Source organism: Saccoglossus kowalevskii, chromosome 10 (genome assembly GCF_978046115.1).
Source record: "Saccoglossus kowalevskii chromosome 10, keSacKowa6.1, whole genome shotgun sequence".
NCBI lineage: Eukaryota > Metazoa > Hemichordata > Enteropneusta > Harrimaniidae > Saccoglossus > Saccoglossus kowalevskii.
In genome coordinates, this window is record NC_140650.1 from 22564414 (window position 1) to 22852771 (window position 288358).

General features: G+C 35.7%; 6 protein-coding genes across 6 annotated transcripts; all 6 read left to right on the forward strand.

The window, feature by feature from the left end:
* Positions 1 to 1060: 1060 nt before the first annotated feature.
* Positions 1061 to 9408, forward strand: LOC144350806 (protein mono-ADP-ribosyltransferase PARP14-like). The gene is made up of 9 exons (XM_085504644.1): positions 1061 to 1085; positions 1505 to 1675; positions 1974 to 2090; positions 2372 to 2542; positions 3274 to 3369; positions 3647 to 3832; positions 6875 to 7132; positions 8759 to 9001; positions 9182 to 9408. Exons 1-9 carry the CDS (start codon positions 1061 to 1063, stop codon positions 9406 to 9408), a joined length of 1494 nt encoding a protein of 497 aa, XP_085360770.1.
* Positions 9409 to 9505: 97 nt separating this feature from the next.
* Positions 9506 to 21752, forward strand: LOC100367414 (protein mono-ADP-ribosyltransferase PARP14-like). The gene is made up of 14 exons (XM_085504645.1): positions 9506 to 10889; positions 11110 to 11610; positions 11729 to 11934; positions 12520 to 12762; positions 13129 to 13344; positions 14073 to 14208; positions 14548 to 14709; positions 14890 to 14955; positions 15054 to 15250; positions 16698 to 16775; positions 18805 to 19171; positions 20105 to 20253; positions 20964 to 21141; positions 21437 to 21752. The coding sequence occupies exons 1-14, from the start codon at positions 9506 to 9508 to the stop codon at positions 21721 to 21723; spliced, it is 4170 nt and encodes a 1389-aa protein (XP_085360771.1). The 3' UTR covers positions 21724 to 21752.
* Positions 21753 to 40671: 18919 nt separating this feature from the next.
* Positions 40672 to 224118, forward strand: LOC102801482 (protein mono-ADP-ribosyltransferase PARP14-like). Its single transcript, XM_085504376.1, has 42 exons — positions 40672 to 40939; positions 48325 to 48494; positions 49209 to 49317; positions 50914 to 51084; positions 52077 to 52178; positions 52955 to 53137; positions 53298 to 53402; positions 54251 to 54433; positions 54591 to 54695; positions 55541 to 55723; positions 55881 to 55985; positions 57811 to 57981; positions 58257 to 58373; positions 58601 to 58771; positions 58931 to 59032; positions 59239 to 59409; positions 59744 to 59839; positions 60108 to 60275; positions 60415 to 60519; positions 60643 to 60828; positions 189518 to 189613; positions 189889 to 190056; positions 190196 to 190300; positions 190424 to 190609; positions 198846 to 199094; positions 200566 to 200808; positions 203173 to 204900; positions 205135 to 205611; positions 205735 to 205976; positions 206676 to 206915; positions 207311 to 207532; positions 213446 to 213617; positions 214011 to 214160; positions 214292 to 214357; positions 214659 to 214829; positions 214945 to 215148; positions 215860 to 216014; positions 216221 to 216298; positions 218385 to 218754; positions 219064 to 219212; positions 220247 to 220424; positions 222877 to 224118. Exons 1-42 carry the CDS (start codon positions 40738 to 40740, stop codon positions 223161 to 223163), a joined length of 8841 nt encoding a protein of 2946 aa, XP_085360502.1. The 5' UTR covers positions 40672 to 40737; the 3' UTR covers positions 223164 to 224118.
* LOC100369018 (protein mono-ADP-ribosyltransferase PARP14-like) lies at positions 73639 to 90574 on the forward strand. Its single transcript, XM_085504377.1, has 16 exons — positions 73639 to 73776; positions 74011 to 74488; positions 74612 to 74853; positions 75528 to 75767; positions 76156 to 76377; positions 80489 to 80660; positions 81052 to 81201; positions 81333 to 81398; positions 81702 to 81872; positions 81989 to 82183; positions 83202 to 83356; positions 83540 to 83617; positions 85231 to 85603; positions 85916 to 86064; positions 87101 to 87278; positions 88696 to 90574. The coding sequence occupies exons 2-16, from the start codon at positions 74059 to 74061 to the stop codon at positions 88980 to 88982; spliced, it is 3108 nt and encodes a 1035-aa protein (XP_085360503.1). The 5' UTR covers positions 73639 to 73776; positions 74011 to 74058; the 3' UTR covers positions 88983 to 90574.
* LOC144346702 (heparanase-like) lies at positions 94656 to 100764 on the forward strand. Its single transcript, XM_078007245.2, has 3 exons — positions 94656 to 94681; positions 99926 to 100075; positions 100515 to 100764. Exons 1-3 carry the CDS (start codon positions 94656 to 94658, stop codon positions 100672 to 100674), a joined length of 336 nt encoding a protein of 111 aa, XP_077863371.2. The 3' UTR covers positions 100675 to 100764.
* Positions 224119 to 240016: 15898 nt separating the features above from the next.
* LOC100375069 (protein-glucosylgalactosylhydroxylysine glucosidase-like) lies at positions 240017 to 253469 on the forward strand. Its single transcript, XM_085504646.1, has 9 exons — positions 240017 to 240045; positions 240283 to 240407; positions 242584 to 242694; positions 243002 to 243230; positions 243337 to 244151; positions 244410 to 244625; positions 244709 to 244938; positions 246519 to 246816; positions 253288 to 253469. The coding sequence occupies exons 1-9, from the start codon at positions 240017 to 240019 to the stop codon at positions 253467 to 253469; spliced, it is 2235 nt and encodes a 744-aa protein (XP_085360772.1).
* The last annotated feature ends 34889 nt before the right edge of the window (positions 253470 to 288358 follow it).

Sequence of the window (288358 nt, forward strand, 5' to 3'; positions counted from 1 at the left end):
TTCAGTAAATTACGACTGTGTAATTAAACATGTCTTACATTTTAAGTATTGAACATATGTATGATTAAGTAGAATTTATTTTAATTCAGATTATATTTGTTGAATGTTAACTAGTGTACAGTAAACCAGTCAACTGAGTTTATGTCAGTGTTGGTCCATACTTAAACAAAGTTTTTAAATGTATTTCAGCTATGAGAAGAGTTTTGAAAAGTTCCACACATGTTATTGAAGACACCATATTAATGGTACGAAAAGCAACAATAGATACAGAAGGTAAATTCAATATTGTTTTCGATAAAGTTAGGTCAATAACAAGATGACTGTATTTTTTGTATATTTGTAAGTAAAAACAAGTAAATATGGTTCGCTTGAACGGGCTGCAGTAATACAAATATTCATCAAACAATATGAAACACATTTCTTGGTTTGAACCAATGTTCAGATTTGAATAGCAATTGAATCATTGCGATGAGTTAAAAGAGGATTGCTTTTGTATTTCCACTTTGGCATACAAACAACATATTCATTTCGTAATTATACTTTATGTACGTCAGCTATGGATGTTGCGGAAATTCAACCAATTGTGCTATTTGTGTTGTTTGCCTATTTCAACTATAAGACTGTACCTATCATTTCAGAAATAGTTGATGTATTTGATGACGAAACTAATTGCACCATAGAAGTGACTGGTTGTGACCCAGACACTAGTCCAAAAACAATAGAGCTGTACTTTGATAACGAACGTCGATCTGGTGGTGGCGATGTCAGCAAATGTCGACAGGAAGGTGACAAGTTCTTTGTGACTTTTGAAAATGTGGATGGTTAGTATAAAATATAACAATACAATTGTGTAAATAAACACAGTATGAGATCCAAATATGCGGACTTTTTATCTGCAATCACCATGATTGGGGTGAGCACTATTGTTGTCATTGTCTGATAGTTCTTTACAGTCACTGATGTATTTTTGGTCTTTTCAGCTGTGAGACGTGTATTGGAACAACCCACCCATTTTGTGAAGAACACAACACTTTTGGTAAAACAAGCAGCGAGAACTTACATGAGAACTGTTGAAAACGTTGAAGGTAAATTGAATATATACCCTTCCTAATAGAAACACTCAATAACACCATTACAATCAGAATTAAGGTAAATTCAATATTGTTTTCGATAAGGTTAGTTCAATAACAAGATGACTATTATTTGTGTATATTTGTATATAAGTAAAAACAAGTAAACATGGTTTGCTTGAACGGGATGCAGTAATACAAATACTCATCAAACGATATGAAACACATTTCTTGGTTTGAATCAATTTTCAGATTTGAATAGCAATTGAATCATTGCGATGAGTAAATATAAACATAATTATAATAAAACAGAAACCAATCGAGTGTGCACCAATGTAAAATGATCAATAGTGTGTCCATAGGTAACTGTGATTGGCATAATGCAATATGAAGCGATTCATGTTTTATATAAAGTTTTACACGTCTTATTCCAGAACAATTTGATGATAGTAATTATACTATAGAAGTGTCTGGTTGTGACTCGGACACAGAATCAGAAACAATAGAATTGTATTTTGACAACAAACGTCGTTCTGGAGGTGGTCACGTCAATGAATGTCGACAGGAAGGTGACAAGTTTTTTGTGACATTTGAAAACAAAAAAGGTGAGTACAAATACATTTCTTTTGTTTAATGGTGTATGTAAACTATGCTATATAGTATCTGTTATTAACATCTATCAACGTATATAAGAACAATCTTCATTGAATGCGACAAGACCTAGTTGCTACTGTTTGAAAATAGTTTTACAGAATAGGAAAATACATTAATTATAACGATTCTAAATTAAAATGGTCGGATTGCCGCTTTTTTATTCACAACAATACATACTTCGGCTCATGGTGATGTGTTTTTGAAACTTTTACTCACATATGTTCATTTGAAATTTATTATTTTTTGCAGCTTTAATGAGAGTTTTGGAAAATACAACTCATGTTGTTAACAGAAGAAAGTTGATGGTGCGAAAAGCAAAACCAGATACAAAATCTAGACGACTGCAAACTGGTGGAAAAGCTCGAGGTTAATTTACTATTTCCCGCTTGTTTTCTAAACATAACCGATATAATAAAAGCTGCTCTACACCCTCTGGAATCCCGACACCTTACTAAAAATATATTTGTACATAACCTCCTTATTGTACAGTAAAAGCCGAATACGGACTCCAACATCTGTTCATTACTTTAAAAATACCGACTTACGTCGACGATCTTCTTAGTCGGCCTCGAGAAGCGTGTATAAAAACCGAATTCCTTATGAAATGCTAAGCTGATAAGTTATGAGCATGTTCTTTTCTTTTTCAGAAATGCCTGTTGACACTAATTATACGATAGAGGTGTCTGGTTGTGATCCGGATACTAAGACGGAAACTGTAGAATTGTATTTTGACAACGAACGCCGGGCTAGAGGTGGTGGTGTCACAGAATGTAGACAGAAAGGTTACAAGTTTTTTGTTACCTTTGAAAACCAAGATGGTCAGTATAAATTAGTTCCCGATATTTAAGCTTCAATCTTCAATCTTTTAAACATTGGACATATGTATGATTAAGTAGAATTTATTTTAATTCAGATTATATTAAATTTATTTTAGCACCATAACCATATTCGAAATTCGCGTTTCATTATATTATCATTATATTAGAGCATGTTAAACCTTTGACCCAGATCTCGATAAGATGACGCACCTTTTTATTACTGCAATATTCATTAGCATTGTAAAATATGAAACTATTTTTTTTACCTTGACAAGTTATTAAATGTTTGTTATCGTGCGCCCAGCCCCGGTATGGTTTTCTATAATAATTATCCGCGGACCGCTCTACTCCAGGCACTTTGTCGACAGCTGTACTACGCTGTCGTCATCTTGTGATCGAGTTCCAAATTTTGTCTACGAACGATCGGTATTTTTGTTATATTCTTACACAGCTAAATTTCTAAATTCGTAGTGCCTGGATTTGCGATTTGCTTGTCGTGAAAAATGTCTGTTGTGTCGTTGAAAGTCTTAACGTGACATGTATCTTATGCATAGACGTAGTTTGTGGTATGTTTATAAACTACAAAACCAAGAAATAAATTGAGTAAAATCTCTGCTACAAGGCTTGTGGTAACTAGTTTGTCTGGTGCATCAAACAAATCACAGAAAATTCAATACGTTATCATGAACCATCAGCTTTATTTATTTATTTATTTATAAATTTCATTTCAGTTATGGTAAGAGTTTTGGAAAACCCCAAACATGTTATTAACAGCAAAAGAGTACAGGTGCGAAAAGCAAAAATGAAAGATATTGACAGTTTTCAAGGTAGATTTATATTAGTTCTAACAATGGATGAAATTCTTTTTTTAGTCGACTGTTGTTGAAGATGATTGAATAGTACTATTCCTATTACTACTCCCTTACAACCAATTTATAGCCTTTCAAACTGCAAAATAACTCTCACATTAACTGGACTAGTACACATTCTCATTTCTTGGTAAGCACACTATTCACGACAACCTTTTGGTAAACATATTGTGACCTAAATACCAGCGTAAGTGACCTATGCTCAAGTTATTTTTTTTAATTCATGAATTATAAGATGTATCGAGTGATGAAGATCTCTTTGAAGACTGTAGACTAGAAGTTACAGGATTCAAATCCGACACAAGTATCGAATTGTTGGAACTTTACTTTGAAAGCAAGAGAAGATCAGGCGGAGGAAGTTTAATTAGCATTGACAAAGATAATCCAGAAAAAATGACTCTAACCTTTGAAAGCTATGAAGGTAATATAACTACTGGATGTGTTCAAATAATGATAATTTGTATTACAAACAAATGTAATGGGTCAGTGGGTGATTTCGAGTAACACCCAATGATGTCTGTCGGTGCATCCGTCCAATGTATTTTCACAAACATGCTTGTATAAATACAGTACAAAAATTACTCAGATGATGAAATACATATGCACGTCGATTTGTATTTTGTTCTGTATACCTATGTCCGACATGATTGTCCAAAAACCAAGCTATAATTCTTGGAACAATGTATCGTAGTGTGACGAAGAGTGTGTCCACAGACAGTGACGATGCGGAATTCGAATCTTGCGTTTCGTGTTTATATTTTCGTATCAATTGCACCCAAGTGTTCTTCACTGTATGGCAGAGGTTTTATTTGTGTGAGAAATTATATTCTGCATGTTGTTTGCGACATTACGTTCATCGGCATAATGTTACGCAAGTGCACATTTTTTTGTTTTGTTCACTATGACTGACCGCCTGCCATTTAGGTCTAAAAAACAAGAATTCAACATCTTTCGTTTTGTGATTTAGTTCATAATGATCGACTGCCAGGCAGCCTTGTTTATTTTATCATGAAGTGTACTTAGCAATTTCTGTAACACTTTTTGATCAATTTTGTTTCAGCGAAATTTAATTAATTGCATAGTTGAAGGTGTCGGATGAGAGGAGTAACTGTGAAATATCTAACGCTTTTGTTAATTTTGCTATAATTAAGGCATGTGACAACAGATGTGACTAATATATCAGATGACCAATTATGGTCATACGACCTAATTATAATGCAGGTGCCTTACCTATTTAACTATTGCAGATAGGCATGTACAACCGATGTTATAATAAAGGCATTGAACAAGAGCTGTGACTATGTATCATATGATACGATTATGTTTGATCTTGTAATCTTATTAATATACATCTCATGTTGTGGCGAGAAGTGTGCAGCCAGTGCAAAATTCGAGGTATCAGACAAAAGGCATGACTACCCTTTTCATGTGACCTCAGTAATTTTGCCAGAATCATATTTACACAAATGAACGTTGTTCAAACATAATCCAAAACCGGTGACTCTGTCCATCCATCTAAACCTCGAGATGCCTGACACGCCATATCATACGTGACACACCATTTGTTTCTCGATATATAGTGCATGTACATATTTCATTCAAACTTGGTATGCCCATTGAGCCTAATAAGTCCTTGATGCAAGTTATTTTCCCCCTAATTTGATTCAGAATGGCCAACTGGTGAAAATTTTGTTTTTAAAAAATGCTTGTTTTAGATTCATATTGCACACATGTCGAACTTTACATGTAACTCATGCATGTTTCAACATCTTATTCAAGATGGTAGATCCCCGGGGGTCACTCCTTACACCACGTGCATTCTTGCTAAAAAATAATAGGCTTCTAACCCCTAGGGCTGGCAGCACATTGGCAAACCATACCACCTATTGCGGACGCAATGTAAATTTAGTACCCCCAATATTGAGAACATCTCAGTCTCTATTGCGAGCAATTTCTGCCGTTTGTTTGCATTCAAGTGGAGTGTGATCAACTCAAACAAGCTACTTATGGTTGCTGTGTTGCAAATCCTAAACTTAAGAAAGCAGGAGCTAAAAGACGAAATCAAAAACGAAATCGTCGTAATCCGGACAAATTTGGCAAGAGCCGCGATTGATACCTCTCGAATCGGGAGCCATCTTATCGATCTGTGCAAATGAGGCCGAGGCGCGAAGTGTGGATGACTCCGGGGATGACTTTCCGAATGCTCGTATTTGAAGTGGCGGGAAAGTGCCCAGTGGGTAAGTTCGGGCGGGCGTTTGGAGCCTGGTCGGGGCTATGGTCTGCCAATTCGGGGCCTGGAGAGGTGTATTGGAGTGGTTGCTGCAAGCTTACAGCGAGCGCAGCAACCCCGTGAGGTTAATCCTGGGGACCTATTGCAAACATTAGCATTTAAAAAGGCCTATTTGCCTCCCGCGTGGGCCCGCTTTAGAAGGTGACCCCCCCCTCTGCTAAATTTGGAACACACATGGGGTAGTAACGGCATATAGGGTGCCCCCCGGGGGGGATCATCATGTGCTAGAAATGCATAATGGATGTCATGGGCACTGCAATGAAAGGAATCGCACGTTGCGTCATGTCTGTCACATGAGTGTAAATAATTATTTGGGACTGATGTTTACAGTCACTACAACCTAAAACTAGACAGGAAATTGTCATTGACATTTATTTGTTGAATCCCATGTACAAGGCACATAAAGAGAGTCTGCAGTTAGTGCTTTTGTATGTCTGTATCTGTGTGCGTGTTGAAACTTGATGCATAGGTGCACGAGGCTAATGTGCAGATTTGAATAGTTTTTGGTTGAAAACCTAATTAATTTGCATGATGATTTTACCTATATAATTTGCACAACGATTAGTCAATTTTATTGCTTTTCAACTGATATCTCATGTGCTGATAAATCTGCGGTAAACATCTGTGCACCTACTTTGCATACTGATTAATCATTTTTTCAGCTTTTCCATCAATATATCAATGAGTCTTGGTACATAAATTCTTTAAGACAATGAAAGCAACGACCTAATTTGTTTTTAGCATAATAACTACCTAATTTTCATATTAATTTAAGGCTTTCCATCATTTTTTTCAGGATTGCCCATTGGAGAGGCGGCGGCACGAACAATTTAACATGAGATCTGAATTTTAGACTTTCTGAAACGCTATTTACTGCATTTTGAGGCGCTAAAAAGGGTTTCAGCTTGATTGAGGGGCGTTTTTTTCGGGTGGGCGTCCGCCCCTCTGAAATCTATGCATAACAATTTCTTAATTTGCATAATATTTATTTTGGTTCATTTTGGGGTAATCCACAGACATGATTAGTTTAATGTTGAAAAATGCACATTGATTATCAAATCATTAGCCTATTTCTGGTATCTCACAATTTAAATTTAATTTGTAGTGGAGGTGCTCTGGAATTAATTAATTTTTAATACACGGGACTTTTCTTTGGTTTTCCATGTCTTTTAGCTAAAATGGAAGTACTACAACGTCAACACACTCTAGATAATATCACCCTGACAGTGAAAGAACCTACAAAAAAGAGTAAAAGAAAGAAACTACCAAGGGACAAACAATGTTTATTGATAACAGGACTTGCAGATGACACACCAAAAGAAAATATTGATCTGTTTCTGAATAGTAGAACTGGTATAGAAGGCAATTCGAAATTATTATTCGGCGAAGAACCAGGTACAATGCTAGCAATATATAACCAAGACATACAAGGTATGAATGCTAATGACAAAGACATTGTTTTGAAAAGACACATATTCACTATCCCTATTTTTCCATTATTAATGTTAGATACGCATGTAATTGTTTTTCAGTCTTCAGTATTAAATGCAAAAAAAAAACGATTCATGGGCAGTTTTGTGAATATTAATGTAGTTTAACATCATGAACACAATGCTCGCAGATTGAAATTTTGGAATGAATGATAAAGCATATCAATACTGGCATTATCCAGTGTATATGTAATTGTATATACAGTGTCATGTATTGCATTGGGATAACTTATTATTATTGCTTCTATCGATTCTCATCATTGTATGACTCGCATATATAACTACTTTATTGATCATCCCTTGCAACACCTGCTTAAGATCTTCATATCATGTAGCTGGTACATGTCTGTAATAATTTATCAGTCTTGTGCCCCCTAGGTTGCATTAACCTAGATCATATCATGTTTAGAGAAAACATTTGTGTTGCACTCAAAATGTTCTCTCAGCCAACTGTCCACAGAGGTGAGCATAAGTCACTTGATTCTGTTCATATCATTTGCTTTCCCTTAAACGTTTATCTTGAAAGTTTTATCCTGCACGTAGTACTGATCTATCTAATTATCTTGCAAATTTCTCCTGAAATATCTCAACACACGAGTCGTTTTATTCATCACCACATCACATTACTTGTCACTAGGCTCTACCAGGACTATGTATCCATCAAGTTACTCAAAGCACTAATAACATGATAAGTGTCAGGTTGTATTGTCGTAAGTAATGCTCTCATCTCACCAATGTGGTCATCAACACTAACAATTTAATCACATTTCAATTTACAATTTCTCGGCATGCAAAAAATTGTGAACTCCAATATATGCAACATTCACCAATCTTTCTTCACTGGCTCGTGTAACAACAACACCATTACAATGAATATTTGCAAAAAATTGCATTACCCACATGTTTCACGTGAAGCTATAACCAGTAACCATAAACTTGATTCTTCCAATAAATACAGATTGCTATGGTAAAACCTTACCAAACTCTTCAATGCGAATGATCAAACATATGTCACCAGTTTTTGGACATGAACAAACTTTCTTTAATATTGGGCTTCCTATTTTCTTATAACAACAAAATGAGTACAACAGTAAAATTTAAAAGACCTTGTTCTGGTAGTTAGGTACCATAGCACCATATAAAAGAGGGGGAAGTGCAGGATCTGTGTATGGCTGATGTTGTGCATATGCAAGAACGGATCCAGATTAAACCGAAGGATATACAGGCAGTATTTCAAGAATGGAATATTCAGAGCACACCTACTAACTATCAAGTAATATCATTCAGGAAAAGTTGAGTTGAGAAGCCTGTTTGTTTCCCCACATTTATGTGGATACACCAAAGCAACTACTAATAGCAAGAATATGTTGAGTAGACATAATTTTTAAATAGAACCTTGGGTACAAAATAGCTGGCTGGAGATGACGCAAATGGAACTAAAATGAAATGATATCTGTTTTAGGCCAGCATCATGTAATTATATAGTTTTCAGGGGTGGGATGGGTATTGATCCAAAAGAAATGAATGTCACACTTATTTATTAATTTTTAGACAATGTCATTTTCAGATTCACATTTTCAAAAGATTGTCCAGAAAGTTAGTGAACGTTCACTGAATGGTGCCACACTTGTGGTGAAACCGGTGACTGTAACTGACATTATTCTGATTCCAAATCTACCAGAAAATATCACTAAAGACACAATTGAATTGTATTTTGAGAATCAGAAAAAAAGTGGTGGTGGTGATGTAGAAGAAGTAACACTAGATCATGAAAAACATGTTTCTGTGGTATACTTCGAAGACTATCAATGTATGATAATTAATATACTTTACTCAATCAACACACAGCTTTTTTTTTCATATGGCCATTATTTTGTACTGGTATTTTGTACGAACAGTTGGAGTTGATTCAAATGTGTCACATTTCAATTACAATAGTTTGTCACATTAAATTATCACTAAATAATATATTATTGTATATATTCTACAGTTGTTAAATCGGTAATTTCAAGACAACATGTTATAAATGGAGTTGAACTTGACGTCCAACCTTATTACGAATATCTTGGATTTACTGTCTCCAGTGATGGCCCTTTGCCAAGAATACCACAACCACTTCCATACGAAGTAAATCCTGATCTCATCAAATTTATTATGAATACTTACCAAGAAGAGTTTACAAACACCATGAAAGGGTTGCATGCTAGAGTAGAGTAGAGTAGAGTGGCCATATCAAGACAAAACTGATGTTTTGTTGTTGACACTAGACCTCCCAGAAAACACAAATAAACTCCACAAAATAACCAAATCATGGATGAATGATGCGAAGAATGGTCTGAATGAATATCTTCTGAGTTTTACAGTTGTCACAATTTCTGTAATGGAAGGCATTTGGCTCCAAATTGTCGGTCATTTGAAGGGATGGTCCCTGGATAAAGATGTGTCTATGACCATGAACCAGTCATCATGCACAATTTTTCTAACTGGAAAGTCTAATAACGTTTCTGAACTTAAATCGAGAATAGAGAGTGTAGTCAACGAAAATGAAGATAAAATACAGAAAGCAAGGGAGAGAATCACCGAGAAAATCAAAGTAAATGCCCTTCAAGCAAGACAGCTATTGATGTGCAAATACAGAAATCTGGTACACGACAAATTCTCTGAAGTAGATGTCGCGATTGTTCCTGAAACAAATACATTGTCTTTGGCAGGGCTTCCTCATGATATAACAAAAGCAAGAATATTAATGTACGAGACATTGGGAGGTTTATCAACTATAAAGATGAAACCACCAAATACATTATGGTTGCAGTATCTTAAAAATAGTAAAGTCTCTAAACGTGTACACAACTACTTTAGTTCTGTAAAGATAGATGCATGTTATCTTTTACAAGACGATGAGATTGTATTCTCAGCCATTGACAAAGCCACTCTCAACAAAGCTGTTGACATTATTAAAACTGACATAAAGGAAGTCAGAATAGACATAAAACCGGAGTCAGGGGCAGCTTTACAGCAAATTGAATGGAAGACCATGGTATCAGATCTGGAAGAAAGAAAGAATGTCACTATTTCAAAAGAGCACAATAGTGTGTTGATTATTTGCTTTAAGACTGATGTGGATATGGTCATGTGTGAGCTAAACACGTTCATTCGAGCGCACACCACCATTGAAGATATCGTAGAAGCAGAAAATGGCAAACTACGCTACATTTCTGAATACAAAAAGGATGACATTATCGAAATACAGATTGCGTCCAGGGTCAAAATCATGCCACAATACAATGGTCCAATGGTTGGATTTCTTTTGAAAGGTACTAAAAATGATGTTAAGACAGCAAGAGCGAAGGTTCAAAAACTAATTGATGTTATTCATGGATATCATCATCAAGTGGACAAACCTGGCGTGCCAAAACTTTTCAAGGAAGAAAAGGGAAAGTATATCATTAAGATAGTGGAAAACGAGATAAACTGCAAAATAGACATAAATGACCCATCTGAAATTGAAATAAAAGGCGCTGGGGAAAAGGCAAGAAACCACATTGAAGAATTTGTGTGCCAGAATGCAATCCATGGCGGTAGAAGCATTGTAGTAAGCAAAGGAGATTTAACAAAAATGGATGTTGATGTAGTTGTCAACCTTGCAAACACATCTCTGAGTTATACAGGTGGATTATCTAAAGCAATTGCAGAAGCAGGTGAGATAAACTGGTGAATTGCATATATTATACTGCCTTTATTTTTATACTGACACTCTATATGCTTTAGGTGAACAACCCTGTCAAATAGATACATATCTTAATTAATGAAAATAACTAACAAGTAAATATGTGAATTTGTTCCAGAATGATAATTCTAATTGTAAATACATATTTGTTGGACTAATTGATAATCACAGTCACATTTATGTATCACTAGGTGGACCTGCAATAAAACAAGAATCTGAAACTATTTTAAGGGAACAGTATGGAGTAGTGCATTCAGGCCAAGTAGTGCATACGACTAGTGGTAAGATGCCATGTAAAAGAATCATTCATGCTGTTGGACCATCATCAAACAAAGTAACGCATCAAAGTCGGAACTCACCAGTATGGGATCTATATTCTCAAGAAGAAAATTTGCTTACAGATGCAGTGCAGAACAGTCTGGCTCTGGCCGAAGAGTTGGGATACAGCTCAATAGGCATACCAGCAATCAGTTCAGGGACATTGGGATTTCCCCTTGACATGTGCACAAAAACCATTGTCAGTGCTGTTGATGACTGGGCTGAAAACACTCAACCAGGTATATTAGTGGAGATACGCTTGGTGGATATCTCTGACAAGACTTGTGAGAGTTTTAAGAATGCTATGTTAAAACATTTTGGAGAGGATAAATTCACCCTGACAGCAGATGATACTAGTACTCCTTCACCTTTAGGTAAATATATGTAATATAATTTAAGAATAAAACAATCATATGTATATAAGCAACTGCGGAAGTACCTGTGCTATGTGCTCAAGATTATGTAACTATCAAACCAAATATTTGTATACAGGTCATCGCCATAAAAGGAAAATACATGGTGGAAGATTAAATAGAATAGGGCAGCAAGCAGAAGATATTAAAACAGCACGAAATATTCGAACCACACACGTGGGATTGTCAAGTCACGGTATCCAGGTCACATCAAACAAAGGAGAAATTAGCGTAAGAGGGGGGAAGACAGTTCGTTTGGTTAAGGGAAGTATATCTGCAGAGAAGGTGAGTATCACATAATTATATTGATAACTTTAAACTAAAATGCTGAATTCTACGCAATTACCCATGCATTAGCCATAATCCCGTAGCGTTGTTTTCTTAGAAAATATGAAATGAATGTGAATTATAACTTTATTCATATTTCATGTAACATTTTATAGTGGCAGTGGTTCGAAAGTTGAATGACTGAGGTCCTTTGGAGATTAAACAGTTCCTTTCAGAAATGTTATACACAAACTCTGTGTAATGATATAATCTGTCTTCATTTTAAATAATTCAATCTCGTCATAAAACATCGAGCCATATAAAGCTCTATAATCATCTTTGTAAACCAAGATTCATATATTTGACAACCATATATGTAGCATATTTACACCAAACCGTGCGATTGAAACAATGCCCACATCCTCCTCTGCACTTTCTGTGAAAATAGTTCCTTCGGAATTCAAAGTGTAATTTAAAATATCATGATCATTAATATATTATGACAAATGAATCTCGTGCCTCGCTGTAAAGCTGAATCCCTTACACTGACGGAAATAACTTATTTTACCATTCCTGAAAACAAGAACTTTGTTTTATTTACAGGTTGATGTAATTGTGAACACAACTCGACCAACTTTGGATCTCGACACTGGTGCTGTTTCTAAATCCATCTTACAAGCAGCGGGAGTACAGTTACAGCAAGAAATTAATAATAAAACAACGAGTGGTGTGTCTACAAACGAAGGGGATATTATTATAACCAGTGGCGGAAACACACAATGTAATAACATCTACCATGTAATATGTTGTAAATGGAATAATAATAATACAAGTAAAGCTAGTCAGGTAGGTTAGTTGCATGTTCCATTTTGTCACAAGTGTATGTTAAGTTCTGAACTAGCTTTGTGTGTATGCTAAGGTAGTCAATGTGTTTGTTCGCCTGTGTTGGTTTGTCTGTGAGCCGGTCACTACCAGGTTAAACATCTAAGGAGACTCTTCAGAACAGAAATTTTATTATAGCATTGTAAATTCCAATAAATTATATTTTATCGCCATAATCGATTCTCAATATGCAACGTATTAATTTTATTTTGTGGATTGATTTGTCAGTTGTTGTTGTCACTCATTTGTTTAGTATTCTCCCTTTTCAACTTGTGTTCGAAAGATCTACTATTGGGTATGTTATTTCCAATTTATTACATTATATTTCAGGTTTTGGGCAAAATTATGCAAAATTGTTTAAACACAGCAGCACAGAGTGACTATAAATCCATTGCTTTCCCCGCTATTGGTACTGGTGGTTTAGGATTTCCAGGAGATGCGACTGCTAAAATTATGTATGAAGAAGTCATTGCATACATCAATGCCAATCCTTCAAGCTCTGTTTCTGATATACGCTTTGTGGTGTATGACTTTCTAGCAATACAGGTATTGTAGCCATTCTTGCAATTGCTCATTGATATGTGACTCTTAGAATTTATTTTGTGTTTTCTTGTGCTATTTTAATGAATCACTTTTAGTATATGTCTCAAAAGTTTAGCAATGCAATTTGGAAACTAGTATGATGTGAATTCAAAGCAATCCTCTTAACTCGGGTACATGTGAATAGGAACGTTCAGGAATATACTTACCTTTTCCCAAAACCATTTAGAAACATGCATTGTCCATAGTACTTATAATCACCAAAATCATTCACTAGATTTTGTTGCATGCTATATTTTATTCAAGTAATAAGTGTATGAACAACCACATTACTATGACATTGCTGACAAATTCGAACACCTGACAACTACAATAATTGCGCATTAAAAATAACGAACTACTTGTTACTTGCCTTTTATTGAAAAATCATAATCATAAAATGAGGAAGCATGGATATTATGCTTCCAGATTGTACCTGATTTAACCTTTGTTCTCAGTACCCATCATGTAATGCAACATAACGATTTCACTGGGATTTTGGCACAGTGTTTCCTGTTAAATAGTTCAAAGTTTATTGAAAGTTTGTTTTCACACCACATGGTGTAATTTATTCAAGAAAATGAATGCATTGAATAATAAAAGTAATAAAAGTGGTAGAACAATTTTTGGAGTGGCTAAAATATAACAATGAAAATAAAACGTATAAGTAAGATCCAATGGCAATTTAATTTCAGGCATTTGAAGATGAAATAGGGAGATGGAATAGTTATGGAGGTGGTAGCTTTAGTCCGATGAAACAGCACAAGAAAAAAGAAGGATTCATTCATTCTGGGCATCAAAGATTACAAGGCGCCTCGGGTTACAATCAAGGTTGGTTTGTTTGTTTGTTTGTTTTAATTGTAGTATTACAAAATTGGCCTCAACCTTGTTTGTATGTTTGGAGTATGTTTTTGTATTCTGCAACTTATTTTTGCATGTGGATTATTATGAATTCGCAAAGACACCCATAGCTGGTGAGAGAAAACAAATTTCGTATTTTTCGATCATATTATATCTCACTCATAATTCATAAATAATTCATAAAAAATGAAGCCATAATCGAGTATATCATTTGCTCGTAATATGTACCGATGACAACTGTAACCATGGGGCTATAGCTTTGCCCAGCTTACTGCCTTGCAACTATATTTATTATATAATTGTTCACAGAGAAGTCCGTATTCATGCAATTTAAGGAGAAATCTAGGAATAATGGTGACTGTCAGATGGTGATTGGTAAAATATTGGTGCAGTTACAGGAAGGAGATATAACAAATGAAACCACTGAAGCTATAGTTAACAGCAGCAATCGCGACCTTGACCTCAAACTTGGTATGTATCATCACAGTAACTATAATAGCAGTATAAATTGGGTCACCAACATTTATTTCTCATATGTTTTAGGTTAATATCATTGGTTTTACTGGGGCAATATGCATTTCAAAGGCTAAGCATGGACCAGTTCAGCTAAAAGTCATTCTAGTCATTATTATTATTCTAATCAATTTGCAGGTGCAGTATCTCAAGCTATTTTGAAAAAAGGAGGACAATCCATTGTGACAGAATGTCAGAATCTAGGTACTGTTAATAACTTTAACTTTTTAATATTGTTTTTTTTTTAAGTTATTGCTTCTAAAATAATTCATTATGGGTCTGTAATTTCTTTTATACTATAGGTCGACAGCCGGCCGATACTGTCGTCATGACTGGTGCTGGATATTTGAAATGTAATAAGATACTTCATATGATATCACCATACACAAAATTAGAAGATAGTGTTATTAAGATGTTAAAATTTGCTGAGATACACAAACTGAAATCGATTGCCATACCTGCAGTTGGAGCAGGTAAGGATGACGAACGCTCTAATATTGTATGCACTGCCCGTGCTTTGTAGAACAGCTAGATTTTTGTTTTCAACTCAATATTTTATCATTCATCACTTTTTTTGTGACAGGAATTCTTGAGCTTGCTCCCAAAAACGTTGCTCATGATATCTTGAATGCCATTAGTGAGTTTGTACAGCAATGCAATCCGCGATTCCTGGAAGTCATTCGGATCACGATATTTCAGTCACCTCTGGTTGCAATATTCAACGATGAAATGAAGAGTATGATTGGTACCCCTATGAAGCATACTAGAGGGATACTTGGTAGAGCACGGGGTAAGTGTCTTTTTTAAACTACTTAGTCTTCCTCCTCTCAGAATGTGAACAAAATTGTATCAAATTTTAAAATCCTTCTCTTAAATTTATTTTGATAGACAATAATTCACTAAAATATAAAGGTCAAGTAACGTTCATAAGTCACTAACTATAACCTATTATTGCCAAGTCATATAATATATTTCTCCAAAATTTGATATTCGATTTCTTCAATTAAAAAGGCGACTTACAAAGTGATTCATCCATAATTTGAGCCATGTCAATTGAAGGTCAAATATAAAATTATATATTAATGCCTATTTGTGTCCCAACAAAATTCAAGGTAAAGTCAAATAAAAAATAGACGAAAATGACGCTCATCGGTAATTATAACATTGGCCAAGCAACGAATTAGAAGTATAATATACAATACTTGTTCAAGTGTGTCAAGGTTATTTAACTATTTTTACTGGAAAAAATGACAAGGTTTTTTTGTTTTACCAACAAACTAAACTATGTTGTACCGTTCGAAGACATTGCCTGTAAAATATATTCGGATGTTAATTATAATATTTGTTACCTATCCACTGTTCTACTTGTAACGCAGGAGTATTAAAATATATTTTTGGAGGTTCTGATAACTCTGCCAGAGTCAAGATGATTGATACTATTATTCTACACATATATGCTGATAGCCAGGATGTTATCAAAAACGCTATTACCAAAATCGATGAATTAGTGGGATTGGAATACATTGACACTGTAAGGTCACAACTCATTACTTCCGATTTTCAATATTCAAGCATATACATATTTAATAGTATTATACATCTGTCACCGTAAGCTACAGCATGCCGTAATTTTGCGATATTTTACGGGGTATTTTCATCCTACTATATTAGGAAATATAGAATGATTATGCGCGTAAGCGTCCTCTAATAATAAAAACAAACATGGCTGCCACCAGGGTTTGACCAGACTTCACACAAAGACACCTCGCTGTACTGTCTTCGTGCATACTTTCAGGTATCGTCGTAATAATCTCATATACATACGAGTGTGATCTAGGATTAACGGCATGCGTAATTTACGAGGCTCAATTATTCATTTAACGTGCAAGACCGAAATTATCCCATTTCATATTAAAAATGTAAAATGTCACATTATCTCAAAACAGACTATCACAAAAGAAACAGTAAAGAAGCTCACAAATGAAGATATGTCTGAAATAAACAAAGTAGCTGAACCACTTGAGGTAATATTATATTTTCACATATATAATTAAAGCTGCAAGCAGAGTAAGAAGAGCCGTATTGTACAGTGCACGTATAGTTTAATTGGCTACCATGAGCATGGTTATAGTTTTTCGCCACAATAAAAACAGTAATGGCTGGGATTTTGAACATGTTTTTGTTGTTTAATTATAACCATATGAAGATAATAATTTCTTACCAAAATACTGTTTTAGACACAATTACATGGGCAAAGTGACCCTATACAAAGCACATACAAATGCGATGTGAAAAACTAAGGGTCAAGTAGATGCCATTTTGTTAAAATTGTTGGAAACTCAGTGAAAACATTTAACATTTAGCCAGGGTCCCTGGTAAGTTGTTAATTTGTACCGTAAGACCTGAACATAGCTCCATGGTTAACTTTTCCCACTTGCAAATGATATAATGTACATTGTTTGTATATTCTATGCTTTCAGTGACCATATTTTTGGTGATGGCTATTACAAATTGGCATAAATGACAAACATTGGAGAAGATAGTTACAGCTATTACCGTTCTAACTAATACTTCACACACATTTCAGATCTGTTTGTAGCATTAGCGTAGTTTATTTGTTATGTGTATTCAATATATTCGGATGTGCTTTGATGATACTACAAACGAAATGTTAACTCATCTGAAAGAGTTTTTTGTGGGAAATATATTTCTAACATGTTGTCGCTATCTGTTAATGCAGCAATCAAACAACCATGATAATTTGTTTAAGTTGGATTGCACTTTGTGTAAAGATGCTACAAGGCGTTGATGAAGATTAACATGATAAGCATTTTATACTGTTTCTGAGTACTTCCTGTATTATTACAAAGATCGCATATCACAAATGTCTTCTTATGTGTATGTGTCATACCATTTTTTGTATCAGTTGGTCGTTAATGTTTATATGAAGAATGTTTGAAGATTTGTGAACAATTCGGCACTTCTGTATCACTAGAAGTATTGAGTACTTAAAGATTTATGTATACAAGATGGTGGCTGGTGCTTTTTTTACCAGAATGCTGGAAGCAGGTTTCTGAAGGACATTTAAGCACTCTAAATATTAGATTAATTTTGTTGAAACAACAACATCAGATCGCGGGAAATATCATAAGTTGTGACTACTTTCGTTTTTTTTAATGGAAGATTGACGATCTAAAATCATTTTATAATTTCAAGATAAATGTGATTAGTATTTCTAAGAAGGTTTAAAATAAATGTTTCGCGATTTTTAGTAAATTAGATTAGCAATATGATTTAGCAACATGCTACAGTTGTTATAGTTAAAACATTTCTCCAAGATTTTTGCAACAAATGTTTATCAATTTACAGCTGTCAGATATGGTTACTGGTAGCTAATGGCACAACTAATTCTTAACAGAATGAGAATTTACTTTGACCTCTTAAAGTGTGATAAATAGTAAGAACACTTCCATTCCTCTTAACCATTGGACATATTAATATGAAATGTGTTGTGTTTATATGTAAAGAGAGGTTTTTATTGATTGGTTTGGATAACAATTGCCATAATTTGGCGCATTTGTTTCTCATGCTTACTTTAACTGTTCAACTTGATATTGTGTATATATATGACCTAACTTTCTTACGATAAAATAAAATAATCTGGATAAGATACTTGGTTTGGCTGCCACATGGATTGGCAATTTCGGGCATTCATCATTTCTGATGATGAACTTGATAATTAGAGCTCTTTATGAGAAGAATGAAATCATTTGCACCAGCCACATGATTTTGTCATCGTGAATTTTCAATAAAGTCAATTTGTTTTAGAATGTATGGCTCAAGTATTTTACGGGACAAATGAAAAATAATGCAAATCAGTTACGGTCTTTGGCTGCTGTCTTTGATTTCTTCTAAACAGGGGGTTGATATTGACTGAAGCCACAGTTATTCGACTATTTTGAAATGTCTAAACCAAACTCCTCCAGAAAGCAAACAAATAGTTTGGATCAGTCATCAGGCTAAAAAGTCCTTTAATTTATTTATATGTTTCAGGTTAATGTTCAGAAAATAAATACTGGACGTGTCGAGCGGCTAGCAATACAAGGAGTCTCACAATCTGTCATGCATGTGCACAATTTTGTTAATGTAATACTAGATCGTATCAGTGCCGAGGAAGGAAGAAAGCGAGAAGCAATGCTTCTTGCCAAAAATGTCACGTGGAAGTTTCATACTAATAGTGGAGATTTTGAAGCATATGAAGATGAAATCTGTGGAATAATTGAACAGGCAAGACATTCTGGGAATCCCCACGTAGATTTCGAAATTGAAAGACGCACATACAGAATTATTTTCAAAGAAATGATTGAGGTGGATCTAGACGATTTATCTACTGGGGAAGTCAAAAGAGAATTGAAAGAAGGTAATGATAATATAATTTATTATTATACATCTGTCACCGTAACGCCATAAGTTACAGCGTGCCGTAATTTTGCGGTATTTTACGGGGTATTTTCATCTTACCAGATTAGAAAATGCGAATTCCAAATATGGAATGATTACGCACGAAAGCGTCCTCTAATAATAAAAACAAACATGGCTGCCACTCTAGTTTGACCTGACTCCACACAAAAAAGTTCGCTGATTCTGTTCTAAACATTTTGGATTTCGGCAGTCCCATGGTTTATCATTGAAAAGAAAAGATGTATTATACTAAGGTTATTACGGGAATACCTGGAAATATGCACTCAGACAGCTGCGCGTCCGATATTCAAGCTGTACTAACAGACGCTCGGTACGTTTCCGTGATAATAAAAGAAATAAACAATAGGGGTCGAGAGATCGCCCGGCCCTGTAACCATTATAGTATAGAAGGTCGGCAAGAACTGTCGGCGTGAAAACGAAAAGTCCCAAAATCAATCGTTTTTCGAAATATGATTTCAAATAAAGTAAATGCTCTTCGGAACGATCTCTCGACCCCTACTGTATATTTCTTTGATTATCACAGAAACGTACCGAGCGCCTGTGGCTGTACTGTCTTCGTGCATACTTTGAGGTATTCTGATAATAACCTCATAATATTATCTCCACTATGATAATATTTTTACTATTGTCCTTGAAACGACTCGTCAAAAATCTGGCTTTCGACCGTCAACAATTATATTTGACTTCTTTGAACAAACACATAACTAGGTTTACCTTTGATTTTGATATGTCGGTACCTGTAATGATCATTATCCCGATGTGTTACTTATATGATCATTTGAATGCTTTTCTTTAACAAATATTGTTTTGTAAAAATGTATATTCTTCATTTTTTTCCTGAGTGTTTTGTGTTTTTATTCTTTTTCGTTAGGCGGCGTACCACTGCCATCAAGTTGGACCACAATGGCCGATAATGAAACTGTGAAAGTGGAATATATATCTGCCACTTCTAATGAATACCAAACTGTCGAGAAACGATTCAAAACTTTGCTTTGGGGAACTAACAGCAATGTAATAAAGGTACTGTTGTAATGGATTCTGCATTCAAATTGATTTCGCCCGTAATTAGTACGTAACACAGGGAGTATGAGCTAGTTGATTGACATCACTGAATATTTCTCGTTTGTCAGCAATATTTTGTTCAAATGAGTAAAAACTTTGTACGCACATGTTTTTCGCTGGTTAAATATCTGATTGCTTCCTATAAACTGGTGCATATATTTATCTTTTGCATCCTAATCCACTATTTCAGCATATACTAAAAAAAGTTTACACTTTCATATTTTTATATTTCTATAAAAATACTGTTGGAATGTTTTGATATTCATGTACTTGGGGTATTTTGGGAATAGGCGTTTTTCAAGGAAACATAGAGCTTAAACCTCAAGTCGGTGCCACTTGCCTTATATCACAGAGTAAAGATGTTCGTGTTACATTACAATACCTTGCAATTGCGGATATCAAAAGGCCAGACACAAAAAAAAATATTCATCCCATCTTGTTTTCTTTTCTTGTTTGAACGTCACACTCATTTTGAATGTCTTTTAAACGATATATAAACCACGTATATTGCAAAAATTATTGAAGCGGTGAACAGTGGTTGAATGAATGCGGTTGTAAGACACCTTTCATACATTTCTCGTCCTAAGTCTCACAGTGTGCTGAAGTATTACCACGCCGCAGTATGATGATCACAATAAATATTATTCTTTATACATTTGCCTTTGAAGATTGAACGTGTACAGAACCCAAGATTATATCGACAATATATGATCCTTAAACAAGACATGGATGCTAAGAATCCAGCGGGAACAGACAATGAAAGAATTTTATATCATGGTACAAAAGGTGACAGTGTTGATAAAATTAACCATGATGGTTTTAACAGAAGTTTTTGTGGTAAAAATGGTAAGTTCTTCAAATAGTTATTTGATATATGCTGCCTGACTTGCTCTCAGGTTGGGATCTTACTGTTGGAATGTTTTATTTTTTCAAAATTGTTAAATATAGTAGTTTCTCGATAATCATGATATTCATGCATGTCCCGACAAATCACAATATGTTTGCTTTCACATGTTTCTATATAAAAAATTGAATGAAATTGTCAGTGGTCATCGAGTAAAGTTATTTGAGCACAATTTTACCCTGGCGGCAGCTAAGCCCATTCATGCCTTTACTAACTTTCTTCAAATTTTGCTTACAGCCACTGTGTATGGTGAAGGGAGCTACTTTGCTCTCGACTCCAAGTACTCTGCAAGGAGCACATACTCACCAGTTGATTCCAACGGTCAAAAGCACGTCTACCAGTGTAAAGTATTAACTGGTGTATTCACTGTTGGTCATGAAAGCCTTGTTATACCACCATATAAGAATCCAAATAAATCATACGATCGGTATGACAGTGTTGTGGATGATGAGAAGAATCCTAAAATTTTTGTTGTTTTTAATGATGCTATGGCCTATCCTGAGTATAATATCACTTTTAAATAAATGTGTTTTTCAAATATAATATAAATTTATTTGCATCTCATTCTAATTTGAAAAGGCAGCTGAATATACTTCAAATACACAAGTCAATTATTCTTTGAATCTTTGATATGTTATCCGGGTAGCTGTTGGCGTGTTGGTGATTGGTGGTATATTATATGAAGGAATAACTTTCTTGACTTTTTTGAGTATTTTTTAAAGTTTATTCAAGGTTTACCAATTCCCTTATTTCTGTAATAAGGGTCCAGTAATTTCAATAATTTAAATTACCTTTACAGGGCGTTTTTCATTCGACGGTTAGACTTGCTTGCAGTCTGTTACGATTCCGAACAAAATCTTGAAAAATAAATATAAATTGCGTAAACACGAAGGTAATTTTTCCGTGTATTCCCAACAGACTTGCCATCAGTGTAAGTGCCCTCAAATTATCGGCCAGATTCGGGCTTGTAATGATTGACATGTCTAATATGTTTCAACCAATCAGAAGACAGACTAATTAACATATCAACTGAGACCCCGGAAACCATACACACTTTCTTGGATAAACTTAGATTCCGAAAACTTTACCTACTTTCTCATATCGAATCGCTTATGCCATTTTAACTGTCTGCCCCTACAGGCCGTGGGAAATCACGGACATACGAAATGGCTCCGTTTTGTATAGACTACAGGCGATGTGGTAAGTTTAAAGAATTTCGCCTGTCGTCTGCCTTTACGTTGTCAAGACCGCACACAATACAGATAATTTCTTGCGTTCTCGGAGAAACGATGGTTGTTTTACTCAGTTTTGTTGGCGTCAACATCTCTTTTTACCTCTATGGCGTCAACAACGTGGTAACATAGCGTGAGACAAGTAAATGCAGGCACGTGCAATATCCGGTTTATTGTTATGATCCGTGGCCCGGCTGCTCCACCAATGGTATGACGTATATGCAAATTTACAAGCCCGAATCTGGCCGGTAATGTGAGGGCGCTTACACTGATGGCAATTGTTGGGATTTCGCGCTCACATGACTTTCGCGTTCACCCCTCGTTTACGCAATTTATATTTATTTTTCAAGAATTTTTCATCGTATCGCAACAGATTACAAGCAAAATTCAAATTCGACTGTGTGAAATACATACCCTTTGATTTGATTGTACAGTTATATTCTATATTAAAATGCAATGTGATGTGGATAACGAAGCATGATTGAATAGTTTTTTTGTAGATTGCAAATCGTATTTTTGTATGCAACGTTGAATATGTTGTCCATTAAATACTGAAAACATGCTTTTCATTACATGTAAGTATAGACTAATTTGCGTATGTCGTCGCCGTTTTTTTCGAGGTATGTACGGTACCCTCTAGAAGACATCTGAGACCAGTTTTGAGACTCTCCCACAGAGGAAGATGCCATTTGAGACCGTGTTTGAAACCAGCTTTTGAGACTCTCGGATGCCACGCAGACCGGAAATGAGACCGTGTCTGAGACCAGTAAATTCGTGTAGTCTGATTTGACAACCCTCTGACATCCGAAATTGTATTCTACTCTTTCCACCATGAATTTAGGAACGGAAAAATTGTTGACAGATTTGTTAGCGTATGGGAAAATTAAGACGCTAAAAAAGAGAAAAGAAAACGTGACAACATAAATATCTCATTTAGAGATTAGTTTGACGACATACAAGACTGTATTATGATGTAGTGTATCCTGAAACATGAAGCTCGGAATATTTAGTAACTCTGTTGTTTATGGCAGTTGACGTAATCGTTAACAAACCCGATATCATCCAGAAAAACAGGCGCAAAATTCACCCAATTAGCCAGTTAACGGATAGTTACAATGATCTGTGGCCATCCATAAGTGTTTTTTTATTTGTCAATGTTCCGTTGGGGCGAGTCATGGAGCTAAAAAAAAGGATTTTTAGCTTCATGGGTGAGTGGAAGTACGTCATAGTTTAGAGAAAAGTTCCGCGATTTGCGTTCCCAAGTACTAAGTATCAACAGAGGTGCGTAAAACCACGGCTACCATTGGCTGGCGGTGCCCAAAAGAGTTGGCGTCCTGGCAACCAGGGAGACAGCTGTTCATTTCCCTTCAGTTCTATCTAGTTCTTGGCGCCACTGAGCAAGAAACGAGATTACGTTTGTTGAACGTTGGGTCGCACGTGTTTATGGGTTTTTCTCGGAAATGTGTGCTAATTAACTCCGTTACCGAACTACATCAGTAACAACTGTGCTAGTTTTCACGTCCATTGTGGCAAATTTAACACCTCTACGAGGTGTGACTATTTTTGAAATCACGTGACACGGGAATTCCTTTTTACAGGCGTGACCACATATTTTTACTGATGTAAAATAAAATATTTACCGTGGTAAGAAAATGGTGTGCGTTAGGAAGGCTTTTTTATTATTTATTTAAATGGGTATATCAAACAGTTCATTCAATAGTTTGCATAGAACCGTGATCACGGGAAGTGCTATTCGCATCTCGGTACTCGCATATGGTACTTTTTCAGGTCATGCATACAGTAGATATATGTTTGGGTACTAAATTCAGTGCGAAATGCCTGTACTGTCCAGTTATGGAGTACTACTAGTATACTAAACTCTGGTTTATTTTTTTATTTTACATTTTTTTTTATTCACATATTTTCCCAAAAAAGTACATTACTTCAAAATAATCTTGCATGTCAAAAAGATATACATAAAGGTAATTAACAACATAAAATGAAGCAATATTAGAAAAAGAAAAAGAGAAGGGGGAAAAGTGGGAAAAAAATGGTTGGGGGAGGGGCTGTTGTTGTTAGTGTGTGTATGAGGAAGGGGTTCATTTGTTTTCTTTTATTAACTGTTGAATTTCATTAATTTACAATGACTACATGTTAAATAAACTTATAAAATTAACTTACAAATATCCTTCAATCACTTGCAGCACTTTGCTCCATTTCGTTTCAAACTTTTTTTCAGTTAAAACACATTTTTCAATGTTAATTTGGTTTCTAATTTTACTTATAAAATAGGCTATTGTTGGGCTATAACCAGTAAACCTGCTACAATACAAGACATATTTACCAATTAGTAACAACAAATTTAAAAGGGATCTGTTTTCCAGTACTCCGAAGATAATATTTGAACATGTGATTAATTTTGTGTTATCATCAGAGATCTTTTTCCAGAACTCGTCAAACGAATTCCAAAATCTTTGTGCAATTGAACAATACCAGAACAAATGTTCTAAATTTTCCTCATTTTGACAATATTTACACATACTATCTGTTCTTAAGTTATTTTTGTATAAGAATAAATTTGTTGTTACAATTCTATGCAAAATTTTGACTGAAAAATTCTCATTTTTTCTTCACCTGTTACCTTATAAGGTAACTCCCAAATTGCCTTCCATTTTCCTGCTATGTTCCGCCCATAAATCATTGACCCATATTTAGTTTCTGAGCTAGGGGGTTCAAATTTACTTTTTATCAGTATTTTATAGAAATCTTTTGTTTTACCCTTTCCATAATCAATTGTATTTTGAACATTTTGTCCAGTTACATGCACATGGTCATTAGATTTCAAAAGCTTTTTCCATTTTGATGGAATTGCCGAAATAACACCTGTAAATGTTATAAAATTCACAGCAATATTATATTTTTCAGTAAACTGATGGCACTTTAGAAATTTACCGTTATTATCTAACAAATTACCGATGTACCTTACTCCACTGATGTGCCATTTACTGTAATATACAGAGCTCCCATTTATCAAAATATATTTATTATTCCAAATTGTTTGCGTTATAACTTCCTGTACACAACTTGGTTCCTTCTGTTTATTTATCTCACTCCAATATCTTATAATATCCATGTAAAAGGGAGGTATTCTACCATTTATTTGGCCCCAATCATAATTGCACTGGAGTAAAAATCGCAAACCCCCATAATTTCTAAAATAATAATGACTGAATACAGCTATAGTTGATTCTGTATCTATAATTTTAACAGCCCAGGAAAGTTTTATTACCATACGAAGGCCTCCTTGATCATAGTTACCAATTAGGGTATTACGCTTTATATGATGTTTTTTACCCCTCCACAAGAAATTGAATAGCAAGGACCTAGCCTCATTAATAACATTACTTGGGGTTGAAATCGCAGTCATTGAATACACCAGATTTGATGCACCAAATACCTTAACTAAAATAACCTTTCCTTTGAGAGTTAAATTACGTGATTTCCAGACTGACAGAATATTTGAAATTTTAGTTATCTTATCATCAAAATTTAATTTCTTATTACACCTTTTATTGTGGCCCAGGTAAATGCCTAAATATCTAATTGGCTTATCAGTGGGTGAAATCCCATCTATTTCCCTCCATTGCTTTTTCATAGTACCTACTAGTAAAAGCTGTGTTTTTTGCAAGTTAATTCTAAGTCCAGAACACTTATGAAAGTACTTTAACAAAATAAGAATGTGCTTAACTGACACCTGATCCCCCCAAAAAAAGCGTGGTATCATCTGCATACCCTAAAAATCGAATTTCATTGTCATAAGGCAAATGTACTCCTTCAATTTCTTTACTGGCACGTATAGAAATGGCAAGGAGTTCGATAGCAATTACAAACAGTGCAGTCGATAAAGGACAGCCCTGTCTTATACCCCGTGATAGTCCAAACCAACCTGTGGAAAACCCATTGTTTACAACACAACTCTTAATATCATTATAAAATACATTTACCCAACGTATAAATGAATCACCAAAATTAAACAATTTCAATGCCTTTTTTATAAAGTTCCATTCCAAAGTATCGTAAGCTTTAGAGAAGTCCACAAACATCATCTGGTTTATTTTTATTCCTTGCTTTTTAATGTATTAATACTATATACTTTTATTATTATCTGTAACCATTCCAACCGAAGAGTGATTATGTGTTAATAAATAAATAAATAATAATAATATTTATTGCATCTTTAGAAATACAGTATTTCTATCAGTACAGTAGCAATACAAGTATAACCAAGTATAATAATAATATTAATAATGAAATAATAAAGAAAGAGAAGATATTATAATATTAAGTATAAAAGTAAAATGTAATGTGTTAAATTTTTTACTGGTTTTCAAAAGCGTCGAGTTTCAAATTTGCCGGCACTGTAAGCTCCACCCACATTGTTTTCAAAATGCGTGCTTTGCATATGAGGTGAAATAAACGCCACTAGTGCGTTGTTTATGTTAGAGAATACAATGAAATGAATTACAGGAAAGAAAACACAGACGAACTTCTTTGCAACGTGAGGCATGAGAAAAATTTTTTTAGCTCCATGACTCGCCCAACCTAACATTGACAAATAAAAAAACACTTGCAACTCAAATACGATCGTTATGGATGGCCACAGATCATTGTTAATATCCGTTAACTGGCTAATTAGGTGAATTTTGCGCCTGTTTTTCTGTATGATATCGGGTTTGTTAACGATTACGTCAACTGCCATAAACAACACAGTTACTAAATATGCCGAGCTTCATGTTTCAGAATACACTACATCATAATACAGTCTTCTCCAAATAAGGTATTTATGTTGTTGTCACGTTTTCTTTTCTCTTTTTTAGCACCTTAATTATTTCGTACGCTAACAAATCTGTCAACAATTTTTCCGTTCCTAAATTCATGGTGAAAAGAATAGAATACAATGTCAGAGGGTTGTCCAACCAGACTGCACGAATTGACGGTCTTTAAGCTGGTCTCAAACACGGTCTCATTCCCGGTCTATGTGGTATTCGATCGAGCCTTTAAATCAGTCTCAAAACTGGTCTCAAATGCCATCTAGAGGGTACCGTACATACCTCTTTTTTTCTGGTCGCAAACACAAAAACGAAGAGACTTAATTTTCTTTCCCGAAAAAAATAAAAAAATCGATGGTGAAGCAATCCAAAAGAGGTCTTCTATTTCCGAACATTCTCGACTGTATCAATGTTCACGTCGCAGTACATACCAATCTTGCGATCTAAACAACAAATACATACAGGGACATGATTTATTTGACTTGTTTAACGAGAATAGATGAAAATATGAATGGAATCACAATTTCGTTCATGACTTTGGCGATCTGTATTCGAATGACATGTCAATGTAGTGTGTGGGAATGTGTGGTTTACAATACTCTCCAGTCAACATTGTAATTCATTCACCACTGTGAATGTGGATGTGCTGGTGGTAGTCTACAAACTGCAAGTGTCACCAAGGTTTATGCGGATGTGTAACTAGTATCTAACAAATTCACATGCAAGACTGCTGTTACAAACCAAATTTGGTAAATACATACACACACTGTAACTGACGTGTTTAATATTAAAACGTTTTTTTGTGTTTTTTTCTTGTGTAGTTTGAATCAACGTATACTAAATAAATTACTTACAAAATGCACATGTAAGGGCTTTTTAACACACTATGTTTTCTTATTAATTACAATTTTATTTCTGTCCGATTCCAATCATATATGTTTTTTGATTAAGAAATATTACTCCTACAAAATCACCTAAAGTGTCCTAAACTAGAAAAACAAATTGTATTTGGTACACACTAGAAAAATGAATGAAACAGATTTTACTCTATCAAACAAGCAGCCTCTCGGCTGAGATAGCTCCGCTGTTGGCAAATGCACATTTCAATTAAAGAACAGAAGATATAGACGAATCCGAGAAGCAGATGAATTACCCCTTCGCCGTAGGCGGCCCGCCCACGGCCGCCATTACCGGGGAGCAACGTGTATCGATAATTGAGTGGAAATCTTTCGTCAGTGTAATATTGTTTTGATCAAAATTTTATATCATATTATTAACTAGTGTTATAGTTTCAATGTTTTTATGATCATGGGAGGGTCAGAAAAAAAAACTGTAAGTTTCTATGATGCACTAACAACGATAAAAAACTTTAAAAAATGGAAACAAACTACGTGCGAAATCCATTCACCAAAGACACATGATGAGTGCGAATGTTGTGACAGTACGCATAAATGGTAAATAGCGAGGATCGAAATCCGTTTCAGGTTTATTTATTCCGGGAAATGGGGGTGGGTGGTCAGCTATTTTTATTTACCTAGATAGACTCCCGGGGATATAATTTGACGACCGAAATGAAGTTACAGAAAGAAAAAATCAGCTCTGGAGAAAGTCTTTGAAAAATATGGTTCTTTTTCAGACAGAAATAATGACAAAAAGATACAGACAGGGTAAAATAACATACCCCTTTTCAGACAGAAGTGGTGAATTTGGGACCCCTTTTGGCGGCACATATACATATAGCACTTTAATGTGAGTACCCCCCCCCCCTCCCCGGGAGGCAGCCTTACCAAATGCACCGGTCTCCAAACGAAAAAAAGTCTGTCAAGCTTCTGATGAAATGGAAGCAGATTATACAAAAGAAATACTTCTTTCCAAGGAATGATAGTCGGGTAAGTCGAAATAGAACGATTAATAGCAGTAAAACGAATGTTTAATAATGGAAACTTCGTCGCATCTAGTGATACAAATGAAAAGCTCCCGTCTCACAAAAATGTAAACAAAGCCAATTTCCTAATAGCAGTATGAGTAATGAAGCATAATACAACACAGGGCCGGGAGTATCTTACGAAAATATGTGGAGGCAGCTTCTAATTATTCTCGTTTGTTTGTAAACAAACTTGATAAACAATTTATTTCAATAGTTCCACAAAAGTGAATCACTTGCAATAATGCAACATTTAGATTTTGATGTCTCATTGTAATTTTGCAAGTCAACTGTTTGATAGAATGCACAGGCTCTTTTGTTTACATTCATATCAAAGCTTGATATAAATAATATGAATGTGAACAAATGAGTCTGTGCATTTTCACAAACTGGTAGTTTACTTTGTACATTAAATTGGTAGACAGTATTAAATACACCAGTAAAATACATGTACAATGTAAAGCACCATGTTGAGTTCTCATGCTTTCACCGCGTTAAGATCATAAATGTATTATTGTAAAGTTGAGTCTATAATTGTGAAATTGGACAAAATCCATGCATTGAAGTTTGTGCTAAATGTTGACTAGAGCAGTCGTACTGGTACCTTCAGGGCTTGTTAACAAGATGCACAACAGCATCTCGGCGCACGTGCATTAATGTTGCCAAATTTTACCCTTCAATATAAGTGACAGTGCTTTAATATGCCTTCCTTGATCAAAACAGCCTTTGTGTTTACCATAGTTAATTTGTTACTACAAGTAAACTAAATAGTTCTCACAGTTTTTTATCATTTTTTTATTTATTTCTTATTAATGGAAATAATAACATGTTGAGTTGCATGCTGAGTCAGTGTTTATAATTACTGTACATGATGTCAAGACCTTGCCCCTTAATGTATTTTTCAGGGCTCAGATTGAAACTTTTGTATAGCGGTTTTTAGTTAATTTATCACAAGTTATCAACATGGTGTGCTTTTATATTTCAGCGCATGGTAAATCTAGTGAAACATCAGCAATCGCATAGTCATTAGAACCCCAAACAAGAAACTTGCACTTTGTTCTTCCTGAGCAAAACATCGCAATTTGCACCTGGGTATAGTAACTACTGGCTGCGGTTGTTGCTGCAATGCCTGTGAAGCGTGGGTGAACATGGTTGCGAATCCATTTTGAGGGATCGGTGTCCAGTTTCTTTGGGACGCTTGCAGCTGCACTATTATTTATACGTAGCTTTCTCTGACCAAAGGGCAGAGTTTTGGTTTTTATTTACTTTTTCTACATCAGCATTCATTATTAACATTCAAATGCCTAAATATTTTGAATAGTTATGAAATGGCTTGCGCTGCCATGTTATTTTATGAGTGTGCATCAGTGTATTTACAACGATCTTCTTGGCGATCAATGCCCATCATTTTCTACAAAGAATGACTATCCACTAACCCTAGTAAGTCTCTACAACAAAAATTAAATCGTACCACATGAACAACCTACAATTCTGTACACCGACCGTGTTGGTAGGGGACTGCCCAGTTACTAACGAGAATAATTCCCCTACGTCTGTTCTCCATTGATCGTTTTGGAAAACAGCTTAACTCTGTACGTGCAAAAAGCGATTTGGACACACACAAACGAAACAAAATCATGTTTCACAACAATTTCTACACAAAGTTTGAATTTCCAGCTTTGGCCAGTCTCTAGCCCTGAGTACAGTCCTGTAGGTTGGCCTCCTTCCGTTGATCATTCGGCCCCACATGTTAGCCAGTCTCTAACATCGTCTTTCCAAATATCCATGGAAATAATCGTTGGAAATACGTATTAAATATTTGCAGGTGAGTTTGTAGTGGTGGCAATAGTGCGAGTTCGCATGTAATAAATATTATTATTATTACGTAATTTGTTATGGGACGCCAAGACTGTGAGTGGTATATGCCCCCCAGTAATGGCGGCGGCGTATGAGGGCGTACTTTCGAGAAGCGCTCGTCGGATTACTCTATATACATAGTATCAATGCAATGGGACTTGCTGTTTTCAACAAGAATTCAAAAATATTATTTGTCACCATAAATGATTGTGGTTTTAAACAAGAAGAAAATATCACTTTTTACCAAAAATGACAAAAATATTCACCAAAATTAGACAATTAAAGATATCATTACAAAATATTACATCTGAGAGAGGTCCACATGTAGTACCTATATATGTAATAATAACAAAGCAATTGGACTTGCGGTTTTTAACAAGAAGTCGAAAATATCACTTTTTACCAAAAATGACAAAAATATTCACCAAAATTAGTGAATTGAAGATATGATCATGAAATGAACAAATCTGAGAGAGGTCTACCCAAGGTACATATACACCAAGTATCAAAGCATTCAGGCTTGTAGTTTTCACCAAGAAGTCGAAAAAGTAAAATATTGACATGGACGACGGACGGACGGACGACAGACGACGGACAATCACTCATATGATAAGCTCCACTCGACAAAGTCGACAGCGGAGCTAAAAAAACAGTACCCCCACCCTCGCTGACAGCTTTGGTACAACCAATGCAGGTCAAACTCTTGCTCAACTGATTTTTTCACCAGTGTGAATTAGGTTTCAACAGAGAAACACCAGTACCCATTTACCTTGAAGATCCACGAAGAGTCAAAAAAAAGAACTGGTTCACACTCTTCACAGTGTGGAATTATGCATTGCCTATGACTGTGTCCTGGGAATTTCTGCTGATGTAGCAACCAATGTATTTACTATGTATGAGAATGAAGGAGTGGTGTGTCTTCCCAAACTTGCCAACAATGTATTCACTATTTCCACTAAAGCAAAGGACTCATTTCAACTCAGATGTTGTAGTCATCATTCTTAGGAGGCATCACAGATATATTGCTGCACATGAAATTTCAATTGCTCTGGGCCTAGGAAAAGCCCCAGCTTCAGCAATATTTCATGTCTTCACTGGATGTGATACGACGTCATTTTTTGCTAGTAAGGAAAAAGGAACAGCTTGGGCCACATGGGCTGTATATCCTGATGTAATAGACGCATTCCTTTTCCTGGCTGATGCACCACCATGTATTTCAAATGATACCTTCAATGCTCTCAAAAGACTTGTGGTCATTCTTTATGATAAAACACGTTGTCTTTCTGGGGTGAATGAAAAAGACAACATGTTTTTGCCAGAAAGTTTTGGGCGTTGGAGAGCATTCCCCAATACAGGCAACCCTAGAGCAGCATATATTGGGATTTACTTACCAAGGAGGGTTCATCTTGGTTCAGGTACAGCCCATTCTACCAAGTCCTGCTGACTGGGGAAGACTGCAAAGTTTTAGAGTGGACAACCATTGCTCAGGCTCAAGATACCTGCTATGAACTGATACACTGCAATTGTAAAAAAAAACATGCAATGGTATACGCAAATGAAACAAGGCCAGTCTCCATGTGCTGCTCGTTATTGATGTGAAGGCAATTGCTACCAAGAGTAGCTTTTTGCCCGATGTTGTTTTTCAGCCTAGCTGTAATCGCCAGTAACACCATAAAATACAGTGGTTGTCCCATTATGTGTCCCCTTTGTCGAGTAAATTCCAACTGTTCGCAAACCTTAATGTCTTGGATTAAGTGCATTGCATATATTGAACACATACTTTATGTTAGAAATCACATCTTTGCAAATTAACAGCCATTTTTGAAAGCATTAGGAGTTGGATGCTCTAGTAGTTAATAAATTAAGCTAATAAACTCCATAAACTTATAGGTTTGGTGACATACTGTGGAATACTTTATTTTCGCTGGAATTAATTTTCGCTGAAAAGGATTTTGGGGCGTTTTGCTTGGAATTTATTTTCACTGATTTTTGATGAGATTAATGTGAAATATAGGAAAAAATATATTCGCTGGATTTTATTTTCACGGAATCATCCCTTCAGCGAAAATAAATTCCAAGCGAAAATAAAGTATTCTACAGTATCTATTCTATACCCTAATTATAAGCCGCCATCAGGCGCTGCTCACGTGGGTCCACTTAATATGTGTGCCAATATTCATGCTTTTAACCCAAAGTGCACGGTTTTTGGCTTATCCGCCTATTATATTGTTAAATTGTAATTAATTGTTCTAAATTTCAAAATTATACGATTTTTTATAACTCATGTTTTCAGTCACATTTTTTCATCAAAAATGCCTGTTTTGTGATATTATTGAAAGATATTTTACTGATTTTTACTTATTTATTTCACCAAATCTGCTGAATTTTGTTGGCGTCTATGTAGAGCCATGTATTACAATAAAATGGCTTTTCACTTACATAGCTGAGTTGTTAGAAATTATCCCATTTTGAAAAGCGATATTAATCTTCTCATTAGTATTATTATTTGTTCATATGAAATACGGGCGTGTCGTCACTTGCAAAATCATCCCCTTGCTTTTAAAATAGAGAAGTTTATAATCGTTGGTTTCATCACATTGATCATTGATTCAATAATACATGGAAAATACTTGCAAAATTAGGTAGTATTAAAATCTAGAATTAAAGTCTAGATTATATGTGTTGTGTCAGCATAAGACCTACACATCTCTCCCCTTGTAGTATAATGGTATGCCACAATTCAGTTGCATGGCGATTGTGAATTACTTTGGAATGCGTCGATCAGAGCCTTGTACGAATAGAAATAAATATGACACCATTGACCTGCTGCATAGCATAGATTCAAAGTCGTTTATTCCACTACTACTAATTAGTCATTCATGGTTTCAGATTGTCTATGAAATTGAAAAATGTAAAATACCCTCTCTTTTTGTAAAAATGTTGAATTAAGACACCCCCATGTGCCTACATAAGAAAGACAGTGTCAAGTGAAATACTGATACCTCGCTCGCCGTAAGTATATAAACGTAACATCTACGTGTACGTGATAAGCAAAATTCATAGACTTCACGCAGAGAAAGCACCGTGTAATCAGATTGTCCAAAATCAAGTGTTCAGCTTCTGACATACTCCCGTCAAAGACTTAACTACCACAAGCTGTGCAAACCCAAGTCGGAGCGTCGGTTGATAACTTAAAGCGGTCGACAGTAAAATCGTGCAACATATCATAATATTCAAAAGGTCAGGTGATGCCTGAAAAGGCATACATTTTAACATTGTTCTACCATCTCTCTATGGAATTGGTCGTTACTATTGAAATGCCCAGATCATAATCTAAATTACACTACCAACAGTTAATATGTATGCTAGGCTAAATGGCCTTGTATAGGCACAATCGTATATCAACTAAAGGTACCATAACACGTGATATATAGAGCAGCCAATCAGGTAGATCAAAATTTCTCCCAACTTTGATTATTTAAAAATTTCGCCCACTGTGATTTCACAGTATAGGTTTGGTCGTTTGGGTAGTTGTTGTTGATCTGAGTCAATGGCTCACTCCAGCAAATCAATTTTAATTTTGAATGTTCCTGTCAACGTTGGTATCAGTACAGCAAAGGAAAAGTTGACCAACTTTTTTCAACAACTTTTTTCTCACACTGTCAAGGTGGAAAATGTTATCCGCATTGATAGTCCTGGTGGCAATGATTCGGAGCATAGCGTATATTTGATTAGATTTGACTCCGTAGAAGGTACGGTAGAATTCGTATTGTTATTGCAGCAAGTCTCAAAATTGGCATTCGAAATTCCATGAATTACACCCTCTAGACCTCGTTTATAGCAAGACAAGTGTGTTCGCAGAAAAAATGACACACTGAGAAATTTGTCAGCGCAATAAATAGCACATAGTAAGTTTTCGTTGAACCTTGGGCATTACATGGCGGTGAATTTACATTCGGCCTCCATTGCCTTCAAACACTACCAGCCACTGTTTTTTACCTTTTCAATTTGGGCTCGATAAAATATTGATTTTAAGTGAAGTAATGATGGGTCATTTTGACATTTTTTTTTATTTTTGTAAGACTTTGCATATCTAATTTTGAGCGGGTGACAATTAAGAGGCGCAAACTCTAACGCAATACGTGAATCATGATTGTAATATCGAGTGTGGTACTTTGTAATAACTGGTGAATTTTATTTATTGTAAAGCGACAATCGAGTTTTGAAATAATCAACAACGCATTTTGTAATACAATTTGATGTAGGTATTTTGTTATATAACTCTTAAGCAGATGGAACAACATTTGAATACTAACCTTCATTGAGGTCAAAATGCTAGTACGGTATTTTAATAAGTTAATGCTATTTTACAAGGCCAAATGTATGCACGATTTGTTGCGATGGTCAAATCTTATTTTTTTCAAAACCAAATTTGTCAGCGAATTTGCTGCCCCCAATACTGAAACTTGCTGTAATATATACATTGTGACGAAACGATCTTCACGTTATTGAAAAGTTTTAGTTCTAAAATGAAAATAATTTGGTCTCGTTCCCGATCTCTTTTGTACCTTGTAATCGACACGTCAAATAAAGTTTTAATATGTACAAAGTGCTTTATAAAGAAATGAAAACCGAGAGCTCGAAATTCATATTAACTAGAAAATTGGCACGCAAAATTCCACGAACCCACTTTCATAGAAGAAATGACACACTGGAAAATTTGCCAGCGCTATAAATAGCACATAGTAAGCTTTCGTTGAACCCTGGGCATTATGGGGGGGGGGGTGAATTTACATTCGGTCTCCATTGCCTCCTCAAACACTACTAGCCACTGTTTTTTACTTTACCAATTTGGGTTCGCTAAAATATTGATTTTCAGGGAAGTAATGATGGGCCATTTTGAAATTTTATTTTTCTATTTTTGAAAGACTTTGCATATTTAATTTTGTGCGGGTGACAATTATGAGGCACAAACTCTAACGCAATACGTGATTTATGATTTTAATAACGAGTGTGGTACTTTGTGATAAGTGGCGCATTTTCTTATAAAATATTATGTTATTTATTGTAAAGCAACAATCGCATTTTGAAATACAATTTGATTTACGTATTTTGAAATACAATTTGATTTACGTATTTTGTTATAACTCTTAACTCATTTAGTTATGACTAAAGCAGATGGAACAACATTTGAATACTTAATACAGAATACAGTTGATAACTTAAATCGGTCGACAGTAAAATCGTGCAACATATCATAATATTCAAAAAGTCAGGTGATGCCTGAAAAGGCATACATTTTAACATTGTTCTACCATCTCTCTATGAAATTGGTCGTTACTATTGAAATGCCCAGATCATAATCTAAATTACACTACCAATAGTTTATATGTATGCTAGGCTAAAAGGCCTTGTAAAGGCACAATCGTATATCAACTAAAGGTACCATAACACGTGATATATAGAGCAGCCAATCAGGTGGATCAAAATTTCTCCCATCTTTGATTATTTAAAAATTTCGCCCACTGTGATTTCACAGTACAGGTTTGGTCGTTTGGGTAGTTGTTGTTGATCTGAGTCAATGGCTCACTCCAGCAAATCAATTTTAATTTTGAATGTTCCTGTCAACGTTGGTATCAGTACAGCAAAGGAAAAGTTGACCAACTTTTTTCAACAACTTTTTTCTCACACTGTCAAGGTGGAAAATGTTATCCGCATTGATAGTCCTGGTGGCAATGATTCGGAGCATAGCGTATATTTGATCAGATTTGACTCCGTAGAAGGTAAGGTAGAATTCGTATTGTTATTGCAGCAAGTCTCAAAATTGGCATTCGAAATTCCATGAATTACACCCTCTAGACCTCGTTTATAGCAAGACAGTGGTGTTCGCAGAAAAAATGACACACTGAGAAATTTGTCAGCGCTATAAATAGCACATAGTAAGTTTTCGTTGAACCTTGGGCATTACATGGGGGTGAATTTATATTCGGCCTCCATTGCCTTCAAACACTACCAGCCACTGTTTTTTACCTTTCCAATTTGGGCTCGATAAAATATTGATTTTAAGTGAAGTAATGATGGGTCATTTTGACATTTTTTTTTATTTTTGTAAGACTTTGCATATCTAATTTTGAGCGGGTGACAATTAAGAGGCGCAAACTCTAACGCAATACGTGAATCATGATTGTAATATCGAGTGTGGTACTTTGTAATAACTGGTGAATTGTATTTATTGTAAAGCGACAATTGAATTTTGAAATAATCAACAACGCATTTTGTAATACAATTTGATGTAGGTATTTTGTTATATAACTCTTAAGCAGATGGAACAACATTTGAATACTAACCTTCATTGAGGTCAAAATGCTAGTACGGTATTTTAATAAGTTAATGCTATTTTACAAGGCCAAATGTATGCACGATTTGTTGCGATGGTCAAATTTTTTTTTTTTTCAAAACCAAATTTGTCAGCGAATTTGCTGCCCCCAATACTGAAACTTGCTGTAATATATACATTGTGACGAAACGATCTTCACGTTATTGAAAACTTTTAGTTCTAAAATGAAAATAATTTGGTCTCGTTCCCGACCTCTTTTGTACCTTGTAATCGACACGTCAAATAAAGTTTTAATATGTACAAAGTGCTTTATAAAGAAATGAAAACCGATAGCTCGAAATTCATATTAACTAGAAAATTGGCACGCAAAATTCCACGAACCCACTTTCATAGAAGAAATGACACACTGGAAAATTTGCCAGCGCTATAAATAGCACATAGTAAGCTTTCGTTGAACCCTGGGCATTACGGGGGGGGGGGGTGAATTTACATTCGGTCTCCATTGCCTCCTCAAACACTACTAGCCACTGTTTTTTACTTTACCAATTTGGGTTCGCTAAAATATTGATTTTCAGGGAAGTAATGATGGGCCATTTTGAAATTTTATTTTTCTATTTTTGAAAGACTTTGCATATTTAATTTTGTGCGGGTGACAATTATGAGGCGCAAACTCTAACGCAATACGTGATTTATGATTTTAATAACGAGTGTGGTACTTTGTGATAAGTGGCGCATTTTCTTATAAAATATTATGTTATTTATTGTAAAGCAACAATCGCATTTTGAAATACAATTTGATTTACGTATTTTGAAATACAATTTGATTTACGTATTTTGAAATACAATTTGATTTACGTATTTTGTTATAACTCTTAACTCATTTAGTTATGACTAAAGCAGATGGAACAACATTTGAATACTTAATACAGAATACAGTTGATAACTTAAATCGGTCGACAGTAAAATCGTGCAACATATCATAATATTCAAAAAGTCAGGTGATGCCTGAAAAGGCATACATTTTAACATTGTTCTACCATCTCTCTATGGAATTGGTCGTTACTATTGAAATGCCCAGATCATAATCTAAATTACATTACCAACAGTTTATATGTATGCTAGGCTAAAAGGCCTTGTAAAGGCACAATCGTATATCAACTAAAGGTACCATAACACGTGATATATAGAGCAGCCAATCAGGTGGATCAAAATTTCTCCCAACTTTGATTATTTAAAAATTTCGCCCACTGTGATTTCACAGTACAGGTTTGGTCGTTTGGGTAGTTGTTGTTGATCTGAGTCAATGGCTTACTCCAGCAAATCAATTTTAATTTTGAATGTTCCTGTCAACGTTGGTATCAGTACAGCAAAGGAAAAGTTGACCAACTTTTTTCAACAACTTTTTTCTCACACTGTCAAGGTGGAAAATGTTATCCGCATTGATAGTCCTGGTGGCAATGATTCGGAGCATAGCGTATATTTGATCAGATTTGATTCCGTAGAAGGTAAGGTAGAATTCGTATTGTTATTGCAGCAAGTCACAAAATTGGCATTCGAAATTCCATGAATTACACCCTCTAGACCTCGTTTATAGCAAGACAATGGTGTTCGCAGAAAAAATGACACACTGAGAAATTTGTCAGCGCTATAAATAGCACATAGTAAGTTTTCGTTGAACCTTGGGCATTACATGGCGGTGAATTTACATTCGACCTCCATTGCCTTCAAACACTACCAGCCACTGTTTTTTACCTTTCCAATTTGGGCTCGATAAAATATTGATTTTAAGTGAAGTAATGATGGGTCATTTTGACGTTTTTTTTATTTTTGTAAGACTTTGCATATCTAATTTTGAGCGGGTGACAATTAATAGGCGCAAACTCTAACGCAATACGTGAATCATGATTGCAATATCGAGTGTGGTACTTTGTAATAACTGGTGAATTTTATTTATTGTAAAGCGACAATCGAATTTTGAAATAATCAACAACGCATTTTGTAATACAATTTGATGTAGGTATTTTGTTATATAACTCTTAAGCAGATGGAACAACATTTGAATACTAACCTTCATTGAGGTCAAAATGCTAGTACGGTATTTTAATAAGTTAATGCTATTTTACAAGGCCAAATATATGCACGATTTGTTGCGATGGTCAAATTTTTTTTTTTTTTCAAAACCAAATTTGTCAGCGAATTTGCTGCCCCCAATACTGAAACTTGCTGTAATATATACATTGTGACGAAACGATCTTCACGTTATTGAAAACTTTTAGTTCTAAAATGAAAATAATTTGGTCTCGTTCCCGACCTCTTTTGTACCTTGTAATCGACACGTCAAATAAAGTTTTAATATGTACAAAGTGCTTTATAAAGAAATGAAAACCGATAGCTCGAAATTCATATTAACTAGAAAATTGGCACGCAAAATTCCACGAACCCACTTTCATAGAAGAAATGACACACTGGAAAATTTGCCAGCGCTATAAATAGCACATAGTAAGCTTTCGTTGAACCCTGGGCATTACGGGGGGGGGTGAATTTACATTCGGTCTCCATTGCCTCCTCAAACACTACTAGCCACTGTTTTTTACTTTACCAATTTGGGTTCGCTAAAATATTGATTTTCAGGGAAGTAATGATGGGCCATTTTGAAATTTTATTTTTCTATTTTTGAAAGACTTTGCATATTTAATTTTGTGCGGGTCACAATTATGAGGCACAAACTCTAACGCAATACGTGATTTATGATTTTAATAACGAGTGTGGTACTTTGTGATAAGTGGCGCATTTTCTTATAAAATATTATGTTATTTATTGTAAAGCAACAATCGCATTTTGAAATACAATTTGATTTACGTATTTTGAAATACAATTTGATTTACGTATTTTGAAATACAATTTGATTTACGTATTTTGTTATAACTCTTAACTCATTTAGTTATGACTAAAGCAGATGGAACAACATTTGAATACTTAATACAGAATACAGTTGATAACTTAAATCGGTCGACAGTAAAATCGTGCAACATATCATAATATTCAAAAAGTCAGGTGATGCCTGAAAAGGCATACATTTTAACATTGTACTACCATCACTCTATGAAATTGGTCGTTACTATTGAAATGCCCAGATCATAATCTAAATTACACTACCAACAGTTTATATGTATGCTAGGCTAAAAGGCCTTGTAAAGGCACAATCGTATATCAACTAAAGGTACCATAACACGTGATATATAGAGCAGCCAATCAGGTGGATCAAAATTTCTCCCAACTTTGATTATTTAAAAATTTCGCCCACTGTGATTTCACAGTACAGGTTTGGTCGTTTGGGTAGTTGTTGTTGATCTGAGTCAATGGCTTACTCCAGCAAATCAATTTTAATTTTGAATGTTCCTGTCAACGTTGGTATCAGTACAGCAAAGGAAAAGTTGACCAACTTTTTTCAACAACTTTTTTCTCACACTGTCAAGGTGGAAAATGTTATCCGCATTGATAGTCCTGGTCGCAATGATTCGGAGCATAGCGTATATTTGATCAGATTTGACTTCGTAGAAGGTAAGGTAGAATTCGTATTGTTATTGCAGCAAGTCTCAAAATTGGCATTCGAAATTCCATGAATTACACCCTCTAGACCTCGTTTATAGCAAGACAATGGTGTTCGCAGAAAAAATGACACACTGAGAAATTTGTCAGCGCTATAAATAGCACATAGTAAGTTTTCGTTGAACCTTGGGCATTACATGGGGGTGAATTTACATTCGGCCTCCATTGCCTTCAAACACTACCAGCCACTGTTTTTTACCTTTCCAATTTGGGCTCGATAAAATATTGATTTTAAGTGAAGTAATGATGGGTCATTTTGACATTTTTTTTTATTTTTGTAAGACTTTGCATATCTAATTTTGAGCGGGTGACAATTAAGAGGCGCAAACTCTAACGCAATACGTGAATCATGATTGTAATATCGACTGTGGTACTTTGTAATAACTGGTGAATTGTATTTATTGTAAAGCGACAATCAAATTTTGAAATAATCAACAACGCATTTTGTAATACAATTTGATGTAGGTATTTTGTTATATAACTCTTAAGCAGATGGAACAACATTTGAATACTAACCTTCATTGAGGTCAAAATGCTAGTAATATTTTTTAAAACGGTATTTTAATAAGTTAATGCTATTTTACAAGGCCAAATGTATGCACGATTTGTTGCGATGGTCAAATCTTTTTTTTTTTCAAAACCAAATTTGTCAGCGAATTTGCTGCCCCCAATACTGAAACTTGCTGTAATATATACATTGTGACGAAACGATCTTCACGTTATTGAAAACTTTTAGTTCTAAAATGAAAATAATTTGGTCCCGTTCCCGACCTCTTTTGTACCTTGTAATCGACACGTCAAATAAAGTTTTAATATGTACAAAGTGCTTTATAAAGAAATGAAAACCGATAGCTCGAAATTCATATTAACTAGAAAATTGGCACGCAACATTCCACGAACCCACCTTCATAGAAGAAATGACACACTGGAAAATTTGTCAGCGCTATAAATAGCACATAGTAAGCTTTCGTTGAACCCTGGGCATTACGGGGGGGTGAATTTACATTCGGTCTCCATTGCCTCCTCAAACACTACTAGCCACTGTTTTTTACTTTACCAATTTGGGTTCGCTAAAATATTGATTTTCAGGGAAGTAATGATGGGCCATTTTGAAATTTTATTTTTCTATTTTTGAAAGACTTTGCATATTTAATTTTGTGCGGGTGACAATTATGAGGCACAAACTCTAACGCAATACGTGATTTATGATTTTAATAACGAGTGTGGTACTTTGTGATAAGTGGCGCATTTTCTTATAAAATATTATGTTATTTATTGTAAAGCAACAATCGCATTTTGAAATACAATTTGATTTACGTATTTTGAAATACAATTTGATTTACGTATTTTGAAATACAATTTGATTTACGTATTTTGTTATAACTCTTAACTCATTTAGTTATGACTAAAGCAGATGGAACAACATTTGAATACTTAATACAGAATACAGTTGATAACTTAAATCGGTCGACAGTAAAATCGTGCAACATATCATAATATTCAAAAAGTCAGGTGATGCCTGAAAAGGCATACATTTTAACATTGTTCTACCATCTCTCTATGAAATTGGTCGTTACTATTGAAATGCCCAGATCATAATCTAAATTACACTACCAATAGTTTATATGTATGCTAGGCTAAAAGGCCTTGTAAAGGCACAATCGTATATCAACTAAAGGTACCATAACACGTGATATATAGAGCAGCCAATCAGGTGGATCAAAATTTCTCCCATCTTTGATTATTTAAAAATTTCGCCCACTGTGATTTCACAGTACAGGTTTGGTCGTTTGGGTAGTTGTTGTTGATCTGAGTCAATGGCTCACTCCAGCAAATCAATTTTAATTTTGAATGTTCCTGTCAACGTTGGTATCAGTACAGCAAAGGAAAAGTTGACCAACTTTTTTCAACAACTTTTTTCTCACACTGTCAAGGTGGAAAATGTTATCCGCATTGATAGTCCTGGTGGCAATGATTCGGAGCATAGCGTATATTTGATCAGATTTGACTCCGTAGAAGGTAAGGTAGAATTCGTATTGTTATTGCAGCAAGTCTCAAAATTGGCATTCGAAATTCCATGAATTACACCCTCTAGACCTCGTTTATAGCAAGACAGTGGTGTTCGCAGAAAAAATGACACACTGAGAAATTTGTCAGCGCTATAAATAGCACATAGTAAGTTTTCGTTGAACCTTGGGCATTACATGGGGGTGAATTTATATTCGGCCTCCATTGCCTTCAAACACTACCAGCCACTGTTTTTTACCTTTCCAATTTGGGCTCGATAAAATATTGATTTTAAGTGAAGTAATGATGGGTCATTTTGACATTTTTTTTTATTTTTGTAAGACTTTGCATATCTAATTTTGAGCGGGTGACAATTAAGAGGCGCAAACTCTAACGCAATACGTGAATCATGATTGTAATATCGAGTGTGGTACTTTGTAATAACTGGTGAATTGTATTTATTGTAAAGCGACAATTGAATTTTGAAATAATCAACAACGCATTTTGTAATACAATTTGATGTAGGTATTTTGTTATATAACTCTTAAGCAGATGGAACAACATTTGAATACTAACCTTCATTGAGGTCAAAATGCTAGTAATATTTTTTTAAAACGGTATTTTAATAAGTTAATGCTATTTTACAAGGCCAAATGTATGCACGATTTGTTGCGATGATCAAATCTTTTTTTTTCAAAACCAAATTTGTCAGCGAATTTGCTGCCCCCAATACTGAAACTTGCTGTAATATATACATTGTGACGAAACGATCTTCACGTTATTGAAAACTTTTAGTTCTAAAATGAAAATAATTTGGTCCCGTTCCCGACCTCTTTTGTACCTTGTAATTGACACGTCAAATAAAGTTTTAATATGTACAAAGTGCTTTATAAAGAAATGAAAACCGATAGCTCGAAATTCATATTAACTAGAAAATTGGCACGCAACATTCCACGAACCCACCTTCATAGAAGAAATGACACACTGGAAAATTTGTCAGCGCTATAAATAGCACATAGTAAGCTTTCGTTGAACCCTGGGCATTGCGGGGGGGTGAATTTACATTCGGTCTCCATTGCCTCCTCAAACACTACTAGCCACTGTTTTTTTAATTTACCAATTTAAGTTCGATAAAATATTGATTTTCAGGGAAGTAATGATGGGCCATTTTGAAATTTTATTTTTCTATTTTTGAAAGACTTTGCATATTTAATTTTGTGCGGGTGACAATTAAGAGGCGCAAACTCTAACGCAATACGTGAATCATGATTGTAATAACGAGTGTGGTACTTTGTGATAAGTGGCGCATTTTGTTATAAAATATTATGTTATTTATTGTAAAGCAACTATCGCATTTTGAAATACAATTTGATTTACGTATTTTGAAATACAATTTGATTTACGTATTTTGAAATACAATTTGATTTACGTATTTTATTATAACTCTTAACTCATTTAGTTATGACTAAAGCAGATGGAACAACATTTAAATACTAACCTTTATTGAGGTCAAAATGTTAGTAATATTTAAAACAAAGTTATTTTAATAAGTTCATGGTATTTTACAAGGCCAAATGTGTGAAAAATGTGTTCCGATGGTCAAATATTTTCTATCAAAACCAAATTTGTCGGCGATTTAATGAGCACGTTTGCCAATTTGCTGCCCCTATACTGAGACTTGCTGTAATATATACATTGTAACGAAACGATCTTCACGTTATTAAAGAGTTTTATTCACAAAATGAAAATAATTTGCTCCGATTCTCGGCCTCCATTGTACCTTGTAATCGACACGTCAAATAAACTTTTTTTTATGTATAAGGTGATCTATAAGGAAATGAAAACCAATAGCTCGAAATACTTATTAACTGGAAAATTGGCACGCAAAATTCCACGAACCCACCCTCTAGACTACGACTATAGCGAGACATTACTGTTCACGGAAACAATGACACAATGGGAAATTTGTCAGTGCTATGAATAGCGTTGTTAAGAAGCACATAATAAGCATTCATTGGACCCTGGGCATTTTAAGAGGAAGTGAATTCACATTCCGTCTCCATTGCCTCCTCAAACACTACCAGTCAATGTCTGTTTAGTTGTCCAATTTGAGCGACGAATCATTATGAGTTTTTACCTAATACTTAATCTAGGTTCAACTATACGTAATCCGCCAGCACCGCACACAAGACCTGGCTAGCCACTTAAAATGAAATGGCAAGAAGAGGGGGTTAACAGAAATTTGTTACAACCGTTTTAATCTCATGGGTGTCCGTATATGTATCATTGTTGGTTTCTAATAATTTTCAGACAGATCAGTCACTTTACCAATAGTGAAACAAATATGATCATAAGTCAAGCTCACAAATAATTCATTTACATCAATGGTTATCTGCATTTACTGCTACTACATGACATAGGGGTAAAATATTAATATATTAATAGTATGTTGCTATATGACCTTAAAGACAATGTAATTTGCTTAACAATATAAAATCCAGCATAAACCCTCACTAACAGTAAATTTTCAATCCAACTACCCACCACACTAACGGGCTGTCATCTCCCTAGGCAAATACAGCATCAACTTTTACTAACTAATTAAATAGTAAGTATGCCTAACCTCGCTATACAAATTACAACGGCCAGTCAAGTGTACAGGTCAATTACAGTATAGCTCAGTACAAACTCTTGAAAACGAATTTTGTTAATTTAAATGGAAAATCATAAACATTTCAGCACAATATCTGTAGAAGTATATTTATGATCAAAGTAATATCTATAAACTCTAATCCCGGTATTTTAACAACAAATTTGTAGCGCTAGTTAACGCACCAATTCAGTGAACGAAATATACTGCTACCAAAAACTAGAAAATTCGTCTATCACTATATACATAACTAGCAGCCTGTCGGCTGAGATAGCTCCGCTGTTACCAATGCACATTGCAATTAAAGAACAGAAGATAGAAAATGAACAATATGTATAGTATTACAGCAATCAGACTTTTTATAACTTTTTATCAAAAATATTCATTAAAATTAGATAATTGAAGAACAAAATCATCACGAAATGAACAAATCTGAAAGAGGTCTACCTGTAGTACCTATGTAGTATATATAATATCAAAGCAATTAGACTTGCGGTTTTTAACCTCTTTTTAATATCACTTTTTACCAAAAATGACAAAAATATTCATGAAAATTAGAGAATTAAAGATATCATCACGAAATGAACAAATCTGAGAGAAGTCCACATGTAGTACCTAGATATGTAATATCAAAGCAATTGGACTTTCGGTTTTCAACAAGAAGTCGAAAATATCACTTTTTACCAAAAATTACAAAAATATTCACCAAAATTAGAGAATTAAAGATATCATCACAAAATGAACAAATCTGAGAGAGGTCCACATGTAGTACCTAGATATGTAATATCAAAGCAATTGGACTTTCGGTTTTCAACAAGAAGTCGAAAATATCACTTTTTACCAAAAATTACAAAAATATTCACCAAAATTAGAGAATTAAAGATATCATCACAAAATGAACAAATCTGAGAGAGGTCCACATGTAGTACCTAGATATGTAATATCAAAGCAATTGGACTTTCGGTTTTCAACAAGAAGTCGAAAATATCACTTTTTTCCAAAAATTAAAAAAATATTCACCAAAATTAGAGAATTGAATATATCATCACAAATTGAACAAATCTGAGAGGGGTTCACCCAAGGTACCTACATACCAAGTATCAAAGCATTCGGGCTAGCGGTTTTCAACCAGAAGTAGAAGATAGCATTTTTGACCAAAAATGACAAAAATATTCGCTATAAATAAGACAATTGAACATATCCACACGAAATGAACAACTCTGAGTGAGAAGCGCCCAAGGTACCTTCTTAGAAAGTTTCACAGCTATACAGTTTGTGGTTTTTAAGAAGAAGTCGAAATGTAAAGTTGACGACGGCGACGACGACGACGACGACGGACGCCGACGGACGATCAGTAATACTATAAGCTCCGCTCGACTTCGTCGACAGAGGAGCTTAAAAACTATACCCGGAGCAGTAAGAGTAAATCCGCAACACAACATACAAGTAACGCTCCTCAGAAAGCCTCAAAATGTGTCACCACCAGTAACCAAATTTACGGACACAAATCGCCCTATCACTGATTATTAATTTACCAGTACAGATGAACTCTGACTAAAATTTAGTCAGCCGCAAATCAGGTGTGTAAGCCGGAACTCTGACTAGTTCAAGCCGTGAAGTGAGGGAAACACCTTTAAAGAGTCGATACAATGTTTTGTTCATTAAGAGTCGCTTCCCTAACTCACGAACTGCGATAAATGTTAACCCGACCTTTAATGACAGTGACACACTGTCTGCGAATGCCCGGCAGCCTTGTTGTGGTTTCACGGCGTTTTGGAGCGGTAAAAAATTTAAATAACAATGAAAAAAGGAAGTTATAATGAAAATATATGAACAACGTTAATTATTATGTATATAAAGACAAATTACATTTAATAAACTCGTCTTCGTAAACAGAGAAACACGTGGATTTGTTGATATCTTGAAATCACATGATAGTTTTTGATTGATTGCGGCGTTGTCGTTAACAAGGGTTGCAAAAATGGTGAGAAATGGTTGGAAAATGAACTACAACGAAGAAATAACGAACCCAGATTTCTGTCGAGGAGACATTGGGATTTAGTTTACCTTTGAGGTATTTTACTTGAGGAAAATCTGCATATTTTTGTTGTTTCCCGACCAGTTATATAGGACGGTAGCGTCATTTGCCATTTTACCACGGCTACCTTGCTGCTTGCAATCGACGCACACAATTCAACGTGGACTTTTAACGGTACCACCCATCCCGACAACAATTCTACTCCAACGTTGACATCAGCAGTACCACACTTTCCGACAACTGATCATTAAAGTCCAGTCTCACTCACTTACAACAATCAGCGTTCAGACAATAGCGTGCACAGTATGTTTTCGAACTCCACCAGTTACTTCCCCACGTCTCCGTTTTCCAGTGCCACTCTCTGCTGGAGCCTAGTCCTCCTATTTTTAGCAAATATCCGCATGGTAACTTGCCAACCAATCAGGACTTGTCTCTGCTGACCTACAGGCCTTATGTAGAATGACCTTAGTTTGTACATGGTTTGTGTGTGCTTAACCCCCACGTCCTTCTAGCGCTGTTCCTTGTAACCTTGGTTTCTAGCTCCCGCGTATTGTTTGTCATAATGCAAAGGTCAACCACTGACAATTGTTCAAGTCATTGTAATGTTAAATTTATACACTGCTTTATTTCTTCCATTTCAAGGAGCTAACGGAGCTCTCACAGATCAAAAGAAAAAGTTGATAAGTTTTGGAGATGAATTTACAGTCCAATTAAAAGTCTCTGCATGTCCTCTCGAAATGGAAGCAAGATACTTAGAAACATATGCCACAGAAGAGGCAGATGACGTATCTACCTGTAATGTACAAACTGATGTGAGTTATATTACTATATATAGGAACTATATTCAGAGATAGGCTGTATACCTCATCCACAATAAGGTTGTGCAAGGTTACATGGTACATGTATGTTGAGACTATAGTATTAATTACCTAATAATAAATCAATTTTAAATCTGTTGAAAACCATGAAATGCAAATAATGGTTGAAATATTTATACTCACGGAATCGTTACAAATTTTCGATCCCATGTGCTGGTCCTATCCTCAGAGTACGTTGAAAATAAATTCAAGAATACCAATTGCTAACAGTAGCAGATTTAATTTATATGGAATAATTGGCCCTTTCTCACATGTCAGACTTCATAAGAATTGGTGCTTCCACTTCAGTACAACGGTTCCTTTCTGAACTGTGTAACTAATAATTTAGACCATATATTCCGATGGCTTAGTTGAGCAATATAAATGCAATGAATGAAAGTTTTACTTACCCTCACTAGACCCTGACTGACCTTGATAATATGAGCGAATATATATACCTATCTGAACGAATGGTATTCGATAACATTACTCTGAACTAGTTTTCGAGGGAATTATAAAGTCAGAATACCAATTTCGTGAAATTAGCATATCATGGCAAGATTGATGGTACATACAAGAGACCTCTTAAACAACACATATTAAACTAACAATATACAATTATGTCAAATCTGGGACTGTTATTCATTGTATTTCTTTTTATCACACTAGTCGTTGCTACAAACCCGCTATGATAATAGTAACCTACCACTGAAAGGAAGGACGTTGGAACCAAGCTTAAATGTACAACCAGAAAACAAAGACAGTTCAAGTAAAATAGGTAACATATCTTAATCAAATTGTTCAATGTACAGCGTATAATACATCACCATTTAGAACAGGGGTTCAAATCTTACTCCAAGCCTGTAGACTGTTATACCCCTCACGTCCATTACCTATTTTTTTCTGCGCCAATCTAGATAGTTAACCTAGAGAGTTTTATCTATCATGTTGGGCTCATCTGTGCGTCTGGTATTCTTCCACATATTCATAACGCTGTTAAATCCCTCGAAACTAAACAAAAATCAAGACAACCATTGTGATATATTGTTCTAGGAGCTAAGAATTGTAAATGCAGGAATTTGCAAAAGCCTTATTTTCTTTTGTTATCGAGCCCTGAGAACGGTGTTGGCCTCTAGTAAAAGATCAACATATATTAATTCAGAAACATGGACGCATAGAGCCCGGAACAACAACTGGTGAAGCTGTATTGTTTCACCAGCACTTGTTAAATACCAGAAACATTTAATCAAATTTAAACGGCGTTTAGGTTGAAAATAAAATAAATAACGTAAGTTTACGTAGATACAATATATAATATAATTGCACTTAAATTAGGCTTAATTGAATTTAATTGTCATTAAATTGCATGCATGCATACGGTTTTGCAATTTATTTAAATTTTAAAATTAAATTGAATTTATTGTAATTTAACATTCAGTACTACTATTGGTCTTGTAATTCTCAGTACCTCGAATACAAAATGCAATGTTTCCAACTCGCAACGTAAAAAATCCCCTCAAATAAAACTGCCCTCATATTTCAACTAACTCGTAACAGCTTCTGATAATTTGCACACTATTCTATCTAAACAATATCACGAGCATGCACATTATCTTTGGCTATAGCGTAGTATTTTCATATTTTTTGCGGGTATTTTGGGAGTTGAAAAACTATGTCACGGTCATATTTACTCAGCGAATTCACACGTATCATCTCTATTTCAATCCATTTTCTCTGAAAAATCATTATTTTCAACTGATATTCATGTTTCCCAGCTGTACCCACCCATATTCACTCCGCTATCTTTAAAAAAAATGTTTCAATTATGCTGCTGACTTCTTCCGGGGTTGCATGTATCCGGTTCTTTTTTTGTCCACTCTCCATCCCAGAGTTCTTAACACAGGCAGACTAACACATCTCCCACACATAACCTTTCATGATTTGCCACAATACAGAGTAATGTTTGGCTTGTGTACATTTAATAAAAGGGAAACAACGCCAAATGTCTGTTTTCGGTTGAGGTGTGTTAGACCTTGAGCTTGTTTCCGTTTGGTCCTATTGTAGCAGGCATCTAGCTTGTAACCAAACAAACCATGGCTTAGTCAAGCCTGTGCTTTGCGAAATTTAAGATTTGTTCTGTAATTCAGGGTAGATAATCAAATTTACATAAATTTTCAGCAATATATCACCTTGCTTATAGATATGCTAAATTGTGTGTTAGTTAAAAAAGTAAGCTGTTACAATGGTTAAAGTGGTTGGAGTCACTAAGTACTCTATAGATAATAAGTTGCCTGCTGTCAAGTTTCAAATGATGGCATCGCATATTAAAACGATGTGTTATCAGTCCTGTCTGTCTTTGATACATTCATTTTAGAAATATCTGAAGACCTCAATTGTACAATAGAAGTGACTGGTTTTAACCCAGACACTAGTGCAGAAACCATAGAACTGTATTTTGAAAACACACGTCGGTCTGGAGGTGGAGTTGTCACTGAATGTCGACGGAGAGGTAACAAGTTCATAGTGACTTTTGAAAACCAAGATGGTGAGTATATACGTAATATGACAGGATTTGATTTTTTTCTGAATTGTTTACCAGGCACAAATGCAAGTAATTCTAATTTGCACCAACCAGCTCTACATTCGTTCCCATTCCAAGTAGTCACACCAAATCACCATAAGTTATACTACCTCAGCTGTCTGAATGACGTCGGTGACGCTTTGGTTATTACTTCCAACTACATCTGGGATTTCAGATTTATATTCAGAGCACCTGTAGCACAAATAACTTACTAAATTTAGTTTTCTATGACAGCACATGTATACTTGAAAGGACAAATATAAATTTGAAATAACACGTAATGCACTGACAATTTTGGTAATACATACACTTTTTTGGGCACAATGTGGTCGTTTATGGTCAATAATAACTTTTGTGTCCATTTATTTTCGAATCAATCAAGATGAGTGCATAAAGTAAACACAACTTCGCTTACTTGATATTGTATTGGGGCTGTGTCATAATATGTCTCGTTTTTGTTAGGTCTCATACCTTATTTACTCAATATTTCTCTTTATGCTACTCTGGTGCTTTGAAAAAAATAATCATATATTTCATTTAAATTTTTTTTTTGTTTCATGCTATTTGAATCAGTCATCGGAATACAAAGGTGTTCAACTTGAACTCATTCGATAATATCATTTAGTAAAATTGCATTTTCAAATTTGTAATTGAAGCACACCATGAAACTTTTTTTACCAGACCACTGAGCACATTTAATTTTTTAACTAGCCAAACATATCATTTAGTAAAATTGCATTTTCAAATTTGTAATTGAAGCACATCATGACACTTTTTTTTTACCAGACCACTGAGCATGTTTTATTTTGCAAAACTAAAATCTTTTCTGTATCAGGCGGAAATTACTGTGTCGGCTGATCTTATGTAGAATACAGAATATTTATATTTCATCAGTATTTCCTACCAGCAATGAATTTTATCTTTTCGACACGACTAACGTTCAATCTCTTTGTCAGCTGTGAGAAGAGTATTGGAACAACCCACCCATGTTGTGAAGCATAAGACATTATTGGTGCAAAAAGCAGAGCCAGATAAACCGGAAATGAACACTGTTAAAGGTAAATTCAATTTATGACAATGGATGTTATTGATAGCATTAACATAATTAAACTTGACACTTATTGACCCCTGTGTATAACTCCATTGAAAAGGAATAATTTAAAATTTCCATGAACTTAAAATTTCATCTGGTGAGGTTGAGTAATTTTTTTAAATTATTTAAGCCGAATTGCATGCCGTCAATGATATTATAACCAATATCACAACGTGTTTCTGGAGGAATGCAACATCTGTGTACTCAAAACCACGGAGAATTCTAACCACGACTCATGAAATCGTACTGAACTAAGTCAGTTGAGGCATTTTTATGTACCCATATGACTTGCTAGGTTTCATGGTCCAGATACAATGATTGGGTCAGGGTGCATTGTGGTGTAAATAATCACTGCCTTCTAGCTGAAGGTATCATCCAGGACAACACCAACAAGTTCTGTTTCTGGAACAGCATCCTGAAAAGTATAAATGGCAACAACGTATCGAATGAAACCTCTGTCACTCATTAACAATAATCAGAATGTGCATACTATTTTGGAAAAAACACTTTTGGTATAGCATGTGGTCTATGTATAATTCATTCAATTATTTGACAATTTGGGCATTCAAATAACAGTTTCATTACATAATTATACATTTTGCACGTTATCCATGGATACTAGTGAAACGTACCCTGCATGCAGCTATTCGTGGTCAACATAATGTAGACTAAAAATGGCTGACTGATACGCATATTTGTTTTGCCTCAAACTAATTTATAAGCCTGTACATCTCATTTCAGAAATAGTTGATGTATTAGATGATAAAACTAATTGTACTATAGAAGTGACTGGTTGTGACCCAGACACTAGTCCAGAAACAATAGAGCTGTATTTTGATAACAAACGTCGATCTGGTGGTGGCGATGTCAGCGAATGTCGACAGGAAGGTGACAAGTTCTTTGTGACTTTTGAAAATGAGGATGGTTAGTATAAAACATAACAATACAATTATGTCTGTAAGCACAATGCGAGGTCCCGACTTTTTATCCAAAATCACCATGATTTGCGTGAGTTGAGTGAGCACACATATTTTCATATTATATATATATCTTTCCAGTCACTGATGTTATCTTCTTTTTTCAGTTGTGAGATGTGTATTGGAACAACCCACCCATGTTGTCAAGAACACAACGCTATTGGTGAAACAAGCAGCAAAGACTGACATAAAAACTGTTGAAAACGTTGAAGGTAAATTATATACCTTGCCCAATAAAAACATAGTTCATACCATTTCGAACATTTATTACTTAACCCTCATCCAATCGAATTCTTAAAAACTCCATGGAACTGTTACAATTACGATTAAATGTATTTAAACACCTTCATATGTAATTTACAACGCACCATAAACGTGGGTTACACTATGAAAAATGCATGTAAACGTGAACTGTTGTCGACGGTGGTACTGAAAAATAAAACTTGTTGGAGACACAAAAAACGCGTTTCAGATATATTTGTTGTGATAAGTGTGCATAACGACAGTAATAAATTGAACATGTTTAGATTTCACATTTTTGGCAAATATAATGAGTATGTGGTTTAGTATGATAATACTGTATCACAAATGATTTCAGATGGCATCAATGTCACTTGACTCTGTGGCTTGGAATCCTGTATGACGGGCGCCGCATATGAATCAGAATGTGATGAAATTTTTTTCAAAAAAATTGACATCTTGGGGTCCATGTATCATTCATTCACTTATTTTACCACGCAATGTAATATAATGTAATGTACTATGTTTTATCTGTAATTTGGTTGTTGTTGTATTGCGTTTATGAACTTGTACTTTACTTAAATTACTTCTTTTAAATGTGTACGGTTGTGTGTTTCATTGCCATTTGGCATTCAAATAACAGTTTCATTACATAATTATACATTATGCACGTTATCCATGGATGCTAGTCAAAGGTATCCTGCATGCAGCTATTCGTGGTCAACAAAATGTAGACTAAAAATGGCTGACTGATGGGCATATTTTGTGTAAAATATGTTTTGCCTCAAACAAGTTTATAAGTCTGTACATCTCATTTCAGAAATAGTGGATGTATTAGATGATGAAACTAATTGTACTATAGAAGTGACTGGTTGTGACCCAGGCACTAGTCCAGAAACAATAGAGCTGTATTTTGATAACAAACGTCGATCTGGTGGTGGCGATGTCAGCGAATGTCGACAGGAAGGTGACAAGTTCTTTGTGACTTTTGAAAATGAGGATGGTTAGTATAAAATATAACAATACAATTATGTCTGTAAGCCAATGCGAGGTCCAGACTTTTTTGTGCACAATCACCATGCTTTGCGTGAGTTGAGTGAGCACACATATTTTCATAGATATATATCTTTCCAGTCACTGATGTTATCTTCTCTTTTCAGCTGTGGGGCGTGTATTGGAACAACCCACCCATGTTGTCAAGAACACAACGCTATTGGTGAAACGAGCAGCAAAGACTGACATAAACACTGTTGAAAACGTTGAAGGTAAATTATATACCCTGCCCAATAGAAACATAGTTCATACCATTTCAAACATTTATTACTTAAACCTCATCCAATCAAATTATTAAAAACTCTGTGTAACTGTTACAATTACGATTAAATGTGTTTAAACACCTTCATCTGCAATTTACAACGCACCATAAACGTCGGTTACACTATGAAAAATGCATGTAAACGTGCACTGTTGTCGATGGTGGTACTGAAAGATAAAACTTGTTGGAGACACAAAAAACGCGTTTCAGATATATTTGTTGGGATAAGTGTGCATAACGACAGTATTAAATTTAACATGTTTAGATTTCACATTTTGGCAAATATAATGAGTATGTGGTTTAGTATGATAATACTGTATCACAAATGATTTCCGATGGCATCAATGCCACTTGACTCTGTGGCCTGGAATCCTGTATGACGGGCGCCGCATATGAATCAGAATGTGATGATTTTTTAAAAAAAAACTTTGACATCTTGGGGTCCATGTATCATTCATTCACTTATTTTACCACGCAATGTAATGAAATGTAATGTACTATGTTTTATCTGTAATTTGGTTGTTGTTTTATTGCGTTTATGAACTTGTACTTTACTTAAATGACTTCTTTTAAATGTGTACGGTTGTGTGTTTCATTGCCATTTGGCATTCAAATAACAGTTTCATTACATAATTATACATTATGCACGTTATCCATGGATGCTAGTGAAAGGTATCCTGCATGCAGCTATTTGTGGTCAACAAAATGTAGACTAAAAATGGCTGACTGATGGGCATATTTTGTGTAAAATGTTTTGCCTCAAACAAGTTTATAAGCCTGTACATCTCATTTCAGAAATAGTGGATGTATTAGATGATGAAACTAATTGTACTATAGAAGTGACTGGTTGTGACCCAGGCACAATTCCAGAAACAATAGAGCTGTATTTTGATAACAAACGTCGATCTGGTGGTGGCGATGTCAGCGAATGTCGACAGGAAGGTGACAAGTTCTTTGTGACTTTTGAAAATGAGGATGGTTAGTATAAAATATAACAATACAATTATGTCTGTAAGCCAATGCGAGGTCCAGACTTTTTTATTCACAATCACCATGCTTTGCGTGAGTTGAGTGAGCACACATATTTTCATAGATATATATCTTTCCAGTCACTGATGTTATCTTCTCTTTTCAGCTGTGAGACGTGTATTGGAACAACCCACCCATGTTGTCAAGAACACAACGCTATTGGTAAAACGAGCAGCAAAGACTGACATAAACACTGTTGAAAACGTTGAAGGTAAATTATATATACTTCCCAATAGAAACATAGTTCATACCATTTCGAACATTTATTACTTAACCCTCATCCAATCGAATTCTGAAAAACTCTGTGTAACTGTTACAATTACGATTAAATGTGTTTAAACACCTTCATATGTAATTTACAACGCACCATAAACGTGGGTTACACTATGAAAAATGCATGTAAACGTGCACTGTTGTCGACGGTGGTACTGAAAAATAAAACTTGTTGGAGACACAAAAAACGCGTTTCAGATATATTTGTTGTGATAAGTGTGCATAACAACAGTAATAAATTGAACATGTTTAGATTTCACATGTTTGGCAAATATAATGAGTATGTGGTTTAGTATGATAATACTGTATCACAAATGATTTCAGATGGCATCAATGTCACTTGACTCTGTGGCTTGGAATCATGTATGACGGGCGCCGCATATGAATCAGAATGTGATGATTTTTTTTTCAAACACTTTGACATCTTGGGGTCCATGTATCATTCATTTACTTATTTTACCACGCAATGTAATATAATGTAATATGTTTTATCTGTAATTTGGTTGTTGTTGTATTGCGTTTATGAACTTGTACTTTACTTAAATGACTTCTTTTAAATGTGTACGGTTGTGTGTTTCATTGCCATTTGGCATTCAAATAACAGTTTCATTACATAATTATACATTATGCACGTTATCCATGGATACTAGTGAAAGGTATCCTGCATGCAGCTATTTGTGGTCAACAAAATGTAGACTAAAAATGGCTGACTGATGGGCATATTTTGTGTAACATATGTTTTGTCTCAACCTAGTTTATAAGCCTGTACATCTCATTTCAGAAATAGTTGTTGTATTAGATGATGAAACTAATTGTACTATAGAAGTGACTGGTTGTGACCCAGGCACTAGTCCAGAAACAATAGAGCTGTATTTTGATAACAAACGTCGATCACCTAATTGACGTAAATATACATGCATTAAACGAAAATATTGCGAGGAGGTCAGAGTCATCTTGGTCAGAAGATATTAGCCACAAACCAAAGTTACGTGTCTATGCAACTTTTAAATTTGAATATAAACCAGAAAAGTACGTGCTAATAAATTTAAGTCGGGGTCAAAGGTCACTATTAGCTCAATTGCGCATGGGCATTTTGACTCTCCGTATTGAGACTGGGCGATTTAGACACGAGCCTGTAAGTGAACGAATATGTAAATTTTGTGATGCAAACGTTGTTGAGGACGAAATACATTTTTTGTTTGACTATCAGCAATACAATGAATTGAGGCATGAGTATCTAGATTCTATTCTCAATGAAATAACTTGCATATCACGGGAACAAATACTGGTTCGTTTATTTTCAGGGCCAATAAGAAAACTTGCTCTTTTTATAGAAAAGGCTTTTTACAAAAGAAGAAATTTGTTTTACGTCTGAATTTAATGAACTACACGATTGTATTGTTGATACATTATTTCAAGCTCTTTTTCATAACCTTTATTTGTAAATGTAACCATTATTATATAAGGTGACTTATAAGTCCACTGGGCTGGGCAGTTCTTTGAGCTGCAGGTCACTATAATAGATAAATTACTTACTTACTTACATCAAACGATACAAATACAGATATTCAGATTTGACTATCAATTGAATCATTGCGATGAGTAAATATAATTAAAACGAGTAAACATAATTATAATAAAACATAATCGAGCGTGCATCAATGTAAAATGACCAATAAAGGGTTTATTTAACTCAGCTGTGTTTGACATATTGTAATATGAACCGAATCATGTTTTATAAAGTTTTACATGTCTTATTTCAGAACAACTTGGTGATAGTAATTGTACTATAGAAGTGTCTGGTTGTGACCCGGATACAAAATCAGAAACAGTAGGATTGTATTTTGACAACAAACGTCGGTCTGGAGGTGGTGACGTTAGTGAGTGTCGACAGGATGGTGACACGTTTTTTGTGACATTTGAAAACAAAGATGGTTAGTAAGAATATTATATTATTGTGTTTTAATGCTGTCTGTAAACTTAGCTAGGTATTATCTCTTATTAGCATCTATTATAAAATATAACAATATACATTGAATGTGATATGCCTTAGCTGTCAATGTTTTACAGTTTTACGAAATGGGAAAGCACATAAATTATAATGACTCCAGTTTAAAATGTCCGAGTTGCCGCTATTTTTTTTTTTTTGTCTTTTACTACTACAATTTTACTAATTCATATTTACATACGAAATTTATTATTTGTTCAGCTCTGATTCGAGTTTTGGAACAACCAAGCCATGTTATTAACAACAAACAAATAATGTTGCGGAAAGCAAAACGAGATACTACTAAATCTATCCAGCAAACTGGTGGACAAGTTCAAGGTAAATTTACTGTTTTCACCTTCCTAAAAAATGTCGTTGTACATAAACTTGTTATTATATAATAAAAGCCGAATGCGGACCCCAAAATTGTGTCCATTACTACAAAATTGGTAGATACCAACCTGCGTCGACAATTGCCTTGGTCTCCCTTGTGATGTGTGTATAAAATATTAGTTCCTTGTGAAATGCTGAGTAATAAATTATGAGTATGTTCTTTTCTATTTCAGAAATGCTCGTTGACACCAATTGTACTATAGAGGTTTCTGGGTGTGATCCGGACACTAAGACAGAAACAATAGAGCTGTATTTTGAAAACGAACGTAGGTCTGGAGGTGGTGACGTCAGTGAGTGTCGACAGGAAGGTGACACGTTTTTCGTGACATTTGAAAACAAAGATGGTTAGTAAGAATATTATATTTTTTCTGTTTTAATGCTGTCTGTAAAGTGAGCTAGGTATTTTTTTTTGCAAGAATACACGAAGCACATGTTTGCCCAGGATGCTGTCTTTTAGGTACTTTTGCTTATTTAAATGCACTTGACATTTATCTTTTTTTCAGCGTGGATGCGAGTTTTGGAACAACCAACTCATGTTATTAACAACAGAAATTTAATGGTACGAAAAGCAAAATCAGATACTAAATCTAGTAGAAAATGTCAAGGTAAATTTATTGTCTTTTACCTGTTTTCTGAACATATTAACATTTGCTCTAGGCGCTCTGGAATTCCGAAATCTTTTTTTAAAAAATATCGTTGTAAATAAACTTTCTACTACACAATAAAGGCCGACTCTTTCATAACTACAATAAAGATGGATACTGACATATACTAAGCTAATAAGTTATTAGCATGTTCTTTTCTATTTCAGAAATGCCTGTTGACACTAATTATACTATAGAGGTGTCTGGTTGTGATCCAGACACCAAGTCAGAAACAATAGAGCTGTATTTTGAGAACAAACGTCGGTCTGGAGGTGGTGACGTCAACGAATGTCGACAGGAAGGTGGCAGGTTTTTTGTATCCTTTGAAGACCAGGATGGTAGTACTAATTAGTTTCTGTAGTTTCAATGTCAAATTTTTAACTATAACTATGCTGACATTTTCATGAGAAGCATTTATAATAAAATATGCCTCACACTGATATCTATCACTTTTCGTGATACATAATTGACTTAATTTTATTATTGAAATGTGTGTTGTTTATTGTTTTCTTTATGTACTTGTCAAATGCCAGATGTCAGTGAAGCCGAATGTATGCATTTTCAGGCATATAACCGTTCTGTTCTTGTAATAATCACATTGTTGTGTTGCTAACAGTATACACATTTATTATCTATTTATCACCAGTAATTTGTTTTTCAATTCCATTTCAGTCATGATGAGAGTTTTGGAAAATCCCACACATGTAATTAACAACAGAAGAGTAAAGGTGCAAAAAGCAAAAATGAAAGACAATGAAAATGTACAAGGTAAAGTTTATATTAGTTCCTAACGCTAAATGAACAAAATGAACGCCTGTTTTTGAAGATGATTAAACAGTACTATTTATATTGCTGTTGACCACTGTCCATATATTTCAGTTTTTAGACTTTCAAACTGTAAAATAGCTCTCACATCAACTAGACCGATACAAATTCTCGTCATTTTTGGTAAACAACGCTATTCCCCATCACTTCTTGGAAACGTCTAGCCGGACTACTCAAATAATGTTTTATAAAGCGTGTTTGTTTATTTCAGATGATAATGACTCTAATTGTACTATAGAAGTGTCTGGTTGTGACCCACACACTCGGTTAGATACAATAGGACTGTATTTTGACAGCAAACGTCGGTCTGGAGGTGGGGATGTAAATGAATGTCGACAAGAAGGTGACAAGTTTATCGTGGTTTTCGAAAAACGTGATTGTGAGTACAATCGTATTATATTACATTACATTACACTTACGGTAACCGCCATTCGTAAGTAGCCGTTTAGCTCCGTCCAAGTGTTACCGACAGTATTAATTTATGTATATATCAACGCTGTACTGTTTTTCCCTCTCAGCTGCTGTGAGAGTTTTAAAACAACCCAGACATATCATTGATGACACAACAGTTGTAGTGAAGTCAGTGGAACAATCAGAAAGTAAAACGTTTGCTAATGTCGAAGGTAAATAATACCCAACAAATAATGTTCGATGATAGACAACGATGTTTACATATTGCGAACTAAATACTGCCGTACTATTTTTTAATTGACATATGTTGTTTTTTTAATTCGTGCATTTTTAAGACGTATGTAGTGATGAGGATCCCTTTGAAGACTGTAGATTGGAAGTTACAGGATTCAATCCCGACACAAGTATAGATGTATTGGAACTGTACTTTGAAAGCAGAAGAAGATCAGGCGGAGGAAGTTTAATTAATATTGACAAAGATGATCCAGAAAAAGTGACCTTAACTTTTGAAAGCAATGAAGGTAATTTAGGAAATAATAGGCTGCGCTTCCCCTATTATTTCTATTTTATAATGCCATGCATTGCCGTATACTGAAATTGCGCGTTCTGATTGGTCAAACGGTACCCCGTGAATGCGGCACACGATATACCAATCTCCTTCCAATAGGTCTTTGCCCTTTACGCAATAGTACCTCTGCTACAGGCAGCCTTTAATTTTGTGGTCATTTTTCCGTGGTTGTTTCATTTGAAACCGAACTACAAAAAGTGGAAAACACATATGTGACATTCGAACTATTTATTAATGCCAGCATGTAAAAACATAAATATAAACTATTTTATCACGGACTGTGTTTTGCAAGGAAATGTTATTGTAGTGAAATGGCGCACGTGGTACACTAAAACTCGGGAGAAAAAACGTTCTGTTAACGTATTTATTTTGGAAGGAATCGCCGGTTCGAGTCACGAACGCAGTAATTATTGACGTAGTATTTAACTTGCCATTTATTCGGTGTTATTTCCTTAATTTACTTTCTACGTTCACAGCAACTATGAGTTCACTGAAAGGGGTTTCCTAACATTACCGTATATCTTGTACTCTGGGGAATATTTCAATTCTGGCTTGAATGGCTTCGATTTTCCGCGTCTAACAGACATAGAACACAAAGGTTATAGTAAGTTTATAAACTTAGACATTTATTGTGAAATCTAATGCTTTGGCACCTATGAAAAGATTGCACTTTAAGTTCTAACTCAAGTCATATATATTGTAATTTAATTACTGAAAAATTTTATTCGGAGTCAGGGCATGACACGTCTTATTAAAGTAACCGAGTGACTACAGTTCCTGTGTATTACAAACTAGGCTATTTCGAATAGGATGTTGGAAGAGACCCTATCGAGCTACTTGACGAGAAGTTAAAAAACATGTACACATCAAAACTAGAAGAATTGACATGCTTATCTGTTCCCTCGATTTATAATGCTCGTTCAAGCACCGAAACACAATTTGAGACAGTTACTGAAATAAAATAAACTTACCTAAATACCACAGAAAAATCGATAACTGTTTCTCTATTAAATAACAGCTGTAACCAATGAACGAATGAGTGCAAATAGGAAATTTGCATATGTAAACAAAAGTTTAACTCGCGTTTAAAATAATATCAAAACTCGACCTTTCCAACCTAAAGTAGCTTTTAAAATCATCTGGCTCGTATCGCGGAACAACGGTTTCCGCGTATCCCGGGATGCGCGAAACAGCTGCTCTTCTTGCAAATAGCAGCCCAAATGCATCGTCATTATTCATAATGAGAGCCAACATTAGCATCTCAGTTTGCTGCACAAATATTTGTACCAACAGTCCTAAAATAGGGCGTATATGTTCACGGTCTGCCATTTTGTTTAACTGACTTTAGTTTCTCGAGGCCGTTTATTGTGTTATTTTATTTCCTTGACTTGAGGCACCTCGAGCTGACTCGAGGAAGGGTCACTCAGGGCGCCCCGAGGCGAATAATCGAAAACGCTCCTGCTTTGTGCAGTAATGATAAGTAACGCGTATCGAACTTTGAACTGTGCGGAGTTCGCCAATCTCCCAGAGTTCTATTTCTACGAACATATATGTTCGGCGATCTAACCAGGGGCGGATACAGGATTTTTTTATGGGGGGTCCAAACTTTAAAATCGCCAGATTAAGTTAATGATTTGTTTACATTATACAAAAACAAATTGAATCAATTTGTCAACGGACCCCAAAACCCCCCCATATCGCGCAAGGTGTGCCGGGAGTTTGTTCGAAACTTCGAACTTTGCGAATTCAGTCGTCGGTTGGCACGTATTTTACAGAAATATTAAATCGTTTCATGGGTCTGTTTTCTAAATAATGATACTTGAAACTTGGAAAACGTTTAAAAACAAACTGGGCTCAAATTGCGCAAATTTTTCAATAAGTTTGCGAAGCTAGTGTCTGGTTCGGAAGGCGTTCTACGCGAGATTTTATCGCGTTCAAGGACGTTCTAAATTCGAACTAGTTGAAACCGGAAATTACGCAAGTACTTTCGAACTTCAAAAACAAATTTCAATAATCATTATTATGTGTTAGTTTCTGTTGCTTCAAAGATTGAATTATTAATAACATTAATATTTCAGTCACTAAACAATACGTTAAAAAAGCAACTTAAATTGGAGAAAAAATATTATCAAGTTCCGTGTATAAACACTAGTGTAAAAAGGCAGCGAAGCGCTATTCTAGCCAAAATCGGGTAGTAATGCGTCATATGACACAGGTCTGCGCAGGCTGAGTTCTATTACTGCGAATATACTTTCGGTGATCAAACCGCAAGGAACTCTGGAAAGGTGGGAAGGAGAATGAGGTCTGTGCTGAATGAGGTCTGTGACGACACAACGACGCTGCCGGTCGGCGTCCTTCTACACCGCTTCTTGTGACGACACAGGGTTCATTGAACGCGCGCGATCAGCTGCTCGGACCATAACAAACATCAGACGACAGTAGTCTAAACCTGTGTGACTTGCGGTGGACACGACAAACAACAAAATGGAGGAAGAAAAGGACGTTGTGGCAAATTTTGATCTCAATTTTAAAGTTTATGACTTGTTGAGTGAGCCAGAACCAGCGCCACCGAAACGATTCCGGCAACCCTTAGAAGACGAGATTGTCAACATCGAGCAGTAACGAAACGAGCGGGCAACGGTAAAACAGACGAAATGAGAAGTGATAGCTTTCCAGTGTAAGTTACGTTATTTACTACGTGTAGTACTCAAAAATATAGTTCGTAAAGCGTAATTTCAAACGTGTGTTTACTAATTTAAACGGTGTTTGTTTTACTCCCGTGTGCACACAATGGGAGTCTTTGCAGTTAGTGTTATATGTTACTTGACCCTGTTCGATCTTTGATTCGATATTTGATTCGTTCAAGATCTTTGCATATAAGAAATGACTTTTAGCATCCTGATTAAGCATCAACATAAAGTGTGAACATTGAACTTTAGTGTTGATAAAAGAAGGGAGATGTTAGGGAGTTACCCTTATGTAAGATGTGGCGCCCTCGGCGTTCATACTGATAACCCGCTTGTTTATACACTTAATGTATGCAGCCTCAATGAACAGAACCCATAACATGGTGTCAGAAGTGATAATTAATGCCAAGACGAGTGACTGAACACTGACAGCATATCTAAGACGCCTAGCCCTGCGTACAGTGTAGTGTGTACGGGGACGCGTTCCGTTGATAGATGTCCCCACCACAGCCCTGCAAACTTCCATAGACAAAGTCCGGGACTTTGAAAAATGTAACTTTTTTAATTAAATAACATGCCCAGCTACCAAAAATGATGATCGATTACCAGATATATCCAGAACTCCCAGTTCGGAGTCCAATTGTCATTGAAATCGGCCACTTTGCCCTAAAAACTATCGCATTCTGTCGCGTGAATGAAATTAAAAATGGCGGCGTTTGGTGAATAATTTCTCCGGTACCTCCGCGTGTCCGTCTTTACTAGTCGTTTTTTCACAGGGAGCCCAGGAACTATAATCAACTGTAATACGCAGTCTCTATGGGGGGGGGGTATCGGCTGGTATCTAGTGTAAGAAATAGACAAGGGATGAAGGCTCCAGCCAGCTCACATTTTTTAAACTCGAAAAAACAGACGAAAAGAATGAAAAATAAAATATAAAAAAAATACCAGGTTGAAGAATATTAGTTGCTTCTTCAAATTTCGCCAAAGCCCTACCTATATTTTACCGATATCTGCAGAATAAATCAAGAAAACTACACAAATTTACTCCATTTAGGAATTCCTAACGGTTTGCCCGAACGCACGGCACAGTTGGAGGCGTGGCCTGTTCAGCATTTGTCAACAACCAATCACATGACTGGTTACGAACCACATCGAGGTCACAACTCTGTTAGCCTTGCTCAACTGGTTCGTAACCAGTCTTGTGATTGGTTGTTGACAAATGCTGAACAGGGCACGCCTCCAACGGTGTCGTGCGTTCGGACTAACTGTTAGGAATTCCTAAATGGAGTCAATTTGTGTAGTTTTCTTGATTTATTCTGCAGATATTGGTAAAATGTAGGCAAGGCTTTGGCGAAATTCGAAGGAGCAACTAATATTCTTCAACCTGGTATTTTTTTTAGATTTTATTTTATCTGTTTTTTTGAGTTTAAAAAATGCGAGCTGGCTGGAGCCTTCATCCCTTGTCTATTTCTTACACTAGATACCAACCGATACCACCCCCCCCCCGCCGCTCATAGAGACTGCGTATTACAGTTGATTATAGTTCCTGGGCTCCCTGTGGTTTTTTAAAGACATTTCAGTTTCAGATAACTTTGTAATGGTTGTTACAGATAACTATCGTCATTTCAGCCGAATTCAACCGGGAAACTACTTATTTTTAACTTGCGCACCAATTCCGGTGCGCTCCCGGACTTTGTCTATGGAGGTATGCAGGGCTGTGGTGGGGACATCTATCAACGGAACGCGTCCCCGTACACACAGCACTGTACGCAGGGCTACTAAGACGCCATGTTTATATTCCACCTCGAAGTCAGAAAGAGGCTGCATACATTAAGTGTATAAACAAGCGGGTTATCAGTATGGACGCCGAGGGCGCCATATCTTACATAAGGCTAACTTCCTAACAAGTGTGTCGGGGTGTGTGTATGTGTGTTCGTGTGTTCCTCTGGTGTTTCAAGAACCATACATCGGTTTTTAATACTATTTTTATAGGAGAACAATTTCTTCATTTACTTTTTTTTTGACCGATCAAAGGTCATGCTTCAGCATCTGCCCATTTTTGAATTTTGCCTTCTGCTAGGTTGGCGGAAAATTAATCCGTTAATCATTCATTTTGATGTTTATCAGTGGCGGTTGCCTAGACTGAGTCAGGGTATGTTTTGATTGTGTACTTTTTGTGGGTTTATTTATATAATTGTTTACCTGTTTACTTTATTTACATTTTTATAGTATTGTTAACCATTGTCAACCATACAATATATTTTCTAGTGAGGTTAATTACTTTATGTGTTATTCTGATGTTGTCAACAGCATATAAACACCTTGTTTATATTGTTGACAATATTGAGAGCCTATTTGGCATAGCACTGAATGGCAATGTGCCCCTGAGATGTTGTGTTTATTTATGTATATTTATGTTGTGTATACTGATTTGTATTATTTATTTATTATACACAGGTTTTTGTTTTTGTTTACGCTTGTCCAGAAATAAAAAGTACAGGACATTGCATTAAACTCTACCATAATGTTTGTGTAATATTCTTGGCGTTACACATGCATATTAATTATCTAATTTGCATGATAATTAGCTAATTTTAAGCTTTTCCATGACTGTTACACTTATATCTAACGAACCAGGATTTTGATGAAACTTGATACATAGATGCTCTTACCTAATTTGCATAATGATAAGTCAATTTTCGGCTTTTCCACTGATATATCAAGTATTAATCATCATGTTTTAATGAATCCTGATACATAGATATCATAGGACACTGCACAGACCTGATAGTTTTTAGGGTAATATCAGTATATATTAGTTACCTAATTTGTGTAATTAATTTTTAGCTTTTGATTTGTCAAGTACTAGTCATCACATTTCGATCAATCTTTGTACATAGATCCTCTAGGACTATGCAGAGACATGATTAGTTTTGAGGTGAATAATTGTGCATATTAATTACCAAATTTGCGTAATTAGCCAATTTTCAACTTTCACATATCTCAAGTACTAACCATCACATGTCAATGAAACTTGGTACATAGATGCTCTTGGACAATATACAGACCTGATTAGTTTTGGGTTAAAATCTGTTCATAGTAATTCCCTAATTAGCATAATAATTCATGATTTCCAATGAAACTTGGTACATAGATAGTCTGTTACATTGCGCAGATCTCATTCAAATTTGTTCATATTAATTTCCTGATTTGCATAATTAGTTTTCAGCTTTTCCATCAAGTACAAGTGATTTTGAATTAAATTTTAATGTGTCTCCAATACTCTCAGCACAAAGGAGTTCTTTCTAAGCTTGGTTTGATTTTATTTTAGGTTGGTATAGAGAAACGAACAGACTGTCCGTCTTTGAACAACTGCTAGCGAACCTGCTAAACAAACTCTTCTGTCAATTCTACGGTAGTTTGTGCATGAAAAGTGGACGAGATTATTCTAAATCGTCACTTGTAGGCATACGTGCAACATTTAATTGTAACCTAACTAGTTTCCCCCATAATCGGCAAATATCTATCATGAATGATCGTGAGTTTGGTCCCAGCAATCACGTCTTTTTTGTTCAGGTGAAGAAATTAAAGCGTGAGGGCAAACATGTGACAACTCATAAGAATATGGTATTCTTAACATTGATACTGCACGGGAATACTGTGGAGAACGTGGTTTGATATCATGATTCATTTTGGTGGATGGGGTCGTGAAGGTTTGTGTCAACTTACGAAGACATCTCTGGAAAAATAAAGTAACGTTGATAGTCCGGGCGAAATTGAGGATTTTTTACTAACATTTATTACACAGTTTTCTGTCGATGTATTTTCTGAAAATTAAATTAATTAAATCGACAGGTATTATGATTTATGGTTGTTGTGTCTTATTTTATAAGTAACTGTGAGTATGCGTTTATGGTCGGGTTGCCACACAGTGACTCGTTATTGCACAGTAACATGACAAGTACTGGAAGTGACAGTTGCCTAATTTGCATAATGTAGTAAATATACTGCTTTTCCATTTATTTTTTATTCCACCAAATAATACTAACTACAAACTTGAAAATAACTAACTTTTAACTTGGTACATAGTACACATTTTCCTGCAAATGCTGCAGACCTGCTATTCGCGTTTTAGGGTTGAAATCTGTGTATATTAATTATCTAATTTGCATTAATTCATTTTTAGATTTACAGATATCTGGTTATCTAGTTATCTTAATAACTAAACATCATATTTCAATGATATTTGATACATGCTCTGGAATAAACCAGAACGGGCAATATATGACTAACATTTATCATATTACCATGTGACATGATCATATGACAAGGTTATCTGACATGGTCATGATGTATTAATAACTCATATCTAAATCACTGTTGGGGACACGAACGTGCAACCAATTAATGCAATAATAATGGCATTGTACTAGAGATACTAACACAAAATATGTCCGTATATAGTCATGTTACCACATTAATATGTATAATTAATATCTCATACACAGCAGCATGACCTATCACATGATCATGTGACCTCGTTAATTATGTGAGAATCATATTCACGTAAATCATTTTTTGATATGCGTGTGAAGCAAACTGGCAAATATAAAAAAAATGTATAGCACAAGCACCATCACAGATGTCTCAACTCTGTTGTGTGAATTGCACCAGAAAAACAGTCCTCTATGTCTGATATATCTCAGTGGCTGCAATTGCATAACATAGTCCTTAATACATTTTATCATCCTTCTACCAAATATATATATATATATATATATATATATATATATATATATATATATATATATATATATATATATAGAACCTCTTCAACAATAGTGAACCACTCAATCAACCGATAGTACATCTCTCTGTACTTCAATAATGTCATAATGATATGTCCCCTCCTATATTCTTAAGAACCATTCATCAGATTTTAATGAAACTTCATTTGGTCCTATATCTCGACATGCCCAGGCGGTTTCATTCCAATTTTACACACACATCAAATACATATTCAAGATGGCTGAATAATGCTCAAAAATCACCAAAACTGGAACTGGATCTCACTAATGTATGGAAATTTTCTTATAACAAATGCAGTTCCAGGATCATATATCTAACATGCCTTGAACGATTCCATTCAATCTTTACATATACATCAGTGTCATGCTAAAAATGCATTATGAATGCCATGGACAGAATAAAGAAAGGCATCACACAAATAAACTGTAAATAGTTATAGGACACAAATGTTTACAGTCATTAAAACTGAACAGAGACTTGTTATTGACAATGTTTTTTCATGTATTTTAGCCAAGAAGCAAGTACTACAACGTCAACACACTATTGACAATGTAACCCTGACAGTGAAAGAACCACCAAAGCGCAAGAAACTACCAAAGGACAAACAATGTTTATTAATAACAGGACTTGCAGATAACACATCAAAAGAAAATATTGAACTGTTTCTGGAAAGTAGAACTGGCATAGAAGGCAATTCCAAAATATTATTTGGTGAAGAACCAGGTACAATGCTAGTAATATACAACCAAGACATACAAGGTATAACGTTGATTTTAATGGAAAATAATCTGTCTGAATTTTTCCCTTGATTCTTAGGTTGACTAATTCCTAATTATTATGCATTTCATATGAATTTAATTATTTTTTTATTATTCACTTATGCAAAGAAAGATACAGTATTGTCATTATCCTCAAAATTAAACTACAGTCAAATCCAAAATCATTCTAAACATTATTCTTAACATATAGGTGTCATGATGATTTTTCTCATGCTATCACAATACCAATGACAAATCACGATGTTTATAATTCCAGAAATACAATTGTATGCACAGTTTCTGGGCTCACTTCATATAAACTTTTGGTTATCCATGCACATCCACATGTTTCCATCGTTCTTCACATATATGGTACAACTACCAATCATTCCTTCAACACCTGCCTAAGCCTTTCATATCATGTGTGTGTGACAGGTCTGTGACATTCTCTTATCGACTAATAATTCATCAGTCATCATGTGTCTCTTCAATTTTCATGAACCAATGACTTCACCAGATTTTTGAGTCATTTGTCCATCAGTGGTCTTGCTGGTTCTCTCTGGCGCATGCAAAATTTCCCCCTGTAACAGCTCAACACAGAAGTTGTTTAACTTGTCACTACGTCACATGATGAGTTGTCATTGGCCTCTACTACAACTATGCATCTATCGTTCAACCATCATACCATACAAGTTCGTCAAATCACCATACCGCTAATTACGTGATCACAATTCCCTGCCAACCAGTCAAGTAGTAGCTATAACCTGCACAGATTGGTTCTACTTGTTATAATCTTTTAGCAATATTAACGTGTTACACTCTTGTTCACTACCAAACATCAAGCAACGGTAGAAAAGGAACTTAAATATATGCATATATTTGCAAGCTCATGTAACAACAACATTTACCAAATATGTTACTAGCAAAGCTACATCCAGTAAACATACTTCCAATAAACATATCCTCCATGAATCTGACCGACGCTAACTATAATGCTAACGCTAACTATGGCAATGGCAACATAGGTCATCGTTTTACAGACATTGACAAACTGGGTTTCCCACTTGCTACAATGATTTAGCTTGGAACTTTCTGTACATGTCACTTAACTTGCACATATAAAACCAACCTTGAGACAGCTGTGCTACAACATCACGATGATAAGAATTCCTAGTTACTAATTCTGTTACTCTAACATAGCTAACATAGCTATATATGTCAGCTATATTTGAATTGTGCATTACTATCTAGTCACTGTGGGGTGGTGGTCACTATACATTCATTTTGAACTGCGTTTTTAGCACAGTGAGTGGGATGTGGTAGGTAGTGCGTCTGTCTACAGTGGCGACTTCGTTAGGCCTTACATGAAATAGTGATAACAAGGCCACACTTATCACACACAGTTATCATATACTATAGTCTCATGATGATTTTAAACCATGGATTACGATGTAACAAAAGGATATAACAAAATGTGTTTTCTAATTGTCATTTTCAGATTCACATTTTCAAACGATTGTCCAGAAAGTTAGTGAACGTTCACTGAATGGTGCCACACTTGTGGTGAAAGCGGTGACTGTAACTGACAGTATTCTGATTCTAAATCTACCAGAAAATATCACTAAAGACACAATTGAATTTTATTTTGAGAATCAGAAAAAAAGTGGTGGTGGTGATGTAGAAGAAGTAACACTAGATCATGAAAAACATGTTGCTGTTGTATACTTCGAAGACTATCAAGGTATGGTCATTAATATTCGTTACTCAATCAACACACTGTTATGTTATTCCATTCGTATAATTTTGTGTATATTCGTGAAATGTCTCTCGTCCTGAGAACCTACATTTCGTGGGAACATTGCAATCCATATATAATAGCATGCATGCGTATAGCTTCTCTTAGACTATTACGTGCTGAAGTCACGTGATAAGATTACGAGGTCATCTTGTTATTCATTTGTAGTCTTGTAATTTGAAGTGGTACGATGAGGAATACAGTTCTTCGGTGTTTTATTCCCGAATAGTGTCTGTGTTTTCGTTGATTTTGTTTCCGTTTGCCATCTCTCGACGAATGGGAGTGCACTGGCTGCTTGTGGTCGTCCAATCAAGGTTTTTGTTAACGTTGACCCTGTGTTGTATGTGAAAATCAACCCAATCGGACATCGTTAGGCGCGAACACCGTCAGTTTGTTACAGGGTGATATAAATTGTGAGAGACATGCTCAAATATTGCTCTTACAATATCCGTATGCATGTATAGACACGTGTGAGTACTATAAATAGCTCTAAGTAATAGACAGTACACGAGTACACTGACAATGGTTCTACTGAAACCAACAAAGTTTCCTAACATAACACTATGAAAAGTAAATGAATAAGTTTTGTCAAACTTAACTAAATCTATACTGAAGTCTTGGTTGTTCTGGCCATAGTGAAGTTATTTACACTTAAAAGCAATGTAATGGCGCAGTAAACAGTGTACGCTATATTTACACCATAATGGCACTTAAATTAAACCATACAAAGAACACATGTGAAATCACTCGCCATGTTTTTAGACCTTCCCAGGCAATCAATTCACAGTGAAACAATTTGCAATAGCAAGAAATTGGTGGATCTCCAAGACGTACACATCTGTATTGTACAGCTGGTTGAGTCACACTACAAACCCACCTGGTTTTAATCTCAGATATAAACCGACCTTGACACTATGAATAACTTTCACAAATAACTCCGGGTGGCGCTATTCACAACATGGTTTTACCTAATTGTACAGTGAATACTATATAGCATAGCATGCAGTAAATACAAGAAATATGAAAGTAATTAAATACACAAAATGTTGATTTGGCCTTGACAATTAAAAAGTTTGCCACATTAAATGTACACCAAATAATATCTTATTTTATATCACCTACAGTTGTTAAATCGGTAATTTCAAGACACCATGTTATAAATGGAGTTGAACTTGATGTTCAGCCTTATTACGAATGTCTTGGATTTACTGTCTCCCGTGATGAACCTATGCCAAGAATACCACAGCCACTTCCATACAAAGTCAATCCTGATATCATCAAATTTATTAAGAATACTGACCAAGAAGAGTTTACAAACACCATGAAACAGTTATATGCTCGAGTAGAGTGGCCACATCTAGACAAAACTGATGTTCTGTTGTTGACACCAGACCTCCCAGAAAACACAAATAATCTCCACAAAATAACCAAATCATGGATGAGTGATCTGGAGAATGGTCTGGATAAATATCTGCAGAGTTTTAAAGGTGTCACAATTTCTGTAATGGAAGGCATTTGGCTCCAAGTTGTTGCTCAATTGAAGAGATGGTCACAAGATAAAGATGCGTGTATGACCATGGACCAGTCATCATGCACAGTTTTCCTAACTGGAAAGTCTGATAACGTTTCTGAACTTAAATCAAGGATAGAGAGTGTAGTCAAAGACATTAAAGATAAAATGCAGAAAGCAAAGGAGAGAACCACTGAGAAAATCAAAGTCAATACCCTTCAAGCAAGACAGCTTCAGGTGTGTGAATACAAAAATCTGGTACATGACAAACTCCCTGATGTAGATGTGGAGATCATTCTTGAAACAGAAACATTATCTTTGAAAGGACTTCCCCATGATATACCAAAGGCAAAAGTATTGATGTACGAGACATTGGAAGGTTTATCAACTACAAAGATGAAACCACCAAATACATTATGGTTGCAGTATCTTAAAACTAGTAAAGTTTCTAAACGTCTACATGACAACTTTAGTTCTGTAAAGATAGATGCATGCTACCTTTTACAAGATGATGAGATTGCATGTTCAGCTATTGACAAATCCACCCTCGACAAAGCTGTTAACATTATTAAAACTAACATAAAAGAACTGAAAATAGACATCAAACCAGAGTCAGAGGCAGCTTTACAGCAACTTGAATGGAAAACCATGGTATCAGATCTGGAACAAAGAAAGAATGTAATTATTTCAAAAGAGCACAATAGGGTATCGATTATTGGCTTTGAGACTGATGCAGATTCGGTCATGTCTGAGCTAAACACATTCATTCAAGTGCACACCATCATTGAAGATTTTGTAGAAGCAGAAAATGGCAAACTACGCTACATTTCTGAATACAAAAAAGATGACATATCCAAAATACAGATCGAGTCTAGGGTCCAGCCATTCAAAATCACGCCAAAATACAATGGTCCAGTAGGATTCGTTTTCAAAGGTACTGAAAATGATGTTAAGACAGCAAGAGTGAAGGTTCAAAAGCTAATTGATGTTATCTATGCACATCCTTATCCAGTCGACAAACCTGGCATGCCAAAACTCTTCAAGGAAGAAAAAGGAAAGAATCTTATTAAGTTAGTGGAAAACGAAATAAACTGCAAAATAGACATAAATCATCCATCTGAAATTGAAACAAAGGGCGCTGGAGAAGAAGCAGAGAAGCACTTTAAAGAAGCTGCTTTACAGCCAACACTGAAAATTGTGTGCCAGCATGCAATCTATGGTGGTAGAAGAATTGTAGTAGGCAAAGGCGATTTAACAAAAATGGCTGTTGATGTAGTTGTCAATTCAGCAAATACATATATGAGTTATACTGGTGGATTATCTAAAGCAATTGCAGACGCAGGTAATACAAACTGGTAAATTAGATACATTATACCGTTTTTTCATATTGGCACTATAAATGCTTTAGTAAACAGCCTTGTCCAATATACATATCTTAATTAATGGAGTTAACTGACATGTAACTATGTTAAATAGATTTTTTCCAAGATAATAATTTTAATTGTAAATAGATAAATATATAATATTAGATAATGTATCATTGATCTTAACCAGCATCACGTTTCTGTATCACTAGGTGGGCCGGCAATTCATAAAGCATGTGAAGCTATTTTAAGGAAACAACATGGAAGACTGCACCCAGGCCAAGCAGTGCATACGACTAGTGGTAAGATGCCATGTAAAGCAATCATTCATGCTGTTGGACCATCATCAAAAAAAAGTAAACCATCAAAGTGGGTACTCATCAGTACGGGATCCATATTCTCAAGAAGAAAATTTGCTTACAGATGCAGTGCAGAACAGTCTGACTCTGGCCGAAGAGTTGGGATACAGCTCAATAGGCATACCAGCAATCAGTTCAGGGACAATGGGATTTTCCCTTGATCTGTGCACAAACACTATTGTCAGTGCTGTTGATGACTGGGCTAAAAATACTCCACCGGGTATATTACTTGAGATACGCTTGGTGGATAATTCTGACAATACTTGTGAGAGTTTTAAGCATGCTATGATGAAACATTTTGGAGAGGATAACATTACTCCTTCATCTTCAGGTAAATATAAGTAACACAAGCTAAGAACTTTACCAAATCAAAAACAATTCTGAAAATATGTGTGCTCAATATTATGCAACTATCACAATCAAATAGTTACAAATTGGTATTCAATGTATGCAGGTCGTGATAAAAGAAAAACCCATGGTGGAAGACGAAATAAAGCAAGGCAGCAATCAGGAGGCATTAAAACAGCACAGCAAAATAGTAGCCCAAAACACGTGGCACCAAACACATCTTCCATTCGTGATGATGAACTTCCATTTTCAAGTCGTGGTATCCAAGTCACATCAAACCCAGGAGAAATTAGCATAAGAGATGGAAAGACAGTTCGTTTGGTTAAAGGAAGTATATCTTCAGAGAAGGTGAAAATCACATAATCATATTGATAAATTTATACAAGCAAATATGCTAAATTATACCACTGTATGCATGTATATCAGATGCACAGGGACAGTGACAACTCACAAGAGATTTCTGGGACAATATGAATTGTAATAACTTCAATCATGTTTTTCATGTCATACTAAGACCCTTTGAAGTTTGAAACTGTTCTTTTCATCAATGTTATAAACCAAATCAGTCTTTATTAAAAATAATTCAATCTCGACATAAAACATTGAGCCAAAACCTTGCGATTCAAACAATTCCCACATCTTGCTTTGCACTTTCTGTAAAAATATATCGTTTGAAATGTAATGTTAAAATATCATGATCCATTGGTGTAGTATGATAAATAAATAAATAAATAAATAAATAATAAATAACACTCCGTAATTCCTCACTCATGTGACATCATCGCCAGCTTAGCAAATGACTTAGAGAAGTAACACGGACATGTAAGAATTATATTTATTGTGATTTAATTGATAGTTTACCAGTTACGTAATACAAATAATAATATAGACCACTACGGACATATTATTAAAACTTAGTATTATTTTCTAGAATATATGTTGAAGTGTGGTGGAATTAACTGGTTACATTTCTGTATCCAATCATGTCATTCCTAAAGACAGAAACGTTGTTTTATTTACAGGTTGATGTAATTGTGAACACAACACAGCCCACATTTAATCTCAACACTGGCGCAGTTTCTAAATCCATCTTACAAGCAGCAGGGACACAGCTACAGCAAGAAATTAATAATAAAAAAACAAGTGGTGTTTCTACAAACGAAGGGGATGGTATTGTGACCAGTGGGGGAAACATGCAGTGTAATAACATCTACCATGTGTTATGTTGTGGATGGGATTCTAATGGAAGCAAAGCTAGTCAGGTACGAAATATAGGTTACTCAAATGAGCATTTTGTAATTTGAGCGTGTTAAGTTATGGATGTTTATGTCTCATGCAAAGGTAGTCAATGTGTTTGTCCCCCTTTATTGCTTTAATAAAGACCTAGGGAGGCATTTTAGAAAAACATTATATATTATCATAGCATTGTCAATATCCATTATTCGCCATGATAGGTTCTTAAAATCTGCAGCTAAGCTGCCAATAATGTTTAAAAATAAACGACAATGGCAAATATCTGTAAAATTGTATGGTTTTGTTGTTATTCTTGTAGATTGATTTGTCAATTGTTGTCGGTTGTTTGTAAAGGCAACTTTTGTTAAATATCTACTATTGGGTATGTTATTTCCACTTTACTACATTATATTTCAGGTTTTGAGGAAGATTATGCAAAACTGCTTAAACACAGCAGCACAGAGTGGATATAAATCCATTGCTTTCCCCGCTATTGGTACTGGTGGTTTAGGATTTCCAAGAGATGTAACTGCTGAAATTATGTATGAAGAAGTCATAGCATACATCAATGACAATCCTGCAAGTTCTGTTTCTGAAATACGCTTTGTGGTGTATGACCAGGACTTTGCAACAATACAGGTATCTTGAAATTGCACATTTGAGATGTGACTTTTAAAATTTATTTTGGTTTTTTTTTATGGAATGTTGTATAAGGCGGGTTACGCGGATCGGGAAGGCCATGTTGCATGGTCATCAACTTTGTAAAATGGGTCTCCTTCGTTAGAGCGTCAGCTCACTCCTTTAAGTTCTGACCGACTGAGTGCTAAGCAACGAACCACGATCCTCGGGCTGTTGGACCAGTTTTGGGCTGCATAGCGAGTAGCTATGTGCGACATCCTGCAAGTCTTGGCAAGGAACTGTTTTGGTTGAGCGAGAAGCAATACCTACCCTACTCTAGCGGGAGACGAGGGCCTTGGGTGTGTGGCCGGCTGATGGTCGATGGTCATTATTGGTGGTTGCTCAGAATCACCGTATTCATTGAAGCAATCATTCTTGTTGGCTAGAGCTGTTTGCCCTTTTTTCGGCCAACAATTCAAACCAAAATCGCATGTTTTTGACCAGAAGCAGCGAGGATCTAAAGCGCCCATGGCTTAATTCTAAGGGGCAGAAGAAGATCGGTAGTGGGAAGTGTCAGAGGAGGTCCAAAAGCGTAGCCCTGGTGGTGGGACATTCCGACAAGTCTTGTTAAAGGCTTCACCGGCTGCCTGGGTTCACTTGTCGGACCAAGTCCTTGCAGCCCTTCCTTAGTGGAAGGACGCCCGGAACTTGGAGAGAGGAGTGCCCCTAGATCCGACGAATCCCTTGCTGACTTTCACTACGGATGCGTTGCTCCCAGAGTGGGGTGGCCACCTGATGGACCTTCTAATCTAAATGACGTGACCGACCACATATGCAGCTAGAGGGCGACGTGTTTCGCCATGTTGTTGAAGCCAGCAGAGGAGATTCTATGAAATTACGGCTCATCACCTTCCGAGGATACGCAACAGTGCTGTGGACGTCCTCTTGAGACGTATATTCGGTTTTAGATCACCGAGTGGCAGACCCCCAAGGTGTGGTGGATCGTTTTTATTCATCTCCGGGACGGTTCCCGGATAGATCTGCTTGCCAATCACTGGAATGCCAAGCTTCTGACTTCCGTGCCGTCACTCCTGGAGACAAGCGCATTTGCCACAGGCACTAATTCAATTTCTGGAAGTCCCAAGGACGCTTACTCATTTCCACCTTCTAGTCGAGTCCCCGGGGGAGTTGCTGGATCTGTTTTCTCAGCCGGACGGCACTCTCCCAATCAGCCCAGTGTTGTTCCATCTTCATGCGTGGAGGCTGTTGACAAACTCATGCAAGCGCAAGGCTTTTCGACAGAGTTATCGAAGTTCTTCGCTTTCGACACGGTTGGATGGCACTAGACGCTTGTATGAGGCCAGTTGGAGACTACATCGATTGATGTAATGGAAGGGAGATTGATCATCTCCGTCCCACTATTAGCAAGGTAGGGATTTTTCCTTGTATTTTTTTGAACGTCAACAATCTATATCGACAATTCTTGGTTATCAGTCGGTTTTGTTCCCAGTTTGGTCTGCTGAACTGAAACTAGCCTCGAGTTCAATTATGCACAACTGTTTTAGTCTTTCCGCTCGAAGAGGCCACATGCTAAGGGCCTAATGAATCTTCCAGACTGGGACTTGTCGATGGTTCTAGCAGTATTACGACACCCCCTTCAAGTCTGTGGATCGGCGAACATGAAGTATGTCATTATGAAAACAGTTTTTCTTTTGGCTCCTTCATGAACTCACTAGTTATTTTGAAGACTCCGATGGGCTTTCTTGCCAAGAATCAATCCCAATCCGATCTTTGTCCCACGCCTCACTAACTTAGTGGGCTTGGATGACTGTCAGAAACGGATTCTATGTCCTGTCCGAGCTTTGAGCTAGTACTTCGATCACACCAAGGTGTCTTGGGCAGTGAGTAATGCTTGTTTGTCCTTTATGATTGGGGGGGGGCAAAGCCACCCTGCTTTGAATATCACCATTTCACAGGGATTATCGATACTGTCGTGGAAGCATATCATTTTACGGCTTCTTCAATGACCTGTCACCAGGTGAGGGCACATGAAGTGCGCAGAGTAGCCAACCCTTTGGCTTTGATGTATGGTGCCTCGTTTGAGCAGATGCTTTGAGCAGGTTCTGAACATCTCAGAATGTCTTCATTAACTATTACCTGAGAAAGCTCCAAGCGCTGGAGGAGGGTCTCTGCAGGGTGGTGACAGGTCAGACAGTTTTAGCCCACACCACCAAAGAATCCCATGCATGAAAGCGTTAGTGCGATGGTATCTTCAGCCGAAACCAGCCTTCTTTTGCTTGATGCTGATGGCTTCGTCTGTACTATCGAACCCCAACAATAGACTGTTTTATGCATTTTATTTTATTGGTCAGGCTTTAGTAAGTCCTCCTAGATTTGGGGGTCTACTCTCGGGCACCCGGTCTCTTAAGAATCATCTGATTGGTTGTTGTGAGTAGTTTTAGATTTCTCAGTTTTTTTACCTTTTCTGCTTTTTTGTTTACGGTGAGCGTGCTACTCTGCCTAATGAGTAATAAATGAAATTTATTATTTCCACGGATTTTCTGGTAGGTGATGTAGTAAACTAGTAGGGTTGTACAAACCCGTTTGTTTACCTAAACATATTTACTAGAAAATCCGTTGAAAAAAGACGACCTCCCCACAAGCTTCTGAGCAGCCATTATGGTGCAGCGGAACATTTGTGAGAATTGGAACTGACAGGTCTTGGGTGCATGATCGCCCTGGGGGTGACCCCTTAGGGGAGGCCTTTTTCTTTAGAGAATGCTACCCTAGAGTGTTTCTTTTGGACCCGGGTATATTCCCTAGTAGTTCTGTTTGGGGCAGTAATCTCTAATTAAGCCTAACGAGAAATAAATTATAATAAATAAACGAATCTTCTGGTAGGTATGAATAGATAAACAAATGAGTTTGTACAACCCTAATAATTCCACCATTCAGAAATATTCAGATATACATCAAAATCAAAATTCCCTTTATGTTACACTGACATTTACCTCACTTAACTTGTTTCTAGATAGTGTTCTCCATTTGGCATCATGCACTATTTTAAAACTCGCTATTGTTTTGTAATTGAGTTTACTATGGTCATTTTTATACTTAATATTGTTCCATGCTATATCTTATTCATGTAATGAGTACATGAGCTAGGACTGCATATTTCCCGAGCAAGCATTGCATTTATCATGCCCGTCCAGACTTATCTGACATCTGACTTATTTTGATTCTTGATTTAGGGAGTACCACAATACAAATAACTAACTACTTGATACTTGCCTTTGTCCCCAGTACCCTCCATGTAATGCAGCATAGCGAGTTATTTAGTCAATAGATTTCATTTTGTTATCGTTTTGAAAATATTAATTTCATAACATGCAAATTGTTTTACATTACTAATTTTAATGTTCAACAATCTACATAAAAATGATTGACAGGAATTACAAAATAAATTAATGGAAGGTTATTATTGCCCACTATTATTTCTTACAGTGAATAACATGATAGTCGGTGTGAGTTTGCCCAATTTTGTTTCTGTTTAATAATTCAAAGTCTATTGTTGTTTTTTCTAAATGGTTTAATTTATTCATGAAAATAAGTCAAGAACATCAATACAGCACTTGTACATTGTATTTGAGATTGGTATTGCAGTGTTTATATTTCTCTCTGCAATGTCTGGCATTCTTATATAAATTAGTTATGCTAATTATACGCAAATTGAATAAGCAAATTATCCTTCCCTTTTAAAATATTAAAACTGATGCTTATTTACCTGATATTGTACAATTGATACGTTGATGCATATTTCAATTACTGTTTTTTTAAGGTAATTCTCCTGTCTATGATCTGCTTTAACTTTTCTGTATGACAATGTACTGTTTTATTCAATAAGCAATTAAATTTTAGAACAAAATGTTTTAGTTGTCTTTAATTTGGTGAGAATGTTGCACAAATATGAATTGTTAAAATCAGATATTCAGAGAATGAGGCTAGAAAGAGGAAAGTGGCACGATTTCTGGAATCAGTGGGTAACCTATTTTTTCTAGTACTCGCTAAGCTGATTGAAAGTGTGATTCATGAAAAAAACATGGAGGTAAACAAAGTGGAAATTCAATTGCAGGCATTTGAAGATGAGATAGAAAGATTGGCCAAGACGCCATTAGAGAGACGGCATGGCCATGGCAGTGGTACAAGAGGTGGTAGTTTTAGTTTACAAAAACAGCACAAGAACTATGGAGGGTACATTCATTCTGGACATCAAAGATTACAGGGCGCTTCAGGTTACAAACAAGGTACTTTAGTTAGATAATTGTAGTATGACAAGATGCCATGACTTCACTCTTGTTATTATGAGTAAGTTTTGAGTATGTTTTAGTATTCTGCAGCTGTATTCCCACATGTATTTTTATTATGAATTCTCAAAATCTTATGAGAAAGACCTCCATAGCGGGTGAGAGAAAAAAGAAACCAATTTTCATGCTTTTTAAAATTCTTATATTTTGATTATAATATATCTCCTTAATTTATAAATGTGTTCTGAAAGGGAGAGGCACTAATGTTTTGCTTAGTATTAAAATATGCCATTCCATATTATCCCGTGACAGCAACTGCAACCACGAGGCTATAGCTCTGAATCAGATAATTACTGCCCAACAGCTATATTTATTATATATTTGTTTACAGAGTCACTATTCATAAAAAAATCTAGGGGGAATGGTGACTGTCAGATGATGATTGGTAGAATAATGGTGCAGTTACAGGAAGGAGATATCACAAATGAAACCACTGAAGCTATAGTCAACACCAGCAATGTCGACCTTGACCTCAGACTTGGTATGTATCTTCACAGTAACTATAAAATCCAGTATGAAGTGGGTCACCACCATTTCTCATGTTAATATCTCATTCTTTATAGTGGGCCAAGCATAGGCAAATGCAGCTAAGATTTTCATTTGAATTTACAGGTGCAGTATCTCGAGCTATTTTGAAAAAAGGAGGGCAATCCATTGTGACAGAATGTCAGAGTCAAGGTACTGTTAAGAATATTGACCTTTGCTGTTGTTACTGTTTTGTAGTTTTTGCATATTGATTATCTAATTGTGATTAGCCAATCTCAAAAAAAAAAAGATTTAAAAGAACTTAGTAGAGGTATTCTGGAATAAATTAGACTGAAAGTATTATAAACTTCAATAATAAAGATCACATTGTGATCACGTTTATTGTTATTATGTCTTCAATACTCTCAGTACATGGAAGTTCTTTCTAAACTTTCTCTGATTTGTAATTACATCTAAAATATTTTATTCTGGGTCTGTAATGTATTTATACTATAGGTCGGCAGCAGCCTGATACTGTCGTCATGACAGGCGCTGGAAATTTGAAATGTAATAAGATACTTCATATGATATCACCATACACAAAATTAGAAGATAGTGTTATTAAGATGTTGAAATTTGCTGAGAAACACAAACTGAAATCGATTGCCATGCCTGCAGTTGGAGCAGGTAAGGATGACAAATGCTTTAATATTGTGTGCGCTGCCTGTGCTTTGTAGAACAGCTAGATTTTTTGTTTTCAGTTCAATATTCTGTTATCATTCAGCACTTTTTCTTTGTGTCAGGAGCTCCCCAAAACGTTGCTCGTGAAATCCTGAATGCTATTGGTGAATTTGTACAGCAATGCGACCCGCAATTCCTGGAGGTCATTCGGATTACAATATTCCAGTCATCGCGTGTTGCAATATTCAACAAGGAAATGAAGAGTATGGTTGACATCCCTATGAAAGACACCAGAGGGGTATTTGGAAAAGCATGGGGTGAGTATTTCATACTATCATTTTAACTAACTATTCTTCCTTGTTTTTGAACATGAAAAAGGAAATTATATATTAAACCTTAATATCCATATTGTTTTAGATCCACTTTGGTAGACCAAAATATTTGTCCACTATCTAACTAACATATTATTGCCTATTAGAGTCATATAATAAATTTCCCCACAATTTCGATATTTAATTGCTGTCAAATTGAGATCAAATAAAAAAACGTACTTACAATTAATCCCCAATTTAAACTATGCCCAAGTCAAATCTAAAATAGATTATAATTGTATATTATTGCATATTCGAGTACCAACATAATACAAGTTAAGTCAAATAAAAAATGACCCTTAATGCTTATTTGAATCATTTATACACATACATCCAATCTTTAGTTGAAATAACAGATAAATTACAAAACTAAATTGTCACAAACTGTCTGCTGTTGCTAATGTCTAATAACAAAATTTAGTTATTTAAAGCGCGGTGGTCGTCGCGCTGCGCATGTGCGACATTTGTGTTGATAAAAATTGATTTTCCCACAAGCCAATGCGCTCTTCTAATGGAAATCACAAGTATGAGGTTTGACCTGGGCACGACTTGCACTAATTACCGCCGGTGACTCCTTCAATACCTTCCAATCACCTAAAAATACCTAATTCAAGCTTGGTAACGTTCATGTTGTACTCGTTGATTTGCGCAACAGTCAAAGTCTCCATCTTTGTTTATATGAGACTCGTATATCTCCCGCATGCGTGGCGCGACGACTACCGCGCTTTAAATTTTTTTATTAGACATTAGCAACAGCAGGCAGTTGGTGACAATTTAGTTTTGTAATTTTTCTGTTATTTCAACTAAAGATTGGATGTAAGATTTTTCTACTGGACAAAATGATGAGGTTTTTGTTTAACAACATACTAGACTACATCGTACCGTCAAAGACATTGCCTGTAAAATATATTCGGGTGTAATTCTAAATATATGTTAACTATCCACTAATCTACTTGCAACACAGGAGCAATAAAATCCCTTGTTGGAGGATCTGATAATTCTACCAGAGTCAAGATGATTGATACCATTATTCTACACATATATGCTGATAGAAAGAACATTATCGATGACGCTATTACCAAAATCAATCAACTAATGGAATCTGAATCCATTGACACTGTAAGGCCACAACTTATATTCCCTGATTTTCTTTTAAGCATTTAATTTTCTGTTAAGTGTTTAAAGATTACCCACATTTTATGAGGTTTAATTTTGCATGTGTAATTCATGAGACTCAATTGTGTATTTACCATGGAAACAGAAATGATGCCATTCTTATAGTAGTATTGTATCTTATAACAGACTATAGCAAAGGACACAGTAAATAAGCTCACAGATGAAGATATGTCTGAAATATACCAAGTAGCTGAACCCCTGAAGGTAATATTATACAGTATATGTATAGTTCAATTGGCTACCGTGAGCATGGTAATGGTTGTCAAGATTGATACGGTTTTGGCCACAATTAACTAATATTAAAATAGATACACATTATCCATTAGGTTGCACAAGTACACGAAAAAACATTTAGAGTTTCAACAACTTCTGGAGTGTTTCATACCAAATTTTTTATCAATTTGCCGAGAATTGTATGCGGTATTTATTGAGCACTTCCGATTTTATTTAAATCAGTTTTTCGTTAAATCACGGTGCTGGCAAACCCATGTGACTTGTTTTATTTTTTCGTAAGAACTCCAAAACTAAACTACTACTGGAAACTAAATACAAGATTTCAGATCACTCTATCAAAACGTAAATTTTTAAATAAATACATCTATACAGGAAATTCAAGATGGCGATCAAACCATACAATCAATCAAAAATAATTTTCTTCATAATAAACAATTTGACAATATACGCATCACGAGAAATAATGCAAGATTGTGGTGATTTGAACTTATCAAACTAACATACATCTAACATGCAAATCACCCATGATAAACAAATACATGTCATATTTTTTTGCCAAAAATCCACGATGGTGGTCAAATCAACTTATAGATACGAATTATCTTTGTGGTGCGTGAAGGGGTTCATTCAAGTCAATATAACAAATGTGGCATAAGTACAAAACTAGTTTCTGTTGGACTAACCATGAGACTGTTCATATAAAAGCTTCTCGTATAGATGCTAAAATCCAAATTTCAGATCAACGCGTTCAGTGGATAGATCATTTTCATTCCTCAATTGTTTCTTCTAGACCAGTGACTATCATTTTCAACTGTTCCTGTAGTTTCTGTCTCCCCTGTTTACAAGGCTGACCACATCCCATCTATAAGACCAATGGATATTATCATTAGTTACCATCATTTACATGCCACTGTATATATTTTCACATTTAATGTGGTGCCAGTAATTAAAAACTTCGCATTGTGGTGCCTTATTGCTATCATCAACTGCCTTACTACATGACTTACACATGTCCATGGGCGCCGCCATTTTTGGGGTTTGATGCTACATTTTGTTTTGTTTTGTGACACTGAACATTGAACTCCTAGTATTTCTAGAAGTACTTCTACTCGACATTGTCACAACACAAACATTATGCCAATCCCGCTGTGTACAAAGTTTGTCAGGTTCAAAAACTAAAGTACAATATCTCACAATAGGCAGCAATTTTGAAAATGACGAGTCAAAAATGCTACTAATGATCAGCAGAAATGACCGAACAAGAGTTGTATTTTAGCGGTAATACTTCAGTTTAGGAAGAAAGAAATTATTCTCAATTAATGCACTTGATACGCACATACTAGAAGCTAAATTAGTTTTGTTAATGCTTGGATCCCCCCTCCCTTCCCAAATAAAAATTCATGGTTGTTGAGTATGTTTCTCTGCCAGTAGGGTTATGCTTTAATGATTGAATAATCATGTTTCTATGTGTTAAAGTCTCTCTGCTTTTAAATTCATTCATGTGAGTGTTTTAGCTGGCCAACAAAATATGTGCCATGTAACATGCATGGCCATGACTCATATAGAATATTTATATGTTTCAGGTTAAAGTTCAGCAAATAGATACTGGCCGTGTCAAGCAGCTACGAATACAAGGAATCACACAATCTGTTATGCAAGTGCAAACTGTTGTTAATGTAATACTAGATCGTATCAATGCCGAGGAGGGGAGAAAACGAGAAGCCATGCTTCTTGCCAAAAATGTTAAGTGGATGTTTTTTGATGATGATAATGGAGATTTTGTAGCATATGATGATGAAATCTGTGGAATGATTGAGCAGGCAAAAAATTCTGGAAACTCCCAGGTAGATTTCAGAACTGAAGAAGGCACATACAGAATTGTTTTCAGTGAAATGATTGAAAAAGATTTAGATGATTTAGCTTCCACTGTTGAAGTCAGAAGAGAATTGAAAGAAGGTAATGACAATATTATTGTTTTTGTTTAACTGGTGATGTCCTTAAAACAATTTATATTTAGCTCCGCTCTCATAAAAAAAAATGGCTTTTGGCCATTTACAAATTACATTTTATTTAGTATTATTTTCGATATTTGAAACAACCAGTTTAATTGATTTGATATGTATAATGATCATTATCCTGATGTGTTCCTTATGTGATAAGTTAAATTCTTTTTTTAACATATATTGTTTGGTAAAAGATATATTTTCGATATTTTTTTCTTGAAGGCTACGTATAAGAATATTTTGTTGTTTTATTCTTTTCTGTTAGGTGGCGTACCATTACCATCAAATTGGACCATAATGGCCGATAATGAAACTATGAAAGTAGAAGATATACCGGTCACATCTACTGAATACCAAACTGTTGAGACACGATTCAAAGCTTCACTTCGTGGCTCCTATAGCAATGTAATAAAGGTAACTGTTGTAATAGAGTTTGCGTTCACACTGATTTCGCTTGTGAATAGTGCTAAATAGTACGTAACATAGATATATGGTGGCATTTATTATCATGCGATCTAGTTGAGCTTGCATTGATCGGTATCAGTGTATTTATCTTTCTAATCAATCAGTGCGAATATCTCAACATGTTTTGTATATAATCTTTTTTCTTTTTCTTTTTGCTTGCAATATTTTGCTAAAGAAGTCTAAATTTCGTACATGTACGTTGTTTTGATAGTTCAATGCCCGATTGCTTGTAATAAGCTGGTGCATAATATTTAGATAATTTACATAATAGTCAAATACTTCAGCATACATTAACAACAGTTTGCCCAAATTTAGTAGTCCAATAATAATAATAACTTATGAGAATACACTTTTATATTTTAGTATTTCCATAAAAAATAGTGTTGAGATACCATGATGTTCGTGTAAGAATACTACTTCAAACTTTAAGTTTTATTATGGGAATAAGTTTTAGAATCCATTTATAATTATTGTGCCTGTTCGGTAAACATATAGCTTAAACTGTTCAACCTAAAATCCATGTCATTTGATTTATACAACATAATAAAGATGCTCGTGTTACAATGCTATAAGAACCTTGGAGTGACGAGCAATGTTTTTTGCTCAAATAATTTGTTTTGTGGTCAAACAAATTTAACGTTAATCTTAAATATCATTTAAACAACGTAAACCGCAGTTATTGTAAATATTGAAGCGGTGGACAATGACCATTAAGTCTCACAGTTTGCACGAATTTGCCACGCCGGAATCTGTCAGTTTCGAGCGGGTCGGGCATTTCCGTAAAGTCACAGAATTGACAATTGCAGAACATCAAATGCGGTAATAGTGGTATGGTTGGAGAGTGGTGCACGTAATATTTATTACGTCATTAATTGATTGTCGTGGCCATATATTGTTTATTGCATGTCAAATTGGTTACAGGGAGGCTAGTTTTTGGATGATTAGACTACATTAACTAACCTTCTTCATAAATTTGTCTTTGAAGATTGAACGTGTACAGAACCCAGGATTATATCGACAATATGTGATCCTTAAACAAAACATGGATGCTAAGAATCCTGTGGGAACAATTAATGAAAAAATTTTATATCATGGTACCAGTGGTGATAGTGTTGTTAAAATTAACCATGGAGGTTTTAACAGAAGTTTTTCTGGTAAAAATGGTAAGTTGGGGAATGTCAACCATCCTGCTGTGTATCTGTCACTCGTGTTTGTCCTGACAAATGTCATTATGATTGCTTTCACATTTTTCTCTAGTATAGACTTCTATAAATAACTTAGAGTTACTCATATTAAGGTAGCGGGACTATTATTTGCATACTTGTTTTCATCTTCTAATTGTGACTAAATGACTACAAATAGACCCGGGAAAGTATATATTTTTAGAATCGCCAGACTTCAAGCTTTTCACAAGTGTATTTTGCATGCCCGTATCTGCATTCTACAACGCGTTATTCAATCAAAGGTGAAAAATTACTTTTTCTGTAAAAAAAAATAATTACGCATTTATGCTGGCGATAAGAAGTATTTTTTCACCTTTCCTAGTTGTTCAATAGTCTGGTAAATTGAATGTGTCTGGTTAGTTTTATTCAAGCAACGCGTTTTAAAAAATAGTGTCCTGAATTTCAATTACTGTTTTAGTCGCATTGCCCCCAACTCAAACCACAACTCGTTGGTAAATAATCGATGAAATAGTTTGTCTGGACACATTCAAGTTCCTCTCATTGTCACCTTAAAGCTGTGAAAATTTGGTGTTAATCCGACGACAATAAGTATACGTTATTTTTTGTTAAAGACCTTGTATTTTGAAAAACATAAACTCCTAGAAAACGTCCATGAAGTAACAGCAAAGATTTTCAAGCTTGTGTATCGGCACAATCAATTTGTTTTCCCATCAAGGTCTGTTTTACCATGTGTAGGGACATCCAAATGTGTAAGGCTATTGGAAACCAAAAAAATAAAGGAATGGGATAGCTATAATTGGATAAATTCGGCATATGAAAACACCAAAATCAATGATTTTTTTCAGTGGCTGTGTGACCTTGTGTCTGACACATTCATGTGCAAATGACTAATCTGTGAAACAAACAGGGGCGGAGACAAACCACTCAAATGTTTGGAAACACTCATTGTGTGTCAGATAGCTACTGATAACACATCCTAACATTGCTTTGTCTTGAGTTTATCTTTGAAACCTATAGGCACACAGATTAAACCTGTGTTGTTGATTTTGGAAAACGCTACTGAGGATACCTTGCTTCCCTTCAGAAAATCTACATTTTAACCAACTTACATGACATTCTATGTTATATTGACTTTATCATATGAAAGATTATAGTGCATTTCATCAATTAATAAATAAATGTGAAAGTTATAATTTTCAACACAAATAATAGTCTCGCTACCTTAAAGAGTGAATGATTGAAGTGTATATACATTTTTATACCAATAGACAAACACATCTGTTTTAATATGAGGTCATCGTGTAAGGTTATTTGAACACATTTTACCCAGGCGTTAGCGACGCAATTGCTTTGCCCATTTACGCTTTTACTAACCGTCCTTGTATTTTGCTTACAGCCACTGTGTATGGTGTTGGGAGCTATTTTGCTCTAGAATCCGCGTACTCTGCACAGGACAAATACTCACCAGTAGATCCCAACGGTCAAAAACACGTCTACCAGTGTAAAGTATTAACCGGTGTATTCACTGTTGGTCATCGAAATCTTCTTGTACCACCTTCTAGGAATCCAAATGACCCAACCGATTGTTATGACAGTGTTGTAAATGATGTTAAAAATCCTCAAATTTTTGTTGTTTTTAATGATGCAATGGCCTATCCCGAGTACCATATAACTTTTAATTAATTATTTGTCAACTTTTAAGAAGTGATTATGTTTATTCAAAATATATTTGTATCTGATTTTAGATTGGAGAGGCACTTCATATACGGAAGTAAAGTATTCTTTGATATGTTATCGGGACAGCTGTTAGCGTGTAAGTGATTGGTGGTATATTGATCACTTGCTTGACTTTCAGTATTTTTCAGTTTATTCAAGGATTCTGTGTTTTCGAGGGTCACATGAAAGCCTTGCTAGAAAAGGGGGGAATTAATTTGTGTATAATATATGAGATAAATTGTATATTGCTAATCAGACTGTCAAGTAGCGAAGTAGAACTGAATATCAAATCATTTAAATATTTGATTCCCAAATTATAGATATTTGTATTTGTTCTACTTTTGTCTTCATAGGGATTTCTCAATAATGACTTTGTATACAAATTTGGAAACTTCAGATAAAATAGTTGCAGAACCAATTTGCAAATGTTTTTGATATATTTCGATATACTTTAAGTTCGTCAAGCAATAGACTTTTTTCCAACATTAACCAATTTGAGACAACATGTTCAATTTTAGATGTTTTTAAAATCATCTACCTAACAGTACAAATTTTGGAGTGTTAATAATATTGCATTTAGTTGTAATCAGCTACAAATATTGTGTTGTTTAACCCCAACTATATATATAGGCAAATTGACACAAGCACGAGTATTCTGAGATGATACAGGGCGTTTTTAATTCGAGGGTGACATAATTCAAATTCGACTGAGTAAAATACATACCACTTGATTTGATTTCACTTGTATACTCCATAGTAAAAATGTGATGTAGAAAACTAAGCATATTTGAATAGTTTTAGAATACAATTTGACAAAATCAAAATGTGGTGTGACCTTGTACGTATAGAGAACTTATCGAACGAATAATGACGTTTCAGTCAAAACAAAGGTTTTAGTTCAATAACAAATGTTTTTGTCAGAATGCAATATCAATCAACAACTATTTAAACTTAATCGTTGTTTTTTGTATTATCCCTACAAAGCTCCCTAATTACAAAATATTTTTTTTTAAATTGACTCCTTTGGCTCCTGCATATAATTATCACAGTTGTGTTGTCACTAAATTGATTTGCCTTCAAAATGTCGGATTCCCTGACATGTTTAATATGTAACTAAATAAATGTTACCACCTGAAACTTATAGTTATTTTTTTTTTTTATTTCTGATCACAGACACAAAAGCGAAGAGACATAATTTTCCTCTTCGAAAACAATTACAAAATTTAAAACTAAAAACACCATTTTCATGACTCAGATGATTTGGGGAACATGGGGTTTACAATACAATTCAATCAACATCAATTCATTCACTAATGTGCAGCAGATGTCGCCAAAGTTTATGCAGATATGTAACTCTTATCTAACGAAATTTGCATTTGAGACTTTTGCCTATTTTCACATTGTATATCTTGACATAAACTAACAAATTCACGCATTTCAATTGATCGACTGACGTGTGCAGTCTTACAACATTATTCACCAAAGTTTTGATTTTGTTTCTTTTTGTGGTTTAAATCCTATAAATGAATTACTTGCGAAATAAAGAACTTAATCTAAAATGTGTTCTCACCATAATTTTATTTGTGTTCTAAATGTTACAATTCCACTTATATATGTTTTTGTTGAAGAAAAAAGGACTTCCACATTTGGTAAATTGTTTACTGCAAGAACTACAAATCATTAAAATAACACAATTAAAAGTTGTAATTCCTATATGGATTAATTGTGAACAGCAGGATTTACTACACTTTACAGTTACAGCTGAATGTGGTTCTACTCCTTGTTTTATGTTATACTACTCAATTCAATTCTCAGTTCCTCGAATACAGCGGCTGTTGTTATAACAGCAACCGCGTTACATTCGAACTTCCGGGGTCGACACGTTTTCTCCAGTAAAAACTACACATATTGCACGATGTTTTGCACAGAATGGCAAACAAAAATGCAATGAACCGTCAGTTCAGCCATAATCAAAGTACAGCCATATGTGCCATTCGGTGTCTTGAGTACTTTCATTGAATACAATTATATACATGCAGATTTCAACCTATTTTTTATGTTAAATTTGTCATCTATATTCGAATTTATATTGTTAATTTTTACACGTCACTGAAACACAACAAAACGTATGAAATATTGGTTGACAATATATTAAACCCCAAAACAAAAGTAATGTTAGGACAACAACCCTCGTTCGACTAATAATTTAAAATCCAAAAGAACTATTTGCTCATATAAGCTGTTTTACTACTTGAAACCCGTAAACTTAATATGCGAATTGTATTATGTCTTAATACTGTAATGAGCTTATTTTTGTTGCACGTTTTTATCGGTTAAACTGAGTAATGTTCTAATAAGATTAAAGCTTCGCAAGCGTGGAAATTCAGTCCCAAGCGATGATAATAACACACGCTAAGAACGCAAAGGCCTTTTGGTGGACGCTTGTTTGTAAACAATGACACGCTATGACCACCTGGGGCATGCGTAGGTGATTACCCCCCGGCCTTAACATTTGCACTTACTCAAATATTTTAACACATATAACAAGTTGATAGCTGATAAAACACACTCAGTGGAACGTCAATCAGATTTTGTTATGCAAATGTCTAGTATGTCGACCTTTTCCCGAAACGCCGTGACGCGTGTTTTTGTAGTCGGAGAACTGGGAATTATAAACAGTGTTTTCTTCTGGGCTAGTATTTGAGACCCTTTGCTGAATATGGTAATGATTAAGGGGGAATTATATGACCTTCTCAAAACCAAAGTTATTTTGCTGTGGATAATCTTGAATTGTGCAAACATTGCTAGCAGAATGCGTCTCTGCCATGTTCTACAGTTCTACTGGCCTTGCACCATAACTGGAACCTAGATCCTAAAGAGGCCGATATCTACAATTAGTGTCCTAGTAGCGGTCCAAGATTCCAAACGTTGACATCTGGTAAAGCTCTAAATTCAGAAATGCCTAACATTAATAAGTGCACGAGTCAGTAATACAACCAAAATTGTGGTTAAAACTCACTAGGGGACGTTTGTCCATTCAGTATGCCTCATTTCCAGACTTTTTACTTACGTTCGATCTGGATGGAACGTTTCGAAGTAAGTCGTACGCAGGCCGTTGTCGAAGCAACAACGTCTCTTTTACGAATAGATGAAATCATCTTAGCCAATTCTTCACACAAATTTTCAACGAAACTTAGAAACATTACATACAGCCCTTGAAATTTCATCCATAAAAAAACAACTCAAGTGAGTTCTACGCTCGATTTTATTGCGTTAAACAATTATTAGATTTTAAATTGTGAATGCAAACACACACGGATTCTTGGTAATGCATACTAATTAGATAACTTGTTACTGGTAAAAATTATTGAAAACATTATGCGCATTTTGAGCAATAGTACTAGAGAGAAATGTAACTCATACTCTACATTCTTAACTAGTCTTACTATGATCACGTTAAAGAATAAACCTGTGGTTACTTTCAAAAGTTCGACTCTGATCAAAAACGTGTCTCAGAAAACACTTTTACATCAACCATTCGATTATTTTTTTCGGCTAGCAACGATGGAATTAGTCTATTTAGAACTACCATGGTGACTATCAGAAAGCAATTTGGCACAAATTCAAAATGGCGGACGGGTTGGGAGGCTTAGCAGTTATTTCACTGTGAGCATTGCTGGTTAGTAGTATAACAACTGTCATATTTAAAATACAAATTGTATACAACTAAACGTAATTTGTAACTACTTATGCCAGGTAAGCGTAAAGTTAACACTCATGTTATATAGCCTATGCTGTATCTAATGGAAAGAAACTCACTTCAAAGCTTATAGTCATTGGTATGGCTACTCAAGCAACATCAAAATCCGTGTTGGAGCTCGTTCATCATGCAAGGCATTGCATACGTTATAGTCAAGTGAGACTTCTTCCAGCAACACTTGCAAGACGAAATATGGATCGATATGTTGCAAATGGCAATATACCAATACCATCTGATCTTGTGGAGAAAGGGGTGGTTCTAATCCTCTCCGTCACGGCTGTAAAAAACTGAAACGAATACGTCATGAAAACTAGAACTCAATCTCGTTTATTCTTCAATAACATACATGCAGATGTTAACTCGTAAAGATCAATAAAACAAATGAATCTCCCCACAGATCTTAAAGCAAGAAAATTCGGTCAGTGTGTAGCATATATCATAGAAAGAAACTTCTGATGGAATAGCTACACATATTGTAGCATTCTAAAAATGTGTAGCAACAACATGATCCAGATCTAGTACAAAGAAATACAGTCAGCTGGCGCACACGTGATAATAAATAAATACGATATTTACCATATGGGGGCCGCCATCTTGAATGCAGCATTAAACTTAATAAGTTGTGAAACGCGTTTTTCGGATTCCTACAAATCAGGACAAAAATACCAATCTTTCACAGATACGATCCATTGGGATAATATTAAGCCAGCCGATAACAAAATTCGGCTGAATTCGTCGTTTTTGTGTGGAAAAATCTCTTAAATACGAACACCTAATTACACGAAGAACATAGAACACTTTCCTGGGGTATTTGAAACCAGTTCAGCAGCCAATCAGCGACGGCCTTACAGTCTAGCTGGAATACTTGTTGAGATGTTGATCGTTTAAAAAATAAAAATACCTGAGGCCCCCTAACGATTCAATTAAAATAAAAAGTCCCTAATTGAAAATAGGATTTTGATTTTTCTCGTTCATTTCAAAATACTATTTTCGGGAATCACAGATAAAATGTAAATTGTGATTACTTACCGCAATTTCATCAATTGATATTATGTCGAAAACCAAAATGTTAGATACCAGAAAATATTCACTTGGCCGTCATTAACGACGGACCTTTAACAACTGTAATTGTTAGATAACAATTCACTTAAATAAAATAAAATGGATTCTTTCAATTAAACTTGGTACTTAGATGTTATAGGACAATGCACAGACCTGATAATCACCTAATTTCCATAATTTTCGGTTTTCAACTGATATTTCAAGAACTGATAATTTTAATGCTCTGAGACTTTGCACAGACCTGATTAGTTTTGATTTGAAATATTGGGATATTAATCACCTAATTTATATAATTTGCCTTTTTTCTGCTGTTATACTGATATCTCTAGTATTAACTATCCCATTTCAATGGAACTTGGTACAATGATGCCCCTTGGACGGACAATGCACGGACCAGTACAGTTTTACAGTTTATACGCTTTTCCATCAATAACTCAAGTACTTACTTTTTTCAATGAATCTTGGCACATAAATAAGGCAATACAAAGATCTATTTATGTTTTGGTTTATATACATCTATGAAAATTACCTAATTTGCATAATGAATTACTTTTCGGCTTTCCATTGAAAAGTTGGGGGGGGGGGGGGCACCAGCCTTAATTTCGAGAAAAGTTGTATTTCAGCGCATAGTGGCTATTTTGTCAGTATTATAAAGTATTTACCATAGGTTTCTGTGGCAGAGATATGGTGTGCTGATATAAGCGGAAAATATCATATATTGTAAATGATGGGGCCCTGAATTATTTTACAAATCTGGGATTAAAGTAGTGTCAAAAAAAGTTTTTTTTAAACATTGTGTTCTAAGGAAATACAAAAGAATGCCGTTATTACATGGTGCCATGAGGTAATAGGTTCATGATTTTACATAATAAATGTACTGTCAATGACACATGAATACAAATATGAGTAAGCTTCTGCCTTATTCCCCCAAATGTTTATGTGATTACCAGATTATCTGCTTCATGTATCGGTTGAATTCACCGTTGGTGGCGCTCTTGTAGAACCTCGTATCATACGGTTTGCTCGATATGGGTTAATATACATTTACTAGCTGACAATTTAATCTCTAAAATGTTGTTTTTGTGATTGTCAAAATACTATTTTGATCAATTGTCAAGCAAGCGGTTTTATTTTCTCTTTAATGTGATCGTAGCAAATAACAAACTTTATGAATAATGAGACAAATACGTTGATATTTCTCTCTAATACCACGGCTCAAATTGCTTAAAATTTTTAATATTTTACCGGGGGGAAGTTACCTAATCGATATGCATTTCAAGAAATCTACCTGGGCGTGCATTGTCAATTTTACTTTATTTCGAATGCAATAAAATAAAACAATATAAAAGAAGTAAACTGATTCTCGATTGAATTGATTTGCACAATTTTAGCACCTGTTTATTTCTATATAATATTTCTATATGTTTCTTAGTTTCAGTTAGCATATTTTACTAAAGAAATAGCTGAAATGCATTCACCTGTCCGTAAACTAACTTTACCCAAGTTTACTCTCGCCCTGTAATTACGAGACTGGCGCGTGATATGAGAATAAGACAGCCTTCAGCCCAACTACGCGAACTGGCTTTTGATTCTAACTCTCAAAAAACAGTGCAACCTTCTGCAAGTACTCCACAACTTCCACGCGATACAACGCCGGTTTTCAAAGGCAACACCTTGACAATATTACCACAATAATAATGACCAATGCCAAAATATTCTACTACAAACACAACTTCCAAGACTGGATAACAGACAAATCAATTCAGTTCTGATTACCCACATGGATCCTTCACAATCTATGTAGTATACCCATCATGCATTGCAACTGCTATCTAAATATTTCTATTTCAGTTCTGGTTACCCACATGGTTCCATTACAATCTATGTAGTATACCCATCATGCACTGCAACTGATATCTAAATATTTCTATTTCAGTTCTGGTTACTCACATGGATCCATCACAATCTATGTAGTATACCCATCATGCATTGCAACTGATATCTATATATTTCTATTTTAGTTCTGATTACCCACATGGTTAAATCACAATCTATGTATTATACCCATCATACATTGCAACTGATGTATATATATATTTCTATTTCAGTTCTGATTACTCACATGGATCCTTCACAATCTATGTAGTATACCCATCATGCATTGCAACTGATATGTATACATTTCTATTTCAGTTCTGATTACGCACATGGTTCCATCACAATCTATGTAGTATACCCATCATGCTTTGCCACTGATATCTATATATTTCTATTTCAGTTCTGATTAGTCACATGGTTCCATCACAATCTATGTAGTATACCCATCATGCATTGCAACTGATATCTATATATTTCTATTTCAGTTCTATTTACCCACATGGTTCCATCACAATCTATGTAGTATACCCATCATGCATTGCAACTGATATCTATATATTTCTATTTCAGTTCTGATTACCCACATGGTTCCATCACAATCTATGTAGTATACCAATCATGCAATGTAACTGATCTATATGTATTTCTATTTCAGTTCAGATTACCCACATGATTCCATCACAACCTATGTAATATACCCATCATGCATTGCAACTGATATCTATGTATTTATATATCAGTTCTGATTACGCACATGGTACCATCACAATCTATGTAGTATACCCATCATGCATTGCAACTGATATCCATATATTTCTATTTCAGTTCTGATTACCCACATGGATCCTTCACAATCTATGTAGTATACCCATCATGCATGGCAACTGATATCTATATATTTCTATTTCAGTTCTGATTACCCACATCGTTCCATCACAATCTATGTAGTATGCCCATCATGCATTGCAACTGATATCAATGTATTTCTATTTCAGTTCTGATTACACACATGGTCCCATCACAATCTATGTAGTTACCCATCATGCATTGCAACTGATATCTATATATTTCTATTTCAGTTGTGATTACCCATATGGTTCCATTACAATCTATGTAGTATACCCATCATGCATTGCAACTGATATCTATATATTTCTATTTCAGTTCTGATTACACACATCGTCCCATCACAATATATGTAGTATACCCATCATTCATTGCAACTGAAATCTATGTATTTCTATTCCAGTTCTGATTACCCACATGGTTCCATCACAATCTATGTAGTATACCCATCATGCATTGCAACTGATATCTATATATTTCTATTTCAGTTGTGATTACCCATATGGTTCCATTACAATCTATGTAGTATACCCATCATGCATTGCAACTGATATCTATATATTTCTATTTCAGTTCTGATTACACACATCGTCCCATCACAATCTATGTAGTACACCCATCATGCATTCCAACTGATATCTATGTATTTCTATTTCAGTTCTGATTACCCACATGGTTCCATCACAATCTATGTAGTATGCCCATCATGCATTGCAACTGATATCAATGTATTTCTATTTCAGTTCTGATTACACACATGGTCCCATCACAATCTATGTAGTTACCCATCATGCATTGCAACTGATATCTATATATTTCTATTTCAGTTGTGATTACCCATATGGTTCCATTACAATCTATGTAGTATACCCATCATTCATTGCAACTGAAATCTATGTATTTCTATTCCAGTTCTTATTACCCACATGGTTCCATCACAATCTATGTAGTATACCCATCATGCATTGCAACTGATATCTATATATTTCTATTTTAGTTCTGATTACCCACATGGTCCCATAACAATCTATGTAGTATACCCATCATGCATTGCAACTGATATCAATGTATTTCTATTTCAGTTCTGATTACCCACATGGTTCCATCACAATCTATGTAGTATACCCATCATGCTTTGCCACTGATATCTATGTATTTCTATTTCAGTTCTGATTACCCACATGGTTCCATCACAATCTATGTAGTACACCCATCATGCATTCCAACTGATATCTATGTATTTCTATTTCAGTTCTGATTACCCACATGGTTCCATCACAATCTATGTAGTATACCCATCATGCATTGCAACTGATGTATATATATTTCTATTTCAGTGCTGATTACCCACATGGATCCTTCACAATATATGGAGTATACCCATCATGCATTGCCACTGATATCAATATATTTCTACTTCAGTTCTGATTACCCACATGGTTCCATCACAATCTATGTAGTATACCCATCATGCATTGCAACTGATATCTATGTATTTCTATTTCAGTTCTGATTACCCACATGGTTCCATCACAATCTATGTAGTACACCCATCATGCATTGCAACTGATATCTATGTATTTCTATTTCAGTTCTGATTACCCACATGGTTCCATCACAATCTATGTAGTATACCATCATGCATTGCAACTGATATATATGTATTTCTATTTCAGTTCTGATTACCCACATGGTTCCACCACAATCTATGTAGTATACACATCTTGCATTCCAACTGATATCTATATATTTCTATTTCAGTTATGATTGTTCACATGGTTCCATCACAATCTATGTAGTACACCCATCATGCATTGCAACTGATATATATGTATTTCTATTTTAGTTCTGATCACCCACATATTTCCATCACAATCTATCCATCATCCATTCCAATTGATATCTATGTATTTCTACTTCAGTTCTTATTACTAACATGGTTCCATCACATTCTATGTAGTATACCCATCATGCATTCCAACAGATATCTATGTATTTCTATTTCAGTTCTGATTACCCACATGCATCCATCACAATTTATGCAGTTGTTACGTTTGAGTTTATTTTTATGTATTTATTATTTGTGTAACTTGTAGTTGGGGTTTTATTGAAATGTCATATTGTCCTCGGTCGCTTTATGTTGTGTTCTTTTGTCAATTTATCCCTATTTTGCATATTTATTTGTACTGAGTTAGGGAGTCTGCTTTGGCTATAAAAGCCTTTTTGTTTTACGTTGACGAGGTAGATGGCAATTAGACGGTAGACTGATAGCAAAAAGACTCCAAATAGACGGTGAACTGATAGCACTATAATTTTTACCAGTATCACTGACTGGTTTATCAGTTTATTAAGAAATGGGTATTGTTCTTGAACATTGTTAGCTGTCCGTTCTGGCTTGTGTTTTCGTTCCGGTGACGTGTTGGAAGAAGCTGGAAGAAGTCCACGTGTGAGCTGAAACTTGGTACGCTTCGACGGAGATGAATGAATGAAGATTGACACCACCTGGGAGTCGTGACAAAAGTTCGAAGACGACGGAGTGACAGGCCAGCACAAAACGAACTCTTTGATTTGATTAGTATTGTTAATTTTGACTGTTTGTTCTTTTTGCCGTTTTTAAACGGAAGTCTATATTGGATGTATGCTACTGCTAGCATACTGCTAGTTTGAGGTGTGGTGTAGCACACAAAGTTATGTGACATTTCAATAGGCCATTGAAAATATACTACCGTTCTATCTTGCACACTGCTTGCGTTCGGGCGTTTTATTTGTTATACGAGTCGAGTACGAGCGTCTGAACGTAACAGTAGTATACACATCATGCATTGCAACAGATATCTATGTATTTCTATTTCAGTTCTGATTACTAACATGGTTCCATCACAATTTATGTAGTATACACATCATGCATTGCAACTGATATCTATTTATTTCTATTTCAGTTCTGATTACCCACATGGTTCCATCACAATCTATGTAGTATACACATCATGCATTGTAACTGATATCTATGTATTTCTATTTCGGTTCTGATTACCTACATGTTTCCATCACAATTTATGTAGTATACACATCATGCATTGCAACTGATATCTATTTATTTCTATTTCAGTTCTGATTACCCACATGGTTCCATCACAATCTATGTAGTATACACATCATGCATTGTAACTGATATCTATGTATTTCTATTTCGGTTCTGATTACCTACATGTTTCCATCACAATCTATGTAGTATGCACATCATGCATTGCAACTGACATCTATGTATTTCTATTTCAGTTATGATTGTTCACATGGTTCCCTCACAATCTATGTAATATACCCACCATGCATTGCAACGGATATCTATGTATTTCTATTTCAGTTCTGATTACCCACATGGTCCTATCACAATATATGCCTTATCATTGCATACTAAACATGATACAGAAATAATTCTTCCAAATGCTTTCAGTGAGCTGTCAGTTGATGAGTATTTATTAACTCCACATGATAGACACAACCTAACTGTAAGGTTTGTAATTATGCTGTCAGTTTGAGGATCATATTAATCATTATCACTATTAACCTTAGGCATTAACCTTATCACTACCATCACAAATTATTCCTGTTAACAATCTGCACTTTCCTTCAGAAGATTGAAGCAAAAATAGGCAATTTTGGGGTGAAATCTGAAAATTGATCAAAATTTGGTCTTTTGGCCCCAAAATTAGGGTTCAATGCCAGAAATATTAAAGAATACACGAAAAAAGTGCGGAATAATTTTGGTGGGAAAGTCTGGTGGTGAAAAGGTTAATGCTAAAGATTATTCAAATGAATTATTTGCTATGAATCTGTAATTAACAATATGTATTAATTAGTCTCACATGAATGAATCCTTTTAATATTTAAATCTGATCACCCCAAGTATCCTGATAAGTGTAAATGAACAAATATTTATTTTTGTTTTTCAGAATTGTTGATTTAAATGGAGTTGCCGTGAGGATGATAAATAATCACACATTGCCAGATTTGTCACCACGGCATATTCACCCTGGTGAAAACCTTATACTGCCACCATTGTCATTTGCATTTTATGTTATTCCAAATGCCATGGCGATGGCATGTTTATAGGTAGAACAAAATCTGATTTGCTTGTATAATATAAAATATGATATTCTGTATTCATAAAAATGTATCACAGTAAATACTTTTGTAACCATATGTATTTTGTAGGCTAGTAAAACATAGTGGATACGTTGTTGTATGACTGATCAGCCTAATAGGGTGATTACGGTAAATATATGTAGTTGCGCTGTGAAATCGTTAAACACTTTACTATCAAGGCTTGCATATGATATAGTCCTTATTGTATTTAATCATACTCAGTATTTATTTTTCACATTGATGAGCAACTTAGTGTTTGTTCTAATTAATCTGTTTATTACCATGTCATTCTGTCACATTGTTAGTCAATTTGAGATAACTCGTCATGCGTTGGCTGGTTGAAACAAGGAATAAACAATGCTGTATTGTATCAGATGATATGTTGTGAGACTATACTTGGTCTGCGAACCTGCGAGTGACAGTATGAATGACATTGTGACGTAACCGTGAACCCCTTCTTGCTGTGTACGTCATCAACAAGTGACATCATCATGAATACCTCTTATATGTTGTGTACATCATCAATGAGTAACATTGTATTTTATTTAAGTTAGTGTACCCTTCATCAACATTGTGCTCTACAGTATGTGCGTAAAATACAACCCTTCCATATTTGCTAACAAGTTTTTTTTATTAATCGCCAAAGTTGATCCTGGTGCCAAAGGCTATGCCCGAATTTGTAACGAGTACTTGATTGTGTTGCATGTAAACGTGTGTGGACGTCGGTATCGCTACACAACCTGATGTGAAATTCCTACCTTAGCAATGCTGAAATACAACACTACTGTTAGGGTAGGTGGTGTGAGATTACACACATGTGGACAGTGCATAGATTAGTGTTGTCAATAATTGATATATATCCTGATGTACAGTACATGTGTATTCATGGCCGAATTCAATTCATGGTCAAATTTGTTCATTTCATGACATCATATGTGAACCTTGTCATTTATGGTTAAAAATGATTTTTCCACAATCGCTTGTCAGATTGCTTTGAAATGCGGCATGAATGTTGTTGACATGGATTACACTCTGACTCTAAATTTTCATGGCACCATATGCGAGTGTAAATTGTAGTGCATTTAAAAAAAAAATGTTTTGCGCATTTTCGACTTAATTATTCTCTGGAACCACCTGCCACACCTGCTTTGAAATTCATAATGTAGACACATGAACTGGTCCTTCCTCAAGTTTGTTCATTTGGTGAAGATATCTTCATTTGTATTGAAGTTATGATTTTTTATTTTTTTTATTTTTACTGTTTCCCATATATATGGGCTATGTATAGTGCATGGACTCATGTAGACAACAATATCAGTTGGAAGTTAGGCTTTCTCAGTACACATTGTTTCTGAAAATAACCTGGATGGGCAAATATTTTCCAGAAATCCTCAAGTTCAGGTCAAGTTAATTTCCAGGTTTATACATTTGTTGCTTTTATATGAGTGATACTGAACAGTGAGGGTGGGAGGGACTGAAACACCTCCCCAAAATCTTCAAGGCCAGGCCAGGCCAGGCCAGGCCAGGCCAGGGTCATCTCAAGTTCACATGTTGATTGCATGCATGTCGAGGGACAGGATATCACCCCTCCATCAAGATATTTCAAGGAAAGTTCAAGGTCATCTCAAGATCACATGTCATATTGTCTAACTTTGTCATTCTCAATTCAGTCACATGTACAGTAACCAAATAATGCATAAATATATATAAAATATATATACTTCATGTTTCAGCTTCAATTTCCTGTACACCCACATCATCAATTATACATATCCATGCATTACATACACAAATGAGTTCCATCTTACAGGATATGCCCTTCCAATGACCATTGCCACAATTACTAAACAGTCATAGACCACAACTCTCCTATCGGCCTAGTAACTGCCACTGTCCTCTATGTTGAGCTTGCTCCCATAGTATCACCCTGTACAGGAATCCATTTTCCCTATTTGCATGCAAGGTTGAATAAATGCTAGTGACCTTTGACATATATCATATTAGTCTTGTTCTTGAGCAATCATTTTGGTGTGTGACGCTTCATTGCATTAGTTGAGTTATTCAAATATCACATCAATCACCATTGTGCTATGTTTTTAAATTAATTTGGAGACTACCCAGTAGTGTCTTTTGTCAACTTTCTGACCAGAGAACCTACCTTACACTTTCTTGATGCTTACTCATATACCAGCAGTGTGTAATATAATTTATATAATATAATTAATAATATAATTCACTAGTAATTAAAAATACATGCGTCTATGAATATACTATTCCTATGATAGTCACTGTCCTATTTTATGGCTATCATTACTTACAGCATGTCACTAACCAGTATATAAAAAATGCATAATGCAAAGCCCATTCTATAAATGGTCAAATGTTTTTTGGTCTAGGAAACATGTCAAAGCATGGGTCTTAGGGAATCCTGCCAGAGCAACTGCACAAGTTATAAGAGCAAATTAACAGCTCATAAGGATGGTATTCCCAGAATAGCACCAACACAAAGCCCTTCTCCCCATGAAAGCTACTGGCTACAAAATCCACTCACTGTGAAAGCCACTCAGTGCAAAGCTACTAGTGTATAATATAATTTATAAAATTCACTAGCACATTTTATATTGTAGTGTGCATCATGCGTTGTAATTTTCTACAGTTTTCACATTGCATTGCATTTCATGTTCTTGTGTAGAGTCACTTTGACCATGCATTTGCATGTGTCTAAAACAATATTTTAGTGAGATTTGGTGATTTTTATGTGGTTATATTTTTAAAAAAATCACATACATTTTTGCCTTAATTGTTGCCCATTCTAATTGTAGAATGGGTAATTTTAATTCACACACAAGAAGATAGTCTAAACTTGTAGCCTTGTTCGCCTGTTTAATACAGCAACACAAATATTTAAACAAAGACACAACATCACAGAGCTGAACTGACAGCAAAACAATGGGTCGTATATCACTTAAACACATTGATTGTATGACCTTTGATGATGTACAGGACACAAAAATAACTATACATAATGCTTGAACTTTTAAACTTGTGTACAGTGGTTAAAAAAGGGAATGCTCATAAAATGAGGAAAAAATGGGAGAATTTAAAATATACATGTCTTTGTGATGTGATTTGCACAAGATTTATCTTGATTTTATTATTATTATATATATATATACATATACACATGGATATACACCAAGCTGTTTTTATTTGAAATCAGGCTCAGTTAAAAGCTAGTTCAATTTATTATAAGTTGTGATTGCTTGACAATGTCCCACCTTAGCATGTTGATCTCTCAACCCTATGAGTGTCAGGTTTTGGTAACATTCACACAATATCTGCTTTTTGACAAAAACTGACAATCCTTTTATCATAATCTAAATGCCAATTTCAGATAGTGGTTATATGATTCAAAACTGTGTTGAATTTTAAGCAATATTTATACAATATGTGCAAATTTATGCTGCATTTTTGATGTGTTAATGTGTTACACCACTGCAATTACAAATGTTAAAACTGTACAGCATAAAATTTGCTGTTTGAGTTTAATAATGCTTGAAAGAAAAATGAATGTTGTTAATGTCGACTACATCATAACATTTGTCTCATTTATAATAATCCTTGTCATAAGGATGACATCAAAGATGACTGAGCAGAGCTCTTGGGTTGACCACATCTGTCGTCCATCCATCAACTTTTTTTCATTCCAGTGTCGTCCCTATAGTAAAAGCATACTGCTGATAGTGTGGCGGGGTCGGCATTGCCAGAGGATGCTAGATCCAAACCCAATTTTGGGAGTAACTAGCATTCAAAAAAAAGCCGAAACAGTTCTGCATGATGACATATGTCGAAAGGAAGACCTGGGAATGTTAATGGAGCGCTGACGGGAGAAACTTCTCTGCACGAATCTGTACCTGAGACTGTTCTATCACCTATGCGCAGGCATCACTGTGATCATCTTGGCTGGAACAACAATCAAAGTTTGGCCCGCGATGATGGGATCCAATCTAAAATGGATTGCGCATCTCTTAGGTAATAATTGATAAAGATGTTTTGCATTCTCCAGTAGCTGTCTTGCCTCGACTCCTTAGTATGTCTCTCTCATAGCTCGAACCAAGCATTGAAGTAACTCCTGATCCTCCAGGCCAACAATATTGGACAATAGGGGGATGACAATCATGCCCTGGGATTTGTTTCTTGGCATGAAACCTGATTCGTGTCTCTAGCACAGCTTGATTGTCCATATTTTCCGAGATGGAAAATGCTCCTAACTCAGAATGACGTCTACCAGAGGTAAGAGCTAGAAGGAAGACTGTTTTCCACGTCAAATACTTCAGTGGTGCTAATTCCAGTGATTCAAAAGGTGGTCTGCTTAGAGCTGACAACACAACCACAAGTCACAATTAAGTGGTTCCCTAGATTGGGGTCTAGGCATCTGATTATGAAAAGCAGTCTCTTAATAATAGGACAATCGGCTAGTCTTGTCCCCAAAAAGTTTTCAATGGCGGATGACAAGGCTGATCTATAGCCAACGATTGCTAAACAGATGGATGAAAAAAATCACAATGGGGTGGCATGGATCAACTTCCCTTCCACTACACTAATCAACGTGGAGTCAACCACTTGAAGTCGTAGACTGCAGTGGTGGAACCCCATTAGCCCTGGCCAGGATGTTGGCAGCCCGCTCAGATAAACCTTCCGTCTGTGCAAGTCTACTGAGAGCCTCCATGCGTGTAATTGGTAGTGTGCCGTTGGGTTGGACGGGATCTGGGATGTCCGGAAGCACTAACATTTTCAACAGTAGTGGAAACCAGGCCGTAGTTGGCCAGTTGGGCGCCCAGATTCAGGTGTGCTCCTCTCAAAGTTTCTTGAGTACCCTATGAATCAGCAGGAAGGGAGGAAAGGCGCCCACATCCATGTGGGTCCACAGAATTGATAATGCATCCATGGCCAAGGAGCTTAGTATTCTGGGGTGAAACATTGTGGTACCTGCCATTCCGTGTTCTGGAAACTGAGTCACCGAGAAAGGGCATCCGCTTGGCTGTTCCGCACCCCTGGAAAGTGGTGTGCAATTAGCTCCAACCAGTCGTCTAGGTACAGGTTGATGCGTACCGAGAACTGATGCAGCAGCAGCACCACCTGTTTTAACACTCCGGTGAACACATATGGAGCCATGCATAACCCAAAGGGGAGCACCCTGAATTTGAATACTTGGCCCAAATGGGTGAATCGAAGGAGTCTAGTGAAGCTAACCAATCAAAACGATGCACGAAAAGTAAAACCATGTTTGGTGTCTCCATGCAGAACTGACAAAGGAGCACATACTGATTTAGCTTGCTTAGTTCCAGAACTGAAAGCTAGCCATCTGCAGCTTTTGGAACTACAAGATGTGTGAATAGAAGCTCGGACTTGCTCAGACTCTTCTTGCCTGTGTATGCTCTTTGTAATCAAACTGTCTACCTCCTGCCAGATTGCTTTCGCTTTCAGGGGTCTCAACGGAGCGGAGGGATCAACAGGGGAGGTTATGTCACCACCTCTTCAGGGGTTGGTTACTCACTGCTTCGAAGTCAAAATACATTGGCACAATCTGAGTGCGACAGGGATATGTGGCCACAGTTTCGGCAATTCTATATCGGCGGCAATTTCTCTCCGCCGAGGCGAGTCCCCCAGAGGTAAGTAAGAGTTGAAAAGCTCTGGATCTGTCTCCTACCGAATGCTTGTCCAGCCTCCTTGTCGCAGATGGAACCGCCAAATTCGCTTCCCCACTACTTGGATTTGCCAGCAAAAACACACTGCCAAAACAGCATCCTGCTGCAAAGAGGTAGCCCCTGCCAAGAGAGCCAGATGACACGACAGGATATCACACATAGCTGTGCAATATTCCACCAACAACTGTGTCTGCTGGTCTAGGAGGCTGATGCGCCCTGGAGTCCTGGAGAGACAGCATAATGCATTCCAGTGTGCTGGCCACAAACACCATAAACACCATCTGTGCACACTCCATCACATTCAGCAATCTGTCGGACGAGGGAGTCACGCAGTCGGTGTTGCCTTTGATCCCACTGTCTGGGATGCCGGAAGCCACTACGCTAATAAAAGTGACTGCTTCAAGATCGAAGGTGAGAGTATGAACATTGGGTCACTAGGGCCGATGACTTCCCACAACATCCTTTGAATGCGAACGTCACTTCCTGGTGTTCTATTTCCCGTTTGCCGACCGAGAGGCGTCTACAGTGGAGACAACATGTTCTGCCTGCAATTTGTCTGCCCGATCAGAAAGGGACAAATTTTGTCGTGACAGGCCCACGAACATCGCCCGAATCTTGGAGACAAACATTTACTATGGGGGTTCCAAGCCAGGAATTCTTGGTGGCAGTTACCGCAAAACAGTGTCAAGTTTTGTTCATTTTAACTACACTAAGAAATGAACAAGGCATGCATCAGTGGAACGAAATTACAGTTGAAAACTGACAATGAAGCCTTACAAAAGTGTATTTTTTGAGCGGTACAAAAGGACACATCCCACCAGACACCTCGTCTTACTGTTACCACTGGTTACAGGAGTAGTACCTCAGAAAACTTGGATCGCATTGTTTTGCTACGATGCACACTATATTATTTAATAAAAAGTTCTTTATTCAAGTGCAAAAAACTCATTAGGACATAGTCGGTAAATACTGCTCGATAGTGTGCGTCATGCGTTGTAATTTTATATATATATATATATATATATATATGATTGCTTGACACTGTCCTACCTTAGCATGTCGATCTCTTAACCCCATGAGTGTCATATTTGTCAGCTTTTGGCAAAATCCACAAAATATTCGTGTACAGTCTGCTTCTGACATGGAATCTTGACAAAAATTGACAAACCTTTTTCTCAAAATCTGAAAGGATTTTAAAAACATTGTTCATTACAATGATGTAATAGCAAGTGCAAAAATGTGTCTGAAATTAATACATTTGATAGACATAAAAATAGGTGGACAGTTTAATTACATTAATACTGCTGATAATGAAAACCAGACGCAAGTTATATGCTTTCCAAGTTCTGTAAGTGCAGTGAGCTTATGTATAAAGTGGGTTGACAATGACAAATTCGACCATTTTTGCTCAGTAAGAATTTATTGAACCGGCGTCTTTGTAGCTATTTTTGCAACAAGACAGAAAGGAATATCCACACCTCCTATTGTTCGCACTGACGCTTGCTAAATGATTTGGGAATTTATCAACGTATACCCCATTGCATGTGCATATAAATATGTGTAAAATTTCCTATTTTGTCTTTAAAATCACCAGTTCCAACTTTAACAAAGACGTGATTAACATAGCCACACCTCCAATAAACAAGCCTCCTGGGCGAATGAATTGGGCTTCAAATTTGCCTTGAATTCCACGGAAATACTAATAAGTCATGACTAGTTCTTGCTGCTTTTAGAAAATGTTGTGCCTTCAAATGTAAATAAAAGCATTGTGTATTTGTGTAACACATACAACGGTATTTTTGTTGAAACCGTTTTAGACTAGTTATCCCGAAATTGCAGATATCACGCCATAGGGATTATGCAATCGCAGATGCGAATCTACGTAGCGAGCGATGAACTTAATTTTTCACACCACATGCCCACGCATCGCGTGTTGTCTCTGTAGTATGGGCATCGTTACCTTCACCGGTAACATGCACATGCAATGGCGTTTTGGAGGAACCCGTTTTGGACTTAGTCCAACGGGGATTCTCTGAACCAAAGGTACAAATTCAGTAAGTTGGTGTCACTGGTATCATAGTGGTTGGCGCATCAGACTTATGATCGGTAGACCCAAGTTCAAATCCTACCTTAGGCTGAACATCAAAAGGGTTGACCTATACCTTGGATGAGTGTGCCACAGACTCTATGGGAAGGCAAATTCCACTGGCCGAGATTTATTCACTAACGAATGCGACTTTGGGGGAACCTTTGTTAAGGTCTGCAGGTGATTGTGTTCGAGCGAGCCTGGTTGTCACCAGGAGAGCGCATTAAATTTGAAAGGAAGATGGCCGCACAGCCCTGTCATGTAGTCCTAAACATGAATATGACTTCTGTGGCAAAAATGCACTATGTGTCAGCACTAGCACTTGCAATTTGCACATACAAAAAAAATTCAGGAGAGACAACAGTGACATTCAATCTCCGGAACTGTTGCCAGGCACCAAAAACAATGTTGGTGTCATCCTCTTTAACCAGCTTTGATTAGTTTTATCTTTTTTTAATTTTATCGTTTTACCATATTGTAACTACTATCAATGATTTTTCGAGATAATCTCTTTCCTTGTCCAAAGCTGATTTCATTTTGTCCGTGTTATATACATTTAGTCATTACTTCAGACTCAAAAGCTTAACTGCCACACGCTGCCAGCAAAGTGGCATGTACACTTACAGGTGGGAGTATTATTACGCAGATTGATTGACTACAGGGGTCTCCAGTAAAATCGCACATCATTTTCACCTTATTCAAAAAGTCAGGCATGGAAAGGCATAGTGTCGCATTGTTCTGCCTGCTCCATATCTTAACTATGTCACCTCATTCGAGCTTGTGGAGTTGGTCGCTATTGATGCCCAGATTATAATCAAAATTCAGTGTATATCATTGAAAAATTAAACTATCAACAAGGAATATGTTTGTTAGGCTAAAGGGCCTTTTACCTGCATTGTCGCATATCAACTTAAGGTGTCATAACACGTGATATAACACGTGATTCGTTGATCTAATCAACCAATCTTCGAAACCTTGACTGTTTTAAAGTGTTTTCACAGTAGAGGTATTGTCATTCGAGTAGTTGCTCTAGTTCCGAGTCAATGGCTCACTCCACCAAATCAATTTTAGTTCTGAATGTTCCTGTCAATCAAAATATCATCGAAATATCTAGTCTATTTTAAAGTTCCACCCACTGTAATTTCACAGTAGAGGATTTGTCATTTGGGTAGTTGCTCTTGATTTGAGTCAATGGCTGCTCATTTCACAAAGTCAATTTTAGTTTTGAATGTTCCTGTGAACGTTGCTACCAGTACAGCAATTGAAAAGTTGATCAACTTTTTTCAACAACGCATTTCTCATAGAGGCAATGTAGAAAATGTTCTTCGCATTGACAGTCCTGGTGACATTGAATCGGATCATAGCGTGTATTTGATCAGATTTGACTCCGTAGAAGGTAAGGTAGAATTGATATTATAATTGCATGTAATATATGCATTGTGGTATTAATAATGAAATGATCTCCACATTATTAGTAAGTTGTTATTTTGGTTGCAAAGTGAACCATTTTGGTCCCGTTCTCGGCGGCCCCTTTGTGCTTTGTGAATTGTTATACACGTTTGTTATATTATGTATTCCTTGCGCGATAGAATTAGTATTAGCGTGAACACTGCATGTGTATGTGCCGTTTATATGTATGTATTGCTCTATAAGGAAATAAAAACCACTGGATCGAAATGCTTATCAACTGAATAATTTGGACGCAAAATTCCATGAACCCCACCCTCTAGACTTTGATTATTAGGAGATGAAATAGTATTGTTCGCAAAATTGATGACACACATGGGGATTTGTCAGCGCTATAAATAGCGTTGTTAAGGGGACACGCTTGGTGCTTTTAGCAACCAGACGTAAACACATTACAGTTTACCACTGCGTTGAGGTATATTCCGAGACACATACTTGTGTGTGATTTTTTTAATTAAAATAATTATTCATGATTTTGGAAAAAGAAAGCACCAGAACAGTGACCGGTGAATTTATGTAGCCTCAAAATGCAAAAGGCTGTGTCCACGTAGTAATTTCCCTTTGGTCTTTGTAAAATACTGATTTTCAGTGAAGTATTGATGGGTCATTTTAAAAGTTTTTTAATATTTTGTAAACGACTTTTCATATCTCAATTGTTGCGAATGACAATTAAGATGCGCAAATACAGACGCGATGTATAAATCGTGATTGTAATAACTATGGGGTGAGATCACTGCCAAAATTATTTGTTTTATTTGAGTGTTTTTTTGTATATTATCAATAAGTTGAAATTTTTATAATGTTTTAGGTTGGCATTGTTTTGACATTTTTATATTGCAAAGTTTATTTCCAAACTCAATTGTCAACATATGCTTGTCAGTTTAAACTGTGAGCAGTACTCTTTTCAAATAGCTGCAGAGTTTAAAACCTTTACACTTTTATTTTATATGTATTGGTACTGTCATTGGTACAACCACATTTTCAGATTACGGTGTGAATAATATTACGTGGGTTAATTGACTACAGGGATCTCCAGCAAAATTTCATGAACCCCACCCTCTAGACTTTGATTATTATGAGATGAAATAGTATTATTCGCAAAATTAATGACACACGTGGGGATTTGTCAGCGCTATAAATAGCGTTGTTAAGGGGACACGCTTGGTGTATTTTAGCAACCAAACGTAAACACATTACAGTTTACCACTGCGTTGAGGTATATTCCGTGACACATACTTGTGTGTGTACTTTTTAATTAAAATAATTATACATGATTTTGGAAAAATAAAGCACTAGAACAGTAACTGGTGAATGTATGTAGCCTCAAAATGCAAAAGGCTATATCCACATAGTAAATTCTTTTTGGTCTTTGTAAAATACTGATTTTCAGTAAAGTAATGATGTACCATTATAAAAGTTTATTTATATTTTGACTTTTCATATCTCAATTATTGCGAGTGACAATTAAGAGACGCAAATATAGACGCAATTTATAGATCGTGATTGTAATAACTATGGGGTGAGATCAGTGCCAACATTATTTGTATTTGTTTTTTTATTTGAGTTGAAATGTTTTTACATTAGGTTGGCATTGTTGTGACATTCTTATATTGTCAAATTTTATTTTCAAACACAATTGTCATCATGTGCTTGACGGTTTTTACTGTGAGCAGTACTCTTCTCAAATAGCTGCAGAGTTTAACACCTTTACACTTGTCTTTTATACGTATCGGTACTGTCTTCGGTACAAGCATATATTTTAGATTACTTTGTTATTTTCTTAAACATGTAAAGTTAAATCCTATTAGTTCGCATAAGATAATATAATACTACACGTTTGCATATATAGTGTTTGTAATTATTGTTCACTGAGCAGCATTTTCTATTTTGCATATACTATTGGGTTCACTTTGTACAACTATATGTCTCATTTCATTTCCTTTGTGTGACTGACTATGTTTTTTCATATTATTATAATCAGTGCCATCTGGAGTTCATTATTATAAAATAGCTTTGTTACTTATACTTTAGTTTGACCTTTGTGAGAAGTCATTGTATGGTGATTAGATCTGGTCAAGGTTTATATTCGTAACTACAGGGTCTTTGTTATCAAGTTTCATTAAAATCGGCATCATAAGAATCGCAGGGTTTAGCGAGCTCGATATATACATACTCCACCCCCGTGAACCCAAGCGGGATTCTAACGAAACGTTTGTTACCTCGGTAAAATGAATAGATCTGATTAGAGGCGCCTCTAAAGCGTGCGCTCAACCGGATTTGATGTAACATGTGACAACTGGTCATAAACAAAATGTAGCGATGCATTTTCTGGCAGCATTTCCGCAGTTCCCACTTGCCAGGATTGTCATCGGTATGTAGCCTAGTACTGACAAAAGTACAGTTGGTCAAACTAGTTATATGGACTACCCTTTTGCTTGGATGCAAATTAATTCTCACTTCTATACATTATAGCACATTTCTCAACTTTTCTTGCGCGGTCTACATTAACAACAGAGAGAATAAAAACCCTTATACACAAAAACATAATTCTTATACTGCTCCCCTTTGTAGTTGACCATATTTCTCTATCGAGATCAAGTTGGGAAACAGCTGATTTAAAAAAACGCTGTAAGTCTTCAAGTCTGTCGTAGAACCACTGCATATATGTATTTTTCAGTAATACAAATATTTCACTTGAAGTTCTCATTAAGTTCAAACGAAAGTGTTAAGTAATTTGGTGGGTGTATATATTCATCCCAATCCGTGACACGCCTTTTAGGTGAATATACTACATGTAGACAATATTATCAAGTTAATATTTTGATGAAAATTCAACTTAAAAAAACCTTGATACCACTGTTTAAAAAATAATGTGAGAGATGCCTAAGACGCGTAATTCGTAATCACTGTCTTATACCGTTTTCACATGTGTGCCACAAAGCCGGCTTGTCTAACTTTGTAACAACCGTTTTCAGTTGTTATCAGTGAGTGGAACTCCAGAGCGAGGCTGTCACTGAGAACGTGCTAAAGCTGTTTCTGTGAAGATGGGATGCTGGTCGAGAATTGACATTTTAGGGCGGCTTAAACTAAATCAACGTGGTCCCGCCTTTTTATATTCACACGGTTTCAACACCGGTTTAACTATAAAGACGGCTTTTTGGCACACGTGTGAACATGGTGTGGTGTTATTTGCAAATTTAAGAGAAAGGCGGTGCAATATTAGGAATCTATCAGTAATTCAAGTGAAACATAATTTCAATATCAAATATACTTCCAAGGATCTCCACAAATAGTTTGACCAAATGAAGTAGTTTTCATAAATTAGTTATAGTTCACAAATAAAATAAAAATAACAATTGAATTGCGGTCACGAATTATACCATTCCCTTCTCAATAATGACATGACATATATTTCAGGTTAAATTAGTATATTCATTTAATTTGGAGAATATCGGCTAAAGAATTAGGGGCACTAGCGCAACAAAGTGAAAATTAATTAAATTTAACATTATACTGCAATACAATATTTAGAAATATTTGTTTATGTTGTGTTGTCAAATTACTTACCTACTCATTGTTATGTGCAAGTTATAGTCAAGTTATTTTCATTTCAAGGAGTCCGTGAAGCTCTCACAGATCAAAAGAAACATTTGATAAGTTTTGGAGAAGAATTTGAGGTGCAATTGGAAGTCTCTGCATGTCCTCGCGAAATGGAAGCAAGATACTTAAGAACATGTGCCACAGAAGGGGCAGATGACGTATCTACTTCTAATGTACAAACAGACGTAAGTTTTATGATTATATAATACAGCTAGGCCGTAGGTAGGCTGTATACCTCATACACAATAGAGTTGTACAAGTTCAAATGGTAAATTTTTCTAGTACAAGAATTTATCGAGATTTTAGAGCTTCTGGTAGCATATATAGTTTTATAAGCCAACTGGATAACTAGTTTGAATTACTACATTGCAAAAACATGATGGTTTGACACATACTATTTTATTCTCTCACACTAGTCATTAATGTCACATTATAATATTAACCTACCACTGGAAGGAAGGACGTTAAAACCAGGCTGGAATGTACAATCAGAAAACAAGGGCAGTTTCAGTAAAAAAGGTAAAATTATTTGCATCATGATTATTCAATATACATTGTTAGAACAGGGATTCAAAGTTAACTTAGTGGGTTGTAATTCCAGGATTTGTGATACTTATTTTTCTGTGCAATATAGTAATATCTACCATATTGGGCCCACCTGGCGTCACATGCTTCTGATATTGGTCCACCTTTTCTTGACAGTGTTGATTCCCCCCGGAAATAACTGAAAATCAAGACAACAGTTTATTTTTCATTGAATATATAATTAAATTTTCACTAATTTCTACTGTATTTGACTGTGATCATTGTATTTGCCCATGCGACACATTGGTTCATTATTTTCACATCAATTACATATGGCGTTCCAGTAGTTTAGTCCTCGTTTTACCACGACCGACACTTGTGACTTATGTTATGTGCTTGAAATATTGTGGCCGAATTTAGTGCCTTCACTATGTTAAAATTTTTCACCTTTTTGGCACATGTGAATCTAAAATGTACATTTTATATTATATAGAATTTATAATTCTATTCTATTTTGCTATTCTATTGATAAATCAAATAGTTGAAATAGTTTTAGAATATTTTAGAAAATGTTCAAGACCATATACAAAATAATACAGTCCACACTTCATTTATTGATATGCAAATGGTGTACCTTTTTTGTTTCAATGTTGGCATCAAAATATTCAATCAAATGGTGACTACTCAGCAGTTACTTAACAGATCAGAAATTGTAGATGTAATATATACAAACTAACTATCATAGCGATGTTTATTGAATTCACGAATTCTTAAAGCTTTCACTGAATGTAAAAACAAAGAGCAATTTATTGCTCAATTCAAAATCGTTCTGAATTACGTTTTTCATGTTTTTATTCTCCGTGTACTTAAAAAATATCTACTACATCCTCAAATACGTGCTTTAGCATTTATGTTTTAAGTTTAGATGATATACAGTATGTATGCCAAAATTCTAATTCAATCAAATATAACTGAAGTTTAGTTCAAAAAAGTAATGCAATAATCAAATTGCAATTTAAGGGGGTTTAATTAAAACTTAATTTCATTTAATTCTGAATATTTTTTTGACTAGATTTATATTTTATCTTGAAACAATTTGTCTATGTTGTGAAGCATACGAAATTATTGGTGCAAAAAAAGGAACCAGATAGGCCGGAATTATATTATAACTGTCACATGAATGTTATTGATATCATTACTTACAACATCAAAACTTAGTTTAATATCCATTCTGGCACGTTCGTTGTCTATTTCGTATGACTAGATTCCTCCAAAACCTTAAAAACAACCCCGAAAGCAACAGTGACCGGGACAGCACCAACGAAGCCAACGGCTTTGTTATGCGCAGAATCGTTGCGCACTAGTTTCAGTGACGTAATCCATGTGATATGTAATATCCACTTGGTTTTTTTTAATGTCATGTGACTGAGCCTAAACCAATTGCAGCATCTATTGAAACACACTCTGTTAGCAAGTTGTAAACACTACGTTCAGTTGACGCTGTGGGACTCCGCTTTAGGAGTTATTAAGATAATGCTGAACACATTTAAAATCGGAAAAGAAAAAAAACAATCTGAAATTCGTTTTTTTGTTTGTACAATCATGTAGGTCTAATCGGTAGAATCGTATCTTCCATTTTGTCAACCGAACGTTACAATACGGACCTGCTCCTACTCCACAATTATTATTCATCAACTTTGCATAGTTGTCACAAAGTTTTTTTCTCCTCTCGAGTCAATGAATCCAGAATCAATTGGGTACTATTACAAACAGGAAATCCATGGCATGGGTCACAGTGCCGGGTAGTCACAGTGTGGCTTGTGACTAATAAATGAAATGAAGAAAAATGAATGCCGAATTTATTGCGATCATTCTGTGTTTTTGGCACTACATCTAGGGGTTGGATCTTTAATGGGTGTAATGCATTTTAAAAACAAAAGATTTACTCGCTTGCGTACCCCACAGCAACAAAGGATTGCTTTTGGAATTCCACTTTGGCCTTCAAATAACATATTCATTTCGTAATTATACATGTACATCAGCGATGGATGTTGCGGAAATTCAATATTGGATGGTAATATAGTATCTAAGGTTATATATCTTATTTCAGGAACGGCTTGTTTGTATCCAGATGTTACATGTACTATAGAAGTAACTGGTCGCGGCCCACACACGAGGTCTGAAACAATCGAACAGTATTTTGACAACGAACGCCGGTCTGGAGGTGGTTATGTCAGAGAATGTAGACAGGAAGGTGACAAGTTTTTTGTTACCTTTGAAAACCAAGATGGTCAGTACAAAATAGTGTTCAATCTAAGACTTATTGCTTTTTTTCTGACATATTGATATATTTTGAGTTTCATAACCGTATTCAGTAAATTACGACTGTGTAATTAAACATGTCTTACTTTTGAACATATGTATTGATTAAGTAGAATTTATTTTAATTCAGATTATACTTGTTGAATGTTAACTAGTGTACAGTAAACCAGTCAGCTGATTTTATGTCAGTTTTTTCATACTTAAGGTAGAGACGCAGTTTACCTTACAGGTATTTTAATTAGTTAATTAGGAAACCAAGAAGACATCGCTTCTGTTTCCTGTCTAAATTGGTTTATGGGTACCTCTGTTTACTATGAAGAAAGTGCCGTCTTGAAAACTGTCTACCAGTTGTCAATTTTGCAGGGCGGCAGCTCAAATTTCACTACTTTAAGTTTATGCATAAATTAACACCCAGGCTAGTTGTCTGTACAATTGATGTAACACTGTTCAACTAAAAACAATGCCCCGACGGCGTTTTGAAGATAAACACATTGTCAACCATTTGTGAAAATTTCAAAACAAAAGGTCAAAGCGTCTAGAAGCTATTTTTTTTAAGTTCTGGGATGTGCACTCAAAAGTAGCTGAGATAATTTCTAATTTGCATAACAATTCACTCATTAAGAAGTTTGCTAATGTTTATAATTAAAATGTATTATCTTTTTCTTAAAAGTTAAATAAAGTGCATGATATGGAGGATCCCGTCATTTCTTTTTTTCACCATGTTTTTTTTATTATTTATGTACAGCCTTGCTAAATCTTGCTAAGCATTCAAAACAGAGAATGTTTGCACCTGTTATATATATTTTAAAACAGTCTTTTGAGTATGTTCCACTATTCACAATTGTACAAAATTTTAACAGTCTATAGCCAAGATAGTTTAAATAATGTAAAAAAAAAAAAAAATCACGAACCTGCATCTCCACCCTAAAGATAGTTTTAAATTTATTTTCAGCTATGAGAAGAGTTTTGAAAAATTCCACACATGTTATTGAAGACACCATATTAATGGTACGAAAAGCAACAATAGATACTGAAGGTAAATTTAATATTCTTTTCGATATAGTTAGGTCAATAACAAGATGACTATATTTTTGTAGTAAAATTTATAAGTAAAAACAAGTAAATATATGGTTCGCTTAAACGAGCTGCAGTAATACAAATACTCATCAAACGATATGAAACACATTTCTTGGTTTGAACCAATGTTCAGATTGGTTGTTGCGGAAATTCAACCAATTATTATTTGTTTTGTTTGCCTATTTCAACTATAAAACTATACATTTCATTTCAGAAATAGTTGATGTATTTGATGACGAAACTAATTACACCATAGAAGTGACTGGTTGTGACCCAGACACTAGTCCAAAAACAATAGAGCTGTACTTTGATAACGAACGTCGATCTGGTGGTGGCGATGTCAGCGAATGTCGACAGGAAGGTGACAAGTTTTTCGTGACTTTTGAAAATGTGGATGGTTAGTATAAAATATAACAATACAATTGTGTAAATAAACACAGTATGAGATCCAAATTTGCGGACATTTTTTCTGCAATCACCATGATTGGGGTGAGCACTATTGTTTTCATTGTCTGATAGTTCTTTACAGTCACTGACGTATTTTTTTCAGTTGTGAGACGTGTATTGGAACAACCCACCCATTTTATGAAAAATACAACACTTTTGGTAAAACAAGCAGCAAGAACTTACATGAGCACTGTTGAAAACGTTGAAGGTAAATTGATTATATACCCTTCCCAATAGAGACACTCAATAACACTGTTACAATTACCAATGAATGTACTTTTACGTTTATATGTAATCCCCGTCGCATGTTGTCGACGGTTGTACTGAAAATAAAAGCCTGTGTCGCAGTGCAAGGCCTGCTTATCACAATTGACAGGGCCACCCACAGAACCCACACTGGGCAGGGGGTTCTTTCACTGCTAGTATGGGGTAGACAAGACAATAGTACTGGAAATGAAATACACATACACCACAATATCGAGTTAAAGCTCCTGGCTTTAATACCTCTGAAAATAATTACAAGAAATGAAGCACAGAAAAGTACAATGAATAAAGTCACTAAAATAGGGGTTTGCTTAGGGAAGTGTACATTGGTGATAACTCACAGTTCCAGGATGTATTATTGGACGACAGTCAATTGCTTCTGCAACACAACAACGGGGAAATACAGGAGTCTTGCTTGCAGAGGAACGCTGGTATTCTGGGGGGGGCAACACTGAAAGCAGGAGATCGCAGAGCAGTTCATACAAGTCTCACAGAATGATGGTTGTAGTCTGTATCACTTGTCAAACAATATCGTAGCAGAACACACAGGAAAGCAAGTTGAAATAATCCACCCAAACTGTCTTTAGTCTGTCCAATTTATAGGCAGTGACACCACCAGGGTTTACACATCAGAATGTAATCTTCCTAGCAGCTGTGTCACGTAGGCAACTCAGTAGATCATAAACATCCTTTGTTATTCAAATAACGGCACACCTGGTAGATTCCAATTCTCCTTCCAAAGTTGTAAACACCCTTTGTTATGTAAATTACAAGCACACCTGGTAGAACCCATTATTCTTTCTGAGTTGAAAATAAGTATGACCTGTCAATCACCTTTATGACAGTTATCACAATACACACAGTTTCTTTCCATGATACCATGCACACTTCCATTTGCAGTGTTTGGGGTAATATGACAAAACATGAAATAAAGGATGCTGACATTGCCCCCTCATCAATACTGGACATGGCGCATTTTCAGTCCAATAATCAGCATCAACTGCCAATAAATTTACATTTCTCAAAATTGCAAAAAATATTGTATCAGGAATTCTAACCATTCTCAATCCTGCTTAAATAGTCTGCACCTATATTTTCTTTACCTTTAATTTCTATAATGCGGTAGCTAAATGATTGCAAATATAGAGCCCACCGCATTAACCTACTGTTTACTTCTCGTGCCTTGTTTAAATAAATTAATGGCTGGTGATCAGTCTCCAAAATAAATTCTTTACCATATAAATATTGGTGAAATTTATGCAATGCCCAAATCACTGCCAAACACTCTTTTTCAATTACAGAATAAGACTTCTCTCTGGCTAGCAATTAACGACTGGCATATGCCACTGGAAATAAAACTGCAACAAGCTCAACTCCTGATGCATCACATCTCAAAATAATACCCTTATCAGGCAACCTTAAAATTGGTTGCTTACTCAATAAAACAAGTGATTAAAGGCACGTTCTTGGGAATCTCCTCAGACTACCTTCCTTGGCTGACCTTTTCTGGTCAAATCACTGAGAGGTGCTGCTATTGTAGCAAAGTTTGGTATAAATTTGCGATAGTACCCAGCCATGTCTAAAATGGCCTTATTTGCTTTACTGTTCCAGGTCTGGCTGCATGCTGTATGGCTTCGATTTTATCTTGCAATACTTGCAAAATACCGTCACCTACTTGGTGACCAATAAACTCTAAATTAGTAAAACCAAAGAAACATTTTGAAGGTCTGGCAGTTAAACCCGCCTTCCTTAAACGAGCCAAAACGTCATGCACAATCTGCACATGCTCTTCACAAGATTTCGAATAAATTAAAATGTCATCAATTAAATTCTCAACTTTACCTTCAAGACCTACCAACAAAATACGCATCATCCGGGGAAAAGATGCTGGTGCATTCACAAGCCCAAAAGGCATGCGCCGAAACTAAAATAAACCATCAGGTGTGAGAAAGGCTGTCTTTTCTTTAGCCTCCTCACTCATGGGGATCTGCCAGTACCCCTTGGTGAAGTACCGACCCCCTTTTAATCGTGAAAATGGGTCTTCAGGTGATGGCATTGGTTCTGCATCGAACACTGTAATGCGATTGAGTTTGCGAAAATCAATGCAAAACTAACACCCCCTCCTTTCTTATTCACCAAAACAATGGGTGAGACATAAGGTGAATTTGATGGTTCAATTACACCCATCTCTGACATACTCTTAACCTCTGACCTCACTATATCTGCCATAGCGAATTGTAAAGGGTATGGTTTTGACCTAACTGGTTCAGATGTTACCAATTTAATATCATGCTCACCAATTTTAGTCTTTCCAGGACAATCAGTGAGAACATCAGAAAACTCTCTCATAACTCCATCAATCTCTCTATGTTGGTCGACATTCAACTCATGGCCAATATGACAATCAACAATTGTTTTCTTGCACTGAATTGGCACAAATTCCAACTCACCAATATCACACAGTATTGTGTCACTGTCAGTAGTATCCTGATAGAGCCTGTTAGAAACTCCAAATAAATATTTTATTGGCATAAGTGCGCATAACGACGGTAATACAATTAGCATGTTTAATTTGTAGCTTTTCTTTGTTTAGAATTGAGATACTCAAAATCGTGTATATGTATATTGGATGGTAATATAGTATCTGAGGTTATATATCTTATTTCAGGAACGGCTTGTTTGCCTGCAGATGTCTCATGTTGTACTATAGAAGTAACTGGTAGCGGCCAACACGCGAGGTCTGAAACAATCGAACAGTATTTTGACAACGAACGCCGGTCTGGAGGTGGTGATGTCAGAGAATGTAGACAGGAAGGTGACAAGTTTTTTGTTACCTTTGAAAACCTTGATGGTCAGTACAAAATAGTGTGCAATATAAGACTAATTGCTTTTTTCTGCCATATTGATATATTTTGAGTTTCATAATCGTATTCAGTAAATTACGACCGTGGCATTAAATATGTCTTACCTTTTAAGCATTGAACATATGTGTGATTAAGTAGAATTTATTTTAATTCAGATTAGACTTGTTGAATGTTAACTAGTGTACATTAAACCAGTCAACTGAGTTTATGTCAGTGTTTGTCCATACTTAAACAAAGTTTTTAAATGTATTTCAGCTATGAGAAGAGTTTTGAAAAATTCCACACATGTTATTGAAGACACCATATTAATGGTACGAAAAGCAACAATAGATACAGAAGGTAGATTCAATATTGTTTTCGATAAAGTTAGGTCAATAACAAGATGACTGTATGTTTTGTATATTTGTAAGTAAAAACAAGTAAATATAGTTCGCTTGAACGGGCTGCAGTAATACAAATATTCATCAAACAATATGAAACACATTTCTTGGTTTAAACCAATGTTCAGATTTGAATAGCAATTGAATCATTGCGATGAGTAAAAAGAGGATTGCTTTTGTATTTCCACTTTGGCATACAAACAACATATTCATTTCGTAATTATACTTTATGTACGTCAGCTATGGATGTTGCGGAAATGCAACCAATTGTGCTATTTGTGTTGTTTGTCTATTTCAACTATAAGACTGTACCTATCATTTTATAAATAGTTGATGTATTTGATGACGAAACTAATTGCACCATAGAAGTGACTGGTTGTGACCCAGACACTAGTCCAAAAACAATAGAGCTGTACTTTGATAACGAACGTCGATCTGGTGGTGGCGATGTCAGCGAATGTCGACAGGAAGGTGACAAGTTTTTCGTGACTTTCGAAAATGTGGATGGTTAGTATAAAATATAACAATACAATTGTGTAAGTGAACACAGTATGAGATCCAAAATTGTGGACTTTTTATCTGCAATCACCATGATTGGGGTGAGCACTATTGTTTTCATTGCCGGATAGTTCTTTACAGTCACTGATGTATTTTTTTTCAGCTGTGAGACGTGTATTGGAACAACCCACCCATTTTGTGAAGAACACAACACTTTTGGTAAAACAAGCAGCAAGAACTTACATGAGAACTGTTGACTACGTTGAAGGTTAATTGAATATATCCCCTTCCCAATAGACTGTCGACAGTCCTCGGGCCTAATGGAATTGTGTTTGCTGAACATTCGAACGTCGCAGGCGTTTGATTGGAAATGCGACCCATTTCACGCGAGGGACTTTAGTCTCAAGAGACTGTCCCCGTCTGCAGGTTTCTAGTTGATATGAATAATTCATAGTTTATGCAGACGTCACAGATATAAATTATATTAACATAATGCATGCAAATTTATTGTAAATGACCCCCTGAATGCGTTGGTTGTTCACGTCAAGATTTGTTTGTCACATGACAACAACTGCTATGGAAAGTGTCGCGATCGCGTATATTACACTCAAAACAAATTTCGCGTAAGTCGTGGGTGATCCTAGTAGCCGGCAACCCCTGACCCTTTTCGCGATTGGCCACGATAAAATGATAGACATCTGCGCGACTACATTTGCATATGAAAGTACCTGGATCTGATAATAAATCTTACCAGTGAATTGCAGCACCGGACAGTCGGTCGTGCCTAACGGCACTTGATACTTATTACGCCTATTACGTTTATACACAATATTTATTAATATTAACAGATTAATATTAGGTACGACCAACTGTCGACAGTCTACCTTCCCAATAGAAACTCTCAATAACACTGTTACAATTAACATTAAATATACTTAAACACGTTTATATGTAATCCCCGTCGCATGTTGTACTGAAAATAAAAGCCTGTTAGAAACTCCAAATAAATATTTTATTGGCATAAGTGCGCATAACGACGGTAGACGGTAATACATTTAACATGTTTAATTTGTAGCTTTTCTTTGTTTAAAATTGAGATACTCAAAAGCGTGTATATGTATATTGGATGGTAATATAGTATCTGAGATTATATATCTTATTTCAGGAACGGCTTGTTTGTCTGCAGATGTCTCATGTTGTACTATAGAAGTAACTGGTAGCGGCCAACACGCGAGGTCTGAAACAATCGAACAGTATTTTGACAACGAACGCCGGTCTGGAGGTGGTGATGTCAGAGAATGTAGACAGGAAGGTGACAATTTTTTTGTTACCTTTGAAAACCACGATGGTCAGTACAAAATAATGTTCAATCTAAGACTTAATGCTTTTTTCTGCTATATTGATACATTTTGAGTTTCATAAATTACGACTGTGGCATTAAACATGTCTTACCTTTTAAACATTGAACATATGTATGATCAAGTAGAATTTATTTTAATTCAGATGATACTTGTTGAATGTTAACTAGTGTACAGTAAACCAGTCAGCTGATTTTATATTAGTTCTTTTCCATACTTAAACAAAGTTTTTAAATGTATTTCAGCTATGAGAAGAGTTTTGAAAAATTCCACACATGTTATTGAAGACACCATATTAATGGTACGAAAAGCAACAATAGATACAGAAGGTAGATTCAATATTGTTTTCGATATAGTTAGGTCAATAACAAGATGACTGTATTTTTTGTATATTTGTAAGTAAAAACAAGTAAATATGGTTCGCTAGAACGGGCTGCAGTAATACAAATACTCATCAAACAATATGAAACACATTTCTTGGTTTGAACCAATGTTCAGATTTGAATAGCAATTGAATCATTGCGATGAGTAAATATAAACATAATTATAATAAAACAGAAAGCAATCGAGTGTGCACCAATGTAAAATGATCAATAAAATGTGTACATAGGTAACTGTGATTGGCATAATGCAATATGAAGCGATTCATGTTTTATATAAAGTTTTACACGTCTTATTCAGAACAACTTGATGATAGTAATTATACTATAGAAGTGTCTGGTTGTGACCCGGACACAACATCAGAAACAATAGAATTGTATTTTGACAACGAACGTCGGTCTGGAGGTGGCGACGTTAGTGAGTGTCGACAGGAAGGTGACACGTTTATCGTGATTTTTGAAAAACGAGATGGTCAGTGCCTAGTATCTGAATATCATTTTTGTAAATACAATCTGATAGTGATTTTTGTAAATTTAAACCGTTACTCTATGTGCATTATTGTCAAGCACATTAGGGTGGTCAACGAATCTCAACGTCATTTCATTGATTCACAATTCTGTACGCTATGACTAATATATGTATTCTGTGATTGATCTGACGTAAATTTCAGCAACCCCGTTTACAATCAATACTGTGTTTTCTGTTTCCCGTGACTTATAAATGCCCTTTGATTACTAGTGTAACATTCGATTGGAGCGATATTATTTCTGCTAATAAATTATGATGTTAAAATTGTATTTTATATATTTATTAATTTACCATGGGTAAAGCCTGAGTGGAGCAAAAACTACTATTTGGCGTAGTCATCGATGGTGGTTAAAGTGAGTGTAAAGTAACACTACTATGATTGTTTCCCGATAAGCACTACACGTTGTTACAATAGTGCAACCGCAAACCTAGCATGCCCGACACCGTGCTTGGATGACTTGTAGCGATAGTTTTAAAATAAAAATAGAAACACTGTTGCATTATTGTGAGCGTCATTCAGTGCATATCGGGGAAACGATAATGGTATCATTACTTTACATTCGTGACAACGCCGAGTAGTTGGTTAGCTCCACCTGTGTTACCGTTTTTTTCTCAGCTGCTGTAAGAGTATTAGAACAACCCAGACATATCATTGATGACACAACAGTTGTAGTGAAGTCAGTAAAACAATCAGAAAGTAAAACGTTTGTTAATGGCGAAGGTAAATAATACTCAACTAATAATGTTCGATGTTTACATATTGCGACCTAAATACTGCCGTACTATTTTTTAATTGACATATGTTTTGTTTTTAATTCGTGCATTTTTTAGAAGTATGTAGTGATGAGGATCCCTTTGAAGACTGTAGGCTAGAAGTTACAGGATTCAATCCCGGCACTAGTATAGATGTATTGGAACTGTACTTTGAAAGCAAAAGATCAGGCGGCGGAAGTTTAATTAGCATTGACAAAGATGATCCAGAAAAAGTGACCTTAACTTTTGAAAGCTATGAAGGTAATTAAAGAATAATGGGTGTCAGTTCAGTATTGCGCAGTAACAGTGCAAGTACTGACTCTGTTCAAATAATGATAATCTGTATTTCAACTATTATGTACGAGAGTGATTTCACTTGGTATGGATATCATTTGATGGGTTACTGAAACTTGCTGTTTCGTTTTTATTCAAAAAATATTTAATTCAAAATGGAGGACTGACAACTATGTTCGTTTTTAGCATTTTTTGCACACTTTTCAACCAATTTTGTTTCCGTGAAATTTAATTAACTACGTGCGTGCGTGTTCGTGTGCGAGTGTTATCCCCAGACCAAACATAGCATTACAAGAAACGTTGTACTTTTATGCACTGGAACGATGTCCAGACCTGATTACTTTCGTGTTGACATCTGTGCATATTAATTAGTTGCATGTGCACAGTCGCTGACATGATTAGATTGGTGTTATTTTGATCGTCACTGACATCTTAATAACTAACCATTATATTTCAGTGAGATTGTATACATTCAGTGGAGTAATCAAGTGAAGTGATTAGTTGTAAACATGACTGAAGTATCTGATGGCCATACATGGTCATGATGCATTATTGTGCATAACAGTAATATGATGCAGACACAGACAAGCAACAAGTGCAGTAATAGAGGCATTGAAAACAGATAACATAACAGATGACCATTATATGAAAATTTGTGCTTACAACTCTTCCAATGGGATTTGGATTATAACACGATCTAAATCCAACTTTAAGCCTATAAACATTCCATTGTTTTTAATGCCAAACCCCTTTGGTATGTACAACAACAAATATTTCATTGATGTTTGTGAGCTCTTGTGCGATTAGTCTATGCATGGGCAGCTCTTCCAATTCTGTGTTTTACTCCCTATCAATTTGGGCCCTGTTTTACTCCGGGGGTTACGTCCAAACGCTACTCTCTTGACTGGAGATCTGTGTTGAAAAGTAATCTTTTGTTGTTGCGGTGTACGCAAGACGATGAACAATATATGTTTTTTAACATCACTTCACCCATTAACAATCCACTCCTAGACGTGATAATTTCATTTCAATAGTAAAATTCCGTTGTCAAAAAACTAAATAATCACAACTTCATCTGAATCCATTTCAAATTCTTACCCACAAGCCACATCCAGACCATACGAGTGGTCTGGGGTATACTCTGACCCATGCCGAGGATTTCCTGTTTGTAATGCTGTAGGATAAATCACACTAACTATCACGTGAAACCAGATGAAAATCATTCTAAAATAACGTACTTATACCCAATTGATTCTGGATTCATTGACCAGGGAGAAGGAAATGACATTTGCAATAATAATCGTCGAGCAGGTCCGGGTTGTATAGTTAGGTTCAAAGTTGACGAAATAGACGACAGAAGAAGCTAGCTCCATGGACGATACAACAGTACTTATCGGACCTACATGAATGTTAATCAACTTCACATTGTTGTTGTTTTTGTCTGTTTCAATTTTGTTGAGGTAATTTAAAAATACAAATGATGTCAATATTCATTTTTTCTGTCTTTGGCGTGCTTCAGAATGCTAGATCTTGGCCGATCGTATTTTTACAAAGGACCTGATTATTCAGACCGAATGTACAGCACTAATTTCACCCAAACTGCTGCCCGCTTCTGCTTTTTCACTCGGTTTTACAACCGCTTGTTGAATAATTTCCGCTTTATTTTCCGACCGCCCGAACCCAGCAATATCACCCGTCTTCTTGCCCGCATTTTAAATACATGGCCGTCACGGCGGCATCATTGTTTTTGTTGGAAAACACATCAGTATTTCCCTGGTTTCTCTCCTCTCTGCCCTAATGAGTTAGCATGATTGCATTTATTACGTAAATGTCTCTATAATCATATTGTTGAAACGAGGTAGCAGCCCTGGATTCAAACGGAACACAGTCCCCCCTCTATTAGCTTGTTGTGGAACATTCACGTAACAAGAGGTCATAGTTCAAGCTGCTTTCGCGAACGATACAAAGTGTGATGGCTTGGAAGTGTTACTCATTGAATCCTCGTTGAATTTAGCATTAAAACAACCATTCCGACAACTCATGTGCCAGTGATCAGTGTTCCGAAGGCGGTCAGTGTTTTTAATAAGCGAGTGAGAAAAGAAAGGGATAAAAATATGGTCGTTTTGTGGTTGGAAATTAAGCGATATGCGGTTGATTAAAATGCGATAAATGCTGGAAATTGGGCGAAATGAGTACTGTTTGGTGGACAAGATGGCCGACCGCCTCCCTTGGCCAGTGCTCTCCTGTCAAATAAACATAACAGAATGTGCCATAGAGAATGCATTGCATAAACATATATTAAAACAAATTTAATTTTGAGTTAATATTTTTTCACTTTTGTGTGCTTCGTAATATCATGGAGGTAATAGGCAGGTTTCATTCCACGATTTCGATATGTTATAGATGTTTCCCTTAAACTCCACCAATAAATGCCCAACGTAAAACCTGATGCTAAATCCTACACTGGCCCAGTGTATTACCAATGAACGATATGAATTTGTGTGCCATAATCTATTTTTAAAAATAGGAAAATGACGTAACCTATGTGACTCTTCAAGTTTGTTCGATGCGTCACCAAGTGAGAACATGGTCGTAGTTGGTGGTACTAGTATACGCGGGGAGGGAGTCCAGAGAGGGAACAGCCAGCATCCTTTTTACGGGAATAACGAGAAATCTCAACGGATTTGTAATGTAATATTATGTTTTGAGGGCTTCTAAGTACAAATACGATGACTAAATGAACTAAAAAGCATGCGTTTAGAGACAAACCTATTCAGAAGTTGGTTTGCCAGTACTTAATTCATTTTTAACACCTAGGCTACTCTATTAACATTGTTTGTTTATTTGGATTTGGCACTTGAGATGGCTGATAAGCCGTGTCGAAAACGTGCGCAAACGTTTTCGACACGGATTAATATTTATACCTATGTTACGTCAAGCTCTATCACAGATGTAGGCATGTAACCAGTATAAAGGCATCAGATAAGCGGAGTAACCTCATTAAGATGCATAACTGTAATATCTCACACACTTTTGCAAATAGAAACATTCAATTGGGGCTATAATTGTATCAGACAACAGAAGATTTTGTTTTATCAAATGCAAGCCTTAATCGACCACATTCAAAATTCACACACACATCACACAACATATCATACATATAGAAAACACAAGCATTTGTTTCATGATCTAATTTAATTTAGTGAAATTTAGTGCTAACAATTCATCAAAAAATATAGCACTACTTTCATTTATCTTTACACCTACCAAGTGAAGACCCTAACTATTTTCATATTATATTACTATTTAATCGAATTTAAGGCAATTTAGGTTTAGTGAAGGGGAAGGTATATTAGTACCACTTTACTAAACCTATGCTTTGCAAACTTGTATTAAGTAAAGCAAGTAAGTAAGTAAATAAGTAAGTAAGTAAACTTTAATTTAAACACAATTCTATGTTGAATTGCATTATAATTGTGTTTAATTAAATATTCGCGTTTTAATCCAAGCATAACGCAGCCATATTGGAAGTTATTTCAACAAGACGTGTATGCGTAGGTGTGTGCAATTGTGTCCGTCTGTTCCAAGAACCATATGCTGTTGTTTTTTATGAAACTTGATACATATGTGCCCCAGGCCAATGCTCGGATTTTATTAGTTTTTGTTGGAATCCATGACATTATTTATCTAATTTGCATGATAATTAGCTATTTTTTAGCTGTTTCATGATTGTTATCAAATTTTATCTACTGATAGAATTTGCATAACGATTAGTCAGTTTTCAGCTTCTCCATCAATATCTCAAGTATCTTATTTCAATGAATCTTGGTACATAGATATACTAAAACAAAATTGGATTTAAATTGAGTTTATGGTAGAGGTTCACACATGAGTTCTTTTAAAGCTTTCTTTGATTTTTCTTGTATTTTAGCAAAAAGGGAAGTACTGCAACGTCAACACACTTTAGATAATATCACCCTGATAGTGAGAGAGCCACCCAAAAAACTACCAAGGGACAAACATTGTTTATTAATAACAGGACTTACAGATGACACATCAAAAGAAAATATTGATCTATTTCTTGATGGTACAACTGGCATAGAGGACAATTCAAAATCATTATTATTCGGTGAAGAACCCGGTACAATGCTAGCAGTATACAACCAAGACATACAAGGTATGAATGGCAATGACATCCTAATCATTTTATGTTCATATTTCCAGGAATGCAATTTAATAGTTAATAGTTTCTGGTCTTGCTCCAGGCTAACTTCTTATAATCCATGCATATCCAAATGCTTCCACCTTTTGTCATCACCACCATGATTAGAGGCACCTAGAAATTATGTAACTCTATTACACCACTGTTGATCATCATTTGAAATACCTGCCTCAGATGTTAATATCACAGGTCTGTGGCATCAACTAATAATTCATCTTGTCCAAAAAAAGTGTACCGCTTGGAATGTGTCTTAACCCCTCATTTAAAATGCAAGAATGTAGGAATGTGCCATGAAAATTGTTTTTCTGGAGTAAATTGTAGTGTATTTTATGTGGATGATAACAGAATGATGTCGTTTGATCACAGTTTCGCAATAAATAAATAATGGATTATTTTGAGCGTAGCTATAAAATGTGTCACCGAAGTACTTACACGTGTGCAAGATTCCTAGAGTTTGTGCTGTTAAGAAACGCCATTGAAAAATAAGTATTGTGTAATTTGTAGTGAGAATGTATTCAAATAGATTTATATTTATGAATCTTGTTTCTTTTCAAAGTGTATTTATATAAAAAATATTGTTTATGAAACTGTTTCTTTTTTACTTTTTCGATGGATTGAATTTACAAATGATGAGTTATTTTGTTATACCATCACTCAAATTACGTGTTACGAATTTCTGATAGTTTAGGCTTTGTGCTCTATGCGATGTTCTTTCAAGTGTCCATGTCCACTGTACGCCAGTAAATGTCTTCCCGTTCGCAAGCGATTTTTCTCCCCACGCTGGACGGCGGTGGACGGCACCGTCCGGCACTCAGAATTAGCGAACTATTGTTTTTGTCCATGACGCAACAAACGCACTGGAAGACAAGAGAATATTTGAGAGAGCGGATAATCAAGGCTTGGATTGTGTCACTAATTAAAAAACACAATAGGCGTGAAACTCAACTCAACGAGTTGGCGAAGTAAGAGGCCCAGTGGCATCGTTACACTCGCATGATCGGTAAACGACCACAGGCGCTCGGAACGTTTCTTGGATAATAAAAATGACCTAAAGTAGGGTCGGCATAGTTAGTCAGTCGCCAGTACATTCGCCTACCACTCATATAATAACCAAGGTAAAACAGCCATGCTTACAACTCGCATCACAAGTGGAGGGAATAAATTTACTTGTGTTCTTTTTGAATCAAATATTCTGATTGGTTGTTTTTCGCGTCAGTGCTTGGCTTTGTCCAATCAAAAGCATCGTTACATAGTGTCAGAGTGCACACAGTAGAATGAACTGTTTTCGGGTCATAGCTGTTTTCAAGGAAGTAGACATCAACAAACATTCGATTCGAATGAAAACTATTCTTTTAAATATGTATTTATTATACATAAAGCTATTATTTTTGCTAGAAACTTAACTACAGATCGAAAATCTTCTATTGTGTAGATTTTATTTTGTTTGATCATCTTGCCTTTTGGCGCCGATGACGCATATTCATGCAAGTGTTTTAATGAACCAATTGGGAACGTTTGTGCGACAACATAAATTTTATTTTGCCACGTCAAAATGAACAAAAAATACAAACATAAAATTTCCAATAGCTATTGATTTTTCTCAAAACAAAAATACAGAAACATTATTTTATTTTGACTGACTTCATAAAACATTAATTTTAAAAAACGATTTAACATCAACAAATAGTAATACGATTTCACATTGATCTACATTCCGGTTAGTGATGGTTGTTAAAAAAAGTTTGTGAAAGTTTCTCATTTGGTGTGAATTTGTTCATGCTTTGAACTTCTATAATTTATAATAAAAGCGAAAGTATTTCGAAAGTTGTGAAATTATGGTACTGTTTTAGCATTATACGACTTGCAGTTCCCTTTTGATGGGTTTTGTGTGACTGGCCGTGGTGTTTGTAAACATATCGAACTGTATTATATAAATTTGCCCGGGGAAATCTGCAAGCCAAATTTTAAATTGCCCTTTTCACACTGCGTCATAACGTAGAGTCGTCATCTAAGTATGCACAATTGTTCTCTCGTGTCCCCCAACGCATTTAAAAATTCTTTTTAAATTTGGGGGACTTTGTGTAACTGACCGTGGTGTTTGTAAACTTTAGTCGAACTGTAGTAGTGTATAAATCTACCACAACGTGGAGTTGCCATCGTCTCTTGTTTACCAACTTATTTAAATACGTTTGTGTCTCAACAGGACTGAAAAGTGATTTCTATTTACTTCGTATGTTATAAATCAACTGTATTAGCTTTCTTCGAACTTCCTCTTGCCATCGGGAGTATGTCTACTACACTCGGCGGTGTAGTGCGTATTGATCCTCTTGTATATATATATTATATGAAAGGAACCCGGAAATCGAAGGCAAAATAGGGTTTGTCTCGTCACGTAATTTCTTACCTTCTTCTTGACCGCAGTACACTTGACTATGAACTTCCACATACCCAAGCTTACGGGAATAGTGCATCGTGGGTAATACTGTATTGATCGAGGTGAAACAAACATGGCTGCCGTAATGCCTGTTGTTCGACTACATCGCTCGTGTTTCTCTTACTGTCTTAGAGTTCCCTAATGCTTTTGATTTTTTATTTCAATTAAACAGCGATTGCATAATTTCACTAACAGTTCCAATAACATCGCAATTGGTTAGGAGAATGTTGTACACCAAATTCTAAGTTAAAAACTAATCTGATAGATTTATCACTCGTATATAGGGTGATTAGTCCTGTTGAAAAATGCTGTTTCTGATACTCGCACAGACACAGGAGTTCTTCCTCAGCTTCTTTGTTTTTCTGCCTGTGCGCCAATCCATTGCTCCAAAACACGCCTTTAAATACCTTAAATATTTTCCCAACATCGACATAGCTCTGCCAACTCTTGTTCATCGAGTGGTCTTGCTGATATTAGCTGGAACATGCATAATTTGTCTTTAACATCTCAACACACAAATCGTTTGATTCATCACCACATCACATGTTGACTTGTCACTAGGCTCTACCACAACTATGTATTTATCGAGTTCCTCAATTACCCTAACCATCAATAGCGTGATCAGTGCCAGACAGCAGGGTGAGCAAGGTGCTGTACAATGTTTTCATCTAACCAATGTGATCATCTACACTAACAATCTTATCGCCGCTTCTCACCAGCGTTATCCAGGTCAATATTATCTTACTATATTGATTTGACTTGACTGCCTACGAGTCAGTTGTGCTAGTACTAATACATGTGACATGCTTGTTCACTACCAAACATCTAGCAGGAAAACACAAAAGAAATCCGATATATGCCACATTCAGCAATCACTATTATGCACATTATATTTTACATGTGAAGCTATTTCCAGAAAACATGTCAACTTAATTCTTTCAGCAAATACAGTGATTACTAAACATGCAAACTATGACTGCGGTACAAACTGCGGTACATGTCATCAATGGGAATGATCAAACATATGTCATCAGTTTACAGACATAGATAAACTATCATTAATATTGGGCTTCCCATTTGCTACAATGCAATGCTTGTTCTGGCTGGGCACTGTCTGGTCATGTGACTCAGCCTCTTGCACATATAACTGAAAACAACAGTGACATTAAAAGATCTGGTTCTGGTAGTTAAGTAGCGCTGCAAAATCGGCACCATGTGAAAATAGAAAATGCGCAAGAACTGTGTATGCCTAGGACATGAAGGTATTTATGTATATCAAAGAATGAATCCAGTTTGAACCGAAAGAATACGCAGGCAGTATTTCAAGAATGCAATCCCTGAAAAAGAAATATTAGGTGAAACATTCAGAGCGAACCTACAAAACTAGGTGACGGGTTTATCCAGAAGAAATGAATGCCACACACGACACCAATAATTTGAGTAGCAGATACAGAATTTCTTATGAATGGCATCAGACTATATGTGAATGTACTTGTTAACTTAGAAATATCTGCGCATACAATGTCTGACAAAAGAGTTGATAAATAGGATGATTGTTACTTTAAAAAAATAGAAAAATGCTTGTCGTTCACGCCAATATGGCTTATCAACTAGAGAGTTGTTAATATGTTCCAGTTACTGAAGTGTTAGTTTTACATTGATCTGACACATCACATTTAACATGATATGTTACTAATTATGGTAAATCAAAAAATAGTGACCCTAGATTATATAACTACTTTATCGAATATCAATTCTGGTTCAGTTTTGTATGTACAATATCTTAATACGACTTCCTAGTGGACAGATAAACATGTCCTCCACTTCAATAACACACGTACACATTTTTATTCATATATGTTTTCATATATTATAGCCTCACAATGGTTCTTAACCATATATTATGAAAAAACATGTGATTTGTTTATTAATTTTTTAGATTCACATTTTCAAAAGATTGCCCAGAAGGTTAGCAAACGCTCACTGAATGGTGCCACACTTGTGGTGAAACCGGTGACAGTAGCTAACAGTATTCTGATTCTAAATCTACCAGCAAATATTTCTAAAGACACAATTGAATTGTATTTTGAGAGTCAGAAAAAAAGTGGTGGTGGTGATGTAGAGGAAGTTACACTAGATCATGAAAAACATGTTGTTGTTGTAGACTTTGAAGACTATCATGGTATGATCATTAATATTCGTTAATCAAACAACACACAGCTGTTTTCACATGGCCATTATACAAAACTATCGAAAGAACAGTTGGATTTGTTACAAATTTGTCACATTAAATTTTTACTAAATAATATGTTATTTTATATAATCTACAGTTGTTAAATCGGTAATTTCAAGACGCCATGTTATAAATGGAGTTGAACTTGATGTACAACCTTATTACGCATGTCTTGGATTTACTGTCTCCAGTGATGGACCTGTGCCAAGAATACCACAACCACTTCCATACAAAGTCAATCCTAATATCATCACATTTATTAAGAATACTAACCAAGAAGAATTTACAAACACCATGAAACAATTATATGCTCGAGTAGAGTGCTCACACCCAAACAAAAGTGATGTTTTGTTGTTGACACCGGACATCCCAGAAAACACAAATAATCTCGCCAAAATAACCAAATCATGGATGAATGATGTGAAGAATGGTCTGGATAAATATCTTCAGAGTTTTAAAGGCATAACAATTTCTATAATGGAAGGCATTTGGCTTCAGGTTGTTAGTCAATTGAAGGGATGCTCCCTCGATAAAGATGTGTGTATGACCATGGACCCGTCATCATCCACAATTTTCCTAACTGGAATGTCTGATAACGTTTCTGAACTTGAATCAAGGATAGAGAGTGTAGTCAAGGACATTGAGGATAAAATGCAGAAAGCAAGAAAAAGAACTACTGAAAAAATCAAAGTCAATGCCCTCCAAGCAAGACAACTTTTGATGTGCAAATACGAAAAATTGATACATGACGAATTCCCTGATGTAGATGTGGGGATCAACCCTGAAACCAAAACTTTATATTGGGAAGGACTTCCTCATGATATATCAAAAGCAAGAGTATTGATGTACGAGACATTGGAAGGTTTATCAACTATAAAGATGGAACTAGCAAATACATTATGGTTGCAGTATCTTAAAACTAGTAAAGTTTCTAAACGTGTTCACGACAACTTTAGTTCTGTAAAGATAGATGCATGCTACCTTTTACATGATGATGAGATTGTATGTTCAGCTATTGACAAATCCACTCTCCACAAAGCTGTTGACATTATTGAAACCAACATAAAAGTACTGAAAATAGACATCAAACCAGAGTCAGAGGCAACTTTACAGCAAATGGAATGGAAAACCATAGTATCAGATCTGGAACAAAGAAAGAATGTAATTATTTCAAAAGAGCACAATAGGGTGTCGATTATTGGCTTTGAGACTGATGTAGATTCGGTCATGTCTGAGCTAAACACATTCATTCAAGAGCACACCATCATTGAAGATATTGTAGAAGCAGTAAATGGCAAGCTACGCTATATTTTTGAATACAAAAAAGATGACATATCCAAAATACAGTTTGAGTCCAGGGTACAGCCATTCAAAATCACACCACAATACAATGGTCCAGTGGTTGGATTCCTTTTCAAAGGTACTGAAAATGATGTTCAGACAGCAAGGGTGAAGGTTAAAAAATTAGCTGATGATATCCATGAACGTCTTCATTCAGTGGACAAACCTGGCATGCCAAAACTGTTCAAGGAAGAAAAAGGAAAGAATCTAATTAAGTTGGTGGAAAACGAAATAAACTGCAAAATAGATATAAATGACCCATCTGAAATTGAAACAAAAGGCACTGGAGAAGAGGCAGAGAAAAACTTGGGAGAATTTGCTGCTTTACCGCAAACATTGGAAATTTTGTGTTACCATGCAATCAATGATGGGAGACGAGTTGTAGTTGGAAAAGGCGATTTAACAAAAATGCCTGTTGATGTAGTTGTCAATTCTGCAAACACATGTCTTATTCATACAGGCGGATTATCTAAAGCAATTGCAGAAGCAGGTGAGAGGAACGAGTGAATTACATATATTAACTTTATTTGGTATGGTGGCATTATATATATGCTTTAGGTGAAAAAGATTATCAAATATACATATATTGATTAAGGGAATTAACTGAAAAGTAAATATGCAAAATAGAATTTGTTCTAAGATAATAAATTGATAAATATATATTATAAAAGATAATTTATCATACAGACTGATTAACTAGTATCATTGTTAATCACAGTCACGTTTATGTGTCACTAGGTGGGCCTGCAATTAAAGAAGAATCTGAAGTCATTTTAAGGAAACATGGAAGATTGTATCCAGGCCAAGCGGTGCATACGACTGGTGGTAAGATGCCATGTGAAGTAATTATTCATGCTGTTGGACCATCATCAAACAATGTAAACCATCAAAGTGAGTACATATCACTACGGGATCCATATTCTCAAGAAGAAAATTTGCTTACAGATGCAGTGCAGAACAGTCTGACTCTGGCTGAGCAGCTGGGTTACACGTCAATTGTCATACCAGCAATCAGTTCAGGGACAATGGGATTTCCCCTTGATCTGTGTACAAACACCATTGTCCGTGCTGTTGATGACTGGGCCGAAAATGCTCTACCTGGTCCATTACTGGAAATACGCTTGATGGATAACTCAGACGAGACCTGCAAGAGTTTTAAGCATGCAATGTTAAAACATTTTGGAGAGGATAACATTACTGTGACAGCAGATGATACTAGTACTCCTTCGCCTTTAGGTAAATATATGTAATATATTTTAAGAACTGTACCAAATCAAACAACCATACCCGTATCGTGGCAATATGTGCGCTCTGTTACTAGATTATGTAACCAGACCAAACTAAAAAGATGTTATTCAATCAATGTATACAGGCCATCCACATAAAAGGAAAACACATGGTGGAAGACGAAATAAAATATGGCAGCAAGCAGGAGGCATTAAAAGAGCACAACAAAATATTAGTCGCAAACACGTGTCGAACACCACTTCTATTCCTGATGATGAATTTTCATCTTCAAGTCATGGTATCCAGGCCACATCAAACCCAGGAGAAATTAGCGTAATAGATGGAAAGACCGTTCTTTTGGTTATGGGAAGTATATGTTCAGAGAAGGTGAATATCACATAATCATATTGATAACCTCATACTACCACTCTACCAATGTCATGCTACAGCCATACAGTAATGTTGTCATTAGTGATAATACAGTGATAATTCACAGAAGTAATTTCTGAGAAAACATGAATTGTAATAACTTTAACATGTTTCAGCTTTGCTGTTCATATAGGTGATTGTCAGTCATTCATCGATTTAATTTTCGACTTCCTTCTTGAGAAATACCAGTTCAATTGCTCTTCACTTTGGGTGAATATCTAGCAGATTTGTTCATTACGGATATCTTCGATTTTCTTTTTTTGGCAAATATTTTTGGTAAAATGTTTTACTTTTGTTCTCCTTTTGAAAACTGCCAGCATAAGTGCTTTGATATTTGGTATGTAGGTATCTTGGGTGGACCTCTGTCAGATTTGTTAATTTCATGACGATCTTTCTCTATTTTTGGCAAATATATTTTAAATATTTTGTAAAAAATGCGATTTTCAACTCGTTTTGATATTTTATATTAAATTACCTTGAATGAATCTTTATCAGATTTGTTCATTTCAAACTGATATTTATCTTCTTTGACAATTTTATATTTTTGAACTCTACAAACCTGATTGCTTTGTTGAGGTGTGCATTATTTATTGGTGAACAATTTGGTCTCTAGTTGGCTAACACAGTGTTCATGTTAGCTATTTTGACCATCAAGTTGCTTTTTATGTCACATTTTGACAGTGGCAGTGGCTCGAATGTTTAATGACTAAAGCCATTTGGAGAGTGCAACTACAGCAAGAAATTAATGGGGAAAAAATGAGTGGTGTTCCTACAAAAGAAGGATGTGTTATTGTGACCAGTGGAGGAAACATGCAATGTAATAACATCTACCATGTATTATGTTGCGAATGGGATTCTAATGGAAGCAAAGCAAGTCAGGTTAGTCACATGATCCATTTTGTCACAAGTGTATGTTACGTTATGAACTAGAATGCATGTTTATTGCATATCAATGGTAGTCAATGTGTTTGTTCGCCTGTCTTGGTTTGTTTGTCTAAGAAGACCCTTTAGAACAGAAATTGTATTATAGAATTGTCAATGCCTATGATGTATGATGTTATCGCCGTGATCGGTTTTAAAAAAACTGCACCAAAGCAGAGCATGGCAATAATGATGACTAATGGCAATAGAAAACATCTGAAAGTATCTGTACAGTATCTGTATTGGTTTTGTTTTGTTCATGTGAATTGATTAGTCATTTGTTTAGTATTCTCGGCAGATCCACTTTATTTACTACATTTTATTTCAGGTTTTGAGGAAAATTATGCAAAACTGCTTAAACACAGCAGCACAGAGTGGATATAAATCCATTGCTTTCCCCGCTATTGGTACTGGTGGTTTAAAATTTCCTGGAGATGTGACTGCTAAAATTATGTATGAAGAAGTCATAGCATACATCAATGACAATCCTGCAAGTTCGGTTTCTGAAATACACTTTGTGGTGTATGACTTCCCAACAAAACAGGTATTGTGGTCATTCTTGAAATTGCACATTTAGCCCAGTCAATTTATGGTTTGACCCATCACAAATTGCAACAGAAATAATTTCTTCACAGTACATTCCGAGGAGGTGCCTAGATTGACATATTAAAAGTCTGTACCAACTGGTCAGTGGGATCCTGAAGCACCAAGACTGCTCCTTCCATCCTCAAAAATGAAGAGGGTGGGGGAGGTCCAGCCTGCGTAACTGAGGCGGTGGTGCACCCAGTGAAAACAGCCAAAACCGCATTCTGCTGTACAGAGGCAGCCCCTTCCACGAGAGCCAGATGACACTGCAGGATATCCCGCTTAGCCGTGTGGTGTCCCACAAATGGTTGTGTCTGCTGGTCTAGGAGGCTGGTATGTTCCGTCATTAAGACTTCAGAGTGCTCGTGACGCAAAACAATTCGTTCAAGTGGGCTGGCCACAACTCAAAGATGAGGGTCGCCACTCTGCTCTCAGTGCGTGGATTGTTTCTAACTAACCGATTGAAATATTCCATGAATGCCACAACCCGTTGCACCAAACCAAAACAAAATTGTGGTACTGGGGTCAGGAAGGAAACAAAGGATCCGATCGACTGGGTAGCGCTTGGTCCAGCAGAAAAGGTTGAGCATAAAATGTACCTACCCTAAGGACTTAAGCCTCTATCCCGCAGGGGACCAAGGTCCGCCCATAAACACTGTCTGTGCGTTCCCCCCTACATCCAGCACTCGGCGGGATCCAAAGCAATACCGAATGCAGGATTCTGAATCCCAGAATCTACCGAGAGTGACTGTTTCAGGATCGAGGGTCGGGTCACTAGGATCGATGTTTCCCCCTCACCCCATGGCGTGGCTCATGGAGTCATTACGAGGAACAAACTCAGAGGGGCCGTCCGAGGCTGCACATTTAAATGATATTATTCTATGCAAATGGTTGTTATTCAATCAAATGTTTCACAATCACATACATTCACACACACCAAACCATGTCGCAGCAACTTGAATATCTAAAAAATGTCATCTAGAATTAAAGATGTGTCCCATTAGTTATATTTTCTATGTTGTAAACATGTGCAAAACGGCCATTTTGAATATATGCAAATTAGGTATAGTTCGGAAGCCTAGATTTTCCTAGACTTTTAGTATGTCAATCTAGATACCTTCCCAAAAAGCACTGTGAAGAAATTGTTTCTGTTGCAATTTGTGACGGGTTGGCCCCCTTTTTTTGCTAGAATGACTGGACTAATTTGAGATGTGTTTTTGTAGGGAATGTTGTATTTGCCGTTTTTATTACTTTTATGATTCATTCAGTTTGGCAATGCAAATAAATTCAAAACAATAATTCTTACTTGGATACATGTGAATGTGAACATTCAAGATCTTTCCTAACAACAAGTTATTTTTAAGATCATACTTGCCTTTACCTTTTATTTGAAACACTGGTGTTCCATTTTACTATTTAGAAGCATTTACCGTAGTACTAATCATCCCCCAAATCGAAATTCACTATTTTTACACTGGAATTTATCCCTCTTGTTTGTCTCCATTCCAGATAATTTTCTTCATTTGGCATCGTGCACGTTTTTTAAAGCTCGCTAATCTTGATTTGTTGTCTTAGAAAATGTAATTGAGTTCAGCTATGATATTTTTTATATTTAATACTGTTCCATGCTATATCTTATTCATGTAATGAGTGCATGAATTACCACTGCATGATAGTCCAGACACATTCCAACTGGCAACTACAATTTCCTCAACTATATTGGGAGTATACCACAATTAAAAGAACCAGCTATTTGATACTTGCCTTTAATGGACAAACAATAAAAAGAATCATGAAAAAATAATAAAATGCTAATCAATAAACAGACATAGTGTCCATAGTACCCATCATCGAATACAACATTACATTTACATTCAATAGATTCTATTTACATTTTCGATGTTGACAGCATCAGAAGCCTTTTGTTATTGTAATGTTTATTATTCTGGCGATTTTGAAAATGTTCAAAACTCTTCTTCTCGAAGAAGGGGTCCCCACTTGATCTGAAACTTCACAGACACAATCTATATTCAATTCTCTAAAACGTCAAAGTTTCCGATATCCGATATATGACGTCATTCGGCCGCCATCTTGGATTTATTGATACCCGGAAGTGCTCGATTGCACCACTTTCTGAGGGTTTAGGATCTCCATTTTTTCATGTAGCACCTGTAGTATGTGCTTACCAATAGTCATGAAAAAAAAGTTGAGCAAACATGTGACCTTTGCCGCCATATGTTTTTCCTTATATGGTCAAAAAATAACTAAAATAGATATAAGTCATAAAAGTCCAAATGACATGAAACTTAGCATACATGTAGAGAGTAGCAGTGCCATGACTGCCTACAAATATTGTCCTGATTGGTCGACCATGTATGATCATGGAACTAATTAAATATGCACGTCTCTAATATCTCAATCACTTTTGCAAAAATAAAATGCTGTGATTAGATCAACATATATTGTGATCAATTTGCCTACAGTATATAGTAAACTGATCACAGTACATGTCTTCATTACCCTAGATATTACAGAAGTGTAATGTCATAACTATGTTGCATATATGCAATTCTGTGCTAACACAGGCATTGCACCGAAAGCCAGCAATCGCTGCTTGCAGCTATATTTAGTTTTTTTTTGAAAATATTAATTTCAAAACATGAAAAAAATGTTTTTCTTTGTATTTCTAGTGTTTTCAACTATTACTATACTTTAATGCATATATAATCAACGAACTGTATAAACATTATTGACAGGATTTTTTGAAAAAATAAATGCAAGTTAGAATTGCACAACTTATTCATAAAAGTAATTCAATCAGTACAGTATTGTAAATGTATTTTATGTGGTTTGTAGTGTAACAGAAGTGACTAGATATCCCTTCTCTTCAAATTCCCAGGTTATGCTAATGATACGCACCTATAAAAACCAACTAATACATCCTGTTTTCCGATATTCAATTTGAAAACTAATATCGCTCAATTAATTTTTTTGATGCGTATTTCAATTACTGGTCAATGTATTTAAAGGTAATTGTTCTGTTCGCGTCAACAACTATGCATGACAACGCACAGTGTTGTTATTCAAAGAGCATTTTAATTTTACAACATTATGTTCTAGCTATCATACTTTTGGTTTGTTTCTAAGATTGTTGCGCCAATATGAATTGTCCAGAAGCTAAAATCTTATAATTAGAGATTGAATCTCGACGGTGAAAAGTCTGATTCAGTGGAACAATTTCAGGAATCAGTGGTTAACATACGCTATGAGTATATGTTGTGACCAGTGGAAATTTACTTTCAGGCATTTGAAGCTGAGATAAGAAAATTGGCTAAGGTATCGCTGAGGAGACGGCATGGCCATGGTAGTAGTGGTGGACGTGCAGGGCATGGTAGTCCACTAATGCAGCACAGGAAAAATGAAAGATACATTCATTCTGGATATCATCAACATTTACAAGGGGCCTCAGGTCACAACTTAGGTAGGTTAGTTAGTTAGATAGTTAATTTATATAATGAATTCCCAAAATGTTATTAATTTATTTTTATTTTTATATGTTGATCATATTATATCATACTAATAAGTTTAAAATTTGTACTGAAAACGATGGTTAATAATCTTTACCTTACTATTATCCAAAATATATATTTGTTTACAGAAAAGTCACTATTCATGCAATTTAAGCAGAAATCTAGGAGGAATGGTGAGTGTCAGATGATGATTGGTAAAATATTGGTGCAGTTACAGGAAGGAGATATCACAAATGACACCACTGAAGCTATAGTTAACAGCAGCAATCCCGACCTTGACCTCAGATTTGGTATGTATCTTCAAAGTAACTATAAAATCCATTATGTAGTGGGTTACCAAAATGTCTTGCATGTCAATATCCCATTACTGGGACAGTATGAATTTCACGGCTAAGCATTGAGGGTCATTCTGGTCAATTTACAGGTGCAGTATCTCAAGCTATTTTGGAAAAAGGAGGACAATCCATTGTAACAGAATGTCAAAGTCTAGGTACTATTAATAACTTTACCTTTACTTTTATTATTGTTTTTGTGCTTGTTTGTTTTGTAACTAAATATTTTATTTTGAATCTGTAATTTGTTTATACTGTAGGTAAGCAGCAGCCTGATACTGTCGTCATGACAGGCGCTGGAAATTTGAAATGTAATAAGATACTTCATATGATATCACCATACACAAAATTAGAAGATAGTGTTATTAAGATGTTGAAATTTGCTGAGAAACACAAACTGAAATCGATTGCCATGCCTGCAGTTGGAACAGGTAAGGATGACAAATACTTTGAGATTGTGTGCGCTGCTTGTGCTTTGTGGAACAGTTAGATTTTTGTTTTCACCTGAATATTCTGATATCAGTCAGCACTTTTTCTTTGTGTCAGGAATTCTTGAGCTTGCTCCCAAGGACGTTGCTCATGAAATCTTGAATGCTATTGGTGAATTTGTACAGCAATCCTATCCGCAATTCCTGAAAGTCATTCGGATTACAATATTCCAGTCACAGCTTGTTGCAATATTCAACAAGGAAATGAAGAGTATGGTTGGCATCCCTATGAAAGACACCAGAAGCGTAATTGGTAAAATGTGGGGTACGTGTCTTTCAAACTAACTTTTTAAATTAATTATTCTTCCTTCTTTCCGAATGTGAAAAGGAAAATCATGCATCAAACTTTAACATCCATATTTTTAAAACTAATTTTGATATAATTCACCAAAATGTAAATGTCAAGTAATATTATTTGGATATACGATTACTGTCAAGTTAATGTCAAATAATAAGGCCACTGATAAACCCACTGTCTGAAATCACTGTCTACTCGTGTTCCAACAAAATTCGAATGAGGTCAAATACAAAATTAAAATGAAGTTTGTTTATTTAAATCAAATACACCGTACCGTCCAATGACACTGCCTGTATAATTAATTTGTTAATTATCTACTAATGTACTTGCAACATAGGAGCAATAAAATCTCTCGTTGGAGGTTCTGATAATTCAACTAGAGTCAAGATCGATACCATTATTCTACACATATATGCAGATAGCCAAGATGTTATCAAAGACGCTGTTACCAAAATCGATAAATTAATGGAGTCTGAATCCATTGACACTGTAAGGCCACAACTTATATCCTTCGACTTTCTTTACGTGTGAATATTCCACTACACATACTTAAAGCGGGAGGGTCGTCACCTGCGCACGCGTGGGAATTGAGTCCCAGGCGACGATAACAACTCACGCTAAAACGCAAAGGTATATGGGTAGACGTAACAATGTAAACAATGACAAACTATGGCCATCTGACGCATGCGCAGATGACGACTTCCCCGCTTTAATATTAATACGAGTGTGATCGAGGATTAACTGCATTTCTGTTGAACAGCGTTTGCCTGCACATTTCCATTCTTGTGGTGTCATGATACATTAATAATAATTTTGCATGCATGATTCATGAGACTCAATAATATAGTAGTATTGTATCTTATAACAGACTATAGTAAAAGACACGGTAAAGAGGCTCACGAATGAAGACATGGCTGAAATATACATGGTTGCTGAGCCATTGCAGGTAATATTATATTTTAACTGTCACATCTATAAATAAACCTGCGACCAACCTCGCAGGGGCAAGAGTTTGAAGAGCCGTACTGTCAAATGCAAGTATACTTTAATTGGCTCCCATTGATTAATTTATAGTTGGCAAGAATGATTTTGAAATGACTCATGAAATTAAACAAACAATCGGTGACAGGTTTTTGACATTGTAAGTTGTCAATTTGTATTGTAAGATTGGTACATAACACTGTGGTTTTTCTTTTTCACTTGGGAATGATTTAATGTACAGCATCTGTATATTCTATCTATGATTTTTGTTTCGATATTTTTTAGCAATGGTCATCACAAATTGACACTAAAAACTCAAGAAGTGATTTATTGAACAAAAATCGGAGAAAAAGAGATAGTTACAGCTTTTGCCACTTTTCACCCACATTCCAGGTCTGTATGACAGGGGTTGGAGCATCAGAATACTTTTAGTATGCATTCAATCTATTCTGACGAGCTTTGCTTTGCACAAACTGAATATTAGTTCATCTGAACGAGTATTTTGTGAGAAACGGCTATTTCATCATTCTGTCACTTTCTGTTGTTGTGGCAGTAAAACTATGTGCCAAACTTTTTTGAGCATTTTTGAGAGATCTACAAGATGACTAACCAAACTGATCTTACCAGAAGAAGATTTGGAAATGCATGCAAAATATCAGTTGATTATCTTAAGCACTCATGGGAGACAAATTCCTCAATGTATGCCCATTTTGGAAAACGATCTAAGAAGAGGGACAAACCATGTGACTGATCAAATGACTGGCAAATCACTTGAATTATTTTCGTTGTTCAGTGAAGAGATGCAACAAGGCACGTTTCAATAGGACAAATGTGGCATAAAATTTCCTGTTTAGACTGATCCTTGAATGATTGCCATACCACCCATCATAAAAGCCTCTCAAACATTTAAACACTTTGTGCATGCTATATAGTCTAAATTTCAGATCAATGTGTTCACTTTTCCGTGAAAAATCATGGTGGCCCAAGTCAGGTGACCAAAGCTTTTATTGCGAATTGTTGTAGCACATAAGACGTACTTTATGTCATTCAGCTCCCTAAACCTCATATATAGTCATCAACACGTTTTGTTATTGCATATGCCAATGATAAAGCAACAGCATCAGAGAATATCAGAAGTGTATGACAACTTTTGAGTTGTTGCTTTTTTTAATGGAAGATGGGGGCTGAACTATGTGTGACAATCATTTATCATTTTTTTAAAGATTAATGCGATTGTATTTGCATGTTGAAAACCAAATTTCAGATCAATGTGTTTCTAAAGGGGTTTGAAACAAATTTTATTCTTTTTTTCCCATACACTAGTTTAGCAAAAGCAATAAGTCATGTGACATGCTACTGTTTTTATCGGTGATATTGTTAGTACACTTCTCTAGGATTTATCATATTTACAAATTTAACAAATTTACAGCTGGCAGATATGAATATGTTACTTGTTACTAATGACTACCTATTCCTCAACAAAATTAGAATTTGCTGTGACCCAAGATACGATAAATAGAACCATCCCCTGTTTGTTTTTAAATCCATCGAACCACGTGATCAGTCGCCAAACATACAACCTTCAATGCACACTTTTTATATATACTACATGCCAGTTTTCAGATGACTTTGAATAATGGTTCTGAAGAATTCAAGCATTCAATGCAATTTTTCAGAATTTGTAGCGCAAAAGTAACGACATGTGTGCCCCCCCCAAAACCACCAGGAGTATGTTAAATTGACCTCTTCTGATTTTGCTCAATGCACTGAACCACGTTACCAATCATAATGTTGAAGGTCAAGTACACCAGTTTATATTAGTCCCCAACATCATAGACAAATTCATAGCGTTCAGCATATTCCACACTTGTCAAGTGTTCTCTCTGTCAGCAGGGTTATGCTTTAATAATTGGGTACTCATGTTTAAGGTGTTCAATTCTCCTAGGTGTGGTGCCTTGGGGATTTCTTGTTTTTCGCATATATGTATAGAGTTTTTATTGACTGGTTAGGACAACAATTGCCACAATTTGGCGTATTTGTTTCTCACGAATACCTAAAGGTTTAGATGCAGGTTCGTGGACACCTGTGAGTGATTTTCCCCCGCTTTTTATTACCCAGATAGTATTGGCTAGATGGTGTTAAAATTTCGGAGCTTTGTCAATATACTTAATAAAAGCGTAAGTTATTAAAAGTCATGAAAGTTTGTTTACGTTGCTCTTTGATTGATAGGTTGATGTTATATGCAAATGAATAGCAGTAAAGTGCGGCGGTGTATGACTTCCTGTACGAGTTCCCTGTTTTAACACTGATTTTCGTTTCGCTGTAACAATCACCTAGCATGCACCGTTAGCAAGGGTGGGGGACACAATATCAACTGTCCCCTCCACTTTCCAGACTTACCCAAATATCAATAATAGCCTTATATCAAAGCCTGCATTTGTGTAAGGCCTTTGGTTCTGTGTACATGTACTGTCTTCTTAATGATCAAGAATGAAAATCCCCAAGTATGCACCAAATGACTTCATTTTGGTTGCATTTTTCAAAAATGTCTACCTTCTGAGGGAAGCACATCCCTCCTCGGGGTGACACCCCTATGGCGGCCATTTTTGTGCTAAAAAATCTTACAAATGAAGCATTTCTCGGCTGTTTACAGATGGATTATGTTCAAACTTGGTATATACATTTGACATTATGGGACCTTGATGCAAATAATTTTGTTTTTCAGATAAGATTCAAATGACCGACTGGCGGCCATTTTGTATTAATGAATGTGGTTCTCATGCCATATCTCTGACTTGCTTTCACTGATTATGTTTAAATTTTAAATATTCATTATTCATCATGTCATAGATAGACAGATATATTGGTTTGACTATCCTATTCAAAATGGCCAAATGGTGGCCATTTTGTGCTAAAAAAATCATCAAATATCAAGCATTTCTGGCATTTATGGATGGATTTCAAAATGGATGATTTTGAATGCTGGTCCCGAGCAATATCTCTCAATATGGACAAGTACTTGTTTGACGATCAGATACAAATGTTAGAAAATCATATTCCTGACATGGTTATATTCAAGCTATATTACTATAAACAAAACTATATATCTTAAATTTGATAACTAACGGGGACTGTGCCATGTATGGCTTGTTTTACTTTATTTTTTTACGTGACGATTGAAAATTATCTCCTTTCGTGTTTTCTGGTTGGTCAGAGAGATTGAAACTAATTAGCTTTCACATTATTTGTCAGTTTGACTTGAAATTGTTCGATGAAGTCTTCCAACAAAAGGTCATTGGGGCTTATTTTTAATGCTTTGTATTCTCGGACAATGACATCTGAAGTCAAATACTGACCGGGATTTAATATACGGCACACATCCTGCTTGACAACTTTGTAAATCAAAAACAAAACATGCTATCTATACGTTTTGACGTTTTTGTTAATAAGCAACAATTGTGAGAGCTATTTGAACTTGCCTGGCAAACGGATAAACACAAGTGGAGATAATGGATAATTTGGGCTTATTATAATCGAAGAAACGAAATGGGATAACACACTTAATGAAAATTAAACTGTAATCAGTGAAAATGGGTTTTATACGCACAATATTTACAAAATATTTGCCAAAAATAACAATATTTAATCAGTAAATGGTTCGTTTCACTAATTACAGATAATCAAAACAGGCCTGCTAAATCTTGCCAAGCATTCGCAAGAGAGAATGTTTGTACCTGTTTTTTATATTTTAAAATTGTTTTTGAGTATGTTCCACTATTCACAATGAAACTTTTAAGTCCATAGCAAAACTGTCTGGATAATAAAAAGCAAAATAAACAAATTTCACTTCCAAGTGCTAACGAACCTGCATCTATACCTTAACTGATCAATTTGATGTTGTGTATGTGACTTGTGGCCTACGTTTTTTTAAGATAAATTGAAATAATCAGGATTGGAAAAATTGCCACATATCCAGGTATTAGATCAACGCAACATTTTGCTTGTAGTATGTCATGTTTTATGACGAGAATTAAATCAGTCTCACAGTCAACAACTCTGGGCATTTACTTTTTTTTATATTTTGCACGTAGAACGTATGGCTCAATCTTTTTACGAGATATATAATGTATAAAAATAAGGTAGATCGGCCTTTTGGCTGGCATCTTTGATTTCTTCTAAACACGAAGTTGATTTTAACTGAAACCATAGTTTATTATGAAATGTGTCATGTTGGATCTCTAAACCGAATTCCGACAGACAACAAATAATTTGGATAACCTGACTTTGTAGACATTTTAGATTTCCTAGAAAATTGCTATATTTTATTCTTGAGTGCATTAAATGATTAAATGATTAACTTAATATGTAGCATACATGACCATGACTCGTATAGAATATTTATATGTTTCAGGTTAAAGTTGAGCTCGTAAGTACTGGACGTGTCGGTCACCTACGAATACAAGGAATCACACAATCTGTCATGGAAGTGCAAAGTGCTGTTAATGTAATACTAGATCGTATCAGTGCCGAGGAGGGGAGAAAGCGAGAAAGAATGCTCCTTGCCAAAAATGTTAGATGGTTGTTCCGTAATTGGATTGGAGATTTTGAAGAATATGATGATGAAATCTGTGGAATGATTGAACAGGCAAGAAATTCTGGAAACTCCCAGGTGGATTTCAAAATGGAAGGAGGCACCTACAGAATTGTTTTCAGTGAAATGATTGAAAAAGATTTAGATGATTTATCTTCCACTGTTGAAGTCAAAAGAGAATTGAAAGAAGGTAATGATCTCATGAAAATTATTATGGATGTATAGGACAATCAGACATGTGATTAAAGTAATCTTTATTTGTAATGTTTTTGTCTAACCTGTGATTTCTTTCCATTCATATCTAGCTCCGCTGTCACCAAAATTACCCCCCGCCTTTGATATTCAACAATATTTATATTTACCTTCTTGTGAACAAACACATTCGGTGGCCCTTTGACATTTCGTTTTCAGCGTAAAAATAGTATTTTTGATATTTGAAACAGCCAATTTCATATCTTGATATTTGATATGTAGGTACCTACAATGATCATAATTCTGAAAGGAACCTTATATGATGATAATTTCTTTTCTTTATTAACGAATATTGGTTGGTATTTTTTTTTTCTTGATGGCTATTCATCCGATTGATTAGATTAGCTATTTCTAATGCAAACTTTTCATAAGATCAAATTTTGTTGTTTGATTTTAGGTGGAGTACCACTACCAGCAAATTGGACCACAGTGGCCGATAATGAATCTATGAAAGTAGAAGATATACCGGTCACATCTACTGAATACCAAACTGTTGAGACACGATTCAAAGCTTCACTTGGTGGCACTTATAGCAATGTAATAAAGGTAACTGTTGTAATGGAATTGCATTCACATTAAATTAGCACATAAATAGTACTAAATAATACGTAACACGGAGATATTGTGGTATTCATTCTCATTACAGGGGAATGCGAACTAGTCGAGCTAGCATTGATCAGTATCGCTGTGTGTTTATCTTTCTAATCAATCACTGCGAATATCTCGACATTTTTTGTATATTCTATTTATGTTTTTGTCGCTCGTGTGTGAAGCAGTTTGCAGTTAGTTTGTCTGTATGCGTGTGTGTCCGTCTGTTCCACTGATATCTCAAGAACCATATGTTGGTTTTCGATGTAACTTGATGCTCTGGGCTAATGATTTTATTAGGATTATTAATTAGGCAGATTTTACTAGGTTTTGGTTCAAAGCCATACATATTAATGACCTAATGTGCTAATTTTTAGCTGCTCATTGGGTTTTGTTTTGATTTTCTACTGATTTCTCACTGATATCCCGAGTACTCATCATCCCATTACAATGAAACAATGAAAATGAAACTATGTTTTGGGTTAATATCCGTGCATATTAATTACATGATGTGCATAATAATTAGTTTCCGGCTTTTTCATAAATATCTCAAGTATGTAATCTTATTTTAATGAACCTTGGTACATAAATACTTTAAGACATTGCAACTATCTAATTAATTTTGGTTTTATATACATCAATAATATTTACCGATTTTTTTTAGGAATTAATCATTTCCGCCCGAGGATTTTGATAGGTTGATAAACTGATTTTAAACTGTGAGGGCACTGTCACATACACATAGTTCTAGTGAAATACTTCAAGGTAACAGTGAAGTGCTTTGCCGGAACATTCACCCTAAAAATTCAAGATGAAAACAATACACGTAATAAATACCCAGTTTAAAAAAAAACTATTGCATTTATGTACTAGTTTTGGATTGAAATCCTACTTGACGAATTGTATTTCTCACTTGAACTTCATGACTTCAATACTGAACGGGAGTTCTTTCTAAACTTCGTACATGCACGTTGTTTTGGTAGTTCAATGCATGATTCTAATGAGCTAGTGCTTACTATTTAGATAATTGCATACTAATAAACTATTTCAGCATATTTGGCCAAATGTCGTAGTCCAACAACAACAATAATAATTATAATAATAGCTGTGAGATACACTTTTACATAGAAAATACTGTCGTATGTCTTGATATTCGTGTACGAATACTACATCAAACTTTGAGTATTTTTTTGCCTATTAAGAAAACATATAATCGATGTAATTTGGTTTATTTAATACAAAACTATAAGAACTCAAATAACGTTTGCGAAAAATTTAGAACGGCAAGCTCAAACCAAAGCGAATAATTTGTTTCGTGGCGGTTTAGTAGTAGTAGTATTGGGCGCGGTGCGGTGATTTGGAGAGATGCACGTAATATTTATTACGATATAAATTGATTTTTATGGCATTTGTTTATTACATGTCGAATTGATCACAGGGATGCTAGTTCTTGGATGATTAAACTACATTAACGTTCTTTATGAATTTCCCTTTGAAGATTGAACGTGTACAGAACCCAAGATTATATCGACAATATGCGATCCTTAAACAAAACATGGATGCTAAGAATCCTGCGGGAACAATTAATGAAAAAATTTTATATCATGGTACCAGTGGTGACAGTGTTGTTAAAATTAATCATGGAGGTTTTAACAGAAGTTTCTGTGGTAAAAATGGCGAGTTGTGTTCAAATATAGTAGCTATTTTGACAAATATACAGCAGGATTGTTGACATTCCCACTGTATATATGTCATTCGTGTTTGTCCTGACAAATGTCATTATGATTGCTTTCACATTTTCTAGCATAGACTTACATAAATAATAGTTACTCATATGATAGAGTGAATATGTGTGTATACATTTTTATACCTTACATTTTTTATAGACAAACACATCTGTTTTAATATGTGGTCATCGTGTAAGGTTATTTGAACACATTTTACCCTGGCGTTAGCGACGCAATTGTCTTGCCCATTTATGCTTTTACTAACCGTCCTTGTATTCTGCTTACAGCCACTATGTATGGTGCTGGGAGCTATTTTGCTCTAAAATCCGAGTACTCTGCAAGGGACACATACTCACCAGTAGATCCCAGCGGTCAAAAGCACGTCTACCAGTGTAAAGTGTTAACTGGTGTATTCACTGTTGGTTGCCAAGGTCTTCTTGTACCACCTTCTAGGAGTCCAAACGACCCAACCGATTGTTATGACAGTGTTGTAAATGATGTTAAAAATCCTAAAATTTTTGTTGTTCTTAATGATGCAATGGCCTATCCCGAGTACCATATAACTTTTAATTAATTATTTGTCAACTTAAAGAAGTGATTATGTTTATTCAAAATATATTTGCATATGATTTTAGATTGAAGAGGCACTTCAATATACAGCTTCATATACACAAGTAAAATATTCTATATGTTATCGGGACAGCTGATTAATGTGTGTATAATTTATCTCACATTGATTATTGTTAAATATCCCATTCCCAAACCATAGATATTTGTATATGTTTTACTTTTGCCTTCATATTAGTGATTTCTCAATAATGACTTTGTATACACATTCGTCTGATTTGGAAACTTAAGATGAAATAGTTGCAGAACCAATTTGCATATGTACTTGATACACTTCGATATGCATTGTTATATCATAATATTCTCCTAATTACTTTAAGTTCGTCAAGCAATGAACTTTTTTCCAACATTAACCAATTTCAGACATGTTCAATTTTAGATGTTTTTAAAATCATCTACCTAACAGTACAAATTTTGGAGTGTTAATAATATTGCATTTAGTTGTAATCAGCTACAAATATTGTGTTGTTTAACCCCAACTATATATATAGGCAAATTGACACAAGCACAAGTATTCTGAGATGATACAGGGCGTTTTTAATTCGAGGGTGCCAAATTCAAATTCGACTGAGTGAAATACATACCACTTGATTTGATTGTACTTGTATATTCTATATGACCGATGTGACGGCTTTGGCTCACTCCATTGTTACAGTCTCAAATCAGCAATTAAAATTGTGATGTGGAAACTGAGCATATTTGAATAGTTTTAGAATACGATTTGACAAAATCAAAATGTAGACCATGTACGTACAGAGAAATTATCGAACGAATACTGATGTTTCAGTCAAAACAAAGGTTTTATTTCAATAACAAATGTTTTTGTCAGAATCAACAACTATTTACACTTAATCGTTTGTTTTTTCCCTACAAAGCACCCTAAATACAAAATATTTGTTTCATTTAAATTGACTCCTTTGGCTCCTGCATATAATTATCACAGTTTTGTTGTCACTGAATTGGTTTGCCTTCAAAGTGTCGGATTCCCTGGCATGTTTAATATGTAACTAAATAAATGTTATCACCTGAAATTTATAGTAAATTGTTTTTGTTTATTTCTGATCACAGACACAAAAGCGAAGTGACATAATTTTCTTCTTCGAAAACAGATGATTTGGGGAACATGGGGTTTACAATACACTTCAATCAACATCATGTCATTCACCACTGTGCAGCAGGTGTCGCCAAAGTTTATGCAGATATGTAACTCTTATCAGAGGTACATTACTTGGGGTTTGCAACTGCGGTGACATGATACCAAGATCCCGTTACAATCTCGCTCTCGCATAAGCGTTCCAACTCAGAAAAATGCGAATGCGCATGCCCGAGGTAACTAGGATACTGGGATGTCCAGGTGGATCAAAATAGCTGCCCACGATATGACGGATTGCGAGAACTATATTTTCTGTACATTTTCGATGTATTACATTTTTCACTACGATAGTGGCAAGAAAACCTTGAACATTGATATATATCATGTCAGAAGGTCGTAGCCTCAGTCTCGCTATCTACGAGATGAGACTTCAATGGGATCTTGACATGATGTCACCATACAGTACTATGCGAGTTGCAAACCCCAAGTAATGTACCTCTGCTCTTATCTAACGAAATTTGCATTTGAGACTTTTGCCTATTTTCACATTGTATATCTTGACATAAACTGACAAATTCACACATTTCAATTGATCGACTGACGTGTGCAGTCTTACAACATTATTTACCAAAGTTTTGATTTTGTTTCTTTTTGTGGTTTGAATCCTATAAATGAATTACTTGCGAAATAAAGAACTTAATCTAAAATGTGTTCTCATCATAATTTTATTTGTGTTCTAAGTGTTAAAATTCCACTTATATATGTTTTTGTTGAAGAAAAAAGGACTTCCACATTTGGTAAATTGTTTACTGCAAGAACTACAAATCATTAAAATAACACAGTTAAAAGTTGTAATTCCAGTATGGATTGATTGTGAACAGCAGGATTTGCTACACTTTACAGTTACAGCTGAATGTGGTTCTATTCCTTGTCTTATGTTATACTGCTCAATTCAATTCTCAGTTCCTTGAATACAGCGGCTGTTGTTATAACAGCAACCGCGTTACATTCGAACTTCCGGGGTCGACACATTTTCTCCAGTAAAAACTACACATATTGCACGATGTTTTGCGCAGAATGGCAAACGAAAATGCAATGAACTGTCAGTTCAGCCATAATCAAAGTACAGTCATATGTGCCATTCGGTGTCTTGAGTACTTTCATTGAATACAATTATATAAATGCAGATTTCAACCTATTTTTTATGTTAAATTTGTCATCTATATTCGAATTTATATTGTTAATTTTTACACGTCACTGAAACACAACAAAACGTATGGAATATTGGTTGACAATATATTAAACCCCAAAACAAAAGGAATGTTAGGACAACAACCCTCGTTCGACTAATAATTCAAAATCCAAAAGAACTATTTGCTCATATAAGCTGTTTTACTACTTGAAACCCGTAAACTTAATATGCGAATTGTATTATGTCTTAATACTGTAATGAGCTTATTTTTGTTGCACGTTTTTATCGATTAAACTGAGTAATGTTCTAATAAGATTAAAGCTTCGCAAGCGTGGAAATTGAGTCCCAAGCGATGATAATAACACACGCTAAGAATGCAATGGCCTTTTGGTGGACGCTTGTTTGTAAACAATGACACGCTATGACCACCTGGGGCATGCGTAGGTGATTACTCCTCGGCTTTAACATTTGCACTTACTCAAATATTTTAACATATATAACAAGTTGATACCTGATAAAACACACTCAGTGGAACGTCAATCAGATTTTGTTATGCAAATGTCTACTATGTCGACCTTTTCCCGAAACGCCGTGACGCGTGTTTTTGTAGTCGGAGAACTGGGAATTATAAACAGTGTTTTCTTCTGGGCTAGTATTTGAGACCCTTTGCTGAATATGGTAATGATTAAGGGGGAATTATATGACCTTCTCAAAACCAAAGTTATTTTGCTGTGGATAACCTTGAATTGTGTAAACATTGCTAGCAGAATGCGTCTCTGCCATGTTCTACAGTTCTACTGGCCTTGCTCCGTAACTTGAACCTAGATCCTAAACAGGCCGATATCTACAATGAATGTCCTAGTAGCGGTCCAAGATTCCAAACGTTGACACTAAATTCAGAAATGCCTGACACTAATAAGTGCACGAATCAGTAATACATGTGTTCAAACCGAAATTGTGGTTAAAACTCACTAGGTGCCGTTTGTCCAATCAGTATGCCTCATTTCCAGACTTTTTACTTTGGGGATTGACACGAGGGCGCCGTTCGATTTGGATGGAACGTTTCGAAGTCAGTCGTACAAAGGTCTCTTTTACGAATAGATGAAATCATCTTAGCGATTTCGAAACGTAGAAACATTACAGAGATATACAGCCCTTAAAATTTTATCTATTGAAAGTGAGTTCTACGCGCGATTTTATTGCGTTAAAATTGTTTTTGATTTCAAACTGTGAATGCAAATACACAGTGATTCTTGGAAATGCATACCAATTAGATAACTTGTTACTGGTGAAAATCATTGAAAACATTATGCGCATATTGAGCAATAGTACTAAAGATAAATGTCAATCATCCTCTGCATTCTTAACTAGTCTTACTATGATCACGTTAAAGAATAAACCTGTGGTTACTTTCAAAAGTTCGACTCTGAACAAAAACATGTCTCGGCTAGCAACGATGGAATTAGTCTATTTAGAACTACCATGATGGCTATCAGAAAGCAATTTGGCACAAATTCAAAATGGTGGACGGGTTGGGAGGCTAAGTTTATTGAAACGTAGTATGTCATAACTATGCGTGCTACAGTCTCAAGATTAGCAGATATTTCACTGTGAGCGTTGTAGGTGAGTAGTATAACAACTGTCATATTTAAAATACAAATTGTATACAACAAAACGTAATGTGTACCTACTTATGCCAGGTAAGCGTGAAATTAACACTCATGTTATATAGCCTATGCTTTATCTAAAGGAAAGAAACTCACTTCAAAGCTTATAGTCATTGGTATGGCTACTCAAGCAACATCAAAATTCGTGTTGGAGTTCGTTCATCATGCAAGGCATTGCATACGTTATAATCAAGTGAAACTTCTTCCAGCAACACTTGCAAGACGAAATATGGATCAATATGTAGCAAATGGCAATATACCAATACCATGTGATCTTATGGGGAAAGGGATGGTTCTAATCTTCTCAGTCACGGTTGTAAAAAACTGAAACGAACACGTCATGAAAACTAGAACTCAATCTCGTTTATTCTTCAATAACATACATGCAGATGTTAACTCGTAAACAACTGAAACGTCATAGATCGCGTCGAGTAACAATTTTTATAGCGGGAAGCGTTCTCATTGATCGATTACAAATATGGTGTTTACTCTGACATTCGAAACAAATATTGGTCACATTAAAGCTGGGTGTGCTAGTTCTCATAGCGTTACATGCAAAAAATGACATACGAAGCAAATATGGTAATGAATAAAGATCAATAAATCAAATGAATCTCCCCACAAATCTTAAAGCAAGAAAATTCAGTTTGTAGCATATATCATAGAAAGACACTTCTGATGGAATAGCCACACATATTGTAGCATTCTAAAAATGTGTAGCAACAACATGAGCCAGATCTGGTACAAAGAAACACAGTCAGCTGGCGCACACGTGATAATAAAAATAAATACGATATTTACCATATGGGGCCGCCATCTTGAATGCAGCATAAAACTTAATGAGAGACAAGTCTGAAACGCGTTTTTCGGATTCCTACAAACCAGGTGAAAAATACCAATCTTTCACAGATACGATCCATTGGGATAATATTAAGGTAGAGATGCAGGTTTGTGGGCACTTGGGAGTGAATTTTTTTTTTTTTTTTGATTTTTATTATCCAAACAGTCTAGGCTATAGACTGTTGAAATTTTGTAGAATTGTGAATAGTGGAACATACTCAAAAAACGATTTTAAAATATAGATAACAGGTGCAAACATTCTCTCTTTTGAATGCTTAGCAAGATTTACCAATGCTGTACATAAATAATAAAAAAAAAACATGGTGGAAAAAAGAAATGACGGGATCTCCATTATGCACTGTATTTAACTTTTTACAAAACGATAATACATTTAAATTTGAAACTGTAACAGCCATTTTAATTACGAGCATTAGCAAACTTCTTACTGAGTGAATTGTTATGCAAATTAGCAATTATCTCAGCTTCTTTTTAGTGCACATTCCAGAACTTAAAAAAAATAGCTCGTAGACGCTTTGACCTTTTGTTTTGAAATTTTCACAAATGATTGACAATGTGTTTATCTTCAAAACGCCGTCGGGGCATTGTTTTTAGTTGAATAGTGTTACAGCAATTGTACAGACAACTAGCTTGGGTGTTAATTTATGCATAAACTTGAAGTAGTGAAATTTGAGTTGCTGTCCTACAAAATTGACAACTGGTAGGCAGTTTTCAAGACGGCGTTTTCTTCATAGTAAACAGATGTACACATGAACCAATTTTGACAGGAAACAGAAGCATTCTTTAGAAGTTATTTTTTTAAATCACTTTTGACCAAAAAAGCACATTTTTGTGCATATTTCAAACTACAGTGTCCATACAAATAAAATACTAACAAAACTTTAAAATTCATACAATAAGCTTTCCGAAAATATATACTTTTGTGGACAAGGGAGGTCATCTTGGTTTCCTAATTAACAAATTAAAATACCTGTCAGGTAAACTGCATCTCTACCTTAAGCCAGCCGATAACAAAATTCGGCTGAATTCGTCGTTTTTGTGTGGAAAAATCTCTTAAATACGAACACCAAATTACACGAAGAACATAGAATACTTTCCTGGGGTATTTGAAACCCGTTCAGCAGCCAATCAGCGACGGCCTTAGCTGGAATACTTGTTAAGATGTTGATCGTTTAAAAAATGAAAATACCTGAGGCCCCCTAACGATTCAATTAAAATAAAAAGTCCCTAATTGAAAATAGGATTTTGATTTTTGTCGTTCATTTCAAAATACTTTTTTCGGGAATCACTGATAAAATGTAAATTGTGATTACTTACCGCAATTTCATCAATTGATATTATGTCGAAAACCAAAATGTTAGATACCACAAAATATTCACTTGGCCGTCATTAACTTTTAACAACTGTAATTGTTAGATAACAATTGACCTAAATAAAATAAAATTATTTATTTCAATTAAACTTGGTACATAGATGTCATAGGACAATGCACAGATCTGATAATCACCTAATTTCCATAATTTTCGGTTTTCAACTGATATTTCAAGAACTGATAATTACATTTTAATGACACTTGGTACATATATGCTCTGACACTTTGCACAGACCTGATTAGTTTCGATTTGAAATATGGGGATATTAATCACCAAATTTGTATAATTTGTCTTTTTTCTGTTGTTATACTGATATCTCTAGTATTAACCATCCCATTTCAATGGAACTTGGTACAATGATGCCCCTTGGACGGTGTCAAAGTGTGTATTTCTTTGTATAGTTTAGTTGTGTGGTACGAATTTGAATAAATCCTAGATAGTCTAAATACACGCGTAATTAGCTTTCAATCGGGGACTATGCGCTATTCAATTTAGCTTAGTGTTAAATACATATATTCACACTCACTGGGACTGTTAATAACCAATGTACCAAACCCTGTATGTATACATCGTGTGTGAATGTATGTGCATATTAACTGTTCGGGAACAACGAAATCACCTTGACAATGGCACTAAGAAGATTTCATCATGTATGCATGGACAATTCAGTCGTGTCATTGTTTGGCATGACTATGTCTTTTGTTTAAGATACAGCTGTACAGTAGAATCTGGGAGAATGCTCGGTGGCCCACCAATCAAAGGCGGTGGAATAATCTAGCCTGATGGACGAGTCTATAAAAAGGCGTCTAAATCAAGCCTCGGGGCTGTCGTTTTACTACTGGGGTTTCCTCCATGCAGCACGGGGTTTCAGGGAAGAACGTGACGAAGTGTGTACTATTAGATGTTCGTTGTTCGCAGGGAAAGACGAAGATTACATTGAAGATTGACTCTCCACAGTTTGAAACCTCTGCCTTGGTGTCAGACGACTACATGTACCGGGACTGCCGATGACGGAAAACTACAGTGAAGAGTAACACTCTGTGTGACCTCATATTGGAATGTCGGACTTTGCGTCAGGTGACTGGTTAGTAACAGGTCCCACAAACACATTAGAATAGGCGCATAGTTGTTCCGTATGTTTGTTTCGCATATTTCGGTCTTGGTCCAAACGCATGTAGACTTTGCGAATCGTAATTAATTTTAAGTAGCGTATTTACAACAGAGATAGGCGACTAGTCACTTCATGCCCTCGTATGTATTATTACCCCCAATAAATGCGGTTAGTTAGGCCGTGAAAAGTATTATATTGTCTGTTTCATGTATTCACACCACACTACTACTGCGTTCTACAACTACGAGATACTATGATTGTAGTTTCTGGCTTGGTTTCAAGAACCCACACAAGTTGGAATATCTGCATTATTTGGCATTAACTGGTTCACACTAGTCTCATCGCAATTTTCTGGCCAGTTTATGCAAATTAATGCAGTGACCTCTTGACAGACGGACAATGCACGGACCAGTACAGTTTTACAGTTTATACGCTTTTCCATCAATATCTCAAGTACTTACTTTTTTCAATGAATCTTGGCACATAAATAAGGCAATACAAAAATCTATTTATTTTTTGGTTTATATCCATCTATGAAAATTACCTAATTTGCATAATGAATTACTTTTCGGCTTTCCATCGAAAAGTTGGGGGTCACCAGCCTTAATTTCGAGAAAAGTTGTATTTCAGCGGATAGTGGCCATTTTGTCAGTATTATAAAGTATTTACCATAGGTTTCTGTGGCAGAGATATGGTGTGGTGATATAGGCGGAAAATATCTTGTATTGTAAATGATAGGGCCCTTAATTATTTTACAAATCTGGGATTAAAGTTTTTTTTTAAACATTGTGTTTTAAGGAAATACAAAAGAATGCCGTTATTACATTGTTCCATGAGATAATAGGTTCATGATTTTACATAATAAATGAATACTGTCAATGACACATGAATACAATTTATGACCAACATTCTTAAAAATTATGAGTAAGCTTCTGCCTTATTCCCAAAAATGTTTATGTGATTACCAGGTTATCTGCTTCATGTATCGCCTGAATTAACCGTTGGTGGCGCTCTTGTAGAACCTCGTGTCATACGATTTGCTCGATATGGGTTAATATACATTAATAGCTGACAATTTAATCTCTAAAATGTTGTTCTTGTGATTATCAAAATAGTATTTTGATCAATTGTCAAGCAAGCTGTTTTATTTTCTCTTTAATGTGATCGTAGCAAATAATACGTTGATATTTATCTCTAATACCACGGCTCAAATTGCTTAAAATTTTTAATATTTTACCGGTGAGAAGTTACCTAATCGATATGCATTTCAAGAAATCTACCTGGGCGTGCATTGTCAATTTTACTTTATTTCGAATGCAATAAAATAAAACAATATGAAAGGAGTAAACTGATTGTCGATTGAATTGATTTGCACAATTTTAGAACCTGTTTATTTCTATATAATATTTTTATGTTTCTTAGTTTCAGTTATCATATTTTACTAAAGAAATAGCTGAAATGCATTCACCTGTCCGTAAACTAACTTTACCCAAGTTTACTCTCGCCCTGTAATTACGAGATTGGCGCTTGATATGAGAATAAGACAGCTTTCAGTCCAACTAAGCGAACTGGCTTTTGATTCTAACTCTCAAAAAACAGTGCAACCTTCTGCAAGTACTCCACAACTTCCACGCGATACATCGCCGGTTTTAAAAGGCAACACCTCGACAATATTACCACAATAATAATGACCAATGCCAAAATATTCTATTCCAAACACAACTTCCAAGACTGGATAACAGACAAATCAAATATAGTATGAAGATTACATTGATTGCAATATGTACTCCTAACCCAGCCTATGGCCCGGACATTGCATACAAATAATATAAAATTAAAGAATTCACGCTATTGTAATTTGTCCCTCTCTTGAAAAGCAAAAAAGATACAACGACTCGACAAGTAAGTGACTATTGGACACAATATTAATCACCATGTTATCCAAATGTGTATAATCACTGTATAATTTAATACATACAATTTAATAATTTTGGAGTATTACTCCAAAGAATAGTGCTTGTTTCAATGAGCGTGTCATCAAATTGGACAGCGTCTCTCTTTCTCTCTTGTTTCAATCATGCTGTTGTCGATTTGGCCCGTCTCTTCTTCACGTGTCTCTCGGTATTAGTGCTTAGAATGGTGCTTGTCTCTCCTACATTTGTACCCGCATTTCTATTTCAACTCTGATCACCCACATGTTTCCACCACAATCTATGTAGTATACCCATCATGCATTGCAACTGATATCTATGTATTTCAGTTCTGGTTACCCACATGGTTCTATCACAATCTATGTAGTATACCCATCATGCATTGTAACTGATATCTATGTATTTCAATTTCAGTTCTGATTACCCACATGGTCCCATCACAATCTATGTAGTATACCCATCATGCATTGCAACTGATATCAATGTATTTCTATTTCAGTTATGATTACTCGCATGGTTCCATCACAATCTATGTAATATACCCATCATGCATTGTAACTGATATCCACGTATTTCAGTTCTGGTTACCCACATGGTTCTATCACAATCTATGTAGTATACCCATCATGCATTGTAACTGATATCTATGTATTTCAATTTCAGTTCTGATTACCCACATGGTCCCATCACAATCTATGTAGTATACCCATCATGCATTGCAACTGATATCAATGTATTTCTATTTCAGTTATGATTACTCGCATGGTTCCATCACAATCTATGTAATATACCCATCATGCATTGTAACTGATATCCACGTATTTCAGTTCTGATTACCCACATGGTTCCATCACAATCCATGTAGTATACCCATCATGCATTGCAACTGATATCTATGTATTTCAATTTCAGTTATGACTGTTCACATGAATCCAACACAATCAATGTAGTATACCCTGGTTACCCATATGGTTCCATCACAATCTACGTAGTATACCATCATGCATTGCCACTGACGTCTATGTATTTCTATTTCAGTTCTGATTACCCACATGGTTCCATCACAATCCATGTAGTATACCCATCATGCATTGCAACTGATATCTATGTATTTCTATTTCAGTTCTGGTTACCCACATGGTTCTATCACAATCCATGTAGTATACCCATCATGCATTGCAACTGATATCTATGTATTTCTATTTCAGTTCTGGTTACCCACATGGTTCCATCACAATCCATGTAGTATACCCACCATGCATTGTAACGGATATCTATGTATTTCTATTTCAGTTCTGATTACCCACATGGTTCCATCACAATCTATGTAGTATACCCACCATGCATTGTAACTGATGTATATGTATTTCTATTTCAGTTCTGATTACCCACATGGTTCCATCACAATCTATGTAGTATACCCACCGTGCATTGCCACTGATATCTATGTATTTCTATTTCAGTTCTGATTAACCACATGGTTCCATCACAATCTATGTAGTATACCCATCATGCACTGCAACTGATATCTATATATTTCTACTTCAGTTCTGATTACCCACATGGCTCCATCACAATAAATGCCTTATCATTGCATACCAGGGGGGATTGGCACGAGAGGGCGCCATCCGATCTGAATGGAACGTTTCGATGTCAGTCGTCCGTAGCCCACCGTCAAAGCAACAACGTCCAGTTTACGAACAGATGAAATAATTTCAGCAATTTCTTTACAACATAATCCTCAACAAAACTTAGAAACATTTCATAGACAAATACAGGCTCCAAAATTATGTCTTTTGCAAAACAATTCAACCGACAACCAGTTTGACGCCACAATTTCTTGCTGGAGCCCGAGTTCTACGCGTGATTTTATTGCGTTCAAAACTGTTCCATTTCAAACTGCGCATGCACACACACTGTGGTTTCTCGAAATGCATACTAATTAGGTAACTTGTCACTGATAAGTCACCGAAAACATTTTGAGCAATAGTACTAGAGTGAAATATAAATGTGCCTCTGCTTTCTCCATTAATTTCGTAACTTGCTATGATCATGGTAAAGAGAAAACCTGAGTTTACTTTCAACAGTTAGCTGGAGTCCGATCGAAAACGTGTCTCAAATAATACCTTTACATCATTTTTCCGATAATTTTTTTCAGCTCGTAACGATAGAATCAGTCAATTTAGAACTAACATGTATGCTATCGGAAAGCATTTTGGCACAATTTTATTGAAAAGACTAGTTTTTCATTGCTCATGAATATTAATTTATGCAAATAAGACGACTATTTCAACCAATCGTGTCATGCAACTCCCCCCCTCCTGTTGCATACTAAACGTGATACAGAAATAATTCTTCCAAATGCTTTCAGTGAGCTGTCAGTTGATGAGTATTTTGTAACTCCGCGTGATAGACACAACCTAACTGCAAGGTCAGTTTGAGGATCTAATAAAGTATTAACCTTTTCACCTAGTTCCATTTTTTCATCACAAATTCACAAAATAGTCCTATTTAAATTTGCATTTTCCTTCAGAAGATTGAGACAAGTATAGCCAAAAAATTCTGTTGGCTCCAAAATTAAGGGTCATTTCCAGAAATATTAAATGTAAGAAAAAAAAGCAGAAAAAAGGGGTTGGGAAAGTCTGGTGGTGAAAAGGTTAACGCTAAAGGAATTCAAAGTAATTATTAGCTATGCATCTGTAATTAACAATATGTATTTATTAGTCTCGCATGAATGAATCATTTTAATATTTAAATCTGATCACCCCAAGTATCCTGATAAGTGTAAATGAACAAATTTTTATTTTTGTTTTTCAGAATTGTTGATTTAAATGGAGTTGCTTTGAGAATGATAAATAATCACACATTGCCAGATTTGTCACCACGGCATATTCACCGTGGTGAAAACCTTATACTGCCACCATTGTCATTTGCATTTTATGTTATTCCAAATGCCATGGCGATGGCATGTTTATAGCATAGTTTATTGCTTGTATAATGTAAAATATTAAAATATGGTATTCACTAACAATTAGACATAGAAAAATAAATACATCTATAAAAAAATACTATTCTTGTTGCTGTTGATTTTATGACAGTATCCAATAACCTGTGATGTATTGATCAAAGCAGTGCAAACATTTGTTATGCAAATAAATGTATTGTGAACTGACAAGTCATGAACATGTGTGTGGTCATATCCTCAAGTATTGATCATTTTTATAAATTTAGGTATTTGTCGAATTATAATTTCCTATTAAAGTTTCAGTATGTTCGACATTTCCATTAATCTGTGAAGTGTCTGTGCACGTCAACGTTTTATTTTGTTTACTACTGCATTTGAAATTTTAGTGTCAGTATTCATAATTAAGGTTTTCTGTGTATCACTTCTCAGAACCATTTGCTGTTTATTTGTTTATTTACCTCCGCTGCTTCTTTAAGTTCTCTTTAGACGATACTCACTTGTAATATTGAATTAGTTGTATTATTTGTTTGTAAGATCTAATGTCTAATCATAGACCGTCTATGGTACAATGTATGTTGCCAGATGATCGAAATAAGATATTTAGCCATGATTTATTCCATATAACAGAAACATATAGACTAGTGTGTCTTTTGAACAGAGTTGCATGTGTTGCAATCAAAGATATCTGGCAGATCGTTTATAATATGATTGATTAAAGCGCGGTGGTCGTCGTGCAGCGTGTGTTCGAATTTCATGTAAATAAACAATGTATTTTACATGTATTGTGTACGTTGCTATGAGTCCCATATCGAACAGTAGGCGGCACGACGACTGTCTCCCTTTAATGTTTAGGGCACAGTTCTATTTTACTGTTTGTTTTACTTTGATAGTTATTTGTTTTTTACTTAGTATGTAATATTACTGCGTGACAAAACAGAATGGTAACTGTCAACCCTTAGTTTAACAAGTCATTGAAAATGACACAGTCCCCGTTAAATGCTTGAAAGTTCTCTTTGTGCTCGTCATATTAAAGCGGACTGTTTGTCGCGAGCGTGTCCTTGAAACTTGAGTTCCAAGTGGCGTATACAACAGGTTGTTTATTTACATCAAAACACGTGTTCCGTGTAGTAGTAATATGGCCAAAAATAAAAACAGCAGTTATTCGGCCGTCGTTGATCTGATTATGAAACGCACTGATATGTATAATGTATGTGTCAAATTCGAATGAAAATGGTACATAAATTGTGGAAATATATAGTAGTAAGGCCAAAAAGTCAGATGGCTGTCAATCGGCCATCCTTGACCAGATTTTGAAACAAAATGTCATGGACATGCATCCTAATATGTATAAAGTACATGTATGTGCCAAATTTGAATGAAAACTGACAGCACATCCAAGATACCGCATAAAAAAAAAACAAGATGCCTGCTAGTCGACCATCTTTGATCAGATTGCGAAATAAATCGTCATGGACATGTATCCTAACATGTATAATCTATGTACCGAGTTTGAATGACAACTGACAAAGCATGTCCAAAATATGACATTTTCAAAAAACAAGATTGCTGCCAGTCGGCCATTTTGAATCGAATCTCTAAACCACTGCATGTGCATATGTCCCACATAAAGTACTAGGCACATGCAAAGAATGAACGGAATTGGTCCACAGGATTCTGAAATATGACTCTGGTCAGACTGACGCATGGATGGACGGACGGACGGACGGACGGACGGACGGACAGACAGACTCAGGAACTCACGAACGGTTGTGGACATGTATCCTAACATGTATGATCTATGTACTAAATTTGAATGAAAACTGACAAAGCATGTCCAAAATATGACATTTTCAAAAAACAAGATGGCTGCCAGTCGGCCATTTTGAATCGAATCGCTAAACCACTGCATGTGCATATGTCCCACATAAAGTACTAGGCACATGCAAAGAATGAACGGAATCTGCCCAAGGGATTCTGAGATACGACTCCGGACGGACGCACAGACGGACGGGGACCAAATTATAAGTTCATCCGAACAGGGACTATAAATAAAAATACCTTGCCTGTGTCATCGTAGAAGATGTTTGAGGTATATGATCTCGTTGTTGCTGTGGTCATTGTTGACTACTCAGTTTTCTTGTACTGATAATAACCCAGACAGTTATTATAAAATTTCTTCCAAACTATTATATTAAGAATTAACAGATGACAAATGCTACAATTGAGCCACCATGTTTAGGTCTGTATCTCTACTCGAATAGCAAGATTATATGCAGCATCCCACTAACTGTACCTCCCCACTAATACCAAGAATCTATGTAGCGTTCCACTCACTGTATCCTCGCTCCATTAATGTCTGCAATCTATACAGCGTTCCACTCACTATACCTCTCTGCATTAATGTCTACAATATATACAGCATTCTACTTACTCTGCCTCTCCACTAATGCCTAGAATCTACGCAGCATTTCACCCACTGTATCGTCCCCGTGAAAGAAAAACTCAATGTAGCATTAAACTCACTGTACTTCACTCCGGCAATGTCTAGAATCTATGCAGCATTTCACTCACTATAACTCTCAGTGCCAGTAATGCCTGGAATCTATGCAGCATTCTACTCACTTTACAAGCTGTGGAGCATGTTAGTGGCATACATGCCTATGGGAGAGAAACTCCATTGCATATTATTTCAATATGGACTGGTGTGTCTTTTAGGCTTACATGGTCACGTGTGGAGGAATCAAAGATATCTGGCAGATCGTTTGGGGCTAAGTCAGTACAGTCCGGTTTTACTGTTTGTTTTACTCCTGAAAGGGATTAAATGTCCTTATTTGTTTTGTACTTTGTGTGTGACAAAACAAAATGGCGACTGTCGATCCTTAGTTTAAAATTGCATTTCATGTGATAATGGCTTTTTGTACGGTCACCTTGACCATGCAATTCTGTCTAAAACTATATTTTAGTGAGATTTAAATGTGGTTATATTTAAATAAAAAAATGTTCAAAATCATGACTATTACGTTAGTCATTCACACACATGTTTGATACAGCAACACAAATATTTAAACAAAGAAACAACGTCACAGAGCTGTAGTGACAGCACAAAGTAGGGGTTTATGTCATATATCACTTAAATACACACTGATTGCATGACTTGTCATGATCTTACACGATTCAAAGATTATTAATGACTGAACGGACTGGAAGTTATGTGTACTTTGTCAGGTAGACACATCATAGACATTGCAATGAAACCCAGCCCAATGAAAACAAGACGCTCTAGTGTTGAGAATCAGAGCTATCTAAATCTATGATTTTTGTCTGAAAAGGCAAAGATACAGATGGTCTTCATTAAGCTGCCACTTTTGATTTAAAATTCAGAAACTTTACAACAGAATTCCGTGAAATACAGGTGTTGGCAAAATTAGCTGCGGGGACATGGTAGTTATGATGCCCAGCACCATGCAAAATGATTGGCAAAATTATATAAACAGGCATGGCTTTCAAAGAAAGACTTGTCAAATAGCGCTTCTGTGGAGTCCTATAAATAGAGATGCAAAGGGACTCAATGGATGCAAGGCCAGTTTTTAAAATGGCGGAACTGAAAGACCTTTATATATCAAGGTTACACAAACTAGGTTTAAGTAAAGTCAACATAAAACAAGGCTCAAGTATCGTCTGATGTCTGCAATTCCTGATCTCAGAGTCCATGCTGATGAAGATTTTGACCCTGAAGCACTTAACCTTGCTAAATCATCCAAGATTATTTGACGTGATATGTCGAAATTAACACACACATTCGTTGGACACTTCCCAGTGGATTGCCAAGAAAAAACAGTACCCCCACCCTCGCTGACAGCTTTGGTACAACCAATGTAGTCCAAACTATTGCTCAACTGATTGTTTTCACCAGTGTAATTAGGTTTCAACAGAGAAACACCAGTATCCATTTACCTTGAAGATCCACGAAGAGTCAAAAAAAAGAACTGGTTCACACTCTTCACAGTGTGGAATTATGCATTGCCTATGACCGTGTCCTGGGAATTTCTGCTGATGTAGCAACCAATGTATGTACTATGTATGAGAATGAAGGAGTGGTGTGTCTTCCCAAACTTGCCAACAATGTATTCACTATTTCTGCAGTAGATAACATCCACCACAATCCAAGTTCCGCCAAAGCAAAGGACTCATTTCAACTCAGACGCATTCCTATTCCTGGCTGATGCACCACCAAGTATTTCAGATGATACCTTCAAAGCTCCCAAAAGACTTGTGGTCCTTCTTTATGACAAAACACGTTGTTCTTCAGAGGTGAATGCAAAAGGCAACATGTTTTTGCCAGAGAGTTTTGAGCGTTTCCCAACATTCCCCAATACAGGCAACCCTAGAGCAGCATATATTGGGATCTACTTACCAAGGAGGGTATGCGCAAATGAAACAAGGCCAGTCTCCAGTGTACTGCTCGTTATTTATGTGAAGGCAATTGCTATCAAGAGTAGCCTTTTGCCCGATGTTGTTTTTCAGCCTAGCTGTAATCGCCAGTAACACCATAAAATGCAGTGGTTGTCCCATTATGTGTCCCCTTTGTCGAGTAAATTCCAACTGTTCGCAAACCTTGATGTCTTGGATTAAGTGCATTGCATAATATATTGAACATATACTTTATGTCAGAAATCACATCTTTGCAAATTAGCAGCCATTTTTGAAAGCATTAGGAGTTGGATGCTCTAGTAGTTAATAAATTAAGCTAATAAACTCCATAAACTTATAGGTTTGGTGACATACCTATTATATATCCTAATTATAAGCCGCCATCAGGCGCTGCTCACATCGTCGTGGGTCCACTTAATGTGTGTGCCAATATTCATGCTTTTAACCCAAAGTGCACGGTTATTGGCTTATTCGCCCATTATATTGTTAAATTGTAATTAATTGTTCTAAATTTCAAAATTATACGATTTTTTCGATTTTTTTCTAACTCCTGTTTTCAGTCACATTTATTCATCAACAATGCCTGTTCTGTGATATTATTGGATGATATTTTACTGATTCTTACTGATTTATTTCACCAAATCTGCTGAATTTAGTTGGCGTCTATGAAGAGCCATTTATTAAAATAAAATGGCCTTTCACTTACATAGCTGAGTTGTTAGAAATTATCTTTTTTTGAAAAACGATAATATTCTTCTCATTAGTATTATTATTCAAGTTTAGATTATATGTGTTGTGTCAGCATAAGACCTACACATCCCCCCCCCCTTGTAGTATAATGGTATGCCACAATTCAGTTGCATGGTGATTGTGAATTACTTTGGAATGCATTGATCAGAGCCTTGTACGAATAGAAATAAATATGACACCATTGGCCTGCTGCATAGCATGGATTCAAAGTCGTTTATTCCACTACTACTAATTAGTCATTCATGGTTTCAGATTGTCTATGAAATTGAAAAATGTAAAATACCCTCTCTTTTTGTAAAAATGTTGAATTAAGACACCCCCATGTGCCTATATGAGAAAGACAGTGTGAAGTGAAATACTGATACCTCGCTCGCCGTAAGTATATAAACGTAACATCTACGTGTACGTGATAAGCAAAATTCATAGACTTCACGCAGAAAAAGCACCGTGTAATCAGATTGTCCAAAATCAAGTGTTCAGCTTCTGACATACTCCCGTCGAAGACTTAACTACCACAAGCTGTGCAAACCCAAGTCGGAGCGTCGGTTGATAACTTAAAGCGGTCGACAGTAAAATCGTGCAACATATCATAATATTCAAAAGATCAGGTGATGCCTGAAAAAGCATACATTGTTACATTGTTCTACCAGCTCTCTATGGAATTGGTCGTTACTATTGAAATGCCCAGATCATAATCTAAATTACACTACCAACAGTTAATATGTATGCTAGGCTAAAAGGCCTTGTATAGGCACAATCGTATATCAACTAAAGGTACCATAACACGTGATATATAGAGCAGCCAATCAGGTGGATCAAAATTTCTCCCAACTTTGATTATTTAAAAAATTCGCCCACTGTGATTTCACAGTACAGGTTTGGTCGTTTGGGTAGTTGTTGATCTGAGTCAATGGCTCACTCCAGCAAATCAATTTTAATTTCGAATGTTCCTGTCAACGTTGGTATCAGTACAGCAAAGGAAAAGTTGACCAACTTTTTTCAACAACTTTTTTCTCACACTGTCAAGGTGGAAAATGTTCTCCCCATTGATAGTCCCGGTGGCAATGATTCGGAGCATAGCATATATTTGATCAGATTTGACTCCGTAGAAGGTAAGGTAGAATTCGTATTGTTATTGAAGCAAGTCTCAAAATTGGCATTCAAAATTCCATGAATTACACCCTCTAGACCTTGATTATAGCAAGACAATGGGGTTCGTAGAAAAAATGACACACTGGGAAATTTGTCAGCACTATAAATAACACATAGTAAACTTTCGTTGGACCCTGGGCATTACGGGGGGGGTGAATTTACATTCGGTCTGCATTGCCTCCTCAAACACTACCAGCCATTGTTTTTTACCTTTCCAATTTGGGCTCGATAACATATTGATTTTAAGTGAAGTAATGATGGGTCATTTTGACATTTTTTTTATTTTTGAAAGACTTTGCATATTTAATTGTGTGCGAGTGACAATTAAGAGGCGCAAACTCTAACGCAATACGTGAATCATGATTGTAATAACGAGTGTGGTACTTTGTAATAACTGCTGAATTTTGTTATAAAATATTATGTTATTTATTGTAAAGCGACAATCGAATTTTGAAATAATCAACAACGCATTTTGTAATACAATTTGATGTAGGTATTTTAATAAGTTAATGCTATTTTACAAGGCCAAATGTATGCACGATTTGTTGCGATGGTCAAATCTTTTTTTTTTCAAAACCAAATTTGTCAGCGAATTTGCTGCCCCAATACTGAGACTTGCAGTAATATATACATTGTGACGAAACGATCTTCATGTTATTAAAAAGTTTTAGTCCTAAAATGAAGATAATTTGGTCCTGTTCCCGACCTTCTTTGTACCTTGTAATCGACACGTCAAATACATTTTTAATATGTACAAAGTGCTTTATAACGAAATGAAAACCGATAGCTCAAAATTCATATTAACTGGAAAATTGGCACGCAAAATTCCACGAACCCACTTTCCGGACTTCCATTATAGCGAGACAATAGTGTTCACGGAAACAATGACACACTGGGAAATTTGTCAGCGCTATAAATAGCACATAGTAAGCTTTCGTTAAACCCTGGGCATTACGGGGGGGTGAATTTACATTCGGTCTCCATTGCCTCCTCAAACACTACTAGCCACTGTTTTTTACTTTACCAATTTGGGTTCGCTAAAATATTGATTTTCAGGGAAGTAATGATGAGTATTTTGATTTTTTTTTCTATTTTTGAAAGACTTTGCATATTTAATTTTGTGCGGGTGACAATTATGAGGCGCAAACTCTAACGCAATAGGTGAATCATGATTGCAATAACGAGTGTGGTACTTTGTGATAAGTGGCGCATTTTGTTATAAAATATTATGTTATTTATTGTAAAGCAACAATCGCATTTTGAAATACAATTTGATGTACGTATTTTGTTGTAACTTTTAACACATTTAGTTATTACTAAAGCAGAACGAACAACATTTGAATACTAACCTTTATTGAGGTCAAAATGTTAGTAATATTTAAAAAAAGGTTTATGGTATTTTACAGGGCCAAATGTGTGAAAAATGTGTTCCGATGGTCAAATCTTTTCTATCAAAACCAAATTTGTCGGCGATTCAATGAGCACGTTTGCTAACTTGCTGCCCCAATACTGGGACTTGCTGTAATATATACATTGTAAAGAAACGATCTTCACGTTATTAGAGAGTTTTATTCACAAAATGAAAATAATTTGCTCCGATTTTCGGCCTCCTTTGTACTTTGTAATCGACACGTCAAATAAACTTTTTTTTTATGTATAAGGTGATCTATAAGAAAATGAAAACCAATAGCTCGAAATACTTATTAACTGGAAAATTGGCACGCAAAATTCCACGAACCCACCCTCTAGACTACGACTATAGCGAGACATTACTGTTCACGGAAACAATGACACACTGGGAAATTTGTCAGTGCTATAAATAGCGTTGTTAAGAAGCACATAATAAGCATTCATTGGACCCTGGGCATTTTAAGGGGAAGTGAATTCACATTCCGTTACCATTGCCTCCTCAAACACTACCAGTCACTGTCTGTTTAGTTTTCCAATTTGAGCTCGATCAAATATTGGTTTTCAGTGAAGTAATGACGAATCATTATGAGTTTTTACCTAATACTTAACCTAGGTTCAACTACGTAATCCGTCAGCACCGTACATAAGACCTGGCTAGCCACCTAAAATGAAATGGCAAGAAGAGGGGGTTAACAGAAATTTGTTACAACCGTTTTAATCTCATGGGTGTTCGCATATGTATCATTGTTGGTTTCTAATAATTTTCAGACAGATCAGTCACTTTACCAATAGTGAAACAAATACGATCATAAGTCAAGCTCACAAATAATTCATTTACATCAATGGTTATCTGCATTTACTGCTACTACATGACATAAAATATTAATATATTATTAGTATGTTGCTATATGTAATGTAATTTGCTTAACAGTATAAAATCCAGCATAAACCCTCACTAACAGTAAATGTGCTATCCAACTACCCACCACACTAATGGGCTGTCATCTCCCTAGGCAATTACAGCATCAACTCTTACTAACTAATTAAATAGTAAGTATGCCTAACTTCGCTATACAAAATACAACGACCAGTCAAGCGTACAAGTCAATTACAGTATAGCTCAGTACAAACTCATAAAAACGAATTTTGTTAATTTAAATGGAAAATCATAAACATTTCAGCACAATATCTGTACTAGTAGAAGTATATTTATGATCAAAGTAATATCTATAAACTCTAATCCTGGTATTCTAACAACAAATTTTTAACGCTCGTTAACGCACCAATTCAGTAAACGAAATATACTGCTACCAAAAACTAGAAAATTCGTCTATCACTATATACATAAAAAAAACTATACCCGGAGCAGTAAGAGTAAATCCGCAACACGACATACAAGTAACGCTCCTCAGAAAGCCTCAAAATGTGTCACCACCAGTAACCACCGGACATAAATCGCCCTATCACTGATAAAATTACCAGTACTGACGAACGCCATAACTAAAATTTAGTCGGCCACAAATCAGGCGTGTAAGCCGAACTCTGACTAATTCAAGCCGTGAAGTGAGGGAAACACCTTTAAAAAGTTAATACAATGTTTTGTTCATTAAGAGTCGCTTCCCTAACTCACGAACTGCGATAAATGTCACGCTAAATCGACCTTTAATGACAGTGACACACTGTCAGCTCGACGAATCCGCGAATGCCTGGCAGCCTTGCTGTAAGCCGTGGTTTCACGGCGTTTTGGGTCGGTAAAAAAATTAAATAACAATGAAAAAAGAAAGTTATAATGAAAATATATGAACAACGTTAATTATTATGTATATAAAGAAAAATTACATATATGTTTTGCGAGAATGATTGATTGCGGCGTTGTCGTTAACTAGGGTTGCCAAAATGGCGAGAAATGGTTGGAAAATGAACTACAACGAAGAAATAACGAACCCATATTTCTGTCGAGGAATCATTGGGATTTAGTTTACCTTGGAGGTATTTTACTTGAGGAAAATCTGTATATTTTTTTGTTTCCCAACCAGTTATATAGGACGGTAGCGTCATTTGCCATTTTACCACGGCTGCATTGCTGTTTGCAATCAACGCACACAATTCAACGTGGACTTTTAACGGTACCACCCGTCCCGACAACAATTCTACTCCAACGTTGACATCAGCAGTACCACACTTTCCTACTACTGATCATTAAAGTCCGGTCTCACCCACTTACAACAATCAGCGTTCAGACAATAGCGTGCACAGTATGTTTTCGAACTCAACCAGTTACGTCCCCACGTCTCCGTTTTCCAGTGCCACTCTCTGCTGGAGCCTAGTCCTCCTATTTTTAGAAAATATCCGCATGGTAACTTGCCAACCAATCAGGACTTTTTCTGCTGACCTACAGGGCTTATATAGAATGACCTTAGTTTGTGCTGTTCCTTGTAACCTTGGTTTCTAGCTCCCGCGTATTGTCATAATGCAAAGGTCGACCACTGACAATTGTTCAAGTCATTGTGTCATTGCTATAATTAGATCGGTGTATTGCACACTGCACTTATGCACTATTCACACTCTTACGGCGTTTGTGACAACTTCCATTACAGCGGGCGCAAGATATTTACTTACACCTAACTCCCTCACCTGGTAGGTAATTACCGAGAGACTTTGCAGCATCGCCAGACACTTCCATAGACACTCCAATGACCGTTGTAGACGCAAAAAAGTTGCATACACGCCTACGTGACAGCATGGAAGGTACTAACGGAAGGAGCCACGACTTTGTATCGACTAGGTTTATTATTTTCACGAAAGTTTCGAAATAGAATATACATATGTATGCGTGAAATAATAAAGTGTTCGATATCAAAAATGAGTGAAGCATGAATGTTTGACTGGACGCTTACACGTTTTAATAGTTGAACCCATTTGAACCCTGGACCGTTGTTTTGATTAACTGTCACGTAGGCGTGTATGTAACGGGACTGTGTATGTGCGGGACTTAGATGTATGTAAATATCTTGCGCTCGCTGGGACAAAATAGAGAGGCAAATATTTCTGTTTTAACCATTTTTTACAACAAATTCATTTGTCACAATGTTCCGTCGTGAAAACAGCTCCATTACGAGGCGTTCTGCAGCAAAATCGGTATAGTTTCTGAAGTACGAATGCATGTTCCCGTTGTACAACCACGGCTTTGAAAACGCGGATACACTCGTTCGAGCGAGTTATTTTTTAGTAAGTAACAAAATAATCGCAGCTGACCAAACCACACTAACAAGTACTAGTAGTATTATACACTGATCGGATTGCACATTTTATACAGCGTATGACACTAATGTCTCTTGTTTTCTAGGGTGCAAAGAACCATTTGTACTGATTTGTTTACAGCTATAAGTCTTTCTACTAGTAGAACTACTGAATACAAGTTTGTTTATCTTTTCAATTCCGGGGTTTCGCCAACCCGCCTTGTGACAGTGGACTTGTTCCACTTCCACAGAGGGCACAGGTTTATGAAACTCGCTATTTGCATTTTAACAACAATTTTGGCACACAGATCCTTTTCAACTGTTTATTATGTAAATTACGATCGATTACCTGCTCTGAAGATTATAACATACGTTGCACACATACGTCGTTCATACATCATACCTTTCATAAAAATGTTTGCGATGGCGTTTCTATCATACTGAGTACCTTTTGGGATAATATGTGGTTTCACAATAGTAAATAAAGCCAGCCTTCGGCTTGTCTAACTTTTGACACGATCATAAATAAGTTACATTTTAAAATGTGTTACTTGAGAGCTGAACATCGAACTAAATTAGATCAATCTATTATTTGTTCCCACATTTTTCACTATAATACACTGAAGTATTAATACAGTTATGACATACGGTCTCTCAGTATAATATGAACGCAGGTTTTCAACCGCCACACGTTTGAAAACATAGCGACTGTATTAACGGTATGTCTCTGGGATAAGAACGGATTAGACTATATGATTCAAAACAATGATTTCATTTTGCATAAACCGACCCAACTAGGGCAACAAATTCCAAAGCAATATTTACCATTTTTTTTTATGTTGTGTTACATACTAATTGTAATGTTGAATTTATACACTGTTTTATTTCTTCCATTTCAAGGAGCTAACGGAGCTCTCACAGATCAAAAGAAAAAATTGATAAGTTTTGGAGATGAATTTACAGTGCAATTAGAAGTCTCTGCATGTCCTCTCGAAATGGAAGCAAGATACTTAGAAACATATGCCACAGAAGAGGCAGATGACGTATCTACCTGTAATGTACAAACTGATGTGAGTTCTATTACTATATACAGGAACTATATTCAGAGATGTACACCTCATCCACAATAAGGTTGTGCAAGGTTACATGGTACATGTATGTTGAGACTATAGTATTAATTACCTAATTTGTTCAATAAGAAACCAATTTTAAATTTAAAAGTATAATTTAGATTTAGTATATATTCGAATGTATTTTGAAACATAAATAAGTTGAAAGGACCTGCATAACGGATTGCCCATTTGTTGAAAACCATGTATATAAATCTCTTAATTTGCATAACAATTTATCTTCTAGTGTCGATTTTTTGGTTAATCTTCCAACCTGAGTTGAAATGCAAATAATGGTTGAAAGATTTATACTCACGGAATCGTTACAAATTTTCGATCCCATGTGCGTGTCCTATCCTCAGAGTACGTGGAAAATAAATTCAGGAATACCAATTGCTAACAGTAGCAGATTTAATTTATATAGAATAATTGGTTCCTTTCTCACATGTCAGCCTTCATAAGAATTGGTGCTTCCACTTCAGTACAACGGTTCCTTTCTGAACTGTGTAACTAATAATTTAGACCATATATTCCGATGGCTCAGTGAGTGAGTGAAAGTTTTACTTACCCTCACTAGACCCTGACTGACCTTGATAATATGAGTGAATATGTATACCTCTCTGAACCAATGGTATTCGATAACATTACTCTGAACTAGTTTCGCGGGAATTGTAAAGTTAGAATACCAATTTCGTGAAATTAGTATATCATGGCAAAATTGATGATACATACAAGAGACCTCTTAAACAACACATATTAAACTAACAATATACAATTATGTCAACGCTGGGACTGTTATTCATATATTCTTATAATACGTTTTTCCAGCACGAAGATTCATTAAGATTTTTAGTTCCTGGTTTAAACATAGCAAATATACTTCCCCAACATTAACTTAACTGTTATAAGCAAAATGATAACTTGTTTGAATTACTACATTACAATACATTTGTGTGATGTCTTGACACATTGTATTTCTTTTTATCACACTAGTCGTTGCCACAAACGCACCATGATAATAGCAACCTTCCACTGAAACAAGGGACGTTGGAACCAAGCTTAAAAGTACAATCAGAAAACAAAGACAGTTTCAGTAAAATAGGTAACTTTAAACATATCTTAATCAAATTGTTCCATGTACAGCGTATAATACATCACAATTTAGAACAGGGGTTCAAATCTTACTCCAAGCATGTGGACTGTAATACCCCTCACGGCCATTACCTATTTTTTTCTGCGCCAATCTAGATAGTTAACCTAGAGTATTTCATCTATCATGTTGGGCTCATCTGTGCTTCTGGCATTCTTCCACATATTCATAACGCTGTTAAATTCCTCGAAACTAAACAAAAATCAAGACAATCATTGTGATATTTTGTTCTAGGAGCTAAGAATTGTAAATGCAGGAATTTGCAAAAGCCTTATTTTTTTATCGAACGGTGTTGGTCTCTAGTAAAGATCAAAATATATTAATTCAGAAACATGGACGCATAGAGCCCGGATCAACAACTGGTGAGGCTGTATACAGAACGCAATGTTTCCAACTCGCAACGTAATAATTCCCCTCAAATAAAACTGCCATCATATTTCAACTAACTCGTAACAGCCTCTGATAATTTGCACACTATTCTATCTAAGCAATGAAACGAGCAAGCACATTATCTTTGGCTATAGCGTATTATTTTCATATTTTTGGGGGTATGTCACGGTCATATTTACTCAGCGAATCACACACGTACCATCTCTATTTCAATCCATATTCTCTAAAAAACATCATTATTTTCAACTGATATTCATGTTTCCCAGCTGTCTTAAATAGTTCTGTCCTTAAATAGCTGTCCTCATTTGTACCCACCCATATTCACTCCGCTATCTTTTAAAAAAAACTGTTTCAATTATGCTGCTGACTTCTTCCCGGCATTGCATGTCTACCGGCGTTCTTTTTTTGTCCACTCTTCATCCCAGAGTTCTTAGCACAGGCAGACTAACACATCTCCCACACATAACCTTTCATGATTTGCCACATATCAATACGCAAGTGTTGTTCAGTTATTCAAGATTTTAGAGTACCGTTATAAAGTATTAATATGCAACAATACAGAGTAATTTTTGGCTTGTGTACATTTAATAAAAGAGAAAAAACGCCAAATGTCTGTTTTTGGTTGAGGTGTGTTAGACCTTGAGTTTGTTTCATTCATTGGTCTTAATGTAGCAGGCATCTAGCTTGTAACCAAACAAACATAGCTTGGTCTAGCCCGGGCTTTGCGACATTTTAGATTTGTTCTGTAATTCAGGATAGATAATAACATTTTCAGCAATATATCACCTTGCTTATAGATATGCTAAATTGTGTGTTAGTTAAAAAATAAGCTGTTACAATGGTTAAAGTGGTTGGAGTCACTAAGTACTCTATAGATAATTAGTTGCCTGCTGTCAAGTTTCAAATGATGGCATCGCATATTAAAACGATGTTTTATCAGTCCTATCTGTCTTTGATACATTCATTTTAGAAATATCTGAAGACCTCAATTGTACAATAGAAGTGACTGGTTTTAACCCAGACACTAGTGCAGAAACCATAGAACTGTATTTTGAAAACACACGTCGGTCTGGAGGTGGAGTTGTCACTGAATGTCGACGGAGAGGTAACAAGTTCATAGTGACTTTTGAAAACCAAGATGGTGAGTATATACGTAATATGACAGGATTTGATTTTTTCTGAATTGTTTACCAGGCACAAATGCAAGTAATTCTAATTTGCACCAACCAGCTCTACATTCGTTCCCATTCCAAGTAGTCACACCAAATCACCATAAGTTATACTACCTCAGCTGTCTGAATGACGTCGGTGACGCTTTGGTTATTACTTCCAACTACGTCCGGGATTTCAGATTTATATTCAGAGCACCTGTAGCACAAATAACTTACTAAATTTAGTTTTCTATGACAGCACATGTATACTTGAAAGGACAAATGTAAATTTGAAATAACACATAATGCACTGACAATTTTGGTGATACATACACTTTTTTGGGCACAATGTGGTCGTTTATGGTCAATAATAACTTTTGTGTCCATTTATTTTCGAATCAATCAAGATGAGTGCATAAAGTAAACACAACTCCGCTTACTTGATATTGTATTGGGGCCGTGTCATAATATGTCTCGTTTTTGTTAGGTCTCATACCTTATTTACTCAATATTTCTCTTTATGCTACTCTGGTGCTTTGAAAAAAAAATAATCATATATTTCTTTAATTTTTTTTTTGTTTCATGCTATTTGAATCAGTCATCGGAATACAAAGGTGTTCAACTTGAACTCATTCGATAATATCATTTAGTAAAATTGCATTTTCAAATTTGTAATTGAAGCACACCATGAAACTTTTTTTACCAGACCACTGAGCACATTTAATTTTTTAACCAGCCAAACATATCATTTAGTAAAATTGCATTTCCAAATTTGTAATTGAAGCACATCATGACACTTTTTTTACCAGACCACTGAGCATGTTTTATTTTGCAAAACTAAAATCTTTTCTGCATCAGGCGGAAATTACTGTGTCGGCTGACCTTATGTAGAATACAGAATATTTATATTTCATTAGTATTTCTTACCAGCAATGAATTTTATCTTTTCGACACGACTAACGTTCAATCTCTTTGTCAGCTGTGAGAAGAGTATTGGAACAACCCACCCATGTTGTGAAGCATAAGACATTATTGGTGCAAAAAGCAAAGCCAGATAAACCGGAAATGAACACTGTTAAAGGTAAATTCAATTTATGACAATGGATGTTATTGATAACATTAACATAATTAAACTTGACACTTATTGACCCCTGTGTATAACTCCATTGAAAAGGAATAATTTAAAATTTCCATGAACTTAAAATTTCATCTGGTGAGGTTGAGTAATTTTTTTAAATTATTTAAGCCGATTTGCATGCCGTCAATGATATTATAACCAATATCACAACGTGTTTCTGGAGGAATGCAACATCTGTGTACTCAAAACCACGGAGAATTCTAACCACGAATCATGAAATCGTACTGAACTAAGTCAGTTGAGGCATTTTTATGTACCCATATGACTTGCTAGGTTTCATGGTCCAGATACAATGATTGGGTCAGGGTGCATTGTGGTGTAAATAATCACTGCCTTCTAGCTGAAGGTATCATCCAGGACGACACCAACAAGTTCTGTTTCTGGAACAGCATCCTGAAAAGTATAATCCAAATGGCAACAACGTATCGAATGAAACCTCTGTCACTCATTAACAATAATCAGAATGTGCATACTATTTTGGAAAAACCACTTTTGGTATAGCATGTGGTCTATGTATAATTCATTCAATTATTTGACAATTTTGGCATTCAAATAATAGATTCATTACATAATTATACATTTTGCACGTTATCCATGGATACTAGTGAAACGTACCCTGCATCCAGCTATTTGTGGTCAACATAATGTAGACTAAAAATGGCTGACTGATACGCATATTTGTTTTGCCTCAAACTAATTTATAAGCCTGTACATCTCATTTCAGAAATAGTTGATGTATTAGATGATAAAACTAATTGTACTATAGAAGTGACTGGTTGTGACCCAGACACTAGTCCAGAAACAATAGAGCTGTATTTTGATAACAAACGTCGATCTGGTGGTGGCTATGTCAGCGAATGTCGACAGGAAGGTGACAAGTTCCTTGTGACTTTTGAAAATGAGGATGGTTAGTATAAAACATAACAATACAATTATGGCTGTAAGCACAATGCGAGGTCCCGACTTTTTATCCAAAATCACCATGATTTGCGTGAGTTGAGTGAGCACACATATTTTCATATTATATATATATCTTTCCAGTCACTGATGTTATCTTCTTTTTTCAGCTGTGAGATGTGTATTGGAACAACCCACCCATGTTGTCAAGAACACAACGCTATTGGTGAAACAAGCAGCAAAGACTGACATAAAAACTGTTGAAAACGTTGAAGGTAAATTATATACCTTGCCCAATAAAAACATAGTTCATACCATTTCGAACATTTATTACTTAACCCTCATCCAATCGAATTCTTAAAAACTCCATGGAACTGTTACAATTACGATTAAATGTATTTAAACACCTTCATATGTAATTTACCAAGCGCCATAAACGTGGGTTACACTATGAAAAATGCATGTAAACGTGAACTGTTGTCGACGGTGGTACTTAAAAATAAAAACTTGTTGGAGACACAAAAAACGCGTTTCAGATATATTTGTTGTGATAAGTGTGCATAACGACAGTAATAAATTGAACATGTTTAGATTTCACATTTTTGGCAAATATAATGAGTATGTGGTTTAGTATGATAATACTGTACCACAAATGATTTCATATGGCATCAATGTCACTTGACTCTCTGGCTTGGAATCCTGTATGACGGGCGCCGCATATGAATCAGAATGTGATGATTTTTTTTTTCAAAAAATTTGACATCTTGGGATCCATGTATCATTCATTCACTTATTTTACCACGCAATGTAATGTAATGTACTATGGTTTTTTCTGTAATTCTGTTGTAGTTGTATTGCGTTTATGAACTTGTACATTACTTAAATTACTTCTTTTAAATGTGTACGGTTGTGTATTTTATTGCCATTTGGCGTTCAAATAACAGTTTCATTACATAATTATACATTACGCACGTTATCCATGGATGCTAGTGAAAGGTATCCTGCATGCAGCTATTCGTGGTCAACAAAATGTAGACTAAAAATGGCTGACTGATGGGCATATTTTGTGTAAAATATGTTTTGCCTCAAACAAGTTTATAAGCCTGTACATCTCATTTCAGAAATAGTGGATGTATTAGATGATGAAGCTAATTGTACTATAGAAGTGACTGGTTGTGACCCAGGCACTAATCCAGAAACAATAGAGCTGTATTTTGATAACAAACGTCGATCTGGTGGTGGCGATGTCAGCGAATGTCGACAGGAAGGTGACAAGTTCTTTGTGACTTTTGAAAATGAGGATGGTTAGTATAAAATATAACAATACAATTATGTCTGTAAGCCAATGCGAGGTCCAGACTTTTTTGTGCACAATCACCATGCTTTGCGTGAGTTGAGTGAGCACACATATTTTCATAGATATATATCTTTCCAGTCACTGATGTTATCTTCTCTTTTCAGCTGTGGGACGTGTATTGGAACAACCCACCCATGTTGTCAAGAACACAACGCTATTGGTGAAACGAGCAGCAAAGACTGACATAAACACTGTTGAAAACGTTGAAGGTAAATTATATACCCTGCCCAATAGAAACATAGTCCATACCATTTCGAACATTTATTACTTAACCCTCATCCAATCAAATTCTTAAAAACTCTGTGCAACTGTTACAATTACGATTAAATGTGTTTAAACACCTTCATCTGTAATTTACAACGCACCATAAACGTGGGTTACACTATGAAAAATGCATGTAAACGGGCACTGTTGTCGATGGTGGTACTGAAAAGTAAAACTTGTTGGAGACACAAAAAACGCGTTTCAGATATATTTGTTGGGATAAGTGTGCATAACGACAGTATTAAATGTAACATGTTTAGATTTCACATTTTTGGCAAATATAATGAGTATGTGGTTTAGTATGATAATACTGTATCACAAATGATTTTATATGGCATCAATGTCACTTGACTCTGTGGCTTGGAATCCTGTATGATGGGCGCCGCATATGAATCAGAATGTGATGAATCTTTTTCCAAAAACATTGACATCTTCGGGTCCATGTATCATCCATTCACTTATTTTACCACGCAATGTAATGAAATGTAATGTACTATGTTTTATCTGTAATTTGGTTGTTGTTGTATTGCGTTTATGAACTTGTACTTTACTTAAATGACTTCTTTTAAATGTGTACGGTTGTGTGTTTCATTGCCATTTAGCATTCAAATAACAGTTTCATTACATAATTATACATTACGCACGTTATCCAGGGATGCTAGTGAAAGGTATCCTGCATGCAGCTATTTGTGGTCAACAAAATGTAGACTAAAAATGGCTGACTGATGGGCATATTTTGTGTAAAATATGTTTTGTCTCAAACAAGTTTATAAGCCTGTACATCTCATTTCAGAAATAGTGGATGTATTAGATGATGAAACTAATTGTACTATAGAAGTGACTGGTTGTGACCCAGGCACTATTCCAGAAACAATAGAGCTGTATTTTGATAACAAACGTCGATCTGGTGGTGGCGATGTCAGCGAATGTCGACAGGAAGGTGACAAGTTCTTTGTGACTTTTGAAAATGAGGATGGTTAGTATAAAATGTAACAATAAAATTATGTCTGTAAACCAATGCGAGGTCCAGACTTTTTTTATTCACAATCACCATGCTTTGCGTGAGTTGAGTGAGCACACATATTTTCATAGATATATATCTTTCCAGTCACTGATATTATCTTCTCTTTTCAGCTGTGGGACGTGTATTGGAACAACCCACCCATGTTGTCAAGAACACAACGCTATTGGTAAAACGAGCAGCAAAGACTGACATAAACACTGTTGAAAACGTTGAAGGTAAATTATATACACTTCCCAATAGAAACATAGTTCATACCATTTCGAACACTTATTACTTAACCCTCATCCAATCGAATTCTTAAAAACTCTGTGTAACTGTTACAATTACGATTAAATGTGTTTAAACACCTTCATATGTAATTTACAACGCACCATAAACGTGGGTTACACTATGAAAAATGCATGTAAACGTGCACTGTTGTCGACGGTGGTACTGAAAAATAAAACTTGTTGGAGACACAAAAAACGCGTTTCAGATATATTTGTTGTGATAAGTGTGCATAACGACAGTAATAAATTTAACATGTTTAGATTTCACATTTTTGGCAAATATAATGAGTATGTGGTTTAGTATGATAATACTGTATCACAAATGATTTCAGATGACATCAATGCCACTTGACCTTGGCCTGGAATCCTGTATGACGGGCGCCGCATATGAATCAGAATGTGATTAATTTTTTTTCAAAAACTTTGACATCTTGGGGTCCATGTATCATTCATTCACTTATTTTACCACGCAATGTAATATAATGTAATATGTTTTATCTGTAATTTGGTTGTTGTTGTATTGCGTTTATGAACGTGTACTTTACTTAAATGACTTCTTTTAAATGTGTACGGTTGTGTATTTAATTGCCATTTGGCGTTCAAATAACAGTTTCATTACATAATTATACATTATGCACGTTATCCATGGATGCTAGTGAAAGGTATCCTGCATGCAGCTATTTGTGGTCAACAAAATGTAGACTAAAAATGGCTGACTGATGGGCATATTTTGTGTAACATATGTTTTGTCTCAACCTAGTTTATAAGCCTGTACATCTCATTTCAGAAATAGTTGTTGTATTAGATGATGAAACTAATTGTACTATAGAAGTGACTGGTTGTGACCCAGGCACTAGTCCAGAAACAATAGAGCTGTATTTTGATAACAAACGTCGATCACCTAATTGACGTAAATATACATGCATTAAACGAAAATATTGCGAGGAGGTCAGAGTCATCTTGGTCAGAAGATTATTAGCCACAAACCAAAGTTACGTGTCTATGCAACTTTTAAATTTGAATATAAACCAGAAAAGTACGTGCTATTAAATTTAAGTCGGGGTCAAAGGTCACTATTAGCTCAATTGCGCATGGGCATTTTGCCTCTCCGTATTGAGACTGGGCGATTTAGACACGAGCCTGTAAGTGAACGAATATGTAAATTTTGTGATGCAAACGTTGTTGAGGACAAAATACATTTTTTGTTTGACTGTCAGCAATACAATGAATTGAGGCATGAGTATCTAGATTCTATTCTCAATGAAATAACTGGCATATCACGGGAACAAATACTGGTTCGTTTATTTTCAGGGCCAATAAAAAAACTTGCTCTTAATATAGAAAAGGCTTTTTACAAAAGAAGAAATTTGTTTTACGTCTGAATTTAATGAACTACGCGATTGTATTGTTGATACATTATTTCAAGCTCTTTTTCATAACCTTTATTTGTAAATGTAACCATTATTATATAAGGTGACTTATAAGTCCACTGGGCTGGGCAGTTCTTTGAGCTGCAGGTCACTATAATAGATAAATTACTTACTTACATCAAACGATACAAATACAGATATCCAGATTTGACTATCAATTGAATCATTGCGATGAGTAAATATAATTAAAACGAGTAAACATAATTATAATAAAACATAATCGAGCGTGCATCAATGTAAAATGACCAGTAACGGGTTTATTTAACTCAGCTGTGTTTGACATATTGCAATATGAACCGAATCATGTTTTATAAAGTTTTACATGTCTTATTTCAGAACAACTTGGTGATAGTAATTGTACTATAGAAGTGTCTGGTTGTGACCCGGATACAAAATCAGAAACAGTAGAATTGTATTTTGACAACAAACGTCGGTCTGGAGGTGGTGACGTTAGTGAGTGTCGACAGGATGGTGACACGTTTTTTGTGACATTTGAAAACAAAGATGGTTAGTAAGAATATTATATTATTGTGTTTTAATGCTGTCTGTAAACTTAGCTAGGTATTATCTCTTATTAGCATCTATTATAAAATATAACAATATACATTTAATGTGATATGCCTTAGCTGTCAATGTTTTACAGTTTTACGAAATGGGAAAGCACATAAATTATAATGACTCCAGTTTAAAATGTCCGAGTTGCCGCTTTTTTTTGTCTTTTACTACTACAATTTTACTAATTCATATTTACATACGAAAATTATTATTTGTTCAGCTCTGATTCGAGTTTTGGAACAACCAAGCCATGTTATTAACAACAAACAAATAATGTTGCGGAAAGCAAAACGAGATACTACTAAATCTATCCAGCAAACTGGTGGACAAGTTCAAGGTAAATTTACTGTTTTCACCTTCCTAAAAAATGTCGTTGTACATAAACTTGTTATTATATAATAAAAGCCGAATGCGGACCCCACAATTGTGTCCATTACTACAAAATTGATAGATACCAACCTGCGTCGACAATTGCCTTGGTCTCCCTTGTGATGTGTGTATAAAATATTAGTTCCTTGTGAAATGCTGAGTAATAAATTATGAGTATGTTCTTTTCTATTTCAGAAATGCTCGTTGACACCAATTGTACTATAGAGGTTTCTGGGTGTGATCCGGACACTAAGACAGAAATAATAGAGCTGTATTTTGACAACGAACGTAGGTCTGGAGGTGGTGACGTCAGTGAGTGTCGACAGGAAGGTGACACGTTTTTCGTGACATTTGAAAACAAAGATGGTTAGTAAGAATATTATATTTTTTCTGTTTTAATGCTGTCTGTAAAGTGAGCTAGGTATTTTTTTTTTTTTGCAAGAATACACGAAGCACATGTTTGCCCAGGATGCTGTCTTTTAGGTACTTTTGCTTATTTAAATGCACTTGAAATTTATCTTTTTTTTCAGCGTTGATGCGAGTTTTGGAACAACCAACTCATGTTATTAACAACAGAAATTTAATGGTACGAAAAGCAAAATCAGATACTAAATCTAGTAGAAAATTTCAAGGTAAATTTATTGTCTTTTACCTGTTTTCTGAACATATTAACATTTGCTCTAGGCGCTCTGGAATTCCGAAATCTTTTTTTAAAAAATATCGTTGTAAATAAACTTTCTACTACACAATAAAGGCCGTCTCTTTCATAACTACAATAAAGATGGATACTGACATATACTAAGCTAATAAGTTATTAGCATGTTCTTTTCTATTTCAGAAATGCATGTTGACACTAATTATACTATAGAGGTGTCTGGTTGTGATCCAGACACCAAGTCAGAAACAATAGAGCTGTATTTTGACAACAAACGTAGGTCTGGTGGTGGTGACGTTAGTGAGTGTCGACAGGATGGTGACACGTTTTTCGTGACATTTGAAAACAAAGATGGTTAGTAAGATTATTATATGTTTTGTGTTTTGTGTCTGTAAACTTAGCTAGGTATTATATGTTATTAACATCTAATATAATATATAACAATATACATTGAATGTGACATGCCTTACCTGTCAATGATTTACAGTTTTACGAAATGGGAAAGCATATAAATTATAATGACTCCAGTTTAAAATGTCCGAGTTGCCGCTATTTTTTGTTGTTGTCTTTTACTACTACAATTTTACTAATTCATATTTACATACGAAATTTATTATTTGTTCAGCTCTGATTCGAGTTTTGGAACAACCAAGCCATGTTATTAACAACAAACAAATAATGTTGCGGAAAGCAAAACGAGATACTACTAAATCTATCCCGCAAACTGGTGGAAAAGTTCAAGGTAAATTTATTGTTTTCACCTTCCTAAAAAATGTTGCTGTACATAAACTTGTTATTATATAATGAAAGCCGAATGCGGACCCCAAAATTGTGTCCATTACTACAAAATTGTTAGCCCCCCCCCCCCTCAGGATCCATAGGGGGCCGCATGCGCGTTCCCATTTTCTCGGGAAAGGGGGTACTTTTTGACGATCTGTCTCGGGAACATTTTCCCGAGAAAATCGTAGAAAAGGGGGTATTTTTTGCTTGTTTTCCCGAGATTCTCAAAATAGGGGGTGTATTTCAAAACACTTCCCGAGATATACAAAAAAGGGAGGTTTATAGGGGGGGTCTAGAATGAAAAGTTCCCTAGAAAGGAGTTCTAGACTGAAAAAATCCCTAGATAGGGGGTGAAATTCATCGGAAAAGCCCGTGAAAGGGGGGGTTAAATTTTCTTCTTTTCCCTAGATAGGAGGGGGGGTCAAAAAAATGAGGGAACAAGCATAGGCCCCCCTAAATATAGGGAGTGGGGGCGGGATTGTTAGATACCAACCTGCGTCGACAATCGCCTTGGTCACCCTTGTGATGTGTGTATAAAATATTAGTTTCTTGTGAAATGCTGAGTAATAAATTATGAGTGTGTTCTTTTCTATTTCAGAAGTGCTCGTTGACATCAATTGTACTATAGTGGTTTCTGGGTGTGATCCGGACACTAAGACAGAAACAATAGAGCTGTATTTTGAAAACGAACGTAGGTCTGGGGGTGGTGACGTCAGTGAGTGTCGACAGGAAGGTGACACGTTTTTCGTGACATTTGAAAACAAAGATGGTTAGTAAGAATATTATATTTTTTTCTGTTTTAATGCTGTCTGTAAAGTGAGCTAGGTATTTTTTTTTGCAAGAATACACGAAGCACAAGCTTGCCCAGGATGCTGTCTTTTAGGTACTTTTGCTTATTTAAATGCACTTGACATTTATCTTTTTTTTAGCGTGGATGCGAGTTTTGGAACAACCAACTCATGTTATTAACAACAGAAATTTAATGGTACGAAAAGCAAAATCAGATACTAAATCTAGTAGAAAATTTCAAGGTAAATTTATTGTCTTTTACCTGTTTTCTGAACATATTAACATTTGCTCTAGGCGCTCTGGAAACCCGAAATCGTTTTTAAAAAAATATCGTTGTAAATAAACTTTCTACTACACAATAAAGGCCGACTCTTTCATAACTACAATAAAGATGGATACTGACATATACTAAGCTAATAAGTTATTAGCATGTTCTTTTCTATTTCAGAAATGCATGTTGACACTAATTATACTATAGAGGTGTCTGGTTGTGATCCAGACACCAAGTCAGAAACAATAGAGCTGTATTTTGAGAACAAACGTCGGTCTGGAGGTGGTGACGTCAGCGAATGTCGACAGGAGGATGGCAGGTTTTTTGTATCCTTTGAAGACCAAGATGGTAGTACTAATTAGTTTCTGTAGTTTCAATGTCAAATTTTTAACTATAACTATGCTGAAATTTTCATGAGAAGCATTTATAATAAAATATGCCTCACACTGATATCTATCACTTTTCGTGATACATAATTGACTTAATTTTATTATTGAAATGTGTGTTGTTTATTGTTTTCTTTATGTACTTGTCAAATGCCAGATGTCAGTGAAGCCAAATGTATGCATTTTCAGGCATATAACCGTTCTGTTCTTGTAATAATCACATTGTTGTGTTGCTAACAGTATACATATTTATTATCTATTTATCACCAGTAATTTGTTTTTCAATTCCGTTTCAGTCATGATGAGAGTTTTGGAAAATCCCACACATGTAATTAACAACAGAAGAGTAAAGGTGCAAAAAGCAAAAATGAAAGACAATGAAAATGTACAAGGTAAAGTTTATATTAGTTCCTAACGCCAAATGAACAAAATGAACGCCTGTTTTTGAAGATGATTAAACAGTACTATTTATATTGCTGTTGACCACTGTCCATATATTTCAGTTTTTAGACTTTCAAACTGTAAAATAGCTCTCACATCAACTAGACCGATACAAATTCTCGTCATGTTTGGTATTTGGTAAACAACGCTATTCCCCATCACTTCTTGGAAACGTCTAGCCGAACTACTCAAATAATGTTTTATAAAGCGTGTTTGTTTATTTCAGATGATAGTGACTTTAATTGTACTATAGAAGTGTCTGGTTGTGACCCACACACTCGGTTAGATACAATAGAACTGTATTTTGACAGCAAACGTCGGTCTGGAGGTGGGGATGTCAGTGAATGTCGACAAGAAGGTGACAAGTTTATCGTGGTTTTCGAAAAACGTGATTGTGAGTACAATCGTATTATATTACATTACATTACACTTACGGTAACCGCCATTCGTAAGTAGCCGTTTAGCTCCGTCCAAGTGTTACCGACAGTATTAATTTATGTATATATCAACGCTGTACTGTTTTTCCCTCTCAGCTGCTGTGAGAGTTTTAAAACAACCCAGACATATCATCGATGACACAACAGTTGTAGTGAAGTCAGTGGAACAATCAGAAAGTAAAACGTTTGCTAATGACGAAGGTAAATAATACTCAACAAATAATGTTCGATGATAGACAATGATGTTTACATATTGCGAACTAAATACTGCCGTACTATTTTTTAATTGACATATGTTGTTTTTTTAATTCGTGCATTTTTAAGACGTATGTAGTGATGAGGATCCCTTTGAAGACTGTAGATTGGAAGTTACAGGATTCAATCCCGACACAAGTATAGATGTATTGGAACTGTACTTTGAAAGCAGAAGAAGATCAGGCGGAGGAAGTTTAATTAATATTGACAAAGATGATCCAGAAAAAGTGACCTTAACTTTTGAAAGCAATGAAGGTAATTTAGGAAATAATAGGCTGCGCTTCCTTATTATTTCTATTTTATAATGCCGTGCATTGCCGTATACTGAAATTGCGCGTTCTGATTGGTCAAACGGTACCCCGTGAATGCGGCACACGATATACCAATCTCCTTCCAATAGGTCTTTGCCCTTTACGCAATAGTACCTCTGCTACAGGCAGCCTTTAATTTTGTGGTCATTTTTCCGTGGTTGTTTCATTTGAAACCGAACTACAAAAAGTGGAAAACACATATGTGACATTCGAACTATTTATTAATGCCAGCATGTAAAAACATAAATATAAACTATTTTATCACGGACTGTGTTTTGCAAGGAAATGTTATTGTAGTGAAATGGCGCACGTGGTACACTAAAACTCGGGAGAAAAAACGTTCTGTTAACGTATTTATTTTGGAAGGAAACGCCGGTTCGAGTCACGAACGCAGTAATTATTGACGTAGTATTTAACTTGCCATTTATTCGGTGTTATTTCCTTAATTTACTTTCTACGTTCACAGCAACTATGAGTTCACTGAAAGGGGTTTCCTAACATTACCGTATATCTTGTACTCTGGGGAATATTTCAATTCTGGCTTGAATGGGTTCGATTTTCCGCGTCTAACAGACATAGAACACAAAGGTTATAGTAAGTTTATAAACTTAGTCATTTATTGTGAAATCTAATGCTTTGGCACCTATGAAAGGATTGCACTTTAAGTTCTAACTCAAGTCATATATATTGTAATTTAATTACTGAAAAATTTTATTCGGAGTCAGGGCATGACACGTCTTATTAAAGTAACCGAGTGACTACAGTTCCTGTGTATTACAAACTAGGCTATTTCGAATAGGATGTTGGAAGAGACCCTATCGAGCTACATGACGAGAAGTTAAAAAACATGTACACATCAAAACTAGAAGAATTGACATGCTTATCTGTTCCCTCGATTTATAATGCTCGTTCAAGCACCGAAACACAATTTGAGACAGTTACTGAAATAAAATAAACTTACCTAAATACCACAGAAAAATCGATAACTGTTTCTCTGTTAAATAACAGCTGTAACCAATGAACGAATGAGTGCAAATAGGAAATTTGCATATGTAAACAAAAGTTTAACTCGCGTTTAAAATAATATCAAAACTCGACCTTTCCAACCTAAAGTAGCTTTTAAAATCATCTGGCTCGTATCGCGGAACAACGGTTTTCGCGTATCCCGGGATGCGCGAAACAGCTGCTCTTCTTGCAAATAGCAGCCCAAATGCATCGTCATTATTCATAATGAGAGCCAACATTAGCATCTCAGTTTGCTGCACAAATATTTGTACCAACAGTCCTAAAATAGGGCGTATATGTTCACGGTCTGCCATTTTGTTTAACTGACTTTAGTTTCTCGAGGCCGTTTATTGTGTTATTTTATTTCCTTGCCTTGAGGCACCTTGAGCTGACTCGAGGAAGGGTCACTCAGGGCGCCCCGAGGCGAATAATCGAAAACGCTCCTGCTTTGTGCAGTAATGATAAGTAACGCGTATCGAACTTTGAACTGTGCGGAGTTCGCCAATCTCCCAGAGTTCTATTTCTACGAACATATATGTTCGGCGATCTAACCAGGGGCGGATACAGGATTTTTTTATGGGGGGTCCAAACTTTAAAATCGCCAGATTAAGTTAATGATTTGTTTACATTATACGAAAACAAATTGAATCAATTTGTCAACGGACCCCAAAAACCCCCCATATCGCGCAAGGTGTGCCGGGAGTTTGTTCGAAACTTCGAACTTTGCGAATTCAGTCGTCGGTTGGCACGTATTTTACAGAAATATTAAATCGTTTCATGGGTCTGTTTTCTAAATAATGATACTTGAAACTTGGAAAACGTTTAAAAACAAACTGGGCTCAAATTGCGCAAATTTGCAATAAGTTTGCAAAGCTAGTGTCTGGTTCGGAAGGCGTTCTACGCGAGATTTTATCGCGTTCAAGGACTTCTAAATTCGAACTAGTTGAAACCGGAAATTACGCAAGTACTTTCGAACTTCAAAAACAAATTTGAATAATCATTATTATGTGTTAGTTTCTGTTGTTTCGAAGATTGAATTATTAATAACATTAATATTTCAGTCACTAAACAATACGTTAAAAAAGCAACTTAAATTGGAGAAAAAATATTATCAAGTTCCGTGTATAAACACTAGTGTAAAAAGGCAGCGGAGCGCTATTCTCGCCAAAATCGGGTAGTAATGCGTCATATGACACAGGTCTGCGCAGGCTGAGTTCTATTACTGCGAATATACTTTCGGTGATCAAACCGCAAGGAACTCTGGAAAGGTGGGAAGGAGAATGAGGTCTGTGCTGAATGAGGTCTGTGACGACACAACGACGCTGCCGGTCGGCGTCCTTCTACACCGCTTCTTGTGACGACACAGGGTTCATTGAACGCGCGCGATCAGCTGCTCGGACCATAACAAACATCAGACGACAGTAGTCTAAACCTGTGTGACTTGCGGTGGACACGACAAACAACAAAATGGAGGAAGAAAAGGACGTTGTGGCAAATTTTGATCTCAATTTTAAAGTTTATGACTTGTTGAGTGAGCCAGAACCAGTGCCACCGAAACGATTCCGGCAACCCTTAGAAGACGAGATTGTCAACATCGAGCAGTAACGAAACGAGCGGGCAACGGTAAAACAGACGAAATGAGAAGTGATAGCTTCCCAATGTAAGTTACGTTATTTACTACGTGTAGTACTCAAAAATATAGTTCGTAAAGCGTAATTTCAAACGTGTGTTTACTAATTTAAACGGTGTTTGTTTTACTCCCGTGTGCACACAATGGGAGTCTTTGCAGTTAGTGTTATATGTTACTTGACCCTGTTCGATCTTTGATTCGATATTTGATTCGTTCAAGATCTTTGCATATGAGAAATGACTTTTAGCATCCTGATTAAGCATCAACATAAAGTGTGAACATTGAACTTTAGTGTTGATAAAAGAAGGGAGATGTTAGGGAGTTAGCCTTATGTAAGATATGGCGCCCTCGGCGTTCATACTGATAACCCGCTTGTTTATACACTTAATGTATGCAGCCTCAATGAACAGAACCCATAACATGGTGTCAGAAGTGATAATTAATGCCAAGAAGAGTGACTGAACACTGACAGCATATCTAAGACGCCTAGCCCTGCGTACAGTGCTGTGTGTACGGGGACGCGCGCGTTCCGTTGATAGATGTCCCCACCACAGCCCTGCGAACTTCCATAGACAAAGTCCGGGACTTTGAAAAATGTAACTTTTTTACAGCCGTTCTGAGAATTATTCGGACAGTCAGTTAGCAATATATGTTGGAACTTTGCAAAACATTTGGGTCTTTTCCAATCTAGACTTGATGGCGCCGTTGTATTGGCACGCCCACAATTGGAATCATTCCATTATCTTGCAAGATGCGGGTAAAACGCTGTTTTCAAAACGACATGCGTTGGTTACCATATATTAACAGGTTATATGTTGTATATGCATTCAAAGTGTTATTTTAAAATGTTATAACCATCTGAGTCCACCTGACATAGCGTAATTTACAAAACAACTCCCGAGTGTTGAGTAACCCCAGGTATTAATGAACTCGTCGTTGGCGGGAAGGCTCAAAGTAAAGTTTCTTAGCGGGACGCGCTGCAGTTTCGCCACAGTTTTGGGCCAAACTAAAAATTGCTTTTACATTACTGGTGCATTATGTATCAAATTCAGATTTTATACCGAGGTGGGAGAGTACGTCAGGGATACACAAACGGAAAACTCGATTATAACGGTTTGATGGATTTTGTCAAATCAAAAGTGCCTTCCTTGATCGAATCACTTTTTCAACTGCAGTTTGAAAATGACGGGATATAACGACCGTTATTATATTTAGTCCATTTTTGTAACAGGTAAAACTGACTAAAATGAGCGAGTGGTTGACATTTTTCGACAGATTTAAGCAACACCCAACTTGTGATTTTCAAAATTACTGAAAATAATTACAATATAATTATAAAAAATAAAGAATGGTTGCTGTGGACGTACGCTAGATAATACTTACAATTCACCAAGCCGACAACCCCTATGAAATAGTAATCCCAAACCACGCGCCCGTCACTCAAGTGGCGCCGACAAGTCTAGATTGGGCAAAGACCAAAGTGTTTTGCAAAGTTGCAAGTCATTTTGCTAACTGAGTGTCCGAATAATTCTCAGAACGGCTGTAATTAAATAACATGCCCAGCTACCAAAAATGATGATCGATTACCAGATATATCCAGAACTCCAAGTTCGGAGTCCAATTGTCATTGAAATCGGCCACTTTGCCCTAAAAACTATCGCATTCTGTCGCGTGAATGAAATTAAAAATGGCGGCGTTTGGTGAATAATTTCTCCGGTACCTCCGCGTGTCCGTCTTTACTAGTCGTTTTTTTAAAGACATTTCAGTTTCAGATAACTTTGTAATGGTTGTTACAGATAACTATCGTCATTTCAGCCGAATTCAACCGGGAAACTACTTATTTTTAACTTGCGCACCAATTCCGGTGCGCTCCCGGACTTTGTCTATGGAGGTATGCAGGGCTGTGGTGGGGACATCTATCAACGGAACGCGTGCCCGTACACACAGCACTGTACGCAGGGCTACTAAGACGCCATGTTTATATTCCACCTCGAAGTCAGAAAGAGGCTGCATACATTAAGTGTATAAACAAGCGGGTTATCAGTATGGACGCCGAGGGCGCCATATCTTACATAAGGCTAACTTCCTAACAAGTGTGTCGGGGTGTGTGTATGTGTGTTCGTGTGTTCCTCTGGTGTTTCAAGAACCATACATCGGTTTTTATTACTATTTTTATAGGAGAACAATTTCTTCATTTACTTTTTTTTTGACCGATCAAAGGTCATGCTTCAGCATCTGTCCATTTTTGAATTTTGCCTTCTGCTAGGTTGGCGGAAAATTAATCCGTTAATCATTCATTTTGATGCCACGACTGTTAGCTGAAACTGAACTACACTATTTATTGAAGCTGTTTATCAGTGGCGGTTGTCTAGACTGAGTCAGGGTATGTTTTGATTGTGTACTTTTTGTGGGTTTATTTATATAATTGTTTACCTGTTTACTTTATTTACATTTTTATAGTATTGTTAACCATTGTCAACCATACAATATATTTTCTAGTGAGGTTAATTACTTTATGTGTTATTCTGATGTTGTCAACAGCATATAAACACCTTGTTTATATTGTTGACAATATTGGCGGCCTATTTGGCATAGCACTGAATGGCAATGTGCCCCTGAGATGTTGTGTTTATTTATGTATATTTATGTTGTGTATACTGATTTGTATTATTTATTTATTATACACAGGTTTTTGTTTTTGTTTACACTTGTCCAGAAATAAAAAGTACAGGACATTGCATTAAACTCTACCATCATGTTTGTGTAATATTCTTGGCGTTACACATGCATATTAATTATCTAATTTGCTTGATAATTAGCTAATTTTAAGCTGTTCCATGACTGTTCCACTTATATCTAACGAACCATGATTTTGATGAAACTTGATACATAGATGCTCTTACCTAATTTGCATAATGATAAGTCAATTTTCGGCTTTTCCACTGATATATCAAGTATTAATCATCATGTTTTAATGAATCCTGATACATAGATATCATAGGACACTGAACAGACCTGATAGTTTTTAGGGTAATATCAGTACATATTAGTTACCTAATTTGTGTAATTAATTTTTAGCTTTTGATTTTTCAAGTACTAGTCATCACATTTCGATCAATCTTTGTACATAGATCCTCTAGGACTATGCAGAGACATGATTAGTTTTGAGGTGAATAATTGTGCATATTAATTACCAAATTTGCGTAATTAGCCAATTTTCAACTTTCACATATCTCAAGTACTAACCATCACATATCAATGAAACTTGGTACATAGATGCTCTTGGACAATATACAGACCTGATTAGTTTTGGGTTAAAATCTGTTCATAGTAATTCCCTAATTAGCATAATAATTCATGATTTCCAATGAAACTTGGTACATAGATAGTCTGTTACATTGCGCAGATCTCATTCAAATTTGTTCATATTAATTTCCTGATTTGCATAATTAGTTTTCAGCTTTTCCATCAAGTACAAGTGATTTTGAATTAAATTTTAATGTGTCTCCAATACTCTCAGCACAAAGGAGTTCTTTCTAAGCTTGGTTTGATTTTATTTTAGGTTGGTATAGAGAAACGAACAGACTGTCCGTCTTTGAACAACTGCTAGCGAACCTGCTAAACAAACTCTTCTGTCAATTCTACGGTAGTTTGTGCATGAAAAGTGGACGAGATTATTCTAAATCGTCACTTGTAGGCATACGTACAACATTTAATTGTAACCTAACTGGTTTCCCCCATAATCGGCAAATATCTATCATGAATGATCGTGAGTTTGGTCCCAGCAATCACGTCTTTTTTGTTCAGGTGAAGAAATTAAAGCGTGAGGGCAAACATGTGACAACTCATAAGACAACTCTCAGAATATGGTATTCTTAACATTGATACTGCACGGGATTACTGTGGAGAACGTGGTTTGATATCATGATTCATTTTGGTGGATGGGGTCGTGAAGGTTTGTGTCAACTTACGAAGACATCTCTGGAAAAATAAAGTAACGTTGATAGTCCGGGCGAAATTGAGGATTTTTTACTAACATTTATTACACAGTTTTCTGTTGATGTATTTTCTGAAAATTAATTTAATTAAATCGACAGGTATTATGATTTATGGTTGTTGTGTCTTATTTTATAAGTAACTGTGAGTATGCGTTTATGGTCGGGTTGCCACACAGTGACTCGTTATTGCACAGTAACATGACAAGTACTGGAAGTGACAGTTGCCTAATTTGCATAATGTAGTAAATATACTGCTTTTCCATTTATTTTTTATTCCACCAAATAATACTAACTACAAACTTGAAAATAACTAACTTTTAACTTGGTACATAGTACACATTTTCCTGCAAATGCTGCAGACCTGCTATTCGCGTTTTAGGGTTGAAATCTGTGTATATTAATTATCTAATTTGCATTAATTCATTTTTAGATTTACAGATATCTGGTTATCTAGTTATCTTAATAACTAAACATCATATTTCAATGATATTTGATACATGCTCTGGAATAAACCAGAACGGGCAATATATGACTAACATTTATCATATTACCATGTGACATGATCATATGACAAGGTTATCTGACATGGTCATGATGTATTAATAACTCATATCTAAATCACTGTTGGGGACACGGACGTGCAACCAATTAATGCAATAATAATGGCATTGTACTAGAGATACTAACACAAAATATGTCCGTATATAGTCATGTTACCACATTAATATGTATAATTAATATCTCATACACAGCAGCATGACCTATCACATGATCATGTGACCTCGTTAATTATGTGAGAATCATATTCACGTAAATCATTTTTTGATATGCGTGTGAAGCAAACTGGCAAATATAAAAAAAATGTATAGCACATGCACCATCACAGATGTCTCAACTCTGTTGTGTAAATTGCACCAGAAAAACAGTCCTCTATGTCTGATATATCTCAGTGGCTGCAATTGCATAACATAGTCCTTAATACATTTTATCATCTTTCTACCAAATATATATATATATATATATATATATATATATATATATATATATATATAGAACCTCTTCAACAATAGTGAACCACTCAATCAACCGATAGTACATCTCTCTGTACTTCAATAATGTCATAATGATATGTCCCCTCCTATATTCTTGAGAACCATTCATCAGATTTTAATGAAACTTCATTTGGGTATATATCTCGACATGCCTAGGCAGTTTCATTCCAATTTTACACACACATCAAATACATATTCAAGATGGCTGAATAATGCTCAAAAATCACCAAAACTGGAACTGGATCTCACTAATGTATGGACATTTTCTTATAACAAATGCAGTTCCAGGATCATATATCTGACATGCCTTGAACGATTCCATTCAATCTTTACACATACGTCAGTGTCATGCTAAAAATGCATTATGAATGCCATGGACAGAATAAAGAAAGGCATCACACAAATAAACTGTAAATAGTTACAGGACACAAATGTTTACAGTCATTAAAACTGAACAGAGACTTGTTATTGACAATGTTTTTTCATGTATTTTAGCCAAGAAGCAAGTACTACAACGTCAACACACTATTGATAATGTAACCCTGACAGTGAAAGAACCACCAAAGCGCAAGAAACTACCAAAGGACAAACAATGTTTATTAATAACAGGACTTGCAGATAACACATCAAAAGAAAATATTGAACTGTTTCTGGAAAGTAGAACTGGCATAGAAGGCAATTCCAAAATATTATTTGGTGAAGAACCAGGTACAATGCTAGTAATATACAACCAAGACATACAAGGTATAACGTTGATTTTAATGGAAAATAATCTGTCTGAATTTTTCCCTTGATTCTTAGGTTGACTAATTCCTAATTATTATGCATTTCATATGAATTTAATTATTTTTTTATTATTCACTTATGCAAAGAAAGATACAGTATTGTCATTATCCTCAAAATTAAACTACAGTCAAATCCAAAATCATTCTAAACATTATTCTTAACATATAGGTGTCATGATGATTTTTCTCATGCTATCACAATACCAATGACAAATCACTATGTTTATAATTCCAGAAATACAATTGTATGTACAGTTTCTGGGCTCACTTCATATAAACTTTTGGTTATCCATGCACATCCACATGTTTCCATCGTTCTTCACATATATGGTACAACTACCAATCATTCCTTCAACACCTGCTTAAGCCTTTCATATCATGTGTGTGTGACAGGTCTGTGACATTCTCTTATCGACTAATAATTCATCAGTCATCATCTGTCTCTTCAATTTTCATGAACCAATGACTTCACCAGATTTTTGAGTCATTTGTCCATCAGTGGTCTTGCTGGTTCTCTCTGGCGCATGCAAAATTTCCCCCTGTAACAGCTCAACACAGAAGTTGTTTAACTTGTCACTACGTCACATGATGAGTTGTCATTGGCCTCTACCACAACTATGCATCTATCGTTCAACCATCATACCATACAAGTTCGTCAAATCACCATACCGCTAATTACGTGATCACAATTCCCTGCCTACCAGTCAAGTAGTAGCTATAACCTGCACAGATTGGTTCTACTTGTTATAATCTTTTAGCAATATTAACGTGTGAAACTTGTTCACTACCAAACATCAAGCAACGGTAGAAAAGGAACTTAAATATATGCATATATTCACAAGCTCATGTAACAACAACATTTACCACATATGTTACTAGCAAAGCTACATCCAGTAAACATACTTCCAATAAACATATCCTCCATGAATCTGACCGACGCTAACTATAATGCTAACGGTAACTATGGCAATGGCAACATAGGTCATCGTTTTACAGACATTGACAAACTGGGTTTCCCACTTGCTACAATGATTTTGCTTGGAACTTTCTGTACATGTCACTTAACTTGCACACATAAAACCAACCTTGAGACAGCTATGCTACAACATCACGATGATAAGAATTTCTAGTTACTAATTCTGTTACTCAAACATAGCTATATATGTTAGCTATATTTGAATTGTGCATTACTATCTAGTCACTGTGGGGTGGTGGTCACTATACATCATTTAGCACAGTAAGTGGGATGTGGTAGGTAGTGCGTCTGTCTACAGTGGCGACTTCGTTAGGCCTTACATGAAATAGTGATAACAAGGCCACACTTATCACACACAGTTATCATATACTATAGTCTCATAATGATTTTAAACCATGGATTACGATGTAACAAAAGGATATAACAAAATGTGTTTTCTAATTGTCTTTTTCAGATTCACATTTTCAAAAGATTGTCCAGAAAGTTAGTGAACGTTCACTGAATGGTGCCACACTTGTGGTGAAAGCGGTGACTGTAACTGACAGTATTCTGATTCAAAATCTACCAGAAAATATCACTAAAGACACAATTGAATTTTATTTTGAGAATCAGAAAAAAAGTGGTGGTGGTGATGTAGAAGAAGTAACACTAGATCATGAAAAACATGTTGCTGTTGTATACTTCGAAGACTATCAAGGTATGGTCATTAATATTCGTTACTCAATCAACACACTGTTATGTTATTCCATTCGTATAATTTTGTGTATATTCGTGAAATGTCTCTCGTCCTGAGAACCTACATTTCGTGGGAACATTGCAATCCATATATAATAGCATGCATGCGTATAGCTTCTCTTAGACTATTACGTGCTGACTTTGAAGTCACGTGATAGGATTACAAGGTCATCTTGTTATTCACTTAGGGACAACATCAAAAGTTCAATGTAGGATAAAAAACTTAATTCCTTTATTTTTTTTCCCAACCCCCACTGAAACTTAATTGATAAATATTGATCATGGAGTCAGACTACATTCACCATTAAATACAAATTGATAATCGGACAGTAGTATGGCATAGCAGTTGGTTGTCAGGTGGGTGTTCTTGTCTTGGATGGTCTTTTTTCATTAGGGGCCCAAGCCTGTAGGGCGTGGCCCCTATTCTTATTGTTCGTTTTTTTCTTCTTCATCTTCTTTCTTCTTTCTTCTTTCTTCCGTAACTTTTTTCGTCAAGCCATTTGAGAAAACCGCTGAACGGAATGGTCTGATAATGCTCTATACTGATAGTCCCTAATGTGAACTGGTGCAACATGCTTTCAGAATTTTGATTGGCCAATTAGTTTGGCAGCCATATTAGATTGAAATAAAACCGGAAGTGGCTGTTTGACCACTTTCTAAGGGTCTAGGCGTCTAGATTTTTTTATGGTATATAGAAATAAAAACTTTAGCGGTCACGTGACTTTTCCCGCCATTTTGTTTTTCCTAAAAACGGCAAAAAACACTTTAAAATCTTCTTCTTCAGAACCGCCAAGTAAAATGTTCTCATCTTCAGTACTTAGCTTCTACATATGGAGCAGATTTAGATTTGAGAAATTCATTATGATTGGTCACGTGGTTTGGCCGCCATTTTGGATTTGTTCTCAACAGGAAGTAGTTTTTCACTCATGCCACACGTGAGCGATTATTTTCAATATTGCTGCATGGCATCTCTATATCAATTTCTTTCAAAAACCTATAAAAGATTTCAGATCAGTCACATGGTTTGGCCGCCATCTTGGATTTTGAGGAAAATTGACCAAAAGTTTGGGCATTTGTTTCTCAGAGGTGATTCAACGAACTACTAGATGTTTTTATATTTACCATGCCTGGCCTCAACTCCATATGAAAAAAATAATATATTTTTGATAAGTCACGTGGTTTGGCCGCCATCTTGGATTTTGTGAAAATTGAAATTATGCAACTACATGTTTTGTATTAGTCCGATTGGAATAAAATTTTGTACGTGTATTCTACTCTTTAGATACATTCTTTTCCCTGAATGGCATATGGCTAGGTCATGTGGCTACGCGCCCATGGGGTGGGGGGCTTCTAACCTCATTAATATGCATAGCTGCTATATCTCAAGCACTGTTGCAGTTAGGAAGATGATTCCTGTTTTATTATGACAACAGTGAACAAGAGATTTCATTAAAATAACAGATTACCATATATGGTCATGTGAACTCATTAATATGCATAACCATTATATCTCAAACACTGTTGTAGTTAGGAAGATAATTCCTGTGTTATCATGACAACAGCGAACCTGAGATTTGATTAAAATAACATATGGCCATATATGGTCAGATGAACTCATTAATATGCATAACTGTTATAACTCAAGCACTGTTGTAGTTAGGAAGATGAATCCTGTGTTATTATGACAACATTGGACAAGAGATTTGATTAAAATAACAGATAACCATATATGGTTATGTGAGCTCCTTAATATGCATAATCGTTATATCGCAAACACTGTTGCAGTTAGGAAGACGAATCCTCTGTTTTTATGGCAACGTTGGACAAGAGATTTGATTAAAATAACAGATGACCATATATGGTCATGTGAACTCATTAATATTCATAACATTTATATCTCAAATAAATATATGGAACCAACTGCATTTCGACCTCATGGTACTAATCATTCAAACTAATTGTGTATCATGTGTATCATTTGACCTCATTATTTATGGCATCTATACTTGGGCCCCTGTGATGCTGCTTGCAGCTTTAATTTTCTGTTATTTTTGTCTTTGATTGGATAGAAAAAAATGAATACAGATACTCTAAGATTTTTTTGACTTCATTTTTGTAGGATGGAAACTTTTTGAGGTCAAAACCCTCCCACCCCACAACATGGTTTTATCTAAGTGTACAGTGAATACTATATAGCATAGCATGCAGTAAATACAAGAAATATGAAAGTAATTAAATACACAAAATGTTAATTTGGCCTTGACAACTAAAAAGTTTGCCACATTAAATGTACACCAAATAATATCTTATTTTATATCGCCTACAGTTGTTAAATCGGTAATTTCAAGACACCATGTTATAAATGGAGTTGAACTTGATGTCCACCCTTATTACGAATGTCTTGGATTTACTGTCTCCTGTGATGAACCTATGCCAAGAATACCACAGCCACTTCCATACAAAGTCAATCCTGATATCATCAAATTTATTAAGAATACTGACCTAGAAGAGTTTACAAACACCATGAAACAGTTATATGCTCGAGTAGAGTGGCCACATCAAGACAAAACTGATGTTCTGTTGTTGACACCAGACCTCCCAGAAAACACAAATAATCTCCACAAAATAACCAAATCATGGATGAGTGATCTGGAGAATGGTCTGGATAAATATCTGCAGAGTTTTAAAGGTGTCACAATTCCTGTAATGGAAGGCATTTGGCTCCAAGTTGTTGCTCAATTGAAGAGATGGTCACAGGATAAAGATGCGTGTATGACCATGGACCAGTCATCATGCACAGTTTTCCTAACTGGAAAGTCTGATAACGTTTCTGAACTTAAATCAAGGATAGAGAGTGTAGTCAAAGACATTAAAGATAAAATGCAGAAAGCAAAGGAGAGAACCACTGAGAAAATCAAAGTAAATACCCTTCAAGCAATGCAGCTTCAGGTGTGTGAATACAAAAATCTGGTACATGACAAACTCCCTGATGTAGATGTGGAGATCATTCTTGAAACAGAAACATTATCTTTGGAAGGACTTCCCCATGATATACCAAAGGCAAAAGTATTGATGTACGAGACATTGGAACGTTTATCAACTATAAAGATGAAACCACCAAATACATTATGGTTGCAGTATCTTAAAACTAGTACAGTTTCTAAACGTGTACACGACAACTTTAGTTCTGTAAAAATAGATGCATGCTACCTTTTACAAGATGATGAGATTGTATGTTCAGCTATTGACAAATCCACCCTCGACAAAGCTGTTAACATTATTAAAACTAACATAAAAGAACTGAAAATAGACATCAAACCAGAGTCAGAGGCAGCTTTACAGCAACTTGAATGGAAAACCATGGTATCAGATCTGGAACAAAGAAAGAATGTAATTATTTCAAAAGAGCACAATAGGGTGTCGATTATTGGCTTTGAGACTGATGCAGATTCGGTCATGTCTGAGCTAAACACATTCATTCAAGTGCACACCATCATTGAAGATTTTGTAGAAGCAGAAAATGGCAAACTACGCTACATTTCTGAATACAAAAAAGATGACATATCCAAAATACAGATTGAGTCCAGGGTCCAGCCATTCAAAATCACGCCAAAATACAATGGTCCAGTAGGATTCGTTTTCAAAGGTACTGAAAATGATGTTAAGACAGCAAGAGTGAAGGTTCAAAAGCTAATTGATGTTATCTATGCACATCCTTATCCAGTCGACAAACCTGGCATGCCAAAACTCTTCAAGGAAGAAAAAGGAAAGAATCTTATTAAGTTAGTGGAAAACGAAATAAACTGCAAAATAGACATAAATCATCCATCTGAAATTGAAACAAAGGGCGCTGGAGAAGAAGCAGAGAAGCACTTTAAAGAAGCTGCTTTACAGCCAACACTGAAAATTGTGTGCCAGCATGCAATCCATGGTGGTAGAAGAATTGTAGTAGGCAAAGGCGATTTAACAAAAATGGCTGTTGATGTAGTTGTCAATTCAGCAAATACATATATGAGTTATACTGGTGGATTATCTAAAGCAATTGCAGACGCAGGTAATACAAACTGGTAAATTAGATACATTATACCGTTTTTTCATATTGGCACTATAAATGCTTTAGTAAACAGCCTTGTCCAATATACATATCTTAATTAATGGAGTTAACTGACATGTAACTATGTTAAATAGATTTTTTCCAAGATAATAATTTTAATTATAAATAGATAAATATATAATATTAGATAATTTATCATTGATCTTAACCAGCATCACGTTTCTGTATCACTAGGTGGGCCGGCAATTCATAAAGAATGTGAAGCTATTTTAAGGAAACAACATGGAAGACTGCACCCAGGCCAAGCAGTGCATACGACTAGTGGTAAGATGCCATGTAAAGCAATCATTCATGCTGTTGGACCATCATCAAACAAAGTGAACCATCAAAGTGGGTACTCATCAGTACGGGATCCATATTCTCAAGAAGAAAATTTGCTTACAGATGCAGTGCAGAACAGTCTGACTCTGGCCGAAGAGTTGGGATACAGCTCAATAGGCATACCAGCAATCAGTTCAGGGACAATGGGATTTTCCCTTGATCTGTGCACAAACACTATTGTCAGTGCTGTTGATGACTGGGCTAAAAATACTCCACCGGGTATATTACTTGAGATACGCTTGGTGGATAATTCTGACAATACTTGTGAGAGTTTTAAGCATGCTATGATGAAACATTTTGGAGAGGATAACATTACTCCTTCATCTTCAGGTAAATATAAGTAACACAATCTAAGAACTTTACCAAATCAAAAACAATTCTGAAAATATGTGTGCTCAATATTATGCAACTATCACAATCAAATAGTTACAAATTAGTATTCAATGTATGCAGGTCGTGATAAAAGAAAAACCCATGGTGGAAGACGAAATAAAGCAAGGCAGCAATCAGGAGGCATTAAAACAGCACAGCAAAATAGTAGCCCAAAACACGTGGCACCAAACACATCTTCCATTCCTGATGATGAACTTCCATTTTCAAGTCGTGGTATCCAAGTCACATCAAACCCAGGAGAAATTAGCATAAGAGAGGGAAAGACAGTTCGTTTGGTTAAAGGAAGTATATCTTCAGAGAAGGTGAAAATCACATAATCATATTGATAAATTTATACAAGCAAATATGCTGAATTCTACCACAGTTTGCATGTATATCAGATGCACAGGGACAGTGACAACTCACAAGAGATTTCTGGGACAATATGAATTGTAATAACTTCAATCATGTTTTTCATGTCATACTAAGACCCTTTGAAGTTTGGAACTGTTCTTTTCATCAATGTTATAGACCAAATCAGTCTTTATTAAAAATAATTCAATCTCGACATAAAACATTGAGCCAAAACCTTGCGATTCAAACAATTCCCACATCTTGCTTTGCACTTTCTGTAAAAATATATCGTTTGAAATGTAATGTTAAAATATCATGATCCATTGGTGTAGTATGATAAATAAATAAATAAATAAATAAATAAATAAATAAATAAATAAATAAATAAATAAATAACACTCCGTAATTCCTCACTCATGTGACATCATCGCCAGCTTAGCAAATGACTTAGAGAAGTAACACGGACATGTAAGAATTATATTTATTGTGATTTAATTGATAGTTTACCAGTTACGTAATACAAATAATAATATAGACCACTACGGACATATTATTAAAACTTAGTATTATTTTCTAGAATATATGTTGAAGTGTGGTGGAATTAACTGGTTACATTTCTGTATCCAATCATGTCATTCCTAAAGACAGAAACGTTGTTTTATTTACAGGTTGATGTAATTGTGAACACAACACAGCCCACATTTAATCTCAACACTGGCGCAGTTTCTAAATCCATCTTACAAGCAGCAGGCACACAGCTACAGCAAGAAATTAATAATAAAAAAACAAGTGGTGTGTCTACAAAAGCAGGGGATGTTATTGTGACCAGTGGAGGAAACATGCAATGTAATAACATCTACCATGTGTTATGTTGTGGATGGGATTCTAATGGAAGCAAAGCTAGTCAGGTACGAAATATAGGTTACTCAAATGAGCATTTTGTAATTTGAGCGTGTTAAGTTATGGATGTTTATGTCTTATGCAAAGGTAGTCAATGTGTTTGTCCCCCTTTATTGCTTTAATAAAGACCTAGGGAGGCATTTTAGAAAAACATTATATATTATCATAGCATTGTCAATATCCATTATTCGCCATGATAGGTTTTTAAAATCTGCAGCTAAGCTGCCAATAATGTTTAAAAAATAAACGACAATGGCAAATATCTGAATAATTGTATGGTTTTGTTGTTATTCTTGTAGATTGATTTGTCAATTGTTGTCGGTTGTTTGTCAAGGCAACTTTTGTTAAATATCTACTATTGGGTATGTTATTTCCACTTTACTACTGTAACATTATATTTCAGGTTTTGAGGAAGATTATGCAAAACTGCTTAAATACAGCAGCACAGAGTGGATATAAATCCATTGCTTTCCCCGCTATTGGTACTGGTGGTTTAGGATTTCCAAGAGATGTAACTGCTGAAATTATGTATGAAGAAGTCATAGCATACATCAATGACAATCCTGCAAGTTCTGTTTCTGAAATACGCTTTGTGGTGTATGACCAGGACTTTGCAACAATACAGGTATCTTGAAATTGCACATTTGAGATGTGACTTTTAAAATTTATTTTGGTTTTTTTTATGGAATGTTGTATAAGGCGGAGTACGCGGATCGGGAAGGCCATGTTGCATGGTCATCAACTTTGTAAAATGGGTCTCCTTCGTTAGAGCGTCAGCTCACTCCTTTAAGTTCTGACCGACTGAGTGCTAAGCAACGAACCACGATCCTCGGGCTGTTGGACCAGTTTTGGGCTGCACAGCGAGTAGCTATGTGCGACATCCTGCAAGTCCATGCCACCCCCGCCCTCCGGCGTTCATGGGACTCCGACGGGGCGAGGCAGATGATGAAACTTCCGTTCACCAGTCTAAATAAACTCCGCAGGATACCAATAGTAGTCTTCCTCCTCACAATCGCAGGGGCTGCCTCACATACCAAAGACAGGCTTGATGGTCCGGGGTAGAGGAGTTGGTATGCAGATACAGTCACGGAGTGAATCAGTCAACCCCAAAAAAAACAACCAACACATATATTTCGGTTATAAACAGAGACAGGTATACTGCCAATTTAATATAATAACGTCAACATTAACCTCGCCACATAACACAATTGAGTAAAGCCTGCTATCAAAAGGTATACAGTATTAACCTGACAGGGCCTGGCAACTAAACCAAGTCAGTAAACAAAACAAGTCAATCCAACAGGCTGACCAAATTAACCCAGTGGCGCCTTGTCACTGGAAAAATGAAATCATATAAAATTAACCTGCCAGGAACTTGCCTATAAATTAACTAAATTAACCTGGCAGTACCTAACACTCACGCCAAATACAATAAAACGCCTAACTGCTATACAAATAAAATGCCTGAACAAAGCAATAAATACCGCCCACAGCAGCCCTACGCCACACAAGAAGCAGGGTGTGCGTATAAAAAAAGGTTAACAACGTCCACACAGTAAACACTAGCTCCCAGCACAAACGCACATGCATGCACCCAAATACGCACACACACAAAGCGGGGTAAATACAATGATCAAAAAATGCACAACGTCACAATAAAATCAGCAAAATCGCCTCACTGTGCTCATCACAAAGTGCGATCGACTCAGCAGTCTATATAATCTACCAAGAGAGCGCGTCGCTGCCCCAAATACGCCGCCAAAACAGAAGACTCGCCATGGTTTCTCAAAAGAGCGACCAAAACGAATCTCGCCAAAAAAACCAGCCGAAACAACACAGCGCAATGGCCTAATACGAAATGCGCAAGCAGTGGAAAATTCCCTACGATAATGACCACAAGCGGCGGTCAAAACAGCCCAGGCAACGCACGGGAAAAATTAGGAAAATTCACGAGGCGTGTAACGGGGGAATGACGCAATCTCGGCGGCCACGCACAAAAAACTACACAGAACAAGAAAAAGTGCTCCCACTGCCCACAAAAAGTTACAATGATGTAAATCACAAAGTTTTGACGCAATAAAGTTCACGTGATAATTGTTCAACGTTCGATTGCAATCAAAAGTTGCTTTGGGGCCCCTTTCCGAATAGCGATAGTTCACCTACCAGTCACGATCAAGGTTCGGCCACGGGTTGATCTGGCTGTCCAGCATAGCACCGCAACAACAGTGTTCTTCCAAGGCACCTCTTCTGTCCCGGAATTCCCGATCCGCTTCCGATCTTCACTCAGCGGCCACACAGTCTTCCCCGACGACACAGTACGACGTTGCCAGCGCGAAACCCCAAGAGAAAGAGAGAGAGAGTCGTTCGTTGTTTCTCTCCTCCAGAGCAACGCTTCCAGAATGTTCCAGAATAACAATTTCATAACTTGTCACGTATAATACATAGTACGCAAAAAATTACAAAACTATTGAATTGCAAAGTCGAAATGCATACAAATAAATAATAAATCACACAAAATACTAACTACCAAAAACCATGCTAGGTAGCACAAGTGTACCACAAGAGGGCGCTATATCACAAAACTGCATGGTGCATATTTAAGCGATTTAAGTCGAACAATAGACAACAATGCCATGTATTATGGGTCAAAAATGCCTAAAGTAAGCCCGGGTTACATCCACATCCTGCAAGTCTTGGCAAGGAACTGTTTTGGTTGAGCGAGAAGCAATACCTACCCTACTCTAGCGGGAGACGAGGGCCTTGGGTGTGTGGCCGGCTGATGGTCGATGGTCATTATTGGTGGTTGCTCAGAATCATCGTATTCATTGAAGCAATCATTCTTGTTGGCTAGAGCTGTTTGCCCTTTTTTGGCCAACAATTCAAACCAAAATCGCATGTTTTTGACCAGAAGCAGCGAGGATCTAAAGCGCCCCTGGCTTAATTCTAAGGGGCAGAAGAAGATCGGTAGCGGGAAGTGTCAGAAGAGGTCCAAAAGCGTAGCCCTGGTGGTGGGACATTCCGACAAGTCTTGTTAAAGGCTTCACCGGCTGCCTGGGCACGGATGGTGGTACGACTCCGGTTTCCCACATGTGGAACCAGACGTTTAGGGTTCACTTGTCGGACCAAGTCCTTGCGGCCCTCCCTTAGTGGAAGGATGCCCGGAACTTGGAGAGAGGAGTGCCCCTAGATCCGACGAATCCCTTGCTGACTTTCACTATGGATGCGTTGCTCCCAGAGTGGGGTGGCCACCTGATGGACCTTCTAATCTAAATGACGTGACCGACCACATATGCAGCTAGAGGGCGACGTGTTTCGCCATGTTGTTGAAGCCAGCAGAGGAGATTCTATGAAATTATGGCTCATCACCTTCCGAGGATACGCAACAGTGCTGTGGACGTCCTCTTGAGACGTATATTCGGTTTTAGATCACCGAGTGGCAGACCCCCAAGGTGTGGTGGATCGTTTTTATTCGTCTCCGGGGCGGTCCCCGGATAGACCTGCTTGCCAATCACTGGAATGCCAAGCTTCTGACGTCCGTGCCGTCACTCCTGGAGACAAGCGCATTTGCCACAGGCGCTAATTCAATTTCTGGAAGTCCCAAGGACGCTTACGCATTTCCACCTTCTAGTCGAGTCCCCAGGGGAGTTGCTGGATCTGTTTTCTCAGCCGGACGGCACTCTCCCAATCAGCCCAGTGTTGTTCCATCTTCATGCGTGGAGGTTGGATGGCACTAGACGTTTGTATGAGCACAGTTGGAGACTACATCGATTGATGTAATGGAAGGGAGATTGATCATCTCCGTCCCACTATTGGCAAGGTAGGGATTTTTCCTTGTATTTTTTTGAACATGAAAAATCTATATCGACAATTCTTGGTTATCAGTCGGTTTTGTTCCCAGTTTGGTCTGCTGGACTGAAACTAGCCTCGAGTTCAATTATGCACAACTGTTTTAGTCTTTCCGCTCGAAGAGGCCACATGCTAAGGGCCTAATGAATCCTCCAGACCAGGACTTGTCGATGGTTCTAGCAGTATTATGACACCCCCTTCAAGTCTATGGATCGGCGAACATGAAGTATGTCATTATGAAAACAGTTTTTTTTTTGGCTCCTTCATAAACTCACTAGTTATTTTGAAGACTCCGATGGGCTTTTCTTGCCAAGAATCAATCCCAATCCGATCTTTGTCCCACGCCTCACTAACTTAGTGGGCTTGGATGACTGTCAGAAACGGAATCTATGTCCTGTCCGAGCTTTGAGCTAGTACTTCGATCACACCAAGGTGTCTTGGGCAGTGAGTAATGCTTGTTTGTCCTTTATGATTGGGGGGGGGGCAAAGCCACCCTGCTTTGAATATCACCATTTCACAGGGATTACCGATACTGTCGTGGAAGCATATCATTTTACGGCTTCTTCAATGACCTGTCACCAGGTGAGGGCACATGAAGTGCGCAGAGTAGCCAACCCTTTGGCTTTGATGTATGGTGCCTCGTTTGAGCAGATGCTTTGAGCAGGTTCTGAACATCTCAGAATGTCTTCATTAACTATTACCTGAGAAAGCTCCAAGCGCTGGAGGAGGGTCTCTGCAGGGTGGTGACAGGTCAGACAGTTTTAGCCCACACCACCAAAGAATCCCATGCATGAAAGTGTTAGTGCGATGGTGTCTTCAGCCGAAATCAGCCTCCTTTTGCTTGATGCTGATGGCTTTGTCTGTACTATTGAACCCCAACAATAGACTGTTTTATGCATTTTATTTTATTGGTCAGGCTTTAGTAAGTCCCCCTAGATTTGGGGGTCTACTCTCGGGCACCCGGTCTCTTAAGAATCATCTGATTGGTTGTTGTGAGTAGTTTTAGATTTCTCAGTTTTTTGACCTTTTCTGCTTTTTTGTTTACGGTGAGCGTGCTACTCTGCCTAATGAGTAATAAATGAAATTTATTATTTCCACGGATTTTCTGCTAGGTGATGTAGTAAACTAGTAGGGTTGTACAAACCCGTTTGTTTACCTAAACATATTTACTAGAAAATCCGTTGAAAAAAGACGACCTCCCCCACAAGCTTCTGAGCAGCCATTATGGTGCAGCGGAACATTTGTGAGAATTGGAACTGACAGGTCTTAGGTGCATGATCGCTCTGGGGGTGACCCCTTAGGGGAGGCCTTTTTCTTTAGAGAATGCCACCCTAGAGTGTTTCTTTTGGACCCGGGTATATTCCCTAGTAGTTCTGTTTGGGGCAGTAATCTCTAATTAAGCCTAACGAGAAATAAATTATAATAAATAAACGAATCTTCTGGTAGGTATGAATAGATAAACAAATGAGTTTGCACAACCCTAATAATTCCACCATTCAGAAATATTCAGATATACACCAAAATCAAAATTCCCTTTATGTTACACTGACATTTACCTCACTTAACTTGTTTCTAGATAGTGTTCTCCATTTGGCATCATGCACTATTTTAAAACTCGCTATTGTTTTGTAATTGAGTTTACTATGGTCATTTTTATACTTAATATTGTTCCATGCTATATCTTATTCATGTAATGAGTACATGAGCTAGGACTGCATATTTCCCGAGCAAGCATTGCATTTATCATGCCCGTCCAGACTTACAAAATGTATCTGACATCTGACTTATTTTGATTCTTGATTTAGGGAGTACCACAATACAAATAACTAACTACTTGATACTTGCCTTTGTCCCCAGTACCCACCATGTAATGCAGCATAGCGAGTTATTTAGTCAATAGATTTCATTTTGTTATCGTTTTGAAAATATTAATTTCATAACATGCAAATTGTTTTACATTACTAATTTTAATGTTCAACAATCTACATAAAAATGATTGACAGGAATTACAAAATAAATTAATGGAAGGTTATTATTGCCCACTATTATTTCTTACAGTGAATAACATGATAGTCGGTGTGAGTTTGCCCAATTTTGTTTCTGTTTAATAATTCAAAGTCTATTGTTGTTGTTTTTTCTAAATGGTTTAATTTATTCATGAAAATAAGTCAAGAACATCAATACAGCACTTGTACATTGTATTTGAGGTTGGTATTGCAGTGGTTATATTTCTCTCTGCAATGTCTGGCATTCTTATATAATTAGTTATGCTAATTATACACAAATTGAATAAGCAAATTATCCTCCCCTTTTAACATATTAAAACTGATGCTTATTTATCTGATATTGTACAATTGATACGTTGATGCATATTTCAATTACTGTTTTTTTAAGGTAATTCTCCTGTCTATGATCTGCTTTAATTTTTCTGTATGACAATGTACTGTGTTATTCAATAAGCAATTAAATTTTAGAACAAAATGTTTTAGTTGTCTTTAATTTGGTGAGAATATTGCACAAATATGAATTGTTAAAATCAGATATTCAGAGAATGAGGCTAGAAAGAGGCTGATTCAGTGGCACGATTTCTGGAATCAGTGGGTAACCTATTTTTTCTAGTACTCGCTAAGCTGATTGAAAGTGTGATTCATGAAAAAACATGGAGGTAAACAAAGTGGAAATTTAATTGCAGGCATTTGAAGATGAGATAGAAAGATTGGCCAAGACGCCATTAGAGAGACGGCATGGCCATGGCAGTGGTACAAGAGGTGGTAGTTTTAGTTTACAAAAACAGCACAAGAACTATGGAGGGTACATTCATTCTGGACATCAAAGATTACAGGGCGCTTCAGGTTACAAACAAGGTACTTTAGTTAGATAATTGTAGTATGACAAGATGCCATGACTTCACTCTTGTTATTATGAGTAAGTTTTGAGTATGTTTTAGTATTCTGCAGCTGTATTCCCACATGTATTTTTATTATGAATTCTCAAAATCTTATGAGAAAGACCTCCATAGCGGGTGAGAGAAAAAAGAAACCAATTTTCATGCTTTTTAAAATTCTTATATTTTGATTATAATATATCTCCTTAATTTATTTAAATGTGTTCTGCAAAGGAGAGGCACTAATGTTTTGCTTAGTATTAAAATATGCCATTTCATATTATCCCATGACAGCAACTGCAACCACGAGGCTATAGCTCTGAATCAGATAATTACTGCCCAACAGCTATATTTATTATATATTTCTTTACAGAGTCACTATTCATGAACAAATCTAGGGGGAATGGTTACTGTCAGATGATGATTGGTAGAATAATGGTGCAGTTACAGGAAGGAGATATCGCAAATGAAACCACTGAAGCTATAGTCAACAGCAGCGATGTCGACCTTGACCTCAGACATGGTATGTATCTTCACAGTAACTATAAAATCCGGTATAAAGTGGGTCACCACCATTTCTCATGTTAATATCCCATTCTTTATAGTGGGCCAAGCATAGGCAAATGCAGCTAAGATTTTCATTTGAATTTACAGGTGCAGTATCTCGAGCTATTTTGGAAAAGGGAGGGCAATCTATTGTGACAGAATGTCAGAGTCAAGGTACTGTTAAGCATATTGATCTTTGCTGTTGTTACTGTGTTGTAGTTTTTGCATATTGATTATCTAATTATTATTAGCCAATTTAAAAAAAAAAGATTTAAAAGAACTTAGTAGAGGTATTCTGGAATAAATTAGACTGAAAGTATTATAAACTTCAATAATAAAGATCACATTGTTATCACGTTTATTGTTATTATGTCTTCAATACTCTCAATACATGGAAGTTCTTTCTAAGCTTTCTCTGATTTGTAATTACATCTAAAATATTTTATTCTGGGTCTGTAATGTATTTATACTATAGGTCGGCAGCAGCCTGACACTGTCGTCATGACAGGCGCTGGAAATTTGAAATGTAATAAGATACTTCATATGATATCACCATACACAAAATTAGAAGATAGTGTTATTAAGATGTTGAAATTTGCTGAGAAACACAAACTGAAATCGATTGCCATGCCTGCAGTTGGAGCAGGTAAGGATGACAAATGCTTTAAGATTGTGTGCGCTGCCTGTGCTTTGTCGAACAGCTAGATTTTTTGTTTTCAGTTCAATATTCTGTTATCATTCAGCACTTTTCTTTGTGTCAGGAAATCTTGAGCTTGCTCCCCAAAACGTTGCTCGTGAAATCCTGAATGCTATTGGTGAATTTGTACAGCAATGCGACCCACAATTCCTGGAGGTCATTCGGATTACAATATTCCAGTCATCGCTTGTTGCAATATTCAACAAGGAAATGAAGAGTATGGTAGGCACTATGAAAGACACCAGAGGGGTAATTGCTAAAACATGGGGTGAGTATTTCATACTATCATTTAAACTAATTATTCTTCCTTGTTTTTGAAAGTGAATAAGGAAATTATATATTAAACCTTAATATCCCTAGTGTTATAGATCCACTTTGGTAGACCAAAATATTTCTCTGAAATATCAACGTCAAACCTCATTTGTCCACTATCTAACTAAAATATTATTGCCTATTAGACTCATAATACATTTTTCCACAATTTCGATATTTGATTGCTGTCAAATTGAGATCAAATACAAAACTTACTTACAAACTTATTAATCCCCAATTTAAACTATGTCCAAGTCAAATCTAAAATAGTCTAATATAATTGTATATTATTGCATATTCAAATACCAACATAGTACAAGTTAAGTCAAATAAAAAATAAATTGACCCTTAATGCTTATTTGAATCATTTATACACATACATCCAATCTTTAGTTGAAATAACAGACAATTACAAAACTAAACTGTCACAAATTGTCTGCTGTTGCTAATGTCTAATAGCAAAATTTATTTAAAGCGCGGTGGTCGTCGCGCTGCGCATGTGCGACATTTGTGTTGATAAACATTGATTTTTCCATTAGTATTATTAGTATTAGGTTTTTGTTTAACAACATACTAGACTACATCGTACCGTCCAAATACATTGCCAATATATTCAAATGTAAATCTAAGTATATGTTAACTATCCACTAATCTACTTGCAACACAGGGGCAATAAAATCTTTTGTTGGAGTTTCTGATAATTCTACCAGAGTCGAGATGATTGATACCATTATTCTACACATATATGCTGATAGAAAGAACATTATCGATGACGCTATTACCAAAATCAATCAATTAATGGAGTCTGAATCCATTGACACTGTAAGGCCACAACTTATATTCCCTGATTTTCTTTTAAGCATTTAATTTTCTTTTAAGCGTTTAAAGATTTTTATATAATCTATAAACCGATTACCCAAATTTTGCTAGGTTTAATTTTGAATGTGTAATTCATGAGACTCAATAGTGTATTTACCATGGAAACAGAAATGATGCCATTGTTATAGTAGTATTGTATCTTATAACAGACTATTGCAAAGGACACAGTAAATAAGCTTACAGATGAAGATATGTCTGAAATATACCAAGTAGCTGAACCCCTGAAGGTAATATTATACAGTATATGTATAGTTCAATTGGCTACCGTGAGCATGGTAATGGTTGTCAAGATTGATACGGTTTTGGCCACAATTAACTAATATTAAAATAGATACACATTATCCAGTATGGTTGCACAAGTACGCGAAAAAACATTTAGAGTTTCAACAACTTCTGGAGTGTATGTTCATACCAAATGTTTTATCAATTTGCCGAAAATTGTATGAGGTATTTATTGGGCACTTCCGATTTTATTTAAATCAGTTTTTCGTTAAATCACAGTGCTGGCAAACAAATACATCTATACAGGAAATTCAAGATGGCTATCAAACCATACAATCAATCAAAAATAATTTTCTTCATAATAAAACAATTTGACAATATACGCATTACGAGAAATAATGCAAGATTGTGGTGATTTGAACTGATCAAACTAACATACATGATAAACCATCCATGATAAACAAATACATGTCATATTTTTTGCCAGAAATCCAAGAAGGTGGTCAAATTAACTTACAGATATGAATTATCTTTGTGGTGCGTGAAGGGGTTCATTCAAGTCAATAGAACAAATGTGGCATAAGTACAAAACTAGTTTCTGTTAGACAAACCATGAGACTGTTCGTATAAAAGCTTCTCATATAGATGCTGAAATCCAAATTTCAGATCAACGTGTTCAGTGGATAGATTGTTCTACCGTTTCTCAGAAAAAACATTATGGTGGGCAAAATCCTTTACCAGTGAAGATTGTATTGCGAATTGTCATCTAACTGTAAGGCCATCGCTGATTGGCGAATGGATTGAAATGACAATTTTTGGTTTCAAATAGCCCAGGAAAGTGTTCTAAGTTCTTTGTGTAATTAGGTGTTCGTATACAAGGGATTTGTCCGCACAGAAATGACGAATTCGACCGAATTTAATAGCGACTGGCTTAATATTATAACGGATTATTTGGCTATGAAAGATTTTCTGATTTGTAGGAATCTGAAAAAACACGTTTCTATTTATTTAGTGTTATCCTAGTTCAAGATGGCGGCCCCCCCATATTATAAATATCTCATTTATTTTAATATCACTTGTGCGCCAGCTGACTGGTATAGGCATAAAACTGGATGTTTTATTAGTCTGGTTCTGCAGCATAAGCAAGATGATGAAGAGCCTAAAATGCCCTTACAAACTGCTGCTAGGCCGAGCTGAATTAGTGAATGCGACGCTCACATATTGATGGCTTGTGGTGTACTGACTTGCCACGTTAACATGCATTTACTTGATTTGCATTCATCATTTTCATTCCTTAATTGTTTCTTCTAGACCAGTGACTATGAATTCCAACGTTTGGGTCTCAATTGTTAACTGTCCCTGTAGTTCCTGTCTCCCCTGTTTACAAGGGTGACCACATCCCATCTATAAAACCAATGGATATTATCATTAGTTACCACCATGTACATACCACTGAATACATTTTCACATTGAATGTGGTGCCTTATTGCTATCATTAACTGCCTTACTACATGACTTACACAGGTCACCAACATCAACTTTTCCATGGGTGCCGCCAATTTTTTGGGGGGTTTGGATTCTACAATTTGTTGTTTTGTAACATTCTACATTGAACTCCTAGTATATTTAGAAGTACTTCTACCTGATATTGTCACAACACAAACAGTAAGCCAATCGCGCTGCTTACAACGTTTATCAGGTTCAAAAACTAAAGTACAATATCGCACAATAGGCGACAATTTTGACGATGACGAGTCAAAAATGCTACTAATGATCAGCAGAAATGACCGAACAAGAGTTGTATTTTAGCGGTAATACTTCAGTTTAGGAAGAAAGAAATTATTCTCAATTAACGCACTTGATACGCACATACTAGAAGCTAAATTAGTTTTGTCATCATGTCAAATCATGGTTGTTGAGTATGTTTCTCTGCCAGTAGGGTTATGCTTTAATGATTGGATAATCATGTTTCTAGGTGTTAAAGTCTCTCTGCTTTTAAATTCATTTATGTGAGTGCTTTAGCTGGCCAACCAAATATGTGCCATGTAACATGCATGGCCATGACTCATATAGAATATTTATATGTTTCAGGTTAAAGTTCAGCAAATAGATACTGGACGTGTCAAGCAGCTACGAATACAAGGAATTACACAATCTGTTATGCAAGTGCAAAGTGTTGTTAATGTAATACTAGATCGTATCAATGCCGAGGAGGGGAGAAAACGAGAAGCCATGCTTCTTGCCAAAAATGTTAAGTGGATGTTTTTTGATGATGATAATGGAGATTTTGTAGCATATGATGATGACATCTGTGGAATAATTGAGCAGGCAAAAAATTCTGGAAGCTCCCAGGTAGATTTCAAAATTGAAGAAGGCACATACAGAATTGTTTTCAGTGAAATGATTGAAAAGGATTTAAATGATTTATCTTCTACTGAAGTCAGAAGAGAATTGAAAGAAGGTAATGACAATATTATTTTTTTTTAACTGGTGATGTCCTTAAAACAATTTATATTTAGCTCCGCTCTCATAAAAAAATTGGCTTTTGACCATTTACAAATTACATTTTATTTAGTATTATTTTCGATATTTGAAACGACCAGTTTAATTGATTTGATATGTATAATGATCATTATCCCGATGTGTTCCTTATGTGATAAGTTAAATTCTTTTCTTTAACATATATTGTTTGGTAAAATATATATTTTCGATATTTTTTTCTTGAAGGCTACGTATAAGAACATTTTGTTGTTTTATTCTTTTCTGTTAGGTGGCGTACCATTACCATCAAATTGGACCACAATGGCCGATAATGAAACTATGAAAGTAGAAGATATACCGGTCACATCTACTGAATACCAAACTGTTGAGACACGATTCAAAGCTTCACTTCGTGGCTCCTATAGCAATGTAATAAAGGTAACTGTTGTAATAGAGTTTGCATTCACAATGATTTCGCCTGTGAATAGTGCTAAATAGTACGTAACACAGATATATGGTGGCATTTATTATCATTACAAGGGAATGCGATCTAGTTGAGCTTGCATTGATCGGTATGACAGTGTATTTATCTTTCTAATCAATCAGTGCGAATATCTCAACATGTTTTGTATATAATCTTTTTTCTTTTTTGCTTGCAATATTTTGCTAAAGAAGTCTAAATTTCGTACATGCACGTCGTTTTGATAGTTCAATGCCCGATTGCTTGTAATAAGCTGGTGCATAATATTTAGATAATTTACATAATAGTCAAATACTTCAGCATATATTAACAACAGTTTGCTCAAATTTAGTAGTCCAATAATAATAATAACTTATGAGAATACACTTTTATATGTTAGTATTTCCATAAACAATAGTGTTGAAATATCATGATGTTCGTGTAAGAATACTACTTCAAAGTAATATTATGGGAATAAGTTTTAGAATCCAAATTATTGTGCCTGTTCAGTAAACATATAGCTTAAACTGTTCAACCTAAAATCCATGTCATTTTATTTATACAACAGAATAAAGATGCTCGTGTTACAATGCTATAAGAACCTTGGAGCGACGAGCAATGTTTTTGCTCAAATAATTTGTTTTGTGGTCAAACAAATTTAACGTTAATCTTAAATATCATTTAAACAACCTAAACCGCAGTTATTGTAAATATTGAAGCGGTGGACAATGACAATTAAGTCTCACAGTTTGCAAGAATTTGCCACGCCGGGATCTGTCAGTTTCGAGCGGGTCGGGCATTTCCGCAAAGTCAGAGAATTGACAATTGAAGAACATCAAATGCGGTGATATAGTGGTATGGTTGGAGAGTGGTGCACGTAATATTTATTACGTCATTAGTTGATTGTCGTGGCCGTATATTGTTTATTGCATGTCAAATTGGTTACAAGGAGGCTAGTTCTTAGGTGATTAGACTACATTAACTAATTTTATTTATAAATTTGTCTTTGAAGATTGAACGTGTACAGAACCCACGATTATATCGACAATATGTGATCCTTAAACAAAACATGGATGCTAAGAATCCTGTGGGAACAATTAATGAAAAAATTTTATATCATGGTACCAGTGGCGACAGTATTGTTAAAATTAACCATGGAGGTTTTAACAGAAGTTTTTCTGGTAAAAATGGTGAGTTGTGTTCAAATATAGTAGCTATTCGGGAATGTCAACAATCCTGCTGTGTTTTTGTCACTCGTGTATATCCTGACAAATGTCATTATGATTGCTTTAACATTTTTAGCTCCGCTATCGACTTTGTCGAGCGGAGCTTATCATATGAGTGATTGTCCGTCGTCGTCGTCCATGTCAATGTTTTTCGACTTATTGTTGAAAACTACAAGCCTGAATGCTTTGATACTTGGTGTATATGTACCTTGGGTAGGCCGCTCTTAGATTTGTTCATTTTGTGATGTTATCTTTAATTCTCTAATTTTAGTGAATATTTTTGTAATTGTTGGTAAAAACGATATGTTCGACTTCTTGTTAAAAACCGCAAGACCAATTGCTTTGATATTACATATATAGGTACTACATGTGAACCTCTCTCAGATTTGTTCATTTTGTAATGATATCTTTAATTCTCTAATTTTGGTAAATATTTTTGTAACTTTTGGTGAAATGTTCGACTTCTTGTTAAAAACCACAAATATGATTGTTTTGATATTACATATAGGTACTACATGTGGATCTCTCTAAGATTATTTCTTCAATTATCTAATTTTGATGAATACTTTTGTAATATTTGGTGAAAAGTGGTATTTTGGAATTCTTGTTGAAAACAGCAAGTCCGATTACTTTGATACTATACATATTGTTCATTTTTCTTAATGATATCGTCAGTTCTTTAATTGAAATGTGCATTGCTAACAGCGGAGCACTCTCTACATCTACATGTAGGTACTACATGTGAACCTCTCTCAGATTTGTTCATTTTGTAATGAGATCTTTAATTCTCTAATTTTGGTGAATATTTTTCTAACTTTTGGTGAAATGTTCGACTTCTTGTTAAAAACCACAAATATGATTGTTTTGATATTACATATAGGTACTACATGTGGATCTCTCTAAAATTATTTCTTCAATTATCTAATTTTGATGAATACTTTTGTAATATTTGGTGAAAAGTGGTATTTTGGAATTCTTATTGAAAACAGCACGTCCGATTACTTTGATACTATACATATTGGTCATTTTTCTAATGATATCATCAGTTCTTTAATTGAAATGTGCATTGCTAACAGCGGAGCACTCTCTACCGCTACATGTAGGTACTACATGTGAACCTCTCTCAGATTTGTTCATTTTGTAATGATATCTTTAATTCTCTAATTTTGGTGAATATTTTTGTAACTTTTGGTGAAATGTTCGACTTCTTGTTAAAAACCACAAATATGATTGTTTTGATATTACATATAGGTACTACATGTGGATCTCTCTAAGATTATTTCTTCAATTATCTAATTTTGATGAATACTTTTGTAATATTTGGTGAAAAGTGGTATTTTGGAATTCTTGTTGAAAACAGCAAGTCCGATTACTTTGATACTATACATATTGTTCATTTTCTTAATGATATCGTCAGTTCTTTAATTGAAATGTGCATTGCTAACAACGGAGCACTCTCTACATCTACATGTAGATACTATATGTGAACCTCTCAGATTTGTTCATTTTGTAATGAGGTCTTTAATTCTCTAATTTTGATGAATATTTTTGTAACTTTTGGTGAAATGTTCGACTTCTTGTTAAAAACCACAAATATGATTGTTTTGATATTACATATAGGTACTACATGTGGATCTCTCTAAGATTATTTCTTCAATTATCTAATTTTGATGAATACTTTTGTAATATTTGGTGAAAAGTGGTATTTTGGAATTCTTGTTGAAAACAGCAAGTCCGAGTACTTTGATACTATACATATTGGTCATTTTTCTAATGATATCGTCAGTTCTTTAATTGAAATGTGCATTGCTAACAGCGGAGCACTCTCTACCGCTACATGTAGGTACTACATGTGAACCTCTCTCAGATTTGTTCATTTTGTAATGATATCTTTAATTCTCTAATTTTGGTGAATATTTTTGTAGCTTTTGGTGAAATGTTCGACTTCTTGTTAAAAACCGCAAATATGATTGTTTTGATATTACATATAGGTACTACATGTGGATCTCTCTAAGATTATTTCTTCAATTATCTAATTTTGATGAATACTTTTGTAATATTTGGTGAAAAGTGGTATTTTGGAATTCTTGTTGAAAACAGCAAGTCCGATTACTTTGATACTATACATATTGGTCATTTTTCTAATGATATCGTCAGTTCGTTAATTGAAATGTGCATTGCTAACAGCGGAGCACTCTCAGCCGACAGGCTGCTTGTTTTAATATAGACTTCCATAAATAAGAGTTACTCATATGAAAGAGTAAATAAAAAATTTTAAGTGTATATACATGTTTATACCAACAGACAAACACATCTAATCTGTGGTCATCGTGTAAGATTATTTACCTAGGCGTTAGCGACGCAATTGCCTTGCCCATTCACGCTTTTACTAACCGTCCTTGTATTTTGCTTACAGCCACTGCGTATGGGGCTGGGAGCTATTTTGCCCTAGAATCAGAGTATTCTGCAAGGGTAATCTACTCACCAGTAGATCCCAGCGGTCAAAAGCACGTCTACCAGTGTAAAGTATTGACTGGTGAATTCACTGTTGGTAGCCACAAACTTCTTGTACCACCTCCTAAGAATCCAAATGACCCAACCGATTGTTATGACAGTGTTGTAGATGACGTCAATAATCCTCAAATTTTTGTTGTTTTTAATGATGCAATGGCCTATCCCGAGTATCATATAACTTTTAATTAATTGTGTGTCAACTTAAAGAAGTGATTATGTTTATTCAAAATATATTTGCATCTGATTTTAGATCGAAGAGGCACTTCAATATATAACTTCATATACCAAGTAAAGTATTCTTAGATATGTTATCAGGAGAGCTGTTGACGTGTGGGTAATTGCGGGTATATTGATCACTTGCTTGACTTTCAGTATTTTTCAGTTTATTCAAAGTTTCTTTGTTTTCGAGGGTCCCAAAATGAAAGGCATGCTAGAAAAGGGGCGGAATTAATGTGTGTATAATTTATGAATTATTATAAATTGTATATTATTAATCAGACTGTCACACCGCGAAGTAGAACAGAATATCAAATCATTTGAATATCCCATTCCCAAACTATAGATATTTGTATTTGTTTTACTTTTGTCTTCATATTAGGGATTTCTCAATAATGACTTTGTATGCAAATTCGTCTGATTTGGAAACTTCAGATAAGATATGTGCAGAACCAATTTGCATATGTACTTGATATATTTTGATATACATTGTTATATCATAATATTCTCAAAATTAGTTTAGTTCGTCAAGCAATGGATTTTTTACCAACATTAACCATTTTGAGACAAAATGTTCAATTCATTTTTTTAAAATCATCTACCTAACAGTACAAGAATTGGGTTGCTGATAATATTGCATTTACCGGTAGTTGTAATCAGGTGCAAATAGTGTGTTGTTTAACCTCAACTATATACATTGACACAAGCACAAGTTTTCTGAGTTGTTTCTGAGTGTTTTTAATTCGAAGGTGACAAAATTCAAATTTGCATTTGTGACTTTTGCCTATTATCACATTGTATAGTGTATAGTGGTCTTGCAACATTATTCATTAAAGTTTTGATTTGATTTTGCTTTTTGTGTTTTGAATCCTATAAATAAATTACTTGCGAAATAAAGAACTTAATCCAAAATGTTTTCTTACCATAATTTTATTTGTGTTCGAAGTGTTGCTATTCCTCTTATATATGCTTTTGTTGAAGAAAATTGTTTACTGCAAGAACTACAAATCATTAAAATAACATAATTAAAAGTTGTAATTCTAGTATGGATTAATTGTGAACAGCAGGATTTACTACACTTTACAGCTGAATGTGGTTCTACTCCTTGTTTTATGTTATACTACTCAATTCAATTCTCAGTTCCTTGAATACATCGACTGTTGATTTAGCAGTAGCTGCGTGACTTTCGAACTTCCGGGGTTGTATACAACAAAACGTAATGTGTAACTACTTATGCCAGGTGAGCGTAAAGTTAACACTCATGTTATATAGCCTATGCTGTATCTAAAGGAAAGAAACTCACTTCAAAGCTTATAGTCATTGGTATGACTGCTCAAGCAACATCAAAATCCGTGTTGGAGCTCGTTCATCATGCAAGGCATTGCATACGTTATAGTCAAGTGAAACTTCTTCCAGCAACACTTGAAAGACGAAATATGAATCGATATGTTGCAAATGGCAGTATACCAATACCATCTGATCTTGTGGGGGAAAGAGATGGTTCGAATCTTCCCAGTCACGGTAGTGAAAACTGAAACGAACACGTCATGTAAACTAGAACTCAATCTCGTTTATTCTTCAACAACATACATGCAGATGTTAACTCATAAACAACTGAAACGCAACTCCTCAAAACGAGCGCGAAAACATACAATGTTGTCATAGATCGCGTCGAGTAACCATTTTTAGGGCGGGAGGCGTTCTCATTGACCGATTACAAATATGGTGTTTACTCTGACCTTCGAAACAAATATTGACCAAATTAAAGCTGGGTGTGCTAGTTTTTCATTGCGTTACATGCAAAAAATGAAAATAAAAATATATGGTAATGAATAAAGATAGATAAATCGAATGAATCTCCCCACAGATCTTGAAGCAAGGAAATTTGTTCAGTTTGTAGCATATGTCATAGAAAGAAACTTCTGATGGAATAGCTACACATATTGTAGCATTCAAAGGTGTAGCAACAACATGAGCCAGATTTGGTACAAAGACAGAACATGTCATTTTCACTAATTAGAAAAAGTATCCAGTCTTGTACTCGTAGGCAACAAGAGTTACACGAGTTACACTGAACAAGCAAATATAAAATACATGACATTTGCAATCAAACGCATTTATAACTATAAGAGCAAATCAGTCCCTGGTGGACTGGTTTTAAACAGATTGCAAACTTCGATCAGCCAGACGATCAGCTATGTAGTGTGGATCGCATTATACACGATGGGACAGTGTATCTTGTAGATGTAGTGCAGCTAGAATCTACTCATCTTGATGTACATAGTGAATTTCCTGCTGCAAACTTTGTTGTGAAAACATCACAGAACACATATAACCACATACCCACTGACCAGGCACTATAAAATGTAAACAATAAATACCAATGAGAGACCACCTTCTTGTTGCAACTTGTTCAAATGTTCAAAAGTCCAACTTTTGGAAAACCATGTATCAAGCTCAAAGTATAACAGTGTCAGAAAAAGCTGGTAGAAAATGTTTTCAACATTTAATAATATCAATATATGCTGGTCGTGAAGTTGATCTGAAAACAAATTCTCTGTAAATATCTAGTCCAAAAAAGATGTTGTAAATGTTTTTCCTTCAACAACAGATTTCAATATATTTTATAATACATGACCTAGACACAAGCAATTGGAAAACCATCAGAATTGAGATCATTTGAAAATCTTGATGACATTTACATCAACTTTGTTCAATCACTTCACTGGTACTTGTTCTAGAGTAGATGTTGCATTCGATCATTATGATCTACAAATGAACATGCCAGACGAGTTCAAAGAACTAGCGGTTGTGGACCGATTCAACGCAGAATTAGTTGCAGAGATGTGCCACACCAATGAACTAGAAGCAGTTCATTGATTTCTCTGAATATAGAGCTGATCAATCAAATTATATAACAAAAGCCTGCAACTGGTTACTAGTGCAAGAGCTAATTTAGAATAATGTGCGGTAGTTATTTTAGGTAGCTTTCTGAAGAGAACAGTAACAGGAATCGACACTGTCACATAGTTCTGTGATCTAGGTGAAACATCCACTTGGAAAGTATTACAAGAACAAGCTGATGTGTTTGATGATCTTAGTGTTCGTATGTAGAATGTACACACCAAATCAAATAGATGATGCAATCAATGATGTCTGCTACATACTCCTTTTTAAGGGTAGCAATTATCCCGGGAGGTTGCCGCAACACCTCTATCATTTCCCATTTCACAGCCACTTTTCTGTTCACGAGTAGTCAATGGATGGTATGCTGAAACTAGTTGAGAGATGAAACCAAAAGTGATGGCCGATGTTTCTGTACCAGGGAATTGTAATACATTGCAACTTTAGAAGCTATGACACATTCATTTCAGTGTAGCTGTCACCTTAACAAACTGCATTGTACCGGTGCCTGTAGTTGTAGTGGCCATTTTGTCAGAACCCATACAATGAGGAATCTAATGAGGAAACCTAGTAACATACCACAACAGCTGTATATATGTATATATTATTTATATATTTTAGTTTAGTCTTTAACTTTGGATAATACTACGTAAACATGTTTTAGTAATAACTATAAATGTAATAATAATTGTATGTATTATATACTATCCTTTGTGGAAAATTTTTAATATCTAGCTGGAATACTTTTTGAGATGTTGATTGTTCAAAATGTGCAAATAACTGAGGCCTCCTAGCGATTCAATAAAATGAAAAATCCCAAATTGAAAATAGGATTTTGATTTTCGTCGTTCACTTCAAAATCCTATTTTCGGGAATCACAGATAAAATGTAAATTGTGATTACTTACCGCAATTTCATCATTTGATATTACGTCAAAAACCAAAATGTTAGATACCAGAAAATATTCACTAGGCTGTCATTAGCCTCGGACCTATAACAACTGTAATTGTTAGATAATAATTCACTTAAATAAAATAAAATGGATTATTTCAAAGCTGTAAAATACAAAGTCAAAATATAAATCGCAAATTGCGAAACCTTAATTGATTTTCCATTATTTCGCAATTCACTGCATGTAACTATCTGTTGTGAAATCTTACGAACAGATTTATAAAGACTGCACTGTACGACGTGATATTTCATCAACAATAGTTTGCGCATCAATATAACGTACACGCTAGATCACTGGGATTCTCTATTTTACAGGACAGCAAACTAACAAATTGTGTAGGGAATTATCTTTCATTCGTTCTACAATTAGACGCTATGAAAAATAACAATTATGATTGCAGTAATTGTTCTTGTTATGCCGTTTTTTCGAATCGAATGGCAGACATATAATGGTTAAACAATTATCGGCTTTTATTCTGGTATCTGAAGTATTAATCATCACATTTCAATGAAACTTGGCACATAGATGTCATAGGACAATGCACAGAACTGATAATTTGGGGTTAATATCCGCGTATAATAATCACCCAATTTGCATAATAGGTAAATCTTCGGTTTCCACTCATATTGCAAGAACTATTAATTAAATTTCAATGAAACTTGGTACATTTATGCTCTGGGACTTTGCACAGACCTGATTAGTTTTGGTTTGAAATCTGTGCATATTGATCAAATAATTTGCTAATTGTCTGTTATTACACTGATACCTCTAGTATTAATCATCCCATTTCAATGAAACCTGGTACAATGATGCCCCTAGGACAATGCACGGACCTGCTCAGTTTTACATATTTTTTTTTTTTTTTTTGCATAATAATTAATCGGTTTACCCTTTTCCATCAATATCTTAAGTACTTTTTCTTTCAGTGAATCATGGTACATAAATACTCTAAGGCAATACAAAAATCTTTTTATATTTTGGTTTATATACATCTATGAGTATTACCTAATTTGCGTAATAAATTACCTTTCGGCTTTCCATCGAAAAATTGGGGGTCACCAGCCTAATTTTCGAGAAAATGGAAGTTGTATTTTAGTGAATAGTGGCTATTTACCATAGGTTTCTGTGGCAGAGATTTTAAGCCATATCTTAACTTGTATGCCGGTGATATAGGCGGATAAAATCATATTTTGTGAAAGATGGGGTACTTATTGTTGTCCTGAATTATTTTACAAATCTGGGTTTTAAATAGTGTCAAAAAAAGATTTTTTAAGGTAGCCTACTCATAATTTTTGACAAAATTGGTCATAATTCGCATGACAATGTTCATCAGCTTAATTTTTTGACACTTTTTAAAACCCAGATTTTTTAAATAATTCAGAACAACGAAAAATACACCTTCATTAACAATATATGATTTGTTCAGCCTAGAACAGTCACCAGGCTAGAATTTTAGATATTGCATACTATTTCTGCCATGGTGGTTAAAAAATCACGTTAGCGTGTAGCATATTGTTAGTATAGGTGTGAAATACTAATGCTATTGTGATATTCGACATTTCACAGTTTCGTCGAGTTCGATTATTGTTTTATTTCCACCAGTAATACAGATATTTGTTATTTTACTATTCTGTACGTACTAAAACATTGTGTTTGATTTGTTAGTGACTATCAAAACGACGGTTCCAATTCATCCCCTAATGATAACGTCCAACCGGTGTATTTGGACAGTGTTCCACGGACGCCTGCAAACGTTCGCGCAAAGAATTGTGAGACACTCTATCACAAAGCTGAAAGGAATACGTATACCCGAACGAGAGACTGCACCATTGGTGTATTTCTCACGTACATCATAGAATATGGAAAACGGGACATACTCCGGGAAATGTCTAGTAAAATATATTTAGGAATTCAAATGATAGTAAGAGACAAACATTTATTTACATTTATAAATGAAACCTGATAACAAAATACAAGTTTACAGACAGATTCGGTATAAATAGGCTTCTAAACAATATGAATTATTTCTTTGCAATTCCCGCTGCAGTAAACAGAAGTACTATGTGACTATGAATATCACTGCAGTGATTCAGTGTTGTATTTATGACAATAAATAAAATTAAAATTAAGATTTTGTTGAATAAAGGTAAAACAAATGCACCGATAAACCGTTGCGCTGTTAAGCTTGAATAATTATCTGCTGTATATCGATATCACGTGACGTGAATGCACAGAAAACATGAATCGTCAGTCTAGTTTTCACATTTAAGCAGCTCCTAATGCGTTGCCAAGTACCACATAGCAGGTTCAACCATAGACTGTCTATGGCTCAACGAAGACAATGAGTGTTCGCAAATGTGAAACGTCACTGCAAAAAGTATTAGTCAGAAATATCCCTAGTTGTTTGAAATGAAATTGCTATGTTTAACGTTGTTCACTGTTATATGTTCCGAGTGTATGTGGTGATATAGATCGTATTCTGAAAATAACGCAGCGTACGATGATAAATGGAATAGAAATGAAACGATGGCGGCAAATTCGACCAATTTTGTTACACGTGTCTCAGTGAGAATTCATTTAACTTTCTTGGTATGGTATGTGTGGCTATTTTTACCAAAATGACATTCTTGCCGGAACCGATCGGCCAACATTCACGTGTAACACCAATAACATGACCGGTATTTTCAATAGAACAATTGAAAACAATTGGAAAAACTGCGGCTCATCTTGGTCAGTCAATGTCTACATGTACTCGGCAACACGTTTTTAGATCGATTCAAGATGCCGTGCGATTCGACAGTTCCGGCAAAAATGTATTATAAGTACTGGCGGCCGCGATCGCTACTCACATGTGATCCCAAATAAAATCGGACAATGCCACGCGCGCAGTATTCTTCACGTATGCGTAAATATACAGACTTCGTAAAACAACGTAAATTGTACTACAAGAATGCATGTAAAATACGTACATATACGATGCGTGCCACCCGAGGTGGGCATGGGTGAAAGAAACCATCAAAATACGTAGCGCATATGTACGTACTGTAAAACCATTTATTTTCACTAACATTTAATTTCACTATCTTGATGTTTTGAGCATATTCATTGTGTTTTAATTTCACGAATTTGTCAAGGACACGATGAGTTTTATTGTTATTTTACATGTTCACGTAGATTTAATTTAGCGGATTTTATCAGCGAAAATAGATAAAATAAAACCCAGTGAATAATTAATGCATTTACAGTATATTCCACGTTTTGTATTACGTAATCATATCTACGTATGCTGAACGTATACTGTGAATATACACAAAATGTATATCTGCGTATACAATCGTATATCAACGATTTTGCCCTATGGAACCTCTGGTAAAAGCATTATAATAGTGCCAAAATGGCGACTTTCCACTAAAATAAAACCATCAATTTCTCGAAAATAAGGCTGTTGACCCCCAACTTTTTAAGTCAATATCCTTATATTGCCTTGGAGTACAGTTTATTGCAAAATGAATAAATTCCGGGTTTTTTTAATTTATGAGTTGGCTTCTACCTTAACATTGTGTTCTATGGAAATACAAAAAAAATGCCGCTATTACATGGTGTCATGAGACAATAGATCTATAGTTTTACATAATAAATGAATACTGTCAATGACACATGAATACAATTTATGACCAACATTCTTAAAAATTATGAGTAGGCTTCTGCCTTATTCCCCAAAATGTTTATGTGATTACCAGATTATCTGCTTCATGTATCGCCTGAATTAACCGTTGGTGGCGTTCTTGTAGAACCTCGTATCAGACGATATGGGAAGTAGGTCGTATTCGTGAGGTCCTATTTGAGAGCACACATATACGACCCAATGTGCCGTGCGCATAACCCGTCTCCGCATAACCCGTCTCGACAATAAGGGTTCCATGCGTTGTATACAACGTGAGTATACAAATAGTGCGTGTTTACAGGAAGGTGGCGCTCTCACCAAAGTCCTAACAAAGTCTCATCCGTTACTAATCTCAGTCAGTAGTAGCGTGATATCAGCGGCGTTATTCAAGCCCGTATTACCATAATGCAAAAAGCTTGAATAGCGCAACAATGCACGAAAATAACGGACTGCTTGCACATTCACAATCTACATTTTTATAGCATCTCGTTGTTGAAAAGGCCCCCTAGCGATTCAATAAAACAAAAAATCCAAAATTGAAAATAGGATTTTTATTTTCGTCGTGCATTTCAAAATCCTATTTTTAGAAGCTAACTGAAATGTCGCCACCACAGGTTCGCTCTCGTGAAACGTGTTGACGTTTCATACCAGTCATACTGATTTTTTAGAAGGTGGATTCAAATGTGTCTTATTTGAATAAATTAATAATTCATAAGAAGGGGAAATATTGTTCTTAGTGAAACTACATTAACATATGTATGATATAGCTATAAATACATCTAATATACATTTACTAGCTGACAATTTAATCTCTAAAATGTCGTTTTTGTGATTATCTAAATACCTTTTTGATCAATGTCAAGCAAACTGTTTTATTTTCTCTTTAATGTGATCGCACCAAATTACGAACATCGTGGATAATGAGAGAAATACGTTGATATTTCTCTCCAATACCACAGCTCAAATTGCTTATGTTGTCAATATATTTTACCTGTGAGAAGTTACCTTGTCGGTATACATTTCAAGAAATCTACTTGGACGTGCATTGTCATTTTTACTTTATTTCGAATGCAATAAAATAAAACAATATGAAAGGAGTAAACTGACTGTCGATTGAATTGATTTGCACAATTTTAGCACCTCTTTATTCCTATATAATATTTCTATATGTTTCTTAGTTTCAGTTATTATATTTTATTAAAGAAATGAATTCACCTGTCCGTAAACTAACTTTAACCAAGTTACTCTCGCCCTGGCGCGGAATATGAGAATAAGACCGTCTTCAGTCCAAATACGCGAAATGGCTTTTGATTCTAATTCTCAAAAAACAGTGCAAACGTCTGCAAGTACATGAGAACTTCCGCACGATTCAAAAACAACAAAAACCTCGACAATAATATCAAAATAATAATGACTAATGCCACAATATTGTACTCTGACACCAGACACAACTTTCAATACTGGATAATAGGTAAGTCAAATATTGTGTGAAGATTACATTGATTTCGATATGTATTCCTAACCCAGCCTATGGCCCGGCCATTACATAGAAAAGAGTTCACGCCAGTGTAAATTCTTCTTTAAGTATTTTCCCTCTCTTGAAAAGCAAAAGAGATATATCGACTAAGCAAGTGAGCGACTATTGTACACAATACCAATCATCATGCTATCCAAATGTGTGTACTTGAATCACTGTCTAATTTAGGAGGAATGTATGGTAAACTCGATTTAATAAAAAGAATGAAATCACCACTGAATTTTGCCGACTTACAGTGAGTACAATAACAACTATTATAACCACTGATTTGTAAATTACAAAACACATGCAGTCAAACTTTTCAACATAACTAAACGAAATTATCGTTACTTAACTTATCTTGTAGTCCATATATATTCCAACACATACAGTTTAATAATTTAGGAGTACTAGTGCATATAATGGTGCTTGTTTCAATCATGATGTCATCAATTTGGCAATGTCTCTTTCTCACTTGTCTCTGGCTTTCATCTCATATACGCTATATGCATTCTTATATTTCTCTCGTTCGACTTGTTTGATGTCTTTGGATTTACGGTATACGAGACCTCTTTGTTTGAAGAAACTAAGATTAGCCACGACCACCTGTGGATTTTTGTGCGACGACGCAATTCGGGGGTCTCTTTCGAGTTAAATTACCGCGCCGTCTAATTTAGTTGTGGTCAGTTTTCTAACTCTCTGTTCGGTTTAGTCTCTAACCGATGCATAACTAGATTATCACGTCGCATCTAATATTTCTGACAATCTTGTTCACTTGGTAGTAGTTTACGGATCTATTAGTTCTCTTAGGTATCAGTTTTCCGCTGCCATATCGTCCAGTGTTAATATCACGTTATGCAACTCGGTCATTACGTCCAAAGGAAGCATTGTCCACTGTGATTTCTGTGACGTAATTTCATTTGAGTTATTGAGTTTAGATTGCTTAGTTGTTTTCGGGACCCTTGATACATTTTATGTCTCCACAACTAATTAGCAGCATCGGAAGAAACACATTAACATTTCCCGGTGTGGTCAAATTGAGCCGCTGTAATCAATAAAAAACGCATCATAGATTACTTGTTCGTGGAAATCGAGGACCGCAGCGATTGTGCAGTGCGTTTTACATCGTAGAAATCCAAGTGACGGAGTTATGTTCATGACAAGTAGATGAATTCATGTTCTGTATAGTAAATCGACAACAGGGGACCACTCGGCACTTACCGACGAAAGCATTTCTAATGGTTCTACACACCTCTAAGACCATGGCTGATAATCAAACGCTGTCTCAAACAACCGGTAAAAATCGACAATGTAAAGGCGTGTCTTACAATTTGCTGTGGTCTGCTGACTGACCAAGCTGCTTCCACGATTCGAGATGGCGATGGCTGCGTGTGGAACACTATTTTTGCTATAGTTACACAGAGTGCAACACAATATTGCATCATTTTATGACACCTGTATCAGACGAACCATGCAATGGAGAATGCTTATAGATAAATTTGAATATGTTTGAGCACGTCTAAATATATAACTCCATATTTCAACTTGATATGATTGATCGAAAAATTAAACATTTTCCTAAGAAAACATACAGTATTTGTTCAAAGAAAAAGTGTTGTGATCATCTAATTTAAAATTAAGTAATTTGTAGAATTTATTGAGTTCAAAATAATAATGACATATAAATATTTATCAAAACTCCATTGGACGATCGATAACTCAAGGCTGAACATCAAAAAGAGGTCGACCCCAAACCTTGGATGAGAGTGCACATTTGGTAGGCCAGAACCACTAGCCGATATAAATAAAAACGAATGTAAATTTGTCGGACTGTGTTTAGGTCTGCAACCAGGCCTAGTTGATAATACCATAACGCATCCGTGATAAGATGAGTATCACACAATCCTGTTTTAACAAACTTGGAAACAGTGACAATATGTAGAGAATTTCCGCCTGTCAAAAAATCAAATGTATCAAAATGACAAAAATATTGGTGAAAATAGAGAATTAATGATATCGTCGCGAAATGAACAAATCTGATAAGTTCTACCCAAGGTATAGAACATATCAAAGCAACCCGTCTAATAGTTTTCAAGAAGAATTCGAAAAATAATATTTCTTTTGCCAAAAATGACAAAAATTTAGCTAAAAATAGATAATTAATGATATCATCAAATGAACAAATCTGATAGATGTCCACTCAATGTATTTATATATATCAAAGCAATCAGGATGATAGTTGTCAAGAAGAAGTCGAAAATGCAATTGTGGACGGACAACGGACAAACCCCATATATGAGCAGCTCCGCTCTGTCGTATACGATGACGGCGGAGCTAGAAGGTAACCGTATGAATCGTTGTGTTTTAATTCGCACTATTACCATTACCATTAATACTTAATACTTAGTAATACAATAGATAGTTGTCCCATTCAGACTGTTTGACTCACCACTGCATGATGTCATCGCGTGCACCTACTCTAGCCAGGGAAGTAAACACTTATAACTGCATAAATCATTCCAAAAATATGATTAATGTCGTAACTACGTGATATTTGTTTAACTGTTTGCTCACACACATAAATATAAAAGAGATCGAAATGAGTAAATGTCAACATTTCAGATGCACACAATTATGGCAGCACATGCAACAGGGCTGGTGAAATAAGGATCTGTTCATTTAAAAACTTCCAGGGCGGATGATTTCTCGGGGGATGCTAAATTTTTCTCAAATATTTTAAGGAGTGACTCTTTTTTTTTACATTATTCGTGGGGGTAAACAACAGCCACTTAACAATGTTAACACTATTTTTCCGATATAATGCAAATACGTTATTGTTTTAATGGCTCCAGTATATGGCCACGTTCAAGGAAGTAGAAACCATGCTTATCTAAGACAGAGAGTGGCAATTGTCACAACGCTTGCCACAATTCACGCCAACGCACCCCCACGCCACCCACCTCCAACTGCCATGTTTCGTTATGTCACGTGGTCCTCAGATAACGGATAAACACTTGATCTTGATCACTTGATCTAATTCATAAAATCATTTTAACGAGTTGGAACTAATCCACGTAATCGTAATCGACACAAATATTGCTCAAAGTAGGTATCATGTGAAATCTTGAGACTTAAGTACATGTATAAGCTCGCTTCGTCACTATTTTTGCCACTACGCACACATATCTAATGAGGACACTTAAAAGTAAAATTATAAATTTTCAATTGCAAATTGAGAATTTGTAGTTGTCATCAGAAAGTTTCATATTTGAACGACTACATTTTCGAGATAATCTGGATGTATTGTGGGCGCGCGCAAAGACTTATTATATTGTATAATAATAAAGTGGGGAAGTATTAATTAATCGATATTGTCTTAATTTGATAGGAAACACTCTACCGACAATGATTTGTCTGTATGTATACATACAACTGATAAGTTGGGAAATTATAGTAATTAAGCGATAACAAATATATAACTTAAACGTATCCATATTCATAAGCTACAAATAATATGTTTATTAAAATCATCATGTATTTGTAATACAATCTTATAGCAGAAGTTGATTGATACTAAAACAAAACAGGATACATTGATCAAGAATGGTTCTCGTCATATATGTGTAATTGAAACGTGCAGATACAAATATGAATTGTAATTGCCGAGTATGCTCCTCCTGGTAGCATATCACTTAATTATGAATACAAAATGTTTTGATAGTATCTAATGTTGTAAAGGAGGTTATAAATAGGTTCATGAATTTTGAGAGGGCTACCCTCAAATACAACACTCTAATCATTCGGGCCCTCTGGAAGTGTTAAATGGACAGTCCCTGAGCTATTTGTCTGATATGTGTTTGTTTGGTAAAATAGCTGCCAGTTCTTTATTTTTTCATTTTAATATCGCTTCGTGCAAATCAGTAACATAGGGTAAAATATACACACAGCAAAACGGGAAGTAAGGACTCAATACTTTGCACGTTTGTATCACCCACCTCGAGACATTCAATTGGTCGGTCTCTGACACGCCCAATTGACTGTCGCGTCTTGAAAGCTAGCCAACCCTGGCAACTGGTAGGAAGGCCGTTTATGGTTTATTTAAAGTTGGCAGTATCACATGACCAGGGACAAGTTATCTTTGCCAGTTTACATAATTTGGAGGCCATTGTCACATCGATAGTGCAACAGAAATTGTATATCAACATGATGTGGCGTCCGATACTTACCGGGATCATGCTCATGTGTGCAGCACATATAACTACTTCGACGACACCAACAGCGGACACCAAACCAGGTTCTTTTGAAAGCCATAGTGTGTTTACAGTAAACGAGTGAGTTAAATTTACTTCATTTAATGTAGTAATCACGCCACGGCGTAATGCATAAGTAACCCCTCAAACTGATGGATAAGTTATACTTTTATTTATGCTAGGAATCGATCGGAGTTATATTGTATATTTATTTTACTCGTTCACACAACTGAGATGAAAAAAAAAGTGCGATTTTTTTTTTTGATTTAGTCCAGCTGTGAGTTACATTGGATTGCTGGAACCACACATAACTATGATATTGATTTCGCTGGCACAACAAATTCAAATCGTAGTTTGAAGCATACACAATATTGGCGATTATTACGCGTTTTATAGAAACAAATTCATAAAGACAAAGTAGATTCGTTACAAGGTTATTTGTGATATTTTATTTTAAATTCATACGCAAAAAAATGGCGGGCTGAATTGTTTGCTTAATATTGCACATAACTCACAGAAAGTAATAAATTTCACTATAAACACACATTGGACACCACACAGGGTCCAAAGGTCTGTGCTTCCTACGTGCCATTTCACTAATCCTTAAAATGGCTATCTTAAATCGACACTGCTGTTTTGTTTTACATTCTGTGTACTGTTTATCGTAGGGCGATAAACACTGTAAATACAATGAAAAGCAAATATGACTGAAAATATTGACATCCCATCTACTAACGATGTTCTAGCATCGAAGCCCGGCGTGCATTGCGGCTGGCATTGATAATTACATGTATAAGATGTATCATAGTAACAAGAGGTGAACAATAGGGAAGATAAAACTTACTTAAAAATATTCCTCACTATATTCTTGCTTATAACACAAATCAGACAGCGCCGAACTTATAGCTCGATTACTGAATTTACAGGCATATTAGTTGCGAGGACAAGGTTTATAGACAGAGTGTAATTTTATAGCGTGGGGTGGTTAATTATTAACACTAAACTAGATGAAGGACATTGACACCGCACCTTTCATCCCAAGGTGCAACGAAGATATTTACTACGTCCCATACTATATACGTCATTTACTCAATAGCCTTATATATGCTTTGAAAATTTATTATGATCAGTTAAACTTTAAAATCAATTCTTAAACCAAGATTTGGTCACACGGCCAATCTTTAACTAAGCTAAATTAGTGCTAATTGTTTGTTAACACTGAAATAATGTAGAATGCTATTTATTTGTACACGTGTGATATTTAATGGTGCTTAGATGGATACTGTGAAATACAAATGCGGGTAACCATACTCAGGTCAGAGAACACCGATGTAGTAAATTAATTAAAATTGGCAAAAAAAAGTACATTGGCAATAAACAGAAAAGTCCGCATCCCGTTGACCAATACTAAAATGATTAAGGATGAGATAAATCTTTTCAAAAACATTTGTGATTCATGAATCATGATTGTGCTTGATTTTGGGCTAAAAAGGTTGAATTTTGGGCCAGAATCTTGAAAAATACATTAGCCTGAGCATTGTATTTTTATCTGATTATGTCCTAACTGGTGTCCTTTAAAATGAACATGAATTAGTTGTACTGCTCTACTCGTACAAATACTGTGGAATACTTTATTTTCGCTTAGCATTAATTTCACTATATTTTACATTTAACTTGTCAAAAATCAGTGAAAATAAATTCCATACAAAACACTCAAATAGTCTATTCAGCGAAAATTAATTCCAGCTAAAATAAAGTGTTTTACAGTACCTTAGAACTTTCCTAAATTACATCATGTTGTATCAGCTGCAGGATGTTATCAACATATCATGTGATTTATAAAACAATGTTCGAATCTGTTTATTTGTATTACGTGGGACAGTTTTACTGTTTTCATAAATAACAATGCTTATATACTTGGATTGACTGCATAAGGTGTGTTTGGTTTCTTTTTGTGTTTTTACGTATTTCCATTGAATGGTGATAAAGTTATTTGTGGCGCAATCTAAGTACTTGAACGCTGTAAACCATTACTGGATGCCCTCAACTATTTATCTCTGTTAATAATTTCTTAAAGCGGGAGGATCGTCACCTGCGCACGCGCGGGAATTGAGTCCCAAGCGACGATAACAACACACGCTAAAACGCAAAGGCTCATGGGTCGAAGTTTGTTTGTAGATAATAACACGCTATTGCCATCTGACGCATGCGCAGGTGACGACTCCCCCCGCTTTAATACAACCATGAGATAAAAAACCACGTAGCGTGCTTTCCTATAAACAAACAGTGCGTTTTACACGTGTTGTTACGTCGCATGGGACCCATAGCGGACACGACGCGATGATGCAGCGACTGTGTCCTTTTATCAGTTGTAGAAATGCACATTTATTTTGAATATTTAAAAAAGGCATCGAATTAGATTCAATGAATATATACAAACATGCACTAATGCATGCAATAAAACAGCTATTATTGAAGAACGAAATTGGTGAAATATCAGTTCACATGCCACACTCGTTGATAGTAGTTGTGTTTGCTCAAAGTATCGTCGCAAATCCCAACCGCTTTGCGGCACGTCGTGGTTACCGCAAGAAAATTGTGGTAAAAATACTGTACGCCTTCCTTGTACTAGTATTCAGCAGCTTACAACAATTCGTGTTATGCATTTACAAGCTTAGTAACGTTCACTCATCAATCTGTAAATCGTAGCTCTCAAATACAGGCATTGTCGTAGCTCTTCTTTGTGATGGTATTGTAGTCATTTTGTGATACATTTGGTCGTAATTAAATTTGTTATTTTCATACATTAGGATTGTTATCGGCACATAAATGCTATGATTCCTCCCATAGACTCACGTAAAACAAACGTAAATAAAAGTTGATAAAATTACATCATTTCAATATATTAGGCATTAATCACTCACCAGCGAGAAAACCGTGACAAAAATGTGTTTTAAGTTGTTTTTTCACGGGATTTAGCTCGCTAAACCGTAAGTAACTCTAATGAAAGCCAAAAAATTATTTTGATAGGACAAAATTATTTTGATAAATGACGTCACTGTATTAGGACTTCCTTTGAAACTGTAACAGCTGAAACGCCAGGAAACGGTCATCTGCTGCTATGATTACTAGTATTTTGCTATGAACTTCGCGGTATTTACTACTGTTGCCTATTTTCTCTGCATCCTACATGCATGGAAAGACATCTATTTGTACATTTCTCTTAAAAAAACATACACATGTATCTGAAGTAGACGACATTTTCGCTTTAAGAAAGTATTCAACAAGTTATCGAAGATACCTTTTCACGTAACGTCATATTACCCTCGTTCGACCTGAAGAAAATGGCTGCCACGGTTACGTGTGGCCCGGAGCACTATCGATGGTGTTATATGAGAAAATATTCTGCTTTTGTTGACTTTTATGTATACGTTTGTGTTACGCAATTCCATGTCGATAACAATCCTGCTATCTGAAAATAACAAATTTAATGACACAAAATATATCAGAGATGATTAAAATACCATCATAAAGACCACTATGGAACCACAGCTAGCATTGTTAGCATTGTAAATTATCCAAACTTTTAGATATCATATTCTAATATACTAGTATAAGGCTTAATTAATGGTATAAATAAATCAAATCGCATGCAAATTTGGGTTAATGATTATTCCACTGTACGGTTTTGGAGGTGATTAATCTGTGAACAATTTTATTTTACGATAAAGCATAAATATAGCAGAGGTTTGACGGCTATGATACACACTTAAGTTCATAGTTTATTATTAGCTTTGTAATTTCAGGTTGCCAATGCATAGAAATAAAAGTATTGATATGAGATATATGCCAACTATTGGAAATGGACACGTAGCTCATTTGGTAGGAAGTGACGCCATCTACATGAACGGACTGTACAACGGAGAGGGAGGTATGATTTTATTACGCGGCGCATGCGCGTGCGTTCTGCACTTTCATTGGCCATGGACTGTCACATGTAACACGAGAGAGCATGAGGGGGGTAGACGTGATGTTCAATGTGTTTTTGTGGCGAGAAAAACATCTAGAACTTACTAAATAAATGTCCAGGTATTGTGTAGAAGAGTGCTTACCAATGTGTAGTTACTGTAACAATACATTGTCATTTTTAATAATAAAACGCGAGGGAGTCGTTACCTGTGCATGCGACAGACGGCCAAAGCATGTCGTTGTTAACAAGCGTCTACCCATGAGCCTTTGCGTTTTTAGTATGCGGTGCTATCGTCACTTGGGTCTCAATTTCCGCGCATGCGCAGGTGACGACCCCGCTGTTTTAAAGATTGACAATTGTAGTCATTGTTTACTTTCTCTTATTTCCCTATATGTGTCAGCTGACCGATGTATTCATGAACGATTGTAGTAGAAATGATTGTTTCACCACAGAAAACAGTGAAATTTATAATCTGCAATGCATGGCGGGAAATGGTCTCTCACGTTTTTCATTTCGATGTTTTTCAAAAAGCACAATCTTCTAAATCCCGAATGCAACAAATAACACAACAAAATTAATATATATATATATAATACAATAATTCCTTAACCTTATAATCAACGTATTACTATGTCTTTTAAACATTGGTTATTTATGTCTGTAGAATCAGAGGTGACAAAACGGTTAAAAATCTACATTTTCTTCCGCAAATTTCAAGGTGTAATACACATGCAACAATACAGAACAATTTGTTCCTTATATATATATATATATATATATATATATATATATATATATATATATATATATATATATATATATATATATATATATATATATATATATATATATATATATTGAATACGTAGAAAAGATACCATAAGTCTTTTGGGGGTAAACAAAGTTTTGACTTTGAGTTTGTTTATGTTTGGTCTCAATACACAAGTAGCTGCTGTGTAGCCTGGCGTGTTTCAAAGTGAAACCGTCGGCGAGGGCGCAATAACTATCGCCTACCACGTCAGGCTAGCAGGCATCAACATGTAGTCAATAACTAAGCTTTCTAGTCTTACCAAAATGTTATCCAACAAGCTTTGCGTCCATCCTACCACTGATATGGAATTAGTTATTTTGAATTATGAGGACTACGAATTCCAAATTTATCATTTATTTTTAATTTTAGACGTGTGCACAGATAATACGACTATGTATATATACCTTATTACTTATGTTCTGATCAAACTTAGTTGGTCTATTTTTCTTAAGTAAAACTTCTATGTGTTTATCTTAACGATATATCTATCTACAGCTTATCGATCAAAAAGATTGCTTCGTTATCGGGCTAGACTATAAATGTTCTGTTTCCGACGACACGGACGTGTTCCTAACATACATTTACGTCACCAGTGCGTGACTAATTGGGAATGTGTATTAGTATTAGAGGACGCATTTTCAAGTCTGAAGTTAACGTCTACGAGCGTTCACTGAACTCTACTGGGATCTTGGGACTATCATGAGATATTTGATAGTTAGGATTGCGCAGACTATGAGAAATGTTTTATAAATTGTTAATGTTCAGCGCGTCCTAACGCTGGTGATTCAAGTTGTTTTCGTTTCCAATTTGATTGTGTTTGAATTTCCATAGCTAGCGCTTTCGAAAGGATTTTGAAATTGTCAACTTTTATATATAATACACTCTGATAGACTAAAGATTGAAAATAACTGGATTCTGGATAACTGGTGAATTCACGGGGATTTGTTCCTGTGTCAAATTACTGTGGGTCGCAGTAATTCGAAAAAAGGCAGCATCCTGACAATTCTTCGTGTTTTTTTTAAAGCGGGAGGGTCGTCACCTGCGCACGCGCGGGAATTGAGTCCTAAGCGACGATAACAAAACAGGCTAAAACCGCAAAGGCTCATGGGTAGACGCTTGTTTATAAACAATGACACGCTATGGCCATCTGACGCATGCGCAGGTGACGACTCCCCGCTTTAAGTTCCCCGATGTAGGCAAATTCAGACCAACAAATAATTGACCAAAGATCCCAATAAAACCCAATGAATATTGTCAGATTGTAACTTTAATGTGATTCATCAAGGTGGTGGCTAGTTGAACACGCATATATATATTTTCTTGTAGCTGCAAGTCATCGTGCCAGGATATCAGCACGTAATGCAATTACAGTTACATTTAATGACGAAGAACTTGCAAACTTGGCGACACGGTCTTACACTTTGGATATGTCTCAGGGTAAGCTTATTGCCATTGTAACGTACCATGATATCGATGTTGTTGGAAACAAGAGCGAACTATGAACACGTCTCGATAATGACCTAATCTAGATTGACAATGATGAAGTAGTTTGTAGTGCACAATCACCATCACCGACGAATTTGGGGGTATATTGTGCTGCTTCGATCGGCATCTTCTGCTTGTTAAGCTCTTTCATAAAACGTCAGACGTGCCATGGCTAACACAGTTATATTACTGACGGTCACGTGAATAGGAAGTGACCAATCAAAATAATAATAATGGTCACGATTGTTTAACTTTCTAGGACTGTGGAAGGACATATTGGAAATTGATGACAAGATTAGAATCACTACATATCTTTACGCTCACCAGTTCTATAGCCGAATATTTGTTAGCCAAGTGAAGGTTGAACGACTCGGACCTAGCAGGAACCGAATTTTATTGGATATAACTAAAATACCCTCAAGTGCCATAATCAGTGATGACGTAAGAGAAACTTCTAGCGAGGAACTTGAAGTCGGCGGTGATTCTTGGTAAAACATAACTTTTGTTTACCGTGACATGTAGTACATTTTAAATTTGTAGTATTATGAAATTTAATAGTTCTTATACTGATCTTACAAATAATTCTTAATGCAGGCGACGAGTTGGAAACACAAAGTACCCGGAAGTTAAAGGTCAAGACACCACCCCAGTATATATATATTACAATGACATTCCCGATGATTTTTACTACGACGACACATATACCGTATGGAAAACGTACTTAGTCGCCGTGGATACTGATGATGATGTTGCTAGAAAAGACTTCGTTGACGCCGAAGATCTGTTACGTGGTGCCGACATTCATGGACATGAAACTTTTTTTAATAACCATACCGAAGCTTGGAAGGAAATCTGGAACAAAGGACGCATTGAGGTCGATGATGAAATGATTGGAATTGCTGCCACCAGTAGCTTGTACTACCTTATGAGTTCGTTGCCAGTTCTTGGTGAAACTAACTCACCAAAAGGCCAATTTTACGGTGTTAGCCCTTGCGGGCTCGCTCATGGCGCAGCTGGAGAGAACCTGCAGGGTCACGTGTTGTCCGATATGGAGATTTTCATGTTCCCCGCTATATTGATGTTTCACCCAACCACAGCAAAAAGTATGTTGTCTGCTAGACATTTCCAGCGAGACGCCGCAAGCGAGCAGGCTTCCCAGGCCGGTTATTCTGGTACCCGGTTCCCTTACGAGTCGGCAAGCAGTGGTTTTGAGTTGACACAGGATGATAAATCAAAAAAGAAAGAGTATGTCACAAGTGACGTAGCGTTCGCTGCTAGACAATACCTTTCAGCTACCCGTGACGTCACTTGGTTGAACAGTTGGGGTAGGGAATTTATGTACGACATGGCAGATTACTGGCAAAGCAGGGCCACGTACTCTAAACATCTTGGGGCATATGTAATAAACGGTAAGTTAATAGTTTAATTAAATAAACAATAATTTACCAGTATTAGTTTATTTGTTAGTTGTTAGCTAAATCGGTTGGTCAGCCACTCACTCATCACTTATTGATTGATTGACTGATTGAATAACTGATTGGTTGATTGATTGATTTATTTATTTATTTATTTATTGATTGATTGACTAACTAACTAACTGACTGGCTGGCTGGCTGGCTGGCTGGCTGACTGACTGACTGACCGACTGACTAACTTATATTATACAGATGTATATGGGCCAGATGACTACCCTTCGAGTTCCGTGGATAATTCTGTGTATACCAACATCGGTGCAAGTCAGGCCATTCTGTACGCGGATTACGCGAACTGCCTGGCTGGTCAGAGTGATCTACCTAGCGACTGGATGGAAATATCCAATGAAATGGTTGAAATTTTTGATTTTGAAGAACAATACCACCCAGAATACCAAGGATACGAGAAAGGTATGTTTCGTCGAGCATGACCATAATGAATTATATATATTTCTGCTTTTGTTAAGTATCCTAACAATTGAAACCTCTTTTAGATACACCTGTGAACCAGGCAGACACAATCATGGTCGGATATCCTTACCAGTGGGAAATGACAAAAGAAGTATTTGCTAACGACCTGGATATATACAATGATGTGACGGCAATAGCGCCACCTACGACGTGGGCGATGTTTGCTATTGGATATATGGAAGTGGACAAGAAACTGGATGCTGACAGTCATTTTTCAAAGTTGCTTGATAATTACATTCGACCACCATTCCAAGTAGGTTTATACGCATGTGAATTTATATCTAACGTTCAGTATGTCAAGAGAATGTTCAACACAATTTTGGCACACGAGAGATTCTATACGCCTTTCCTAAAAAATAATAAAGTTGTAGCTTGATGATCCGTATAGTATGGCATCAAGTCACGTCTCCCGTAGCAACGTAGCGCTTCCATTGAAGGGCTCATACCACTAATTGAATTTCCATAGACGACAATGTTAACATATGACGAGATTGCTATATGAAAATGACGAAGAAAGTTGAAAATATGGCTCAAAAATGGGAAATCAACATGCCAGTAATCAACCATATGAAAAAAACTAACATGTTGGCCAGCTCAAACTCTTGCAAATCTCAGGTAAACAAGACACACCTACTGTATTTGGATTGCACCAAGAGAAATCACTGGAAAAACACCAAGATTAGAACATCCATTAACACACAGAATAAACCCACAGGTACACAGCCGCTAAGTAGTAAACAAAAGACCACATGTTGGTCTCACCTCTGACCCAGGTGATTACGCCCTCAAACAGGGAGCACCTGAGAAAAATAATATTTAAAAAATTTCATTGGTTCTTGCTGGGCATTTAAATTGAGGGCTACGAGCAGCCATTGGTTAATTAGTGGCATGAGACCTGAACACCTCCCCGGAAGTCAGAGGTACGACGTTTCGCATGCGCGCGTATACCGGATATGTGGGGGTGCAACGTAAAAATGCACGCGTGATACCGTGCTTATGGAGGTACCAATCGACGTCACAAAAAATTCCCTTTTACCGAATATCAGCAGATCGACATGTTGGTATTAGTCGCCGTTTGTTTTTGCGTCTTTCTGAAACCCGGTTTAGATACACCAAGGAATGTTGTCCATGACGAAATAGGTGGCGCGAAGGTCGTCCAAAACTTCGATATCGTTTTGATATGTAGTCGTCCATCAACGAAGATAAAGTTTTTGAAAGATTTTATATCGAGCGACTACACAACTAAATACAACTACCGGTTTCACCATATACGTTTGACGTCACAGAAACTCCACATCACGAATTGAAGAAACTTATATGTATTTTTAAAATTGCTGCGAGCAACGTCACGGTCTTGTTGTTTCGAAGTGTGCCAATTGTCGCCACCTAGTACTTTGTCGTCAGAACAACGTCACTGTCTTGACTAGTACTTATCATCGGAACAAAGTCAGCATTTTGTGATAAAATGCAAAGAATAACACTTACTAAAGTGTTCATGTATGCAAATCATGAGAATAGTAAAGCTACTGTTTTATTAAAATAAACAAATTTTATTTATACAAACTTACTGAGACCCTGCTCATATCTTAGTACAACCACACGTTCATAGCGGTAAATATCATCTGCATTACATACGAGGGCCGTGCAGAAATGTGCAGGGGTCTTGTTCATATAGTCTGAAATATGATTACCATGGTAACACGCGCTGGTAACTTTTGCTTTTGTAGTAGGTATAATTCGTCGAAGGTTTTAATTTCGTCTGTCGCTTTAATATCGCCCTCAAAGTGGATTCTGATTTTCGCTTGTTTTTATTTTTTATAATGATTGTCATAGATCTGGACCGACGAGATGTTAGGCATGGGATTGGTCAATTATGTGAGCGCAATGGGTGCGTACCTCCAAACTCTCATATATGGTTATGGTGGATTTAGACTTCATTATGAGCAATTGGATTTCAACCCAGTACTACCCTTAAACGTTAATACTATGAAGTTTGTGGGACTGGAATTTATGGGAAGCGAGTTTGACTTTGAATATGATGAAACTTCTATCAAGATTGAAGTCACTTCAGTTGGTGATATTGCTGTCAAAGTTACCACTGGTTCAGGAAGGGAATACTCATTCAGCGATGGTATGTTTGTTCATACCTGTTTACACTTTTTTAAAAATATGGGGGGAAAAAACAAAATAAAATCAATTTTTACGCTAGCTGGCGCACTTTATATGAAGTGACGTTTGATCCGTTCTCTCCATTAAACTTTTAGATATTATAATATCACGGTTTGAGTCAACGCACATCAAGTTTTGTCTGTCACGTTAAATGTTATTTATTTGTGTCTATGTAAAAGCACTGTTGACATGTGTTATGTTATTTGTATGTGACTATGTAGAACCACTGTCGACATGTTTTATGTTATGTGTATGTATCTAACCACTGTTGGCATGTTTTATGTTATTTGTATGTATCTATGTAAAACCACTATTGACATGTTTTATGTGACTATATAAAACCACTGTTGACATGTTTTATGTTATTTGTATGTGTCTATGTAAAACCACTGTTGACATGTTTTATGTTATTTGTATGTGTCTATGTAAAGCCACTGTTGGCATGTTTTATGTTATTTGTATGTGTCTATGTAAAACCACTGTTGACATGTTTTATGTGACTAAAACAACTGTTGAAATGTTTATGCAATGTGTATGTGTCTATGTAAAGCCACTGTTGGCATGTTTTATGTTATTTGTATGTGTCTATGTAAAACCACTGTTGACATGTTTTATGTGACTATGTAAAACCACTGTTGACATGTTTTATGTTATTTGTATGTGTCTATGTAAAACCACTGTTGACATGTTTTATGCAATGTGTTTGTGTCTATGTAAAGCCACTGTTGACATGTTTTATGTTATTTGTATGTGTCTATGTAAAACCACTGTTGACATGTTTTATGTGATTATGTAAAACAACTGTTGAAATGTTTATGCAATGTGTATGTGTCTATGTAAAACCACTGTTGACATGTTTTATGTTATTTGTATGTGTCTATGTAAAACCACTGTTGACATGTTTTATGTGACTATGTAAAACAACTGTTGAAATGTTTATGCAATGTGTATGTGTCTATGTAAAGCCACTGTTGACATGTTTTATGTTATTTGTATGTGTCTATGTAATACCACTGTTGACATGTTTTATGTGACTATGTAAAACAACTGTTGAAATGTTTATGCAATGTGTATGTGTCTATGTAAAACCACTGTTGACATGTTTTATGTGACTATGTAAAACAACTGTTGAAATGTTTATGCAATGTGTATGTGTCTATGTAAAGCCACTGTTGACATGTTTTATGTTATTTGTATGTGTCTATGTAAAACCACTGTTGACATGTTTTATGTGACTATGTAAAACAACTGTTGAAATGTTTATGCAATGTGTATGTGTCTATGTAAAACCACTGTTGACATGTTTTATGTTATTTGTATGTGTCTATGTAAAACCACTGTTGACATATTTTATGTGACTATGTAAAACAACTGTTGAAATGTTTATGCAATGTGTATGTATCTATGTAAAGCCACTGTTGGCATGTTTTATGTTATTTGTATGTGTCTATGTAAAACCACTGTTGACATGTTTTATGTGACTATGTAAAACAACTGTTGACATGTTTATGCAATGTGTATGTGTCTATGTAAAGCCACTGTTGGCATGTTTTATGTTATTTGTATGTGTCTATGTAAAACCACTGTTGACATGTTTTATGTGACTATGTAAAACAACTGTTGAAATGTTTATGCAATGTGTATGTGTCTATGTAAAGCCACTGTTGGCAAGTTTTATGTTATTTGTATGTGTCTATGTAAAACTACTGTTGACATGTTTTATGTGACTATGTAAAATCACTGTTGACATGTTTTATGTGACTATGTAAAACAACTGTTGAAATGTTTATGCAATGTGTATGTGTCTATGTAAAGCCACTGTTGACATGTTTTATGTTATTTGTATGTGTCTATGTACAACCACTGTTGACATGTTTTATGTGACTATATAAAACCACTGTTGACATGTTTTATGTTATCTGTATGTGTCTATGTAAAGCCACTGTTGACATGTTTTATGTGACTATGTAAAACCACTGTTGACATGTTTTATGTTATTTGTATGTGTCTATGTAAAACCACTGTTGACATGTTTTATGTGACTATGTAAAACAACTGTTGAAATTTTTATGCAATGTGTATATGTCTATGTAAAGCCACTGTTGACATGTTTTATGTTATTTGTATGTGTCTATGTAAAATCCATGTTGGCATGTTTTATGTTATTTATTTGTGTCCATGTAAAAGCACTGTTGACATGTGTTATGTTATTTGTATGTGACTATGTAGAACCACTGTCGACATGTTTTATGTTATATGTATGTATCTAACCACTGTTGGCATGTTTTATGTTATTTGTATGTATCTATGTAAAACCACTATTGACATGTTTTATGTGACTATATAAAACCACTGTTGACATGTTTTATGTTATTTGTATGTGTCTATGTAAAACCACTGTTGACATGTTTTATGTGACTATGTAAAACAACTGTTGAAATGTTTATGCAATGTGTATGTGTCTATGTAAAACCACTGTTGACATGTTTTATGTTATTTGTATGTGTCTATATAAAACCACTGTTGACATGTTTTATGTGACTATGTAAAACAACTGTTGACATGTTTATGCAATGTGTATGTGTCTATGTAAAGCCACTGTTGGCATGTTTTATGTTATTTGTATGTGTCTATGTAAAACCACTGTTGACATGTTTTATGTGACTAAAACAACTGTTGAAATGTTTATGCAATGTGTATGTGTCTATGTAAAGCCACTGTTGGCATGTTTTATGTTATTTGTATGTGTCTATGTAAAACCACTGTTGACATGTTTTATGTGACTATGTAAAACCACTGTTGACATGTTTTATGTTATTTGTATGTGTCTATGTAAAACCACTGTTGACATGTTTTATGCAATGTGTTTGTGTCTATGTAAAGCCACTGTTGACATGTTTTATGTTATTTGTATGTGTCTATGTAAAACCACTGTTGACATGTTTTATGTGACTATGTAAAACCACTGTTGACATGTTTTATGTTATTTGTATGTGTCTATGTAAAACCACTGTTGACATGTTTTATGCAATGTGTTTGTGTCTATGTAAAGCCACTGTTGACATGTTTTATGTTATTTGTATGTGTCTATGTAAAACCACTGTTGACATGTTTTATGTGACTATGTAAAACAACTGTTGAAATGTTTATGCAATGTGTATGTGTCTATGTAAAACCACTGTTGACATGTTTTATGTTATTTGTATGTGTCTATGTAAAACCACTGTTGACATGTTTTATGTGACTATGTAAAACAACTGTTGAAATGTTTATGCAATGTGTATGTGTCTATGTAAAGCCACTGTTGACATGTTTTATGTTATTTGTATGTGTCTATGTAATACCACTGTTGACATGTTTTATGTGACTATGTAAAACAACTGTTGAAATGTTTATGCAATGTGTATGTGTCTATGTAAAACCACTGTTGACATGTTTTATGTTATTTGTATGTGTCTATGTAAAACCACTGTTGACATATTTTATGTGACTATGTAAAACAACTGTTGAAATGTTTATGCAATGTGTATGTATCTATGTAAAGCCACTGTTGGCATGTTTTATGTTATTTGTATGTGTCTATGTAAAACCACTGTTGACATGTTTTATGTGACTATGTAAAACAACTGTTGAAATGTTTATGCAATGTGTATGTGTCTATGTAAAGCCACTGTTGACATGTTTTATGTTATTTGTATGTGTCTATGTAAAACCACTGTTGACATGTTTTATGTGACTATGTAAAACAACTGTTGAAATGTTTATGCAATGTGTATGTGTCTATGTAAAACCACTGTTGACATGTTTTATGTTATTTGTATGTGTCTATGTAAAACCACTGTTGACATATTTTATGTGACTATGTAAAACAACTGTTGAAATGTTTATGCAATGTGTATGTATCTATGTAAAGCCACTGTTGGCATGTTTTATGTTATTTGTATGTGTCTATGTAATACCACTGTTGACATGTTTTATGTGACTATGTAAAACAACTGTTGAAATGTTTATGCAATGTGTATGTGTCTATGTAAAACCACTGTTGACATGTTTTATGTTATTTGTATGTGTCTATGTAAAACCACTGTTGACATATTTTATGTGACTATGTAAAACAACTGTTGAAATGTTTATGCAATGTGTATGTATCTATGTAAAGCCACTGTTGGCATGTTTTATGTTATTTGTATGTGTCTATGTAAAACCACTGTTGACATGTTTTATGTGACTATGTAAAACAACTGTTGACATGTTTATGCAATGTGTATGTGTCTATGTAAAGCCACTGTTGGCATGTTTTATGTTATTTGTATGTGTCTATGTAAAACCACTGTTGACATGTTTTATGTGACTATGTAAAACAACTGTTGAAATGTTTATGCAATGTGTATGTGTCTATGTAAAGCCACTGTTGGCATGTTTTATGTTATTTGTATGTGTCTATGTAAAACTACTGTTGACATGTTTTATGTGACTATGTAAAATCACTGTTGACATGTTTTATGTGACTATGTAAAACAACTGTTGAAATGTTTATGCAATGTGTATGTGTCCATGTAAAGCCACTGTTGGCATGTTTTATGTTATTTGTATGTGTCTATGTACAACCACTGTTGACATGTTTTATGTGACTATGTAAAATCACTGTTGACATGTTTTATGTGACTATGTAAAACAACTGTTGAAATGTTTATGCAATGGGTATGTGTCTATGTAAAGCCACTGTTGACATGTTTTATGTTATTTGTATGTGTCTATGTAAAATCCATGTTGGCATGTTTTATGTTATTTGTCTGTGTCTATGTAAAACCACTGTTGACATGTTTTATGTGACTATGTAAAACCACTGTTGACATGTTTTATGTGACTATGTAAAACAACTGTTGAAATGTTTATGCAATGTGTATGTGTCTATGTAAAGCCACTGCTGACATGTTTTATGTTATTTGTATGTGTCTATGTAAAACCACTGTTGACATGTTTTATGTTATTTATATGTGTCTATGTAAAACCACTGTTGACATGTTTTATGTGACTATGTAAAACCACTGTTGACATGTTTTATGTTATTTGTATGTGTCTATGTAAAACCACTGTTTACATGTTTTATGTGACTATGTAAAACAATTGTTGAAATGTTTATGTTATTTGTATGTGTCTATGTTTAGCCACTGTTGACATGTTTTATGTGACTATGTAAAACCACTGTTGACATGTTTTATGTTATTTGTATGTGTCTATGTAAAACCACTGTTGACATGTTTTCTGTTATTTGTATGTGTCTATGTAAAACCACTGTTGACATGTTTTATGTGTCTATGTAAAACCACTGTTGACATGTTTATGTTATTTGTATGTGTCTATGTAAAACCACTGTTGACATGTTTTCTGTTGTTTTATGTGTCTATGTAAAACCACGGTTGACATGTTTTATGTTATTTGTATGTGTCTATGTAAAACCACTGCTGACACGTTTTATGTGTCTATGTAAAACCACTGTTGACATGTTTTATGTGACTATGTAAAACCACTGTTGACATGTTTTATGTTGGTTGTATGTGTCTATGTAAAACCACCGTTGACATGTTTTCTGTTATTTGTATGTGACTATGTAAAACCACTGTTGACATGTTTTATGTGACTATGTAAAACTACTGTTGACATGTTTTATGTTAGTTGTATGTGTCTATGTAAAACCACTGTTGACATGTTTTCTGTTATTTGTATGTGACTATGTAAAACCACTGCTGACGTGTTTTCTGTTATTTGTATGTGACTATGTAAAACCACTGTTGACATGTTTTATGTGAATATGTAAAATCACTGTTGAAATGTTTTATGTTATTTGTATGTGACTATGTAAAACAACTGTTGATATGTTTTATGTTATTTGTATGTGACTATGTAAAACTACTGTTGACATGTTTTCTGTTATTTGAATTTGTCTGTGCACAGCCAGTGTGACAATAATGTGTTCGTGTGTTACTGTTTATGTTATTTGTATGTGACTATGTAAAACCACTGATGCTATGTTTTCTGTTATTTGTATGTGACTATGTAAAACCACTGATGACATGTTTTCTGTTTTCTGAATTTGTCTATGTAAAACCACTGATGCTCAGTTTTCTGTTATTTGTATGTGTCTATGTAAAACTACTGTTGACATGTTTTATGTTATTTGTATGTGACTATGTAAAACCACTGTTGACATGTTTATGTAATGTGTATGTGACTATGTAAAACCACTGTTGACATGTTTTATATTATCTGAATTTGTCTGTCCACAGCCAGGGTGACAATAATGTGTTCGTGTGTTACTGTTTACTTATGTTATATAATTTGTGTGTATTAGTGAGTATCGGCGTCATACTTATTAAGTAATTGTAATACTCATATCCATTTTTTATATTATTATTTTTTTTTCATATTACAGATGAATTAATATCATTCGATCGACAGAATGGTACGATATCGAGCACCAGTACGGAATGTTCTCTTCCTCCTCACCAGGGCAAACTAGCGTCAACTGGTTCCAACTATCGAACGGAATCCTTCTCTAAGACTATTTTGATAGAGTTGTTGGCTTTATTGTTTGTGAGGCCAAACTTGCACTAACAGTGACGTTTCTTGAACTGCTTCCCTGTTTCTATATACACAACTAAGCTTGGTAGTAAAGTACTAGATATGTTTGTTATTAAATATGAATAGAATAGGGGAAACTATAATATGACGCTTCACTTCATTTCAGGTAGACGCCTTTTTTTAATCGCATGACAATGTTAATTGGTTTATTATGTAAAATGAGAAACCGCCATTTTGAGAAACTTGTCCTAATATTTTCCAAAAATCGCTAATTTATTCCAGTTTCATAGAACATAATGAATAATTTCATTTTTTTACACATGAAACCCGGCAATCCATTAATCACAATATATAATTTGTCTGCCTGTGTCACCATATTTGAGATATGACTTAATATTTCTGTCATATGAACCAATGGTAAAAGCATTATACCGACAAAATGGCCACTACCCACTTAAATACATCTTCTCAAAAATTAGGCTGGTTACCCTTAACTATTTTAATATCCAATAAATAAATTCTGGGTATTTGCATTTTTTAGTATGCTATGTATCGATTTATACATTTTTAAATACATGTTTTCAGTGTTTTGCGTATTTTCTTCAAAAACATAAACGGATTACTAAAGTGTCTTTGTGTTTGCACCGCAGTCGTGTCGTCCCATTCCAAATAATGGAAGACGACTACGAAGTTCAAATTTTTAAAAACTTTTAAGCCAATCACGTCAATATTTTTTACGGATGTGTTATGTTGACCAATCAACATAATGGAAACAATATAGTGCATATTGATATATTACTTCCTACGATCATGTCCGTGTGTTATACGGTTTGTATCTCGCATCAAAGGCAGTGACTGGCCGAGTAGATTTGAAAATAAATATATAAAATAATAGAATTTAGTGTTTTGTCATTTGTAGATATGATATTGTCTATTAAAGCGCGGTGGTCGTCGCGCAGCGCGTGTTCGAATTTCATGTGAATAAACAATGTATTTTACACGCGTTGTATACGTCGCTATGAGTCCCATATCGAACAGAACGCGGCGCGACGACTGCCGCTCTTTAAAGCTATTTTATTTCAATTCCCATTCCTATTGTCGATTTAGTTATTTTCATTCTTTAATCTATCAGAGTGCATTTATATAAAAGTAAACAGTTTCTCATATGCAAGAAAAAGTCAGAGTTTCCACATATTCGAAAAAAATGTCCACCAAAGTTACGTATATACGAGAAAAGTCATACATTCCAGAGACGTGCTGGGAATAAATATGTCAGAAATTACTCATATCAACGAATTCCCTAATTTACACATATCAGAGAAGGAAAAATTGACTCTTATTGTATCGGACAAATGTCAATCTCATAAAAAGGGTATTAATTACTTGATTGGTAAATGAAATTACTGATATCAGAATAAAGAAAGAGATTATATGAAGTCAGAGACAAGTTATAGATTACTGATATTGAAGAAAAGTCAGAAATTCTGAATATCTTAGAAAAGTTAGAAATTACTAATCTCATGAAAAAAAGGTTATTAATATCTGAAATTACTGATATCAGAAAAAATGTTAAAAACTGGTATCAGGTTAAAGTTAGGAATTACTAGTATCAGAAGAAAGTTTGATTTGGTGTTAAAATATTACGATTTTTAGTACAGGCTGGCGTCAGTGCTCCAATATTTATCATTTCTCGAGATAATCACAATAATCTGTTGGAGGCATATAAATGGGATGCACCTTTAACCCTTGTACTACCAGACACTTTCCCTGTCCAAAATGTTGTGCAAATAATTTCACATTTTTACTAAATTTATTAATCATTTTGGACCCTACAGAGAGTTTCAGACATTGGCTTAAGTTTTTGATCGAAAAGTTTGTCAATTTATATCAATATTTCATGTGGGAGAACCAGAGTGTATGAACACATTTTGTAGATGGTGCCACAATATGACATTATCACTCAAAAGGTTAAAGGTTAACGATTTGTTCTAAAACACAAAAGGGGTATAACAATTACAGAATAATCTTTTTTCCCAAGTTAAGTTATTTCCAAACACATATAGTTTAATCGTACGCTAACATGGGAGAAAATTACATGTTTCCGAACTCCGAACAGATTTTTCGGAAAAAAACAGACCTAGAAATGTACTTACTTACGTATTTATTTATCTATCTACGGGTTGAGTATATTCAGTCAATTCAGATGTGATATCCTTACCTATCTACGGGTTCAGTATACTCGGTCAATTCAGATGTGATATCATTACCTATCTACGGGTTCGGTATATTCAGTCAATTCAGATGTGATATCCTTACCCATCTACGGGTTCAGTATATTCGGTCAATTCAGATGTGATATCCTTACCTGTCTACGGGTTCAGTATATTCAGTCAATTCAGATGTGATATCCTTACTTATCTACGGGTTCAGTATATTCAATCAATTCAGATGTGATATCCTTACCTATCTACGGGTTGAGTATATTCAGTCAAATCAGATGTGATGTCCTTACCTATCTACGGGTTCAGTATATTCAGTCAATTCAGATGTGATGGTCTTACCTATCTACGGGTACGGTATATTCATTCAATTCAGATATTATATCCTTACCTATCTACGGGTTCAGTATATTCGGTCAATTCAGATGTGATATCTTTACCTATCTACGGGTTCAGTATATTCAGTCAATTCAGATATTATATTCTTACCTATCTATGGGTTCAGTATATTCAGTCAATTCAGATGTTATATCCTTACCTATCTATGGGTTCAGTATATTCAGTCAATTCAGATGTGATGGTCTTACCTATCTACGGGTTCAGTATATTCAGTCAATTCAGATATATTATATCCTTACCTATCTACGGGTTCAGTATATTCAGTCAATTCAGATGTGATGGTCTTACCTATCTACGGGTACGGTATATTCAGTCAATTCAGATGTGATATCCTTACCTATCTACGGGTTCAGTATATTCAGTCAATTCAGATGTGATATCCTTACCTATCTACGGGTTCAGTATATTCAGTCAATTCAGATGTGATGGTCTTACCTATCTACGGGTACGGTATATTCATTCAATTCAGATAGTATATCCTTACCTATCTACGGGTTCAGTATATATAGTCAATTCAGATGTGATATCCTTACCTATCTACGGGTTCAGTTTATTCGGTAAATTCAGATGTGATATCCTTATCTATCTACGGGTTCAGTATATTCAGTCAATTCAGATGTGATATCCTTGCCAATCTTCGGGTTGAGTATATTCAGTCAATTCAGATATTATATCCTTACCTATCTACGGGTACGGTATATTCAGTCAATTCAGATGTGATATCCTTACCTATCTACGGGTTCAGTATATTCAGTCAATTCAGATGTGATATCCTTACCTATCTACGGGTTCAGTATATTCAGTCAATTCAGATGTGATGGTCTTACCTATCTACGGGTACGGTATATTCATTCAATTCAGATATTATATCCTTACCTATCTACGGGTTCAGTATATATAGTCAATTCAGATGTGATATCCTTACCTATCTATGGGTTCAGTTTATTCGGTAAATTCAGATGTGATATCCTTACCTATCTACGGGTTCAGTATATTCAGTCAATTCAGATGTGATATCCTTGCCTATCTACGGGTTGAGTATATTCAGTCAATTCAGATATTATATCCTTACCTATCTACGGGTTCAGTATATTCAGTCAATTCAGATATTATATCCTTACCTATCTACAGGTTCAGTATATTCAGTCAATTCAGATGTGATGTCCTTACCTTTCTACGGGTTCAGTATATTCAGTAAATTCAGATGTGATATCCTTACCTTTCTACAGAATCAGTATATTTAGTCAATTCAGATGTGATATCCTTACCTATCTATGGGTTCAGTATATTCAGTCAATTCAGATGTGATATCCTTACCTATCTTCCGGTTCAGTATATTCAGTCAATTCAGATGTGATATCCTTACCTATCTACGGGTTCAGTATATTCAGTCAATTCAGATGTGATATCCTTACCTATCTACGAGTTCAGTAAATTCAGTCAATTCGGATGTGATATCCTTACCTATCTACGGGTTCAGTATATTCAGTCAATTTAGATGTGATATCTTTACCTATCTACGGGTTCAGTAAATTCAGTCAATTCAGATGTGATATCCTTACCTATCTATGGGTTCAGTATATTCAGTCAATTCAGATGTGATATCCTTACCTATCTTCCGGTTCAGTATATTCAGTCAATTCAGATGTGATATCCTTACCTATCTACGGGTTCAGTATATTCAGTCAATTCAGATGTGATATCCTTACCTATCTACGAGTTCAGTAAATTCAGTCAATTCGGATGTGATATCCTTACCTATCTACGGGTTCAGTATATTCAGTCAATTCAGATGTGATATACTTACCTATCTACGGGTTCAGTATATTCAGTCAATTCAGATGTGATATCCTTACCTATCTACGGGTTCGGTATATTCAGTCAATTCAGATGTGATGTCATTACCTATCTACGGGTTCAGTATATTCAGTCAATTCAGATGTGATATCCTTACCTATCTACGGGTTCAGTAAATTCAGTCAATTCGGATGTGATATCCTTACCTATATACGGGTTCAGTATATTCAGTCAATTCAGATGTGATATCCTTACCTATCTACGGGTTCAGTATATTCAGTCAATTCAGATGTGATATCCTTACCTATCTACGGGTTCAGTATATTCAGTAAATTCAGATGTGATATCCTTACCTATCTACGGGTTCAGTAAATTCAGTCAATTCAGATGTGATATCCTTACCTATCTACGGGTTCAGTATATTCAGTCAATTCAGATGTGATATCCTTACCTATCTTCCGGTTCAGTATATTCAGTCAATTCAGGTGTGATATCCTTACCTATCTATGGGTTCGGTATATTCAGTCAATTCAGATATTATATCCTTACCTATCTACGGGTTGAGTATATTCAGTCAATTCAGATGTGATATACTTACCTATCTACGGGTTCAGTATATTCAGTCAATTCAGATGTGATAGCCTTACCTATCTACGGGTTCAGTAAATTCAGTCAATTCAGATGTGATATCCTTACCTATCTATGGGTTCAGTATATTCAGTCAATTCAGATGTGATATCCTTACCTATCTTCCGGTTCAGTATATTCAGTCAATTCAGATGTGATATCCTTACCTATCTATGGGTTCAGTATATTCAGTCAATTCAGATGTGATATCATTACCTATCTACGGGTTCAGTAAATTCAGTCAATTCGGATGTGATATCCTTACCTATCTACGGGTTCAGTATATTCAGTCAATTCAGATGTGATATACTTACCTATCTACGGGTTCAGTATATTCAGTCAATTCAGATGTGATATCCTTACCTATCTACGGGTTCGGTATATTCAGTCAATTCAGATGTGATGTCCTTACCTATCTACGGGTTCAGTATATTCAGTCAATTCAGATGTGATATCCTTACCTATCTACGGGTTCAGTAAATTCAGTCAATTCGGATGTGATATCCTTACCTATCTACGGGTTCAGTATATTCAGTCAATTCAGATGTGATATCCTTACCTATCTATGGGTTCAGTATATTCAGTCAATTCAGATGTGATATCCTTACCCATCTATGGGTTCAGTATATTCAGTCAAATCAGATGTGATATCCTTACCTATCTACGGGTTCAGTAAATTCAGTCAATTCAGATGTGATATCCTTACCTATCTACGGGTTCAGTTTATTCGGTAAATTCTGATGTGATATCCTTACCTATCTACGGGTTCAGTATATTCAGTCAATTTAGATGTGATATCCTTACCTATCTACGGGTTCAGTAAATTTAGTCAATTCGGATGTGATATCCTTACCTATCTACGGGTTCAGTATATTCAGTCAATTCAGATGTGATATCCTTACCTATCTTCCGGTTCAGTATATTCAGTCAATTCAGGTGTGATATCCTTACCTATCTATGGGTTCAGTATATTCAGTCAATTCAGATGTGATATCCTTACCTATCTTCCGGTTCAGTATATTCAGTCAATTCAGATGTGATATCCTTACCTATCTACGGGTTCAGTATATTCAGTCAATTCAGATGTGATATCCTTACCTATCTACGAGTTCAGTAAATTCAGTCAATTCGGATGTGATATCCTTACCTATCTACGGGTTCAGTATATTCAGTCAATTCAGATGTGATATACTTACCTATCTACGGGTTCAGTATATTCAGTCAATTCAGATGTGATATCCTTACCTATCTACGGGTTCGGTATATTCAGTCAATTCAGATGTGATGTCATTACCTATCTACGGGTTCAGTATATTCAGTCAATTCAGATGTGATATCCTTACCTATCTACGGGTTCAGTAAATTCAGTCAATTCGGATGTGATATCCTTACCTATCTACGGGTTCAGTATATTCAGTCAATTCAGATGTGATATCCTTACCTATCTACGGGTTCAGTATATTCAGTCAATTCAGATGTGATATCCTTACCTATCTACGGGTTCAGTATATTCAGTAAATTCAGATGTGATATCCTTACCTATCTACGGGTTCAGTAAATTCAGTCAATTCAGATGTGATATCCTTACCTATCTACGGGTTCAGTATATTCAGTCAATTCAGATGTGATATCCTTACCTATCTTCCGGTTCAGTATATTCAGTCAATTCAGGTGTGATATCCTTACCTATCTATGGGTTCGGTATATTCAGTCAATTCAGATATTATATCCTTACCTATCTACGGGTTGAGTATATTCAGTCAATTCAGATGTGATATACTTACCTATCTACGGGTTCAGTATATTCAGTCAATTCAGATGTGATAGCCTTACCTATCTACGGGTTCAGTAAATTCAGTCAATTCAGATGTGATATCCTTACCTATCTATGGGTTCAGTATATTCAGTCAATTCAGATGTGATATCCTTACCTATCTTCCGGTTCAGTATATTCAGTCAATTCAGATGTGATATCCTTACCTATCTATGGGTTCAGTATATTCAGTCAATTCAGATGTGATATCATTACGTATCTACGGGTTCAGTAAATTCAGTCAATTCGGATGTGATATCCTTACCTATCTACGGGTTCAGTATATTCAGTCAATTCAGATGTGATATACTTACCTATCTACGGGTTCAGTATATTCAGTCAATTCAGATGTGATATCCTTACCTATCTACGGGTTCGGTATATTCAGTCAATTCAGATGTGATGTCCTTACCTATCTACGGGTTCAGTATATTCAGTCAATTCAGATGTGATATCCTTACCTATCTACGGGTTCAGTAAATTCAGTCAATTCGGATGTGATATCCTTACCTATCTACGGGTTCAGTATATTCAGTCAATTCAGATGTGATATCCTTACCTATCTATGGGTTCAGTATATTCAGTCAATTCAGATGTGATATCCTTACCCATCTATGGGTTCAGTATATTCAGTCAAATCAGATGTGATATCCTTACCTATCTACGGGTTCAGTAAATTCAGTCAATTCAGATGTGATATCCTTACCTATCTACGGGTTCAGTTTATTCGGTAAATTCTGATGTGATATCCTTACCTATCTACGGGTTCAGTATATTCAGTCAATTTAGATGTGATATCCTTACCTATCTACGGGTTCAGTAAATTTAGTCAATTCGGATGTGATATCCTTACCTATCTACGGGTTCAGTATATTCAGTCAATTCAGATGTGATATCCTTACCTATCTTCCGGTTCAGTATATTCAGTCAATTCAGGTGTGATATCCTTACCTATCTACGGGTTCGGTATATTCAGTCAATTCAGATATTATATCCTTACCTATCTACGGGTTGAGTATATTCAGTCAATTCAGATGTGATATCCTTACCTATCTACGGGTTGAGTATATTCAGTCAATTCAGATATTATATCCTTAGCTATCTACGGGTTCAGTATATTCAGTCAATTCAGATATTATATCCTTACCTATCTACAGGTTCAGTATATTCAGTCAATTCAGATGTGATATCCTTACCTTTCTACGGGTTCAGTATATTCAGTAAATTCAGATGTGATATCCTTACCTTTCTACAGAATCAGTATATTCAGTCAATTCAGATGTGATATCCTTACCTATCTACGGGTTCAGTATATTCAGTCAATTCAGATGTGATATCCTTTCCTATCAGTGGGTTCAGTATATTCGGTCAATTCAGATGTGATATCCTTACCTATCTACGGGTTCAGTATATTCAGTCAATTCAGATGTGATATCCTTACGTATCTACGGGTTCAGTATATTTAGTCAATTCAGATGTGATATCCTTACCTATCTACGGGTTCAGTATATTCAGTCAATTCAGATATTATATCCTTACCTATCTACGGGTTCAGTATATTCAGTCAATTCAGATATTATATCCTTACCTATCTACGGGTTCAGTATATTCAGTCAATTCAGATGTGATATCTTTACCTATCTACGGGTTCAGTATATTCAGTAAATTCAGATGTGATATCCTTACCTATCTACGGGTTCAGTAAATTCAGTCAATTCAGATGTGATATCCTTACCTATCTACGGGTTCAGTATATTCAGTCAATTCAGATGTGATATCCTTACCTATCTTCCGGTTCAGTATATTCAGTCAATTCAGGTGTGATATCCTTACCTATCTATGGGTTCGGTATATTCAGTCAATTCAGATATTATATCCTTACCTATCTACGGGTTGAGTATATTCAGTCAATTCAGATGTGATATACTTACCTATCTACGGGTTGAGTATATTCAGTCAATTCAGATGTGATATACTTACCTATCTACGGGTTGAGTATATTCAGTCAATTCAGATGTGATATCCTTACCTATCTACGGGTTCAGTATATTCAGTCAATTCAGATGTGATATCCTTACCTTTCTACGGATTCAGTATATTCAGTAAATTCAGATGTGATATCCTTACCTTTCTACAGAATCAGTATATTCAGTCAATTCAGATGTGATATCCTTACCTATCTACGGGTTCAGTATATTCAGTCAATTCAGATGTGATATCCTTTCCTATCAGTGGGTTCAGTATATTCGGTCAATTCAGATGTGATATCCTTACCTATCCACGGGTTCAGTATATTCAGTCAATTCAGATGTGATATCCTTACCTATCTACGGGTTCAGTATATTTAGTCAATTCAGATGTGATATCCTTACCTATCTACGGGTTCAGTATATTCAGTCAATTCAGATATTATATCCTTACCTATCTACGGGTTCAGTATATTCAGTCAATTCAGATATTATATCCTTACCTATCTACGGGTTCAGTATATTCAGTCAATTCAGATGTGATATCTTTACCTATCTACGGGTTCAGTATATTCAGTAAATTCAGATGTGATATCCTTACCTATCTACGGGTTCAGTAAATTCAGTCAATTCAGATGTGATATCCTTACCTATCTACGGGTTCAGTATATTCAGTCAATTCAGATGTGATAGCCTTACCTATCTACGGGTTCAGTAAATTCAGTCAATTCAGATGTGATATCCTTACCTATCTATGGGTTCAGTATATTCAGTCAATTCAGATGTGATATCCTTACCTATCTTCCGGTTCAGTATATTCAGTCAATTCAGATGTGATATCCTTACCTATCTATGGGTTCACTATATTCAGTCAATTCAGATGTGATATCATTACCTATCTACGGGTTCAGTAAATTCAGTAAATTCGGATGCGATATCCTTACCTATCTACGGGTTCAGTATATTCAGTCAATTCAGATGTGATATACTTACCTATCTACGGGTTCAGTATATTCAGTCAATTCAGATGTGATATCCTTACCTATCTACGGGTTCGGTATATTCAGTCAATTCAGATGTGATGTCCTTACCTATCTACGGGTTCAGTATATTCAGTCAATTCAGATGTGATATTCTTACCTATCTACGGGTTCAGTAAATTCAGTCAATTCGGATGTGATATCCTTACCTATCTACGGGTTCAGTATATTCAGTCAATTCAGATGTGATATCCTTACCTATCTATGGGTTCAGTATATTCAGTCAATTCAGATGTGATATCCTTACCCATCTATGGGTTCAGTATATTCAGTCAATTCAGATGTGATATCCTTACCTATCTACGGGTTCAGTAAATTCAGTCAATTCAGATGTGATATCCTTACCTATCTACGGGTTCAGTTTATTCGGTAAATTCAGATGTGATATCCTTACCTATCTACGGGTTCAGTATATTCAGTCAATTTAGATGTGATATCCTTACCTATCTACGGGTTCAGTAAATTTAGTCAATTCGGATGTGATATCCTTACCTATCTACGGGTTCAGTATATTCAGTCAATTCAGATGTGATATCCTTACCTATCTTCCGGTTCAGTATATTCAGTCAATTCAGGTGTGATATCCTTACCTATCTACGGGTTCGGTATATTCAGTCAATTCAGATATTATATCCTTACCTATCTACGGGTTGAGTATATTCAGTCAATTCAGATGTGATATCCTTACCTATCTACGGGTTGAGTATATTCAGTCAATTCAGATATTATATCCTTAGCTATCTACGGGTTCAGTATATTCAGTCAATTCAGATATTATATCCTTACCTATCTACAGGTTCAGTATATTCAGTCAATTCAGATGTGATATCCTTACCTTTCTACGGGTTCAGTATATTCAGTAAATTCAGATGTGATATCCTTACCTTTCTACAGAATCAGTATATTCAGTCAATTCAGATGTGATATCCTTACCTATCTACGGGTTCAGTATATTCAGTCAATTCAGATGTGATATCCTTTCCTATCAGTGGGTTCAGTATATTCGGTCAATTCAGATGTGATATCCTTACCTATCTACGGGTTCAGTATATTCAGTCAATTCAGAAGTGATATCCTTACCTATCTACGGGTTCAGTATATTTAGTCAGTATATTCAGTCAATTCAGATATTATATCCTTACCTATCTACGGGTTCAGTATATTCAGTCAATTCAGATATTATATCCTTACCTATCTACGGATTCAGTATATTCAGTCAATGCAGATGTGATATCTTTACCTATCTACGGGTTCAGTATATTCAGTAAATTCAGATGTGATATCCTTACCTATCTACGGGTTCAGTAAATTCAGTCAATTCAGATGTGATATCCTTACCTATCTACGGGTTCAGTATATTCAGTCAATTCAGATGTGATATCCTTACCTATCTTCCGGTTCAGTATATTCAGTCAATTCAGGTGTGATATCCTTACCTATCTATGGGTTCGGTATATTCAGTCAATTCAGATATTATATCCTTACCTATCTACGGGTTGAGTATATTCAGTCAATTCAGATGTGATATCCTTACCTATCTACGGGTTCAGTATATTCAGTCAATTCAGATGTGATATCCTTACCTATCTACGGGTTCAGTATATTCAGTCAATTCAGATGTGATAGCCTTACCTATCTACGGGTTCAGTAAATTCAGTCAATTCAGATGTGATATCCTTACCTATCTATGGGTTCAGTATATTCAGTCAATTCAGATGTGATATCCTTACCTATCTTCCGGTTCAGTATATTCAGTCAATTCAGATGTGATATCCTTACCTATCTATGGGTTCAGTATATTCAGTCAATTCAGATGTGATATCATTACCTATCTACGGGTTCAGTAAATTCAGTAAATTCGGATGTGATATCCTTACCTATCTACGGGTTCAGTATATTCAGTCAATTCAGATGTGATATACTTACCTATCTACGGGTTCAGTATATTCAGTCAATTCAGATGTGATATCCTTACCTATCTACGGGTTCGGTATATTCAGTCAATTCAGATGTGATGTCCTTACCTATCTACGGGTTCAGTATATTCAGTCAATTCAGATGTGATATCCTTACCTATCTACGGGTTCAGTAAATTCAGTCAATTCGGATGTGATATCCTTACCTATCTACGGGTTCAGTATATTCAGTCAATTCAGATGTGATATCCTTACCTATCTATGGGTTCAGTATATTCAGTCAATTCAGATGTGATATCCTTACCCATCTATGGGTTCAGTATATTCAGTCAATTCAGATGTGATATCCTTACCTATCTACGGGTTCAGTAAATTCAGTCAATTCAGATGTGATATCCTTACCTATCTACGGGTTCAGTTTATTCGGTAAATTCAGATGTGATATCCTTACCTATCTACGGGTTCAGTATATTCAGTCAATTTAGATGTGATATCCTTACCTATCTACGGGTTCAGTAAATTTAGTCAATTCGGATGTGATATCCTTACCTATCTACGGGTTCAGTATATTCAGTCAATTCAGATGTGATATCCTTACCTATCTACGGGTTCAGTATATTCAGTCAATTCAGATGTGATATCCTTTCCTATCAGTGGGTTCAGTATATTCGGTCAATTCAGATGTGATATCCTTACCTATCTACGGGTTCAGTATATTCAGTCAATTCAGAAGTGATATCCTTACCTATCTACGGGTTCAGTGTATTTAGTCAGTATATTCAGTCAATTCAGATATTATATCCTTACCTATCTACGGGTTCAGTATATTCAGTCAATTCAGATATTATATCCTTACCTATCTACGGATTCAGTATATTCAGTCAATGCAGATGTGATATCTTTACCTATCTACGGGTTCAGTATATTCAGTAAATTCAGATGTGATATCCTTACCTATCTACGGGTTCAGTAAATTCAGTCAATTCAGATGTGATATCCTTACCTATCTACGGGTTCAGTATATTCAGTCAATTCAGATGTGATATCCTTACCTATCTTCCGGTTCAGTATATTCAGTCAATTCAGGTGTGATATCCTTACCTATCTATGGGTTCGGTATATTCAGTCAATTCAGATATTATATCCTTACCTATCTACGGGTTGAGTATATTCAGTCAATTCAGATGTGATATCCTTACCTATCTACGGGTTCAGTATATTCAGTCAATTCAGATGTGATATCCTTACCTATCTACGGGTTCAGTATATTCAGTCAATTCAGATGTGATAGCCTTACCTATCTACGGGTTCAGTAAATTCAGTCAATTCAGATGTGATATCCTTACCTATCTATGGGTTCAGTATATTCAGTCAATTCAGATGTGATATCCTTACCTATCTTCCGGTTCAGTATATTCAGTCAATTCAGATGTGATATCCTTACCTATCTATGGGTTCAGTATATTCAGTCAATTCAGATGTGATATCATTACCTATCTACGGGTTCAGTATATTTAGTCAGTATATTCAGTCAATTCAGATATTATATCCTTACCTATCTACGGGTTCAGTATATTCAGTCAATTCAGATATTATATCCTTACCTATCTACGGATTCAGTATATTCAGTCAATGCAGATGTGATATCTTTACCTATCTACGGGTTCAGTATATTCAGTAAATTCAGATGTGATATCCTTACCTATCTACGGGTTCAGTAAATTCAGTCAATTCAGATGTGATATCCTTACCTATCTACGGGTTCAGTATATTCAGTCAATTCAGATGTGATATCCTTACCTATCTTCCGGTTCAGTATATTCAGTCAATTCAGGTGTGATATCCTTACCTATCTATGGGTTCGGTATATTCAGTCAATTCAGATATTATATCCTTACCTATCTACGGGTTGAGTATATTCAGTCAATTCAGATGTGATATCCTTACCTATCTACGGGTTCAGTATATTCAGTCAATTCAGATGTGATATCCTTACCTATCTACGGGTTCAGTATATTCAGTCAATTCAGATGTGATAGCCTTACCTATCTACGGGTTCAGTAAATTCAGTCAATTCAGATGTGATATCCTTACCTATCTATGGGTTCAGTATATTCAGTCAATTCAGATGTGATATCCTTACCTATCTTCCGGTTCAGTATATTCAGTCAATTCAGATGTGATATCCTTACCTATCTATGGGTTCAGTATATTCAGTCAATTCAGATGTGATATCATTACCTATCTACGGGTTCAGTAAATTCAGTAAATTCGGATGTGATATCCTTACCTATCTACGGGTTCAGTATATTCAGTCAATTCAGATGTGATATACTTACCTATCTACGGGTTCAGTATATTCAGTCAATTCAGATGTGATATCCTTACCTATCTACGGGTTCGGTATATTCAGTCAATTCAGATGTGATGTCCTTACCTATCTACGGGTTCAGTATATTCAGTCAATTCAGATGTGATATCCTTACCTATCTACGGGTTCAGTAAATTCAGTCAATTCGGATGTGATATCCTTACCTATCTACGGGTTCAGTATATTCAGTCAATTCAGATGTGATATCCTTACCTATCTATGGGTTCAGTATATTCAGTCAATTCAGATGTGATATCCTTACCCATCTATGGGTTCAGTATATTCAGTCAATTCAGATGTGATATCCTTACCTATCTACGGGTTCAGTAAATTCAGTCAATTCAGATGTGATATCCTTACCTATCTACGGGTTCAGTTTATTCGGTAAATTCAGATGTGATATCCTTACCTATCTACGGGTTCAGTATATTCAGTCAATTTAGATGTGATATCCTTACCTATCTACGGGTTCAGTAAATTTAGTCAATTCGGATGTGATATCCTTACCTATCTACGGGTTCAGTATATTCAGTCAATTCAGATGTGATATCCTTACCTATCTTCCGGTTCAGTATATTCAGTCAATTCAGGTGTGATATCCTTACCTATCTACGGGTTCGGTATATTCAGTCAATTCAGATATTATATCCTTACCTATCTACGGGTTGAGTATATTCAGTCAATTCAGATGTGATATCCTTACCTATCTACGGGTTGAGTATATTCAGTCAATTCAGATATTATATCCTTAGCTATCTACGGGTTCAGTATATTCAGTCAATTCAGATATTATATCCTTACCTATCTACAGGTTCAGTATATTCAGTCAATTCAGATGTGATATCCTTACCTTTCTACGGGTTCAGTATATTCAGTAAATTCAGATGTGATATCCTTACCTTTCTACAGAATCAGTATATTCAGTCAATTCAGATGTGATATCCTTACCTATCTACGGGTTCAGTATATTCAGTCAATTCAGATGTGATATCCTTTCCTATCAGTGGGTTCAGTATATTCGGTCAATTCAGATGTGATATCCTTACCTATCTACGGGTTCAGTATATTCAGTCAATTCAGAAGTGATATCCTTACCTATCTACGGGTTCAGTATATTTAGTCAGTATATTCAGTCAATTCAGATATTATATCCTTACCTATCTACGGGTTCAGTATATTCAGTCAATTCAGATATTATATCCTTACCTATCTACGGATTCAGTATATTCAGTCAATGCAGATGTGATATCTTTACCTATCTACGGGTTCAGTATATTCAGTAAATTCAGATGTGATATCCTTACCTATCTACGGGTTCAGTAAATTCAGTCAATTCAGATGTGATATCCTTACCTATCTACGGGTTCAGTATATTCAGTCAATTCAGATGTGATATCCTTACCTATCTACGGGTTCAGTATATTCAGTCAATTCAGATGTGATATACTTACCTATCTACGAGTTCAGTATATTCAGTCAATTCAGATGTGATATACTTACCTATCTACGAGTTCGGTATATTCAGTCAATTCAGATGTGATATCCTTACCTATCTACGGGTTCAGTAAATTCAGTCAATTCAGATGTGATATCCTTACCTATCTTCCGGTTCAGTATATTCAGTCAATTCAGATGTGATATCCTTACCTATCTATGGGTTCAGTATATTCAGTCAATTCAGATGTGATATCCTTACCTATCTTCCGGTTCAGTATATTCAGTCAATTCAGATGTGATATCCTTACCTATCTATGGGTTCAGTATATTCAGTCAATTCAGATGTGATATCCTTACCTATCTATGGGTTCAGTATATTCAGTCAATTCAGATGTGATATCCTTACCTATCTTCCGGTTCAGTATATTCAGTCAATTCAGATGTGATATCCTTACCTATCTACGGGTTCAGTAAATTCAGTCAATTCAGATGTGATATCCTTACCTATCTATGGGTTCAGTATATTCAGTCAATTCAGATGTGATATCCTTACCTATCTTCCGGTTCAGTATATTCAGTCAATTCAGATGTGATATCCTTACCTATCTACGGGTTCAGTATATTCAGTCAATTCAGATGTGATATCATTACCTATCTACGGGTTCAGTAAATTCAGTCAATTCGGATGTGATATCCTTACCTATCTACGGGTTCAGTATATTCAGTCAATTCAGATGTGATATACTTACCTATCTACGGGTTCAGTATATTCAGTCAATTCAGATGTGATATCCTTACCTATCTACGGGTTCGGTATATTCAGTCAATTCAGATGTGATGTCCTTACCTATCTACGGGTTCAGTATATTCAATCAATTCAGATGTGATAGCCTTACCTATCTACGGGTTCAGTAAATTCAGTCAATTCAGATGTGATGTCCTTACCTATCTACGGGTTCAGTATATTCAATCAATTCAGATGTGATATCCTTACCTATCTACGGGTTCGGTATATTCAGTCAATTCAGATGTGATGTCCTTACCTATCTACGGGTTCAGTATATTCAATCAATTCAGATGTGATAGCCTTACCTATCTACGGGTTCAGTATATTCAGTCAATTCAGATGTGATATCCTTACCTATCTACGGGTTCAGTATATTCAGTCAATTCAGATGTGATATCATTACCTATCTACGGGTTCAGTAAATTCAGTCAATTCGGATGTGATATCCTTACCTATCTACGGGTTCAGTATATTCAGTCAATTCAGATGTGATATACTTACCTATCTACGGGTTCAGTATATTCAGTCAATTCAGATGTGATATCCTTACCTATCTACGCGTTCGGTATATTCAGTAAATTCAGATGTGATATCCTTACCTATCTACGGGTTCAGTATATTCAGTCAATTCAGATGTGATATCATTACCTATCTACGGGTTCAGTAAATTCAGTCAATTCGGATGTGATATCCTTACCTATCTACGGGTTCAGTATATTCAGTAAATTCAGATGTGATATCCTTACCTATCTACGGGTTCAGTATATTCAGTCAATTCAGATGTGATATCATTACCTATCTACGGGTTCAGTAAATTCAGTCAATTCGGATGTGATATCCTTACCTATCTACGGGTTCAGTATATTCAGTCAATTCAGATGTGATATACTTACCTATCTACGGGTTCAGTATATTCAGTCAATTCAGATGTGATATCCTTACCTATCTACGGGTTCGGTATATTCAGTCAATTCAGATGTGATATCCTTACCTATCTACGGGTTCAGTATATTCAGTCAATTCAGATGTGATATCCTTACCTATCTTCCGGTTCAGTATATTCAGTCAATTCAGATGTGATATCCTTACCTATCTATGGGTTCAGTATATTCAGTCAATTCAGATGTGATATCATTACCTATCTACGGGTTCAGTAAATTCAGTCAATTCGGATGTGATATCCTTACCTATCTACGGGTTCAGTATATTCAGTCAATTCAGATGTGATATACTTACCTATCTACGGGTTCAGTATATTCAGTCAATTCAGATGTGATATCCTTACCTATCTACGGGTTCGGTATATTCAGTCAATTCAGATGTGATGTCCTTACCTATCTACGGGTTCAGTATATTCAATCAATTCAGATGTGATAGTCTTACCTATCTACGAGTTCAGTATATTCAGTCAATTCAGATGTGATATCCTTACCTATCTTCCGGTTCAGTATATTCAGTCAATTCAGATGTGATATCCTTACCTATCTATGGGTTCAGTATATTCAGTCAATTCAGATGTGATATCCTTACCTATCTTCCGGTTCAGTATATTCAGTCAATTCAGATGTGATATCCTTACCTATCTATGGGTTCAGTATATTCAGTCAATTCAGATGTGATATCCTTACCTATCTATGGGTTCAGTATATTCAGTCAATTCAGATGTGATATCCTTACCTATCTTCCGGTTCAGTATATTCAGTCAATTCAGATGTGATATCCTTACCTATCTACGGGTTCAGTAAATTCAGTCAATTCAGATGTGATATCCTTACCTATCTATGGGTTCAGTATATTCAGTCAATTCAGATGTGATATCCTTACCTATCTTCCGGTTCAGTATATTCAGTCAATTCAGATGTGATATCCTTACCTATCTACGGGTTCAGTATATTCAGTCAATTCAGATTTGATATCATTACCTATCTACGGGTTCAGTAAATTCAGTCAATTCGGATGTGATATCCTTACCTATCTACGGGTTCAGTATATTCAGTCAATTCAGATGTGATATACTTACCTATCTACGGGTTCAGTATATTCAGTCAATTCAGATGTGATATCCTTACCTATCTACGGGTTCGGTATATTCAGTCAATTCAGATGTGATGTCCTTACCTATCTACGGGTTCAGTATATTCAGTCAATTCAGATGTGATATCCTTACCTATCTACGGGTTCAGTAAATTCAGTCAATTCGGATGTGATATCCTTACGTATCTACGGGTTCAGTATATTCAGTCAATTCAGATGTGATATCCTTACCTATCTATGGGTTCAGTATATTCAGTCAATTCAGATGTGATATCCTTACCTATCTATGGGTTCAGTATATTCAGTAAATTCAGATGTGATATCCTTACCTATCTACGGGTTCAGTAAATTCAGTCAATTCAGATGTGATATCCTTACCTATCTACGGGTTCAGTATATTCAGTCAATTCAGATGTGATATCCTTACCTATCTATGGGTTCAGTATATTCAGTCAATTCAGATGTGATATCCTTACCTATCTATGGGTTCAGTATATTCAGTCAATTCAGATGTGATATCCTTACCTATCTACGGGTTCAGTATATTCAGTCAATTCAGATGTGATATCCTTACCTATCTTCCGGTTCAGTATATTCAGTCAATTCAGGTGTGATATCCTTACCTATCTACGGGTTCGGTATATTCAGTCAATTCAGATGTGATATCCTTACCTATCTACGGGTTCAGTATATTCAGTCAATTCAGATGTGATATCCTTACCTATCTACGGGTTCAGTATATTCAATCAATTCAGATGTGATATCCTTACCTATCTACGGGTTCAGTATATTCAGTCAATTCAGATGTGATATCCTTACCTATCTACGGGTTCAGTATATTCAGTCAATTCAGATGTGATATCCTTACCTATCTACGGGTTCGGTATATTCAATCAATTCAGATGTGATATCCTTACCTATCTACGGGTTCAGTATATTCAGTCAATTCAGATGTGATATCCTTACCTATCTATGGGTTCAGTATATTCAGTCAATTCAGATGTGATATCCTTACCTATCTATGGGTTCAGTATATTCAGTCAATTCAGATGTGATAGCCTTACCTATCTACGGGTTCAGTAAATTCAGTCAATTCAGATGTGATATCCTTACCTATCTATGGGTTCAGTATATTCAGTCAATTCAGATGTGATATCCTTACCTATCTACGGGTTCAGTATATTCAGTCAATTCAGATGTGATATCCTTACCTATCTATGGGTTCAGTATATTCAGTCAATTCAGATGTGATATCCTTACCTATCTATGGGTTCAGTATATTCAGTCAATTCAGATGTGATATCCTTACCTATCTATGGGTTCAGTATATTCAGTCAATTCAGATGTGATATCCTTACCTATCTACGGGTTCAGTATATTCAGTCAATTCAGATGTGATATCATTACCTATCTACGGGTTCAGTAAATTCAGTCAATTCGGATGTGATATCCTTACCTATCTACGGGTTCAGTATATTCAGTAAATTCAGATGTGATATCCTTACCTATCTACGGGTTCAGTATATTCAGTCAATTCAGATGTGATATCATTACCTATCTACGGGTTCAGTAAATTCAGTCAATTCGGATGTGATATCCTTACCTATCTACGGGTTCAGTATATTCAGTCAATTCAGATGTGATATACTTACCTATCTACGGGTTCAGTATATTCAGTCAATTCAGATGTGATATCCTTACCTATCTACGTGTTCAGTATATTCAGTCAATTCAGATGTGATATCCTTACCTATCTACGGGTTCAGTATATTCAGTAAATTCAGATGTGATATCCTTACCTATCTACGGGTTCGGTATATTCAGTCAATTCAGATGTGATATCATTACCTATCTACGGGTTCAGTATATTCAGTAAATTCAGATGTGATATCCTTACCTATTTACGGGTTCAATAAATTCGGTCAATTCGGATATGATATCCTTACCTACCTACCGGTTCCTGATCTTTGCATCCTGAAGCGAATTAAGACCCGGGAAAATAAAGAAGAGCTGACGTTGATCACTGTTGTCTAATATTAAAGTGTACCTTAGCAATTTCCGAAGGCGAAAAGTTAATACCATAAACATTGACTTATTCATATTAACTGCAGCGTGTACATTGAACGATTCGCTTAGAGAATTCCAGTGTCTATTAAAAAGCTACTTTCTCATTCTCCTTTTCATTTATTTGCCTTCAAGCTTAAATTGGTGCAATCTCCCCACAGTAAAGGTAAATTATGGGAAATTATGTTGGTCATAATGTACACTGATGGTATCAATAATTACCAATCTACGATATGGTACACTAGAGAGATAGGCATCTGGGCGAATTTCGCCGCCGGCACTCCGTTTGGCACTAGGGACTCGTTTACTAACTCGAGAAAAATGGCTTGACTGTTGAATGCGGACAGACACCAGGGAGATGCCTCCATAAAATGTGAGCGGCCGTGAAAACGAGCTGAATGTACAGCATTTAAACGACTTGATGGAGGACCCTATATACTAAGCCAGACAGCCAATTATGTTCATTTCAATCAAGGCAAATTTTATGCGGCCCTGTAGATCAAATCAAGCTAATCTCACTTTCTGTCTTTCATAATAGCGTTCAACATACTTTAGCTATTATCCTATCTCTCACACGCACAGATTTTTTTTTATTTCCTTTTTACGACGTTAAGCACCTCTAGATTATGTGTCAGATATGGCACTACATTTTCGTGCAAACTCCTTTGAGACGCTTTGTTTATTTTATACAGTCTTTTTAACGATTCCGTGTCTCGGAACACTACCGGAAAACTCTTAATAGTTCATTTCTTGTGATTATTAATTTAAGACTTAAAAATAAATTGTGATTTGTTCGCGATAGGTTAGATGTTTTGTAACCAAATAATTAATTAACTTTTTTTACTTTCGTTCGTTATATTTTATTCAAATTCAGACGATCGGACTTGATCCGATTGCATATTTTAATACTGTGACGTTCGCCTCATAACATGTTTGACGCTGAAGCATTGTGACGGAGCGTCGCCAACACCGCATATTATCACAAGTTGTTTGAACGATGTTTGGAAAGGCTGCGGGCGTCACAGTGAATATATATATATATATATATTTATATATATATATTAATTGGAATTCGTCGAAATGGTCTCCAATCTATACACTTTTCATTAGCATGTTTGGGCATACCTATAAAATACAAACCATGTTGATCCGCGATTTACATCAACCACCATACTAGTTTGCTAGCCATGTTTGTTGTAGAGATAGGTTTTCGGAAGGACGGTGTTTGATTGATATTGTTCATGATACGCGGATTACAATACATGGCAATAATTTACACTTGATTACATCCAAAAAATAATTCAGGGGTGATAGACTTTGAATTGTTGATTTTTTTCAGCCATTATTTCCTTAAATCTGCTGCAATCGCGATAGCTAAACCACGATAAGGAACCCGTGTTGTTGGCTGTGTCAGCCTAATATTGTGTTTCATATACGTCCATTGTCCACGTTTATTGCAATAATAATAATAAATCAAATAAATAATAGAATTATAAATTTAAGTAGAATACAATAGTGAACATGGCATTGTTTGTGCGATGAGTCTACTATATACAGATAGGGGTTACCAGTATCTGACTCGTTGTGAAACATTTACCGTTCATGTTGTTCACTTTTTAATATAATAAGGGTATTTAGTAACTAATCCAAGGACGGTGGCCTATAAAAACAGTATAATAAAATCAGGAAATAACAATAAATATATATATTTCTACAAACATACATTAAAATAAATCTGAAATCTCGTTTGAAATCGTCATTTATTCTCCATACTGTGTAATCTCACTCCGAGGAGGCGTTATCGACTTGAACTTGACATTATCTCATAGATGCTGAAATCACGCGCACCTAAAAAACATGGTTGTAACCAAATTGTTGCCGATTGTCGACATAATGTCAAGTTCTATTATATCAACAACAAACTTCGAAGGCACTAATTAATTTTATTTTGAGCATATCATGATACGTAATATTAGTTTTGCGTAATCCGAATAGCGTTGTACATATACTCAATGCAGAAGCCTCAATAGCTTTAGTGCAACAGTCGTGTCGTGTTTTCAGTCTAAATAAGCGCAATTAATAAAGAAATACATGTGATATTAATATACTTTGGATGTGCATTATTCTCGAGTGGGTTTTTATTTTTCTCCGAATATAATTTTATATCATTTTAATAGTTTGTATATAAACTGTTCGACAATTGATTATTTTTTTATACAAATAATTCTGAACTGAACTAACGAATTACAGGTTATTTACGTGTAAACAACGCTTAGTTTTTCCTAGGATTGTTTTAGTTCGTACAAAATATCTTTCAGTCTGCACGATATTGGCACATTCGTAGACCACGTGGCCCGACACGCACGTCTGTGTTTTACTCATTTGGTGAAGCAGAATTCATTTTGTCAGAGATTTACGTCAATATTGAAAAAGATATGAACAGTATATTAAAATGCAACAGTTCGCCTATTTTCAAAACATTTCTCCCACTTTCAATACGTCATGCGAGAGTCGTGGTTTTAACGTTTTATGCAAAGAAAAGATTGACTGAAAGATTAACTCTAGGTTAAATTTGTCAGATCAGTGTATACGCAATTGGACATCATGATGCCTATTACAAGATCAAATGCTGTTTTTATTGTAAAATTATAGCTAGTATATATAATCTTACGTGATTTATTTTTTACAATTTTTATGATAGTTTTTTTTTCCAGACAATCGGAAGATATCAAATTTAATGCATTTGCAACATGGACAGCTTCAGACAACAATGGGTGATGCCGTCCAGAATACGTCGGTGAAAAGTGCTATATAATGTTAGAAAATCAAAAATATGTTAAAAACAAAAAAGGGGAAGCGTTGATAGTTTTTGGGTGATAATATTGATCAGCGAAGAAACAGCGCGTTATTTTACAGCAAATTATAATTTCCAACGGCATCGCTTTTTTTTTGTCACTTCAATGGTAGAGTGGTCTTTAATCCGAAACCATATAACTGTCCATTGCCGATAAAGGAATATCCCTCGAAACAATACATTTAACCATCGTAACCTCAATTGCAGACTTGCCATGCAGTTGACGAGGCAGTAATGATAATCAGCAAGTTAGAGGTTAAATCGGGATTAAACTTAGAACGTGACTCGGTACTTAAAAGTGTGGTCCGTCGTGTTCTCATCAAAACGAAAAGTCAAAGATCAGTTCGGCTAAGCAGTCGAAATTAATATGGAGTGTATTTAATCAACGCTAACTCAATCCATGTATTATTTTTGTAATAGTGTAATACAGCACTCCATATTCTCATTGGGCCTCGATTTCAGCATCATAAAGAAAACATTATTGGTATTTATTTCCTCATCAGGTATTCATTGCTTTGTTAAAAGTGTCTGTCTTGAGGGCTCCTGGTTATGAGACGCCCTAGCTTGTTGATGAGTGTATCAGTTAGAGTGGTAAATTACATGGCATACACTAGGGGACGGATCGCGTTATTATAACTGGCGAGCATTTAATGAGTTTGCGAACGAGGATGACAATGAGCATCTAAAAAATATTAACAATCGACAAATTGGGAGGGGGATATGAAAGAATAGAAAAAAATGGGGATATTCCACTTTTAAAAGGACATGTGTTGTCTATAAATAAATCATGGTTTCTTTCTGATGTTTGATCTCTTTGCCGCCATAATGCACTCGTCGCAGACTCGGACTATTGGCTTGTGCTGCCATAAAGTCTGGTCAGTACAAAATCTGTAAACAAGTGAACTTCGCTGATTTGGGGATGAGGGTGATGACAGATTGTGTGTTTATTTCCACTAAGCAGACAGTCCATGGACACAGAAAAAATGTCATCACTGGCCATGCAATATGAACAAAACAGCATTGGATAAGTCAAATCAGTTTTGTGTTAAATCTATTCGCTTTCTGCATGGAGGATGTACGGATCATACTGTGTGTACGCATGGTAGCTGAGTTAGGGGACTCGAACATAAGCAGCCTTCGGCAAAATTATCAGGGTTATAAATTGCTGAATCTGCCCAATAGTAAATGTAACGATAATTTACTTGAGTGTAAACCGATAGAAGGGCGACCCCTCTGGCGAAATGGCAATCAATTTGATAGGATTGATCGATTACACGAAGTAGAAACAGCACCAAACCCCTCGAAAGTTCCGGTCAAACTAAATTGCGAAGCGTAGGGTTTTTTTTTTTAACGACAGTGTGTTTTGTCGTGATTGATGGTTGTTTCTAAGATTGGCTGGCGACAGAAAATAACTTAATTCAGTGAAAATTAATGACGTTTATTAGATAGTTAAGCACACACATGCAGCTTATTTAGAATTTGATGGGAATGTATTGGGGTATTAGTAAAAGGTGAATTACCTACATGCGGTGGCATCACCAGAAGAGATTAAAGAGTCAGAGCCACGCTAATGAATACCAATAATTTGTCGCATATAATACTTCTGATACGATCGACACGATAGAGTTTTAGGAAAGAAAAACGATTAACCCTGACTCAGTTACGAAATTACAGAACGAAAGATGCGTGACGTGAGGAGACTATGAAACGAACATACATCAAAAGGCGCGAAAGGTAAATATCGTCTGCGAAGCTTTTTTCATTCTTCTTTTAGTGGATGATTAGTTAGGAAGTTATACAGTCTAGAAGTTGTGCTCCAATAAAAGTGTTATTGTATAAAAGTGGCAATTTTAACTCGACTAATAAAATACAGTATACATATCCGCTATAAAATGCCCGTGTCCTTAAGCAATCGTTATTCAAAAACAACAACAAACGAGGTGTCTCTTAATTCATGTATGAACGAGTCGTTCTGTTTAGACCTGGCGGCGTTTTTGTTTCCAGTCAACTCTGTTCAGTATTCTCTATGGTAGTTAGAATTATGAAAAACTGTGTTCACGCGAATGGTTGAAATATTTCGCTGATTTTGTTATTGAAAAATATTTCGTAAATGATTGTAGTTTTGAACAGTGATTCGGATTATAGACGTTCGGGGAGGCGTTCGACCTCTGTTTATGGGGCTCTTATTAAAGACGACCTCCAAGTCGCTAACATTTGAGCTAAAGCATGATCTGTAATCAGATTTCTCTCGTTTGTCTGATGTTTAGCTAATTTTTCTTAGTGAAACGGGGAATTTTCGTGAGAATGGAATTCATTTTTGGTGGCACACTACACATGGAAGAAGTAGTCACGAGTATACATTCATTTGCTGTCTTTTTTCTGCTGTTTTCTCGACTTAATTTGTGGTACCCGCTAAGTGGAAAATTTATTTTAATCGTCCGCACAACACAACGCTTGCATTATACGCTACACAAATTTCCTCATACGCTACCACCACCGTAGCCGCCGCCAATATATTATAGGTACATTTGACATAACCACACTATATAAACTGCAGTATCATGCGTTAGTTTTATTTCCAATTGTGGCAGTAAACGGCAGAATTTCGCCGCGACTAGTTAGCGTAATGGAGTCGTAATTTGTCTTCACCTGTCTCATTCTTTATCATTTCGCTTCGCATCGCCGATCCCTTGCATATCCACCATAATTTAGCTCCAGAGCGAACGATCGTTATTCCGCCCAATATTGTCTTTGTGTTTCAGTACACCACAATTGCTATCTTTCCTAATCAGCACTAAACTGCAACACGCTCGCGTGTTCTGAACAATTGGCGATCCGTGACTACACAAGCAATACCAAACAAGGGGGTCGTTATGCGTCGGTTAATAACGAAATCACGTATTATAACTCGTGATTGGGAGATGAGTATCGCATTACGTTGAGTGTGTTCGTCATTATCTCAAACCCTTAATAACAATTAACGCAACTTAATGTAGTGGGGATTAAATCGTTTCAGAATAGTGTGTATTAGCGCTGTTGATGGGTAGATAATGGAATTGGTACGGATAACATCGACACGCGAGTACATGTTTTACAACGCGAAAACTAGAATCGTAATTGAATACAATCTATACAATTTATTTTTTATAATTATTCTAATTAAAGTTGTGATATTTCTGAATTTTATACATTGTTCTATCTTAGCGTCAGACGACAAGTGATAAATTCAAAATTTTACAATTGCTATTCCATTATACGTCAATGTTGCGATACCGAGGCTATGTCAAAGGTTATGGTGTTCCACTTTGTGCCAGCTGTTCTACCTACATGACGCCAGTACCGTGATAATGAATGACATAAGTCGAATAAAAATCCGGATCCCGAACTAGCTCACTCTGACACCAGTATCGCTGTGGTTGTTGCACCGGCACCCGGTCGGTATGTCCCGCCTACAAATCCCAATAACGTGAAATTGAGCACCAACATGCACCCTTCAATAATATAGTGAGTTTGCCACAACTTAACGGGAAAGGTCAACGAACATATTTCCCCGAGAATCGTCCACTAACAGAAACGACTTTTGGGAAACCTTGCAGATGAGTTTGTCATTTTTTTTTCGACCTAGATTTTTAATATATAAAACATTGCTTCACACAAAACGAGGGGAAATATTAATAATGTTAATAATACAATCGAAATGGCTTTTTGTCTAATAAAATTACTGAATAATATAGCAATGTAAATTGTGGACAGGTCGGGACGTGGTATGAACATTATTTCCAAATCTACCAGAACATAATACTTAAAAGTGTTTGTTAACTATGAACAAATTTATAAATATCACTTTTGTCTACAAAATAATAAGTATAGACAGTAAAACGGCACAAAAAAAAACGCGAATCAAACTGTTGATGCGTAGATAGATAAACATGCAAGCTCAGTCGACGGCAAATGTCGGCTTCGTTTTGTTTCGTATAGACAGGGCAAAACAAGCAAGCCCAGTCGGCGGTGAATGTCGACTTCATGTAATTATCGTAGTCAAATTGCCTGAAATGTTTGGCTGTTACAGTTACGGTGTAACAGGGTATGTGATCCCGATCTGGCTTTATTGGTTAACCAAGCGTAGTGGCAAGTGTTTGAAATCTCATCATAACGCTTTGTTTAACACTGATCCGATTCTATGCAATTGATTAGCGTCAAGTCATAGTAGATATCGGATCACATCATTCATACGCAGTCAATTCATTAACGACAAACAGTAGGCAGGACGAGTGGTTAATCATGTTACCCTTGGTTTGATTGTGTATGGTTAATCCGCGGGGAAGGGGGGTTATTCCATGTGTAAACTTCTTTCAGACAACTCGTAAATTTCAATTTTTTCTCTGCATATATCGCCAATGCATGTTTTTTCATGATACAGTCCGTGTTGTCAGTTCACCGAACCGGACGAGATTTTAATATTTTACCCCTCTGGGACTTTCCGGCTGCACACAAGTCACACGTTAGGATGATGTTAATGCCTTGCTTAGCTTTCTGTGTGTACATTATTCCGTATTGTGAAAATATTGAATACATATCATATATATATATATATAAAACTGTAGATTTGTTGGCATTTATCGCGGCCCTTATCTTCGTAAGCACGAGTAGAAAACGGCATAGTTAGACAATCCGCCGGTCTAGGGTAATACGCCATGATGCAGAAGTTGGCCATGGGAAGACTGGGTTACCCATAGGGGAAGCATAGGAGTGTGGATGTGCCTATAGGAGTGAGTTAAACAGTGTCGTCACTCTTGTGTGTAAACTTATATGTGTCGATTGTAATAAAATATTACACCTGAAGTTCTTGAAAGTTATCATCATGACAGTCACTGATAGTTATAACCTTAACTTTCGATTCACGATTTTCTGGAGATGCGTTCTCGTGTTTCTGACATCCTGGAAATGCGTGGCCGTGTTTCTGACATACTGGTGATTCGTTCTCGTGTTTCTGGCATACTGGGGACTCGGTCTTGCACTTTTCATTTCAAAATGGTCTGTTCTCCTGTTTCTTACATGCTGGTGATGCTCTCTCGTATGTCTGGCTTCATGGACATGAGTTCGTCTGTTTCAGAATTTTTGCTGATGCATCTAATTATTCTGACTTGCTGGTGCGGCTTTCTCCTGTTTCTAAGTGTTGGCGATGCGCTCTTCTATGTCTGACTTCTATGTTAGTGATACATATCATTTTACTGATTTGCTGTTAACGGTTTCTCGTGTTTTTGATTTGCTGGTGCTGTGTTTTTGTGTCTCCGAATTCGCGACGTGTTTTCTGACTTTCTGGAGACGCGTTCTCGTGTTTCAGATTTCCTGGGCATGGGTTCTTTTCTGGTGGTTGGTTTATGGAGATAGGTGACATTGTTTTCGAAAGCTACCACTGTTTGGTCGTGAAGATGGGTGATAGCGTTATCTGTGATTTTATAAACGATTTACTGGTAAAGGAATATAATTGTTGTGTTGGAATTTCTAGCGATGTGTGACTATGAATTTTTGTGAAAGGATGGTTTGTTTATGTTTTCACAATTCCAGTAATGTATGATCGTATTTGTTTATTCTTGGCGTCCGATTGGCGTTAACTTGTTGAAATACTTAGCGATGGCTGATTTAGTTTTTGATGGTTATCGTTTTTTTTACTGACGGTTGATGTAATATTACGTTTTAGAACTCCTGCCGATTAGTGTTTTTCTAGAAGTGTGTAATTGAGTTTTTTAATATATTTCGTTGCTTGTGTTCATAGGTTTTATAATTCCTAGTGATGGTCGATCACGTTTACATTTTACTGGCGTTTTGTGATTACGTTTCAGAATCACTGTTGATGGTTGATAACACTTTAAAACTCGATGATTGATTACGTTTTGAATCTACTAACGTTTTGTAGTTACGGTTTAGAATTATATGTGATTATTGATTCCGTTTTAAATGTTCTGGCGTAATGTTTTAGAATTCCTGGTTATTGTTGATTGTGTTTTCGAATTGTTGCTGGTCGGTAATTACGTATTCAATTTATTGGCGTTTGGATGTTACGTTTTTTAATTCTCGGTGCTTGTTAATTACGCTTTAAATTTGCTGATGTCTGGTGATTACGTTTCAATATTCCAGGTAATTGTTGGTTACGTTTTCCATTTCTGACATCTGGTGATTACGTTTTAACATTCCAGGTAATTGTCGGTTATTCAATTTTAGGTGAAGGTTAATTATGTTTTTAATTTACTGGCGTGTGATGATTACGATTTCCCGGTGATTGTTGATTACGTTTACAATTCACTGACGTTTAATGGTTACATTTTAGGAATTGTGATGGTTGTTGATTACATGTGTAGTTGTTCTTGAACGCATGTCGTGGTTGATTACATTTCGAATTCCTGGTGACTGACATTTTCATTTGCAATTGCCTTGTGATTGAACATGGCTGATCGCGCTTTTGAATATCTAGCGATGATTGTTTTCGACTTCTTGATAATGGACGATTATGTTTTGGAGTTACTGGTGACAGTTAAGTACGCTCTTGAATTCCTTGTTTTGTGATTTCATTTTCAATTCCGTGACTATGAAATCAGTGATTATGTTTTTTCTCTTTTTTAAATTTCTTGTGATGTTTGAATACGTTCTCGAATCCCTGGTGGCAACTGATTACGGTTTCAGATTTCGCGAGATGTGATTTCAATTTCCTGATAGCCCATTGAGTTATTATGTTTTTAAATTCCCGGCCGTGGGGGATTACGTTTCGAATTCCTGGCCATGGGTAATTATGTTTTTGAGTTCCTAGTGATGGTTGAATACGTTTTGAAGTCCTTGTGGGAACTTATTACGTTTCGAATTCCTCGTAATTTGTTATTTCGTCTTCAGTTTCCTGACAATCTAGTGAGTGGTTAGGTTTTTGAATTCATGGTGATGTTTGAATGCGTTTTTCGAATTCCCGATATGAACTGATCACGTGTTCTAATTTCGGGTTGTAATTAGTCACGGTTTCAAATTCCCGGTGGGAACTGATCACGTTTTTGAATTCCCGGTGGGAACTGATCACGTTTTCTAATTCCTGGTTGTAACTGATCATGTTTTCGAATTCCCGGTGGGAACTGATCACGTTTTTGAATTCCTGGTTGTAATTGGTCACGTTTTCGAATTCCCGATAGGAACTGATCACGTTTTCGAACTCCCGATGGGAACTGATCACGTTTTCGAATTCCCGATAGGATCTGATCACGTTTTCTAATTTCTGGTTGTAATTGGTTACGTTTTCGAATTCCCGGTGGGAACTGGTCACGTTTTCGAATTCCCGGTGGTAACTGATCACGCTTTTGAATTTCCGGTGGGAACTGATCACGTTTTCTAATTCCTGGTTGTAACTGATTACGTTTTCGAATTCCCTGTGGGAACTGGTCACGTTTTTGAATTCCTGGTTGTAATTGGTCACGTTTTCGAATTCCCGGCGGGAATTGATCACGTTTTCGAATTCCTGGTTGGAACTGGTCACGTTTTTGAATTCCTGGTTGCAACTGACCACGTTTTCTAATTCCCGGTGGGAACTGATCACGTTTTCTAATTCCTGGTTGTAATTGGTTACGTTTTCGAATTCCCGGTGGGAACTGATCACGTTTTCGAATTCCCGATAGGAACTGATCACGTTTTCGAATTCCTGGTGGGAACTGATCACGTTTTCGAATTCCTGGTTGTAACTGGTCACGTTTTCGAATTCCTGGTTGTAACTGATCTCGTTTTCGAATTCTCGATGGGAACTGATCACGTTTTCGAATTCCCGGTGGGAACTGATCACGATTTCGAATTCCCGATAGGAACTGATCACGTTTTCGAATTCCCGATGGGAACTGATCACGTTTTCTAATTCCCGATGGGAACTGATCACGTTTTCTAATTCCCGATAGGATCTGATCACGTTTTCTAATTCCTGGTTGTAATTGGTTGCGTTTTCGAATTTTCGGTGGGAACTGATCACGTTTTCTAATTCCTGGTTGTAACTGGTCATGTTTTCGAATTCCTGGTTGTAATTGGTCACGTTTTCGAATTCCTGGTTGTAACTGATCTCGTTTTCGAATTCCCGATGGAAACTGATCACGTTTTCGAATTCCCGGTACGAACTGATCACGTTTTCAAATTCCTGGTTTTAACTGATCACGTTTTCGAATTCCTGGTTGTAACTGATCTCGTTTTCGAATTCTCGATGGGAACTGATCACGTTTTCGAATTCCCGGTGGGAACTGATCACGATTTCGAATTCCCGATAGGAAGTGGTCACGTTTTCGAATTCCCGATGGGAACTGATCACGTTTTCTAATTCCCGATGGGAACTGATCACGTTTTCTAATTCCCGATAGGATCTGATCACGTTTTCTAATTCCTGGTTGTAATTGGTCGCGTTTTCGAATTCCCGGTGGGAACTGATCACGTTTTTGAATTCCTGGTTGTAACTGGTCACGTTTTTGAATTCATGGTTGCAACTGACCACGTTTTCGAATTCCCGGTGGGAACTGATCACGTTTTCTAATTCCTGGTTGTAATTGGTTACGTTTTCGAATTCCCGGTGGGAACTGATCACGTTTTCGAATTCCCGATAGGAACTGATCACGTTTTCTAATTCCTGGTTGTAACTGATCACGTTTTCGAATTCCCTGTGGGAACTGATCACGTTTTTGAATTCCTGGTTGTAATTGGTCACGTTTTCGAATTGCCGGTGGGAACTGATCACGTTTTCGAATTCCTGGTTGTAACTGGTCACGTTTTTGAATTCATGGTTGCAACTGACCACGTTTTCGAATTCCCGGTGGGAACTGATCACGTTTTCTAATTCCTGGTTGTAATTGGTTACGTTTTCGAATTCCCGGTGGGAACTGATCACGTTTTCAAATTCCCAATAGAAACTGATCACGTTTTCGAATTCCTGGTGGGAACTGATCACGTTTTCGAATTCCTGGTTGTAACTGGTCACGTTTTCGAATTCCTGGTTGTAACTGATCTCGTTTTCGAATTCCCGATGGGAACTGATCACGTTTTCGAATTCCCGGTGGGAACTGATCACAATTTCGAATTCCCGATAGCAACTGATCACGTTTTCGAATTCCCGATGGGAACTGATCACGTTTTCTAATTCCCGATAGGATCTGATCACGTTTTCTAATTCCTGGTTGTAATTAGTTGCGTTTTCGAATTCCCGGTGGGAACTGATCACGTTTTCGAATTCCCGATAGGAACTGATCACGTTTTCGAATTCTCGGTGGGAACTGATCACGTTTTCTAATTCCTGGTTGTAACTGGTCACATTTTCGAATTCCTGGTTGTAACTGGTCACATTTTCGAATTCCTGGTTGTAACTGAACTCGTTTTCGAATTCCCGATGGGAACTGATCACGTTTTCGAATTCCCGGTGGGAACTGATCACGTTTTCAAATTCCTGGTTGTAACTGATCACGTTTTCGAATTCCTGGTTGTAACTGATCACGTTTTCGAATTCTCGGTGGGAACTGATCACGTTTTCGAATTCCCGGTGGGAACTGATCACGTTTTCGAATTCCTGGTTGTAACTGATCACGTTTTCGAATTCCCTGTGGGAACTGATCACGTTTTTGAATTCCTGGTTGTAATTGGTCGCGTTTTCGAATTCCCGGTGGGAACTGATCACGTTTTTGAATTCCTGGTTGTAACTGGTCACGTTTTTGAATTCATGGTTGCAACTGACCACGTTTTCGAATTCCCGGTGGGAACTGATCACGTTTTCTAATTCCTGGTTGTAATTGGTTACGTTTTCGAATTCCCGGTGGGAACTGATCACGTTTTCGAATTCCCAATAGGAACTGATCACGTTTTCGAATTCCCGGTGGGAACTGATCACGTTTTCGAATTCCTGGTTGTAATTGGTCACGTTTTCGAATTCCTGGTTGTAACTGATCTCGTTTTCGAATTCCCGATGGGAACTGATCACGTTTTCGAATTCCCGGTGGGAACTGATCACGATTTCAAATTCCCGATAAGAACTGATCACGTTTTCGAATTCCCGATGGGAACTGATCGTGTTTTCTAATTCCTGGTTGTAATTGGTCACGTTTTCGAATTCCCGATAGGAACTGATCACGTTTTTGAATTCCTGGTTGTAATTGGTCGCGTTTTCGAATTCCCGGTGGGAACTGATCACGTTTTTGAATTCCTGGTTGTAACTAGTCACGTTTTTGAATTCCTGGTTGTAACTGATCACGTTTTCGAATTCTCGGTGGGAACTGATCACGTTTTCGAATTCCCGGTGGGAACTGATCACGTTTTCTAATTCCTGGTTGTAACTGATCACGTTTTCGAATTCCCTGTGGGAACTGATCACGTTTTTGAATTCCTGGTTGTAACTGGTCAAGTTTTTGAATTCATGGTTGCAACTGATCACGTTTTCTAATTCATGGTTGTAATTGGTTACGTTTTCGAATTCCCGGTGGGAACTGATCACGTTTTCGAATTCCCGATAGGAACTGATCACGTTTTCGAATTCCCGGTGGGAACTGATCACGTTTTCGAATTCCTGGTTGTAATTGGTCACGTTTTCGAATTCCTGGTTGTAACTGATCTCGTTTTCGAATTCCCGATGGGAACTGATCACGTTTTCGAATTCCCGGTGGGAACTGATCACGATTTCGAATTCCCGATAGGAACTGATCACGTTTTCGAATTCCCGATGGGAACTGATCGTGTTTTCTAATTCCTGGTTGTAATTGGTCACGTTTTCGAATTCCCGATAGGAACTGATCACGTTTTCGAATTCCCGATAGGAACTGATCACGTTTTCGAATTCCCGATGGGAACTGAACACGTTTTCGAATTCCCGATAGGATCTGATCACGTTTTCTAATATCTGGTTGTAATTGGTTACGTTTTCGAATTCGCGGTGGGAACTGGTCACGTTTTCGAATTCCCGGTGGTAACTGATCACGTTTTCGAATTTCCGGTGGGAATTGATCACGTTTTCTAATTCCTGGTTGTAACTGATTACGTTTTCGAATTCCCTGTGGGAACTGGTCACGTTTTTGAATTCCTGGTTGTAATTGGTCACGTTTTCGAATTCCCGGCGGGAATTGATCACGTTTTCGAATTCCTGGTTGGAACTGGTCACGTTTTTGAATTCCTGGTTGCAACTGACCACGTTTTCTAATTCCCGGTGGGAACTGATCACGTTTTCTAATTCCTGGTTGTAATTGGTTACGTTTTCGAATTCCCGGTGGGAACTGATCACGTTTTCGAATTCCCGATAGGAACTGATCACGTTTTCGAATTCCTGGTGGGAACAGATCACGTTTTCGAATTCCTGGTTGTAACTGGTCACGTTTTCGAATTCCTGGTTGTAACTGATCTCGTTTTCGAATTCTCGATGGGAACTGATCACGTTTTCGAATTCCCGATGGGAACTGATCACGATTTCGAATTCCCGATAGGAACTGATCACGTTTTCGAATTCCCGATGGGAACTGATCACGTTTTCTAATTCCCGATAGGATCTGATCACGTTTTCTAATTCCTGGTTGTAATTGGTTGCGTTTTCGAATTCCCGGTGGGAACTGATCACGTTT

Excerpts from the sequence above, each read along its gene's own strand:
- LOC102801482 (XM_085504376.1), top strand. The coding sequence starts at position 40,738 with ATGGCTTACTCCAGCAAATCAATTTTAATTTTGAATGTTCCTGTCAAC. Across the intron at positions 53,403-54,250 it reads AACTGTTGAAAACGTTGAAG|AAATAGTGGATGTATTAGAT; the intron begins GTAAATTATATA and ends ATCTCATTTCAG. Across the intron at positions 204,901-205,134 it reads TAAAGCAATTGCAGACGCAG|GTGGGCCGGCAATTCATAAA; the intron begins GTAATACAAACT and ends CTGTATCACTAG.
- LOC144350806 (XM_085504644.1), top strand. The coding sequence starts at position 1,061 with ATGAGAACTGTTGAAAACGTTGAAG. Across the intron at positions 1,676-1,973 it reads GACATTTGAAAACAAAAAAG|CTTTAATGAGAGTTTTGGAA; the intron begins GTGAGTACAAAT and ends TATTTTTTGCAG. Across the intron at positions 3,833-6,874 it reads AACCTTTGAAAGCTATGAAG|CTAAAATGGAAGTACTACAA; the intron begins GTAATATAACTA and ends CATGTCTTTTAG.
- LOC144346702 (XM_078007245.2), top strand. The coding sequence starts at position 94,656 with ATGCCGTTATTACATGGTGCCATGAG. Across the intron at positions 94,682-99,925 it reads TTATTACATGGTGCCATGAG|TTCTGATTACCCACATGGTC; the intron begins GTAATAGGTTCA and ends TTTCTATTTCAG. Across the intron at positions 100,076-100,514 it reads AGACACAACCTAACTGTAAG|AATTGTTGATTTAAATGGAG; the intron begins GTTTGTAATTAT and ends TTTGTTTTTCAG.
- LOC100369018 (XM_085504377.1), top strand. The coding sequence starts at position 74,059 with ATGGAAGACTGCACCCAGGCCAAGCAGTGCATACGACTAGTGGTAAGA. Across the intron at positions 74,854-75,527 it reads GAAGTATATCTTCAGAGAAG|GTTGATGTAATTGTGAACAC; the intron begins GTGAAAATCACA and ends TTTTATTTACAG. Across the intron at positions 87,279-88,695 it reads AAGTTTTTCTGGTAAAAATG|CCACTGTGTATGGTGTTGGG; the intron begins GTAAGTTGGGGA and ends TTTTGCTTACAG.
- LOC100367414 (XM_085504645.1), top strand. The coding sequence starts at position 9,506 with ATGAATGATGCGAAGAATGGTCTGAATGAATATCTTCTGAGTTTTACA. Across the intron at positions 13,345-14,072 it reads ATGACTTTCTAGCAATACAG|GCATTTGAAGATGAAATAGG; the intron begins GTATTGTAGCCA and ends ATTTAATTTCAG. Across the intron at positions 19,172-20,104 it reads CAAAAGAGAATTGAAAGAAG|GCGGCGTACCACTGCCATCA; the intron begins GTAATGATAATA and ends CTTTTTCGTTAG.
- LOC100375069 (XM_085504646.1), top strand. The coding sequence starts at position 240,017 with ATGGAACCACAGCTAGCATTGTTAGCATT. Across the intron at positions 240,408-242,583 it reads ACTGTACAACGGAGAGGGAG|CTGCAAGTCATCGTGCCAGG; the intron begins GTATGATTTTAT and ends ATTTTCTTGTAG. Across the intron at positions 242,695-243,001 it reads CACTTTGGATATGTCTCAGG|GACTGTGGAAGGACATATTG; the intron begins GTAAGCTTATTG and ends TTAACTTTCTAG.